Below are 281,164 nucleotides of genomic sequence, written 5' to 3'. Positions count from 1 at the left end.
ATAAAAATAATTGCATCTCTTTCATAAAGATTAAATTAGATAATGGATGTAGTATGCACAACAAAGTGTTTGGTACATAGTAAGTATGAAATATATTTTAGTCATTATTTGTGCCCTCCATAATTCAGACATCTTCATTAGTGTTCCTAGTTCAAAAAGAAAAAAATCAAACTCCATGTTAATAGTCTTTGTACACTAGCACAAAATAAAGAGAAACATATTTTTAATCTGAGAGCACTTGGAATTCACACATGATCAAAAAAATAATGCACATCTCAATTCTATGCCTGACAGATGATCTGGCTAAAAGGCATGTGAAGACCCCTTTCCCTACCATCCTCCGACTCTGCAGAAATCATGGAAGACTGAACAATGTCTCTAGTTTCACTGAATGTACAGCTATTTAACGACGATAGATTGAGAAATCCAGTGAGGTTATGCCTTTGGCCACCTCCAGTTACAAATTATAAACACATTGCTCTGAAAGAGCGATGCTCTGACTTACATTTATTAAATTGCAGCCTTCACTCCTTCATCATCTTAACCTCCCCTGCCTGTATCATTTTAGCAGCCAGCCTGACCCTTGGGTCCCCTTTGTTTTATGTTAAAAAAAAAAAATCACCTGGCAAAGCTGGAGTCTGTGGCCATGTAAACTTTAGGGTTATCATGGCTAGAATTCAAAAGGCTTTCCTCTCCTGCTGTTCCATGGTGAGAAAGCAGTGCTGGGACTTCCCTTCTTTCAGCAGCTGCAGTGTGTCCCCATGAGGAAATGTGTCAAAGCAGAGGTTTTGCAGGCTAAAAATATATGACCAGGTTTTCAAAATAGCAATCACAAACCGTTCCACAGCAATCTGTTTTGTCCATTTAATTCACTGAGAAGAAAAAAGAAGAAAACGTATGTATTCCTGTAATTCTTCCCCTGCTGCTTATTCACACACAAATGCCATTCTTTAGATCAAATTCCTGAGATCTGAAATACAGTACTAGCATAATAATGCTGAAGGGACACTTTCAAAGGTTACTCACCAGACATTAGCAAACAGTTTTTCAAAATTATGTACTACAAATACTCTAGACAGAACACCAAATATGCATTCACTTCCTCTACTCTTATAAATGTTCTCCTTTCAACCAACATCTGTTATTCACCACATCATGGAGCCAAAAAGATGTAATTATTGTCTGCTGTTTCTCCAGAGAAAGATTTCCATGAAGCCCCCCACCCACCCACCAGGAGGAAAAAAAAAAAAAAAAAAAGAAAGGCTGAAAAAGTTTAAGTTCCTTTAACCCATGCAAAATTCTCCACTGCCATTACAAATGACGACACATTGCTGTGCTAAAAGTAGCTACTTAGCATGATGAATGTAACTTGTCATGACCCAATTTGAGGTACAGAATGGACCATGTTCACGATCAGGATGTCCAACATCCTGAGACAACACAGAACCCCAGGGTGGATGTGAGGTTCAGAGAGGCTAATTGAGGCAAGCAATAAGAGGATAAGACTAGTTGAGTCAAATACATCTCCAAGTTCCTGATAGCAAGGACTGTGCCTTGACCATTGCTGCATCATCAGACATTAGTACAATGCTTAGACCAGATGATCCTAATGTATGATTTTGAATGAATGAAGAATTAATGAATGGTAGACAGTATTAGGCCTGGGAAGTGGGCCGATTAGAAAATCTAAAGCACAGTTTCTCAGCAGCAGCACCACTGACATTTTGGCTGGATAATTATTTGTTGTAGGTGACTGTCTTATGCATCATAGAATATTTAGCAGCATCACTGGCCTGTATCTACCTACTCCCATTAATGATAACCAAGAATGTCTCCAGGTATTTCCACATGTCCCTCAGGAGGCAAAATTACCCTCTGTTGAGAAACACTGGTCTAAAGGTACAGAGTAGAATGTTTAAGGCAATTCTCAGAATCAAAGAGGTCTGATAGCAGAATCCCAGACAGGATGGCTGAGGTTTAGGGACAAACTCTAGAAAAGACTTGAGAAATATACAAATCAGTATTCTTCTAGTAGAAAGAGCCCTAACTCAAAGTGGCCTTGAGTAAGCAACAAAAGATAATCCATTAGACTTGTACCTAAAAATTCCAGAGATATGTGATCTTCGGGTATGGCCCAACCTAGGAACTCAAACAATGTCAGCAGGACTCACCTTCTCTTCATTGCTGGACTTTGCTTTCCTGAATGATAGCTCCTTCCTTATGATAGCAAAGTGCTCACCACACTCTATGTCTACCTGCTGCCAGCTCAAAAACCAGCCCTTATAGGAAGAGAGCTTCCCTTTCTCAATAGCTCCTGGAAAAAAAATTCTCACAGCTGAGTCTTTTTGGACTAATTTTGTTCATATGTCCATCTCTGATTCATCAGTTAGGGAATCGATCAGTTGCAGAGCCAACTGAGTGATCAGGTCTGAGTCGTGTGTTCACACCTAGAACAAGGACCAAGAAATGGGGCAATTCCACCCAAAGTACCTGGATTAATATTGGGGGAAGAATGGTTTTCAGAAATAATTCAAGATGATAATATTGATTGGGGTGGCAGACACTCAGCAGACAAAACAGTGTAAGTTACCAACCCATGCCTGAAAATTCTGGGATACTGAACTGGAAACCAAAGCATGGGCTCCTGTGCTAGTATAAATACATAAGCCCAGTTCTGGTCTCAGGGTACAAGCTGCTCCGATGGACTACCATTTATAACTATTTTCTCTGAAACTTTCTTTCCCACATCTGAGTACTTATTAAACATGAAGAGGTTTATGCATTCAAATAGCAACATTTAATCTTTCCCCCTGCCTGGCTCCATTTGCATACCTTGGCTTTCATTCTGCCCTTTCTGAAGATCCTCTGGGGTAAATTCAAGCTTTGAACAGCTCCCCCCAGCTTGATTACTGACACTTTATATTTCCTGCTGCTCACAGACACTGATCTATGGGTCACAGCATAGGATCTGCTAACTGCCAAGGCCAGGTTGAGGACAGGGAAGGGAGACTTGTAGTATCTTCCTCTGGTAGTAAGAGTAAGAGATTTCTTCTTGATTTAGCTAGTAAGCAGTTTATATTCAGAAACAGTGTGACCACCCCTAACAACATTTATAAATTATAGTCTCCCCGATGGGACCATAGGTATTATTTTCATTTGGTTAAGTGCTAATCCCTTTTAAAATCTTACTGAGTGTTTCTCTACAGACTATCTTGTCACATCAGTCTCAAATGACACATCATTATAGGAGCTATAAGAGGACCAGCCACATGTCTATTATAAACTTGCAGCCTTTTAATCTCATGGCATGACAAAATGCAGGCATTCTTCTAGAAACAAGATGAGTCTGCTCAATTCTTATAAGATTAAGGCTATTTTTCATAGAGGGGAAGTTTCTTGAGAATAACAACTTTGTTTGAGGCAACTGCAGTCTACAGAGCCACCAAGCCTTATAATGAAAGCAGTCTAAATTAGGGATCACTCATCAAAGGGTTTTGACTGCTCTGGAGAGCCAAATCTTAGATTCTCTGTGTAAAGCAGTATCTGTAATAAGATGGGAAAGAGATTCTTCAAATGCATGCATTCCTAAATGACAAAAATAGAGTTATTCATTCACAAGTATAATATAAGGATATTCAATGGATTCTAATACCAATTCAGGTTGCTCCTTACTGGAGACCTGACAGCAACTGGGAACTTCTATTGTGATAATTTCCTGGTCTGGGTTTTTCACAGTAGGCAGTTAATCAGACAGGAGGAGGGCAGGAGAGGGTTCTCCTTCCCTCCACCAGGAATGTCAGACAACTATCAGGTGATGGTCTGGCAGTTGTTCAGTTGTCTCTCTAAAATAATAATTGGACACAGCCAGAGCCAGGGAAAGACAGTTTCCCAATAAAAAGAAATACATGAAACTGGCGATCAGCAGCTTCCCAATAAGACCTCAGGAGCTGGGCAAGTGGGCTCAAGCATGTGCACTAACGGGCAAAATGGTGAAGTTTAACTGGTATATGAACACTCAACTCGTAAGGGGAAAATGCCTCAAGTGAGCATGTGTACAACTCAGTAAACACACTGTGCACACAGCATCCCAAGTGCTGGCAGGCTACCAAGTATATGACAGCCCATCCCAAGGGAAGAATCAGGGGAGAAGGGATGCCACCCCCAGGAAGCATGCCAATGTAAAACAAACCCAAGTCAAAGATCGAACCATGAACTTGAATCTCCAAGTTGCCCACTTGGCCCTCTTCCAAGTGTACTTTACTTCCTTTCATTTCTGCTCTAAAACATTTTAATAAACTTTCACTCCTGCTCTACAACTTGCCTTGCTCTCTCACTCTGCCTTATGCCCCTGTTCGAATTCTTTCTTCCGAGGAGACAAGAAGTGAGGTTGCTGCAGGCCCACAGGGATTCACCACTGCTAACAGGTTCCTCTTCCATTTTACAAGCTTGCTGACTGTCTTCAACATATCATATTGATACTTATCAACATATCCTATTGTCTCATTCTATTCTGAGCTAAAGCATTGCATGGCAGTGTACTGCAAAGATTTCAGATTTGTGAAATCACACAAACCTAGTTTTGAATCTTTGTTATGCCTCTTAAAAGTTGTGACCTGTAGTCCATTTCACATCTATTTTCTCATCTCTAAAATATGGGCACACCTATCAGATAGCATTGTGTTGAAGTTTACTGATAAGGTAACATGAAATATTTGGCACAGAGTTGACACTTTACCAATGGTGGCTATTGTATTGTTTCAAGGTCTTTGCTTACTATTTGAAATAGTCCTTAGTTTATGCATCTGCCACTACATAACACTCTCTTTCAAAGTAATCTTTACAGATGCTTTGCCTCTCCAACACCCACAACAAAATGCTGGTTGCCTGCTTTATTTGTTAGCTCAGGGATGACTGGTGTCTCTCTAATCCTATAGCCTCTTCCAACAGAACGCTCTCTGATGCCCATATTGGATCCTTACTTTGGGCAACATAGTGTTCCTCCCTGAGTAACACCACAAAGCATCCTTAAGTAAAACATGCCAGGGACATGATGAATTAACCATTACATGCCCAATATGGTGTTAGCTGTGTAACTGCGTAATGCAATATTAATAGCGAGTAAATGCATGCGTGTATTTGCACATATACGTAGCATAAAACTATGCTGTAATACATACTATAGTGCTATACTACATATATCGGGGCAAAACAGATGCTTTTCTAAGTAAGGACAATCTCCTCTGGGAATTGAGTAATTGAGTTCTATTTGAAGCAGAGCATCACTCACTACAGGACAAAATATACTTACCAAGACCTCTTCACCCCATTTCCTTTTTCTTACTTTGTTACTCCCCAGCTCACTTGTTAAGAAAATACCATTTGCCCGTGCAGAGTAAATAGAGTTAGCTAAAAAACACATCACCAGTAAAAGGGACCTAGACAAAGCTACAAATCTTTAGAGGGTATTTTCCTAGTTCCTTAATGCATACTTAGAATTCTTAGCATCTGATTATGTGGCTTGCTTTCATGGGTGGCCAATCTCACCTTCCATGTGTATATTCAACTCTAAGCTCAAGGTTTTATCTTCTATCATATACCTCATCTTAGAAGATTTCTAAGCAATCTGTTTGTTTAACAAGCATTATTAAGCATTTCCTATGGGTAAGTTTCTATGCTAAGAGTTAAGGACACACACATAAATGAACCACGGCTAGAACACAACACAGAATACAATCATGAAATAATAAACACATGTGCTATAAGTCAAGCAGAAAAACAGCACATCTAATCAGAAACTGAACCTTGTGGGCCCCTTCATCTTAGCTCTAATGCTAATGCTGCCACAGCAGGATAAATGTGGGGGGCATGATCTCAGATATGGTGCTCCAAATAGACATGACATTCCAGGCAAAGGATTCTATTCCTGGCCAGAGAGCTGGCTAAGAAAACAGGGTAAGCATGTTCCCAGTGATTCAGCTGCTAAATGAATCAGAAAGGACCATTGCACTGAGATCAAAGGGTTGATTACACATTACTTCACTCATCTAGATTTTAGTTTCAAGTTTGTCACAAATGATTGTTCATATGTAAAAGGGATTTATGATTATTGCTTTCAGGGTTACTACTGGAGAAGTCTCTGGAAGGTATAGGAGACGGAAACTGAGTTTTGAAAATAATCTCACTTTGCCCCCTTAGCAATCATACCCTTCCCACACTTTGACTTACACACCACAACCATCTTTGATATTATAAAGGTTATTGTTGTTATTGTTGGTTTTTTAGGGTATAAACATTTGTTTTCTGCTTTCTTGCTTTGAAATAACAACTTCTTGCAGTATATTAAATAAGAGCTAAACTAAATTGGTGGAGAAATTGAAATAGGGAGAATTTTTCAGAAATTGCATGTTTAGAAATCCTCAGGTGAACCAGGAGTATAAGAAACCCTGAAGTTAATTCACATAAAGGCATAATCTGTAAATTTACAAAGCTGAACCTCACCTCTACCAAGACCTTTTTTATAAACAGTATAAATCTCAGGTAATACAATTAATTAAGGGCTTAAAACTATTTGTTAAGAGTGTTTGATGGGGGTGTGCAACTTTCTGGTTATAATCAGAACTTGAGAAGCAGGTACAAGCAGGATTTATAGAAAGCAAGACATCCTCCTGTGTTCCAACCTCCAGTCTTTTTTATAGCCAGTGTAGAATTGAAAAAAAAAAAAAAGTCACATCGCTTTGCCTCTATTCAACTCCAGTACACTCTATGTGCCACTCACCAACCCCAAACATTGATTTAGCGCCAACTAAAGTCGAAAAGAAAAGTTTTGAATGTGTCAGCCCATCATCGAATATTTTTAGTGACTCATTATTTTTGTTTGGTTTCTCCCAGAAACGGACCTGAGATAAGGACCAAGAGATGGAGGGAACCCCAGGTGGGGAGCAGGAAAGTGATATGGTGAAGAAAAGGCAGCCACAGGAGTATGTTATAGATTCACCTACCACAGTGGGCAACTGGAGCTTGACCCTATGCAGAAACTCTGGGAAATGGTGCCAAACTCATACTGCAGAACTTTATTACCCTAAATGTTATGGGTTGAATTGTGTCTCCCCAAAAAATATGAGTCCTAACCCCAGTACCTCAGCATGTGGCCTGATTTGGAAATAGGATCATCGAAGGCATAATTAGATAAGATGTGGTCATACTGGAGCAGGATACACCTTTAATCTAGTATGAGTGGTGTCATTACAAGAAGACAATGTGAAGACACAAAGGAAGAACGCCATATGAAGACGGAGGCAGAAATTGGCATTATGCAACTACAAGCCAAGGAACAACAAGGATTGGCAACTACGACCAAGAGCCAGAAAGAGGCAAGGAAGAATTCCACCCAGAGTCTCAGAGCCCTGCATGGCCCTGCTGACACTTTGATTTTAGACTTTTATCCTCCAGAAATGAAACAATACATTTCTGTTGTTTTAGGGCCCCAAATTTGTCAAACGTTGTTAAGAAAGTCCGAGGAAACTAATACACTGAGTGAAGTTACTGATACACTACTTTTCCATCAGTCATTGCTTGAGAACTTCTTCCTGGAGAATAGAGTTAAGTCCACAGTGCCTTTTGACTGTCATGCGTAGGCAGAGCAGATTTTCAAGGTTCCATAAAAGTCCTAAGGCATAGAGTACACATACTGGCAGTTGGAAGTTGACTGAGCATACTAAAATGGTCTAAGGGATATGGGTAACCATCTGTTACTTTCCTATTAGCTGTAAGACAAAAATTTAATTTTTAAGGCTAGAATTCTAGATCCTCCACAATTTGACGCCCACCTACATTTCCAACTATATTCAGGCATCCCTCTACTCAAGTGAACTTTTTTCTTTTCATTTCCTAAACATTTATTGATTTATTTCTTGTTGCTTTGGTGCAGTTCTTATTTCTCTTCTAAGGTTACCTTCACTCTCCATTGCATGTATCCAAATTCTATTCACCCTTTGAGACCCAAATCAATTGCACTTCCTCCACTAAAGATTTAAAATACTACACTCATTTCCACTTCTGAACATTTAAATATTTTCTCTACTGTTTCTCTCACTAAATAATACTACCAACTGGCATTGCTTATGGACCATATTATGTGTACTTTTTTTCTTCCCAACTAGATCATAAGCTAGTCCTGAGAACAAAAATGGGCTTTAATATGGTTTGGTTGTGTCCCCACCCAAATCTCATATTGAATTCCCACTTGTTGTGGGAGGGACCCAGTGGGAGGTAATTGAATCATGGGGGCAGGTCTTTCCTGTGCTGCTCTCATGATAGTAAATATGTCTCATGAGATCTGATGTTTATATAAGGGGGAGTTTCCTTGAACAAGCTCTCTTCTCTTGTCGGCCAACATGTAAGACGTGCCTTTCACCTTCCACCATGATTGTGAGGTGTCCCCAGTCACATGGAACTGTATGTTCATTAAACCTTTTTTTCTTCCCAGTCTCAGGTATGTCTTTATCAGCAGCATGAAAACGGACTAATACAGTAACTTGGTACCAGGAGTGGGGTATTGCTGAAAAGATACCCAAAAATGTGGTAGCAACTTTGGAACTGGGTAACAGGCAGAGGTTGGAATAGTTTGGAAGGCTCAGAAGAAGATAGGAAAATGTGGTAAACTTTGGAACTTCCCAGAGACTTACTGAATGGCTTTGACTAAAAGTCTGATAGCGATATTGACAATAAAGTCCAGGCTGAGGTGGTCTCAGATGGAGATAAGGAACTTGTTGGGAACTGGAGCAAAGGTGACTCTTGTTATGTTTTAGCAAAGAGGCTGGTGCCATTTTGCCCCTGCCCTAGAGATCTGTGGAACTTTGAACCTTAGAGAGATGATTTAGGGTATCTGGTGGAAGAAATTTCTAAGCAACGAAACATTCAAGATCTGACTTGGGTGTGTTAAAGGCACTCAGTTTTATCAGGGAAGCAGAACATAAAGTTCAGAAAAATTGCAGCCTGACAATGTGATAGAAAAGAAAATCCCATTTTCTGATGAGAAATTGAAACTGGCTGCAGAAATTTGCATGAGTAATGAGGAGCTGAATGTTAATCCCCAAGACAATGGGGAAAATGTCTCCAGGACATGTCAAAGATCTTAATGGCAGTCCCTCCCATCACAGGCCTGGAGGCCCAGGAGAAAACGGTTTTGTGGGCCAGGCCAGGCCCAGGGTCCCCGTGCTGTGTGCAGTCCAGGGACTTGGTGACCTGTGGCCAGCCACTCCAGCCATGACTAAAAGGGGCCAAGGTACAGCTTGAGCTGTTGCTTCAGAAGTTGGAAGCTCCAAGCCTTGGCAACTTCCATGTGGTGTTGAGCCTGTAGGTGCACAGAAGTCAAGAAGTGAGATTTGAGAACCTCTGCCTAGATTTCAGAAGAAGTATGGAAACACCTTTTGCCCAAGCAAAAGTTTGCTGCAGGGGTGGGTCTCTCATGGAGAACCTCTGCTAGGGCAGTGCAGAAGGGAAATGTGGAGTCAAAGCCCCCACACAGAGTCCCTATTGGGGCACCAGCTAGTGTAGCTGTGAGGAGAGGGCCACCGTCTTCCAGACTCCAGAATGGTAGATCCACTGACAACTTTAACCATGTACCTGGAAAAGCCACAGACACTCAATGCCAGCCCACGAAAGCAGCCAGGAGGGGAGCTATACCCTGCAAATCCACAGAGACAGAGCTGCTCAAGACCATGGGAACCCACCTCTTGCATCAGCGTGACCTGGGTGTGAGACATGGAGTCAAATGAGAACATTTTGGAGCTTTAAGATCTTACTGCCCCATTGAATTTTGGACTTGCATGGGACCTGTAGCCTCTTTGTTTTGGCCAGTGTCTCCCATTTGGAATGGCTGTATTTAACCAATGCCTGTACCCCCATTGTATCTAGGAAGTAACTAACTTGCTTTTGATTTTACAGGCTCATAGGTGGAAGGGACTTGCCTTGTCTCAGATGAGACTTTGGACTATGGACTTTTGAGTTAATGCTGCTGAAATGAGTTAAGACTCTGGAGGACAGTTGGGAGGGCATGATTGGTTTTGAAATGTGAGGACATGAGGTTTGGGAGGGGCTGGAGGCAGAATGATGTGGTTTGGCTCTGTCCCCACCCAAATCTCATCTTGATTTCTCACGTGATGTGGGAGGGACCTGGTGGGAGGTAACTGAATATTGGGGGCAGGTCTTTCTTGTGCTGTTCTCATGATAGTGAGTAAGTCTCATGAGATCTGATGATTAAATAAGGGGGGGTTTCCCAGCACAAGCCCTTTTCTCTTTGCTGCCATGTGAGATGTGCCTTTCACGTGCCAAAGAGATATCTGAACTCCCATGTTTATTGCAGCAGTATTCACAATAGTCAAGATATGAAATCAACATAAGTGTCCATCAACAGATGAATGGATAACAAAAATGTGGTATATGTATACAACAGAATACTATTCAGCCTTAAAAAGAAAGAAATCCTGTAATTTGCAGCAATATAGATGAATCTCAAGGACATTATGCTAAGTAAAATAAGCCAGATGCAGGAAGACTAATACTGCATAATCTCACTTATATATGGAATCTAAAAACGTCAAACTTGTGAAAGGAGAGAGTAGAACGATGATTACCAAGAACTCAGGGCAGGGAAAGAGGGGGATTGGGGAGGTTTTGGTCAAAAATTACCAAGTTTCAGTTAGGAGGAATAAATTTTTGAGAACTATCACACAATATGACTATAATTAATAATAACATAATGTACATATTTAAATTGCTGAGGGTATATTTTATATTTTAATGCTTTTTTTTTTTTTTTTTTGAGACACAGTCTTGTTCTGTCACCCAGGCTGGAGTGCACTGTCACGATCTCGGCTCACTGCAAGCTCCGCCTCCCGGGTTCATGCCATTCTCCTGCCTCAGCCTCCCGAGTACTGGGACTACAGGCACCCGCCACCACACCCGGCTAATTTTTTTTGTATTTTTAGTAGAGACAGGGTTTCACTTGTTAGCCAGGATGGTCTCGATCTTCTGACCTCATGATCCGCCCGCCTCAGCCTCCCAAAGTGCTGGGATTACAGGCGTGAGCCACCGTGCCCAGCCATTTTAATGCTTTTTAAAAATATACTCAGGGTTATAAGTGCAGATTTTTTACATGCATTTATTGCATCGTGGTCAAGTCTGGGCTTTTGGTGTACCCATCACCCAAATAGTGAACATTGTACCCAACAGATTATTTTTCAATCCTCATCTGCCTGCCACCCTCCCACCTATTGTAATCTCCTATATCTGTTATTCCACTCTGTATGTTCATATGTATCCGTTGTTTGGCTCCCACTCATAAGTGAGAATGTGTGGTATTTGACTTTGTTTCTGAGTTATTTCAATTAAAACAATGGCCTTCAGTTCCGTTCTTGTTGCTGCAAAACACATGATTTCATTCTTTCTATGGCAAAGTAGTATTCCATGGTATATATGCACCACATTTTTTTTTATCCAGTTCTCTACTGATGGACACTTATGTTGGTTCCATATCTTTGCTATTATGAATAGTGCTGTGATAAACATATGAGTGCAGGTATCTTTTTGATATAATGATTTCTTTCCCTTTGGGTATACACCCAGTAGTGAGATTACTGGATTGAACAGTAGTTCTATATTTAGTTCTTTGAGAAACCTTCATACTATTTTCCGTTGAGACTGTACTAATTTACATTTCCACGAACAGTGTATGTGTTCCCTTTTCTCTGCATCCTTGACAACCTCTATTGATTTTTGACTTTTTTATTTTTTTGAGATGCAGTCTTACTCTGTTGCCCAGGCTGGAGTGCAGTGGCATGATCTCCGCTCACTGCAAGCTCCTCCCCCTGGGTTCATGCCATTCTCCTGCCTCAGCCTCCCAAGTAGCTGGGACTACAGGCGCCCGCCACCACACCCAGCTAATTTTTCTGTATTTTTAGTAGAGATGGGGTTTCACAATGTTCGCCAGGTTGGTCTTGATCTCCTGACCTCATAATCCACCCACCTCAGCCTCCCAAAGTGCTGGGATTACAGAGATTTTTTACTTTTCAATAATAGTCATTCTGACTGGTGTAGGATGATTTCTCATTGAGGTTTTAGTTTGCATTTCTCTGATGATTAGTCATGTTGAGCATTTTTTCATGTTTGTTGACCACTTGTATGTCTTCTTTGGAAAAATATCTGTTCATGTCCTTTGCCCACTTTTTAATGAGGTAACTTGTTTTTTTCTTGTTGAGCTGTTTGAGTTCCTTATAGATTCTGGGTGTTAGCCCTTTGTTGGATGCATAGTTTGCAAATATTTTCTCCTATTCTGAAGGTTGTCTGTTTATTCTGTTGATTGCTTCTCTTGCTTTACAGCTTTTTAATTTAATCAAGTCCCATTTGTCTACTTTGGTTTTGTTGTGTTTGCTTTTGAGGAGTTGGTCATAAACTCTTTGCACAGGCCAATGTTCAGAAGAGTTTTTACTAGGTTTTCCTCTACAATTTTACAGTTTCAGGTCTTACATTTAGGTCTTTAATCTATTTTGAGTTAATTTATGTACACGGTGAGAGGAATGGGTCCAGTTTCATTGTTCTGCATATAACAATCCAATTTTTTCTTGCACCATTTAGTAAATAGGGTGTCCTTTCCCCAGTGCATATTTTCATTGACTTTGTGGAAGATCAGTTTGTTGTACGTATGTGGCTTTATTCCTGAATTGTCTGTATTGTTCCACTGATTTATATGTCTATTTTTATACCAGGTCCATACTGTTTTGGTTACTAGAGGCTTGTATTAGAAGTCAGATAATGTGATGTCTCCAGCTTTGTTGTTTTAGCTTAGTTGCTCTTGCTATTTGGGCTCTTTTTTGGTTCCACACAAATTTTAGAATTATTTTTCCTAATTCTGTAAAAAAACGATGTTGCTAATTTGATAGGGATAGCATTGAATCCATAGATTGCTTTGGGTGTTACAGTCATTTTAATGGTATTGTTTCCTCTAATCCATGAGCATATGATGTTTTTTCATTTGTTTGTTTCATCTACAACTTATTTTATCATTGTTTTGTAGTTGTTATTGAGGTCTTTCACCTACTTGGTTAAATGTATTACTAGGTTTTTATTGGTAGCTATTACAAATGGGATTGCCTTCTTAATTTGGTCCTTGCCTAGATCATTATTGGTTTTAGAAATTCCACTAATTTTTGTACATTAATTTTGTATCCTGAAACTTTACTGAATTAATTTATAAAATCCAAGATAATTTTGGTGGAGTTTTTAAGGTTTTTTTAGATATAACATCATATCATCAGCACACAGGGATAATTTGACTTCTTTTTTTCCAATTTGAGTACTTTTTATTATTTTCTAAGAGGGTAAATTTTAAACGTTCCCACTACAAAAAATGATAAGTATGTGAAGTGATTGATATAGTAATTAGATTGGTTTAATCATTCCTCTCTCTCTGTCTCTCTATATATATATATATAAACATCACATTATACCCCCTTAATATATGCTATTTTTATTTGTCAGTTACTTTTTTTTTTTTTTTTTTTTTTTTGAGACAGAGTCTCGCTCTGTCACCCAGGCTGGATTGCAGTGATGCAATCTCGGCTCACTCCACCTTCTGCATCCTAGGTTCATGTGATTCTCCTGCCTTAGCCTCCCAAGTAGCTGGGACTACAGGTGTGTGCCACCATGCCCACTAATTTTTGTATTTTTAGTAGAGAATGGTTTTCACCAAGTTGGCCAGGCTGGTTTCACACTCCTGCCCTCAAGTGATCCACCCACCTCAGCCTTTCATTACAGGCATGAGCCACTGTGCCCGGTCTGAAATTTATTTTTAAATTATTTAGAAGTAACAATAACAGTAGAAATTATCTGGGTGGGCCTCATCTACTCACAAGGGTTTTTAACTGCAGTTTTCTTTGGTTTGCAGCCAAAGAATGCAGAAAGACTTGAAGCACAAGGACTTTATATGCTATTTCTGGTTTGAAAATGGAAGGAATAAAATGAGACAGAATATGTATGGGTGACCAATAGAAACAATGAGTGGCCCCTAGCTGGCAGCCAACAAGAAAAGAGGGAACTAGATTCTGCCAACAACCCAAATAAACTTGGATTCTTCCTTCAAGCCTCCAGATAAACACTAGCTGAGGCTAAGCCATATCTTGACTTCAGCCTTTTGAAGCCTTAAATGAAACAAACAAAAAAAATCAGCAAAGCTTGTCTGGACTTCTGACCTGCAGAACTTTGAGATAATAAATAGGCGCTGTTTTAAGCAACTAATTTTGTACTCATGTGTCACCTAGTAATAGAAAACTAATAGAGCTGCTTTGGCCCAGAGAATGTGAAATAAATGCTCCTGTGATAATTATAAGCTAAAACCAAATTCTCATGTCATGCTGTTAAAACAAACAAAAAAAGGCTTTGATTTACTATGTGGGGGGTTTGGTCCCCACTTGAAGCAGGGCCCTGGAGAATGACAGGTGCTCCTGGAGCTCCAGTCTCAGTCAAGCTTCCAGCTGAATGCAGTCACATGAGTGACCTCTGTCTGCTCCATGTGAATCAGAAGAACTGTTTTGAGTCCAGTATCAAATCTGAGAAATAGATCACTTATTTTAGCCACTAAATTGTGTGGTAGTTTGTAATGTACCACAACCACAAACAAGGGCATTTATGTCCTTGGTTCACAACTGGTCTACTTCTCTACTTTAGGCACATTTCAGGCATTATCTCTCACAACAACCTTGGAAAGTGGATCCTGTGTAATTATTTCTATTTTACAGATAGGAAAATAGCTTCATAGAAGCTGATCAACCCATGTGTATTTACGACCAATGTCCATGGTGTTTTTACTACTGCCTTTTAATGAGGAAACAATATGCAAACCTCTGCTTTACACAAAGTCATTTCCTAATTTGTGCCGTTAAAGAAATTCTAGTGCAGCCACTGATACAGACTCAGCTTCTTGCTCTGTTGGGAAGGGAGGTGTCACTGCTCTAAGAGTTAGATAGGCATATGCCCAAAAACATGCTGACCTTGCCAGGAAAGCGGTGAGGGGGAAGATGCCTAAGAGGGAAGCAAGAGTCTACCTACCACTCACCATATGTCAAGCAGTGACAGGTCAGCTTTTGTCCAAGAAGTGAGCATTCTCAGAGTTGTCACCTGGGAGCATATGGCCATTGGGATAGAATAAAATGCCTCAATAACATGTCAAGTGTTAAATACCAGTTGCCAAAAATATATATTGCTTACGACCGCTTTTAATTTCTGGAGGAAGGCAGAGAAGCATTTTTTCCATAAGCAGTTTTGTGGAACCATTCAGTTACACTGAATAAGTTGCAAGAACCATCTATAGGTAAAATATCTGGCCATTACAGTAGTGGGATTATTCCATTCTCTTAAAACTGTGGCCTCAAATTATAATCTAAGTGATCATATTTAAATACGACCATCAAGAAAATCAGATAGAAAAATGAACAAAAGATTAGAATATACACACACTTCACAAAACAAAGTATCCAAACAACTGGCAAACATATTAAAAGATGCTCAACTTCCTTATGCATTAGGGGAATCAAGTTGAAACCCTAATGGAACACCACTGACACCTATCAAAAAAAAGCTGAAATTAGGAAGACCAACAACATCAATCGTTCACAAAGATGGGGAGCACCTGAAATTCCAAACACTGCTGATGGAAAAAGTATAAATTGGTACTTTTGGAAAATCTTTGCCAGTATTTACCAAAGTTAAACATTTCGTTACTGTATTCCTAACAATTTAACTGTCAGTACACCCAACAGAAATGTATGCATATGTTAATCAAAAGATACGGAAGAGAGTGTTCACATATAAGTTAATAATAATGTGGTGCTTGAATTGCTTCTTTGCCTTTTGGTTAAGATCAAGTATAATGTGGTGCTTGAAAATCAACACTCCACAAATGCCCCCATTTAATAGCTTTCAGATTCCTGTCATGCTCTAACACATGCTCTGTGTTGCTATATACTGAGAGCCCCCAGATGTGAGTCAGGGCTTGTTAATCAGGGGATTTGAAACCTGGCTTTACCATTTTGCTAGCTGTGTTGCTTTGGATAAGTCACATAAACCTCAGTTCTCCTGTCTTTAAAACGGAGGTCACAACATGAGATTGTACCTCATGAGATTGTAATGAGAACTCACTAAGTTTGTTATAGAACAAAATTTTAATAAATCGAGTTTTTACAATCAAATTGGCTTTTATTAGCAATTTATGAACTGGGCAAAATCCTATCTAGGAAACAGAAGGATGCTCTGCTGAGCTGAGCAGATGGGGTCAGCTTTATAGGCAAAAAAAAAGGCTGAAGAGAGCAGAAGCAAGAAACAAAGAGTGGACTGGTCATTTCAAAGTTACTTTCTTTGTGTGGGTTAAAGCTGTCTTTTATTATGACAGCTTGGGTTGACTGGGCCACTTGCCACTGGTTTCTGTGGATCTCCTGTTCTTTGGAAAACTGGTCTGTTTGAGGATTTGTCCATCATCTCTCTTATGATTTCTTGGAAGGTAAGACCTTAAAAGTAAACAGCTTAGGATTTAGTTTGATGCCATGAAATCTTAGCATGAATGATTCCATTTTGGATTGGTCTGTTGGGGCCTAGTGCAGGAGCTCAGTCCTAATCACTGAACTCTCATAAATTTTATTTAACAAGTTAATGTAAGTAGAGCAGTTAGAATAGTATCTAACACATAGTAAATGCTCCACAAATGCAGATGTCTATCAAGTCATCTCTTTCTCCATACTTATATGCTCAGGTAAGCTTCAAGTATACCTATGGAGGTTCGGTTAGGAATGAATTTCATATGAGCACTTCAAGTCAATGGACAGGTAAGCATCCAGTGATGTCGTGAAAATAAAATCTGTTGATTAATAAATCTTGATGTTTGATATGGTTTGGCTCTGTGTCCCCACCCAAATCTCATTTTGAATTGTAATCCCCATGTGTCAAGGAAGGGAGGTGATTGGATCATGGAAGCAGTTTTCCCCATGCTATTCTCATGATAGTGAGTGAGTTCTCATGAGATCTGATGGTTTTCTAAGTGTTTGGAAGTTCCTCCCTCGTTATTCTCTCTCCTGTCACCTGTGAAGAAGGTGCTTGCTTCCCCTTCACCTTCTGCCATGATTGTAAGTTTCCTGAGGCCTCCCCAGTCACCTAAAACTATGAGTCAATTAAACCTCTTTCCTTTATAAATTACCCAGTCTCGGGTATTTCTTTACAACAGTGTGAAATGGACTAATACAGGAAATTACACCATGGAGCGAGGTACTGCTATAAAGATACTTGAAAATGTGAAAGCAACTTTGGAACTGGGTAACAGGCAGAGGGTGGAACAGTTTGGAGCTCTCAGAAGAAGACAGGAAGATACGGGCCAGTTTGGAACTTTCTAGAGACTTGTTGAATGGCTTTGACCAAAATGCTGATAATGATGTGAACAATGAAGTCAAGGCTGAGGTGGTCTCAGCTAGAGATAAGGAATTTCTTGGGAACTGGAGCAAAGATCATTCTTGCTATACTTTAGCAAAGAGACTGGTGGCATTTTGCCCCTGCCCTAGAGATCTGTGGAACTTTGAACTTGAGAGAAATGATCTGAAATTGTAACTTATGTTTAAAAAGGAAGCAGAGCATAAAAGTTTGAAAAATTTGCAGACTGACGATGCAATAAAAAAGAGAAAACCATTTTCTAGGGCGAAATTCAAGCTGCAGAAATTTGAATAAGTAATGAGGAGCCTAATGTTAATTGCCAAAACAATGAGGAAAATGTCTCCAGGGCATGTCAGAGATCTTGGCAGCAGCTCCTGCCATCACAGGCTCAGAGGCCTAGGAGGAAAAAATGGTTCTGTGGGCCAAGCCCAGGGCCTGGCTTCGGTATGCAGCCTTGGGACTTGGTGCCTTGAGTCCCAACCATGGCAAAAAGAGGCCAAGGTACAGTCTGGGCCATTGCTTCAGAGGGTGCAAGCTCCAAGACTTTGCAGCTTATACATGGTGTTGGGCCTACAGGTGAACAGAAGTCAAGAATTTAGGTTTGGAAACCTCCACCTAGATTTCAGAGGATATACAGAAATGCCTGGATGTCCAGGCAGAAGTCTGCTGCAAGGCTGGAGCCCTCATGGAGAATCTCTGCTAGGGCACTGGAAAAGGGAAATGTGGGGTTGGAGCCTCCACACAGAGTCCCCACTGGGGCACTGCCTAGTGGAGCTGTGAGAAGAGGACCACCATCCTCCAAACTCCAGAATGGTAGATCCACTGAAAGCTTGCACCGTGTACCTGGAAAAGCCACAGAAACTCAATGCCAGCTTGTGAGGGAGCTTCCCAAGGCTGTGGGAGCCCACTGCTTGTATCACCATGCCCTGGATGTGAAACATGGAGTCAAATGAGATAATTATGGAGCTTTAAGATTTAATGACTGCTCCACTGGATTTCAGACTTGCATAAGACCATAACCCTTTGTTTTGGCCAATTTCTCCCATTTGGAATGAAAGGATTTACCCAATGCCTGCATCCCCATTGCATCTAGGAAGCAACTAACTTGCTTTTGATTTTACAGGATCATAGGCAGAAAGGACTAACCTGTCTCAGATGAGACTTTGGACTGTGGACTTTTGAGTTAATACTGAAATGAGTTAAGACTTTGGGGAAATGTTGGGAGGGCATAATAGGTTTTGAAATGTGAAAAGACATGATATTTGGGAGCGGCCAGGGGCAGAATAATATGATTTGACTCTGTTTCCCCACCCAAAACTCATCTTGACTTGTAATCCACCCCTGTCAAGGGAGAAAGGTGATTTGATCATGGGGGTGGTTCTCCCCATGCTGTTCTCACCATAGTAAGTTCTCATGAGATCTGATGATTTTATAAGTGTTTGGTAGTTCCTCCTTCATCCTTTTCTCTCCTGCTACCTGTGAAGAAGTTGCTTGCTTCTCCTTCACCTTCTGCCATGATTGTGTAAGTTTACTGAGGCCTCCCTGGCCATGTGAAACTGAGAGTCAATTACACCTCTTTCCTTTATAAATTACCCAGTCTCAGGTATTTATAGGGGTGTGAAAACAGACTAATGCAATATTAATAGATGACACAGTGGTGATTCTTCAAAAACCTAGAGGCAGAAATACCATTTGTCCCAGCAAACCCATTATTGAGTATATACTCAAAGGAATATAAGTCATTCTATTATAAAGCTACATGCACACGTATGTTCACTGCAGCACTATTCGCAATAGCAAAGACATGGAATCAACCTAAATGCCCATCAATGATAGACTGGATAAATAAAATATGTAATATACACCGTATAGTATTGAGCCATAAAAAGGAATGAGATCATGTCCTTTGCAGTGAAAGGATGGAGTTAGAAGCCATAGTCCTCAGCAAACTCACACAGGGACAGAAAACCAAACACTTCAGGTTCTCACTTATAAAGTAGGAGCTAAATGATGAGAACACCTGGTCAGATGTCAGGGAATAACACACACTGGGAACGCGTGGTGGGTGTAGGGAGGGAGAACATCAAGAACAATAGTTAATGGATGCTGGGCTTAATACCTAGGTGATGGGATGATCTGTGCATCAAAACCCTATGGCACAGGTTTACCTATGTAACAAACCAGCACATCCTGCACATGTACCTCTGAACTTAAGATAAAAGTTGAAGGAAAAAAATAGGTGACAACTTTATAAGGATGCACTGAGTACTGTATGTATTATCTTTCTAATTTTTAAAAAAATTAAGATTGGACTGTTGATAGTGTGCTTCATTAAACACATTCTATTTGGACTCAATATAGTATAAAATATTTAGATTAATTGTATGCATATATGAATATTTGTTTAATCAATCTTTTCATCTATTTTCAGATTTACTAATTTAATCAAAGGCTGAAAAGCTTGAGGGAGTATAAAAGAGGCTAACCTGTTGTAAAGAGAAGAAGTAATGTATTGTACTTGTCTATCACAAGGTTCATGGCTGACACCCCTATAACAAAAGACACATTAATAAGAGAAAAGTATAAAACATTTATTTAACCAAAGTTGTATATGGTTAAATACATGGGAGCCCTCAGAAATTAAGACCACATGATCCAGGGAAAGCCGTGTATTTTTGTGCTACATCTGATGAAAGAAGTGGATAGTTGTAGAGGAACATGATTGAACAAAAAGGGTAGGATGTGATGGTAATAAAATGGGGGGATAACTTCAGCAAGAGCTGTTTGTTCAGATTATTTTCTGTGTCTCTGTATGACATTTCTTCCCCCCAGGAATGAGACAGGACACCTGTCACATGAGGATCTTCATGGGAGAAGGGAGAAGTTGAGAGTGACATTTCCTAGGTTTTATGGCTTGCTTTGGGAGATAATTCTGGTTTCTATGACCCATTTTGGTGGAGAGAGGAGGCAGAGAGAAGGTCAGAGAAACCTTCTTGTTTCTGCAGCCATCTCAATCTCCTTCAGTTCAAAAATGCTTAGCACACCAAGGTGGCATATTTTGGGATATTGTGTTCTGAGGCCCAATACTGTGCATGATAACTTTGAGGTCTTAGAAGACAGATCAAATAGAGCACAGAAATCAAAATTTTTGGTTAGAAAGATGGGCAGACAGCACTGAGAAAACAGAAGAAAAATTGCAAAGGAGAAGAAAGGAGAAATACGGTTGAAAAAATCCAACAAAAAACTAAATATATATGTTCAGCAAGATACAGTAATATGGAAAAGCATGGCATGGATTTTTGTTTGTTTCAATTTATGAGCCCTATATATGTCTCACTCCCTCTGACGAAACATGCCTTTAATATTCATTTTCTAGGTCTTGAGCCTTTCCAATACCCATAAACAGTGACAGAGGCAGATTTTTGATAGAATCTATTTGTACCGTGTAAGGTAATGTTAACATTTTCCTCTCTCAGGAATCCCAGCACTGGAGAGAGGAAGTCTGAGGTCACAGCTGTGCAGCAGCCTCAAGAGCAACCAGTCCTTGGTAGAGCAGGAGGAGGCAGGACTCAGAGAGAACTGCCCTGGAACAAAAAATAAACTGAGTTGCTGGTTGCTGGTGTGCTGGGCTATGTGGAGAAGAGCTTCACTGCTCAGGCAGAGACTGGGGGAAGCTTAATTAGTGACAGCTACAGATTGAGCTAAGCAACAGAAAGGATGGAGAAGTTACTAAAACTTCAGGGGAAAATAACTGCGGCACAAGTAAAGAAATGTAATCATATTATACAACTTGGCTTAGCTGGGAGTAATATTTACATAGATATGCTAATGAAAACAAAATATTGATTTAACACAATATAACAATATTGTGATGGGAGAGTTGAAGAGAGAGAGGATGTGAGAGTAACAGGAAGAGAGAAAAGGTATGCATCTTTAGTCTAGGTTAAGAAAAGTGGGCAAGAAAACTAAATTCTCCCTTACTAGAAAATCAAAATATAACAGTATAATTAAATTAGATATGGAGGTAAATACCCAGAGAAAATCTAAAAGAGTTATCAGGGGCTAGATTCAGAAGTAGAATGGGAGAATTTAAGGATTTTGCATTTTTATTATTAGATTTGCAATAATATTTTATTTTAAAACTGTGCATGTTACATAACTCTGATTTAAAACAAAACACTAAATGAAAGAGAGGTTAATCTTTGGACTCTTTGGATTGAGTCTGGACTCTGAAAAGAACAAGATGGCTGGTAGCGTTTACAATAAAATATGGCAATGTATAAATTAAAATATCAATTTACAAATAACAATTTGGCACCACTGGAAAGCTTATGTTATACCCATAAAAGTATGGTTACCAAACATGTTCTCCAATTAGTTAAAGCCTGCTCAATTTAGGATACAAGGAGAACAGTACAACATGATTGTAATGCTAGTTATTATTTAAGGAGAAAAGCTGTATTCACATTCTAAGAATATAGTGTACTTAGTAATATAATTTGACAGGATTGTCGAATTATGTTTGTTTTCCCAGAGTAGCCCCTGCATTCTTGGCCATTCTTAACCACTTTTACTTGACTTGACTTTAATTGAATATCCTACAAAGGAGGCAAAGCCTCTAGCTCTCTTTCCCTAACACCCTGAGATTTTATTCTCTCTATTTCACTTTCAGCTTGTTGGCACAATTGATGAAGCTTCCCTGACCAGGCAAGGCAGAACTAGGTCCTTGAGGATCTGCAGGCTGCAAAGACTTGCTCATCACACCTCCTTCTGCTCTCCACTGTGTTTAGGGAGCACAAAAAGGAACATTGCTTTTGCTTTCCTTTCTCTTTTCTCACTCCTTGTGTTCACTTGCTTAGAAGTAAAGAAACCTACTTTCAGTGAAAACTAGGCACGATGCTGATAACCATACTAAAATGGCAATGTTCAGGATAAGCAGGTCACATCTGATTGGAATGAAGGAATCCTAGCGAGGTTGCTTTTCCTTGTTCCAAGACCCAAGTGGCAAGAAATTTAATGAATGAAAATCAGAAAGAAAGTTTAAGATGTCAATTACTTTTAAAAATCAGGAAAATAATGCAGGGTGTGAGAAAAAAATATACAGAGGAAAGTACGATAATCTTGAGCTTGGAAAGTATGTTGTGGCCAGCTCTCCAATATCTATTTTACTCCCCTAACCCTAGCTCCAGGGCAGGATTTAATTGGGCAAACCAATTATGAAAATCACAACTCCTTTGTCAAGGGTAATTTTCCAGAAACCAACCAGGCCTTTCATTACCTTAGAACGAAGATTTGCTTTAGGGTAGTCGAATTGGCACAGTATTCAGCAATTTTACTCAGTAATTGTGGAAAACTACACCCTCCTGGCTGCCATCTTCTGCTAATGAGGGCCCAAAAAGCTAACCTAGGAAAACAAAGTGTAGACAACTACAAAAAAAAGGAAGTAGAACCCAGAATAAACCATGCTTGGGATATGTCCCATTTCTGAACTTTTTCATAGCATGAGCCCATATTCCCTTGTATTGTTGAAGGAAGTTTGACTCTCATTTTCTTTTACTTGGAAGCCGAAGTTTCTAATTGACACAGCACCTGAAGAGATTGTAGGCATGAAGAAGCCAAAAGGTGACGAAGTTTTGGGCACCAGGACCGAAAATTAAATGCATTTGAAAATAATCCCATTCAAGCAGAGTCCAGAAGACAATTAAAGAAAAAAAAGTCACTGCTGGAAACTAGAAGATAATTGCTTAATTATGGCTCAGGCACAGCACTTGTAAAGGGGGACATTTCACCCCAATGGGACTGTGTAGAAGAAAATTACTAATTGTTCTCAAGTTGGCAAAAGCTTAAATCCCTTGTCTGAGGATTATTGTTCTCAGTGATGATTCCATATTATTCTGTTAACTTGCATATATATATATATATATATATATGCACACACACACACACATATATATACCCACACACATATATGCAAGTATATGTTATGTATTTATGTATGTATGTATAAATGTATTTATTATATATTTATATATGTATAAATATATATGTGTGTGTGTATATATATTTTTTAAAGGAGCCTTAGAGGTGATAAATAAGGGCAAGAAGAAAATGAAGAGTTGGCAGTTTAATGAAAGAAACTTAAAGTGTTTCCTTCCATAAACATTCTGGATATGGCAAAATCTCACATTTGCAACAGTTATTTTAAAAGCTAAAGCTTGAACTTCTACATAAAATAATACAGCAAAAATTGCTGCTGTAAACTACTAAGCAAAATTCCCCACTCCAGGCTTCTTTCTGCCCAAACAGAAGTTGAATCAATCCATGAATTGGGCCTTCACACTTATTTCCTCCCTCAGCCACAGCTCCTCCTCACTTGGCACCATTAGGATTCCATTTGCTTGCATAGACTAAATTATTCTGTGGTAAGAGGCTTCTCGATTTGTGTATTAAAATTTTACCTACATAGGTTGCTTTTAATTTGCAATTCAATACCAAATTACCCATTTTCTCTTATTTGTATTCCCAAGTCAATGACTACATAAAGAAAGTAGCTCCTAAATTCTTTTAAACACACGTTTAGAACTCACTAAATATTAAATGTTTATAAAAACAAAGACCACTGAAAACAGACCTCTAAGAAATAGACCTGACAAGAAATTGTGGCACCTGAAAGGTGAAAAACTGAGGGAATGACTGTATCTCATGAAGTTCAAAATGCAGACTTTTTTTTCCTGTTTACATCTCAGAAATTGAGCTATATCTTATAGTTGGACAGGCTACAATTATGATGTAGTTCTGATTGCTGGCACAGGTGTAAATTTTGGTCACAGATGTTCACAGTTGGCCCTTTGAGGAGCTGTGTGAATTGTTGGTCCTCTAGGGGCTGACTTTAAATGCTATTTAAAATGATTTTCTGCTTGCGTTAGGTTGCTAGGCCTGCCATAGGAAAATATCACTGACTGAATTGCTTAAACAACAGAAATTGATTTTCTCATGGTTCTGGAGGCTGGAAGTTCAAGATCAAGTTGCTGGCAGGGTTGGTTTCTCCTGGGGCCTCTCTCCTTGGCTTGCAGGTGGCCAGCTTCTCACTGTATCCTGTCTCTAACAGGGACACTGGAAGGTGGGAAGAGAGGAGAAACAACTTTTTTTTGTTTCCAGTTCCTATCAGCTTTGCTCAAATAACAGAGGACAGCTGCAGTTACAGCCTTCGGATTCTTTTGGCAGTTCTGGATCCAGCCATACAGTGTGCCCCTAGAGAGATGGCCAGCCATGCCCATGTCAGCCACATTGTAACCCCCTTAGAGGTTCAAACACCAGACTCACAGGGCCAAGCTCCTAGGTCAGTGAACCTATTTTTATTCTTTATCATGGTATCAGCAGTTACCATATCTAGGTAGCCTCAGCGTCCATTTACCATATCTAGGTAGGAACAGCGTCCTGCATAACCAGTTCCCTGTATCAAATTGTCTCTATTTGAAATACCTGGCGTGGTTTATCTTTTCATATCTGGACCCTAACGAATATAGTTTCTTAAATTAGATGAAATATAATACCTCAATAATATTTAAGTGCATCTAAATTATCTGCTTATCTTTAATTATAGAGTTTCAATAAACCTCATTATGTAGATACTTAACCTCAATTCTTCACTTCTTCAATTTGGAGCTTTAGAGTTATTTTCTGTGTTCTCTTTTTCATCTTTACAGTTTCACAATAAGAGATAATTGGCTTTGTATTGTCTTCGTGGCTTCTGAAAGCTTTATTCACTGAAAGCTTTATCTGTAAAAGGTAGACATAAACAAAGGAATATACACACAGTTTTGCCAAGTGTAAAATGCACCTGTTTTTTGTAACTTTTAGAAGAGATGATTTTGAAAATATTTATAACAGAATATTTTCATGGATAAAAATGTCCTGGGTAAATCCAGATGCCACTGAGGATGAAAAAGCTTCCTAGATTTGATTCCTAGATTCTCTTTCAGAAAGTTGTTAACATGTGAGTTCTGGTCTTTGCTCACTAGAAATCTCTAGATTTCATGTCTGATACTAGCACTACTACCACACATCTCTATGACCTTAGGTAAGCCGCTTTCTACTCTGACCTCTATTGTTGCCCCCAAGAAAAACAAAGGGTTGGACAAGATCAGGGAGTCAAACTCCTTTAATATTACATACATATTTTGTCCCGCAAATCCCATATTTTAAAATTTTTTATCCACTTATACTGCACTTAAGTTTGGATTTCTCAGTATTTATTAGTCATAGACACAAACAACTTTCAATTGGATATTTGGAATTTTAAGTTTCTTATTTTTAAATTCACTTCAACTTTTTCAAAATGTTGAACATTATTCACTGGGCTCCATTATCATGTTCCTGAGCAGCTCTGCAGATGTTCTGATCTATTATCATGTTCCTGAGCAGCTCTGCAGATGTTCTGCTCCATTATCATGTTCCTGAGCAGCTCTGAAGATGTTCTGATCCATTATCATGTTCCTGAGCAGCTCTGCAGATGTTCTGATCCATTATCATATTCCTGAGCAGCTCTGCAGATGTTCTGCTCCATTATCATGTTCCTGAGCGGCTCTGCAGATGTTCTGCTCCATTATCATGTTCCTGAGTGGTTCTGCAGATGTTCTGCTCCATTATCATGTTCCTGAGTGGTTCTGCAGATGTTCTGCTCCATTGTCATCTTCCTGAGCAGCTCTGCAGATGTTCTGGTCCATTATCATGTTCATGAGCAGCTCTGCAGATGTTCTCCCTCATTATCATGTTCCTGAGCAGCTCTGCAGATGTTCTCCCTCATTATCATGTTCCTGAGCAGCTCTGCAGATGTTCTGATGCATTATCATGTTCCTGAGCAGCTCTGCAGATGTTCTGCTTCATTATCATGTTCCTGAGCAGCTCTGCAGATGTTCTGCTTCATTATCATGTTCCTGAGCAGCTCTGCAGATGTTCTGCTTCATTATCATGTTCCTGAGCAGCTCTGCAGATGTTCTGGGACTGTAAATGCTGGTCACAGTAAAATCCACTTCCCTTAGCAATCAAAACTCTGCACTCTTATGTGAATTCCATGATTTGTGTCAGAGAAAGAGCTCCATTGCTAGAATTGTCATCCAAATATACATAAAGGGAGCCACAATAGAATGGGACAAAATGGACACAAGCATCTGTTTTTTCAGAATCACTTTATTGATCACTCCCCACAGAAGCTAAAGCCATCAAATGACTGCTTTTATTCCAAGACTCAATCATGCATGGAAAGACAAATGTTTGAGATTTTATGTGTTCATATAATCACAGAATTGAATGGAACTTCAATTAATTAATCCAACTAGATCTTTAACTTAAAACCATTTTTTTACAATGGCCCTGGACCAGTGATTGTCCAAACTGTGCCTGAATAAATTACACTGACAGGTATGTTTATAATTCAAACTATGCAGACACCCCTAAACCAGCATAATTTTTATTGCCTGAAACCAAGGGCTAGTATCCCTTTCATACTCCATTACTGACACAGGGAAGGAAGGTAGTCCTTAAATAATATCTAATGCTAAAGAAAAGCTCAGATCTACTCAACTAGCATTTACTGGATAGTTTTGCTTTAGCTCACCTACATGAGATGGAAGTCATCACACCCTATGTTTATCTGCACAGGCAGAGAAAAGGAGACAGCGAAAGCAATCATATGGATAATTCAGGTCAATGTGAAAATGCAGCTATTGAAGTAAAAGAGAATTCAGAGTTATCTGAATCACCCAGATTGCCATTTGTTTTGGTTACATTGAAATAACTGCTCACTCTCTACTTAATCTGTATATTCAATCTCTCCCATATGCCACATTCATTAGAAAGAACATTTAGGCTTCCTTTAGATGGTTTTTCCTCTTTTGCAACTTACATTTTTAGAAAAGATTTGTATCACCCATTATTCAAGTAATTATCAGTTTCTAGCAGACTTGTTGATTTTCTTAATTAAACTTAGCTAACAAATCATTAAAAAAAGAAAAATGCAACAGTTTTTCCTAGTCCAGTTAATTAACTATTTCTTATTTTATTCTAAGACTCCTAGACTAGAAAGTAAATTGTGCAAGAAGCAACAGTTCTAATTTTACTACTGTCATCTTATGCTCCTGGTTCCAGGTTGCCAAGAAAATAATTATCTTAGAATACTGCTATTTATTGAGAATAGCATAACCAGCTTATGTCTTAAGGCAGATGATAAAAGGAAGCCATAAAAGAGAAACAACTTTTGGAAGTTTCACAAAAGAGACATGCAGGCTTTCAGAAACATCTCAAATTATTTTGCAGTGGTAAAATTTGTTATAATGAATATTGGACTTTTTATCTCATCATACTGCCTCACTTACTTTCTGACTAGAAATTGAATACTGTTGCGGTTAAAATAAATCGTCTCCCTTTTCAAATATTTTCCTATGGTCAAAAGCCATTTCCTTTCTCATTTTCTTAAACAAATCATTCATTTCTCTGTAATATTTCTCAAAGAAATCTCGTTTATTCAATTTCATAGATACCAACCTACTCCTGGTCCTAATTCCTGCCCCGTGGGTGATCATAATAATCCCTACACTGCGCTCCCTGCCTCCAGTCTTTCCCTGAATACAGTATAGTTGTACTGTGGGCAGGGGGAAGAGTGCCTGGGTTTAAATCTCAGCTCCAGCTGAGTGACCTTTGGTATGCTACTTTACCCATCTATTCCTCAGTTTTTTCATCTCAAAAATGGGGGTAATAGCAGTACATACCTAATTGATCCTGGAACTGTTTACGCCCTTTCCGGCTCTGTATCATAGGAGTGCCTCCCCTATGATACAAGCTGAAAAGGGTATAAACTGCATTTCTCAGGGTCACATATCAACTGGCTTCCACTGGGATCAGCCAATGGGTGGCACTAATGGGAGAATGGAGGGTGGGGGGAAGGAAAAAGTTCAGGGGTCCCTCTCCTCCTTGAGCAGGCTCTCCTGCAGTAACTGTACTTTCTCCACAGCTCTCTTGGGGTAGGCCCACCAGGGTTCTAAACTAAACCAGGTGACACCCAGCTCTGACCTGCAACATGCTACTTCCCTTTGTCCTGCCACCCTAGGGGTGACAGCAGCTTCCTGGTGCTGCTCATCTAAGCTGCTTCAGCATCACTTGTTGGCTTCCCATCTGTTTTATCCCTGTTAGATAATTTCTTGCATTAACTCTCTTCTATTTAAATACTTGAAGTAGGGTTTTCCTCATTAGACCTGGTTAAACCCTGAGTAATCCAGTACTTCACTGTGTTTCTGAGAGGTTTAAATGAGTTAATACATAAAAATGCTGCAAACAGTACTTGGGATTTGATAGATATGAGTAATTATTAAATATTTTTACATATTATTGTTCCATTAAGTAACTAGAAATCCCCTATGCTTTACTCTTCTGGGGATAAAATTGAGTTCACATTAACATTAATATTCAAATTTCACAAGCTTAGTTACTTTACCTGCGAGAAATCAGAACGCTAAAAACCATTTTACCCCCTCAGTATTCTAGGGTCCCCAAAGGTGACTCACATATACCCACAAACAAGTTGACTTCTTCTTTGTAAAATCTGTAATTTAGCATAGTATCTAATATACACATTGTATTAGATTCCTAGGGCTGCCACAACAAAGTACTAAAAACTGAGTGGCTTGAAACCATAGAAATTCATTTTCTCATAGTCAGAAGTCTAAAATGCAGGAAGCTGGGAGTCCAAAATCAGTGTCAGGAGAACCATGCTTCCTCTGAAGTTTCTAAGGAAGAATCTGTCCTTACCTCTTCCTAGCGTCTGTAGTTCACCAGTGTATCTTAGCAAGTCTTGGCTTGTAGCTACATCACTCCAATCCCTGGCCCCATCATCACATGGCCTTCTCCCTGTGTGTGTCTGAATCTCCTGCTTATAAGCATACCAGTCATTGCATTAGGGCCCACCTAATCTTAATTTGATTACATCTGCAATAACCCTATTTCCAAGGAGGTCACAATCACAGGTAGAGGGGACTTCAGTATCTTTTGGGGGAAGACAATTCAACCCACAACACATATGTTTTGCTTTAGACATATGTCTTGTGTGACACTAATTATCATAAGATGCCTGACGCAAGCATGATCATATCCATTTTAGAATTGGAAAGGCTAAAGTTAGAGAAATTAAGGGAACTATCCAAAGTAATGTGGTTATTTTACAGTCAGAACTTGAATTCTGGTTTTAAGGATCAAGTTCACTTCCTTTCAAATTGTATCATTTAATACTTGAATTCAGTGAGAACACCAATTTTAGAATCTTGGGACTTGAGGTTTAGGTTCCTTAACCCCTTGAGGGTTGAGCTGCTCACATTGTGAGGGAACTGTAAAGTAACATACAAAGGGCATGGATAGAGGGAAGAGTGAATAATTGCCACCCTTATTGCAACTTTGCTGCCACAGGGGTAACTGATGAATAGTTTCCTTCTCCCAGCTAGCTTTAAGTCTCCCCAGCCTCAGAGGCTACCAGTATTAGGACCACAGAGCCATGAACATCTGAAGTTTATTGCCTCCCCTCTTTACCCAAAGAGTGATCATCCTGCAGTCCCTCAATACATTTTGAAACTTCTTATAATTCTGTAGCTGGCTTCCACATAAGGCTTGAGCCTATTCAAAAGGAAAGGGTCATCATTTTAGAAATATGGAAGTACTTGTAGAATGGAGAAACGTATAAATATTTTTACTGCAGCAGACGGAATCATTTACATTGAATCGTATTTCTCTTTTTGCAAGTTCTAATATTCTTCATATTTCAACAGGTTTAATTTTTCATTTTGACACTGATTCAACCTCCTCCTCAATAGCTTATATCTATAAAAGCATATTTTAGAAATCTCTGTGAGGGGTTCTCTTTGTTCTTTTAAAAAACACACATATTAATAGTTTTCCAATGAGTGTATTCATTTGCTTAGTTTTTCTCAGCAAACATTCTTTTTCTAGATTCCACTCCTTTGCATTTATTCATGATTACATTCATACATACTGGTATGTCATTGTTCCTCAATAAATGTTTATTCAATAAATAAATTAGCATGTGCATGAGCTTCATTAATTCTCCATCAATAATGCCCATAAATAAAAGGTTACATTGGTCTTGAAATGTGTTAGTATCCTCCCATAATGACCCTGAATTTGGCCATGTGAGTTGCTTGTGGTGGAAGTGCCAGTTCTAAACATATGCCTCAAAACACATTGAACACTGCTGCTTGCTATCTTGAGCCCCTGAATCCACTATGAAAACAAACCTGAACTAACCTACTGAAGGATGAGAGACTACATGGAGAAGAACTGTGTCATCCCAGCCAAGGCTGTTCTAGCAGCCCTCTGCTGACCTGATCACAGATGCAGAGAGAGGCTGAGCATAATCAAGCCCAATTTCAATCAGCAAAAGCACCAAGCTGATCCATGATGAGACACAGTAAATAGTTATGGTTTTAAGGCATTTAGTATGGGAGCTGTTTGTTATGCAGAAATAGTTATCTGATGCAAAGACCAGTGTGGCTGGATTGCAGGAAGCAAAATGTTGTGCTAGATGAAGCAGGAGGAATAGACAGGGAATAGTCGATGTAAAGCCATATATACAGTAGAGAAGATCTGTAGTCCCCCCAACACATTTACTCTTCTTAAAGCCCCAGATTTGTTGCTAGAGTCTGTGCTTTCCCCAGTCTCAGCCCACGTGGTTTGTTGTGAGGCAGAATCTAGGTAAAGCATGTGATCCAGCCCTTGACCCCTAAGTATATCCTATTCCCATAGCCATAGTACTGGTTCAGGGAAGAACACATGACCTAAGTTAGTCCAATCAAAGTGAATGGCAGGGCTTGGATTGAGACTGCTGGGGTAAGGGTTTATTCCCACAGCACACAAATCAGAGTTGCTGGTAGTTGTGTTATAGCCACAGGAAAAGATCTCATTTGAAAAGAATCAACATAAAAGAGTTAATAAGTAGAGAGAGGAAGCATATCTTTATTAAATCTTTTAAAGTCCTGTGTCTACTAAGCCTTATTAGATAGAATTACCCGATAACATTTCCTTTTTTTGCTTAAGTCAGCTTGAATTAGGTTGCTTGTTACTTATAATCAAAAGAGTCTGAACTTATCTGCATTAAGTAATTTTATCCTTATCCTAGGAACACTGGGAAGACATTGAAAGGCTTTAAGCAGGGGAAAGATGAGTACATTTTCACTTCAAAAAGATCCTTTGGCTACTGTGTGGGAGAGAAGTTCCAAGGCAGGTATTAGAAGCCAGTTAGGATGGTTTTTCAGGAGTACAGGTGAGAATAAATGGTAACTTAGACTAGGGTTGGGTAGAAATCAAGCCAACTTCGAGTAATCACTTAACAGAAATAAAGGCTATATTAAAGCAAAGGGATATCCCAGGCTTGCCAATTCTACCTCTGTCTCTGTTAACGAAGCTGGGCTGCCTCTTCACAAGACCACAGAGACCATGCTGCTGATAATGCTCTCCCACACAATTGCGTGCGTTGCTTTCTGTAGCCTGTGCTCACTCCTCATTTCTCTGAGCTAAGTTCTCCTCATGCCTCCATCTTTGAACAAATTTCTTCTCTCACCTAAAACTGAGATAATCTCCAGACTCCATTTTTTGAACTTAAAGACCATCAGCATTATATACAGCTCTTGGCTCCATTTGCTCCTTCCCCCGCCCCTAGTTTTGGTCCAAGACTTTACATCTTTTGTACCAAAATTTTGCATCATCATACTAAGATAAATCCTAGAAAATAACAAACCTGGCAAAGAGCGAATATGGTTCATCAAAGCATTTTGGTAACAGTAAAAACTTTTAGCCAATAAGGGAAGTGTCATATAAATACTGTAGTATGTAACAATAAGCGAAGATTTAAATGATCGGTATGAAGATATTGTAAGAAGTTGAAATTTTTTTTAAAAAAAAAAGCAAGATACAAAATCATATGACCAAAATATTTACATTTAAACAAAAGTGTGTATTTAAAACTATAAATACTCCCGACCTCAGGTGATTCGCCTCCCTTGGCCTCCCAAAGTGCTGGGATTACAGGTGTGAACTACCGCACCAAGATCGCGCCATTGCACTCCAGCCTGGGCAACAAGAGCAAAATTCCGTCTCAAAAACTATAAATACATGTGCAAAAACTACAGTAGCTGTGTTTTAGGGTGCTGGCATAATGAGGGTAATTTTTTCCCTCATTTCTAAACTTTCTCTGATTTTCACTTTTTATAATTTGCCAGAAAAAGGAAAAATACTACAATCTAATCCTCTACTGTCCAATTAATTAATAATAAGACTCCAATTTTATAAAAACACATTAGACTAATTTAGATATAATATTATGATGGCTACTAATGTTGTGCCCACTATATAGATTTGGAAAGTAGCATCCAAGGAGAATATTGTTACTGGAACTGTTAGACAGATCCATATCCCTTATCTGCAATTTTTAGATCCAAAAAGCTATAAAAACCAAAGGCTTTTTGTAAAGCATTTGATGGTTAAACCTGACCTGAACTGACATGAGGCTACTTTTGCCACTTAAGGTGAATATTCATCCATTTCACTGAAGAAAGATTAGTGTGTTTGATTACAAGGTGCTCTCCCAGTCTCTGATGTGGTATGTGGTATATGTACTTTTCCAAAGTCCAAAAATTCTCATACACTCTGGCATCAAAGGGTTCCTATAAGGGATGACAGACTTGCATTTCTTCTCCTTCAAGTTCAATAATATGGTAATAATAACAATTCTCCTACTCATAACATTATCCTAGTCTCCAGAGTTACTGTGTTTACATCTCCTATGCACCACGACTTGCTAGTTTCATGCTGACTCCTCTCTATGCTCTTATTTCATTTGATCCTCAACGACAACTCTGTGAAGAAGCTTTTATTGTTTCAACTTTATAGCTGAAAGAAGTGATGTCCTGAGAGAAGTAACTTGACCATGGTCACACAATAGCCAGCAGTGGAGTTGGCATTCATGAGATTGCTCTGGGCTGCATTAGCATACTAGCTTCTCGACTAATTTTGTTTCAATAATTAACCGTATTTCCTTTCCCATGATTACTTGCCTAGGCAAACTCATTCCATTCTTGCATCTCTTTTCTGTCCCTTGCCTCTGATTGAGGTCAGGCAAGCAAGTCACCTGATAAACTGGATATTCTTTAAAGCTCTTAATGTTAACTGCTCTAGTCCTTTTGCCTTATTGAGAAAGAGAAATATTATTTATAAAGCTGTTTCTGCATGTCCACACACACATAAACATTCCATACAGTGTCTTCTTTAATCTCCCCATAGGGGATTAAGGTAGGTTTTATTATTTTAATTTTTAGCTGAAGATTCTGAGGCTGACCATAAGGTGATCTCAAAGTTGCTAAGAACGAAACTTCCGTTTATTAGATGACAACATTACACAGGGTAATATTTCCCAAAGTGCATTCCACCAATGAAGGGTATCAGAAGCATGAAGATTCCTACCCTCTCTTTAGAAGAAACAAATCAAAATATCTAGAGATGAAGCCCTAGAATCTGCATTCACGAAAGCTTCCCCAAGAGAATTTCTAACACTGGGAAGTTTGAGACACACTGATCTGGGAGAACCAGAAGTGGGCTTTGAAACTGAGGAGCCCAATATTCAAATCCAGGCTCTATCACATACCAGCTGTGTGACATTGGCTGTGTTATTTTCCTTCTCTGAGTTTCCGTTTCCTCTCGTATAATGTGAAGACACTTGTTTTCCTTGCCTCATAACTTGTTGTGGAGAGTAAATGAGGTACTGCATGTTATGTTTTTAGCTTATGATAAGACAGATGTTCAATAAGGGGCCATTGAAAAACTAATGGAATTACCTACTTGACTTGTCTCTGCTTCCTTTAGCTAGCTACGCTACTTTGCCTGAGTTTTTCTTTTTCTAAAATTTCTCCCAATGTCTGTTTGTTGACTCAACTTGGAGGCTGCATACTTGGAAACTAAATATCTTTCTTGTACACTTAATGCTCTTTTATTTGAGCTTGGATCTTCATTCACAGTAAAACATTATCAAATAAGATAAAAAGGATGTTTGCAGGCACTGATGGTGTGAGCTGGCATTTCCAAGCCTTGCTCACAGTGATGGAAACATTCTTAAGAAAATCCCAAAGCTAGACCAACCCCAATTTCACCTGTTAATAATGTTATTTGGTTTCTAGAAAGGGTCTTTGAGCACAGGTGGCCTTTTCATAACAACCAGATGTAGTCTAGGCCTCTTGCTCTGAGGTAGTCCCTGTGTTTTATCATGCTCATGGTCGTAAAAATGCCAAGAAAAATGCCATAAAAGTCCCAAGAAAATCTGTTTCTAATTTGTGGCTTTGACTATTTTTAAGGCTTTCTTTGACTATTTTTAGGAATATATAATCTATCCAAAATAGTAACAACATTAAATTCATGCAGTAGATAAATATTATATCTCACTCATTCATCTTCATCATGTAAAATGAACTGGTATTATGATTCCATTTCTCGGTTGGGAAAATGGAAGTAGTGTTTCAAGCCCAAACCTTCTGAGTGTATAGGCCTCATATCCTAGGTTCCTGAACCATCTGCACATAGATGTAGATGTTAAATTTCTAATTTCAAAAGTGTTCATGTTTTATTTCTTCATATTTTGGTTATTTGGGAAAATTAACAACTATATTCACTTACATATTTTTCTTACTCATTTTTGGACTACATATTTTATCAGAAGAAAATTGCATTCCTTTTATCACTGAAATGGCCAGAGCACTTGCTTGTTTGTTCAGATGTTATGGCTAAAAATCCCCATGGGTAGACTTAATTCCATACACAATCTATGACTAATGATTCTCGGAAATTCACGTTGAAATCATTACAAGAAGCTGGTATTTCAGAACCTCTGCCCTATGACTTTCCTCTAGACCACAATTTTGAGACTCCACTTCTCAGAGTTTTCTTTTTTATTATATCAATGTATTATCTATAACAAACGCATCAGTACATTATATGGAGAACATTTAACATTGAAGAGAGAAATCATTTTTATTCAGAAAACTGTATGATATAAATATTTTTAAGTGTTCAACATCACTAATCATCAGAGAAATGCAAATCAAAACTACAATGAAATATATCTCTCCCCAGTTAAAATGGCTTTTATCCAAAAGATAGACAATAATGAATGTTGGCAAAGATGTGAAGAAAAGCGAACCCTTGTACACTGATGTTGGGAATGTAAATTAGTACAGCCTCTATGGAGAACAGTGTGGAGGTTCGTCAAAAAACCTAAAATAGAAGTACTACGTGATCCAGCAATCCCACTGCTGGGTACATATTTGAAAGAAAAATATTAGTATATTGAAGAGATATCTACACTCCCATGTTTATTGCAGCACTATTCATAATAGCTAAAATATGGAATCAACCTAAGTGTTCATCAAAAAATGAATGGATAAGGAAAATGTGGTACATATACACAAGGGGATATTATCTGGCCATAAAAAAGAATGAAATTTTCTCATTTCAACAACATGGATGGAACTGGAGGACATTATGTTAAGTGAAATAAGCCAGGCACAGAAAGACAGATTTCATATGTTCTCACTCATATGTCAGAGCTAAAAATTTTAAACATTGAACTCATGGGGACAGAATAGAATGATGATTACCAGAGACTGGGAAGGGTAACAGGGCAGTGGGGATAGTTTGTGGAAACAAAAATATGGTTAGATAAAATGAATAAGATCTAGTAGTATTCAGTAGCCCAATAGGGTGACTATATTTAACAGTAATTTATTGTGTATTTTAAAATAACTAAAACAGTGAAATTGGAATGCTCCTAACACAAAGAAATAAGAAATGCTTGAGGTGATGGATACCCCATTACCCTGGCTTGATTATTACACATCATATGCCTGTATCAAAACATCATGTGTACCCCATAAGTATATACAACTATTATGTACCCATAATAATTAGAAATAAATTTTAAAAATAGAGCATATGCTGAGGAGTCTCGCATGCCTGGGTTTGAACACTAACCCCTCTATTTCCCGTACCAACTAACTGTAACATTGAGCAGCTTCTGATTACCATGCTATGAAACAGTTACAATGCTACCTTCAAAGGTTTGCTGACAGAAACAAACAAGACAAGATATCTCGGGTATATACTGGCACATAGTGTGCTTTAAATATGTTTATTTCACTTCTGTATCCATCTCACTCCTCATTCTGGAACCTGATGTTCCTACGCTATAAACTGCTATGGAGTGTGCTGGCTGAAAGCCTGGGCTCTGGCCTTGGATGACCTGAGTTTACATCCATCTCTGCCGTTTACTTGCTGTGTAATCTTGGAGTAGTTAACTCACCTTTTGGTGCCTCAGTTCCCTTACCTGTAAAATGGAGATAATAACACTAACTACTTCACAGGGTTGTCAGGAGAAGCCAATAAATTAATATGTGTAATGCATTTATCATGGCACAGAGGAAGGTGTAATAAGAGTTAGCTCTCATCGTCATCACTGTCTACATTGAACCTTTTATACTTTAAGATATTGTTTAGCTCAATAGGACAGTAGTGTGACATTTAATAAAGCTTTGCCTCTGTGCACTTTGCTTCGAAAGGTCTTCCAAAAAAAGATTCTAAATTATAGTTGCATATTACCTACCAAAAGAATCTACTTTATTATTTATAAACTCCAAAACAATTCAGAATATTTTTTATAAATCCATCCGCATCATGCAAATTCCCAACACCCAGGGTATATACTGTATTTATAACAACATAAAACAAGAGAAAGATATTTCAACAAATGACACTACTGCTTAGCAGTGTTATAGAGAAAATATGAAAACTTTTTGTTTGGTCAAGGCCTTTGGGATCAAAGACGATCTGCAGCTTGCTGAATTTTTCTACCATAATCTCAGGGATAATAAAATCACTTTTCTCTATAGGGATTATTCCTTGGGCAAGGATTTAAAAGGAGACAGGGCTTTGCTGGGCTTCTGTCTCACTAGGCTCAACCTGTGCTTTGTCCTTTATTAACACCGATTTCATTTTTGATAAGCAGGAGAAGGGATGCAAGCTTATGCTTTTTCAAAAGGCTAAACTACCAGCATCTGGGCCCGATGTGGTCTCCCGCATGTGATACAATCTGGGACTTCGTTAATTCTCTTTCCATTGCCTGACATTTAGGATTCTGTGCATTTGAAAGAAGGGGCAGTGAGCCCAGCAGACTTGTAGGAGTGTCACTTTGATGGCAGGGCCCTGGAGGAATTATCCAGGAATTCTTGCTGTTAATGGTACAGCCCTGCTATGCCCTGTGCCCTGTGTTTCTTCCTCCTTAACCCAGGGACATCAGCTCTATCTTAAACTCTGCAGACTCCCCCAATACCTTTCCAATCCTTTACTCCTTTTTTCTTAAGTGAGGCAAGGTTCATTTCTGATGATGGCAACAAATGTAACCTTAACAAATCTATTTATCGAGCACTTATAAGTCTCATGCTGTGCTATTTGCTTTTATCTCTTAGTCTCCTCAACAAGGTACTATTATTATCAGCCCATTTTACAGATAAGAAAACTGAGGCTAAGAGAGGTTGCATTACTTTCCTAAAGTCACACAGCAAGTTAGAGAGAAAGCTATGATTTGAACACAAACAGCCTAGCACAAATGTGCATGTGATGAACCCTGACACTGTACCCTTTAGGAGTTGGATCTAGATGAAAAGCTATTTAGCACCACTTATAATGCCTCAAGGACATGTAAAATTAAAACAATTGAAAACACTATGCCATTCTATACTAGGCAAGACTGGAAAAATGTTATTCCCATTGATAAAAATAAACAAAAGTAAAAGACAAATGTTTCCTTAGCTAAGTAAAAATATCCACGTCTCTGAACATAATTCAGGCAGAAATGAAATGCAGCCAGGTTTCACTGGCAGAATCATAGAGAATGTATCTGAAATAACAGAAGATTCAACCTTCTCTAATTATGACAGTGAGAATGGAAAGTAGGTGTCTGTTTAGGGTGCCCTCTTAACCTCCACTTCCACTCTTTGCTCACCTTACACTTCCAGAAAACACCTCCAGTTTCCTCCCACCTTGCTTCTCTGTGGGCTTCCTTACTACCTTTGTGTTCAAACTCTGTTTCTACTTTTTCTGTTTCTTAGACTGTCTTTCCTTGATAAATCTAGGCTGCCAGGTCACCTCTGTAAGTGGAAAGTGTGCTTGAAGGGTTTCAGAATGGATCACCCCAAGGTAGGGCTTTTAACCAGAGCAATGTGAAAGGGTTAATCACAATGGTAACTTACCTGCCATTTATTGTGTACCTTCTGTGGGGTGGGCACTGTGCCATGCTCCTTACTATGCCATCTCATTTGGTCCACATTCCACTCCATGAGGCAGGCATTATTTCTCTAATTTTAGAAATGCTGAAACAAAGACTCAAAGACGTTGAGTAACTGGACCTAATGTGTATCAACCAGGGTTTCTTTGCTTGAAGGCCACAGAAACCAACACTGGCAAATTTAAACACAAACGAAAATCAATTATCAGGATACTGATACCTTCCTGAATTCACAGAGAACTAGGAAATAAGACGAGAACCAGGAAAACTCCCAGCACCAGGAACTACTCGAACATCTGCTGGGATAAATGGGCCTGGGCATTTTTATCAGGTCTCACTCAAGATTCAAATCCTGGGAGAGAAGTTTGGAGTACTATCTTGCCTAGACTTGTATTCCCACGAAGACTGACCACAAAATGGACAAGATAATCCCCCCAAGGGAAGTCATATACTGTTAGGAAGGAGGGTGAACAAAATAGCACCTACATCCTTGATATTCCCAAGTGGCAGAAACAGAATTCAAACCCAGCTCCTTCTGACAGAAAATCCAGAGCACTTTTCTAGATGTTTGTGGAGGGAGTAGGAGGGAGGTCTAGGAAAACTAATAAAAGTTCTGGAAGCTCAACATCTTTAACTGAAGTGACAAGGAACAGAGCCATGCTGGACACAGAATAGGAGCTTGATAAATTCTTGTTGTATAAATAAATCAAAAAGATGTATAAGAAAGTCAGAGAAGCTTATATTCTGACTCCTATTGTCCCTGCTTTCCATCCTTGGGGGAACAGGCACCTCTTTGTCATCCTCAAAGCTTATCTGTCTGAATCATGCGTTGCCTGAGGATCTGAGCAAAATTAAAAACCTGAGCTTTTCTTTTCTTTATGAAACCAAGGCATTGCCTGCATGTCCCCCATGGGACTGGACAGTGAGTGGCCTATCTGATCAATGTGGGTCTAGGCAGACATACGCAGAGGAACTTTCCTTTGTGCAGAGATAGAAGGTAAACCACAGTGCCCATCTACGGCCTCCTGCTTTCAGAGGCAATCTGAATGATTCTCTTAAAAGTAAGTGTCATAAATCTGGCATCCTTTGCTCTCTTGATAATTCAGAATCTCAGAACCGACTGAAATAAGCTGATGAAAAGGTGCATGCTGTTTTGGTGAAAGAGGGAAAGAAGAAGGATTATATAATTGGGGGTGAGAAGAAGGAAGCCATTATCAAGACATGAGATTTCTCTGTCGGAGCTTACTTGGCTCTGGAAACATAAGAGGAGACTTTTCATCTTGAAAGGATTACTTGAATTTAATGTAAAAAATAAACATTGGAGGAGCTGTAGCTTTTCTGTCAACCCCATTGATCCTGTGACCAATGGTATTCACAAAGTCATACATCATTGGAATTGGAGCAACTTGATATTCATTTAGGTTCAAAACGAGGCCTCAGCCACGAGATTAAGAGGCTGGGCAAACTACTAAGTTCATTTCTGTCATTTGCAAGGTCAAACTCAAACATGGGCAGTTCAAAATAGCTCATTGATGAAAGAATAAGGAAGCTGCAAAGACGAAGAATCATTAGGGATTCCCTAGAACTCACCAGTCCCTGTCGAAAAAGCTGAATATCTTCCTAGTGAGAATGGAACTTTAATAAGGACCAACCATATTATTGTAAGAAACTCAAAGCAAAACTCATATGAAATATTTTATTTTTATGACTATCATTTCAGAGCTTAACATACCTTGTTTTGTGTCTCTAGCACAGAGCCATGGAGAAACAATCTAGACTTCCTTTTCCTTGTGAATTAAAAAGTGTATGATGAGTTTTCACAGAAGAGGTAAGAGGTAATAGCACTCAGTAACCTTGAACTCAAATTTCCTTAACCTTCAGAGACATCAGAAGTCCTACAGATCTTTTTAAATAATGAAAACATTTGGTAGGGGGGACTTATAACTTAAGTTACACAAAGGTGATTTTACTATTTTCAGTAATGTACTTTAAATCAAGACCACAGCACAAGGGGTATTCCTGATGTACCAACTGTTATAGACATAATCATTAAGATCCATTATGAAGATCCAATTAGGGAAAAAGTGGAGAATTTCTCAGTGTCCCATAGTTCATGAGGTGCTCAACCTCTTAACCTTTCTTACAACATGGGAGAAACAGACAATGTTACAACTCAAAGTAATTCCAAACACGAAGTTTGGCAGAAATGTTGTCTCTCTTGCACTTGCTATCAACTCTCTTTCCTTGGAAGTCTGGAAGGTCAGGAATGTCAATGAGTAATTTTCATTCAAAGGGAACCTTAGACTGAGTTTTTAAATACCTGATTTCTATTTTATAACTATGGACCATGGACATAATAAAAACTTGCTAAATTGTCATTTAAATAGAGAAAAAAGTAAATTTTCAACAAAGAAAAAAAACCTGAGCTATTATTTAATAATAATAATTTAACTATTATTATTTAACTATAACTTTTAATTATTTATTATTATATAACTTAATTATTATTTAACAATTAATATTTAACTATTATTTAACTAATGTTAACAGTGGCTCCTTTAATAATTGAGCTGGTAAATTATAAAATGATCTAGCTAGACAAGATCAAATTCATACATTTATTCAATAGATGCTTAGTGAGCATATGCTATGAGCCAGACCGTCTTCTACCAGACACTGATGATACAGTAATAAACAAGACAGAAAATGTCTGCCTTCATGGGCTTTCCCTCAAGAGGTGAAGACACACAGTTGACATCTTACCAACCAACTATACCACTTTTCATGTTTTGCAAAGGGCACTGGAGAAAAACAAAACAGATTAATCTGATAAAGCATACATTCTTTGGTGCATATATACATTAATAAAATAAATCTTGGTATTTTTTATGCTTTAAAACTTGTTTGTTACTATATGTTTTCTTTCTACTGTCATTTCCCTTCCCATTTTAAGCATTCATTTTCATTTTCTGATTAAATAAATGTGAACAATGACTGTATTTCTTCTGGAATGGATTGTCTGAGTCTAGGATCATCTCAAGGTACTTTAGTCCTTTTTATTGTTGAACTTATGTCTAAGTATGCTGAGCGTTTAAGACTAGAGTCAACGATTCAATCATGTAGCAGTTTGATTGAAAGCTTTGCTTTTACAAATAATCCAAGTAAAAATATTCACTTTCATTAGGCTACCTAGCAATATATAAATATATGTTTTTTAAAATGTTAATATATTTTGGATATAGTACTTAAAGCACTCTGTTCAAAGTCATGAAAATCAAATAGCAACAGAGAAATGAATTATAAATCTAACTTAAGAATTGGGTTTAGCTTTGTTCACATCAAATGGAAAGGCTGTCTCTGAATTGTATCAGACTCCATTTCTTTCCCATTAGTGGTGATAACATTTCCTGATTGACAGTTTTTATAACAATTTCTGATACTGATATAAACTCTTTAAGTTCCTTAATGTACTTTATGTATTAAGAGTAACTCTTGACCATCCTCACAAATGGGAACAAAAAAATTCTGGCAAGGGAAAATGCAGTCATAATCCACAAACCTAAATCTAGCCTGAGATTCAATCATTACCAACCCTTTGACCAAAACTGCTATTTAAAAAAAAAGGAATGAACACTGAGTTTTCTTTCCTTTGATTTTTTTCATTCATGAAAATATTTCAGTCAGTAACATGGCCTAGAAGCAAACAAGAAAATAAGAGAAGGAAAAACCTCTGCATAATCCACTGTCTGAATAACCAATCCCCAGATCGCAAAATTCACTAGAACCCTCAGAAAGGTGAGCAGGATTGCTGTGCCAGTAGAAAGAAAATGCAACCCTATCTTTCTAAAATTCCTATCTCTAAGTGAAACCATTTAATCTCATTTCCACAGCATCAGAGTATTGGGGGGATGGGAAAGAAGAGCAAAGCTAAAAAGGCCTAGAGAAACACATCTGCAAGTACAAGAGGGAAGGCTACTTGCTGTGAGAAAATGGTTCCTAATGTCTTTAGCAGCACTCGGATTCTTGAGTTCAACAGAAAGCCATATTCTCCACTAAGATACAAATAGGAATGAAAATACAGTCTTTTCTCAACTCGGGAAACTGAATGCAGAATGTGTATTAGGTGGCCATGAGGAATTACTCTGGATTTTTTTAGATGTTAGCATAGCATGATGGTTATGAGATAGTTTGTCCTTACAGTTGAGAGTTGTGGGCTGAGGTAGTTAAGGGTAGAATGTCATGTTGGACACATTTAAATAGGTCATCAATAGCAACCTATATCTACATAAATTGAGTGTGACAGCATGTTAACAATTTGAATAAAAGTAGTAAGTTTGTGGGTTGCATCTTTTTTTCTATTCCTTCAACTTCTCCATATGTGTGAAAATTCTCAAGCTAAGAAGTTGGGGAAAATGCAATAGAAAAAAATGATATTATGGCTTCCAATCGAGTAAGAAGTACAAATATACAACTAATTATAAAACAGACGGAATAAGTGTCAAAATATAACTTCACTTGTTTGATTTAAAAAAAAAAAATATATATATATATATATATAAAATGTGTGTCTTTCCTTGCATTGTCCTCTTTCCCTTTCTGAAGTCCAGCAGTCAGAGGAGTGCAGCAGCAGGTTGGAAAGAAGAGACTGTGCAACACACTTCCTGCTTTGGCTTTTGTTTTCCAAAGTCTAAGCTGATTGAAGAGATTATTCTAAAGGCAAAAAGAGAGAAGAGGAAAAGCCTCAAAGACTGAAAAGGGCACAGGGAAGGGTCTCTTGAGCAGGAGGGCTGGCACTCTGCCTCCTTAAATGTCCCTGGTAGATGATAAGGCCTCTGAGGTATTGTTGCTAGGAAGACCACATCCTAAGCTCTGAGGTTCACAGCATTGTCAAACATTCCTTAGATTACTATCAATGGTATTCTTTCCAAAGAATAATCTGAAAATTGCTCTGCTTGGGAGACCTCTCTACTATCATTCTTCTTACATGCTCAGCAGTTCCCTAAGTCCCAGAGGCAGCAATAAAACCATATGACCTAAAGCCTCCCTAACCAACCTCTAATATGTGTGGCCTGCCCCCAGCTAGTTTTCTGTTCTGTGCCAAATTTTCACTCCAGTTCTCCGCTGAGGGAGTCTGGATCTCAGATTCACTTGGTGTTGAACTTTGACAAACCCCTACACTCAGTTTGGACCAGGCTTTATATATCTCTACCTGCTGAATAATCAATGCATGAACCTCAGTGGGAGGTCCCTGGGTATAGATACAAAAGTAAGCATGGCCTGTGGGAAGTATCCTGCAGTTTATGATAGCATCCTGGGCCCCAAGCCTGACACTGACGCTGCCGTTATCAGATGAGGCTTTAGGGTTTTTGACGGAAGAGTGAGTATGTGGAACGGCTATGCATTGTTGTGGCCAGACAGCTGACTTAGGTAGATTATATTTCCAAAAATACCTTCATCAATGTTTTGGATTCCAAATGTTCTTCCATTATCTTTACCATAAAAAGGTAAATCTATTCCTCTCCCCCTTGAAATGAGGTGGGCCTTTGTAACTGCCTCAATGAATAGAATGCTATAAAAGTGACACTGTATCAGAGGGTAGGTTTGAACAGGCAATACAACTTCCACTTGTCTCTCTATCTTGGAACGCTCACTCTCAGAACCCAGCCACCATGTGGAGAAAATGGTCAGACTACATGGAGAGGGAATGTGTAGATGTCACAGCCAACAGCCACCATTAACCACCACCAAGAATGTGAGTAACAGTGATTTCAAACGATCCTAGATCCCAGCTGTCCATCACACCCACTTCTTGAGTCTTCAATCTTAAGGTCCAGACATTGTGGATCAGAAGCAAACCATCCCTGCTGTTCCCTGTCTGAGTTCTTGACCCACAGAATCCACAAGCATAATAAATGGTTGTTCTATGTCACTAGGTTTTAGGATCATTTGTTACATGGTAATAAATAACCACAACATCCAAAAAGATGCAAATGTCCATGGTGTAAACCTCCTTATAATTCCAACATCTTTTTTCAAATAAGAGTTTAATAGAATGCCAAGAAAAATCTTGAAGGATAAAAGGTGCATCAAATGAGCATCTATGTAGCATGGGCACATATACAAGAGCTGGTTGCATATGTAATGCTGAACCTCTGCCTTCTGCAACATCAGATGTGATGGTCAGAAGAAAGCCTCTTTCTTCCCTTTCCCACAGATGGAAAAGGTAACTCCAGGACCACTTCCCAGAGAAGCAGTTCTCCACATATACATACATGCACAAACCAGAAACTTTGCTTTCCAAAGCCACCCAGAGCTTCTTTCCACACCCACAATCTTATTCAAGGAACTTCACAAGCACCCCCAATGTGCAGGACAGATTATAAATGCTACTGGTGTTCCACTGAAGAACTTGTTTGCTTGCCTTGCTTCTATCCTCCCTCTTGATATCACCACTCCCTATCCTCTTTAGTAAATAACTTTGTGATACATGGAATGACTGGCCACTATTATTTACCCCTTCCTGTGTCCGTGCCCTTTGGCTGTGAATTTGCTCTTCCTTCTGCTAGAAGAAAGAAATATTTCCCAGCTCCACGGTGTTGAGCTTGGCCACGTGACTTGCTTCGGCAAATAAATGTAAGTTAAAACAGCAGTGTGCCAGTCTGAGCTCAGGGTTTAAGACGCAGCACATTTCCACTTACCTCGTATCTCTACCACCACTGTGAGGTTACTTCAAATGGTATAAACTAACAACAGAGGACTGTTGGAGTTTATTTATTCTGTCACTAGTACCCTAGAAAGGATGTTTGTTTTCACTAGAAAACCTCTTTCCTGTCTTACGCATGGCTATTCTGCTTTTCCTTTAATTCTGTTGAGCACTCTGTATCCTTTTAGTAAATTTCTTTCTTTGCTCAATGCTATGATTGGAATATTTGTGTCTCTCCAAAATTCATATTGAAGCTCAATCTCCAAGTCAGCAGTATTAATAGTCCTTTGGGAAAGTGGTAAGTCATGGGGGCTCCACCCTCATAAACGGGATTAGTGCCTTCATAAAAGGGCTTGAGTGAGGTCCTCCTTCTGTCTCTTTCCCTCTCAGTCGCTCCCACTCCTTCCACCATGTAAAGACACAGCAACAAGGTGCCGTCTTTGCATCAGAGATAACGGCCCTCACAGACACCAAATCTGCAGGGGACTTGATTTTGGACTTTTCAGCCTCCAGAACTGTCAGAAGTAAATTTCTATTATTTATAAATTACCTAGTCTGAAGTATTTTGTTACAGCAGCAGGAACAGACAAAGACACTCAAGTTAATCAGTAGTGATGTCTATTGCTGGCAAAGAACCACTGCTTATACAATGAAAGGAACATGACTAGGATGTTTGGAAAAAAAAATGTTTATTGAAAGAAATCTAATCCTCTTTAAACAAAGGAGCCTAGCTCAGAAATAGGCAACTCGGGGGTGGAAAAAAGAATAAAGAACTGGATGTTAAAAATTCAACCTTTGCAAAGCTCTCTGGAAGATGGGGGTAGGGCTATAAAATGTAAAAGGCACAAAATTTGACCTTAACCAAAAGACCCATTGTGCTTGACATTTATACAAAAGCCTCTACATTCACAAAAATGAGATTTGAACCACAGCTGGCCAATTAAGAGAAAGAAATCCTCTGTAAATCAGTTACAAGCTTTAGCTTTCTGCTTGCCAACCACAGTAACTGCTGAATCTCTAATAAGTACTCAAAGTACATGTACGCACACACACACACACACACAGAGCAAACCTTCCTAGCAAATGCAGCCTTGGATCAAATTAATCAGAAAAACTTGAGTGATTTCACACAACATGACCTGGGCTCAACATTGTGATTATTTCTGGGGCCGTTGTATGTTACGTTATTTTTATACTAGTTTCAACAAGGCTTGCTGTGTTTCCCAAGTGTAATCAATCACATTTCATTATTTTCAGGTTTCTCTCAGCTGTTACCCTTGGCTTTGGGATAACCATGTGGAATTTCACAGCCCAAGCAAACACGCAGGCTGTATGGCATTTTCATTTCTCAGTCTTGGCAGGCTATGGAAAATGGGGATCAGTGGCTATGTTCAATCATTCATCCTGCAAGAATAGCATTCTTCATCTGTTGCTTTTTTTCTTTGCCACAAAACTCTTCTATTTTTCTGCAGTTTATAAGACATGAGATTTTACTAAATTTTAATGTTAAGACAAAGCACTCAAGTTTGACCTTATATGCTCATTTTTCATTTTATGAAAAACAGAGCAAAAGCATAAAATGGATTCACACTTGGTTTGCCTCAAAACACCTCCAGTTCTGAGTTTCAGTATTCTATAACACATTAAATAGTTAAAGCTAACAGGAAAAATCATCCCAAACCTAAGCATATAATGAGAAACACATTTTAATACTGTTATTTAACATTGTTCTTAAACCCTTTTCTTTCCCACCAGAAACTATACTATGAAAGGCAGAGAAACCTCTCTTTATAATTGTAAGTCTGAAAAAATGAAAATTTCAAATACATGTTTCTCTATAGAGAGATCCAGAATCCAAGTGAGCTAGGAAAAAATTACAGACCTGGGAAAAAATTAGTGTGAAGTATTTCCCTAAGTAGTAGAATTCCTACTTAGGGCGAAGGGGCATTCCCAGGGCTAAGGATGCATTAAAAGCAAGTCAAAATATTGGTGGAGGGGCAAAGATTGGGAAGTGTATGTACATTTTTATTACCTAACATGTCTAGTCTGCCCCATTGCTGGCTCCTAATTATTAGGCATGTATAATACAAGGTTACTACTATGTAGTCCATTTTAAAATGTACCTACTAAAACATGCTCAATGTATGCAAACACTGTTTCAATTTCCAGAAGACTAAGGCAGAACTGAGTAAGATCCATCTCAGTTTTCACGGAGGTTACATGGTAAGGAAAGCAATCACCCATATACGAAGCAGGTAAGTGCCACACAGCAAGACATATAAAGGAGTTTCTTCTGCCAAAGGAAGAAGGGAGGAGACACACGATGGAGAATCAGGAAAGGAAAGCTTCATATATGGCTGGATTCTGAGCTACCAATGGAAACCTACCGGCTAAATGAGGCCCATGCATGGGTTTCGTTCAGCACATGTGATATTTTAGAAGTATTTTCTATAAATTCACTGAAACTTCTGAATATTGCATTAAAATATCTAGAATTCTGGCTTCTCTTGCAAAATCCAAAAATTCTAGGTCTACATTCTAACCCGGTAGTAGTTACCTAGATGAGAATAGTGGCTATCCCTTTAAACCAGACCCAAGTTTTCCAGTTTGCTACAGTCCCCATCACTCCCTGTTGCACCCAACCCATGACCTGCTTTATTCCTTTCTTTCAACTGCCTTGCTCCTACATGAGTCTGCCTTAAAAGGAAGATAGGATGTCAATACACAGAGTCAGAGAGGGGAGACCAGGGCAGAGATACAGAGGCAGGACATTTTAGGTTACACTGGGGGAACTGTGAACAATCTGCTTGGGCTTAAGTAGGAGATACATTTTAAAATAGATAAATGGTAGCTGGGACAGGAGAGGGAGCCAGGATAAAAAGAGTTGACTTAATTAGGTCAAAATGTGAAGTCAATTAAGAATGTTAGATCTGGGAATTGCCACCATCTTATGTCATTTTCAGAAGGATTCATCATAGGTGAGCAGAACAGAGCTAGGATTCTATTGCAGATGTTCAGGTAAAGTGACAGAAGGAATTGGAAAGAATGGCATGGACTTGGTGAACACTGAGGAGATAATATGAATAGGGCTTTGGCACTGCGTAGATATGGTGATTGGGAAGGAGTGAAGTGGGCAGGGAGAAAAAAACCAAAAACATCTCTAAGGCTGGGGTCACAAGCTCATGGGTCTTCAGGGAGAGGCAGGTAAAAGAAATATACTAAGTGGCAGGTACAAAATGCCAGGGATTCCACTGTGGAAATTTTGATAAGCTGGGGAATGCATATTCAAAATCAATTTACAAAATCAAACAAACAAACAAAAAACAGTGTGTCCATCAAACAAAACATATTAATACAACAGAATTAGCCAGCCACAAGCCCTGAAACTGGTTAACAGAAAAGTCATGCTTATAGGTCATTCTGATAGAGTTGTCCATCAGGCCAGAATAGACACTCAGCTAAAGTGCGGAGGGAAAGAAAGGCATGACTTTTGATTTGAGAATTAATGAATAATGATAAAATCTTGGGATTTTGGATCATAGGATCATGAACTCGTCCACATGTTGATGATAGCTGAGTCTATAGAAGATGAAAGAACCAAGGGGAGAGGTAGGAAGAGAATAGATGCATCCCAATGGCTGGTCTTTAAGGAGCACTGCGTGATAAGAAAAAGGAGGCTGAGAAGTGAATGCGGAAGTGGGAAGTGAACTGAGATGATACAATATGATGAAAAATATAGAAGGAAACATTTTTAAAAAAGAGAAAAAAATCCTTGATATAAAATGCCAAGTATATGACACTGTCCCTCTCTCAAAGACCCATTTAATTAAAATACCTTTTCCCCAAAACCAATAATTTCTACAATAGCTTTCTACAGTGTCAAGTAAATAGGGTTCCATCTGTTCTTAGATCTTTGTTGCCTTCCCCTTTGCCCCAGGGCAAGTTCCAATGCCACATCATGATTCATAGGCAAAATGATGTTTGTTTGTTTGTTTACCACAAATTTGCCCCTGGCATAAGCAGATGCAGAGATGGTCTTCTTTCTACATGATTTCTTAAAATTTTATCCACTGCCTTCTTTGTTGGCATTTGGAACTGCTCAGAGGAGCTAAGTTTCCATGAGTATCACTCACCTTTCCCCAGGAAGCTAGGAAGTGAGGAGTGAGGATGCAAAGATACCATAATCAACAGGAAACCTTCTCTGGATGAAAAGGGAGAGAAAATTCAGGAGATATGACTGAGTATTCTGAAGCTCAAAGCTGTAAATCTGAATTGAATCCACTTTATGTTCTAACACCCTCACAGAAGCCAAAACTACTCCTAAATCACCTAGCTTATATCCCAGGTGACCACATGCAGGACTAGTAACTTTTGCCCTAAAGATAAATAAATAGGCCAGGGGTAGTGGCTCTCGCCTGTAATCCCAGCACTTTGGGAGACCGAGGCGGGCGGATCACAAGATTAGGAGATCGAGACCATCCTGGCTAACACGATGAAACCCCGTCTCTACCAAAAATACAAAATATTAGTCGGGCATGGTGGCGGGCACCTATAGTCCCAGCTACTAGGGAGGCTGAGGCAGGAGAATGGCGAGAACCCGGGAGGCAGAGCTTGCAGTGAGCTGAGATTGCGCCACTGCACTCCAGCCTGGGCAACAGAGTGAGACTCCGTCTCAAAAAAAAAAAAAAAAAAAAAAAAAAAAAGATAAATAATTTTTCTTCCAGCTTCATTGAAAAGAATGAAACCACAAATAGGCATGGCATACTATTTTTTCATTCAGGGAGCATCTGTCACCCAGAAATTGCAACAAGTGGCTAGGAATTGCTTAAATTCTCCATGGCAGAAGAGGCATGTGATAACTGAGCTTGATCCAGTGGGCTTCAACGCCCTTTAAGAGGCCCTGATTTGAAAGATGGCAAGAGCTCCTGAGATATCCTTGATTTGGATGCTCCCTACAGCTTTGACTTTGAGATATTCTATCATTCCATCTGCAGTGATGTGAATGTTTATGTTCCCCCCAAATTTATATGTTGAAGTCTTCACCCCAAGGTGATAGTATGAGGAGGTGGAGCGCTTCACACTCATGAATGAGATTAGTACCTTTATAAAAGAGGCCCTACCCCATTATGCACCATCTATAAACCAGAGAGCAAGCCTTCCATGGACACTAACTCTTCTGCTGCCTTGATCTTCAACTTCCCAGACTCCAAAACCGTGAGAAATAAATTTCTGTTGTTTATAGGCCACCCAGCCTATGGTATTTTTTTATAGCAGCCCAAATAGATTAAGACACCATCCTATACTGGGTGACCTCACTGCCTGAGCTAGTATCCCACATAATTTCTTTAGAGATGGGGATTGAGAAAGCAATTATCTTCCATTTTTCCACCAATGGTGGTAAAGTTCCAAAATAAACATGGATAATGGAGTCCAACGTCACAAAACTGAGACAAGAAAGAGCTCAGTCTACACCTAGAAAAGGGAGGATCGTGTGGTATAGAGTGAGTAGCTTTGCTCAAGAGGAAATAATGTCTCAAACTAGAAATTATCCAACTTAACCACAAAAGTTGAAAAGGAAATCAGATGGCAGGGTGCAGTATGACATATGGTGTTTCCAAAGTGGACCAAGAGGCCATTGCCTCCACTCTAATGAAGAAGCCAAGGGCAGAGAAGCTTGCCCTCCTGGTTCCTCAAACACATCAGGCATTTCCACCTTTGCACATTGAATCATACTATCCATCATCCCTATTTCTCTGTCAGCAGAATCTGACCTTTCCTTCATGGTATGGTGCAAATCCTATCTGCTTTACAAGGATTTCTTACGTTTCTGGCCTATGTGCATCACTTTTGTCCTGAGAATCTCTCCAGTATTTTTAGAAGGCAGTACTCATATTAGCTCTTAATCATCCATGAACCGTCTTAGATGCTGCAAGTGAAAGTCTAGGCCGGGCGCAGTGGCTCACGCCTGTAATCCCAGCACTTTGGGAGGCTGAGGCGGGCGGATCACGAGGTCAGGATATCGAGACCATCCTGGCTAACACGGTGAAACCCCATCTCTATTAAAAATACAAAAAATTAACCTGGCGCCGTGCGCCCGGTGCCTATAATCCCAGCTGAGGCAGGAGAATGGCATGAACCCGGGAGGCGGAGCTTGCAGTGAGCCGAGATTGGGCCACTGCACTCCTGCCTGGGCAGGAAAAAAAGAAAAGAAAAAAGGAAGTCTAGTTCAGACTATAAACTCCTAGAGGACATGAACTCTCTCCTTGGATGTCTTCACGTCCTCCATAGCACTGGCACAGTGCCATGCCACCAGGCCCTTCTAATAGCCACCATTGAACAAAGCCTATGCAGAGATACTTGACCTGATACAAGCAATAGAAAAATAAAAGGTTCAAAGAATTTTCTTTTATTATTTAAAAGAAATAGGTAATTATCTCTATAATACTTTGCCAAATAAATTCATGCTGCTGATTCTCAGGTAGCAAGAAAATTCACTAGAGAAAAACATATTTTCTGAGTCTTCCACAAAATCCAAGAGTCTCTTAATGTGCAACATACTTCCTTTTTCCCTTCATCACCAAAATTGCCATTATTTCAACCAGTTGCTGTTTATCAGATCAGATCACCTGTTTCTATGCAGGCTGAGGATTTGCAGTCCGCCTGCCTGCTTGCCTGCCTGCCTGACTTCTTTCCTTCCTTCCTTCCTTCCTTCTTTCCTTCCTTGCTTCCATTCATCCAACCTCTCCCTTCCCTTTCCTGCCTCCCTTCCTTTCTCTTTTTTCATAAAACAGTGCAAGATACTTTTCTAGATTCTGAGAATACTGTGGTGAATAGGACAAAACCTCTGCACTTAGGGAGCTTGCATTCCAGTGGAGAAATAAACAATACATGTGTGAATAAGTAATAATTATCAGGTAGTGAACAGCACTATGGGAAAAAAAATAAATCAGAAAAAGAAACTAGAAGGTAATGGGGATATAAAGAAACAGAGAGATTGGGCGCCTGAAGACGTAACATCTGAATGGAATTAAAAAAAAAAAAAGGGGGAGCAAGCCAGGCTTCAGTAAAGAACACCCAGGCATAGGAAACAGCAAGTGCAAAAACCCTGGAACATACCTAATTTGGAGCATTTAAAGAATAATAAGGAAGCCATTGAGTCTAGAGGAAAATGAGGAAGGGAGAGGAACAGTGTGAAACACGATTGATCAAGGTGGCCAGAGTCAGATTTATATAAAGGCAGTGGGACAAACAGAGAAAGGAATTCCTCCTTAAAGTAGAAAAAAAAAAATTTAAGTGACTCTTTCGCTTGTGATCTCAGTTGAATTCTCCAAGCCCATAGGTGTGGGGGCTTTTTGCTTGTGAATTTGTTAAACTTTCCCCAACAGAAAAAAATCTGAAGGGCAATGAATGAATCCTTTGTCATTAAGACTCTTCCTTGTGAGTCAACATGGAAAAACTGATGGTTAATCTGATGGGTAATTCCAGGTAAAAGGAAACCTTTAGGCCTGAATTTATCTTTATTGGTTGTTGAAATCTTTTAATGAAATGATTGTCAGCTTTCTATTCTTTAGTGTGGGGCAAACAATAGTCATCTAGCTATGTGATAATCCACCCTTTATATCTTATTTGTCAGGATGGGGGGAACCAGGAGTTATCTATCCATCACTATTTATACAGAGCTGTGTAATACAATCTATCTCTTATATTCACATTGAGTTCACTTGAGTATTGAGTTAAAACTCCAGAATAAAATTTTGTTTATCACTAACATTATTCCAAATGCAGTGTTTTTATATTTACATTGAGTTCACTTTATCATTTAGTTAAATCCCAGAATAAGATTTTATCAGTAACATTATTCCAAAGGCAGTATTTTTATATCAGTGATCTACACACAAGTTTAAAACTATTGATTAGTTCTGCAGGGTCCTTAGAAATCCAAGGATTTTGAATTGTCCTGACAGATGTCATTAGCATTTCACCGACATAAGCTGGTTTGTTCTAGCTCAATCCCCAGTTCAACTAAAGGAGTTATTTTATCTGTTTAACAGATTTAAAGAAAGGATTGAGTGGTTTAAAATTTTCAGAACTACAGATAATCAACTCTTCTCATTTCACAGATAAAGGAAACAGAATCCAATGTAAAGGTATGTTTTCCATGGCGACAGAGTTCTGAGCCCTGAATGTGGCATTTGGCAACAAACCATGGCACCATTTATTTATTTATTCACCAACCTTTTGAGCATTCAACTCTCCCAAGCACCATGCTCAGCAAAACAGAATACGGTAGAATCTCAGTCTTAGAGTATCACACTATCTAGTATAAGAAGCAGGTTAGTAAATTTAAAAAAAAAGAAAAATACAATTAATATGATGAGAGGCATTAAGGAGATAAGTGCAAAATACCAAAGCTGCCCAGATGATGGTGTGACCATATAGAAGCAGAGAAAACTTCACAAAGAAGGTGACATTTAGCAAATCTTCTTAATCACTTTACTTCCTAAATAATCTTTTAACATTTTGATGTAATTACTGGCCAAGATTGCTTGGTGTGATAAAATACATTGTTCTTCAAAGTTGTAATATTCTTATCTATGTATTTTATACACTCTTTGCATCAATTTCCAGAATCTACACCACATCTGGCTCCATCAAAATATTTTTGTACCTCTTTTCATTCACTAAATGGAATGGCATTTCTTTGAACTTTGATTAATTCAGTGATCACTGAATCTACCCCTTTTACATAAGGTAATAGTTATATGAATCTGTTCTTTGCAGGGAAAACTCAACACGAATATCCTTATGAAATATATTTATTCTTTGTTCATTTTGTTCATTCTTCTTCTTAAACCCCATAAGCCATAATAATCCTAAAAAGGAAAAATTGGTCAAAAGTCCTTCTGTGAATGGCATTTGTGTTTGGTTTCTCAGATTATGATTTGTGTAGTAGAAGTCCCATCTTTTTAAAAACATGCACACAGTCAATCCTACATAAGTCTCTTCATCATATGTTTTCAAAATATTTTCTCTACCTGAAACCCAATGGCCTTCTTAGAGATTAAGACAGGCTTAAACAAGAAAGAGAAGTATATTTGCCTTCTCCAAAATAAAGAAGCAGAGAATGTGTTTCTCAAGTGGGCTAAATTAAGGCTTTTGGAGCTGAAGTTTACATTGCATAGTTTTACAGATTTTGTTGGTAGAAACAAGTTTGTTGTTTAGGGTTTCATTTTGCTATCTTGTTCCACAGTAAGAAAAGTCACACCACTTGCAAAACTGAGAAACTTATTAGAATCCTGTGGTGTTTGCCTGCTTTGATTTCACACAGTGGAACCAACATGAAATGAAGGATAACACTGCAAAGGGAAATGTGAAACACTTGCAAAAAATCACAGCTGGAGATGGCACCACCTAGGCTTCAAGGAAAGCATCTTCCAACTTAGCATCCTCCTTCTTCTCAAACAGAGGTAATTTCAAGTTTCGTTTTATCTAAAAACTTGCAACTAATGCTGAGGTCTTAATTGTGGATTAGAACTGTATAATACAGTTAAGATAACCGCTTTAGAAAATACCAAGGAATTTTTACATTCATTTTAATGGTTCCAGCTTACCTCAGAAGGGCTTTGAATCATCAGGTGGTTTTAAAATGCCAAGTAGGACTGCTGGGCAATTGAGTTGACATGAGAAAAGGTTGAACTAAATCAATAAATGTGTGGATTTCTTAAAATTCAATTTATTGTGAAGCATCTTTGCCAGTATTACTAACAAGCACACTAGGAAAACCTAGTGCAAGAATCTCACCAAAAATCAATTAGATAAATACGCTTCGGGAAATGTATATCAGAACAGATGAATAAAATTGGATAAAATTTCTGAGACACACTATAGAAAACTACAGATGCAAGCCAAGGAGAGAAGCCAATGTATAACCAGTAAACTAAACTGATAATTAAAGGAAAAATATTCTTAGAATAACATATTCACTTTTTCATTAAAAAAATGAAATAAAAAACTTCTCCAGCATGAATCTGTCCAAATGGCTCAAGCTAGGACACTGGCTTGTGAGAATTCCACAAATGAACATTATGAATTTCCTAATGACACTATCTGTTCCACTGGGTTACAAAGTCTCCAAGGAGAAGAACATATGCTCATGACTGACAAATGCAAATTTTTTTGGCAGAGGAAAACGGCCTTTTCTCCCACTGCCTTTGACTGGCTATTCCAATCTATGAATTTAAGATTGATATAGATTTCAAAGTGTCAACCTGATTCCTAAATAATTCTTGCTAATGTAGATCCTAATGTCTCCCAGTAAATATGCTCATTAACAAAACTTTGACAAAGCCTGTACGTTCCTCCATATTATTTTAAATAAATAACAGTAATATTTGACTAAATCTCTCTGCTAAAAATTTCCAATGTTATATAAATATCTGAAGTTTTCTTTGACCTTTAGCCCCAAACCTGGCTCCTCCATTTTGCAATGAGTTCGCCACTCCTTTGTCTTGAGTACATACACATTAGAACACATATGTTTTGTGATGTTTGTGTCTTATAAATGGCATCATATTATACATACCCTTCGGAATTATGTTATTGTTGTTGTTCCATTGATCAATGGGACATGGACTTCTTCCACCTTTATACAAACGGACCCGCCTCATTTTGTTTTCATCAGCTGCATAGTACTCCTTAGAAATTTAACTATGTATTTTGCTATTCTTCATTGATGAATAGTTGGTTGTTTTTAATTATTTGCTTTTTTAAAAACTCTTCAATGATCATTTTTGTATATGCCTCACTGGGCATAACTCAAAGTTTTTTTTTTAAAGTATAGACAAGAGAAATGTGTTAACCTCTTTAATTCTTGTGCTAAAATAGTATGAAATAAAGGATGGCATAAAATGCCATTTTCTTTTATTCTATCAGAATAAAAAAATAAAATTAGAACTTTCTAATTTTTTAAAAAACACTACTGCTTTCTATTTTTAGGAGCAGATTCTTAAAAGTCAGCATTTCCTGAGTTCAAATCCCAGTCCCAGTTTCAAATTGAAAACAATCTAAGTCACAGCAATAGGAATGGCAAAATACATAATAAAATACCTAAGCTACCTGTGTAGCTGATGAAAAAAAAATGCAGCAAGTCTAGATGTACCAAGACAGAAGAGTGTAACTTTGTGTAACTTTAAACTAATTAACATATCCTTGCCAAGCCTTAGTTTCTCCACCAAAATGTGAAAATAACAATTTTAAAATATATATACAGCATATAGTTGTTACATGGATTAAATGACAAAATAGTTGTAAAGCACTTAGTACAACACCTGACATTGTGTAAGTGCTTAATAAATATGAACTTTCATTATAATTCTTGATGTATTCCAAGATGGCAGATAAATTTCAACAACTCGAGGCCATTTATTCATTTGGTAATCATTTACTAAGCATTGCTTATGAGAAAGGTTTTATGCTACCTGAGTTGAGGAAAACACAGATGAATGAAACAATCTCTGTCCTCAAGGATCTTAGGAAAATGTCCAAGAATATAAGTCACGTCAAGAGTAACCTTAATACCAAAAGGAATGTAGTATTATAAGAGAGTGTCATAACAGATTGCTATTATTTTATCTGCTCAACACTACTCCCTCAGAAAGCACATCCTCCTTCTTTGAAAGCACTCTTCCTTCTCCAATTCTAACACTGAAGAGTGGATAACCAGATATAAAAGCTACAACCTGGCCGCCCACAGTTGTAGGTGAGGAAATGTGCACGTGACTTCATCATATGACCCAAGCCAGGCCAATTAGAGGATGCTTCACACTAAGAATGGAGGGAAGGGGGGTGATTTTTCTTCAATGGGAAAGGCCTGACATGGAAGGCACAGATGCTATTTGCAGCCAATTTCCCCAGCATATGGGGGATCTGGAAGAATAAGGGAGCACAATGATGAAAGTAGTGGGAAAAAGCAAAGACACTGGATTTGGGTCCCCCAGAACCTCAACCTTTGGTGATGACATAGGATATCATTAGTTCTATGACAGCAGGGATTTCTGTATGTTTTTGTTTACTAATATATCCCCAGGATCTAGAACAGTGCCTGGCACACAGTAGACAGTGACTACATATTTCCTGAATGAATGAATTAAATCCTATAAGATACCCCTCTTTTTTCTAAGAAAGTTCATGTTTTTATTGTTTCCTTGCAATCAAATCCAGAATTATTCTTGGTAAAGTGAGAATGTTAACATTCCTACCTCAGAAGGAGACAAGATGTAACAAAATATAACATCAGGAAACATTCCTGTGCCACTAGCATAATGTCCCCAGACACCATTCCAGACCAGCTCCTACTGAAGTACTGTCCATCTCACCACAAACCCAGAGATATTTTGAGTTTTGGTTATAAAACCTCTCAGGTACCATTTAGTCTGGTTTAATAAAACACAGACTTATCTACTTGGTTTCCAAGACTGCAGACTTTGGAAACTGGAAATCATAAAGCAGTCTGTTATATGCCTGCTTCCATCCCTCTTACTTGTGTATCTTTTTTTTTCTTTCACAGATCAAGAGGTAAGATATGAATAAATGCCCAGTTAAGGACTGACAGAAATCTAAGAGGCTGGCATTGTGTTCAATGTCAATAAAAATTCACATGAATGAGCTCAAGTTGGCAGTTGTTGGATGTAACATACAGGAATTGAATAGCTAGCAAACGCCCTAGTAGATCTGAAACACACAGCTGACTGAAATTCACATCACTATTGAAAAATTGCACAATATAACTCTATGTTCATGGTAGGTCCTGACATCAATAAATTAAAACAAAATAAAAGATCACTTCTCTGGCTGTCAGAACTGTAACAGTTTATAAAACTAGCCTATGAAGGTTCCTTGAACGGTATTTTGTATGTTTTACTCTTTAACATTTATTGACTAACTAATATATGCTGGAAAGCTTAACAGTAGTTGTTGGGCAGACAAGGAAAAATCAGGTACAGATCTCGGTCTACAAACTTAGATTACATCAAGTGGCTAAGACATGTTCACCAATTATCAGGTACAACTGGCCCAGGACAAAAGCAAACCCATATAGAATCTAGCCATGATGACAAGTGTCTGCTGAGAAAAAAGCCTTCATCAACAGTTAAAATAGCTACTTTTGAACTTTTTCTCATGTTACCTTGGCCATTGCTTCTGGTTCCTGGTCTGTCTGTGGCTTTGACACTTTTTTGCTTAATTCCCCTCATGACTTCCATAAACAACGTTTACTAGCCCCACCATGTAGCCACTTGGCTCCTAACAGAACCTGCCCACCCTGTGTAGACTGTTCTGAGGCACGTACCACCTCCTGGGACTATTCATTTGACCCATACAAACCACCAAAATTACTAGCTTCTACATAATCATAATACAGGGTAGAATGAACCATGACTATGAACTGTAACAATCTAAGTCACCTGACTTAAACTGATTTTTTGTTGCTGTTTTTAATAAGGAATTCTAAAATAATAGTATATTGTCAGTTATGTAACATATGTATGTATATTATATGTGTTCATTCATTATACTTGTATATTTTATGTATGCACTTATAATATTTATATAAAAATATAGAGTTTAGGTTAAACTTCCTGAATGCTGATCAGCATAATGGAGAGAAAACCATTTGATTGTGTTACTACACGTCTGCTCTGCATTTAGTAGCTTCCTCCTTATATATCGATAGCCCCAAAACATTACTTCCTATTTAGTTCCACTGAATGATCAAGTAGAAAGAGTGGGAAAAACAGTGCAATTATACTTTAATTGTTCCTTCCCTTTCTCAGTCCTACTCCTAAAACCTCTTCTGATTCTCCCCACCACATTAAAAGATACAACTGTCTTAGGTGGTCTCTGGAGGGTCTACTAAGGGTTAGTAAAACAATGTTTGGAAGCATATTCTTTGACACTCTGATTCGTTGACCAAACATAGAATTCGGAGGCAAGCCAAATAAAAATTGAGAAAAAAATTAACACATCTAGATATTGAAATCTACTGAAGAACTATACACAAGAGAAATCCTTGAATGTGTACTGTAAAATTAGACCTGACATTGAATTACTTTATTTTTTCAAGTGTGGATGCTTTGACCAAGTTTCCATTTTGCTTAATAATTCAATATCAAGGACATCTTATTTAGACAGCCCTGGCACAGTATCTGTGGTTACTACTCTTGGAGAGACTCTTATAAAAGATAATCAGCTGAATCACTTAATCCATAAGAAAAATTAAATGAAGCCATGCTACATTAGGATACTGAAATTAAGTCAGTGAGTACTGAAGTGGATTAAGTCTTAGAGATCATCTTCTAGACCAGTGGTTCTCAAAGTGTAGTCTTTGGACCAGCAGCATCAGTACCCCATAAATGTATACACTGATTATGTACCCACAAAACAAAAAATAAACATTTTCTCCCATTCTGTGGGTTGTCTGTTTTCTCTGCTCATTATTTCTTTTGCTGTGCAGAAGTCTTTTAGTTTAATTAGGTCCCATTTATTTATTTTTGTTTTTGTTGAATTTGCTTTTGAGTTCTTAGTCATGAATTTTTTGCCTACACCAACGTGTAGAAGAGTTTTTCTGATATGAAAGAAAATATTCGATAACTATGCATCTAACACAGGGCTAATTTCCAGAAGCTACAAGAAGCTCAAACAAATAAGCAAAGAAAAAAATGCATCAAAAAGTGGGCAAAGGGCACGAATACACAATGCTCAAAAGAAGATATTCAAACCACCAACAAACATATGAAGAAATGCTCAATATCCCTAATTATCAGAGAACTGGAAACTAAAACCACAGTGAGATACCACCTTACTCCTGCAAGAATCACCATAATTAAGAATCTTTTTAAATAGATGTTGGCATGGATGTGGTGAAAGGGAACACTTTTACACTGCATGTGAGAATGTAAACTGGTACAACCACAGTATGGAAATTCCTTAAAGAACTAAAAGTAGGACTATTATTTGATCCAGCAATCCTACTACTGGGTATCTACCCAACAGAAAAGCAGTCATTATATGAAAAAGACACATGGACACACACATGTATAGCAGCATAATTCACAATTACAAAAATATGGAACCAACCTAAATGCCTGTCAACCAACACGTGGATAAAGAAAATGTGGTATATATACACCATGGAATACTACTCAGACATAAAACAAAATGAAATAATGGCATTTGCAGCAACGTGGCTGGAGTTGGAGGCCATTATTCTAACTGAAGTAACTCAGGAATGGAAAACCAAACATCATATGTTCTCACTATAAGTGGGAGCTAAGCTATGAAAATTCAAAGGCATAAGAAGATAGAACAGACCTTGGAGACTCAGGAGAAAGCATGGGAAAGGGAGTGAGAGTTAAAAGAATACATATTGGGTACAGTGTACACTGCTCGGTGATAGGTGCACCAAAACCTCAGATATTGCCCCTAAAGAACCTATCCATGTAACCAAAAATCACCTGTTCCCCAAAAACTATTGAAATAAATAAATAAATAAATAGAAATAGAAATTCTTGGCCCAGACCTATGGATTCAGAAAATTTGGGGGTAGAACTCAGCAATCAATGTTCACAAACCTTCCAGGTGATGGTGATGTACATTCATGTTTGAGAACCACCGATCCAGACAGTTTCATACTTTGGAGGTGAAAAAAATGAACCCCATAGGAATCAAACAAGTTGCCCAAATAAATGGTAAGAACCAGATGGAAAGCTCACATAGCACTAAGTAGGGTTGCTGTTGGAATGCTAGAGAACCACTACTTCAGATCTCAGTAGTTTTATTACTGAAGATTTTGACATAATTAAATTAGGATAATTTTTATCTATTTATACAGGTATGGGTGAAGTGTAAGGAGACCACAAGGAGTAGTGCAGTAGCCCAGAGCTAGTTACAGTGGAATAGACTATAACGCTTGTAGGCCAAAAGGGGCAAGAGGATGGAGGAGAAAGCCATGTAGAGAAGGGAGCACCCAGCCAGCCTCCATCACCAAAGAACAGGGAGTAAGAGAAGGTGGAGAATGAGTTTGGAAGAAAAATGGAAAACATTTGATGCAATATGTGATCAAAAATGGCCAATATTTTACAACAAGTACCAGGAATTTCTCTCCCTCTCCTCTGTCCTCTACCTACTTTCTCTTCAAGGAAAGGTTCAAAACACTCTAACCACATAGCAGTCAAAAATTGAGGTAAATACAACTGCGAGTTTTCTCTCTATTACTTTCGTTCCCTTCATTCTCAATAGCAGAACTCCAAGATTTTAGCTGGGGATTGTGGCCATCTTCCCTAAAAGATGATATGTTCTATTCTCACATGCAGTTAGGTATTCAATGTCATTAAGTTCTGGACAATGGTACATAAGTATGAAGGTTGTCTATAACTTCAGGGAAATGATCTTGAAAGTCCTCTTTCCAAATGACTTGAGTTTAGGCAATCTTGAATCACAAGCCACCTTGGATCTTGAGGTGACCTTGAAAAGGGATGTCATACACTACGGAACAACAAGCTGGACAGAGGCTGGGTGAGTAATATGAAACACCAAAGCAGTCCCAGGTTGACTATCTCTCAGCTTCTTAAATGGGAGACAGAAATAAACTTTTATCTTCTTTAGCCACAGTAATATGTGGGTTTCTATTATCAGCTGAACCTAATTGTAACTAACAGAATCTACATATACTAACATGGTAAAATCAGCAAAGGCATGTTATGGAATTAAAGGAAAAAAATCAGCAAAATACAGAATGATATTATGTATTATTTATGGTTAACGTTTATCAAAATGTATAGACAAAGTTCTAGAAATAAACAACAAAAAGTGATAACCATAGTTAAAACCCAGGAGCTTATGGGGGACTAGGATTAGGGATGGAGAACAGAGGAGAATTGCACCTTATACATCATAGAAAAAATATATTCAAGGCTAGATGTGAAATTAATCTTTTTAAACATCTGAACTTATTCACTTCTTTGGCAGTGAATAAGTTCATGGTTTTGGCAGACCTTTGATTTTGCTAAGCTCTTAAATTGAAAATCTGATGCCTCCATCCGTGGTGGTAACACCAGTGTAAACAGAATCTAGGAGCCTAGTAACATGTTTGGCTCTTGCTGTGTTTTCTGTAACTGAACCACAGTAGACTGGGTGGCTCCTGATTCATGGATGAACTTGTACTTCAGCTACATGATCTGCAAAGTTGTGGAAGAGCCATCAGGGACTGATATTTACACAGCTACGAAGTCATGTCCATATGGATTACATGATAGGTTGTCTGGGATCAAACACAGAAATATAAAGAACTGGCAAGAGATCTTGTGGGATAAAATATAATCTGGGTATGAGACCAATGATCAGCAATGTGTTATAGTGTGCCTTACGTTGGTAAGAAGTCTTTCTGTTGGGAATTCGAGTAGTGATTTTGAATATCAGGTCTTATATCGCCCTAGGAGTGACACATTTGAAAACCACACATGGGGGGTGCAGCCAAGATGGCCGAATAGGAACATCTCCAGTCTACAGCTCCCAGCATGAGCGACGCAGAAGACGGGTGATTTCTGCATTTCCAACAGAGGTACCGGATTCATCTCACTGGGGAGTGTCAGAAAGTGGGTGCAGGACAGTGGGTGCAGTGTATTAAGCGTGAGCCAAAGCAGGGCAAGGCATCGCCTCACCCGGGAAGTGCAAGGGGTCAGGGAATTCCCTTTCCTAGTCAAAGAAAGGGGTGACAGACGGCACCTGGAAAATTGGGTCACTCCCACCCTAATACTGTGCTTTTCCAAAGGTCTTAGCAAATGGCACACCAGGAGATTATATGCCGTGCCTAGCTCAGAGGATCCTACGCCTAGGGAGCCTCGCTCATTGCTAGCACAGCAGTCTGAGATCAAACTGCAAGGCGGCAGCGAGGTTCGGGGAGGGGCGCCCACCATTGCCGAGGCTTGAGGAGGTAAACAAAGCAGCTGGGAAGCTTGAACGGGGTGGAGCCCACCGCAGCTCAAGGAGGCCTGCCTGCCTCCGTAGACTCCACCTCTGGGGGCAGGGCATAGCCAAACAAAAGGCAGCAGAAACCTCTGCAGACTTAAATGTCCCTGTCTGCCAGCTTTGAAGAGAGTAGTGGTTGTCCCAGCATGCAGTTTGAGATCTGAGAACAGACAGACTGCCTCAAGTGGGTCCCTGACCCCCAAGTAGCCTAACTGGGAGGCATCCCCCAGTAGGGGCAGACTGACACCTCAAATGGCCGGGTATTCCTCTGAGACAAAACTTCCAGAGGAACAATCAGGCAGCAACATTTGCTGTTCACCAATATCCACTGTTCTGCAGCCTCCACTGCTGATACTCAGGCAAACAGGGTCTGCAGTGGACCTCCAGCAAACTCCAACAGACCTGCAGCTGAGGGTCCTGACTGTTAGAAGGAAAACTAACAAACAGAAAGGACATCCACACCAAAACCCCATCTGTACGTCACCATGATCAAAGACCAAACAAAGGTAGATAAAACCACAAAGATGGGGAAAAAACAGAGCAGAAAAACTGGAAACTCTAAACATCAGAGTGCCTCTCCTCCTCCAAAGGAACGCAGCTCCTCACCAGCAACAGAACAAAGCCGGATGGAGCATGACTTTGACAAGTTGAGAGAAGGCTTCAGACGATCAAACTACTCTGAGCTAAAGGAGGAAGTTCGAACCCATGGCAAAGAAGTTAAAAACCTTGAAAAAAAATTAGATGAACGGCTAACTAGAATAACCAATGCAGAGAAGTCCTTAAAGGACCTGATGGAGCTGAAAACCAAGGCATGAGAACTACGTGACGAATGCGCAAGCCTCAGTAGTCGATTCGATCAACTGGAAGAAAGGGTAACAGTGATGGAAGATCAAATGAATGAAATGAAGCGAGAAGAGAAGTTTAAAGAAAAAAGAATAAAAAGAAACGAACAAAGCCTCCAAGAAATATGGGACCATGTGAAAAGACCAAATCTACGTCTGATTGATGTACCTGAAAGTGACACGGAGAATGGAACCAAGTTGGAAAACACTCTGCAGGATATTATCCAGGAGAACTTCCCCAATCTAGCAAGGCAGGCCAATATTCAAATTCAGGAAATACAGAGAACGCCACAAAGATACTCCTTGAGAAGAGCAACTCCAAGACACATAATTGTCAGATTCAACAAAGTTGAAATGAAGGAAAAAATGCTAAGGGCAGCCAGAGACCAAGGTCGGGTTACCCACAAAGGGAAGCCCATCAGACTAACAGCGATCTCTCAGCAGAAAGTCTACAAGCCAGAAGAGAGTGGGGGCCAATATTCAACATTCTTAAAGAAAAGAATTTTCAACGAAGAATTTCATATCCAGCCAAACTAAGCTTCATAAGTGAAGGAGAAATAAAATACTTTACAGACAAACAAACGCTGAGAGATTTTGTCACCACCAGGCCTGCCCTAAAAGAGCTCCTGAAGGAAACACTAAACATGAAAAGGAACAACCGGTACCAGCCACTGCAAAAACATGCCAAATTGTAAAGACCACTGATGCTAGGAAGAAACTGCATCAACTAATGAGCAAAATAACCAGCTAACATCATAATGACGGGATCAAATTCACACATAACAATATTAACCTTAAATGTAAATGGGCTAAATTCTCCAATTAAAAGACACAGACTGAAAACTGGATAAAAAGTCAGGACCCATCAGTGTGCTGTATTCAGAAAACCCATCTCACGTACAGAGACACACATAGGCTCAAAATAAAGGGATGGAGGAAGATGTACCAAGCAAATGGAAAACAAAAAAAGGCAGGGGTTTCAATCCTAGTTTCTGATAAAACAGACTTTAAACCAACAAAGATCAAAAGAGACAAAGAAGGCCATTACATAATGGTAAAGGGATCAATTCAACAAGAAGAGCTAACTATCCTAAATATATATGCACCCAATACAGGAGCACCCAGATTCATAAAGCAAGTCCTGAGTGACCTACAAAGAGACTTAGACTCCGACACAATAATGGGAGACTTTAACACCCCACTGTCAACATTAACAGATCAACCAGACAGAAAGTTAACAAGGATATCCAGGAAATGAACTCAGCTCTGCACCAAGCGGACCTAATAGATATCTACAGAACTCTCCACCCCAAATCAACAGACTATGCATTCTTTTCACCACCACACCACACCTATTCCAAAATTGACCACACAGTTGGAAGTAAAGCACTCCTCAGCAAATGTAAAAGAACAGAAATTATAACAAACTGTCTCTCAGACCACAGTGCAATCAAACTAGAACGCAGGATTAAGAAACTCACTCAAAGCCACTCAACTATATGGAAACTGAACAACTTGCTCTTGAATGACCACTGGGTACATAACGAAATGAAGGCAGAAATAAAGATGTTCTTTGAAACCAATGAGAACAAAGACACAACATACCAGAATCTCTGGGACACATTCAAAGCAGTGTGTAAAGGGAAATTTATAGCACTAAATGCCCACAGGAGAAAGCAGGAAAGATCTAAAATTGACACCCTAACATCACCATTAAAAGAACTAGAGAAGCAAGAGGAAACACATTCAAAAGCTAGCAGAAGGCAAGAAATAATTAAGATCAGAGCAGAACCGAAGGAAATAGAGACACAAAAAAACCCTTCAAAAAATCAATGAATCCAGGAGCTGGTTTTTTGAAAAGATCAACAAAATTGATAGACTGCTGGCAAGACTAATAAAGAAGAAAAGAGAGAAGAATCAAATAGACGCAATAAAAAATGACAAAGGGGATATCACCACCGATCCCACTGAAATACAAACTACCATCAGAGAATACCATAAACACGTCTACGCAAATAAACTAGAAAATCTAGAAGAAATAGATAAATTCCTTGACACATAACGCCCTCCCAAGACTAAACCAGGAAGAAGCTGAATCTCTGAATAGACCAATAACAGGCTCTGAAATTGAGGCAATAATTAACAGCATACCAACCAAAAAAAGTCCAGGACCAGATGGATTCACAGCCAAATTCTACCAGAGGTACAAGGAGGAACTGGTACCATTCCTTCTGAAACTATTCCAATCAATAGAAAAAGAGGGAATCCTCCCTAACTCATTTTATGAGGCCAGCATCATCGTGATACCAAAGCCTGGCAAAGACAATGAAAAAAGAGAATTTTAGACCAATATCCCTGATGAACATTGATGCAAAAATCCTCAATAAAATACTGGCAAACTGAATCCAGCAGCACATCAAAAAGCTTATCCACCACGATCAAGTGGGCTTCATCCCTGGGACACAAGGCTGGTTCAACATACACAAATCAGTAAACATATATAAACAGCATATAAATGTATATAAACAGCATATACATATATAAACAGCATATAAACAGAACCAACAACAAAAACCACATGATTATCTCAATAGATGCAGAAAAGGCCTTTGACAAAATTCAACAGCCCTTCATGCTAAAAAGTCTCAATGAATTAGGTATTGATGGGATGTATCTCGAAATAATAAGACCTATCTATGACAAACCCACAGCCAATATCATACTGAATGGGCAAAAACTGGAAGCATTCCCTTTGAAAACTGGCACAAGACAGGGATGCCCTCTCTCACCACTCCTATTCAACATAGTGTTGGAAGTTCTGGCCAGGGCAATCAGGCAGGAGAAGGAAATAAAGGGTATTCAATTAGGAAAAGAGGAAGTCAAATTCTCCCTGTTTGCAGACGACATGATTGTATATTTAAAAAACCCCACTGTCTCAGCCCAAAATCTCCTGAAGCTGATAGGCAACTTCAGCAAAGTCTCAGGATACAAAATCAATGTGCAAAAATCACAAGCATTCTTATACACCAATAACAGACAAACAGAGAGCCAAATCATGAGTGAACTCCCACTCACAACTGCTTCAAAGAGAATAAAATACCTAGGAATCCAACTTACAAGGGATGTGAAGGACCTCTTCAAGGGGAACTACAAACCACTGCTCAATGAAATAAAAGAGGATACAAACAAATGGAAGAACACTCCATGCTCATGGGTAGGAAGAATCAATATCACGAAAATGGCCATACTGCCCAAGGTAATTTATTGATTCAATGCCATCCCCATCAAGCTACCAACGACTTTCTTCACAGAATTGGAAAAAACTACTTTAAAGTTCATATGGAACCAAAAAAGAGCCCGCATTGCCAAGTCAATCCTAAGCCAAAAGAACAAAGCTGGAGGCATCACGCTACCTGACTTCAAACTATACTACAAGGCTACAGTAACCAAAACAGCGTGGTACTGGTACCAAAACAGAGATATAGACCAATGGAACAGAACAGAGACCTCAGAAATAATGTCGCATATCTACAACCATCTGATCTTTGACAAACCTGACAAAAACAAAACATGGGGAAAGGATTCCCTATTTAATAAATGGTGCTGGGAAAACTGGCTAGCCATATGGAGAAAGCTGAAACTGGATCCCTTCCTTACACATTATACAAAAATTAATTCAAGATGGATTTAAGACTTAAATGTTAGACCTAAAACCATAAAAACCCTAGAAGAAAACCTAGGCAATACCATTCAGGACATAGGCATAGGCAAGGACTTCATGTCTAAAACACCAAAAGCAATAGCAACAAAAGCCAAAATTGACAAATGGGATCTAATTAAACTAAAGAGCTTCTGCACAGCAAAAGAAACCACCATCAGAGTGAACAGGCAACCTACAGAATGGGAGAAAATGTTTGCAATCTACTCATCTGACAAAAGGCTAATATCCAGACTCTACAATGAACTCCAACAAATTTACAAGAAAAAAACAAACAACCCCATCAAAAAGTGGGCGAAGGACATGAACAGACACTTCTCAAAAGAAGACATTTATGCAGCCAAAAGACACATGAAAAAATGCTCATCATCACTGGCCATCAGAGAAATGCAAATTAAAACCACAATGAGATACCATCTCACACCAGTTAGAATGGCGATCATTAAAAGTCAGGAAACAAGAGGTGCTGGAGAGGATGTGGAGAAATAGGAACACTTATACACTGTTGGTGGGACTGTAAACTAGTTCAACCATTGTGGAAGTCAGTGTGGCGATTCCTCAGGGATCTTGAACTAGAGATACCATTTGACCCAGCCATCCCATTACTGGGTATATACCCAAAGGATTATAAATCATGCTGCTATAAAGACACATGCACACATATGTTTATTGCGGCACTATTCACAATAGCAAAGACTTGGAACCACCCCAAATGTCCAACAATGATAGACTGGATTAAGCAAATGTGGCACATATACACCACGGAATACTCTGCAGCCATAGAAAAGGATGAATTCATGCCCTTTGTAGGGACATGGATGAAGCTGGAAACCATCATACTCAGCAAATTATCTCAAGGACAAAAAACCAAACACGAAGCTGGGAACCATCATACTCAGCAAATTATCTCAAGGACAAAAAACCAAACACCACATGTTCTCACTCACAGGTGGGAATTGAACAATGAGAACGCATGGACACAGGAAGGGGAACATCACACACCGGCGCCTGTCGTGGGGTGGGGGAAGTGGGGAGGGATAGCATTAGGAGATACCCCTAATGTTAAATGAAGAGTTAATGGGTGCAGCACACCAACATGGTACATGTATACATATGTAACAAACCTGCACGTTGTGCACATGTACCCTAAAACTTAAAGTATAATAAAAAAAAAAAGAAAGAAAGAAAACCGTACATGGAATTCTCTTGGTCTAGACATCTCTAGGATATGTGTCCCCACATCTGTGTTCCCACAAAAGGAAACAGTCCTTAGTAAAAGAAATATCCAGGATGTGGCATATAGAGAACTACCCTGAGCCTTGGTGCCTATTGCAAGAATAGTGGAGAGTGTCGATTACAGGAGGCAATGAATCAAAAAGGACCACAGTAACATGCAAACCTTGAAACAATGGACTCAGAAACTAGGTCACAGCTCTACCTGGATATGGGACAATGTTATTTCTAAATCCAGCATCAGGGCATGGTTAAGAGATTAGCCTGGAAAGAGAGGATTAGAAGTTACACATTTACATGGTTTAGTGTGGCAAGTTTGAATAATAGAGGATGTGACTATTCTTGTGATAGTAATGTATTAAAGCAGCAAAGCAATACAAAGGAAAATGAAATAGGGAACTGTCATGAATGGGATACTTTTTGTAACATAAAAGTTTAGGAGAACACTTGTAAAAGGTGAGTAGATGTTGTGAGGGCGAATCTTGATCAGAAAGAGAATCTAGGGAAGGGCATAAATCTGGCCCAAAGAAATAAGAGTTTAACTACTAAATTTGGGAGAAATTGTTTAAGTGAACCAGACCTTGTGGAAGGGAGACAAAACAGAGGAAGAACACAGTCATCACCTTAACCACAAGAATAACCAGATAGAGTTAAAGGGCTTTATGTATATTCCATTTCTAGTTGCCATAACCATAGAATCCTCACTTTAAGGACAGAGCATTATAATGGAAAAAAATACAAATAAATATATTTTTTAAGGGCAGGGTCACACAGTTGGCTTGCCTTTGGAGAAAGATCTGGGAGACTTTGTGCTGTAAGACAAAGGATGATGTCAAAATGGAAAAGATCCTCCTGACCCGTGTATAAAAAGGGCCCCTTGCATCTGAGGCTGGGAAGAGCTTCCAGTATCTACATACCTCTTGCTTCTACTGACTAGTGGCTTCTCTGGCTTCACACACCCATGGCTACAAAGAAGACACACTTCCACCTTCTACCCTAGTCCTATAAGAACTGTACAGGCAGGGCTCACCCCAACAAGAAGCAGAGGCTTAGACCGAGTTCACAGAGATAAAGATCTGAGCCAGTGAGAAATAAGCAATCCACAACACGCAGGTTACATGCAGCCTGGCCACTTTTGAGATGTGGCTCAAGATCTAATTTCAGAAGCAAAGATCTGAAGGGTGCCTCTGGGTTGTTACTTCTCAAATATGGACAAATATTAACATTTTATTAACTCAGAAGCAATGCCGGAATTCAATTTTAATTTTTTTTTGTTTCATACATTTTATCTTTTCAAGATTAAAATGTATTAATTCAGTTGAATTATGCTTCGTGACTCTATCTAGATTTATTTCCCTCTGTCCCCCAAAAAACCACTCTTTTGAAGCAGGAGAGTAGCCATTAAGTCCATGTATTTATGCTTTCAATTTGTATGTAAATCATATAAACAATACACAGTGGTTTTTAAATTAAATTTTATGTAATTGATATTGTAAGGTATCGCTCTGTACTTTCAATCTTTTTTTTCTTTTTATTTTGACTTATATTTTAAGTTCAGGAGTACAAGTGCAGGTTTGTTACACAGGTAAGCTTGTGTCATGGGTGTTTATTGTACAGGCTATTTCATCACCCAGATATTAAGCCTAGTATCCCTTAGTTTTTTTTCCTGATCCTCTCCCTCCTCCACCCTCCACCATCCAGTAGGCCCCAGTGTGTGTTGTTCCCTTCTATGTGTCCATATGTTCTCATCATTTAGCTCCCACTTATAAGCTAACCTTCCTTTTTTCACTCCAAAAAAGTTTTGAAATCTATCCATGGGATTCATATTGTATACCAACTTTTATTTGGTTGTTTGCATTTTTCTCACTAATGGTTGGAGTTCTTTATACATTCTAGAATTGTTTCCTTTTTATACATATTTTCTCTTCTCTTAGTCTAGTGTTTATTGTAAAATTTGTGCTATCTTTCGTCATGTAGTTCTTTAATTTTAATGAAGTCAAATATATCAATATTTTCCTTTGTAATTTTTGCCTTTTTAAGTTCTGATTAAAGTACAATTCCCAACACTGTGTTCATAGCAATATCCTTCTTTTTTCAAAAGTTGCATTTTTCGTATTAGAAATCTACCTTCCTTCATACAATTTACAGTACCATCTATTTTTTGTCAATGATATGCAATGGCTTCACTCTCACTACCAAGTTCCCAAATATGCATGGATGTGCTTCTTGGCTTCTCTAGTCCATGTGGATGATCTATTTCACTACCATTTCACTAGTACCATATTGTCTTAACTACAAATCTTTTTATAAAACCTAAATATTTGGTGTATTAAGATACCTCTTGCCCTTTTTTCCTTTAAAATTACATAGGCTATTCTTAGCAAAGACTTGAAACCAACCCAAATGCCAATCAATGATAGACTAGATTAAGAAACTGTGGCACATATACACCACAGAATACTATGCAGCCATAAAAAAGGATGAGTTCATCTCCTTTGTAGGGACATGGATGAAGCTGGAAACCATCATTCTCAGTAAACTATCACAAGGACAAAAAACCAAACACTGCATGTTCTCACTCATAGGTGGGAATTGAACAATGAGAACACTTGGACACAGGAAGGGGAACATCACACACCGGGGCCTGTTGTGGGGTGGGGGAAGAGGGGAGGGATAGCATTAGGAGAAATACCTAATGTAAATGACGAGTTAATGGGTGCAGCACACCAACATGGCACATGTATACATATGTAACACACCTGCACATTGTGCACATGTACCCTAGAACTTAAAGTATAATTTAAAAAAGAAAAATATAATAACAAACAAAAAAGAAAAAATTAAAATACAATAAAATTATATAGGCTATTCTTGGCCTTTTATTCATCCACAAGAACTACTTGTCAACCTCCAGACACACACACACACACACACACACACACACACACATTTACACACAAAATGTACTGTAATGTTTGTTGGAATTGCTTTGCACTTACAAATAAACACGGCCTCTTTTCATGTATGAATATGTCTTCCCATATATTGAGGTCTTGTTTATTCCCTTTAATAAATTTTGTAATTTTCTCCATCAAGATCTTGCACAACGTTATTAGAAGTATTTCTAGTTACCTTGTTACTATGAATCGGGTTGTTCTTAAATTTCATTATATTTTTGAATTAGTTATTCCTGGAGTATCAGAAAACTGTTGACTATTAAATGTTGATCTGAATCCCGAAAACTTGCTGAACTGTCTTAAAATTTTAAATATGTTATCAATAGATCCTGTTAGATCCTCTAAAATTTGATCAGCTGTACATTTGGCTATTTACTCTCTTCCTTTTCAAATCTTACACTTCCAATTTCTTTTTCTTACTCTATTGCATTGGATAGGACCACCAGGACAAAAATGAAAGTAGTAATGATAGAGGCATCTTTATTTCATTTCTCATTTTAATAAAAATTTCCTAAATTGTTGCCATTAATTGTGATGTATTCATATGTTTGAAGTTTTTGGTAGATAATTTTTCAAGTAAAGTTTGTTCTCCTTGCTAAGAATTTTCAATCATGAATATTTGTGAATTTTTTACTTTAATATATTATTTGAGGTGTGCTACATTAATGGATTTCCTACAGTTCAGCAATTTTTTTCATTCTTAGGATAAACTCTTATTTGATCAAGATATGTCATATATTACTAGGTTTAATTTGTTGGTATTTGGAATTTTTATCTCTGTAAACCAGTTTCCTTTTTATAGTCTGTTCAATTTTGGTAAAAGTTTACATGAGTTTAAAATTGGTTGGAAAGCATTTTCTCTGGAAAAATTTATATTAAAAGAAGATTATTTCTGAAAGTTTCATAATATAAAACCCCCGCTTGGTACCTTTAAACAAGGGTGAAAGAAGAAAGGAAATCGGACAACAATTCATGTCTTTAGTTGCCATTTGATTAATTCAACTTTATTTCCTGATGAGCCAATCTTGGCAACTTATTTTTCTAAAAACTAATCAATTGCCTCAAAGTTATCCAAAATTTTATTATAAAATGATTAATTTTTTCACAGTTTTTTACACAGCCACTTTATCTGTAGTTATGCCTCCTTTTTATTTCTAGTTATCTGTGCATTATTTAAAGTATGCTTTATTTACAATAACTATTTACAAGTGCAGTTTAGTGTCTAAGTCATGGGTTTCTATTGCCTTTTTATTATTCATTTCTAATCTTATTACATTGTATTCAGGGAGAATGATGTTAATAGTGTATATTCTTAGAGTGTCACTAAGACTTCTTTTGTAGCCAATTATTAAAAATATATTCTGTGTCTTTAAATATATATATATTATATATATATCCATCTATATATATAGATGATAAAAAGTCATATATCTCTATTAGCAGGTTGTTAAATCTGTCACTGAATTCTTAAATATCCATCAAAATGTTTTGTCACTGTGACTTGTAAATTTCTGAATGAATTCATTATGGTCTTGCTCTGGATAACAGAATTTTTAATTTCTTCTTGTGATTTTGTCAATTGCTATTTATATGTTTGAAAGCTATATTGTTTAGTGCACACAGATGGCTATGGCTACTTGAGTAGATTATTATGATTAGGCTATGTTTCTATTACTTTTATGGTTTTGCATTAATTTATATTTTATATGACACAAAAATTATTACCCTGGCTTTATTATTACTATTTTCCTAGTATACAATTTTTCATCTCTTTATTGTTAAACTTTCTGAATTGTAACATTATTTTAAATATTTATGATAAAACTATTCACACATGCACAAAAGTATAGAGCCTGAGATAACTAATCCCATTGTGCCCATCAACCAAATTTAACAATTAGCAAAACCACTTGCTTTATATATTCCTTCTTCTTTTTTGCTAAAGTATTTTAAAGCCAAAGCACACATCATACTATTATATCCCTGCATACTTCCAAGACGTCTCAAAATATGCAACATTTTCTTATGTAACTACCATGCCTTTTGCACATCTGATAAAATTAACACCAGTTCCTTGATATTATCAGATTCCAGTTCACATTTGAAGTCCCCAATTATCTTCTAATAGTCCTTTTATAATTGGTTTGTTCAAAGGAGGATCTAAACATAGTCCACATATTATGTTTTCTTATTGCACTTCTTAAAGCTAATCTCCCCTCATTTTTTTCTATGCCCATCTTTCCCCAAGACCCAAGGTCAGTTTTCCAGTAGAATGCCATTTAATCTGTTTGCTTTTCTATTATGTCATTTTACTTGTTTTCTGTCCCTGTATTTCCTGTAAGCTGGAAATTCTAAGGCATGATCATACTTGGGTTAAACACTTTGGGTAACCTCACTTCATATATGATTCTGTGTACTTCATACCGCTTTACCTCTAGGGGCAGGCATATCTGCTTGACTCACTCTAAATAATGTTGTTTCGTCCTACCATGTTATTCCCTTTTCATTCTTCTACTAGTGACGAGCTTATTTCTATCTTTTTAGTGACTACCTTTAATTGTTCAATATGCTTATCTACTTAAGACTTAATTAATTCTTTATTCTCTTTCCAAGAAAAACAAGAAAATTAGAATACTTTAAATTTGAACTTCTGTCCCTACCACCCATGATGTTGCCTAGGAATTTGATTCTCCCTTGTTTTCAAACATCTCTCATAGAGTAATATTACTATTTTTATACCTAATATTTGTGTAGTATTATCAGCATGTTTACTATTGCCTTGTTCACTCTTGCTTCTTGCATCATGTACCTTCCTCTAGGTTCCATTTTCTTCTTAGTAAAATAAAATACATCCATTAGTAGTTTTGTCTTGTTTTGTTTTCGTTTGGTTCAGGAGCACTCTGTAAGTAGTAATCTTTTCAATCTCCATACTTTGAAAATAACATTTTATCTTCTCCATGGAATGATAGTTTCACTTGTTCTAGAATTGTAGACAGACATTATTCTCCTTTATAATTTGAAAGCCATTTTATTTTCTTATGGAATATACCTTTGATAATGAGTAGTTTATTTTCAGTCTTATTATTGGGATTTCATGGTTATCTGTCTTTGTGAGTGCTTTTAAAATTCTCTTTCTGTCTTTGAAGTTTTGCATTTTCATTATGACATGTCTGGTTTTGAAACTGTTTTGTTTTTCTCTTCTTTAGGAATTGCTATACTCCTTTGATCTCAACACTCATTTTTTTTTAATTCTGAGAATTTATCCACCATTATGTCTTCAAATATTGCCTCTCTCATATTCTTTCTATCCTATCCTTACGGAATTATCATATTAAAGTGCCTCATTTTATCTTTCTTATCTCTCTGAGCTTCTCTTTCACATTTTACATTTTACATTTTTCCACTCTCTGTGCTGCCTTCTGAGTGATTTCCAATATATATCTTCTAATTCCATTTTTATCCCTATGTAACCTTCCAATAATTTACCACATCTATGTAACTATTAATAGAGATTATGTCAAAGTGTATATTTTCCATTTCTAAAATTTTCTATTTGTTCTTCCCTAAGTTTTCTTTTTTGGTTTTTATAATAGAAATTCTTTCTTTAGAATGTCTTTTTAAATGTTATATAAATTATAGTTATTGAGGTGTGCTTTTTGTAATTTCTCTGATTTGTTCTCATAACTGTTAACTTTTAAGTATGGGATTAGAAATTGTTTTCCAAGGAGTTTCCACATGATTTGAGCTGAGTTTCCTTATGTGGCAGTTTCATGTTTGTGTGTATTATTGTCCAAGATCCCTGTGTCCAATCATGTTCTAAGTTATTTAGCTAGGAGTTCCCGCACCACACAGAAAAGGGGATTTAGAGATCCACATATGTAGGTAAAAGCTTCATGGTCTATTTTCCCACATGTTCTGAACACTGGCCAGCTTCCTTACTACTTCTCCCAAGCTGGTAATTGTAGACTTAACTTGTCTCCAATTCACAAACGGAGCACACTTGAGAAACTCCCAGCTTTACTCAAGTGCCCTCACAGTTCTAGTTCTTTACTTTGCTGTGGACCTTATCAACTTCATTGAAATCTGGCTTTTTAAATGCATTCTTCCACCATTATTTACATTTAAAGGAAAGAAAATATTATTTTTGACAACTGGGTAAATCAGAAATTGAGAAATTAAACTAAGGGTTTTTTTTTAATGCAAGAAATGTTAATGTGGAAAGCATAGTTTGACTTCACATTTTTGAAGGGGAAATTCTATTCCTAGGAGTGTTCACAGAAAATAGGAAGGTGGACTAAAATGTTGTTGATGCCGCATGAGAAGTTAGAAGACCTGGTAAACTGTGCTGCCAGAAGAAATCTAACTTCGGGACTCTTTGGACTGTGAAGTTTACAAACTTGTCAGCTTCTCAGGGTTTTAGCTTTCTACATGTCAAGTCTAAAATGTAGGTAGGTAGATAGGTAAATTAAATAATAAATTAATTAATCTGAGGCATGAGGTCACCAACATGGCAGGATAGAAAGCTCCTGACTCTCCCTCCACCCACGATGCTCCAAATGAACATCTATCTATGGGTCAATTCCATATGAGAGAAAGTAGAGACCAGTGGATGAGCTCCTACCCACTGGGCAACTGAGAAAACGTATACATCAAGTGGGTAGGAAAAGCCAAGGCACAGTCGGGTATAGACCCCCACCTTGGGCACTGTGTCACAAAATCAGCAAAGGAATCCCTAACACCCAGTTTCTCCCTGTGGAGAGGAGCATCTGGACTTCACATATCAGGCTCAAACCTGGAATTTCCCCAGGTGTTGATTCTTAATTCACCAGCTCCAAGAACAGAGGGGATTGGACACATGCAGGTACCTTAGACTGTAAGAAAATTGGGTTTATACAGGCACCCAAGTACTTCCAGGGACCTCATTCCCCTGGAGCAGTGCAGAGAAGGGGCTTAGAAAACACAGGCCTCTGCTGTTTTCTCCCCAGAAGGGGTTTATAAAACACTCCTACAGTGGCAAATCAGGCAGAATGACTTTTAACTAACTTGCATTGGAGAGTTAAATGGACAGTCAATTAATAACTCACCACAAGCATGGGAAGAATTTTCACTCACTACTGCAGCCCCTACCTAGGAACTGCATGCTAAATCTCTTGGCTCTGGGAGCAGAAGGGACTGACATACACACATCTCTATAGAATGCAGGAAAAAGTAGCATTTTAAAATGGTATGTGAACACCTACAGTGACTTTATCCCCCTGGAGCTGTACAGAGAAGGGGCCCCAAAAACCTAAGTCCCTATTTCTCCCCAGAAGAAGTTTAGGACACATATCCAGAAACCTGATTTGTAAAGCTACATCCCAATAGACTCCACCCAAAACCTAGTAGCTCTGAGGACAGAAGGGACTAGGCATAGGTGTGTCTCCCTTGATCCCAGAACAAAGAGGTGACTTTAAATGGGCATCCAAACATTTCCAGGGGCTGTAGTTCCTTGAAGCAATGCAGAAATGGGGCATGAACGTGTAGCTCTCACTTTCTCCCTGGAAAAAGATTATGACACAGACTCTCATGGACTACTTGATGGTTTAATCTCCCATGAACATATATCAAAGAGCTAACAGTGCAAACAAAAAATAGCCCTTTGGTACAGAATTTGGCTCTTCATAAGACTTCCTCCCAGATCATCCCAAAAATAAGTACAAGCCTACCTATTATTTTTGAAAGGATTTTGGCTATGCACCAAGTGCTACAATTTTAATAACTCCCACCTAAGGGACTGTCATCTCAATGACCTAGCTGTGGTAGTTAAGGGGGCTTTCCAATCTGAGTGACACAGGATGACAGAAAACAAGTAACTGAAAGTAGAATGGACCCACACCCAGAAGTTATTCCTCAAGGATCAGAAGGTATAGCCCAAATGTGAGCTCAGGCTTTTTCCAAAAATCCTCCCCCAGCTTAGTACAGAAAGAGTAGGAAATAAACACCCATACCCAGCCCCACCATGAAGATAGAAAGAACTAGAACACATATTCAACACCCCCCTCACCTTTCCAACTATAACTAAAATGTCTTGCTTCTATCATATGAGTCTTGGGGTACTGGCAATATGTAGTACATCCTTAAGATTCAGAGGGCCACTAAAAACAAAGATAGTGGTCTGGACAAACACAAAAATTAGAGAGGCACCTTAAAATCTCTGGCCAGACAGATTAGTGAAAACTTTCTCCTACACAAGAACTGGTCTAACAAGACATAAAGAGGTAGGTGTATTTTCTAATGTGTGGAAATCAACACAGACAATCAAGGAAAATGAAAAGAAATTCCAAGCAAAAAACAAGATTAATGTCCAGAAGCCAACACAAATGAAGTGGAGTTTTATGAATTCAGCAATAGGAAATTCAAAACAATGGTCATAAAGATGCTCCACAGAGGTCAAGACAGCAGTGTAAGAGAGGTCAAGACAGCAATGTTAGGACAAGCTGAGAATCTGAGCAAAGAGAAAGTATAAACAAGCACCAAATGGACACCAGAGACCTGAAGAATGTTATCACTGAACTGAAAAAATTCAGTAAAGGGGTTCAACAACAGACTAGATCAGGAAGAAGGAAAGATAGTGAACCTGAAGATAGCTCACTGGAAATCATCCAATCTGAGGAGCAAAAAGAAAAGAGAATGAAAAAGAGTATGGGAAACCATCAAGCATAATAACTTATGCATTACTGGCACGCCAGAAGAAAAAGAAAGATAGGGTCAGAAAATATATTCAAAGAAAGAATGGCAGAACACTCCCCAACTCTGGAGAGGGAATTAGAAAGCTAGATCCAGGAAGCCCATACAACACCAAATAAGTTAAATCCAAAGACATATGTAATAAATCATAGTCAAATTGTCAAAAGTTAAAGACAAAGGAAGAATATTGAAAGAAGCAAGGGAAAAGCAAACCATCACATATAGGGATACCCCCCCACCTACACACACACACACACACACACACACACAGACACACACACACACACACGACTATCAGAGGACTTCTCAGTAGAAACCTTGCAAGCCAAAAGTGAGTGGGATGATGTATTTTAAATCCTGAAAGAAAAAGACTGGCAATGAAGAATACTATACTCAGCAATCCTTTATTTCAAAAATTAGGGAATGATAAAGACTTTCTCAGACAAACAAAAGCTGAGAAAGTTTATCACCACTAGACATGCATTACCAAAAAAAAAATTGCTAAAGGAAGTTCTTCAAGCTGAAGGAAAAGGATGCTGATAAGTCACATAAAATTATATGAAAATATAAAACTCATTAGTAAAAGTAAATACATTGTCAAATACAAAACACCCTAATACTTAAACTGCAGTGAGTAAATCAATTATATCTCTACTATAAATGTCAAAGTACAAAACTATTAATAACAACTAAAGCCACAATAATTTGCTAAGGGATATATATTATAAAAAATGTGAAGTGTGGTATCAAAAACATGAAACATGAAAAGAAAGGGGGTAAATGTAGAGAATTTGTGTATGTGGTCAAAATTAAGCTATTATAGCTTAAATTACCCTGCTGTAAAATGCTTTATATAAGCCTCTGGGTAGCTGCAAAGCAAAAGCCTATGATAGATACACAAAAGATAAAAAGAAAAGAACTAAAGCATTCCACTACAGAAAGCCATCAAATCACAAAGAAAGCAAGAAGATTAAGATGGCAGACAGGAGGCAGGACTAGCTTGCAGTTCCTGCTCGGATGGACACAGCAGTGTGTGGAAACTCACATCATGAACTTTTGCTCCAAGAACTACCACAGGAACATTCCAGGAAAGCCAAGAGAATCCATGAAGGAACTGGATCACCACTGCAGGCTCCCTGAGATGCCGAAAAACTGCGAGTCAGTTTGCTTTCTCAATGGAGAGGCTGGTGGTCTGGGACAAGTTCTCAGCCCTCATCACCGGTTGCCTGGAAATGGACTCAGTGCTGTTGAGAGGGGAGGGCATGGTGGGAGAAAGACCAGCCTTTAGGACTGCAGGCTGCATGGGAGCAGGATGACTCCTGTGACTGCCAGCTTTCCCCCACTTCCCTGGTGACCTGTGTGACTCAGCAGAGGCAGCCATAATCCCCTTGAGAATATAACTCCACTGGACTTGGAACCACACCCCCATCCTCCACGACAGCCACAGCAAGCCCCTCCAAAGGAGAGGCTGAGCTCAGACATACCTATCCCTGCTCCCACCTGGTGGTCTTTTTCTGCCCACCCTGAGAGCCAAAGACATGGAGCATTCTCCAAGATAGACCATATGATAGACCATAAAACAAGTCTCCCTAAATTTAAGAAAATCAAAATTATATCAAGAACTTTCTAAGACCACAGTAGAGTAAAATTGGAAATTAATTTCATAAGGAACCCTCAAAACCATGCAAATACATGGAAATTAAATAACTTGCCCTTAATGATCATTGGGTAAACAATAATATCAAGATGGAAATTTAAAAATTATTTGAACTGAATGATAATAGTGACAGAACCTATCAAATCCTCTGGAATACAGCAAAAGCAGTGCTAAGAGGAAAGTTCGTAGCATTAAATGCCTGCATCAAAACATCTGAAAGAGCACAAATGAACAATCTAAGGTCATACCCCATGGAACTGGAGAAACAAGAACAATCCAAACCCAAGCCCAGTGAAGAAAAGAAATAACAAAGATCAGAGCAGAACTAAACGAAATTGAAACAAACAAACAAAAAAATACAAAAGATAAATAAAACAAAAAGCTGGTTCTCTGAAAAGAGAGTTGATAGACCATTAGCAAGAATAACCAAGAAGAGAGAAGATTCAAATAAGCTCAATTAGAAACAAAACAGAAGATATTACAACTGATACCACAGAAATACAAATGATTATTCAGGGATACTATGAACACCTTTACACACATAAACTAGAATACCTAGAGGAGATAAATAAATTCCTGGAAATATACAACCCTCCTAGATTAAACCAGGAAGATACAGAATCTCTGAACAGAAAAATAACACGCAGCGAGATTGAAATGGTAATAAAAAACTTGCCAACGAAAAAAATTCCAGGACCAGATGGATTCACAGCTGAATTCTATCAGACATTCAAAGAAGAAATGGTGCCAATCCTATTGACACTACTCCAAAAGATAGAGAAGAAGGGAATCCTCCCTAAATCATTTTATGAAGCCAGTATCACCCTAATACCAAAACCAGGGAAGGACATAACACAAAAAGAAAACTACAGACCAATATCCCTGATGAACATAGATGCAAAAATCCTCAACAAAATACTAGCAAACTGAATCCAACAGCATATCAGAAAGATAATCCAGCATGATCAAGTGGGTTTCATACCAGAGATTCAGGGGTACTTTAACATATGTAAGTCAATAAATGTGATACACCATATAGACAGAATTAAAAACAAAAATCACATGATCATCTCAATAGACACAAAGAAAGCATCTGACAAAATCCAGCATCGCTTTATGCTTAAAACCCTCAGCAAAATCGGCTTAGAAGGGACATACCTTAAGGTAATGAAAGCCAACTATGACAAACCCACAGCCAACATTATACTGAACAGGGAAAAGTTTAAAGAATTCCCCCTGAGAATTGGAACAAGACAAGGATGCACACTTTCACCACTTCTGTTCAACGTAGTACTGGAAGTCCTAGCCAGAGCAATGAGACAAAGAGAAAGAAAGAAAGGACATCCACATTGATAAAGAGGAAGTCAAACTGTCGCTGTTTGCTTATGATATGATCATATACCTAGAAAACCCTAGAGATTCATATAAAACTCCTAGAACTGGTAAATGAATTCAGCAAAGTTTCAGGATACAAAATTAATGTACACAAATCATTAGCTCTAGTATACACCAACAATGACTACGGTGAGAATCAAATCAAGAACTCAACCCAACCCCTTTCACAATAGCTACAAAAAAAATTAAGTATATACCTAACCAAGGATGTAAAACACCTCTACAAGGAAAACTACAGAACACTGCTGATAGAAATAATAGAAGACATAAACAAATGGAAACACATCCTATGCTCATGGATGGGTAGAATCAATATTGCAAAATTGACCATACTGCCAAAAGCAATCTACAAACCAACACAATTTCCATCAAAATACCACTATCATTCTTCAAAAAATTAGAAAAAAAAAATCCTAAAATTCATATAAAACCAAAAAAAGAGCCTGCATAGCCAAAGCAAGACTGAGCTAAAAGATCAAATCTAGAAGCTTCACATTACCCGACTTCAAACCATACTATAAGGCCACAGTCATCGCAACAGTGTGGTACTGGTATAAAAATAGGCACATAGACCAATGGAACAGAATGGGGAACCCAGAAATAAAGCCAAATACTTATAGCCAACTGATCTTTGACAAAGCAAACATAAGATAAAGTGGGGAAAAGACACCTTATTCAACAAATGGTGCTGGGATAACTGGCAAGGCACATGTAGAAGAATGAAACTGGATCCTCATCTCTCATCTATATAAAAATCAACTTAAGATGGATCAAATGGATCAAAGGCTTAAATCTAAGACCCGAAACCATAAAGATTCTAGAAGATAACATTAGAAAAACACTTCTAGACATTGGCTCAGGCAAAGACTTCATGATCAAGAACCCAAAAGCAAATGCAACAAAAACAAAGATAAATAGGTGGACTAAATTAAACTAAAAGGCTTCTGCACAGCAAAAGAAACAATCAACAGAGTTAACAGACAACCCACAGAGTGGGAGAAAATCTTCACAATCCACACATCTGACAAAGGACTAACGACCAGAATGTACAAAGAACGCAAACAAATCAGCAAGAAAAAAACAAACAATCCCATCAAAAAGTGGGCTAAGGACATGAATAGACAATTCCCAAAAGAAGATACACAAATGGCCAATAAGTGTATGGTAAAATGCTCAACATCACTAATTATCAGGGAAATGCAAATCAAAACTACAATGCAATATCATCTCATTCCTCCAAGAATAGCCATAATCAAAAAATAATAGATGTTGGCATTGATGTGGGAGAAAGAGAACAATCTTACACTGTTGGTGGGAATGTAAACTAGTACAACCACTATGGAAAACAGTGTGGAGATTCCTTTAAGAAATAAAAGTAGATCTCCCATTTGATTCAACAATCCCACTCCTGGGTATCTACCCATAGGAGAAGAAGTCATTATATGAAAAAAGATACTTGCACACACGTTTGTAGCAGCACAATTTGTAATTGCAAAAATATGGAACCAGCCCAAATGCCCATCAATGAGTGAATGGATAAAGAAAGTGTGATATATAAGTACACCATGGAATACTACTCAGTCATAAAAAGGAATAAAATAATGGCATTCACAGCAACCTGGATTGAATTGGAGACCATTATTCTAAGCGAAGTAACTCAAGAATGAAAAATCAAACATTGTGTGTTCTCACTATGGGGACGCAAAGGCATAGTAATGATACAATGGACTTTGGGGACTTGGTGGAAAGAGTGGGAGGGCACTAAGGGATAAAAGACTACACAGTGCATACAGTATGCATTGCTTGAGTGGTGGGTGCACCAAAATCGGAGAAATCACCACTAAATAACTTACTCATGTTACCAAACCCCATCTGTTCCCAAAAACCTATTGAAATAAAAAATAAAAACCAAAAAAAAGCAAGATAGAAGGAAGGAAAAAAAGATCTACAAAACAACAATAAACAATAAACAAAATGGCATGAGTCAGTTTATATCTATCAATAATAATCTTGAATGTAAATGGATTAAAATCCCCAATTAAAAGATATAAAATGGCTGAATGTATTTTTTAAAAAAAGCAAGACACAACTACAGTTGTCCCTCAGTATCCACGGAGGATTGTTCCCAGGACCCCCACACATATCAAAATTCATGTGATGTTCACGTACTGTATACAAAATGGTGTAGTATTTGCATATAACCTATCTACATCCTCCTATATACTTTAAATTATCCCTAGATTACTTATAACAGTGAAAAAGCCTACAGAATGAAAGAATGAAATCCTGTCATTTGTGGAAACATGAATGAGCCTGGAGGACATTGTGTTAAGTGAAATAAGCCAAACACAGAAAGACAAACAACACATGTTCTCACTCATATGTGGGAGCTAAAAACCTTGATCCCATAAAAGTAGAAAGTGGAATAGTAGTTACTAGAGGCTTGATGGGTACAAATTTACAGTTAAATAGAAGGAAAAATTTATAGTGTTCTATAGCACAGCAGGGTGACTGTAGTTAACAATAATTTATTGTATATTTCAAAATGGCTAGAAGAATTTTGAATGTTATCAACATAAAGAATTGATAAATGTTTGATCTTACTTGATCATTACACATTGTATACATGTATCAAAATATCACATGTATCCCATAAACATGTACAATTATTATCAATTAAAATTTAAAAAAATTAAAATTTAAAAAGGCATCTGGTTTCAGGATATTATATATAAAGAAATCCCTTTCTTTATATATAATATCAATGCCACAATCTTTTCTGTCATACTTCCTAATGTAAGAATAAAAGTTTGGGGGACAGTAAGACCCATAAAATAAAGCCATATAAAGTGAGGCTGCTTTTTCAAGAAACAACAGGTGCTGGAGAGGATGTGGAGAAATAGGAACACCTTTACACTGTTGGTGGGACTGTAAACTAGTTCAACTATTGTGGAAGACAGTGTGGCGATTCCTCAAGGATCTAGAACTAGAAATACCATTTGACCCAGCCATCTTATTACTGGGTATATACCCAAAGGATTATAAATCATGCTGCTATAAAGACACATGCACACATATGTTTACTGTGGCACTATCCACAATAGCAAACACTTGGAAGCAACCCAAATGCCAATCAATCATAGACTGGATTAAGAAAATGTGGCATATATACACCATGGAATACTATACAGCCATAAAAAAGGATGAGTTCATCTCCTTTGTAGGGACACGGATGCAGCTGGAAACCATCATTCTGAGCAAACTATTGCAAGGACAAAAAACCAAACACCGCATGTTCTCACTCACAGGCGGGAATTAAACAATGAGAACACTTGGACACAGGAAGGGGAACATCACACACCGGGGCCTGTCGTGGGGTGGGGGGAGCGGGGAGGGATAGCATTAGGAGATATACCTAATGTAAATGACGAGTTAATGGGTGCAGCACACCAACATGGCACATGTATACATATGTAACAAACCTGCACATTGTGCACATGTACCCTAGAACTTAAAGTATAATAATTAAAAAAAAAATGAGGCTGCTTTAGACCAAGTCTGCCCCTAGATTTTTGTTCTTAAAGTGCCTCTTACTTAACTGGAACCAGTCTGAGAGGAAAACAGAATTTTCTAAACTTTGGGGGCTGCAGTATTCTACGATTAGGATTTCTCAAAAGATCCTACAATAATACCATTTTGAATTTGTGGTCTTGCTCGCTCTGGTTCATAGGGTAAAAAAGAAAAAACGTCTAAACTAGTTCCCCTAGTCAGCCTCAAAGAATCAACTTCCTACATATTTTCCTCTCTATACGAGACCAACTCCCACATGAGACAGGAATAGCTTTGAGATATCAGAATATATTTCCTATTCGGAAGAAACAGCAGATAAAATGTAGGCTCATTTTTACCTAAGCAAAAACACTAATCAGCTTATAGACACCAGAGAAGCATACACAACCCAACGGTGTGTGAGGACTCAAATGCAATAAACCGTGGGTCTTCTTTTGAAAAGCAATTAGGAGTCATCCAATACCCATGAGTTAATCTATATGAAGGGTTTAATTTGGGCAGCCTTCTATTCTGCCTTCCTTTCCTTCCTCTAATTGAACAAACAAATGCATTAGTCAGCAAGGCCAAGTCTTCTAGGGTGAAATATCTTGTGGTTCTAACCATTCTGCCTCATTTCCAGGATATTAACAGGATAATTGAAGATGATTTTAAAGATAATAAGATATAGCCCTTTGGAAGAAAAGCAGATTGGAGGCTTCCAGCAAGTCTATTGCTAAACATACTCACTGAAACTTAATATATTAAAAGCATTTCTTTCCTAAGGTGTGATCATCTTAAAAAAGCTTTTCAGGGAAACACTCCTGTTTGGGGCCCACAAAAAGAGCCTAGCACTGAAGCCAATTCTAATTTCCAGTGGGTGAAAGTAGTCCAGGAATTCTCTACGCACAGAGGGAAAAGTCAATCATTATCTGCTGACTGAATCATACATTCAGCAGGGATGAAGATCTAATTTGCAGTAAATGACATGGACAGTCTTTAAATATTTTGACAGTTACCCCTGTTGTCAGCTGGATTTTTCACCTGCAGATGTTGTTATTTGACAATACCATCTGCCTTAAGTACAAGTGCTTTATTATTTTCTGTGGTCAGGCCAATTTTCCAGATGCTTCCTCTTCCTTAAAAGTTAGCAAGGAAAAAAACATGAATACAGCCAGGCACAAAGAAGACTGCTATCCCAGCAGCAGCTGCTGTAGCAGTCTGACCTTCTAGAACACTGATGCTTTACTTTCTTTCCTGCCCAGTAAAGGTGGGGTAAGCTGTCTGTCAAAAGCATGCCATTCTAAAACACATGGAAACAGGGAGGGCCTCTGTCTTCCTGGAACTTAAGTTCTAGTGGAAGAAAGATGGACAATAAGCAGGTAAATAAATCATGTCAGATAGTAATAAGTGTTATGAAGAATGAAAGTAGTTGTAATAAGACACAGTAACTGAGGGATGAAGGTGGGTGGCTATTTTAGATAGAAAGATCAAGAAAATTCTCTTATGGGAAGTATGACATTTGAGATGAAAGCTGAAGGATAAACAGTAGCCAAACTAGTTTTAACACTTTAGAATGTTTTTTACACTTCTTTTTAGATGTGCTTATATAATTTATTTTTTGGTAGTTTTACTGTACATTTATTTAAAAAAAAAAGAAAACAAAAGACAAATCCAAGTTTTCCAGGCAAATAAACTCATATCTTTATCACATCTGATATTATCATCTTCTATATAAGCTTTTAATTAAATTGTTTCTACATGCTTCATATTGTTTGATTTGATTAAATGTCTCCTATTATTCATCGTGCAAATCTTTCATAAGCTAAAATAAAAACAAACATTAATAAATTTTTACCTTGTAATGTAAAAAAAAAAAACAACCAAGAAAGGGTTTTTTAATGCTATTCTATGCTAAAATGTTGGCACTCTTGTTTTTCAAACCTTATTTCTCAAAACTGACAGTAGCCTCAAGAAGTTTAATGATACTGGTCCTGGCATTTTTTGCCATATTTATTACATAGCAATAGTATTTACAACGCTGAAGTAGCTGACACATATTGGTAGTCACTGTATAATTTTGAACACAGTTATAAAAATTTAGTTTGTGGATTAACTCTGTACCCTGTCATCTTTTAGCCTGCCTGTTCTTTCTTGGAATAAAATACATATCCTTTAGGGTCAAGATCCACATTTCCAGAATATTCTCAGCCATCTGGTTCAGGTACAGGGTAAAGTTAGGCTGGAAATAAGACATTATTAACTAAAAGAAGCTTCTTTTGCCATACCTACTTCCCAAGGGCTCTGTTTGTAAAAAGAGTACAGACCAGAAATCCTGTGCCTTGCTGAATTCTTTCCACAGTGCCATCCTATTGCTGAGCTTTCGTTTCCTCATTTTTTACATGAGGAACAAAATATCTGCCCTATCACCGCTTACAGGTGTGATTTATAGATTTAAGGAGAATATATCAAAATACTTTATAACCCACAAAACATAAATTTATATAATGCTAGCCACTTTGAATGTAACATCCTCTAAATTCTAGAAATAGTACTAGAAGCTTTTAATATATAGTGTTACCTCTTAATTCTCAACACAACCCCTCAGTTTTTATAATTACATTCAGTATATAAAGGAGTTAAGAGAACTGCAAAAAAAGTTAGGTAATTTGATAAAGGTCAAATAGCTAGAGGGGGCAGGTGGGACTCAACCCAATATTGCTTCCAAATAGAGGCTTTACTTCTCCCTTCCACTCAGAGCTAACACAACAGCCTTATTTAATATCATTAAGAATGGTGGGTGAGACTAAGAAAACTTGGGATGGGGAGGAATCAATGAATAACCTATTTTGACAAAGAAAACACCCTGATAAGATCTATGCTGTATTTTAGAATCCCTGGGCTTCATATATTGTTTTATAGTTTTTATTAATCAACTATAAGATGAAAAGGGAAAAATAAATGTTCAGATGCAAAAATATGATATGCCATCCCACCCAAGCTTATATTTTAAAATTCTACTTTACTCATTTTATCAAGCATATGAATAAATCAAAAGTAACATGAAATAAGAAAAACATAAAGACTTCCTTTGCTTTTGGAAAAAAGCTGAGGAAAAACAGAAAATTATTTTTAGAAATACAGAAAAAAGTTGTTTTTATAGTAGCCAATATGCCCTCATTAGTCATTAAGACACATTTCTGTTTGTAACCTTAATACAGCCATGTATTACTATTTATAAAAATCAAGTATTCCAGTAAAAACTGAGTATTTCACCACACTGATCTTCAAATTGCATCATTAAAAATGTAGTTATACACACCAATTTCTAATCTCAGAACATTCTACACCATAGATTTTAATCATTGGAATAAATAATTGGTCAGAAAAGCAGCACTGCCTCAATTACAATATGGTTTGCCAGTCAATATTCCTGTTATCCAGTGAAAAGATTTCATGAGCAGAAACATTGAGCTCCTTGTGTTTTCACCAATCAAGAGAACATGTCTGGGCCGGGCACAGTGGCTCACACCTGTAATCCCAGCACTTTGGGAGGCCGAGGTGGGCAGATCACTTGAGGTCAGAGTTCGAGACTGCCTAGCCAACATGGGAAAACCCCATCTCTATTAAAAATACAAAAAATTAGCCAGGCGTGGTGACAGGCTCCTGTAATCCCAGCTACTCAGGAGGCGGAGGCAGGAGAATTGCTTGAACCCAGGAGGCGGAGGTTGCAGTGAGCTAGACCGTGCTACTGCACTCCAGCCTGGATGACAGAGTGAGACTTTATCTCAAAAAAATAAAAATAAAAAAAGAGAGAACATTTCTGAGCAGCTTCCATGCAGACATTTTTAACAGGTTGACACAGATCTATAGTCTTCGCTCCTCATAATGGCACTGCCAGACACAGTCATGTGAGCTCCTACCTCTGCACCCTTATGGACAATATCAGGACCTACTCCACCATCACCTCTATATCCAAAGATAGGAGCTGGGTCTGCAACCAGTGAACTTTTGGCATCATATCTTTCATAAATTTCTGTTCTTCAAATCCAGGTTCCACTGTCATTACCAAGGCCATATCTATTTTATTAGTGCACAGTGCCAAATACTCAACTGTAGTTCCCAGTTTAATGGCAAGGCCAACATTCATCCCATTCTCCCAAATGTCTTTAATCAAAGTCCTTGGGTTCTCAGTAGCCTCAAGATGAAAGGTGGTGTGCTGATTGGCGCCTCCTCTGGCCATTGGCTTTACCCACTGTTTACAGCCTAAACCCTCTCATGTGCATGTCAAAGAAAAGAGTCCTGACCTGGCTGCTTTTGAAGGCTTTCTACCATAGTGTGGCCAAATGTGACGCTGGGAACAAACTGCAAAAAACTGACTGTCCTAAAGAGCAGGGTCCGTGTTCGTTACATCCAGGTACAGATAATCGACCACAGAGTCGATTATCTGGAGGCACCTGTTCCCTAAATTGGCCGAGCCACTGTTGAGGATAGGTGGGCCAATCTTGCAGTCTGACACCATAGTCTTGGCTTATATAATTTATAATATAATGTTTTCTTGCTCTATTATAGAATTATCTTTAGATATTCGTCCACAGCATAATTTTAACATTTTATTTGAAGAGAAATAAACACACTAAGAAATTAACCATCACCTGTAATCCCTCCATGTAAAAGCAATCATATAATGAAGTTAAAGTTTCCCATTCTTCTGCCTCTTTTGTCTTTCCAATCCCTATGCCCCTGTTCCTAACTCTCATTGCTGTGCCAGAGGAATTGCTAGTAACAATCTGCTTGATGACTGAATTACTGACAAGCATTCTGTATTGACATATTTAATTCAAATGTGGTAGATAATTTGAAAAGGCTTAAGAGTTCTCCCATTGTTATTTTCCCTGGATATAATTTTACCTTTCCTGTGCAAAAACCAGTACAAGTCCCAAAGGCTGCAGACTGTCCTCAGTTCCCTTTTAATTGTGTAAGTGAATGGCAAGCACCAAATAAATAGTGGCTCCTCGCACCACAGTAACAATGAGAAATGATAGACCATGAGCTATGTGTCCAATAGTCAGCAAAAGATTTTACGTATATCCTTATTTAATCCTCACAAAACAAACACTCTACACTACACTGTCTATACTGTCTCTGTAAATGTCCCTATTTTAGAAGTGAGGCTCGGAGATTAAATAAATTGCCCAACATCACATAGTAAGAGACATGCAAAGGTTTATGTTCAGGTCTGGCTGATTTCATCAGCCCTGCTCTAGATGAAGGGTTGGCAAACTATGGCCCAAACCAGCTCACCACTTGTTCTTGTACAGCCTCAGAGCTAAGAATAAATTTTACATTTTCTGATGGTAAGGAAAAAAAAGAATAGTCTCTTGTGACATATAAAAATTATATAAAATTCAAATCTCAGGGTCCATAAATTGTTTCATTGGACCACAGCTACACTCATTTGTTATGTATTATCTATGGCTGCTTTCACACTACAACAGCAGAGCTAAGTAGCTGAATTGTTGTAACAGAGATGCAATATCCTGCAAAAACTATTTAACATCATAATTTAAGAAAAAGTTTTCCAACCCCTCCTCTAGATAGCCAAGCACCTCATGGGCAGCAAATGAGTAACAGGCTTTGTTATTCTCACTTTAATCAGAAAAACTGAGTTACTACAATATCATGGTATTAGATGGTTTGATACAGGAATCAGGAGTTACAGGAAAGTGGAAAAAACTACAAGAGTGAAGATCTGGAGTCTTCAGCTGGAGGATCAGGGAAACTGCCACTATAATTTCAACTTGAAGTGCCAGAGTGGGTAAAGAAAGCAGGGCTCATGGGGAACTCCAAGGAACCACCACCTCTGGCTTCACAACCCGAAAAGGGAGCTCAGGAAGAGCTCTGCAAAGCAACCATGTCTAGCAGTCAAGAGCTCCCAAAAATGATGGCTTCTTTTCACTTTTGCTTTCCAAATCTCTGCAAGTTCCTCCCAGTGGTAAACACTAACTCTGACCTATAGTGGAAAAGGAATTCTGGGAAACAGGCCCAGCCTTAGAACGAAATGATGATTGTGTAGATTTGACAACATAATCCAGCATATGTCCCAACCAGTGTTTGGCAATACCATAGGCACTATTTCTCTAGCAGTAGTCAGTACCTGCAAAAAGCCTGCCATCTTGCCTGTGGTGGAGATGTAAATTGGGGCCCTAGGATACCCATGGCAGGTCAGGATGTAACCTTCTTAGCCCATATCTGCTAGGTGTGGCAGGTTTGCTTGCCCAGCCTTCTACTAAACCCCTTATTCACAGTACTTATGCTGTTTCGCCTTTGGGATTGGATCCAGACTTGAACCACAAACTATTCAACTAGGTACCCAGTATTTTATTATCTTCATTGTCAGATTGTGTTCATTGTCATTAAAAGGGACTTCCCTAGTGCCCACTTCTGCCTCCGAGCTGTGCTGGGTGCCTTATAAACTTCATCTCATTTAATACACTCAATAACCCCTCCAGGTAGGGAGGTTTAACCTCTTTTTACAGATGAGGAAACTAAAGTTTGAAGAGATTAAGAAAACTGCCCAAATTCACAGTGTAAATGGTAAAGCCAGGCTTGAGTCTCTGTTCCGTATGATTCCCAAAGCCAGTAGAGCAGACTACTGTGCTCTGTGCCACAGCCAAGTTCTTCTCAGACTCTGCTTCCAGAATGCTTCCCTTCACTGTGGCTTACAAATTGGAGAGTTTTTATTTGCTGGTAATCTAATTGCCCACAACCGTGTTCTAATCCTCCCTCAAATTAGACCCTTGAAAACTTCCAGATTCAACTAGATTTCACTAAACTTCTTAGATCATATTAACTACTGAATTTATCCTAGATAGGTATGGGTATCGGATATATTGTCTTTCTGGTTCTTTTTTAGCAGCCCTGAATCAGTCAACCCATCTGCCCTACTAGTTCTCAACACACAGCATAGTCCAGGGTGTTCCTGACTATGACAACAAAGAGTTGTCCTAATAAGTAATCTCCTCTCCCCTAAGATAGGTAAGTATAGGGTAAGAACTCAAGTGTGGACTCATGAGACTGCCTGTTTTAATCCAGGCCCTATCAATTACCACCTGTGCATGACCTAACCCCTGTGCCTCAGTGTTCTCCTCTATAAAATAGGAACGATAGTAATCGTACCTACTTTACACAATTACTGTGAGAATTAAGTAAATTAAGACATTCAAATAACTTACTGCAATGGGGTATTTAATATAAGCACACACTATTGGCCATGTTTATGATGATTATCTTCATAAATCAAAAACATCAGAAAACACTTGCTTTTCAAAATGATGCACAGACACTTTCTACCTAAGCCAATTTGACCAATGGCTTCTGGTCTGATAAAATGGTTTCTCAGTATAATAATGATAAAAATAATTAATAGTAGTTAGCCAGTATGGTGCCTTGTAATTTTGAAATAGCTTTCTCATTAATCATAAGCATGCACAATTATTTTTGCTCATGGCCTAAATCTCCAGTTAATGGATTCTGAACTGAGGCTATGTCAGATCAGCCAGAAGGTGTGCGGATTTGTGAAGAAGCAGAAAAGGGTTCGGAAAGCTGGTGTTCAATTGCTAATGCATGTGGGACCCTGTGCAGCTGATCTGCATGCTAATTGCCTTGCTAGAAACTAGATTATGCAGAACAGACACAAGCAATATTACAGTATCAGTGACATTCTCTTTCCTTCTCCCTCTCTCCCTTCCCCCATCTCTATTCTTGCTGCCTATCTCCATCATGCAATCTCTTTGTCACCAGAGAAGAGAAACACTCCACCCTGTCCCCAAAATGAAGGAAGAAATCTGAAAATAGTCTTTTATGGAGTCTCCACAGCGGGAAAGTAATTGTCAAAATAACCTTTGGGATCCAGGCACACTAAAATGGCTTTAGGCATGAGAGTATCATGGTCAAATTTGCATTATAGAAAGATCCACCTGGAAACATAGATAAAGGGATTGAAGAGGGACTAACCTGAAAGCAGGAAGTATCTGTTACAGTAATCTAGGGCAATATTATAGTGGTCTGAATAAGGTGCTGTTAAATGGAAAGAAATGGATACATGGGGGAGGCATTTAAGAATTAGATCTAAAGACTAATTGGATAAGGGGTTGAGAAAAAAGGAGAAGTCAAAGATGATCCCCAAGGGTTTGTCACAGGCAACAGGATCCTCTGGGCCTAGAGACAATTAGTAATACAAATTATTTGATTAAATGGCCTCACACAACCAATTCATTAACATAATGAGTTAATATAGTCCTATTAGTACAGGACTATATAAGCTAATATATTCCTATTAATGTTGAGACTGCCTACCCATAAAACATTCGAATATGAGAGAATCATTGACAGGAGTATTCAAGAAACAATCATCAGCTGTGCCAGGAACCAGGGAAGAGAGAGATGACTAGGACATGTAATGCAACATATGCAAAGGACAATTTATAAGTATTATAATAAGGTAAAAATTTGATTAATTCTATATAGAAATATAGGGAGACAGAAAATAATTTTCAACCTGCCAAAATAAGCAGTGGCTTCAGAAAAAAAAGTGTGGAATGTAAACCGTTCCTTGAAGAATGAGCAGAATTTCAACAGCAAAGACATTCCATATGATAAAATGGTTTGAGCAAAAACTCACGAGTATGTAAATGTGCTCACCATATCCCAGGAATGCTGAGTACTATTTGTCTTCTAATCTTTGACATACGATGCGCTATCAGCATAATAGGATCTGGGAGATGTTGCAGAGAGAAATACATTAAATTACATTTCAGTTTTGAAATGCATCTTATTTGCGTACGTAAAGGAAAAAAGTGTATCTTGGAATCAACAGTAGCTAAATGTGACCCAGGAAACACATTGTTCAGGGGAAGTTAAAGCAGGAGAAAGTCTGGAAGCAGGAGTTTATATTTGATCTTGGTGACAATGGTGGTGCATTCAAAAGTTTTTGAGCAGAAGGGTGTTGCTATTAGATTTGTATTTTAAGATGAGGTCTTCAGTGCAAAAAGTCAAGAAAAAGAAACAAAACTTCAGAAAGAGTGAGGTAAAATTGTCTCTATTTGCAGATGACAAGAATGTTCATGTAGTAAGTCCTAAACAATCTACAATGTAACTCACGAAGTAATACATGAATTTATCAATGTCACAGAATACAAGCTTAATATTATATATACATATGCTTCAAAAATTGGAAAATGAAAATTTTTAAGATACCTTTTACAATACCATCAAAACACATAACATACTTAGGAATAAGTTTAACAAAAGACCTCTACACTGAAACTACACAATACTGCTATATTAGTCCATTTTCACACTGCTATAAGGAATACTACCTGAGACTGGGTAATTTATAAAGAAAGGAGATTTAATTGACTCACAGTTCCACATAGCTGAGGAGGCCTCGGGAAACTTAAATCGTGGCAGAAGGGGAAGCAGGCACATCTTACATGGTAACAAGCGAGACAGAGCGTGTGTGCAGGAGGAACGGTCAAACACTTATAAAACCATCAGATCTCGTGAGAACTCACTCACCATCATGAGAACTGCATGAGGGAAACTGCCCCCATGATCCAATCATCTCCCACCAAGTCCCACCCTTGACATGTGGGATTTATGGGAATCACAATTCAAGATGAGGGCTGGGCACAGTGGCTTACACCTGTAACCCCAACACTTTGAGAGGCTGAGGCAGGCAGGTTGATCGAGCTCAGGAGTTCAAGACCAGCCTGGGCAATAGAGTGAAACCCCAACTCTACAAAAAATACAAGAATTAAAAAATAAAAAACAATTCAAGATGAGATCTAGGTGGGGGCCAGAGCTAAACCATATTAACTGCTGAGAGAAAGTAAAGAAGACAGACCTAAATACCATGCTCATAGATTGAAAGGGTCAATATTGTTAAGATGTTAGTTCCCCCAGAATAAATCTATACATTTATTAATCCCAAATCATAATGGCGGTAGACCTTTTTCGTAGAAATTGACATATCAATGCTAAAATTTGTATAGAATTGCCAATGACCTTTAGGTAATATCTGAAGTAATCCTGAAAAGGAAAAACACTTATATTTATACTACATAATTTCAACACTTATTATAAAGCCACAGTAATCAAACCATTTGTAACTGGTATAAGGGTAGACAAATAGATCAACAGAACAGAATCAAGAGCCCAGATAAAGCTTCACAAGTATATTGTCGTTTGATTTTTGGCAATGGAACATAATCAATCTGATGAAGGAAGGAAAATCTTTTAATAAATAGTGTTTGTACCACTACATAACCACGTGGAAAAAATAAACCTTGACCCTTACCTTACACTATACTCAAAGTTAACTCAAAATGGCTCATAAATCTAGATGTAAACATTAAAACTATATAAAAGTTTTAGATTACATAGAAGCTTATTTGCCTGATAGGTAAAGTTTCTCAGATAGGATGCAGAAAGCCAGAATGATTTTTAAAAAATGCTAAATTAGACTTTATTATAATGAAAAACTCAGGCCTCAAAATACACCATTGAAAAAACAATAGACAAGTCACAGGAGAAAATATTTGAAAAATATATCTGAGAAAGGGTATGTATCTAGAAATATTTTTTAAACTTCAAAAGCTTAATAAAATCAAAATATAAACACTCTAATCTTTTAGATAGGCAAGAGATTTGTAAATGTCTCAAAAAAGATAAAAGCTGGCCAATAAGCACATGAAAAAGTACTGTGTATCAGTCATCATCAGAGAAACACAAATTAAAAAATCACACTACCAGAATGGCTAAAATAAAAAAGAAACAACACTAACTGTTAGTGATGATGTGGAGCACCAAAATTTCATACATTGTCAGTGAGAGTGGAAAATGAAACAAACATTTTAGAAAAGTCTGGCAGTTTCTTTTAGTTTTGTAAGCAATATACTCTATGGCCCATCAATTCCACTTCTAAGTACTTTCTCAAGAAAAATGAAAACACACATGAGAAAGCAAAGGAAGGAAGGAAGGAGAGAAAAAAAGAGAGAGAGAGAAAAGAAAAGAAAGAAAAGAAATTGTACACAATGTTAAGTCTATTCATAATTGTCATAAACTGGAAACAATCCAAATGCCCTCAAACATGAACATATGAACATGACTAAACAAACTGTAGGATACTAACTACTGAGCAATTATTATTATTATTTTTTTTTTTTTAGTCAGAGTCTCGCTCTGTCACCCAGGCTGGAGTGCAGTGGCACGATCCCAGCTCACTGCAAACTCCGCCTCCCGGGTTCACGCCATTCTCCTGCCTCAGCCTCCCCAGTAGCTGGGACTACAGGCGCCCACCACCACGCTCAGCTAATTTTTTGTATTTTTAGTAGAGACAGGGTTTCACCGTGTTAGCCAGGACCTCGTGATCCACCCGTCTCGGCCCCCCAAAGTGCTGGGATTACAGGCGTGAGCCACTGCGCCTGGCCACTACTGAGCAATTCTTAAAAATATACTACTGATACATGCAATAACATGAATGACTCTCGAAAGTTTCTAGACTGGATTTCTGACTGACTAAGCAAACAATGACTTTCACAATAGAGATAAAGAATGTAAAATAAATAATTTTGAAGGGAAATACATATGATTTGGTTTTGAACATATTACGTTTGGTATGCAAAAAGGATATATATGTGGAAATGGAGGTCTGGTATTAAGGAGAAAAACAGGCTTAAAGATAGCTATTTGGAAACCAATCAATCCAAGGAAGTAGATGTGTCAGCTTAAAGAAAGAGTGCACAAAATGGTTAAAAGAACAAGAGTTTTGAGAATACCCAAATCTAAAAGCACATAATAGGTACAGGAAAAAAAGGAGCCTAAAAATGATGAAAACGTGAAGGGCTATACCTATATAAAGTACAGCTCTCTAACAAAGGTACATTCACATAACATTTATCTTAAACTAGGAAAAAATATTGGGATAGACAGCTTCTGTTGCAAATGACATAAAAATCTTAATCAAAGTAGCTTAAGTTTCAAAAGTAAATAAATTTCCTGGCTTATATAAGTAATTCCCTGTCGTAGATTTAGCGTCAGATATGCTAATATCAGAAATCAAGTCAGGTCATTAGGACTCAGCTTTTCCCTGTCTCCTGGCTGCTGAACCATGGTGAGAAAGAAGATGGCTATGACCACTCCAACCTCACAATATCTCAGATGTAAGACCAGTGGGAAGAAAGGAAACTCACCTCCTCAGAAGATTAGATGACACACACAGAATTGAGCCAAATTTATTCTAAATAATCTACCATGAATTATGAAGCCATTCATGAACAAATATTGTTTTCAGGACAATACAGTAGAAAACCTGGCCCAGTTTCTTCCCTTGGAACTGGAAGGGAAGTCACTTCTGCTGGAACCCAATGTACTGAGGATGGTCTAGGTGGAGAGAGGGAAGAAGAGTAGGGAAGCAGGGACAGTGGATCACCAAAAGAAAATCAGGGCTGCTACCAGGAGTAACAAAAATGAGTAAACAAGTGCTGGTGTATGTAAACGAACAAACAAATGATAACCTCTATAAAACACAATACAGTAGAGTAGAAAAAGACACTTATGCTTCAAATATCAGCTCTGCAATTTAGCAGCCCTGAAAAGTTGAGAAAGTCACCTAAATTTTCTCAATCTTGGTTTTCTTATTTTTAAAAGAAATAGGAATAATAATATACAACACAGGATTATTGGAGAACTAAATTAAATCATGTATGTGAAAATATTTAGCATGCACACTTACTGGAATCACAAAAATCAAAAACACTGAAAATACCAAATGCTGGTGAGGATGTGGAGCAACAGGAACTCTCACTTCTTCCTGATGAGAATGCAAAATGGTACAGCCACTGTGGAAGACAGTTGGAAGCCTTTTGCAAAACTAAACATACTCTTACCATATGAGTCAGAAATCATACTCCTTTGTGTTCACCCAAAGGAGTTGAATGTCACTTAGTTGAAATCAGACAGTGTATATAATAGCTTTTATAGACTGACTTATCTCACTTAAATATGCATTTAAGTTTCCCCCATGTCTTTTTGTGGCTTGATAACAAATATTTTATTTCATGGGATCATCGACCAAAAAAATCTTAGATCAACTCCACGTAGTATTCCCTTTCATAAACTTTTCATTAGAAGCACCAAAATGTCCTAGGGTATGAGGGAGTACGAGTGGATTACCATATCAATCTAAGGATTAATAATACGTCAGTCACTATAACTTGGGAATATTGAGACAAATTAAGGGTAGACAAGATTTGGAGAAGGTAATGAAGCTGTAGGCATAGCTAGACCTATTCTAGAGCAAGAGGAGTTCTGGGCCTTTAAAGAAACTTAGTTAACAAGGAATACTAGTTCCATCTTTAATATCTCGCGGGACTGAGGTCTTGGGCCTTTCCACCTGGCGTTATCTCAGTAGACATCTCTTTGCCTGAGCACCTAATTTTTAAAAAACAACACACACACATACACACACACACACACACCCATATGTGCTTACATTTACTATATGTATATTATATTGTGTATATATAATATGTATAAAAACACATATGCATTATACATGCATATACATACATATATACACATTTACTGTATATGTAAATATGTATTGCAATAGAGTATGTATCTATCTATATCTATGTACCTATCTATTACCAGTTTATCTTCAAGGCAAAGAGAGTAGGTCTGGTGTGATTTCAACCTGCCAATTAATAAGTTAGTTTATATTTCCCTATATTCTTAATGTTATCTGGCATGGGAGAAAGTGAGATTTTAATCCATTTAATACAAATACAAATAATCCACTTAATACAAATACCTGAAATCACTTTTTAGACAGAATACATTTCCCAGAAGAAGAGAAAAACCAATAAATTGATCAACCACAGGATTGGTTTTCAGATAATTTTCTATTCTTGTGAAAAATCAAAAGTGAGCAAGAGGGCATCATAATGGATTCACTGGCACTTGGCCTTAAATGAAATTATACTGCACATCATATTAATTTTACACTTGGACTTTTTGAATCTCTCAACCAGAGCCTGATGTTCTCCAAAATTACAGTCACTGTTGAGAGCTTTACCTTTATAATAACCCCCACAGAAATCTGATTGTTTGGGTGATATCTGAATATCAGAAGTGGAAAATAATGTATCCTTTTTAGAGTGGATACAAGAACATCTTTTAAAGAAGAAAATGTCTTTATTTGCAATGCCCCACCTAGAGAGGGAGGTGAAATCTAACAGCATGAATGTTTGTAGGGTTCGGGGTGGCTGAACTGCTGTGTTTGAGATAAAACAAGAGTAATTTTGCTCCTGCAGGGATGGGATGGAGAAGAACGGGGGGAAAAGAAAAGACAGAGGAGGAGGAAAAACTGGTTAATGTGCAGTGTTCAACTTGAAGTTGTGTTACTGAAAAATAAATGCCAATTCTGTCTCCCCAAGGCCACTGCCACTCCCAAATTTTCAGTTAAACCTACCAGGCACATAAGTTGCCTGGTGGAAACCTTTTGAGGAAATTAAGAAAAGCACAAAGATTTACATCTATGTCTACGTGGTAAAGAACTGAGATAGCATTTAACGATTGTACACTGGGTCACAAATACAGGGACCAAAACTTTCCATGCCAGAATTTCTATAAAACAAAAGATCCTCTGGAAATTTGCAGAGATCTTAGAGACTGCCACAGGATAAGATATTTGAGGTTTGAACCAACCTTTCCTAGATCGGAAGGAAGAGAAACACTACAGCTGATAGCTGACTGCTACACACATAAGCATCTTGGGCAACAGAAGCTAAGGAACCCTTTGAGATATCCTTCAGCTTGCAGGAATATGATTTGAAGCTTGATTTTGCTGGTGTAAATTATTGATTTGGGGCCATCTGAAGGACAAACTACAAAAATATCCATAATAAACATGCTGGCTACTCGTATGAGTGAAAATCTACTGCTTGACTTTTTTAACAGATGACATAAAGGGGAATAAAGGCAGCAACAAGGCATAAATTTATAGAATAAGATTCTAAAAATAAATACAGTTGTGAAGATTGACAGAATAACAGAAGAAAGGGTAAGTGAAATAGGCCTTACCACTCCTTTGAGTTAAGCATCGCAGTTCCCCAGGGTATTTAACTTTTCTTTTCCCTTTTGTATATGTCATTTGAACAGCTTTTAGGTAGAGCTATTTTAAACTGACATATTTCATGATAGGCTGAGAGCACCATTCCTAATACAGAGCATATCCCTGGTGTAGCTTCATACCATCGTACATGACCTCGAAGAATTCAGCAACTGCGGCTTTCCACAAAGGAAAACATGCAGTACGGTATTTTCCTAAAGGTTACAACATTAAACTTGGTTGAAAACTAGTTAGAAAATCAAGTATGATAATCAATCCACTTTAATGAATCTGTTTCAAGTTTCTCTAATGTTTAATTATGTGAAAACTTGCCATAGATCCACATTCCTTCTGATACTATTCTAAATCTGGAAAAGAGCCAGGGTAAGTCCACATCAATAAATAGACTAAAAAGTAGTTACAAGTACTTTAAAAGATTTGTGCAAAAACTTCACCACCCACTTATAGGTCTATGTAAAATCACTATGTCCTTAAAATGTCCTACCATTCCCACAGTAGCATTTGCCATGAATTCCCTTCCCAGAAAGCCTCTAGAAACAACAAAAGAACAAAAGACCTTATCACTGGCCTTTAGAAAAGATAAAATTGCACCCTGTGTTTTTCACTACACAATCATAGGTCTTTGCTCAAGGTCAGGCATTTCCTTCTGCTCTTGATGAGTTTGCTGTAATTGCAGTTGGCACCACAAAAGCAGGTGCCCTGAGAGCTCCAATGTCTTTCAGCTGGAAGAAAGGGAAAAGAGGCTGAGGCTCCTTTGTTGTGTGACAGCCCTCTGATTTTAAAATATCTGCAATTTGTCAAAAGAAATGACAAATGTAGAAAAAAGAAAAGAATACTCTCCCAAAATATTAATGCCATCTGATTCATCTTGCCTTGGCCAGCTAAAGTGGTTTCTATGCATGCTACATGTGAACTCAAATGGTATATCTGGCTCTGTGGCAACAAGAGAAAGACTGGGAACAATCTGGAAACAGAATGACAACCAAGGAACATAGGAGTTGGACCAGAAATGACTCTCTCACCAGATCCTGCACAACTGCCTTAACTGATTTAAATAAAACATCATGATGAGAAATCTGAAATATATGAACATCATATTATTAAGCCATTTATTACCATGTGCCAATGTACCATTTAGTAGACTGAAGATTTCTAGGCAGAAAATTTATTAATATTCTACCCTCTCTCAATCTTCCAGCTCTACTCTCTGCAATCCCTATGAACTAATTTACCACCTTGGAGTACAAATAGGACAACATCTTCAAATAATCACTCATACTCTTACCTGCCTTTTTATCAGAAGTGCAGATTCCCTTCTGGGAGTCCCCATCACCATGCGGAATTATCTAAGTACCTAAATTATCTAAGTACCTAAGTATTGTAAAAGGGAATAATCCCCTTTACAATGAGTACAAAGAATAGAGTACAAAAAAAATGAGTACAAAAAAATAGAAATCCCAATCAATCAATACCTATAGGTATTAGATTGATAGATTCCAATCAATACCTATAGTGATGTCACATCCTCACCAACACTTGTTATTGTCTGCTTTTTTGTAATAGCCAACCTATTGTTGTGTGTGAAGCCACATCTTGTTTTGTTTTTCATTTTCATTTCCCTAATAGTAAATGATGTCAAGCATCTCCTTGTGTGCATAATGGCCATTTGTAAATCTTCGTAGGTACACACATACGTAAATCCTTTGCCCAAATTTTAATTTTTTGTCTTTTTATTGTTGAGTTATAAGAGTTATATATTCTGGATGCTAGTCTCTCATAGATAAATAATTTGCACATCTCTTTTCCTATTCTGTGGGTTGCCATTCCACTTTCTTGATGTTGTTCTTTTAAGCACAAAAGCTTTTAATTATTTCTACAAACTGAATGTTTTTGTTCTCTAAAATTCATGTGTTTAAATCCTAATCAAATGTGACGGTATTAAACGATGGGGTCTTTGAGAAGTGATTAGGTCATGAGGATAGAGCCTTCATGAATGAAAATAGTGACCTTATAGAAGAGACCCCAGAGAGCTCTCTCAACCCTCCCATTATGTGAGGACACAGTGAGAAGACAGCTGTCTATGAAATAAGAAACGTGCCCTCACAAGACAGTGAATCTGCTGGTGTCATGATCTTGGACTTCCCAGACTCCAGCACTGTGAGAAATATACATCTGTTATTTATAAACCATCTAGTCTATGGTATTTGGTGATAGCAGCCCAAATAGACAAAGACAATTATGATGAAGTCAACTTTTTATATTTTTTATTTCATTGCTTGTGCTTTTGCTGGTACTTTGTTGAGGATTTTTACTTCTATGTTCATAAATAATATTGATCTGTAATTGTCTTTTTTTTTTTTTTTGAGATGGAGTTTCGCTCTTGTTGCCCAGGCTGGTGTGCAATGCTGCAATCTTAGCTCACTGCAACCTCTGCCTCCCAGGTTCAAGCGATTCTCCTGTCTCAGCCTCCCAAGCAGCTAGGATTACAGGTATGTGCCACCATACCCAGCTAATTTTCTATTTTTAGTAAATACGAAGTTTCTCCATGTTAGTCAGACTGGTCCCGAACTCCCAACCTCAGGTAATCTGCCTGCCTCGGCCTCCCAAAGGGCTGGGATTACAGGCATGAGCCACCGTGCTTGGCTGTAATTTTCTCTTCTTGTGATGCCTTTGCTTGATTTTGGTATGAGGGTAATATTGACTTCATACAACAAGTGGAAAAGTATTCCCTCCTCTTCTATATTTTAGAAGAGTTTATAAACATTCTGTAAAATTCACCAGTGAATCCACCATCAGGCCCTGCTCTTTTCTTTGTAACAAGGTTTTGATCACTAAGTCTTTTGTAGACAAAACATTGTTGGATTTTGTAAAATTTATCTTGCCAAACTGTGCCTTTTGATTGAAGTGTTTAATCCATTCGCATTTAACATAATTACTAATAAAGTAGAATTTATATCTGCCATTTTGCCATTTGTTTTTTATATGTTTTATGTCCTTTGTTCCTCTATTTCTCCATTATTGCCTCCTTTTGTATTAAATATTTTCTAGTGTACCATTTTAATTCCCTGGTTTCTTTTACTATTTTTTAATTATTTTTAGTGATTCTCTGGGGATGGCAATTAATATCATAAATTATGGCAATCTATTCAGATTAATACAAACTTATAAAAATGTTATTCCTTTTAGCACAATTCTCTCCCATTCCATAGTGACATTATACATAAAGTACATTTTTATGCATTGTAGGACCACGAAAACAGATTTATTGTTTTATAAAGTTGTCTTTTACCAACGCACAGCCAATATCACATTGAATCAGCAAAAGCTGGAAGCATTCCCCTTGAAAACCAGCACAAGACAAGGATGCCCTCTCTCACCACTACTATTAACACACTATTGGAAGTTCTAGCCAGGGCAATCAGGCAAGAGAAAGAAATAAATGGTATTCAAATAGGAAGAGAGGAAGTCAAATTGTCTTTGTCTGCAGATGATGCATGATCCTACATCTAGAAACCCCATTGTCTCACCCAAAAGCTTCTTAAGCTGATAAGCAACTACTGCTAGGTCTCAGGATACAAAATCAATGTGCAAAAGTCACAAGAAGTCCTATGCAACAACAGGCAAACATAGAGCCAAATCATGATTGAACTCCCATTCACCATTGCTACAAAGAGAATCAAATACCTAAGAATACAGCTAACAAGGAAAGTGAAAGACCTCTTCAAGGAGAACTACAAACCACTGCTCAAGGAAAGCAGAGAGGACACAAACAAATGGAAAAACATTCCATGCTCATGGATAGGAATAATCAATACCATGAAAATGGCCACACTGCCCAAAATAATTTATAGATTCAATGCTATTCCCATTAAACTACTATTTACATTCTTCACACAATTAGAATAAATTATTTTATAATTCATATTGAACCAAAAAAGAGTTTGTATAGCCAAGACAATCCTAAGCAAAGAGAACAAAGCTGGAGGCATCACGTTACCAGACTTCAAACTATACTCCAAGGCTACAATAACCAAAACAGCATGGTACTGGTACAAAAACAGACACATAGACCAATGGAACAGAATAGAAAACTCAGAAATAAGACTACAACCATCTGACTTTTTACAAACTTGACAAAAACAAGCAATGGGGAAAGGAATCCCTATTCAATAAATGGTGCTGGGAAAACTGGCTAGCCATATGCAGAAAATTCAAACTGGACCTCTTCCTTACATCTTGTACACAGATTAACTCAAGAAGGATTAAAGACTTCAATGAAAAACCCCAAACTATAAAAAGCTAGAAGAAAATCTAGGCAACACTTTTCAAGACATAGGCACAGGCAAAGATTTCATGTTGAAATTGCCAAAAGCAATTTCAACAAAAGCAAAAATTGACAAATGGAACCTAATTAAACTAAAGAGCTTCTGCACAGCAAAAGAAACTATCATCAGAGCAAACAGGCAACCTACAGAGTGGGAAAAAATTTTTCCAAGCTACCCACCTGCAAAGGGCTAATATCCAGAATCTACAAGGAACTTAAACAAATGTACAAGAAAAAAAACAAACTCCACTAAAAACTGAGCAAAGGACCTGAACAGACACTTCTCAAAAGAAGACATTCATGTGGCCAACAAACACGAAAGAAAAAAGGTCAACATCACAGATCATTAGAGAAATGCAAATGAAAACCACAATGAGATACCATCTCACATCAGTCAGAATGGTGATTACTAAAAAGTCGAGAAACAATAGATGCTAGTGAGGTTGCAGAGAAATGGGAATGCTTTTACACAGTTGATGGGAATGTAAATTCGTTAAATCATTGTGGAAGATGATGTTGCAATTCCTCAAAGATCTAGAACCAAAAACACCATCTGACCCAGCATTCTCAATACTGGGTATATACCCAAAGAAATATAAATCATTTTATTACAAAGATGCATGCAGGTGTATGTTTACTGAAGCACTATTCACAATAGCAAAGACATGGAATCAGCCCAAATGCCCATCAATGATAGACTGGATAAAGAAAACGTGGTACATATACACCATGGAATACTATGCAGCCACAAAAAAGAATGAGATCATGTCCTTTGTCGGGACATGGGTGAAGCTGGAAGCCATTATCCTCAGCAAACTAACACAGGAACAGAAAACCAAATACCACATGTTCTCCCTTATAAGTGGGAGCTGAACAGTGAGAACACGTGAACCCCGGGGAGGGGAATAACACACACTGGGACCTGTTAAGGAATGGGGTAGAGGGAGAGAGAGCATTAGGAAGAATAGCTTATGCATATTGGGTTTAATACCTAGGTGATGGGTTGATAGGTGCAGCAAAAAACCATGACACATATTTACCTATGTAACAAACCTGCACATCCTGCACATGTACCTCAAAACTTAAAATTAAAATTAAAATTTTTTTAAGAAGTTGTCTTTTGGGGATTCCATTCCAAGATGGCCGAATAGGAACAGTTTCGGTCTGCAGCTCCCAGTGTGATCAGTGCAAAAGATGGGTGATTTCTGCATTTCCAACTGAGGTACATGGTTCATCTCACTGGGACTAGTTGGACAGTGGGTGCAGCCCATGGAGGGCAAGCTGAAGCAGGGTGAGCACAAGGGGTCAGGGGATTTCCCTTTCCTAGCCAAGGGAAGCTGTGACAGACAGTACCTGGAAAAATGGGAGACTCCCCACCCAAATACTGCGCTTTTCCAATGGTCTTAGCAAATGGTACACCAGGAGATTATCCTGCACCTGGCTTGGTGGATCCCACACCCACAGAGCCTTGCTTACTGCTAGCTCAGCAGTCTGAGATCAACCTTCAAGGCAGCAGCCTAGCAGGGGGAGGGGCATCTGCCATTGCTGAGGCTTGAGTAGGTAAACAAAGCAGCCTGAGATGCTCGAATTGGGTGGAGCCCACTGCAGCTCAGCAAGGCCTACTGCCTCTGTGGTCTCCACCTCTGGGGCCAGGACATAGCTGAACAAAAAGCAGCAGAAACTTCTGCAGACTTAAATGCCCATCTGACAGCTCTGAAGAGAGCAGTGGTTCTCCCAGCATGCTGTTTGAGCTCAGAGAATGGATAGACTGCCTCCCCAAGTGGGTCCCTGACCCCCATGTAGCCTAACTGGGAGACACCTCCCAGTAGGGGCTGACTGACACTGCATACAGGTAGGTGACCCTCTGGGACAAAGCTTCTAGAGGAAGGATCAGGCAACAATATTTGCTGTTCTGCAATATTTGCTGTTCTGCAGCCTCTGCTGGTGATACCCAGGGAAATAGGATACCTCCAGCAAACTCCAATAGACCTGCAGCTGAGGTTCCTGACTGTTAGAAGGAAAACTAACAAACAGAAAGGAATAGCATCAACATCAACAATGAGGATATCCACACCAAAACCCCATCTGTAGGTCACCAACATCAAAGACCAAAGGTAGATAAAACCACAAAGATGGGGAGAAGTCCAGAGCAGAAAAGCTGAAAATTCTAAAAACCAGAGCACTTCTTCTCCTCCAAAGGATCACAGCTCCTCGCCAGCAACGGAACAAAGTTGGTTGGAGAATGACTAATGAGCTGACCGAAGCAGGCTTCAGAAAGTCAGTAATAACAAACTTCTCTGAGCTAAAGGAGGATGTTTGAACCCATTGCAAGGAAGCTAAAAGCCTAGATAAAACATTAGACGAATGGCTAACTAGAATAAACAGTGTAGAGAAGACCTTGAAGGACCTGATGGAGCTGAAAACCATGGCACGAGAACTACGTCATGCATGCACAAGCTTTAATAGATGATTTGATCAAGCGGAAGAAATGGTATTAGTGATTGAAGTTCAAATTAATGAAATCAAGCAAGAACACAAGGTTAGAGAGAAAAGAGTAAAAAGAAACAAAGCCTCTAAGAAATATGGGACTATGTGAAAAGACCAAATCTACATTTGATCGGTGTACCTGAAAATTACAGGGAGAATGGAACCAAGTTGGAAAACACTCTGCAGGATATTATCCAGGAGAACTTCCCCAACCTAGCAAGGCAGGCCAACATTGAAATTCAGTAAATACAGAGAACACCACAAAGATACTCCTCGAGAAGAGCAACCCCAAGACACATAACTGTCAGATTCACCAAGGTTGAAATGAAGGAAAAAATGTTAAGGGCAGGCAGAGAGAAAGGTTGGGCTACCCATAAAGGGAAGCCCATCAGACTAACAGCAGATCTCTCAGCAGAAACTCTCCAAGCCAGAAGAAAGTGGGGGTCAATATTCAACATTACATAAGAAAAGAATTTTCAACCGAGAATTTCATATCCAGCCAAACTAAGCTTCATAAGTGAAGGAGAAAATCCTTCACAGACAAGCAAATGCTGAGAGATTTTGTCACCACCAGGCCTGCCTTACAAGAGCTCCTGAAGAAAGCATTAAACATGGAAAGGAACAACCAGTACCAGCCACTGCAAAAACATGCCAAATTGTAAAGACCATCAATGATAGGAAGAAACTGTATCAACTAACGGGCAAAATAACCAGCTAACATCATAATGACAGGATCAAATTCACACATAACAATATTAACCTTAAAGGTAAATGGACTAAATGCCCCAATTGAAAGACACAGACTGGCAAATTGGATAAAAAGCCAAGACCCATCAGTGTGCTGTATTCAGGAGACCCGTCTCATGTGCAGAGACACACATAGGCTCAAAATAAAGGGATGGAAGAAGATCTACCAAGCAAATGGAAAACGAAAAAAAGCAGGGGTTGCAATCCTTGTCTCTGATAAAACAGATTTTAAGGCTGGGTGCAGTGGCTCACGCTGGTAATCCCAGCACTTTGGGAGGCCAAGGCGGGTGGATCACAAGATCAGGAGATCGAGACCATCCTGACTAACGCGGTGAAACCCCGTCTCTACTAAAAATACAAAAAATTAGCTGGGCGTGGTGGCGGGCGCCTGTAGTCCCAGTTACTCAGGAGGCTGAGGCAGGAGAATGGTGTGAACCCAGGAGGTGGAGCTTGCCGTGAGCTGAGATCACACCACTGCACTCCAGCCTGGACAACAGAGCAAGATTCCAACTCAAAAAAAAAAAAGATTTTAAACCAGCAAAGATCCAAAGAGACAAAGAAGGCCATTGCATAATGGTAAAGGGATCAATTCAACAAGAAGAGCTACTATCCTAAATATATATGCACTCAACACAGGAGCAACCAGATTCATAAAGCAAATCCTTAGAGACTTACAAAGAAACTTAGACTCCCACACAATAATAATGGGAGACTTTAACACCCCCCTGTAAATATTAGACAGATCAATGAGACAGAAGGTTAAGAAGGATATCCAGGACTCGAACTCAGCTCTGCACCAAGCAGACCTAATAGACATCTACAGAACTCTCCACCCCAAATCAACAGAATATACGTTCTTCTCACCACCAAATCGCACTTATTCCAAAACTGACCACATAGTTGGAAGTAAAGCACTCCTCAGCAAATGTAAAAGAACAGAAATCACAACAGTCTCTCAGACCACAGTGCAATCAAATTAGAACTCAGGATTAAGAAACTCACTCAAAACTACACAGCTACATGGAAACTGAACAACCTGCTCCTGAATGACTACTGGGTACATAATGAAATGAAGGCAGATATAAAGATGTTCTTTGAAACCAATGAGAACAAAGACACAATGTACCAGAATCTCTGGGACACATTTAAAGCAGTTCGTAGAGGAAAATTTATAGCACTAAATGCCCACAAGAGAAAGCAGGAAAGATCTAAAATCGACACACTAACATCACAATTAAAAGAACTCAAGAAGCAAGAGCAAACACCTTCAAAAGCTAGCAGAAGGCAAGAAATAACTAAGATCAGAGCAGAACTGAAGGAGACAGAGACACAAAAAAACCTTCAAAAAATCAATGAATCCAGGAGCTGGTTTTTTGGAAAAATCAACAAAATAGATAGACCGCTAGCCAGACTAATAAAGAAGAAAAGAGAGAAGAATCAAATGGATGCAATAAAAAATGATAAAGGGGATATCATCACTGATCCCACAAATACAAACTACCATCAGAGAATACTATAAACACCTCTATGCAAATAAACTAGAAATCCTAGAAATTGATAAATTCCTGGACACATACACCCTCCCAAGACTAAATCAGGAAGAAGTTGAATCTCTGAATAGACCAATAACAGGCGCTGAAATTGAGGCAATAATTAATACCCTACCAATCAAAAAAAGTCCAGTACCAGACAGATTCACAGCCAATTTCTACCAGAGGTATAAAGAGGAGGTGGTATCATTCCTTCTGAAACTATTCCAATCAATAGAAAAAGACGAAATCTTCCCTAACTCATTTTATGAAGCCAGCATCATCCTGATACCAAAGGCTGGCAGAGATACAGCAAAAAAAAAGGAGAATTTTAGACCAACATCCCTGATGAACATCGATGCAAAAATCCTGAATAAAATACTGGCAAACCAAACCCAGCAGCACATCAAAAAGCTTATCCACCGCGATCAAGTCGGCTTCATCCCTGGGATGCAAGGCTGGTTCAACATACACAAATCAATAAATGTAATCACATAAACAGAACCAAAGACAAAAACCACATGATTATCTCAATAGATGCAGAAAAGGCCTCTGTCAAAATTCAACAGCCCTTCATGCTAAAAACTCTCAATAAGCTAGGTACTGATGGAACGTATTGCAAAATAAGAGCTATTTATGACAAACCCACAGCCAATATCATACTAAATGGGCAAAAACTGGAAGCATTCCGTTTGAAAACTGGCACAAGACAGGGATGCCCTCTCTCACCACTCCTATTCAACATAGTGTTGGAAGTTCTGGCCAGGGCAATCAGGCAGGAGAAGGAAATAAAGGGTATTCAATTAGGAAAAGAGGAAGTCAAATTGTCCCTGTTTGCAGATGACATGATTGTATATTTAGAAAACCCCATCATCTCAGCCCAAAATCTCTGTAAGCTGATAAGCAACTTCAGCAAAGTCTCAGAATAAAAAAAATCAATGTGCAAAAATCACAAGCATTCCTATACACCAATAACAGACAGAGAGCTAAATCATGAGTGAACTCGCAGTCACAATTGCTTCAAAGAGAATAAAATACCTAGGAATCCAACTTACAAGGGATGTGAAGGACCTCTTCAAGAAGAACTACAAACCACTGCTCAACGAAATAAGAGCGGACACAAATGGAAAACATTCCATGCTCATAGATAGGAAGAATCAATATCGTACAAATGGCCATACCGCCCAAGGTAATTTATAGATTCAATGTCATCCCCAACAAGCTACCAATGACTTTCTTCACACAATTGGAAAAAACTACTTTCAAGTTCATATGGAACCAAAAAAAGAGCCCGCATTGCCAAGACAATCCTAAGCAAAAAGAACAAAGCTCAAGGCATCATTCTACCTGATGTCAAACTATACTACAAGGCTACAGTAACCAAAACACCATGGTATGGGTACCGAAACAGTTATATAGACCAATGGAACAGAACAGAGATCTCAGAAATAACACCACACATCTACAACCATCTGATCTTTGACAAACCTGACAAAAATAAGAAATGGGGAAAGGATTCTCTATTTAATAAATGGTGTTGGGAAAACTGGCTAGCCATATTTAGAAAGCTGAAACTGGATCCCTTCCTTACAACTCATAAAAATTAATTCAAGATGGATTAAAGACTTAAATGTTAGACCTAAAACCATAAAAACCCTAGAAGAAAACCTAGGCAATACCATTCAGGACATAGGCATGGGCAAGGACTTTATGACTAAAACACCAAAAGCAATGGCAACAAAAGCCGAAATTGACAAATTGGATCTAATTAAAGAGCTTCTGCACAGCAAAAGAAACTACCATCAGAGTGAACAGGCAACCTACAGAATGGGAGAAAATTTTTGCAACCTACCCATCTGACAAAGGGCTAATATACAGAATCTACAAAGAACTTAAACAAATTTACAAGAAAAAAACAACTCCATCAAAAAGTGGGCGAAGGATATGAACACACACTTCTGAAAAGAAGACATTTATGCAGCCAACAGACACATGAAAAAATGCTCACCATCACTGGCCGTCAGAGAAATGCAAATCAAAACCACAATGAGATACCATCTCACACCAGTTAGAATGGCGATCGCTAAAAAGGCAGGAAACAACAGATGCTGGAGAGGATGTGGAGAAATAGGAACGCTTTTACACTGTTGGTGGGAGTGTAAACTAGTTCAACCATTGTGGAAGACAGTGTGGCGATTCCTCAAGGATCTAGAACTAGAAATACCATTTGACCCAGCCATCCCATTACTGGGTATATACCCAAAGGATTATAAATCATGCTACTATAAAGACACATGCGCACATATGTTTATTCGGCACTATTCACAATAGCAAAGAGTTGGAACCAACCCATATGTCCATCAATGATAGACTGGATTAAGAAAATGTGGCACATATACACCATAGAATATTATGCAGCCATAAAAAAGGATGAGTTCATGTCCTTTGCAAGGACATGGATATAGCTGGAAACCATCATTCCGAGCAAACTGTCACAAGGACAGAAAACCAAACACCACATGTTCTCACTTATAGGTGGGAATTGAACTATGAGAACACTTGGACACAGGGTGGGGAACATCACATCCCGGGCCCTGTCATGGGTTGGGGGACAGGGGGAGGGATAGCATTAGGAGAAATACCTAATGTAAATGACAAGTTAATGGGTGCAGCAAACCAAGATGGCACACGTATACCTATGTAACAAACCTGCACATTGGTCAAATGTACTCTAGAATTTAACGTATAATTTTTTTTTAAAGTTGTCTTTTAAATTAGATAGGAGGAAAAAAAAGAATTACAAACAAAAAATACATTATCTTGACTTTGAAATTTACCTACATAGTTATCTTTAATAGTGTTCTTTATTTCTTCATGTGGATTCAAGTCACTATCTAGTGTCCTTTCATTTCGTTGTTTCTTGTAAGGCATGCCTGCTACCAACACATTCTCTGTGTTTATCTAGGAATGTCTTAATATCATCTTCATTTTTAAAACATATTATTGTTTTGCTGTAAATAGAATTCTTGCATAAAATCCTTTTGCTTTCAACACATTAAATATATAATCCCACTGCCTCCTGGTTTCATCGTTTCTGATGAAAAGTCAGTTGTTAAACTTATTGAGGATCCGTTACATGATGAGTAATTTTTCTCTTCCTACTTTTAAGACTCTCTCTTTGTCTTTGGCTTTTGAGTATAATATACCTAGGTGTGGATCTCCTTGAATTTATCCTATCTGAAGTTTATTAAGCTTCTTAAATATATGAATTTATGGTTTTCATCAAATTTTAGTATGCCCTATATGTTGATGACTGTTGTGATACCATGGTTCTTGTCTTCTCAGTCTAAAAGAATTTAAACAGGAGACACAGCAATATAGATGCAGTATAGAGTGATTTATTGCAAAGGGAAAAGAATATTTTGAAAGTTAAGTGAGGAATAGACATTACACCCTGAGAGAGAGAGAGAGTTCAGGGAGGGCTGCTCATAAGGGTGAGACAGCAAAGCCTGGCTCTAGGGAGACTCCCTTTATGGGAGTCTTACTTGATTATTCATAAAGAGGTGGGAAGAGATGTTTCTAGTAAGCATGTTCTTGGTGGTCCTCTGGGTGCATATGCACAGTAGCTGCACATACTTGTTCATACATCACATGTTTCAACAGCATCTTAAATCTCCATCCAAGGGTGTGTTTTTCACTATTATAATGAACAAAGGATCAGTCTAAGGACAGGTAAAATCAAAATGCACATGTTCTCTACAGGGGAAATTTCACACTGAAGATAGCTTTGCTTAAATCCACTCAGTTACAATGCAAATGCCAAGGCTTATTGTGTTGACTGCATGGTCACCACAGTTGCTGTGTCCCAAGGACATGGTCACTACCTTGACTACCTATCCTGCCTCTTATATACAAGACATGTCATCTGTAAAAACAGGGAGTTTTACTTCTTTCTTTACAATCTGGATGCCTTTTATTTATCTAATTTTTTGCCTAAAACTATTATTTCTTCAAATACTCTTTCTTTTTTTCTCTCCTCTTCTTCTGGAATTCCCATTATGTGTATGTTGTTACATTTGATGGTGTCCACAGAGTCCTAGACTCTTTTTCTTTATTCTTTCTTTTACACAGACTGGATAATCTCAGTTAACTTATCTTGAAGTTCACTTATTCTTTATTTTGCCAGCTCAAATCTGCTGTTGAGCCCTTCTGGTGAATTTTTTATTTCAGTTATATTTTTTCAACTCCAGAATTTCTATTTGTTTCTTATTTATAATTTTTACCTCTTTATTGATATTCTCTATTTGATGAGACATCATTCTCGTACTTTTCTTTTAGTTGGCTAGACATGGTTTATTTTTTAAATTTTCTTTCTACCTATGTTATTTAAATAGCTAATTTAAACCTTTATCTAATAAGTACAATGGGCTTCCTCAAAGACAATTTCTATTGACTGATTTTTTTTCCCTATGTATGAGTTATACTTTATTGTTTCTTTGTATGTCTCATCATTTTTTGTTGAAAACTGGACATTTAAGTAATATAATTCTGAAAATCAGATCTCTCTCTCAGAATTTGTTGTCTTTGCTCTGTTTTTATTGTTGCTGTAATGTGTTTATTTAAGGACTTTCTTGAGCTTATTCTGTCAATTAGTCTGTATTCTAATTCTATTTGTACTATTTGCTGTGTGTGGCCATTGGAGTCTTTTGCCCAGTTAGCTTAATGGTCATATTATAATTGGACAAAGATTTCTTTAAATGCCTAGAACCAGTAAGTCTCCTAAACTTTGTGAGGATCTCACTGTACATGCTGGGTCACATCTTTAATACTCAGGCAAGTAGTTTACAACTCTGTCTTAGTCTTTACTTCCTGCTTGCATATAGCCTCAAAGTCCGCTGAAGGTGAGTTTAAAGCTTTCTCAGGTCTTTCCTGTGCAGGTGCACAGTCCTAAACATGTGCAAAGTGCTACATATGTGTTTGTCTTTCTATATTCCTAGAAATATCTTGAAGCCTTTCAAAGTGCCCTATATACATCTCATTCCTTAGATTTTTCTTTTAAATTTTTTGGGTGGGTTATTGCTTGCCCCACCTGCTATCACCACCTCAGGTAGCTGCAATGTTTAATAATGGCCACTGATTGCTTTAGATAAATGCCCATTGGGAAAAAGCTGTTTGCACTGGGCCAACTTTCAGTCAAGTTAAACAAAGACAAGCCTTGTGAGTGGATTTTCTAAGGAATTTTCAGGCAGGTCAAATAATGGCAGTTAGATGAATATTGGGTTTGGAGGAGCTCCTATCCCATTCTATGCTTCAGAAGCTGCTACAGTTTTTACCATAAGTGTGAGGCTACTCATCTTTAAGGGTACCACTGAACTGGCAAGAAGGGTATAGGACTAGGGGCAAGTTAAACTCCACAAAGTTTGCTGTCCTTTCAAAGATTCAGACATTTCTTGAGTAAATACTCCCTGGGTTATTGTAATCATTTGGTTAATTTTCAGCATTTGGATAAAATTGATTTTTACTATTTTGGGCAGCAATCTCTGCTTTTATGGAGGAGAGGATCTTTTAAAGTCCTTACTCCATTCCTGATGCTCTCACTTCCTCCCATCATTTTTAAGTAGACTTTTTTGTGGGTTTAACATCTGACTTAATATGTACCTGGTTATACATCATTTCTTATCCTATGACTAAAAAGCTATCAGGATCAAACTGAAAGGACAAACATTCTATACAGATCAATAAAAGAATCCATCTGATCAGCACTCTCCACTCTGTGTAGACCATGAAAGGTGTCATGTTTCATTATCAGAGTCACACAGCAAATGGTCACATAGCAAGCAACTTCTCCCAGGCCAGAAAACCTGGCTTATCCATTACTCTCTCATTACTGCTTGATTCTTTTTAAAAATATTTTTTAAATTTTTTAGCATAAAGTTAAAATATTAAATACACCCCAAAGGCGAATGACAAAAAAGCAAGGGTTTACTGCCCCACTCTTTGGAGTGAACCACATTCAACAATTTATGTCTTGAGTTCTTCAAAGGATTATCTCTATTTTAAATAACAGGTTTATACCATGAATTCCTCATTTATCAAATCTAGATATCATTTATTTCCTTATTGCTATGATAGATGAAGATTTATTTCATTATTCAACTCTAAACCTAAAAAATGTTGATGCTTACATTATTATTTTTAGTTTTTCTATTGGTTACCTTTATAAGTTTAGATCACTAATACAGTATTTTTCCACCAACTAGAGATGGAGTATCTTTATTCCCCATATATGTAAGATAAAGATCTTAATAATCCTACCATCCCTCCACGTTTCTTTCCTCTTTCTCTTTAGCTACCTCAATCAGGATACTTCTCCATCATCAAGTTTGAGAATATTTACATTCCAGTCTAAAACATTTATATTTTACATCTAATCTATGGGTTAACTCTAAATGTTGAAAATCAATACACAGTATTTCCTTTATTATTACTCTGTTGTTCAAAGCATAGCTAAGTGGTAAGCTATGGTAAAAATTTCCTTCCTTGACATTGAAATATAACTATCTCTGTGCCACTTAAAGAGCAGTGTTTCTAATGATAAGGTCAAATGAGTCTTCTGTCTTTTCTTCTCCCTCCCCCATCCCCACTAATTGCTCAAACCCTCGCACATTTGAGTTTGCTACTCGTGTGACGTAACTTTCTTGTACATCTTTAAAAAATCACTTTTGCCTTTTATTAAGATTCTGATGGCCTTACTTAAACTGTGAGCCCCATAGTAAGTTCTTAGTAAATATTTATTGAAATTAAATTACTTTGAATTACCAGTCTATCCCCACTAATAAATACAATGTTAAAATATTGTCATTTCCCAGGGATTTTAAAATGCTTACTGGCAAAAGAAGAAAAAAATTATAAGCCCCTTTAGGATAAATTCCAACCCAATCTTTAGCAGTACTAAGTTTGCTCAACATTTTTGAGGGCAATATTGATATTATTCTATGAAGCATGGCTTCCAGAAATCACAATGACTACTCAGTAATTGCTCTCCAAAAAGGAAATAAATATTTCATTTTTTCATAATTGTACTAAAATTGTTTTATCTGTCAAGTTCAAATTAAAAAGCATCTGGCTTCATTTAAAGAGTTTACCTACGGTGTTTGTTCCCAAAGACTGTGCACATAATGAAGAATTGCAATACTCAAATCTAGAGAAAGAAACAAGAACCCATGAGCAAAATATTGACAGTGATAAAAAGAAACACCATTGGGAGAAATAAGCAGCCTTATTTATCAAGACAGTGAATAATTTTCAGCAGCCTTCTAAGCCAAACTTTATAAAGCCACCCACGGCCTTTCCTATTTGAATATGTACCCCTCTCCAGACTCATGGAGTATGGATTCTAATTTGGGTCTTTGGACCCCTATAAATTAGCTTCAGGATGTTGGTGAAATGTTTATATCTATATAGAGTTTTTTGTTTATAATGTTTCTGGGTTGAGAATTTACAGATTTAAATGGATTTGTAAAGTGTTCTAAGACCCCAAAAATGTTGAGATTACTACCACATATTAAACAAGCTATTGGCCATTGTGTGTTGATAGGCCAATACATGAACAAACACACCTAAGACTGCTTCTGCAGAAGCACTACTAATTTCTTCACAGCCACACATAACGTCTCTCTTTTTACCTGCTTCTTAGTCAATCTGCCACCCTAGATACTTACTTCCCTTTCTTTTTTTCTGATGTTATGCCTATGAGAAATCACATATGGCCTAAAGAAAATTAAAAATGAGGCCTACACCTCCTAAAGAGTATTTGCATAAACCTCGGAGCCATGGGGTAATAGCAAACCATCTGCCAAAAAATTTATGGAAAGAAAAGTTTTTAAAACATCATAGCCCTCTGATCCACTCTGCTGGGGCCTAGAGAACAAAATGTAGTAGGTGACCTACACTCTTACACAGACAGATGTATGTGCCATATTGGGAATAATATATTTCATGGAAAAATAGAGGCCTGCCCCTCTAGTGAAGTTTCTAGGATCTATAGCTCGAGGCATATTGCAATATTCCCACCAAGTGATAGAAACTAGCTTCACTTTGAGGCCCCTACCACTAAGAAAGAGTCACAGTGATTGGTGGGCCTCTTTGAATTTTAAAAATAATATACATTTCAGCATGCTGCTCTAACCATTTCTGTTGACTCCAGTGACTATCAACTTAAATGATGCCAAGGGGAAATAGAGATGGTCCACCTGGTTCGACATTGACACTTGACCCTTATGATCCAGCAGATTTAATGGGGCTTGATGGGTCTACAACAGGTTATGATGCTTCATAGAGACTTTGGTAAGATTTGAATGACAACTCCTAGATTTTGAGGACAAACATGCCCTTTTCAAGCCACTGTCCTTTTGAAAAGTATGTTTTAGTTTGCTATTGGGCTGAATGAAGACACAATATCTCACTGTGGGACACCAGTCAACCATGTAACTTCTCCATATACCATCATTAAGTGCTATCTAATCAATGGCACCCCCATAATCTCAGGCATATTCAACAAAGCCTAACCAAATTAAAACCTAACCGTGATCAAATGATTGATACATATTGATGCATATCAGATGATTGGTATTTAGGCACATATATATGTATATAGGTAGAGACAGAGATAGAAATAGTGAGAGAGACACAGGAGGGAGGAAGAGAGGGAGATAGAGAGAGAGAGAGAGAGAGAGCTGAGACAGATCTTAAAAGCATAAGTCATTTGCCTGAGTAAGTGATTTACACTCCCTAGATACTCACTCACTCATGCTTTCTGCCACATCTCCCTCAGCCCTCACTATGGCCTCCTGTGGAGATTCCTCTGACCACTGAGCTGATGGACGGAAAGATGTAAGCTTGGTGTACAGACAGGTCTAGCCCACAGTTCTACACCGTGCTGGTGCCAACCAGAAGTAGAATATAAATAATCTTATAATCCTACTTATGGTTGGCCAGGAAAGACAATACCCTGTGGGTGGAAGATTGAACCAGATATTATTGACCTTTCACTTAGTAAGTTGTGTTAACAAACAACCTCAAAACATGAATGGCTTACAACAAAGGTTGATTTTTGCTCACTGTATTGTTGGCTCTGGGTTAGCTGTGGTTTGCTCTACATGTTTTTCAGTCGTGTATTTAAAATGAAAAGAGCAGCCACTATCTATGGCATGGCATTGTGCTGGTTACATTCCATTGGCCAAAATATATTACATGAAGAAGCCTAATCAATGGTCTCAACAGTAGGCTATATTGTCCTTTCATAGGAAGGGCATGTAGATAGAAAAAACAGTATCTACTATAACAGTACATATCATTGTTCACTTTTTCCAGAAATACTGTTCAGTGTATGGTGCAAGCCCAATTCATAGGGAGTGACTGATAGTGTAGCTGGATCAAGACTGGAGAACAAGTGCAAGAAATCACGAGGGAGAAGTATGTATGTAGATTTCTCAGAATGGACCCAGAGTGGAGGGTATTTATGTTCTATATGAATCCTCACCGGAAGGTTTCACTATGGAGCAAACTCAATCAGACAATGTATCTAGTGCATGTCGGTCAATCTCTGTCTTCAGCCAGTTAACTCATGAACCAGTGGCTATGGCAACAGAGACAGAAGAATCTCCCCCATAAAAGTCAACCAGGCACTACCACTGATGAGTGCTCAAACTGCCAGCAACACCAAGCAGCCCTAAGTCCTAATATATAAAACTATTTATCTGGGTTGAGGGCAACCAGGTAGCTATCCTGTAACAGACTGATTGCATTGGCCTCTTTCCATCAAGGCGAGGACACTGATTTTTTTTCACTGGAATAATCACTATTTCTAGATTTAGATTTGCAGCATTATACAGTAACAAGGCATCCTCACAAATTGTTTCCGCAGTTTCTCAGTAATTTTAGAGCCTAGTTCTCCTCCCTTCCCACTGATTCTGTGAGAATACACATATCCTTCTAATAAATCTCCTTTCAGCTCAGAGTCAGTTTCTGCTATTTGCAACTCAGAATCCAGACTGAAAAACAAAGTCCTTGGTATTTCTCACAGTCACTTTCCCTATGAATTAAAGCCTTAAATTCTCAACTTCTCCATAAATAAAGATGGAATCTTCCTGTCTCTTAGAATTATGGGTCTGGCAGCCAAGCTACAATCAGATTAATCCAAGAGGAATTTCTTAGAGATTCAAGTTTAGGCTGTCTAGGCAAAACAGTGGTCAAGTTGAGCAATTATCCATTGAATTTGTTGAATATAGGCAGTAAATCTCATTCACTTTATCAAACGCTTTTTTTAAACCATTATATATTTTGTTTGAATTTTCTGCCATCTTTTCCACATATTTCGTTTTTCCTGCATAAAATAAGTCAAATTAGGCAGCTCAATTTAAAATCTAGCAGTTACTGCTAGCATGTCTATATGTTTTCTGCAGACATCTATTCTAAGAAGATGTACATCTGGCAGCTTCTTAGATAATAAAATAGAAAAGAATTCCGGCAACTCTAGAGCAACTTGTAGCACCTGTCTGGATCTCCTGGATGGCTTTTTAAAATGTCTCTGCGCTACATTCCCCTGCCCATATCAAATTTCCACTAGCCTTGGTATAATACCTGGGTCAAGATAGATTAAACTCTGAAATTTTAATGAGTTAACACAACAAAGTTTCATTTCATTCATCAAACATTTTATGTAAGACAGCTCTTCATCATGCAGTGCCATTGAGATCCAGAATTTTCACCTTTGTGGTTTCATGACCTCAATATACAACCTTCATTATCTTTTGGCCAGAACAAGACATGTGTCTTCAACCTAGCTACTGGGGAGGCCGGGAAATGCAAGAGGACCACTATCTATCTCTGCCCCAGTTAAAAAAAAGAGCCAGGTATAATTCATTTTTTCTAGTATTGAAAAAAATTATTTTCTTTAGTAGCCAATGTATTCCTGACACTGCATATGCACTAGAATACCATAAACTTGAGCTACATACATCAGCCTTTCCTCAAGATTACAATTCAGGGAAATGTGGGGAGAAGACAAAGAAATCAAACAATTAGCAACATCCTGTAATAAGCACAGTCCTGTTGAAGAGGTTACTGTTAAAGCACAGAAAAGGGGAAACCAGGGTAATCTTTGTGGAGGAAGTGTTTTTCTGAGCTGAACTTTTAAAGATCTGGTCCAAATTAACCAGATGATAGAAGGTAAAAGAATGTTCTAGATAGAGAAATTAGAATGTGAGGATACTTGGAAACCAGTAACTGCACAATTATTTCAGAGACACGGTGGATTAGGGGATAGAAGGGAAAAAGTAACAACAGTTGAGTTGAAAGTAGTCTTCCCCAAAGGGTATTCATAAGAATTATGAATCCCCTGAAATGCTCCATGACAAAAACTTTCAATGATTAAATACGTAATATGATTGGGAAACATAAATTATACTAACCTTTTAGAATACTGAAGGTTCTAGGAAAGCCTATGGTCTCTAACTAAACCAGCATGACCTTTTTTGACTAGTATTTACCAAACTCAATATAAAATCCTATTAACAGCTCGTGGAATTAGCATTTTAGGAAATACATGTGGAGAAAATCAAGGATTAGATATAGTTGCTGGATCAAAAAGTGCCTCATGTAAAGAGTTTTATTTTCTCATCCTGCATGTTATTGGAACAGTGTAGAATTCTAAATACAGTAAAAACTTGAAGGTGTTACTATGGTATGGTAATATAAGTATGGGGTTATTAGGGCTTAAACAGATTTTTTTTGATTATGTCACTGAATCCACTAGGCCATTTGCTCAAGGTCCATAGTTTCTTCATCTCTGCACATACACATTCCTGGCCCAAGCATTTGCATGCAGTAGAGTCTCCATAAGTTGTAGAGTGACTGAGTGTAGTAGGAAGCTTCTGAAATGGTGCCCCTGGATCCTTGCCCTCCTGGTATCCAGGACCTTTGTGTAGTCTCCCCTCGAGTATGGGATAGATCTAGTGACTTTCTTCTAATAAACAGAATATAGCATAGGATGTTGCTACTGTGACTGGGTTACAGAAGATTGTGACTGTCATCTTACTTTTCTCTCTCTCGCTGGTATTCACTCTTGCCCTCTTGCTTGCTTGCTACGATGTTGTAAGATGTCTTAAAGTATAATTAAAAAAAAAAAAAAAAAGATGTCTGTGGAGCAGTCCACATGGCAAGGAGCTCCGAGACACCACAATCCAACAAGCCAGCTACTCATGAGGAACTGAAACCTCAGTGTAACAGCAGACCACAAGGAATTAAATCCTACTAACAACCATGTGATTGAGTTTGGAAGTGGATTATTCCCAGTCAAGCTTTGATATGACTGCAGCTTTGTAAGAGATAGAATCTAGTCAAGTGTGCCAAATTTGTGATCTACAGAAATTGTAAGATAACAAATGTATATTTTTGAGCTGCTAAATGTTTGTGAAATTTGTTATGAAGTGATAGATAACTAGTAAATGATTCAATAAATATCTTGTTTTCCATCTTATGTACTTGATACTCATCAAGTCTGCCTTTTTCTTTTATTCATGAATTACACAATAACTGTGTGTGATGGTGTGATTAGCTTCCTTTTTTACCTTTTCCTGTAAAAATGTTTTGCTCTTTCTTATGTGATGTTGCTGTTTTTTACATTAAAGAAGTGAAATAGTTTTTCCTGTCCCTTAACATCAGGTTTAGCTTGGTAACTTGCTCTGGCTAATAGAACAAGGCAGAAGTTAACAGAGTGTCAGTCACAAGCCTAGGTTTAGGAAGCTTGTAGGGTTAAGAGTGAAAAATTTAACATTCTCAATCAAATTTCCTTGCAATTCTGCCACTGCCATGAGGAGAATGTGTTCAAACTCGTCTTCTTTTCACCAAGGACAATGAGAGGCCTGGATCTGAGCCACCTGGTCAAGCCAAGCCTCAATCTGCTGCTGCCAGACTATCCATCAGATCATGAACTAAATAGATGCTCCTTGATGTGTGCTCCTGATACTTTGGATTTTTTTTTTCTTTTTGGACATTACTGTGCCCATCATTTACTGATAATATGCTGTGTTCAGAAAAGGCAGATGGGAAACTTCCTGCTGAAAAACTGGTCTGATAAAGAAAACCCTGAGTCCAAACATTAGAACAAAGGGAAAGTATATAGCTGCATTTTCAGGCAATGTCAGTAATTGGACCAGTGTTTCTAAAATCTAGGATTCCCAGATCTCGTTATTAGTAACTTGCTAACACCCTCAATGTATTATGGGAAAGAAAGTGGATTTCAGCTAATCATTTATCTTAATGAGTTATAGAGATGAATGAAGCTATTAAAAAGAAAATCCCCTTGTTCCTTAGATAAAATTACTTTTTCTAGAGTTTCTGTTGGTCTGGCTAGTATTAAATTAATAGGGAACAAATTTTACTTAGTTTCCCCTTTCCCATTACCATGGTTCATAAATTTGATACTTTGGAGGAACTCATTAGCTCCTTCAGATTATAATTAGCTGGAAGCCATGAAGTGCAGAGTGACTTTAATTCTAACAGATAAGTTGTATTTTTTATTAAATGTGTGGACATGGGGAGGAGAAAATGGTCAGTTAAAAAGAAATTTCGTCTATGAATATTTTATACATAGTCTAAGAAAATTCAATCTTTGGTGGACTGAATTATGTTGGAACCAAAGACTCCTATTTGAGGTTGATTGCCTTTAAGTTGTTAAAAATTATTATGGTTTATATGTCATTGTTTTTCCTTTCAATTTTTACCCCATTATGTTTGTTTTTTTAACTGACCTTCCAATAAGACAGCATTTCTTATTGCTCTGCTCAAATTGCCAAATCCCTTCCTAAGACAGCTGAACCATCCTAAAACATTTTGTACAGTAAAACAGAGCCTTTCTGGTTGTTTGTACCCTGGCCAAATGCATCTTCATAAGCTATATGTTTTTCAAATTTCTGTAGTACTGACAGTAGAATATTTTAAAATTCACAAAATTGGGAAAAAATGTTTACCATTCAAATAACATGGCAAATTAAACCAGATTTAATGATGATGTAGAAAAACCATTTCCTTGAAATACTAGTCTAGGCTTTATTTGCTGTAATTATCCCTCAGCAGGGGGATGGTATAGATTTCCCAGCTGTACCAGCTGCATGGCATGCTGGGACTAAGGGGAAGAACAAACTGAGAGAGACTTATGGGGTTTCTGGAGTAAACAAAAATGCAGCTCCCAGGAAGGAAATGATCCAAAGAAGTCCAATTTTTAACAGAGACAAAGCAAAGCCAAGCTGGATTTCTCACTGAGGAAAAATAAGAATGGAATACGCCATTTGAGAATGCATGGTAGAGATGTTATCAATGCCAGTTGCCAGGTTGGGTCTTTCCAAGTGTTCCATTAACACAGGACACAGAAAAGCAAAAGTGTGAGTCAGACTCCAGGTGTGATAGGATAACCTTATGAAGAATTAGCTCCTGTGTCTCATATTTTTCATTCCCTTTAAGGGTGACCTTACCATCCCCTTCAAACAGTGAGGAGTAAGAAATTCTCAAATGACACCAAATAACAATACATCCAATGCTTTGTCTTTAAATATTTAAAAGTTAGTGCAAGTAGATGCTCAAAATGAATGTAATAGACATACAATCAGACAGAATGAGTCCTTGTCCCCAACCATTTGAGCTGAGGATTACAACAAGAGAGAAGAAGAAGAAGTTTCAGATGTTGGTGCATCTATATGCCCCAATCTCTCTCCCTAAGTCCTAGAGGTGATGGAAGGAAGAAGTGATGGAATATTCTAGATAAGTTTGAGGAATAACAGAGCTAAGAGAACTGTGCCTCACATTCCTTTTTAAAACATGATAAGTGGGCTGCCTTAATAATATCCCTCATATAACAGTGACAAGGAATCAGTATGCCAGGGATGGCTGGGGGTGATGTCCATGGCAAGGTAGGTGCCAGGGGAAAACCTACCTGGCTTTTCCATGGGCCCACACACAGAACAGGTGAAAGTTCCTTATGCCCTTGAGAATAGCAAGTAGGAACAAGCAAGGGCTAACAGAAGTTCTCTCTTACCTTCTCCCCACCCCCAAGAAAAATAATTGCCTGGGAGTGGAAATGAGAAGTAAGCCAGGTGAGCAGTGCAGACTTGATGATTAGAAGCCACGGAAGACTAAGCATCTAAATCCTCTACAGGATAATTTTTGTCTCTCAGTCAATACCTTATACAAGAGTCAAGCCTGAGAAGAAGACTGGGTGGCTTCTTAATGGTGCAGAAGGCCAGCAGAAGGAGAGAGATGGAGATCAAAGAAAAGGAAACCTGTTTCCACCAACGGTTCAGCAGCTTTTTGTTAAACCTCATGGAGCTACAGGCAAAGGCCAAATCATTAAGGACTCTATAAGTCAGGTTAATGAGTTTTAACTTTAATTTTATACTTTAACTTTTTACTCATGGGCAATGGAAAGCCTTTGGATGTATATTAGTCCATTCTCATGCTTCTGTGAAGAAATACCTGAGACTGGGTAATTTATTAAAAAATATATATACAAATAAAATAATAAAAAGAGGTTTAATTGACTCACAGTTCCACATGGCTGCAGAGGCCTTAGGAAACTTACAATCATGGCAGAAGGCACTTCTTCACAGGATGGCAGGAGAGAGAATGAGTGCCAGCAGGGCAAATACCAGATGCTTACAAAACCATCAGATTTCATGAGAACTCACTCACTATCACAAAAACTCACTTGCTACCACAAGAACTCACTCTCACAAGCATGGGGGAAACCGTCCCCATGATTTAATTACCTCCAAGGGGTCCTGCCCTTGGCACATGGGGATTATTACAGTCCAAGGCAAAATTTGGTTGGGAACATAGAACCAAACACTCTCAGTTCCCACTGCCAGCCCCAGGCAAACACTAATCTACTTCCTGTCTCTACAGACTTGCTTTATTAAATATTTCATATAAAAGAAAATATATAATATATAGTGTTTTTCTGTTTTGCTTCTTTCTCTTCACATAATATTTTTAAGTTTTATGTATGTTTTAGCATGTATCCCTAGTCCATTATTTTTTATTGGCAAATAGTATTCCACTCCCCCCATGGAAATATCCATTCACTACTTAGTGGACTTTGGTCTTTCCAGTATTGAGTTTTCAGTATTGGACTATTTATAAATAATTCTGCTATGAACATTCATGTACAAATCTTTGCGTAGATTTATGTTTTGGTTACTTTTAAGTAGTCTCCTAGGAGTGGATTAACTGGTCGGATTATAAATTTATGATAAACAGGTTAACTTTTTAAGAAATTGCCAAATAGTTTTCCAAAGTAGAGGCATCATTTTATATTCTACTCATGATGTATGAAGGTTTCAATATCTCTACATTACTGATAGCCGTTCTAGTGGCTACAAAGTGATCTCTTATTGGTGGTTTTGATTTGTACATTTCTAATGATGTGAGGCATCTTGTTATGTGTTTATTAGCAATTTGAGAATTTTGATTGTTGAAGTGTCTATTCAGATTTTCTTAATTGTGTTATTTATCTTATTATTGAGTTGTACAAGTTACTTATTGTTCTGAATATAAGGCCTTTATCAGATAGTAATTCAAAAATATTTCCTCCCAGCCTGTGGCTTGTTTTTTCATTTTTTAATGATGTCTTTTAAAGCACAAAAGTTTTAAATTTTTATGAAGTTGGATTTATCACTTTTTTCTTTCTTGGATCTTTCTAGTGAAGCTTCATGTTTTTATTTAAAAAGAAGTTCCTCTCCAGTGATTTCTGCCTATATGTCATTGGCCAGAAATCTGTCACAGAGCCAACATTAGTGGGAAGGGAGTCTGACACTAATAAAATTTGTCCCCATCAAAATCAAGTTCTGTTATAAGGAGAAAAAAGAAAAGGCATAATGGCTATTTGGTGAGCAGTTAGTATGGACGGTCACAGTTTTTTAAGCAACATGATCAAATTCCACTTTAGAAAGTATGTTAGTTTCTCTATTGTCACAATAATGCTTTATAATGACAAATACAAAACTTATGTGGCAAACACAGTAAATGTTTATTGTCCATCTGTTCAGAGTCCGCTGAGCTTTCACGTGCCTGGGAGAGGTGGGCTGTTGGCTAACCTAGGCCAGTTTCAGTGGGATATGGTGACTCCGCCCTGTTCCGTAGGCCTCTCATTGTCCAGCAGGCTAGACTAGCCTTGCACCTGTGGAGATGGCAGAGGTACAAGAGAACAAGGTAAACCACAAGGCCCTTGGAGGCCTAGGCTAGGAAGCAATATTCCCTCACTTCTGCCACATTCTGTTGTCTAAAGCAAGTCATAAAACCAGCCCAGATTAAGAAGAGGAAAAATAGGTTGATTCCCCTTTTTAGTGAGGAGAATTGCAAAGTCTCATGGCAAATATATGTATACAGGGAGGGGTGAAGAACTGGGGCCATGAATGCAGTCAATCTAACGTACAAAAAACTGAGCTAGCCTAACAGTCAAAATACTAGCAAGCTTCCTATTACGATAACCAGGTGGGAAGATGGTGGCGTGAGCTGAGATAGAACATGTGAAGATGAAGAAAAACAGACCAGCTTCAGAGACATTTAGGAGATAGTGACAAAGTTTGGGGGGTTGATTAAATCATGTGGAAGGGGAGGAGAACAGAAATGGGAGAGGAGCAGTCAAGTATTTCGTGTAATATTTCCTCTTTCCACTATTCAATGTTATTCAAGAGAATGACTAGAGGAAGAAAATAACATAGTAATATAAGAAACAGTAGAACACACACTTGCATTTTACTTACTTTCAAAACCAACCCATTTTTATTTTAGCATCAGTTTGATTTTACACTGATTTCTTAGGAGTGCTGCAAGATGGAATAACTTGTGACACATGTCTGTTACTGAGATCTAGTTTAATGGAGCACTTTATTCTAAATGATACATTATGGGTTAGGTGAGAATAAAAATGTTTTTCCAGAGCCACACGAATATGGCTTTCAGTTAATTCACCTTGAAAATTGCCCAAAATAAATTCGTACTTAACAAAACCAAGAAAGCCAAATGTCTGTCAGTTTTAACGGGGAGTCACAAAGTTTCATGACAACGGTGACACAAAAGAGCTGAAGGGGCCTGTGAATCAAAAGTTGTACGTTGTGAATCAAATGATACAAGTTTGTACATCATCAGAGATGCAGGCACAGACTTCACTGACAGTAAGAATTCCAAGTCTTATCATCATGAAATATGGGATCCCACAGGCTTCATGCAGTCTTCAGATGAAGAAGTTCAACTTTGAAAATCAATGCTAGAAAGCAGATATTTTGCTGGTCTTGATAACTGTGTTCTCCAGTGGAAATTTCAAATTACATTTTATGTGGGGGAAAAATTGCCAGTGGCTTGGGGCCCCTAACAAAAGCCACACTGATTTCAAGAACAGACTAGGAAGAGATGACAGCATGGCCTGGTAAACCTGTGTAAGGTGAGGGACCTCAGCACAGTGAAGGATGTGCTATACCTGGAAGGAGGAGAGGGGATTATTGCCCCTCTCCAGAGAAACCCCAAACACTTCATCATGTGTCCCCAGAAAAGAAAGAAGCCAAAGTGAGAGGACAAATATGATACCGGTCTCCATGATGAGGTCTCTGGTGGAAACACGTTTGCTTACTCACTGGCTCTTTCATACAAGTTGTTGTGAAACATTTCACTAATATCACTGACATCATGGATAGTGAGTTCTGAGGGTATAGGAGGACACACAGATAATAAGATGGACTCTGCCCTTCCTGTCTTGAGGTAAGAATGATAGCAAGCTCCAGTGAGAGCTGATCATGTAGCAGGCATTTTGCATACGTATTTTATTTACTCTTCTAAATAACCCCAAAATGTAGGCACTACAACTATTATTTACATGGCAGAGAAACAGATGCAAAAAGGCTATGTAGCCAAGCTCATGTGTCTGGAAAAGCTGTCCAACCAGGATCTCATCTCCTCCTACTCAGACCCCAAATTTCTTGTTCTTAACCATGCCTACCTTAGAGTCTAAAAGAGAAGATAGAACATGGACAAAATCAAGTATGATTGGGTTAGACATACTCATCCTTCTAATGCTTTCTACATGCCCAGCATTATTCTAAACACTTTCCATGATTCTTCCTTTAATCCCTACAGCAATGCCACAAGGGTGTTGATAGTGTTATCTTTATTTTAAAGGTGGGGAAATTAGGGCATAGAGAAATTAAGTAATTCACCCAAGGTCACATCGCCAATAAATGACGGAGCTGAGATTTGAACCCAGGGAGACTGGCTGTAAAAGTTTATGCTATCAACACCACGCTATGCTCTCTCTGAAGAAAAGACACAAGGCTAGAGGAGAGAGTGATTTTTTGAGGCTGTAAAGTAGAAAAGTACATGGGAGAAAATGAGTTAAATATTTGATGGAAGATAAAGATGTGTGCTGGGTTTTAAAAACAAAGGTGGATATGTGAAGACAGGGGGAGGTTTAGGTGTAAGATATTCACCTGAATAGATTTCTCTCTGCCACCTTTTCTTTATTGTCTAGGGTCAGTATTATTTCCTTCATAGCTTTTTTGGTTTGTGATTACTTACTTACACATTTCCTTACTTCCTCATAAAAAGACCATAAGGGCAGGAATGTGATGCTCTTCATCATCATATGCCCAGTGCCAGGCACACAGAAGGCACTCAATGATCACTTGTGAAATGGAGGAAGGAGAAAGAAGAAAATTGGCAGTTGGGAAATGGGTAATGGGCTGATAACAGGTTCCACAGGAATTCAGAAAATATGGCCACAGTTAGTCATGGCGAGTTTTATGTAGCAGGTGAAATTTGAGCCAACTAATAGTTTTTAAGATAGAAAATATTGCATTAATACTGAGATTCACATATTTTCACATTTTATGTCTCTGAAATTGGAGTCAGTATTTTAAGCAATGGTATATTTGAACTTAATTGGCATTATTTTCTCTACCTTAGATGATAGAATAACAGTCCATTTTATAATTGATGACATCTTAGATTTAACAAAATAATAGAAATGATTTGTCTGACTTCCATAGATGGTAACTTCTCGGAAATGAATGGAGAAGATAGAGGCAGACTACGCAGCCTCTTGAAAACCAGTCGTATTCTAGAGTTGATATTAGAGGCAGGAGGAGCCATAGTGACTTTCTGAGCAGAGGAGTAACCTCATCAAAATGGTGCTTAAAAAAAGAGGTAACTGGACTCAGCGTGAAACAAAGATGAGATGGAAGAGAACAATATCAGTAAGGGCAGCCTGGAGGTGAGGAGGTGGAAAGAATCATGCCTTGAAGTCAAGGACAAGAGTCGCATTCACAGCTGTGTCACTAATGCTGTGACCTGAGATGTCATTTTACTCTTCTGGGTCTTGGTGTCTCTGTTAATAAAATGAAACAGTCAGAACAGAGCAACTCGCAGATGCTCCTGAATTTTAAAACTCGATGATTATTCCAGGTGTGAGGCAGCAGGTCCCTGCTGTGGGCTGCACACAGGAATATGGAACATGAGAGATGGACATAAGAAATATTTTGAAGGAGAAACAGTGTGTACAAAGGTGTGATGCTGGAGAAATGATGGAACAGAAACCAATGCAGTTATGTCTGAAGAGGAGGAAGAAGATGTGGAAGGGCAGAAAAGGACCAGACTGAGTAAGGCCTTGGGAGCCACATTGAAAAGTCTGGACCTTATTCCAGAAACAATAGGGAGCCACTGAAGCTCATAAGCTAGCAGGACTGTAATCATCAAATATTCACTTAAGCAACATGGTCATTTCGGTTGCATTGCTGAGAGAAAATGTGAGAAGGACATGACCAGAAAGAAGCCCACCTGAAAACCATTATGAGGATCCAGTTGAAAAAATGAAATAAAAGAGGCTCAAATTAGACGGGAAGCCATAGGGACAGAGAGAACTAAACAAGTTTCAGGACACTGGAACACAGAATTAGCAGGATTTGCCAAGTGATTTAATAGTGAGAGAGAAAAATAATAATAGCAGCTAATTCGCAAAATGCCCACTGGTCTTATTGCCTTGCTTTCGGCTGTTCTGGGTTATCTTTGATTTTAATTTCAGATCACACCCTCCCCACATCCATCTGCTAGCCCACCTGCCCTCGCACTCATGTCTTGGGGCTCTGAATCCACTACCATCATATTGGATACCAAACCACACCTCAGCAATCCCCCTTCCCAGTTGTCCCACTGTTCATTCCACCCCTTGCTTCTCATTGCCCTCATTTGATCTCACTTCTCTTGATCAATCCAAAGAAATAACAACCATCCCAACACTACTGTAGCAGACCCTGCATGCCCTGCCCTCAGCACTCACCGTCTTGGCCTATATCCAAATCTTCTACTGAAAATGCTGCGATTCTGCATGAACACAAGTCCAGAAATCAGGGAATTAATGCCTGATTAACACAGATTGGGTTCTCCAGGGAGCAGACTTTCAGATACAGTTCAGTGTGCAGGGTGTTTGTGAAAGAGTTCCCTTGGTATTGACACCCATGAAAGAGAATGGAAGGAAACAGGATAGGGCAGCGAGAAAAATCATGTTGTGTTCCAGGCCCCATGACAGTCTTGGCCAACCCTATGGGGAGCTCTCGAGTTAAGAATTGTCTCAGTTGGTCTGAAATGCCCAGGCCATTATACACCCACTTTAATCCATCTATGGAATGTGAGCTACCAGTGAGGGCATGATCTTGACAAGGAGGTTCTCTTCAGCTGGGGCAATTACTGAGTGGACTGACATTTGAAAGTTGTCCTCTTACAGCAACCCCACTAGCTGGGCAACAGGTCCTTCCTTAAAGGGGAACCTGGGTGGCATCTCATATGTCCTCCACAATTCCTCAGCAAGCAAGCTTCAGTCAATGACACAGAAGAGTTGGATAATAAATACCCCAGCATCTCCACCTCTTAGGGTTGGGGCTGGCGAGCAGATGACTCTAAGGCATGGTCTAGATCATGTCCCAGAATACCCTATTTCCCAGGGTGATAGCGTGCTCAATATCTTACCACTTATTGGATTCCTTCCTTTCCCGGCCTCACTTCCCCACTCCCTGCCTGTGCTTCCTAAATAAACTATGTGTATTCAAATCCTTTTCTCAGGTTTGTTTCTGAGAGAACCCAACCAAAAACACCCCCCAAAACCTTCTTTACTCATCTGTTCTACATGATAAAAGCAAGCTATTTTTTAAAGGAATGACCTGTATCTCTAGGTTATATGCCACCGTTTCATCGCAATTGATATTGTTTTTTTTTTCACTGAAACAGTTATTCAAGGTAGTGTGAATGACCTTGATACATGTTAATGCCTCAAAGATGTAGGCTGTTCACAGAAAGTGCTGATTTCTTTGCCTAACGTTCATTGTTTATCACAAACCTCAAACCATTTGACAAGCAAACATCCTTAGCATGTCTCTGACTTAATCAAAAGCAGGTCAGTGAAGCATATTCCCCAGTCATAAACCCAGCCAACAATAAAATCAATCTTCCTTGAATGGTTAAGTCTGACACCTGTTTACAGTAGCTTGTTGGCTGCTCAAATGCCCACATCTGCATTCAGTAGCAGCTACCTAGGGAGAGGTCTCTGTATACCTCAGGGATACCTGCTGTTGGCCTATTTGCAAAGGCAGATATAACCAGAGAATAGCTCCTCATGGCAAAGGATGACAGATGGGCTAAAAATTCCCAGTGTGTTTGGTTGCTATGCCAAAGTAGCAGTACCAGGTGGGGCATGACTACACAGACCCCCTTAACCAAGAATAGCTTTTCTTTATCTGGAAGACTGCCCTGGTTGACAGATACAATAGTCCCCCCTTATCCACAGGGGATATGTTCTAAGACCCCCAGTGAATGCCTGAAACCACAGATAGTGCAGAACACTATATATACAGTTTTTTCCTATACATATAAGTCTATGATAAAGTTTAACTTATAAATTAGGCACAGTAAGAGATTGACAACCTAAAGTAGAATAATTATGGCAATGTACTGTAATAAAAGTCATGTGAATGTCTCCATTCTCTCTCTCTGTCTCAAGATGTTTTATTGGCCTGTGCTCACCCTTCTTCTTATGATCCATCAATCTGATAAAGAACTCAGCTACTAAGTGACTAGCGGGCAGGTAGTATATACAGCATGGTTACCCTGGACAAAGGGATGATTCTCGTCCAAGGCGGGACAAAGTGGGACAGCGTGAGGTTCCATCATGCTACTCAGAATGATGTCCAATTTAAAACTCATCAATTGTTTATGAAAATTTTCATTTAATATTTTCAGACCATGGTTGTTCACAGGTAATTAAAATCTTAGAAAGTTAAACTATGGATAAGACGGGACTACTATAAATATGATAAGAGGAATTTTTTATTTTCTTCACTTCCTTTAACCTGCAGCCTTTGACCTTTTGGTTCCATTTGTAGAAAATACTTGGCATTTAAGTTTATAGGTCAGATATCATAGCAAGGCATTAAAGAATACAATCAAAAAGAATTTTACCCCACATGGAAGATATTTTTGTTCTCTCTGAAACAATGATTTGGGTGTAGGTAGTTTATTTATGAAGTGACTCCAAGAAACACAAGTGGGAAGTGAGATAGGGAAGGAGGAAATCCAATAAATGGCATGTTAAATAACTAGTTACCATGTGGGCAACTGGGGCTAAATCTTATAGGGAATTCTCTGAGCAATAGTGTGAAGCAACCTCAAAATCCTTCTATTGGGGACAAGGAGGCTGGGGCATTTATCCCTCAAATCCCATCACCCACTGGCAAACAGCACCCACAGGGATGTCAATACCATGTAATTCGAGGTGTACCTGCACAGCTGAGCAAGCTCTTTCATAATACCAAAAAAGTCCTCAAGCAGAGGAAGATAATGACATAGGTGCTGGCATGGTAGGTGGAAAACTGGCAGAGTGCCAGAAATTGGCTACAGATGCAGCTCAGGTGGGCAAGAGAATGAGCCAATATAGGGCAGGGCATCAACCATGCCTGCTGTAATATGCTTGAGAGTTAAGGGAAGGCAGTAAAAGGCAGAGGCAGAGGAGAAGTAAGGGCATGAGATACTCGTGTGGCTCTTTGAGAAGGGGCCCCTTCCCTTGTCCCCCACTGGCCAAGTCCAACGTGAAGAGGAATGATTAATCCCCCACATGTCTTAGGGCCCAAGGGAAGAAAGAATCTGTGTTCAAGTCCCTCAAAGGGTTCTTGAACACAAACAAAGACCTTGAGTCTCCCCACCTCTCACTAGCTTGGAACAGTAACAAAAGTAGAGTAAAAATGATGTTAGAAGGTGATTTCAGGAAGCACATAAAAATACACAAAGGATAGAAAAGTGGATAAGAGAAGGCACAGCATCATGAGGAGAAGTAAACAGTTCAAAAACTGACAGCCAAGGTCACTGGAAATGTGAATATTTCAGCAGAAGTGCAAGTGGAGGGTAGTGATGGCTGAGAACAAAGCAGCTGAGACCATTGCAGTGGATGCCAGCAAAAAACCAGATGCCAGACAAGTTACAGATTCCCCATCTAGAGTCACATACTTTGAAGCCCATAAAATCATAAATGCTTCTTCAGTGTATTCATCTGCTTGAGCTGCCATAACAACACACACACACACACACACACACACACACACACACACACACACACACACAGACTGGGTGGCTTAAGCAACAGAAATTTATTTTCTCAGTTCTGGAGGCTACAAGTCCACAATCAAGGAGCCAGCTGATTTGGTGTCTGGTATAGGCTCCTTTTTTTTTTTGAATGGTTGGAGGGGGTGCTTGCAGATGGCCACCTTCTCACCCTGTCCTCACATGGTAGGGAAAGAGACAGAGGGAGAGAAAAGGAAAATGAAGAGGGAAAGTAGAAAGAAAGAGAGAGGGAGAAATCTGGTGTCTTTTGTATACTCTTCATAAGCTCTATCTCCAAATACAGCCACATTGAGGGTTACGGCTTCAACATATGAATTTAGAAGAGCCACAATTCAGTCCACAGCATTCAGAGAGGAGAGGTGAAGGGAAATGTCCAAATTGACCAAGGTTACATCTAAGATTATTATGTGTCTTAGTTTTGGTTTTTCAAAAGGAGAGCTTGAAACAAGGATTTATGGGAAGGTGATTTACTTAAGAGGTGATTCCAGAGAACAGGAATGAGGGACTAGGGGAGTGAGTCAGAGAAGGAGGCAAAGCCAATGTAAGGGAGTGTTGTTGAAGTAGCCATTGTGGGTAACAGAAGCTCAATTCCACTGGGACTTCCTGAAAGTCAGAGAATTGTCCACCTCTGTTTGTCCCAAGGATGGGAAGCTGAGGCATTTAACCATTGATTCCCCTTCCCCATCCCATGTTATGGGATGAGGGTGTATATATATAGAGAGAGATTTACTATAGGGAATTGGCTCACATGACTATGGAGGGTGGTGAGTCCCAAGATCTTCAAGGTGAGCTAGCAAGCTGAAAACACAGGAGAGCCCATAGTGTGGCTCCAGTCCAAGCCCAGAGGCCTGAGAATGAGAAGAATCATGCGGTAGTTCCAGTCTGAAGGCCAGCATGCTCAAGACCCAGGAAGAGCTGATGTGTTAATTAACAACCAAACACAGAAAAATTCAATCTACCAGTTCAAAGGACATTAGGCAGGAAGAATTATCTCTTCTTTCTGGATTCTCAGAGGAGGGTTAGGCTTTTTGTTCTATTTAAACCTTCAACTAATTAAATAAGGCCTGCCCACATTAGAAAGGCAATCTGCTTGCCTCCTACTAATTTAAATGTTAATCTCATCCCCAAGTACCCTCTCAGAAACACTTGGAATAACATTTGATGAAATATCTGGGCACCCACAGCCCAGTCAAGTTGACATATAAAACTAACCATCATATTATCAGAGATGTTAATCCTTCTGTACTTCTAAGCTATCTGTGCAATATAGGCCAAGTGAGTACCAGCCAATGTTTGTGAATTTAGAGGGACCCCTGGGCAAAAAAGTAAAGACTTAGCACATAGACATCTCACTGATGACAGTTGGAAGTAAATCAACGTCCTTATGGAATTATGTACACAGCTAAGGTTTAAATAAGAAGTGAGATAAAGGTGATGTGATTTGGGGCAGGAGAGTATCTTATACATTAGTGTTTACAAAATTTATTAAGATTGTTATTTTTCTGCCATCACCAGAATAGATATTCCAAAAAAAAAGATATTATATTGAGTTATGGAAACATTTAGAAAGCTACACTTTCTGCAGACATTGATTTTGTAGTCTAGAATATGCATAGCCACCTTACACACATACAAAATCTTAACAAGCTACATTAGCTTAATCAAATCGTGGCAATGAATGAGTTGCTGCCAAATCATTTCATATCTAATATGCTTGCCATTTATTTTTTCATATTAATCTATCCATTGAACATTTATTGGCTGTATAAGCCATTATGTCAGCTGAGAGAAGAAAAGGTGGAAAAGATGAATTTTCTGCTAATAGTTTCCCCATTTCCGCCTTCAAAGATAAAAGACTGATTTTATGAATACTGGAAGCTGTATGTTATTACGACTTCAGGCCTTAATTGGGCACACCATCTCTGGATGGAGATTGGGAGGAAAAACAAATATATACCCCAAAATTGGAGGTCATAGATGTTTGCATGAGTTACATGTTATTTCCACTCAATGGGAAATTCTCTGACCTCAAACATCTACGCATGCCCACACCTAAATTTATAAAGATATGAACAGACGCTTTTCAAAAGAAGATATTTATGAGGCCAACAAACATATGAAAAAAAAGATAAAAATATTTTTATTCAATTACTACCACTACCCTGTACCCTTTTACTCTTTGCCAATGAAAGAGTCAAACCAAACGTGATATTTTTTATTCTTCTTGTTCACAAACAGAGGTGAATATCTTCAATATGTTCCCTCTGCATTTCCTTCCTACTTTTTCCTTCTTATTCATTGGCTTTTACCTTTCTCTAGTTTCTGCTTTTGACCATTCTCTCCCAAGAGTCCAAAAATAACAGTGGAAAGCCAGTGGAAAGAGGAAAAGAGAAAAAATGGTCAATTTTTAAGAAAACAATTTCAGTTCCTTCTCTTTCCATTTCAAACCCCAAACAAGAGTCAACTCTTATAAAACCCCCAATTTATTCACTTGAACCAAAGAGCCTCAGAGTGTGCTCTACACCCCATCAGTGAGCTACAAGTGTTCCCCTGAGAGACCACCAAATGATTTACAACTGCAAGTTCTTTGGTTCCTAGAAGTGAGTGATACACAATTCCACAGACTTATTTTTTATCATATTTTAGCAATATGTTAATAATAGAAATAATAGCCAGCATGTATTGCTTATTATTGCTAGGCACTCTAATAAGTACTTTGCATGCATTAACTCATTTATTCTTCACACCAAACCCAGGGATAAGTACTTTGTCATCCCTATTTACAGATGGCAAATCAGAGGAACACAGAGGTACAATATATTGCCCAAGATCACCTAATCAGTAACAAATGCAACCAGTGCAGGCATTCTGGCTACAGAACTCTGTGCTAACCTGACTCTACCTGAGCCATGGAGCGTTATCAAAATTTGGCATTTGTAACTAAAATTAGTACTTTACTCAAATTTACTGAGGATTCTTATGCAGTAGTCTAATAAACTAGCTATCTACTGTGCAACATTACAAATCTCCTACTAAACATGAGTATATGCAGTACTTGAGTTTTCCTAAGTTGCTAAATCCAATGGTCAATTCTCAGTCCTCACCATACTCAATCTATCAGAAGCATTTGACACAGACTCCCCTCTTCCTCAGAATATTTTCTTATTTTTGGCTTCCAAAATACTAGTCCCTTTTAGAAAGAATATAGTTGGCTCACCATTTTGTTTCTGTGACAGTACATATTTTACTAGTGCTATGCTATGAATGTGTGTTATTTAACACATTATCAAGGTTAATGTGCTAAAATTACTAAGCTACATTTCAGTTTATAAGGTGATCAAATAAATAACCATTTTTCAATTTTTGTTTCTCTTCAGCTCTTTATTATAAGGCCTTTTTCAACTGGAAAGTAAGTCTAATAATTGTACCATTATAATTCATCCTCAGCCTATAAGAGCCACAGTTAAAAATGTGTGTGATCCACTGATCTTGGGGTCACTGAACGTGTGCTTGGAGTGTGTATAATAAGGTGATTAAGAACTGAGTCTCCAGAATTAGACATGCTTAGGTATGACTTTCCAGACCAGCAACTACTAGTTACGTAAACTTGGGCAAGTGACGTAACCTCTGAGCACCTCCATTTCCTCACATGGAAAATGGGCATAATATGAGTACTTACCTTGTAGAGCTGTTGAAAGAAATATTTGAGATAATACAAAGATAAACACTTAGCCTTGAACCTGGCACACAGTTTGTGCTCCGCAAATATTAGCTATTATGAAAGTAATGTTTCTGGCCGGGTGCTGTGGCTCAGGCCTGTAGTTCCAGCACTTTGAGAGGGCGAGGCAGGTGGATTCTTGAGGCCAGGAGGTCGAGACCAGCCTGGGCAACATGGTGAAACCCTGTCTCTACTAAAAAATACAAAAATTAGCCTGGTGTGGTGGCATGTGCCTGTAGTCCCAGTTACTCAGGAGGCTGAGGCAGGAGAATTGCTTGAACCTGGAAGGTGGATGCTGCAGTGAGCCCATATTTCGCCACTGCACTCCAGCCTGGGTGACAGAGCAAAACTCTGTCTCGAAAAAAAAATTAAAAATAAAAAATAGAGTAATATTGTTTTAAATAAAATATACACAATGGCATCATATCACTGACAATTATGTCACCCAGAAAAGTTGAGATTTTGCACAGCTATGGAATCCAGGTTATGCCGATAGGGGAAAACGTACACTAAATATTGGTTTCTTGGGTTTTAAATGGGAAGATAAAAAAAGAACAAGTTCATTTCAACATTTTCTCCCAAGGTCAAAATTAATTTTGCTCTGAGCTTTGCAAATCCCTCCTTAATTGTCTAAACATCTGTAATTGAGAGAGGAATGAATTTTATATGTAAGTTTACTTCCTCTAGAGACAAAAAAAAAAAAAAAGAAAAACATTGAGGGTACCAAAACGGTTTGCTTGTGCATAATAGTAAGACCTAATGGGGAAAATAAATCATCTAAAACATTAGCTGCAATCACTCTGCCAACTGTAAATAGCCTTAAGATACATATTAATTTCATAAACTGATAGAAAGAAAATTAGATCTCATCTATTCCACCTTTGATTTTTTTCTTACCTTTTGAAGTTACAATTTTAAATGATCTACAAGAATCAATGAACAGTGTACATATAATATAGGCAAATATTTCAAATTTAGTGTTCCTTGATATCTTGAGTTCAAATTTTTTAAGAAAGAATTTTATGCTAGCACCTTCCATTTACTCTACTACAACCCAGTGATGCTAGTGAGAACAACTTTCAGCTGAGGAGGTATACTGGTTCATTCTCATACTGCTATGAAGAAATACCTGAGTAATTTATAAAGAAAAGAGGTTTAATTGATTCAGTTCCGCATGGCTTGGGAGGGCTCAGGAAGCTTACAATCATGGAGAAGGCAAAGGGAAAGTAGGCACCTTCTTCACAGAGTGGCAGGAGGGAAGTGAGAGTGCAAGAAAAAAAAATGCCACTTTTAAAACCATCAGATATGGTGAGAACTCCTCACTATCACGAGAACAGTATAGAGAAAACCACCCCCATGATCCAATCACCTCCCACCAGTTCCCTCCTTCAACATGCAGGGATTACAATTCCAGATGACATTTGGATGGGGACGCAGAGCCAAGAAATATCAGGAGGCATTAGCATGTGTTGCAAATGAAGGAAAGCCACACATTTTGTGACATTCTTTCCATCAAGATGTCAGGCCTATGTTCTCTCCCCTTGAAAATGGGAGAGCTCTATGACTACTCCACCAAGAGAATATGGCAGAAGTGGCATTGTTCTAGTGCCTGGGTCCAGGCCATTAGAGACTGGCAGTTTCCACCTCCTTTCTGTTGGAACACTCTCTGGCAGATGCCATATGAAAGTGTTCCAGATGCCTGAGACCGCCATGCAGTGAGAAAGCTTCTACTGGCCACATGGATAGTCCACAAGGAGAGAAAAAGACAGCTAACCAGCTATTTCAGCCATCCCAGCCCAGGCACCGAACTTGGGACTCTTACCTTAGCCACCATTTGGCTGCAACAACATGAAAGACCTTAAGCAAGAATCACCTATCTAAACACTTGCACCTCCAGATCTTTGAGAATTTATTATTATACAATAGATAACCTGAACCGCATAGCATTTCACTTATTGAAAGAAATAGTTAACTGCAAATCAAGATAGGCCTTTTTTCTACTCTTGCTTTATAAGGTTTATGTAGAAATGGTCCTAGAATGAGGATTACAATCCTGCAAGCTTTATTGCAGTCTCAATCTAATGTTCACTTCAGAGTTTATTTCAGTGTTCATTTCAATGTTTATTTCAGAGTATCAATCCAAGTAAAAATAGATTCTATTATTTTCTTTCAAAATAATAACCACTATTACTTACTTTTTCATTATCCCCCAGTTCTCTTCACGTAGAAACAGCTAAACCTTTCTAAAACTTTTCTAAAACAGCTGTATCTATTCATCCTTAAAAGCCTTGTTAAAATAGGCTTTAATGTTATTGTTAGCAAGCAATCAGTTGCATCAAGCGTTTTATAAACTATAGGCTTTCATATCTGTATTTTCATGAATGAAATGCTAGAGGATAGAAATGATCACTGCCTGGAGGCTGAGCTGATAAGACACTAGGATGATGGGTAGACATCAGTGAAATGCAGATCCTTATAAAAAGCATGATGTTTTCCAGGTTAACCATAGTTTTCTAGAGCTGTTCAACCATGACTCATTGAAGAAGATATATATTTTAATGGTTATAATTAAATATACTGAAAACTAAAGTATAAAACGATAGCATCTACTATTGTTACTATTTTCATTTTTTGAGTGAAGAGTTTAAAATTTTTTCTGTTTTTCTCATTTACTACCTAAATTAGGAACTTCATCTTTTCTCAAGCAGTGGCTCACTCATTGATTTATCCATTTATTTATTCCACAAATTGGATGTCTACTATTTGTCAGACACCATGTCAGGTTCTAGCAATACCAAGATGAACAAGACAGACTTGGTCATTACCACAGACTTTATATTGTAGCAAAGAAAGAGGCATTAAACCAATAATAAAGTGTTTTAAGAGTTATAAAGTGCACCAGGAAAGGGAGGAGTACAAGGAGTTTTGCAGGCACATAAGAGAAGCATCTAAACCAGTTCTGAAGGCCTGAGAAAGCTTCCAGTTTATTATATAATTTAATCACCATAACACTATTATGTCTCAGCTTTTGAACAATTTTAGGAATAAAGCAACGAAGTGGCAGAGGGAACCAAAATATTATCTTTTCTTTTTAAGGCTTACAGTATATAACTTAGCATGAAAGCCAAAAATCCCTGCTATCTGCATCCCAGAATTAAGTGTGGTCATGTATCCAGACCATGTGGTACTAGACCATGTTAAGCAAGAAGCACAGAGCTGAACTAGGCATGCCAGTTATTACTTCCAATTTTACCACTCAAGCAAATCACTAGTGAGTTAAAAAGAAAGAAAAAAGCAGAAAGACGTATGAAATCTCACATCAGTAGAATTTCTTCACTTGGAAGAAACCACTGTGAGTGGGTAAGAAGCAAGTGATTTATTTATGCAAGAAAAAAACCATTACCTTTTTCTCTAGCTAGTTTCTTTTTGTCCTGCTGTTCTTTTTAACAAAAGAAAAATCACTCTGAAAGTCATCTCCAACATGCTGATGGTTTCTATTAACAGCAAATACCTATTGCACAAATGGCTCAAAATTTAATAAATAACTTTGATGTATAAAACTATTCTCTTGCCGATTCATCAATAAGAGTGAAAATGCAGTTTGACCAGATTGGACACTTCAAATGCTTTCTCTTATTATTACCATATGCTTTTCCAAGTGCAAAGCTGAGTGTCTAAGTCATTCCACTTAAAATGCAGTCGATTCCTGTAATAAATGCTCATTGAAAAGTTTCTGCCAAGAGTTTTATGCTAATTTTTCTCTGTTCTACCCTTTGAAGAATATGATAAAAATGTTTTCATTTTTAAAAACTAAGGAGAAAAAATGTTTAATGAAAATTTTGAGTATTTCCACGTCTCACATTTTCACTCCCTGCCCTTCATCAAACTCAATATTTCATTTGTCCACCCTCTACATAAGTGAACTTTTCATGCCAAAAATATTCCAGAAACAGAGCTGAACACTGGTACTTGGTAAAGTGCATAAATAAAATAGTGTGTGCACAGATGTTTTATAAACTATAAAGCATAAATAGATGTAAGGAGATTTGTAAGAGTTCTCATTTTGTAAAGGTAATAGGATCCCTTTAATAAATTGATGAGAAAATTTATATTTCAAAGCGATGTGCCAAATGAAAAGTTGGGATAATTTTTAAATTGTTCATTATTTAAATATTTTCACATATGAACATGTTTTCACACATATAAATATGTTCATTTACATTTAAAATTAACATATTTTAATATTAAATTATTCATTAATAATAAACTTCCTGGATGTCAGCAGTAATTGTTAAAAAAAAAAAAAAAAAAAAAAAGGCAGTGGGTTGAGTGAAGAGGAGGCCCCAAATCTCCTTATACTCCAAGTAAAACTGTCTCTCACCAGCCTTAGCCTCCACCAGCACAAGCGATGAGGGAGACATTGAGCTTGTGCTCTTGACAGGGACTCTCCTGTCCTCGGCACCATTACCCCAACACAGCCTCACCATACCTACCTTTCCTAGACACCATCAGCATTAATTTCATATGCTTTCAAAATTATGAACATCCAAATCTCAGTTTATCCTACATCCCGTATGGCTCTGTACAATCCCTATTCTGACCCATCCACCTTTCTCCAAGTCCCAAATCCTTCCACTGTACTCTCTGGAACTCATGGTGAAGCACCAACGAAAGCCCCTTCTTCAAATGCCTGTGGCTGGGTTTTAAAACACAGTGGTTATTACGTACATTGAGATTCAAGATGGACCATCTGAGTTGAATTCCCAGCTCTTCCCCTCACTTCTCACAGGATCATAAGCAAGGTACTTAACCTCTTTATGCTCTAATTTCCCCATCTATCACATGGAGTTAAAATAATACCTTCCTTGGAGAGACTGTTTTAAGGATTAAATGAATATATAGAACATCGTTGAAGAGTTCCTGACACACAGTAAGTGCTTAGTATCTTTTTTTTTTTTCTTCCTTTGTTTTCCTGCTCTCAGTGAGCTCTGGCTCTCACCTGAGAGGTTGATTTCCCTGAAGTTCCACCAGGTGGTGTCTGTTTCTTTCCTCACATTCCTCATGCCACTGAGACTGACGGATGAATGGAAGTCTTCCTTGCATCTCGGTATTCTTTCCAAGTCATGATCCCTCCCTTCTCCCAACTACCCCCTCCAACTCTGAAGTTCACGCATCAATCTGTGCTTCCCACTACTCCTCTTTATAGCAGTCATCTACAGACTACCAGACCATCCCCACATTCCTTGAGGATTCCAACTTCTGGACCATTGTTGTTCATCTCTATTATTGTCATTATTTCGGGCAATTTCAAAGTCCATGAGTCTGATCCTTTCAATTCATTTTCCTGACCACTTCACCTCCAGTAATCTTCTCCTTAACTTTAACAACTCACTCTCTGTTGTACCCTATATATAGACCCTGCCATTGCCAATAAGTTTATCCCCTTCCCATAGTCTGAGTCTCTGATCATTGTCTCCTGTCTTTCAGCTCACTCCTTTACTACTCTTGACTCCAAAAATTATTTGTCCTCCCAGTTTTTTACAGCCTTATCTACTAATTCCCCTGTATCCAGACTTCCCTGTATATGAATTTATAGTGCATGGTCTGTCATTACAGTCTCTTTCTTCTTGTGCTTTCACATTTTATTGTACTCTCCTGCCAAACTCAACCAAAATGTAGCTCTTTTAAAACACTGTGCTTTCCTCCAGACAGATGAATATGGTTCGTGAAGATTTCAAACTCAGGCTGATTTATCTTACTTTACATTCATAATCACTAGCCTAAGAAAGTTTTCAAATGGGCCCAGTAATGATACTCTTTCCCTAGTCCTTTTGCTCTCCTCCTCTACCAATTACTATTTTACAGTTTCTCTCTCCTTAAACTTCCAATACATTCGTAATCCTTACTCTCAGTTGAGAATAGTACTTTCTATTTCACTGAGAAAATAGAAGTAATTTGAAGACAACCTCCCCACATTTCCGTCACAATTATGCTGGACATTCTCGATTTTCCCCTTGAGATCCATCCCTGCCCTTCTCCACTGTGTTCTGTGCCCTGGGAGGCTGCGCTGTATGGACTGCACCAGTTTCTTGCCCTCTGGATACTGATTAGTTGAGCCAATGGGAGGGTCAGAGAACTCAGGGTGGGAGGAGAGTGAGATCCAGGGCTTTGTTTCCCTGGCTCCGTCTGTTCTGAGCTGTGAGTTGGTAATTGCTATACTGCCTCTCCCGAAGTCCCCAGGTCCTCTCCTGCGGCCCTCTCCTACAGTCATAGTTCCAGCTAGAGCTCATGCTGGGGTCCAATAACAGCCCTTTCACTTGACTCTCCAGGCCTAGAGTGGTGACAGCTCCCTGCTATTGCTCACATAAGGTGCTTCTCCAGCTCTTGCTAGTTTCTTCAAATTTCCTACTCTTGTAAGTAATTACTTTATTAACCTCTCCTCAATTACCCCATTTGAGTATGCTATCAGTTTCCTGCCAGCATTCTCCTGACTCATTCCAATCTGCCCCATTGTTCCCTTGTCCTCTGCCAGCCCTTCTGTTACAAAGATGAACAGTGTAGCTCTTTTCTAAGCCTCATCCCTGCATTTGTCTGCAACTCTCTCACCTATTAAAGGATGCCCCACTAGCAATTAATCATTTTCCCTCCTTCATCATTTTTTTCTCTCTACTGGATCATGTCTATCAGTACATAAACAAACTAAAACAGCGCTAATAAAAAAAAAAAAACCTTCCCATTACCCTCAACAGTGACTCCATTTACCTCTTCCACTTTAAAGCAAAATTCCTCCAAAGCATGATCGATTCCATCTCTAATGCCTTCCCTAACATTATCTCCAGATCTCACTCCATTCAGACTTCTACCACTCAACTATAACAGCCCTCCTACAGGTTACCAATGACCTCCCCATTGGTAATCCAATGGTAAACTCTCAGTCATCACCTGAGTTGACCCATCAGCAGCATTTGATACAGATAATCACTTCTTTCTCAAAATGCTTTCTTCCCTTGGCTCCAGGACACCCTTTTCTCTTGATTATTTACTACCTCACCGGGCATTCCTTTACAGTATATTTTGCTGGCTGCTCCCTATTTAGTGTTGAAATACTGTAAGACTCAGTTCTTGGACCTTTGTTTATTTAAGTGACCTTATCCCGCTTCACATTTTAAATTCCATTTTTTCTCTAGCCCAATCCCTCCTGTAAACTACAGGTTCCTGGTATACCTAACTGTCTAGTCAACAAACTTGAAGGTGTACAAAATCAAACCGCTGAATCCTCCCTACCCACGTCTCAAGCTATTTCTCCTAAATTTCCCCATCTCAGTAAATGGCAAATTTATCCTTCCAGCTGCTCAGGCATTAGAGTCATCTTTCACTCCTCTCTTTTGTAGCATCCTATATCGTGTCCATCATCAAATCCTGTTAGCTATACCCTCAGAATACACCCAAAATCTTATGTCTTCTCACCATCTCCACATTTGTCCCTTGATTTAAGCCAGCACCATTTCCTGCCTGATTACTGTAATAGCCTCCTGATTCCTCTGCTCAGTTGAGATCTTCCATGGCATTCAATGTAATAGAATTCAACTTCCTATTCTCCTTACTCAGTTTTATTTTCCTTCACAGCACTTATCTGACACAATCTATATTTACGTATTTGGTTATTTTATATCACCCCTTACCAGAAATTAAACCGTATGAGAGCAAGGATCACTGTTTTTGTTTACTGCTATTCCCAGTGCCTGGAACAGAAGTCACTCAATACATATCTGTCAAATGAATGGTTGAGTAACTATTGAAATAAGCCACAATCATTTCAAGATCTAAATTTATCACGTAACTAGAATGGGAGACCTGCATGACTAGGATATCACAGGGCATGCGGCTCTTGCTAAATACTCATGTTCTCCATGATCAGCCTCATACCCTTGTGAAATATCAATGAGTAGAGAGTCTCATCCTGCTTCTTCATAGTCTAATATTTAATATATTGCTCCATAATAAGCCTGGGAAACTAATTCTGGAAAGGAATTATATAATATTTCTTAAGGAAAGAAAAAGAAAACATGTTCCAGCTGAGATAAACAGTAAGTGAGAGAGGAGACTAAGGAAGAACGGGTAGGCTATGATTGGAAAATAGGGCCATGTTGGAAGTAATGGAAGATTGGATACAGAGCAAATGACTGTGATATGATATTCATCCAACATTTGTTAAATACCTACTCCATGAAAGGTACTATGCTGGATGCCAGGAGGCACATCTAGACATGAATAAGACAGGTTCTTGTGTCCAGGTGTTCATAATCAAATGTAGCAAATACAACATATGCCTAAATAATTAATATAAGGTATAACATGAGGTGCTGGAAAGGAAGAGAAGGTAGAAAGAAGAGACGACTGGGTTGTTTAATGTCTGCGAGTGGGAATGAAGCAGCAGGTGGAATTAAATATGATTGTAAGACGTCAAGCCTAAAGTTTCAGAAGAGTTGTAATGAATGAGGAAAATCAGCTTGTTTGGCAATGCTATAGGATCATTTGAAGCGACAGTGGACAATTGGATGAGCCACTGTCCAGGGGTTCCCAAATCTGATTGTTCTTGGTACAGAATTACCTGAGCAAGATACAAAAAATACTGTCTCCTAAGTCTCAGCCCACAACTGCTATATCAGAATCTCTAGCAGTGGTGCATATTGGTATGTGGATATTTATATGATACATGTTTGAGAGTATGTGAATATATATATGGGTTTCTTAGGTAGTTCTGATATAGCCAGTCCATGGACGCTTACTTGGAACCACTGCTATTGATAGATAGCTAAAAATATAGAACTGAAAAGAAGATGAGAGGTCATTGTTGGAGAAGTTATAATTCTTTAAACCAATGATGACCTAATTTGTATACTGAGGATTGGCACCTCTGAGAATAGAAGAAAACCTTTGGATGATTTACAGCTCCACAAGAGTGAAATTAGATTGACATTCAGAGGACAAAAGGAAGGCACAAATAGGCATTCTAAAAGCAGACTAAAAATAGTTCTTAGGAAAAAATAATGAACTGCATCAATTTAATAGGCAAGAAAGTATTGCTTATGTATAATGAAATATGGAGTCACGTCTCAGGTATAACCATGCCCACATGCATATTTTCCAATTATTTGCATTTTGAAACTTAGTGATGTAGTGTAGGAGAGTAATTATTCACTTCCTTCTCCAAATATTTTTCAAAAAAAGAATTGCTGTCTTAAAATAATGAATACTGAGATGAATGTTGCAGAACAGATGCAGTGCCCAAAAAGACAGGTCTGGCTAATTAACTCAGTACTCATTAAAGATGAACAGCTCATGAAGCTAAAACATAATTGTGCTCTGGTTTAAAATGTATAATTAATATGGAAGAGAATGTATTATTAAAATAAAATAATTTGTTAATGAAATAGTCTGTGGCCTACTTGGGAAAGTATAGTCTTAACTTTTACCATTGATAGACCTAATTTTTTATTCAAGTATTTAACCAACACTTACATAGCAGTTATTTTCTGCCAGTCACTCTTGTGAACATATCACAAATTTTAACTCACTTAATGCTCTTAGAAAATATTAAGATGGATACTCTGTACCTCAGACAGAAAACTGAGGCATAGTGAGGATAAGAACCTTGTCCAAGAACCACAACTAGAAAGGATTCAAACCCAGCTGTTCATCTTCAGAGTTCATGTTAAGACAAAATAGTTGCTATTAGAATGTGTATGTTTTTTATTAATTTTGACTAAATTTAACTCTTAGCTGAAAACAGATAATAGAAGCTATTTGCAGGTTTTCACCACTATGACTAATGAACATATTAAAATAAACATATTTGTATAAGTTGGCTGAAATAGCCAGAGTTAGCCACGTGTCTAACGTACAAGCGTCACTTATCTTAAGGTAACTTGCCCCAGAAACACATCCTGTGACAAGGATGAGAGAGCAAGCAGTTTATTTTGGGAAGTAATCCCAGGAAGCATCAGAAGGGGAGTAGGTACATAAGACAGGAAAGAAAAATGTCAATAAAGTGCATTTTTGACTGCTGTGAGCAACTGTGGATCCATCCCATTGGGATTGGATTCTAAGAGGCAATGTAGAGCATGCACCTCCAGGACATGAGGAAGCTGGGGGATTTATCCACCAACTCCTGTCTATCATTTGTTGAGCACTACTTCCAGGAACTCTTAACATCTGACACTTCTCTGGCAGCCACAGAAAGTTCTCAGCAACAAGCAGTAGGCATTTACAATTGGAAACCATGGGATCAGCAGTCAACAATGCTGAGTGCTCAGCAGATGTGAGCAGGGTACCAGCATCATCTCTTACATGACTTGATGCATCTGTCTCTGTCTTCAAAAATAAATGGTTTCCCATACAGATGGCTGTAGTTATACAAAATTATAATTCTCTAAAGTAAATACTATATCCCAATTTGTTTAAATAATACAACCTCAGATAGAAAAACCCTTTTGAAGAAATATTTCCATGGTCAGGTATAAAGTATTCTAAGCATTGTATTAAATTAGTAAAAGTATAGCACTAAATGAACTTTCATAATATTGTTCAGTACACAGTTTTATACAGAGGAAAAAATGTGAATAACATCTTAAACCCAGTTCTATTGAGTTATGTGATCTAAAACAAGTGATTTAACTTTATCTCATTATGTGGAAAATAGAAATGATTATATTTGCTTCATGAAGTTGGCAACAGGTGCATGTTCTTTCTTCTTTAAGTATTTCTTTATTTGGAAAATTGACCCTCCTTCATTCCTTCTGTCCATGGAGGAGCTATCTACCTTGATGGCTGGTCACCCCCTAAGAGATGTAGGCAGATAACCCAAACAGGGCCAACCAGAGATTTTCCTGGTTTAAAATAACGACTCTGGAAGGAGGAATTCCTTGCTGACTGTTTTGCTAAAATGACAGAATGAAGGAATGGGCAGGCCAACAGCCATCTTGGCAAATAGAGAGAGATCCCACCTGCAAGGAAACCAAGCCAATGCAGCCAAGGCTGAGAGAGAGAGAGAGAACCAGAGCCGTCGCACTGTTGCTTGTGCCCTTCAATCTGGTCATGGTTGAAACACACTCCATCTCTGAGAATTCCCATTGAATTCCTTTTTACTGAATGTGGTTTGAGTTCAACCTCCGTCTCTTCTTAATGAAGGAGTCCTTCCCTAGGCTTATTAGAAGCATATATTAGAATATTACTAAGCACAGTGTTTGGCACATTATAGGTGTTTGACAAATAAATACTCACTTCTCCCTATCCCTGGTACTTCTATTAGCTTTCCAATTCTTGCCTCTAACTTGACATTGTTAACCCTCGTGTTACCCTTCCAATAGTAATTTCTCACACCATAAAAACCACATGACTCCACAGTCATATCCCCCAAAGAGGACTGTATATCCCCCAACCAGGTAGATTAAATCCTATGTTTAATAAACATAGCTTATTATAGTTTAATATTTGAATTTTAAATAATCAAGAGGCCTATTTTCAAAGGCTTTTGTAAGTGATTAATTTAAATTCAAATGTGTGTGTGTTGTGGAATGGGAGGGAAAAACAGAACTAAATCCTCATCTTCTGAAAGAAGGCTATAAATACTGCCCAAATTAATAAAACAAAATAGAAGCCACAAAAGCAAATGACATATTACTATGAATGTAAATCTCTCTCTCTCTCTCTCTCTCTCTCACACACACACACACACACACACACACACACACACACACACACACTGACATACAAATTTATAGACAGTCATACACCATATAACTACCTTTTGGTCCATGACATACCACATATATGACTGTGGTCCCACAAGATTGTAATACCATATTTTAACTGTACCTTGTCTATGTTTTGATATGTTTAGACACACAATACTTACCATTGTGTTACAAGTGTCCGTAGCACAAACTACAGTAATACGTTGAACAGATTTCAAGCCTAGGAGCAACAGGCTACCATGTAGCCAAGGTGAGTAGTAGCCTATGCTATCTAGTTTGTATAAGCACACGCTATAATGTTTATACTATGATGCATTTCTCAGAATGTATTCCAGTCATTACGCGATGTCTGACTAAAATGTTATGTCTCAGCTAAAAGAGATGAAAGTGGTTGCTTCTAGGAAAATGGAAATGGGGGTAGTGAGCATTAAGAAGATTGTCTTAACACTGTATAACTAACAGATTCTTAATTTATGAGCATGTATGCTTTTGAGAAAAATATTTATAATAAAATAATAATTTAAAGATTACCAGTAGACTCACTTTTAAGCTATTTTAATAATTTGCTATTCCCTTCACTCACACTCCTAGAAAACACACTTCATTTCTCACTCCCTTTTTCTACTCATTCATTTTTACCAATGTCACTTCAATGCATGTCTATTCTCCAAAGTACAATGTAGTAGTTCTAGAAGCACACACAAGCCTACGTGCACATTGAAGCATACTATGTGCTGTAAAAAAATTTCACTCTGATTTTCTCTTGGATAATCATTTCTTCCAAATACTCCCAAGACTAGCCTTTCATGGAGCCCATGGACTCAAACCCGATATCTGAAACTCTATCTACTCCCTTGGCAGTATCCATGTGGCTGAGGTCAACACCCTATCCCTTTTTAACCTATGTCCCAGCCCCTCCTTTATGGACCTCTAGGATTCTCCATGCTCTGGAGAAACTAAACTGACTTTCCTGTGCCAGAGAGAGAACAAGTCCACACCCCCACCCCACAGTTACCTTCCTACAGTAGTGAGAAACTGGCCTTTCACCTGTATAAGTAAACAGGCTCACCAAAATGGTCTCTCTCATACTACTGGCTGAGCAGATTACTGGAGCCTCTCCCAGGGCCTTGGATCAAGCCTTTACTAGTGAAAGTCCTTGAAGCTCAAGCTTCATTCGTTTTTCAGAAAACATACACTGACTCTAGCTCGTAGGGGTAATAACTAGTTACCAGACTCTAGGGAGAGCTGTACTTGAACTGCACTTGTAGAAGGCTGTCAGATGGGAGCAGTGATATTCAGTAGAGAAATGTTATCACAGCTAACCCATCTCCTCGCAGAGAGTGAGCCAAGGAAATAAATACCCCAACCTCTTTATTCTCCCATTCTCTGATTTGTTTATGTTTCCTATTGGCTGAACCCAATTAAAAATCAAAGGATAAAGGGAGTAGATTATTTCCACATAGATCAGCCTTCTGTGGTGCAGAGCAGAGTGAAGGGTGGAACATGAGTTAAATGGGCAAATAAATATCCATCATAGACAGTGACCAAAGTTGCACAAAAAATGGAGACTACTAACTGAGCAAAGGGAACAACTGCAGAATACCTACTTTTCTGCACTTTCACTCAGAGCACATGTGTGCCAGTAAGCAGAGGGCAGGAGCAAGTGGAATAAAAGAAGTAACCAACTATAGTTGAGAAGCTGGATGTGAAAATAACATAGTAGTTATGATTGAAGAAACACAAATGAAAGGTGAATTTATGGCTGATAATAAGATTAATTGATGATCCCTCTATCATCTCTTTAAATAAAGATAGGAAAGGTGTTGGAGGCTCAGATGAAGCCTATCTAGAGAGGAAATGGGAATAAAGTTGGTGGGAATTGAACTGATGGTCCGTAAGTTCTGATGGGCTCTTTATTCTGAGTAATGTATTGTTAGCATGGTTATTTACTGTTGCCTTCTAAGAAATGAGTCAGGTACACAGTTCACCTGTCATTACTTTCTTATTATGTTATGATGACATTTGATACATATACAGTCATCCCTCAGTATCCATGGGGGATTGGTTCTAGGGCCTCCCATGGATAACAAAATTCAAGGATGTTTAAATCCCTAATATAAAATAGTGCAGTATTTGGATATAACCTAAGCACATCCTCCAATATACTTTTAATATCTAATACAATGTAAATGCTATGTAAATAGTTATTATGCTGTATTGCTTAGGAAATAGTCACAAGAAAAAAGGTGGCCATGCCAGGATCTGGCTTGAGAATCCCTGGGGCCTGGGGCCTAGAAAACTCAGCACAGGCGTTGAAAGTAAATGCACTCTTTCTTGACAATGGTCTCTCTGATTTTATTTTCTCTGCTATTGGCCATTGCGGCTTTTGTCCTATTGAAGCAATGAATACTGACATTTGAGATTAGGTTAAGATAGAAAGGTACTCCTGGGATCTTAGGATACAAAGCCAGTAAATGGCAGATCCTGGATTCAAACTCATGACTTCTTGACTCAAGAGTCCTGTTATTCCCATTATTCTACAAAGGTACTAAAGATAATATAGAGAAAATAGCATGCAGCCCTAATGGTTTTCTTATAATTACATGAAGTTATAACAGTCCCATGAACCACTCTATCTTGTATATCTAAATATTCACAAGGAATTTAATAATAAATGCTATGTCTCAGTTAGAAACAGCAGCAATAATCTTTCAACAATTCATTAAGGAAGAAGTAGGCGGGAAGAAAATAAATTTGGTCTTAATGCATCTAACAATGACTCAAGGTAGGAGAATTATAAAAGAAGCATAAAAAATAGATATATTGTTGTTCAAATGACTAATATTTTTAAGAGTGACAAATTTTGTATGAATAAAGAGATTTTAGTTTGTTATAGGATAGGGTATTTTTTGCCAAATAACTTTAAAATAGTGCATTGAAATAAAATATGATGAAGACATTTACATACACAGCATGTAATATTTTATACTGCACCAGCGCTACAGAAATAGGTATTGATATGAATAATTCATAAGAAGGAAATTACATATCACTTCAGTAACATTTATCTACAATTACTTTCAACCTCATTCAGGTGCTAAAACTCTTCAAAATGAATACAGGATGACAGTGTGGCATCAGCATCATGACCAGTAATATTGGTATCAAAAAGAAAATAAGAAATCTGTGTTTTGTTCTAAAAAACTGAAAACTATTTTAGGGAGACATATGGCTTTGTTAAAATTATTCAAGCCTCCCTCAGCTACATTCAAGTAACTATTATTTAAATGGATGGCGATCACTGTGATCTTAGTCCAATCCACCTGCTAAATAACAGACAGTGAGTATTCAGCTATAGAAAAAAATCTGCCTGTCAAGTTAAAAACAAAGCTAGAGAAATTCATAGAATTTAGCTGTCCTAGCATCATTCATGCTACTTGAAGACGATTGGGCAATTACTAATTGAAATGTTGTACCACTGCTCAAATGTCATCCCATCAAACTCAGGCTATGTAGCAACCAAGACCAGAACTTTAATTTCTCTTTAAAAATGAAAAGATACCCTTGTAGCTAATTTAATGCATGCTGTCACTCTCTTTATAAGCAGCCAACAATCCATTCCACCAATATTAAAGTAAGAAATGCTGAGAATGATTAATGTCAATTCACTCAAATATCTCTCAAGCAGTGGCACAGGTTAGCGCATTTTAAAAAGTCATGCCCTTAAATAGAATCGGGGTATTGTTCCTTGATTTTACACCTACAGTTGCATGGCATAATGACTTGGATCAAGGAGAGTCAAATATGATGGCAAGGAGATTGGTCATAATTTTCTTCGCAATAGTGGTCCCAAGTGTGTCTTCAGGATCATAAGTTGGCAATACACACAAAATTGAATGCCCAATTTTTTACAGCATTAAATCTATGATTAATTTCCTTCTGACGGCATATTTATAAACTCATTGCCACTCCTACCTAATTTTTCCTTAATTTATATATTACAAGATATGAGGAAACCATTTCCTATATTCTGAAATTGTTCAGCCCTGACATTGCCATGGTCTCATCATACTGTTGCAAATGTGATCGCAGTAATAATAATAAAATTAATTCCACTGAGTCTTTGTCCCACTTGCATAATGCAGTATCATGTGATACCCCTGAAGAATTCCCTCTAAAAGTGTGTCATGAATCCCACCAGGTATCTCTGAAAAGCTTAGCACTTATCTTCTTATGTCCTTCTTCTCTGAACCCCTTTATTAATGGAAACTGTCCATAAAACCACTTACCAGTAGTACTTTGCCCTTTTGATCCATATTCTGAGGGGTCATTCTATTAAGATCCCCAGTGTCAAAAAGCTGTATGGCTCTGAACCAAGTGGCAGAAAAGCGGATCACTCTACAGGCTGAGATGTTTGATTCTAATTACCAACGTGAAATTGGAATGTGGCTACCCAATGAAGGCAAAGACGACTTACATCTTCAACTCAAGTGATTCGTAGGGTGCTTCTCAGTATTCCCTTGACCAATGCTACTTCTCAATTGAAACTTCAGCAACTAAATAAAACTAGAACCACCAAAGACTCCAATTCTTCAGGAATAAAATTTGGCCAACCTCTAGGAAAGGATAAAGGCTAGCCAAGGTATTGGCAGAAATTTAGGAGAACAAGGAAAAGCTTGCAGAAAACAGAAGGTATGAGATTGTCAAATTAGACCTTATGACCAGATCCAGGATATGTGGCCACTATGTTTATGTTCCTCCTCTGCTACCTGCCATGAAGCTTGGGTAATTGCCAATATTTTAGATTTTAGGTGGAAGTACAGCTGAATTGACATAATACAGATAATATATACTTGATGGAACTTTGTGTGCCTCTGTGTTGGAACACATTTTTATGCAAAGAATAGTGGAATATGTTCAGGGACAACATCTAGATATTTTCTATGTACTCTCTCCAGTTTACTCTTTACCCGTCTCCATCCTATCCTGTGCCCAAGGACAACTATCACTATGACATTAATGGGCCCCTCTCCCTCTGGATTTCCATGAAGTTTGACCCACAGAAGATACTGGTTAAAAAAAAAAAAAAAAAAAAAATCAAAAGAAAGGGAGAAGAGTGAGGTCAAAGTATTTTTTCCTCCAGAACCTGTCCTGCTATATTGCTGCAACTTAGCTGCATTTCTCTGTCGAAAGCCACAGTTCCAGCAAGTATCCCTCTCCTACATCACAGCTCTCACTCCAGGTTGCAGCAATTGCTTCCACTCCTTATCCCTTCAATTATAAGACTCTTAACATTTTAATGATTGCAGTCCTAGGTTGCTGTGCCATTTTATTGGTTTACCTTGTCCACATCTTTGTAAATATCCCCATTATCTATTCATCTACCCCACTTAGGGAATGCACTTTTTTCTGTCAGGACCCCAACCCAAGGGCAAAAAAAAAAAAAAAAAAAATAGCTAAATACTCGAACAAGCACACGTGGAATATGCTCCAGGAAATACCATACGCTGTCACATAAAACAAGTTTAAATAAATTTCAAAGGATAAGATTTATATAAAGTATGCTCTCTCGCAACAATAGAATTAACCTAGAGGTCCACAACAGAAAGAAGTCTGGGAAAACCCCAGATGTTTGGAAATTAAACAAAAACAATTCTAAATAATCCCTGAGTCAATGGAATTTTTAAAATACTTTAAACTGAATGAAAATAAAAATCACTTGTGAAATGCAGTTAATGTGGTACTTTGAGGGAAATTTATATCTTCAAATGCTTATCAAAAAAATAAAAAGTCTCAATATAATAGCCTAATCTTCCACCTTAAGAAACTAGAAACAGAAGAACAAACAAAACTAACGCAAGCCAAAAAAGGAAATAGTAGAGATTATAATGTAAATCAATAAGACACAAAACAAAACACTAATAGATAAGTGGTTGCCTACTCTTACCATACTTTGGAGGAACCAGGTTTAATAACTTGTCAATCCACTCTAAACATCGCCTTTTTTCTCCTCTTCTTACCAGTAGAACAAGGCAAAATAGAATAGCTTCACATTTTCTTGAAGTTGCGTTGCTGAAAATATTGTATTATTTGATATTTCTTTCATGTATCTTATACAATAACTTGCTGAAAATAACCCATTTTTCTAAGTAATTTTTGGACCTGTGCTAAAGACTATGATAAATGTACATTTCCTTTCCTTTGAAATCTCAAAGCAATTTCTCATGTACCCCTGCTTCAAAATTATAAGAACATCTTCTTTTTGATGTATCTCTTTCTTTATGAAATATAAGCTTCTCTGAAATACATAATGAAGGATGACTTCCTCCTTTGTACTTACAACTTTATTCTACCTCTGTCTCACCAACCCCTGCACCTATTGAACAAGAAAATACCTGCCAGACTATTCCTTTCTCCTCAAAGTCTTCAACCCACCTTTTTACAGCAAGCTCCAAAGAATTTTATTCCTATTCTAATTTCATTTTTAAATCCATCAATGAAGACCTTAATCATGATGTGTACCCATTCTCTAAGTTTGCCCCTGTGTCACACATACCACTGTATAGATTGGCTCTAAAGAATCATAAGGTGCAGATTCTGCTCTAAAAGTCTTTATGACCTGATTGAGAAAACAAGATATAGGAAACCAAAGAGAATAAATTATTTAACTGAGTGCCAAAAAAGGGGAAATGGTCCGTGTCTTAGATGGTTTCCTGAAAAAATATAGCTAAAGACAAAGCTTTGAGTGAAAGTAGTTTAATTGGGAAATAATCTCAGGAAGCACAACATTGCTACAGTCAATAAAGACATTGTGAGAGATGACATTTCAAATGCCCTTAAAGTCTACACTCTGAATTGGGCTAGACTAGATTTCCCAATAACATGCAAGAAAGGAAAAAAAAGAGAGCATGAGCATACACATACTGAAATGAGGGAGACGGGAGAGGGTGTCAGCAAGGACCCCAGGAAATGGCCTCATCCATTTGCCTGCTATTTAATGAGAAGATCCTTTTTATCCTAGAATCTTTACATTTGCAGGAATTAAGCATCTCATCGTACGTAGATCTGATTAAACTGTCACTGGAAAACAAACAGCTCTTGGTTCATAAAGAAGCAGACAGCTACAACTTGGGAGGTTAAAAACATCCTAAATAAAATTAATGTGCTAGAAAGTAAAAACTTAAGAAAGAGCTAACATACAAAAATGTTACTATATAGTAAAGAAATTAACAACATCTGTCCATAAGTCATGTTCTATGCCTACAAAGCACAAGGCATATAAAACTTAATCCAAGAATACATTTGCAGATGCCTCAGACAGCAACCTTCAAAAGGGTTGTAAGAATCACTTACGATATTCCTTCAAAAACACAGATACCTGAGGCCAATACACAGATTTAGAATCTCTAGGGGTAGATTCCAAGTACTTGTATTTTTAAGATCCACAGGAAAGTCTAACATGAGTCTTGGGCCATAAACCACTGGGAAAGAACAGAATGAACTACAAGCCACATATTTATGTAATTTGACCGTGGAGGATGGCTGGGAAAAGAAAAAGGATGGGAATGCAACTAGAAGTTACTTCTGGCCACTAGATAAAAGATTACGGAGGGAGAAGGAAAAGGATATGGAAACACCAAGAAAAAAGAAGGCTCCCACCCCTCGTCCATGATGCCAGAAGGGAGCTTGGCATAAGCTTGCTAGTTCTGAGTACAGGCAAGTCTCCCTCTAAGCCTAAATCAGCAAGCAAGTTAGAAATGTCCTATGGATGTGGGGCAACTACAGCACAAGTGTTAACAAAGCAGGTCACAGAGTTAAGAAAGACTGAGTGGAAGAACTTCCTATTTCTTCAGTCATCCTAAGTAAAATGAATATAATCAGAAAACAGCAACTGGGTGACATGCAGGATGGAGAAGGGGGGATTTATCATCTTCACGTACCAGGCACTGATTGAATGTGGAATATTGAGAGCTTTGCTGATTAAATGTATTAATATAATTCCGTGCAAGTAGCACTCACAAGAAATGTGTTTAGGGAAACAGCAGCACTTGATTTAGTGGAATGCAGCTGTAAAGCATGCTAAATAAAGAGGATTTATAAAACTCCTAATCCTTCAGGCCAACTTGTTGTGCAGGGACAACATTTATATGCTCTAGGAACATATACAGTAGTTAGGTGTAAAAGGGTAACCTAGATGCTTTTTTCTCCCCCTGAAAAACATTGGAACCACAAGAAAACAAAATGTCTTGTAACAAAAGCCTAAATGAAAATAATGCAGAGGTCTCAAGATGGTAAATACCCAAATGGATTAAATCGTGTATAGTGAGGATCTCTATAATTCTCTCTCTAGAATTTTGCAAGTGATTTATAGGTATCTCCCAGCCTCATGAATCTCTAAATTTGTTGAGTGATAAGTTTAAAGGGGTATCCAATCATCTGCAACTATTTATTGAGTCCATAATAAGTGTTAACATTGTACTAGGTGTTACACTGTACTAAAAGCAGTGAAACACTTGATTCTTGTCCTCAATGATCTTACAATCTAATATAGAATATGATGGCAAAAAATTATACACAGAATAGGAACAAGTGAAAGACAGTACATATCATGTTTCTTCTAAGATACTGCTAATTATAGCTAACATAGATTTCTTAGAAAACAAATTCTTAAGGAAACAAAAGCAACATATTAAATATCCACATTTGTGAGATGCATCTTATTCGCAAAAACATTAAATTTTGACAAACATGTGTCCTATGTTACAACAATCAATGAAATGTTGTAATTAGGAAACAGAATACAGGCTACAATTTTAGTAAAAAGAGAAATCAAAATGAGAGGAACCACAGTTTGTTTTTCAATATCTAGCCCACATTTAGGATTGTCCATCTCACATACTGGGTGTTCCCTGGTACTTTGCTTATCTTTTTATGTGAAATCCAGGCTCCTCAAGCAGACTACAAGCCTCCTTGGACAGTAATGGTATTTCATACTAGTGGTTCTCAAACTTGGCTGCAAATGAGACTCACCTGGGGAGATTTCAAAATTGCGATATCCAGGCCACACTCCAACTAAAGCACAAACTCTGGAACCCGCAACGCAGTGGGAGACCCAGACCCCAGCACTGTGTTTTGTAAATCTTCCTGGGTGATTCCAAGGTAAAGCAAAGACTGAGATCCAGCATTTAATATCTTTTTCCTATTACCAATCTCTAGCAGCATATCTTCTCAATAAATGTTTTTGGTCAATGATATTTGTGGAAGGCTTCTGGATAGAGTTTTAATTATCCTATCTGTCACCTTTTTTCCCTTTGGAGTTCCTAACTGAGAAAACTACACACACAAGAGACAATAACCAATGGGAAACAATGTACCTATTTTTAAAAAGCAGAGCAAGTAGCCTACAGTCCTTTATTAAAGGCTCATAAATAAAAGCTGGATTGGAAATTTCAGCTTAGGCCTTGAAGACCATTTGAACCATGTTCTGGTTTTCAATTGCTGTGTAATAAGATACAACAAAATTCAAAGGCTTAAAGCAACAACTAATGCTTATTTCACTCACTAGTATACAATTTGGGCAGGACCCATCAAGAACAGCCTGTCTCTGCTCCATGCAGCACCAGCTGGGGCAGAGAATCCACTTCCAGGTTGGCTTACTCATGTGAGTGGCAAATTAGTATTGACTGTTGGCTGAGAGCTACTGGCCTGGGGACTTGGTTCCTCTTTCTGCAGGCCTCTCCATGGGGGCTGCTTGAGCTTCACTACAGCATGGTAAGTGGGTTTTAAGAGTGAGTATTCTAAGAGATTGAGAGTTGTGGCTGACAATCTCTTAAGGCATGAACCTGGAAGCTGGTCATTTCCATCACGTTTTATTGGCCAAGCAATTAAACTCTGGAAGAAAGCAAGCGTATCCCTTTTCTATTTTCCCAAAAGTAAGAAGAATAAAAGGACAGAGTAGTATCAAGAGAATCTTGCAGATGGTACAGGCAGAGGGACAGCAATATATTAACACACTGACAGCTAAGTGCACAGTAGGAGAGAGGAAAGACTAGAAGGACAGCATAATTGAATACTGAATAAATTAATCCCCCACTTGGTGTGTGTCTGAGGGGTGTGAAGCCCAGGTACTGTACCATAAGACAGTCTTGAAATTTAGTAAAGGCAAAAATTATTGCTTGCCTACCAATTACCTCATGCCCACAAAGAGGGCCTAGGCAGAACTTCAGATAAAAGATGCCACAGAAAGAAAGAAAGAGAAGGAAAGAAGGAAGGAAGGAAGGAAGGAAGGAAGGAAGGAAGGAAGGAAGGAAGGAAGGAAGGAAGGAAGGAAGGAAGGAAGGAAAGAAAGAAAGAAAGAAAGAAAGAGAGACTCTAAGATAAGATAAATTTAAAGTCATAAACTTTAGCAATAACCAGAAACATTTAAAAAATAAAAAACTTCCATGACTCCTAAGTCAAATTTGAAAAGGGTCTATAGAGTATTGGTAATACTTGCTAATTACACTGTGTTCAGTGTTTTATCTGTGATACAAAAGGGTCACTTATCTCACATGAAATAAAACTAACTTCAGTGAAATCCCACCACCCACTTTTCATTATTCTTGTAGTCAACAAAATTAGTCCATATTTTTCAGGTTTATTTGCATTACTTTGTTTTTCATCTTTTTCTTATTTATTACCACAGATTGTAAATACTTTTCCCTGTCTAAATACCACAACTCTTCATAACAAATCTGAAAGGACTATTTTATCATTACTAATGTCAGTCATTCTCTCCAATGCAAGAAAGAAATTAAAATTGCTGTTGTTAAAGAATGCCCACAAGGAAAGACAGCAAAGTGCGGTAGCAGAAGACATGGATGTGGTGACATAGGAGTTAACAAGAAATTATTTAGGCAGATAGTGAAAGTATGGGGGCCTTTGGTTAGGTTTTCCTTTTAATGAAGAGCAGCCCCAAAATCATTTTCTTTTCAAACAAAGAGCAACCTGTAAAAATGAGCTGCAGACATAGACAAGCAAGCTGGAAGCTTGCACGGGTGAATGCTGGCAGCTGCGCCAATAGGAAAAGGCTACCTGGGATTAGGCATGTTCAAAATGGTGGCTCCGTGTTCACTTCTCTTTGCCAGCCATGTGTACAGTGAGAAGACAATATGGTGCCGGCCAGGCAAAAACCCAATTTGCATAAGATTAGGGTGGGGCAACCAGCCTTCATCACACACTATGTAAATGTCACATCTGGTTCAACCAATCTGTGGGCCCTGCATAAATCAGACACCACTTCCTCAAGCCTGACTATAAAATCTGGTGCAGCCCACCACGGTCAGGTTTTTCCCTTTCAGGAGCCCCTCTCTTGCAAGGAAAGAAAGAGAGCTGTTCTCCCTTCTCTTTTCTTTTTTTTTTTTTTTTTTTTTTTTTTGAGACGGAGTCTCACTCTGTCACCCAGGCTGGAGTGCAGTGGCACAAACTCGGCTCACTGCAAGCTCCACCTCCTGGGTTCACACCATTCTCCCGCCTCAGCCTCCCAAGTAGCTGGGAATACTGGGACTACAGGCGCCTGCCACCACGCCCAGCTAATTTTTTTGTATTTTTAGTAGAGACGGGGTTTCACCGTGTTAGCCAGGATGGTCTCGATCTCCTGACCTCGTGATCCGCCCACCTCAGTCTCCCACAGTGCTGGGATTACAGGCATGAGCCACCGCGCCTGGCCTCCTTTCTCTTTCTTTTGCCTATTAAACCTCCACTCCTAAACTCACTCCTCATGTGTGTCCGTGTCCTTAATGTTCTTGGTGCAAGATGACGACGATGCTTCAATGGGGACAGAACCCTTAAAGTCCAGTATCCACCTGCCACCTGCTAAAGGGAACTTGGAAGGTACTTATTCTCCTTGAAGCTTCAATTTCTTTATTGGACATAGGATGTTAATAATACCTGCCTAGGGACCAAGCACAGTGGCTCATGCCTATAGTCCCAAAAACTCAGAGGCCAAGTTGGAAGAATCACTTGAGGCCAGGCATTCAAGACCAGTCCAGCCTGGGCAACAGAGAGAGAACCGTATGTACAAAAATTTTAAAATTAGTCAGCCATGGTGGTGAGTGCGTGTAGTCCCAGGTCCTTAGGAGGCTGAGGCAGGAGGATCACATGAGCCCAGGAGGTGGAGGTTACACTGAGCTATGATTACACCACTGCCCTCAAGCCTAGGTGACAGAAGAAAACTAGGAAAAAAAAAAAAGGAAAAAAAAAACTTCATGTACTTTGTTAAATAATATAGATATATAGATTATTATCTACCTTTCATTTAGGGTTTAGATTTAAATCCTGCCACTCACTGCCTGTCTTTGGGGAAATGTTTTAATGTCTCTGAGACCCTGTTTCTTACCTGTAAAACAGATATCATAATATTATATGTTGTGATGATCAAACCATAAAATGAATGTAGTTTCCCAGGAGTAAGAAGAATAATAAGGACAGAGTAGTGTCAAGAGAATCTTGACGGTATCTCGCACATTGATAATTCCTTAACAACTGGTAGCTAGTATTAGCATCAATAATTTGTGTTATAATAGAAAAGCTGTCCTTTCTCTTTTTCCTTCAGCTCTCAATGTAATTAAAAAATGTATTTTTAGTTACAATAAAAAGAAAGGGGAAACTAGAATATAATTTGTTATTTTTTAAAAAATAAGGAAATATGGCATTTTATGGGCAAAAGATTGAAAGAGTAATAGAGGTAGTTTACAAACAGAATATCAAAAGTCTAATATAGATATGTACATAAAGACACTCAGATTCACTTGTCATTGAGGAGTACAAATTAAAACTACAATGACACCACAATATAACAAACAGAATGGCTAAAATGAGAAAGACAAAGAAAAATTTTAACACGTGTTGGCAAGAACATGGAATGATCAGAACTCTCATCTACTGCTGGTGGGAGGGAGGTAAACTGGTAAATCCCTTTGGGAAAACTGTTTGGAAATATGCATACCCTTTGCATACTCTATCACACAGAAATTTTACTCCTAGTTATAGTCCCAAAAGAAATGCATACATGTACTCACCAAAAGATATGTACAAAAGTGTCCGTAGCAGCACTATTTAAAATAGGCCAAAACTGGAAAGTGCACAAATGCCTATAAACAGTAAAATGAAAATATAAAATATGGCATATTCCCAAAATACGGTACCTAAATAAAGCAATGAGAATGAATTATCACTACATACGATGACATGGGTGAATTTTACAACTTAATGTTGAGGGGGAAACATTGAGAAACCAAAGAAAACATAGATTATGATTTCATAGTTACAAAGTTCAAAATAGGCTAAAGTAATCAGTGGTGTAATAAATCAGGATGAACCTAGTTCTTCAATAAATGATTATTCCCATCTCCCAGCTTCCAAAATCTCAGGCCATAGAAAAGTGGTTGAGATAAAATGCCAAACCCTGAAACTCCAGTTTAGGAAAAATGTAAGCAGGTGTGCAGCGGCGCAAGGGGAGGAATAAAGAAGAATTCACAAATATTATACCTGAGCAAAGAGAAATTCTGTTCAAGATTCACACACTAAATGTGAACTAGATTAATCACAGTGAGAATCACATAAACAGACAAAAAAGTATAAATAACAGAAACAAAGAAATGAAGGGAATGAGAGAGGGAGAGAGAAAAGCAGAAAAAAGAAGGGGATGAGGAAGGAAAGAAAGAAGTAGAAAGGAAGGGAAGCTGGGCAGAGTGGCATGGGCCTGTAGTTCCAGCTACTCAGGGAAGCTGAGGCAAGAGGATCAGTTGAGCCCAGGAATTAGGAATTTGAGTCCAGCCTGGACAACATAGCAAGACCCTGTCTCTTAAAAAAAGAAAAAGAAAGGGAGATGAGGAAAGGAGGAAGGAGAAAAGATAAGGAGGGAGGGGGAGAGAAAGAGAGGGGCAGAAAGAGAAAGGGAAGACAAGAGGGACCAGCAGGGAGTGGAGAGGAATAAAAGGTATCAAGCTCCAAGTCCATAATCTTTAGCTGATGCATGGAGTTATCTACATGAGATCCAGAGGTGGCACAACTTGATCTGGAGACTCAGAAACTTAAAAATACAAGTTATCTGCCCTCCCACACATCCAATATGTAGCAGTTGAATAAGAGAGCAAGATAACTACAGTAAACACCTCATTCAGAAATAAACTCTTTCATTTAGAAAAAGGAAGGATGGGAGGTACACAGCAGCCTCTGGTCCATTGCAATCCTGAAATCCTGCTGGGAAGATGTTGTGATCAAGACCCTGGGTGCACAATATAATGTGCCTCTATTTGTCTTTTGTGCTTTAACCTGTGAGTTGCTCACCTACCCATTGTTCCCCAGGGATCTTTGCTCCACCCTCTAGAAGAACCCATCCTTTTCAATTAAACTCCTTTGTTACATCTGAAGAGAGCATTGAAACACATACCTTCCTTGTGGACTGATGATTCTTTTGGCAATTCAAAGGATTTAAACTATTAATACTAAGATTTGAGGGTCATCTATTTTTGCAGAATAACTTCTTCTGAGCTGACTAACACAGAGACCTAAATTAACAGTGATCTAAACAGTGCGGAAGTGTATTCTCTCTCACACATTGTGGTCACGAAGCAGATGATTCAGACATAATATGTCAGTTCTACTCCACTACTCCAAGCTTCTACTAACTTGCTACTCAATCATCTTGACAGTCTCTCCCTCATGTTCATGATCTATGTCTCACCATGTATCCATATTCCAAACATCAAAACTTACAAGAAAGGGAAAGAAAGAATACCCACCTTTTCTAAAGACATCACTGGAAGTTGAATATTTTGCCGCAGCTCACAGACTATTGGCTAGAACTTAATCCCATGACTGCATCATTTTCAAGGGAGATGATATGTAGTTTTTATTCTGGCTAGCCATGTGCCCAACCAAATATTAAGGGTTCTACTACTGCAGAAGAAGACATGATGGATATTGGGTACAACTCATAATGTGTACTATAAAGCCATATCCCACTCTACCAACTCATTCTCAGATCAAAAACGAAACCTGTCACCTGCTCCCTGTTTCTTGTAGCGATTCAGCATACCCTTTGATTCTATTGTCTTAGCCACCATTTGTACCAGGCATGACAAGAATGGCCTGGGACAGTTTTATTAAGTAGGTGGGTGAGACTTTTGTTAGGCTTTCAGGGATAGATGGAAAGGAAGAAAGAAAGCATTCCAGGTTGGGGATCATTAGAGGTAAGGCCTGAAGGCTTCTTTAAGATCCTTTGGAATCCTGAGACAAAAATTTATACACATATAGTTTATGGGGAATTGCTTTTAGGATCAACACCCACAAAGGGATGAGGAAAAAAAGATTAAACAGTGGGAGAAAGTTGACCATCAACACAGTTGCTGCCAAGGATCCAGCTGATCTCATGAGAGCTCTAAAGCTGCAGTGGCTCTTCAGAGCTGCCCCAATTAAGGCAAAAGGATTAGGCCCTTATTCCCTCAAAGTGACCAGTCACTGAATGTAGGCTGTTTTCAGGAAGGAGCCATAACCTTGGGTGAGGTAGTTCCTTTCAGCTGAGGGCAATTCCTGCAGAGGGACTCAGCCAGGAGCTATCAGCAGGCAATGCTATCAGTAGTTGGGGGGATTCCCAAGAGGGGAGTTGGGCAGTGCACCACACCATCCTCTACAGAGTAGACATAAACACAGCTTTGTCATATATCTTTGGGGAGATCAATTTGGCCAGAGTGAAAAGTTTGTGCAGAGTAATGGTAGCAAACAGAAGAATTTAAGGAATTCTTCAATATGTCTTCCATTGTCTACAGAATAAAGTCTTAACTCTTAGCCCCACAGCCAAGACTCTTCAGAGTCCAGCACCAACTTGACTTTCTAGTCTTATTTTCCTTGATTCCTTTTCATATACTCTACAGATGAATAAAAATAAAGAATCTGAAAAGTTATTCAGAGTTTATAAACTGTTAAGAATATCACCCTCAGATTCAGTGTGTATATTTCTTATTGAGACCTTAGTAACAATACTCGGTAATAGTCTTTACAGCATTGTACCATTATGATCATTTCTGTGTAAGAATGACATTAAAGGTCTGAGGAAGGAATCTGGATGGTTCTCTGCTTCAGATTCAGCAAGGTGAAGTTCCACGTTCAGCCTTTGAGAAGGATGGATTGCTTCATAGTTCTATAGCACTGATTTCTAAAAGAGCTTGCCTTCTAGGAGATATTTGCTAATGTCTGGAGAGATTTTAGATTGTCATAAATCAGGCAAGGAAGTGCCTAGGAGTTACCTATCTAATGCGTAGATATCAAAGATATGCTAAGATTCTATAACGCCCAGGACAGCCCCACCTCCTCCCCAATAAAGAATTATCTGCCTCAAAATGCCAATAGCACCAATATTGATTAATCTTGCACCATAGTTTGGCCTACAAGCCCAAGAAATGGCCCCAAAGAAATATGGAGATAGACTGTTAGGAAAAGCAGTTCTTATCACTAAAGGGGAAAGGGAGGGAGCATGCTTTTGGCAAAGAGCCCAAGAGAATAAACGGACAGAACTGCACCTGCCTACATTTCTTCAGCCCCCACACTCTATCCACACTCTTTCCCATATGTCCCAAAAGGCTCTCCAGATCCTGAAGGGCATGGCACACAGAAGCCAGATGGCTTTGCCTCTCACCCTCTGCTTGTCCACTCCTCTCTGAACTCATCAATTTAACACAAATAATCCTAATTACTATGGCTATTTTCAGCTTGAGGACAGATATTGCTTGATTGAGCAGTGCATTCTTACTGAACAAAAAAATAAAGAAAGAAAAAAAAGAAAAACACTTGTAAAATCCCCAAACTTTAAGTGCTTGGCAGTGAGTTCCTCAATTTTATATCAGGGAGCCTGGGCTTGGCCTGAAGGGGAAATGCAACAGAGCATGCCATCAAAATAACTAGGTCAATGTTCAGCTTCTTCTTGGAAGGCTTTCTGCTTCTTCTCTTCCCTCCATGCTGGGCCCTCAGCCTGTCTGTGCCAGCCACCTTTATTTCAGATAAGTAGCTCTCTCAGCCTACAAATTCCAAAGTCCGAATGCCTCTGGAATTGGACAAACTGTCCACACACCTTAAATCAAAGAATACAGTCCTGCCCATTCAATTTGAGCATCTGGAATTGGTGATACCAACAGTGTTCGAGCACTGGACCACCTAGTGAAGAATAAAATTTTATGCAATGCCTGCTGGCACTCTGGGCTTCATCAATTGGCTCCACCACAGCAAATATATCACTGGATCCTAGAAACTGCTAAGTTTCACACCGTACCTATAGACGTAGTTTCAGGCTTATGTCAATGAAAAAAAAAAACATGATTAATCAGGCTTATATAAAATCAAACAACAAAAGAAAAAATAAGCCTAAAGCATCAGATCTGAGGAATCCAAAGCCCTAAGAAAAAAACAGATGTCAGGGAAGACCCTTCAAGCAAATCTGCCCAGAACATGGCACTCAAACTTTGGATAAGAATGTGTTATGAATGAAGTCATCCATTATAGCTATCATAGTTCTTCAACTACTTGTTTATACATCCCTTTCTACCTCTAAACGTGTCCAAGGAATGAAACTTTTTTTATTCATCTCGCATACCCAATATGCACCAGAAAGGCTCACACACAGTAGATGGTTAATAAATTGATTAATTCCTCAACCTTTCCTTGTACCCTTTTTTCCAAAACTACCCTCAGTCTCCCAAAAACACCTGGCTCCCATTGGTCAGCACTCCCTGACCCTATAGCCTTAGATGACTCCACCGATGCTCAGTGCATATTAACAGAATATATTTTAAATGTTTTCACTTAAAAAAAAAAGGTAAGTATATGAAGTGATGGATTTAATTACCCTGATTTAATCATTCCACATTGTAAACATATATCAAACATCACATTGTACCACATAATATATACACTTAGTAATTGTTAATTAAAATAAAAATTTTTTAAAAAGAATTGGCTCTTCTCTACCTGTGAACAACTTGTCTTACATCAACTGGCTGCCACTCGAACAATCAGTTGGCTAATATTACAAAGCATGTGGGGTTTGTCCTAATAAATAAATTAAAAACCCACCTTCACTTTTAACTGTGACTTTTTTTTAATAGTTAATTCTGTAAGTTCTGGGATACATGTGCAGAACGTACAGGTTTGTTACATAGGTATACATGTGCCAGGGTGGTTTGCTGCACCCATCAACCTGTCATCCACATTAGGTATTTCCCCTAATGCTATCCCTCCCCTTGCCCCCGAACCCCTAACAGGCCCCAGTGTATTATGTTTCCCTCCCTGTGCCTCATTGTTCAACTCCCACTTATGAGTGAGAACACACAGTGTTTGGTTTTCTGTTCCTGTGTTAGTTTGCTAAGAATGATGGATTCCAGCTTCATCCATGTCCCTGCAAAGGACATGAACTCATCCTTTTTTATGGCTGCACAGTGTTCCATGGTTGTATATGTGCCACATTTCCTTTATCCAGTCTAACACTGATGGGCATTTGCGTTGGTTCCAAGTCTTTCCTATTGTGAATAGTGCTGCAATAAACATACATGTGCATTTATAGTAGAATGATTTATAATCCTTTGGGTATATACCCAGTAATGGGACTGCTAGGTCAAATGGTATTTCTAGTTCTAGATCCCTGAGGAATCGCCACACTGTCTTCCACAATGAACTAATTTACACTCCCACCAACAGTGTTAAAGTGTTCCTATTTCTTCACATCCCCTCCAGCATCTGTTGTTTCCTGACTTTTTAATTATGGTCATTCTAACTGGAGTGAGACGGTATCTCATTGCGGTTTTTATTTGCATTTCTCTAATGACCAGTAATGATGAGCTGTTTTTCACATGTTGACCACATAAATGTCTTCTTTTGAAGTGTCTGTTCATATCCTTTTCTCACTTTTTGATGGGGTTCTTTTTTCCTTGTAAATTTGTTTAAGTTCTTTGTAGATTCTGGATATTAGCCCTTTGTCAGATGGATAGATTGCAAAAATTGTCTCCCACTCTGTAGGTTGCCTGTTCACTCTGATGGTAGTTTCTTTCACTGTGCAGAAGCTCTTTAGTTTAATTAGATCCCATTTGTCAATTTTGGCTTTTGTTGCCATTGCTTTTGGTGTTTTAGTCATGAAGTCCTTGCCCATGCCTATGTCCTGAATCGTACTGCCTAGGTTTTCTTCTAGGGTTTTTATGGTTTTAGGCCTTAGTTAAAACCTTTAATCCATCTTGAGTTAATTTTTGTATAAGGGTAAGGAAGGGGTCCGGTTTCAGTTTTCTGCATATGGCTAGCCAGTTTTTCCAACACCATTTATTAAATAAGGAATCCTTTCCCCATTGCTTGCTTTTGTCAGGTTTGTCAAAGATCAGATAGTTGTAGATGTGTGGTGTTATTTTTGAGGCCTCTGTTCTGTTCCGTTGGTCTGTATCTGTTTTGGTACCAGTACCATGCTGTTTTGGTTACTCTGGCCTTATAGTATAGTTTGAAGTCAGGTAGTGTGATGCCACCAGCTTTGTTCCTTTTGCTTAGGATTGTCTTGGATATATAGTCTCTTTTTGGTTCCATATGAAATTTAAAGTAGTTTTTCCTAATTCCGTGAAGAAAGTACCTTGATGGGAATAGCACTGAATTTATAAATTACTTTGGGCAGTACAGCCATTTTCACGATATTGATTCTTCCTATCCATGAGCATGGAATGTTTTTCCATTTGTTTGTGTCCTCTCTTACTTCCTTAAGCAGTGGTTTCTAGTTCTCCTTGAAGAGGTCCTTCACATCCCTTGTAAGTTGGATTCCTAGGTATTTGATTCTCTTTGTAGCAACTGTGAATAGGAGTTCACTCATGATTTGGCTCTCTGTTTGTCTATTATTGGTGTATAGGAATGCTTGAGATTTTTGCACATTGGTTTTGTATTCTGAGACTTTGCTGAAGTTGCTTATCAGCTTAAGGAGAGTTTGGCCTGAGACGATAGGGTTTTCTAAATATACAATCATGTCATCTGCAAACAGAGACAATTTGACTTCCTCTCTTCCTATGTGAATACCCTTTATTTCTTTCTCTTGCCTGATTGCCCTGGCCAGAACATCCAATACTATGTTGAATAGGAGTGGTGAGAGAGGGCATCCTTGTCTTGTGCCAGTTTTCAAAGGGAATGCTTCCAGCTTTTTCCCATTCAGTATGATATTGGCTGTGGGTCTGTCATTAATAGCTCTTATTATTTTAAGATAAGTTCCATCAATACCTAGTTTACTGAGAGTTTTTAGCATGAAGGGTGTTGAATTTTATCAAAGGTCTTTTCTGCATCTATTGAGATAATCATGTGGTTTTTGTCATTGGTTCTGTTTTGTGATGGATTACGTTTATTGATTTGCATATGTTGGATGAAGCTGACTTGATCGTGGTGGAATGAAGCTTAGATAAGCTTTCTGATATGCTGCTGGATTCAATTTGCCAGTATTTTATTGAGGATTTTCACATCGATGTTCATCAGGAATATTGGCCTGAAATTTTCTTTTTTTGTTGTGTCTCTGTCAGGTTTTGGTATAAGGATGATGCTGGCCTCATAAAATGAGTTAGGGAGGAGTCCCTCTTTTTCTATTGTTCGGAATAGTTTCAGAAGGAATGGTACCAGCTCCTCTTTGTAACTCTGGTAGGATTTCGCTGTGAATCCATCTGGTCCCTGGGCTTTTTTTGGTTGGTAGGCTATTAATTACCACCTCAATTTCAGAACTTGTTATTGGTCTATTCAGGGATTCAACTTCTTCCTGGTTTCGTCTTGGGAGGGTGTATGTGTCCAGGAATTTATCCATTTCTTCTAGATTTTCTAGTTTATTTGCATAGAGGTGTTTATAGTATTCTCTGATGGTAGTTTGTATTTCTGTGGGATCAGTGGTGATCTCCCCTTTATCATTTTTTATTGTGTCTATTTGATTCTTCTCTCTTTTCTTCTTTATTAGTCTGGCTTGCACTCTATCTATTTGTTAATCTTTTCAAGAAAACCAGCTCCTGGATCCACTGATTTTTTGAAGGGTTTTTCGTGTCTCTATCTCCTTTCATTCTGCTCTGATCTTAGTTATTTCTTGTCTTCTGCTAGCTTTTGAATTTGTTTGCTCTTGCTTCTCTAGTTCTTTTAATTGAGATGTTAGGGTGTTGATTTTAGATCTTTCCCACTTTCTCTTGTGGGCATTTAGTGCTATAAATTTCCCTCTACACACTGCTTTAGCTATGTCCCAGAGGTTCTGGTACATTGTGTCTTTGTTCTCATTGGCTGCAAATAACTTATGTATTTCTGCCTTAATTTTGTTATTTACCCTGTAGTCATTCATGAGCAGGTTGTTCAGTTTCCATGTAGTTGTGCAGTTTTGAATGAGTTTCTGAATCCTGAGTCCTAATTTGATTGCACTGTGGTCCGAGAGATTGTTATGATTTCTGTTCTTTTACATTTGCTGAGGAGTGTTTTACTTCCAATTATTTGGTCAATTTTAGAATAAGTATGATGTGGTGGTGAGAAGAATGTATATTCTGTTGATTTGGGGTGGAGAGCTCTGTAGATGTCTATTAGGTCTGCTTCATCCAGAGCTGAGGTCAAGTCCTGAATATCCTTAATTTTCTGTCTCATTGATCTGTCGAATATTGACAGTAGGGTGTAAAAGTCTCCCACTATTACTGTGCGGGAGTCTAAGTCTCTTTGTAGGTGTAGGTCTCTAAGAACTTGCTTTATGAATCCAGGTGCTCCTGTATTGGGTGAATATATATTTAGGATAGTTAGCTCTTCTTGTTGCATTGATCCCTTTACCATTATGTAATGCCTTTCTCTGTCTTTGTTTATCTTTGTTGGTTTAAAGTCTGTTTTATCAGAGATTAGGATTGCAACCCCTGCTTTTCTTTGGTTTCCATTTGCTTTGTAAATCTTCCTCCATCCTTTTATTTTGAGCCTATGTGAGTCTTTGCATTTGAGATGGGTCTCCTGAATAAAGCACACCGATGCGTCTTGACTCTTTATCCAATTTGCCAGACTGTGTCTTTTAATTGGGGCATTTAGCCCGTTTACATGTAAGGTTAATATTGTTATGTGTGAATTTGATCCTATCATTATGATGCTAGCTGGTTATTTTGCTCATTAGTTGATGCAGTTTCTTCATACTGTTGATGGTCTTTACATTTTGGTTTGTTTTTGCAGTGGCTGGTATTGGTTATTTCTTTCCATATTTAGTCCTTCCCTCATGAGCTCTTGTAAGGCAGGCCTGGTGGTGACAAAATCCCTCGGCATTTGCTTGCCTATAAGGGATTTTATTGCTCCTTCACTTATGAAGCTTAGTTTTGCTGGATATGAAATTCTGGGTTGAAAATTATTTTCTTTAAGAATGTTGAATATTGGCCCCCACTATCTTCCGGCTTGTAGGGTTTCTGCAGAGAGATCTGCTATCAGTCTGATTGGCTTTCTTTTGTGGGTAACCCAACCTTTCTTTCTGGCTGCCCTTAACATTTTTTCCTTCATTTCAACCTTGGTGAATCTGACAATTATGTGTCTTGGGGTTGCTCTTCTAGAGGAGTATCTTTGTGGTGTTCTCTGTATTTCCTTAATTTGAATGTTGTCCTGTCTTGCTAGGTTGCAGAAGTTTTCCTGCATAATATCCTGAAGTGTGTTTTCCAACTTCGTTCCATTCTCCCCATCACTTTCAGGTAGACCAAACGTAGATTTGGTCTTTTCACATAGTCCCATATTTCTTGTAGGCTTTGTTCATTCCTTTTCATTCTTTTTTCTCTAATCTTGTCTTCATGCTTTATTTTACTAAGTTGATCTTCAATCTCTGATATCCTTTCTTCCAGTTGATTGATTTGGCTATTGATACTTGTGTATGCTTCACAAAGTTCTCGTGCTATGTTTTTCAGCTCCATCAAGTCATTTATGTTTTTCTATAAACTGGTTATTCTAGTTAGCAATTCCTCTAACTTTTTATCAAGGTTTTTAGCATCCTTGCATTGGGTTAGAACATGCTCCTTTACCTTGGAGGAGTTAAAGTGTTATTACCCACCTTCTGACACCTACTTCTGTCAATTCATCAAACTCATTCTCTGTCCAGTTTTGTTCCTTTCCTGGCGAGGAGTTGTGATCTTTTGGAGGAGAAGAGGCATTCTGGTTTTTGGAATTTTCAGCCTTTTTGTGCTGGTTTTTCCTCATCTTGTTGGATTTATCTACCTATGGTCTTTGCTGTTGGTGACCTTCGGATGGAGTTTTTGCACGGTCTTCCTTTTTGTTGATGTTGATGCTATTGCTTTCTGTTTGTTGGTTTTTCTTCTAACAGTCAGGCCCCTCTTCTGCAGGTCTGCTGGAGTTTGCCAGGGGTCCACTCCAGACCCTGTTTGCCTGGGTATCACCAGCGGAGGCTGCAGAACAGTGAAGATTGTTGCCTGCTCCTTCCTCTTGAAGCTTCTTCCCAGAGGGGCACCCACCAGATGCCAGCTGGAGCTCTCCTGTATGAGGCGTCTGTTGACCCCTGCTGGGAGATGTCTCCCCTTCAGGAGGCATGGGGGTCAGGGACCCACTTGAGGAGGCAGTCCGTCCCTTAGCAGAGCTCGAGTGCTGTGCTGAGAGATCTGCTGCTCTCTTCAGAGCCAGCAGGCAGGAAACTTTATATCTGCTGAAGCTGTACCCACGGCCACCCCTTCCTCCGGGGTGCTCTGTCCAGGGAGCTCTGTCCCAGGGAGATGGGAGTTTTATCTATAAGCCCCTGACTGGGGCTGCTGCCTTTCTTTCAGAGATGCCCTGCCCAGAAAGGAGGAATCTAGAGAGGCGGTCTGGCTACAGTGGCTTTGCCTAGCTGCGGTGGGCTCTGCCTGGTCCAAACTTCCCTGCAGCTTTGTTTATGCTGTGAGGGGAAAGCTGCCTACTCAAGCCTTGGTAATGGTGGAGTCCCCTCCCCCAACCAAGCTTGAGCATCCCTGGTGGACTTCAGACTGCTGTGCTGGCAGCGAGAATTTCAAGCCAGTGGATCTTAGCTTGCTGGGCTCCATGAGGGTCAGATCCGCTGAGAAAGACCACTTGGCTCCCTGGCTTCAGCCCCCTTTCCAGGGGAGTGAACAGTTCTGTCTTGCTGGTGTTCCAGGCACCACTGAGGTATGAAAAAAAAAAAAAAACTCCTACAGCTAGCTCAGTGTCTGCACACTTTTGTGCTTAAAACCCAAGGCCCTGGTGGTATAGGCACCTGAGGGAATCTCCTGGTCTGTGGGTTGTGAAGATCATGGGAAAAGCAAAGTATCTGATAAAGATAGCACTGTCCCTCATGCCCTCACAGCTTCCCTTGGCTAGGAGAGGGAGTTCCCGGACCCCTTGAACTTCCCAGGTGAGGCAATGCCCCACCCTGCTTCTGCTCACCCTCCATGGGCTGCACCCACTGTCTAACCAGTCCCAATGAGATGAACTGGGTACCTCAGTTGGAAATGCAGAAATCACCTGCCTTCTGCATTGGTCTTGCTGGGAGCTGCAGACCGGAGCTGTTCCTATTCAGCCATCTTTCCCAGAACTATGACTTTTTAAAGACAATGTCTGTCCTTATTGTCTTATTTATCTGTTGATATTGCAAGCTGCTGAATTCAACTCTACCACATCTTACATACAGTGAGTGCTTGTAAACACTTGCTGAACAAATCCAGACTTCATCAAAGAGACAAATCCCTCCCAGCACCATAGAAAGGAGTTAAGTGTATCTGTGTGTTACATTTACATATCAAACAAGCCCACTGATAATTCCAACATAAATTGTTCCCAAGGAGATAAACAAATAAAAATAAAGAATAAATCATACTAATAATCATAACCCCACCATCAAAAGTAACCTTCAGAAACATGGATATTTCTGAACTATAGTAAAATAAATATTTACTCCTAGCTGAAGATTTTGGTGTGTTTTTTTATAACGGGAAAAAGAAATTTTAAACCCTAACTTGACCTACAGTCTTTCATGGATGACTTCTTGAGTAAATCAGATTTTAGAGTTTCTTTGTTTAGGAATGAAAGCTTGGCAGACTTAAACTATTTCAAAAGTCTAGAGAGTAAGAAGATAGTATGGAAACAAGACAGCAAGACACCCCAGTGGCTGAACCATTAAAGAAAGTAATACAGGCAAGAGGGAGTAATGAGTAGGTAAAGATAACAAATGCAATGTCAGAGTCAAGGAAGCAAGAGCATCATGAGTTATGTCTGTGAAATGTGGGAGTTTGGTGAAGTGGTCTCTAATATTCTATCGTTCCACAAACATATGGACACTGTTACCAACTTCTTCAGTATGTTCTTCTCTCAGGACAGTCACCTCCCTTTGTCCATTCCAGAAACACTTGCCACAAAGTCAAGCTATAAAACAGTAGAATATGATGATGACTTAGATAACAATCCTTTTAAAGTAAACCTAAAGTTCTCAGAATATGAGAATTTATTTGAAAACTGCTACTAGAAACCTACTGTGAAAGCTTTAAGACCTAATTTTTAAGATATATGATTATAGTGAGAAAATTTTAAATATGATAAAAATATTTTCCTCAGGACATCTCTAATGGAATTTTTTTAAATGACTATATGGTGCTAATAACAAGGGAAATTGAAGCAACATTTATTGATTTGTAATTTGTAATGTATTTGTAATTTATCTCACACAATCAATGTCCACATCACAGCTTTCTATTATGCCCTGATTTTGTAGCAAGTATATCAGGATGAAACTATTTAACATTCACATTTTATGAGAATAAGAATATTTAATCGTTATGAGATTAAATATAAACTACCTTCCCTAGTTTACAATGAAAAAAAAAGAAAGACCCAGAGATATTAATACATTTCTCAAAGTACATACACACGGTGTACTTTGTCAATGGCAACACCAGATTTGAACTCTGATTCTGCTAATTCCAAATTCTTATGTCTAATACTTAAAAGAATAGGTCCCAGACTTTAAAGTTTCAAAAACATTTTGGAGATCAACATAAGTTTTTTATTTTTTCAAGTAAGGACATTATACAGACACACACACACACCTGTCACTATCTTTCCTTAAAAATATGACATTCATCAAAAAAGTGAATAAACTTTGCTTTATGAACAATTTTCCATATATCCTCACTTTAATTACATTACCACAAATAGTAAAATTTGAATTAGATAGTGAAAATTTCAGCGTAACACTGGACTTCTGAGGACTTCCACTTGGGAACTGCTTCAAAAATCCACATAGCCTCCTTGTTGTATGATGGCAACAAAATACCTCTGCCTGGAATTGGGTTGGATCTGCTGTTGAATATGTACAAGTTGTCAGGGCCTACTTTGTTAACTTCCATTGACACGAATCCAAACGCCCAGGAGAACATGGGGAAAACGTATATCTGTTTGGAGAGGGGGACCATATAGACAACTTCAAACCAACTTACATGGGGTATTTGTGGCCACTTTAAAAACAGATATTGATGTTTGGTTGTGGTTGTTCTCTACAAACTGTTACTCTGATCAAAGGTATTTCTGTGTTATAATAAAACGTTCCCTGCTGCTGGGGATAAATTAGAACACTCCTATGCCTTACAAGGAATTCGGTGTTTACATTAAACTACCTGCATTTGCACAAAATTTGCAGTAAGGCATACAATTTAGTGAGAAAATTATGCAGACAGGAGATCAGGGTTCTCTGCCTGATTCTTTCACTCACTCACTCCCTCTGTGACTCCCAGCATATCACACTACCTCTTGGCCTCTCTCCCTCGCTAGTAAAGTAAGGGGATTAAAAACATTGCTCTCCAAGCTTCCCTTCAGCTCTACTAAACTCAACTTGCCAGTATCTGAATTAATGGCTTATTTACAAAGGATTTATTCTTATTGACTTTAGTTTTCTCTTTCCCATTTTACCCATATATGCTTGAGTACCACAGAAAAGTTGGAAAAAAAATAGATACAAAGTATGAAGAAAAATAAATAATAATCCTACCACCCAGAAACAACAATGCTAACAATATTGCTAATATTTTCCCACATTTTTACTTGGCATATAAATTTCGTACATAAAATGTTGTGTCTGTTTTCTTTTAATATCATATTAAGAATTTTTCCCTGTGTAATCAAACATTTTTCAGAAGCATATCTTTTAAAATACAATGTTTTTATTGATTTAAAAATAATATATGCTTATTACAGAATGTTTCAAAACTTACAGAAAAACAAAGAACAAAATTGTGTATTTCCCAAGGGTTAACTCCTGTTAATACTTGGATATAAATATTCCAGATGTATATTACAAAGTTTTTCCATATGAATTGTTTTACACTGGGTAATGGCTATGTTTTATAGGCATACCTCATTTTGTTGCACTTCACAGACGTGTATTTTACTACACGTAAATACTACTACATGAAGGTTTGTGGCAACCTTGCATCAAGCAAGGCTATCTACACTATTTTTCCAACAGTATGTGCTCACTTCATATCTGTGTGTCACACTTTGGTAACTCTCACAATATTTTAAACTTTTTCATTGTTATCGTATCTGTCACGGTGATTTGTGATCAGTGATCTTTGATCACTATTATACTTGCTTTGGAATGCCACAAACCATGCCCACATATAAGACAGCAAACATAGTTGATAAATGTTGTGATGTTCTGATTGTTTCACCCACTGGCTATTCCTCCATCTCTCTCCCTCCCCTCAGGCATCACTGTTCCCTGAGACAGAACAATATTCTAGGACCCTGAAGAATTATGCTAAATCCATTCTTCCTGTGCTCTATAAATGGAATAACAAAGCCTGGATGACAGCACATCTGTTTACAGCACAGTTTACTGAATATTTTAAGCCTACTGTTAAGACCTACTGCTCAGAAAAAAAGATTTCTTTCAAAATGTTTCTGCTAACCGACAATGCACCTGGTCACCTCAAAGCTCTGACAGATACATACAATGAAATTGAGGCTTTCATGCCTGCTAACACAACACACATTCTACAGCCCATGGATCAAGGAATCATTTTGACTTTCAAGTCTTCTTATTTAAGAAATACATTTCATAAAACTGTAGTTGCCATAGATAGTGATTCCTCTCATGGATCTGAGTGAAGTAAACTGAAAACTTTCTGGAAAGGATTCACCATACTAGAAGCCATTAAGAACGTTAATGATTCATGGAAGGAGGTCAAAATATTAACAATAATAGGAGTTTGGAAGAAGCTGATTCTAATCATATTGGCTAACTTTGAGTGGTTCAAATCTTCAATGGAGATAGGAACTTCACATGTGATAGAAATAGCAAGTGAACCAAAATAAGAACTAAAGTTGCCCAGGCACGGTGGCTCACGCCTGTAATCCCAGCACTTTGGGAGGCCAAGGCAGCCGGATCACAAAGTCAGGAGATCAAGACCACCCTGGCTAACACGGTGAAACCTCGTCTCTACTAAAAATACAAAAAAACTAGCTGGGCACGGTGGCAGGGGCCTGTAGTCCCAGCTACTCAGGAGGCTGAGGCAGGAGAATGGTGTGAACCCAGGAGTGGAGCTTGCAGTGAGCCGAGATCATGCCACTGCACTCCAGCCTGGGTGACAGAGCAAGACTCCGTCTCAAAAAATAAAATAAAATAAGAACTAAAAGCCTGAAGATATGACTGCAATCTCAGGATAAAACTTGAATGGATGAGGAGTTACTTCTTCTGAGTGAGCAAAGAAAGTGGTTTCTTGAAATGGAAGCTACTCCTGATGAAAATGCGGTAAACATTGTTGAAATGACAACAAAAGATTTAGAACTTTGTATAAACTTAGTTGATAAAGCAGCAGTAGGGTTTGAGAGGATTGACTGTAATACTGAAAGTTCTACTGTGGATAAAATGCTATCAAACAGCAGCACACGCTACAGAGAAATCTTTCATTAAAAAAAGTCAATTGATGCATCAAAATTCATTGCTGTCTTATTTTAAGGAATTGCCACAGCCATCCCAACTTCCAACAACCACCATGCTGATCAGTCAGCAGCCACAACACTGAGGTAAGATTCTCCACCAGTAAAACGATTATTACTCCCTGAAGGTTTAGGTGTTAGCACATTTTAGCAGTAAAGTATTTTTAAGGTATGTATGTTGTTTTTTAGACAAAATGTTACTGCACACTTCAAAAACTACAGTATAATATAAACATAACTTTTATATGCAACAGAAAACCGTGACAAGGTTTACTGTGATATTTGCTTTATTTTGGTGGTCTGGAACCAAATCCATAATATCTCCAAGGTATGCCTGTATTTCATCATAGGAAACTACCAAATGTATTTATGCAAATACTGACTAGTGTTGCATGCCAGTCTGATATTTTTAAATGTTACTATTGCTCTTTCATTAATAATGTTAGTTTTATTTATACACATTTTAACACTTCAGATGTAAAGCTGCTAGTTTACTCTAATAATTATAATGAATATAATTGAGTACTCTGTAGTAAGGCATTGTCTCAAATAGTTCACATGTATTATTTCACTTAAATCTTTATGACAATACTGGGTGGTACTATTTTATGCTCATTTTACAAATGAAAAAAACTAAGACTTGGAGAGCTCAGTAACTCACCTCAAGTCACATGATTAGTTAAGTAACCAAGCCAGGCTTGAAACCTACCAGACTTCACCATACAGGCTCTCAACCAGGAGAATGTGCTGTCTTCTCAGTATGCCAGATATTGGGTAATACTTGTTTGTTTCTACAATGTCTCAGTCCTCTGAACAGCCTTTAGAAGTAGGTCTTGCTATCACCATGTAGAAAATTAAAAAACTGAATCTTAATGAAGTTAAATAACGATGTTAAGAAACTGAAGTTAGCAAGTGACAGAAACAGGACAGAATCTCATGTTTTTAACCATTTCATAGAGTTTAATACACTTCGTTTTTGGTGTAACTAATATGTTTAGTTTATTTTGTCAATACATTTTTTTTGCTTTATTTCTCAGGCATTCATGTTTCCTATGTTTTCTTTGCTTTTTGGTATTCTAGCACATAAAAGGTATATGTCCTATTTTTAATTTTGTTAATGGTTACCTCAATTTTTTTTTCAAAATCATTCCTGGACCTTTTTCAACTTCTCAGAATTAAGAACAAAAGTATCTTCTTAATTTCCTCTTTTATAAGGCATAGGGGTACTATACTATTTATCCCCCCAACCAGTTTTTAATATTATGATAATCCAGTAATAAAGTCTTAGATTATTGTTTCATTATTATTTACTATTAAAGATGTTACTTGATAATAAATATTTAAAATATTGAATTTATTAAATTGTTGTTTTTTGCATTATACATCTGCTATGGTGTGAATGTGTCCCCCAAAGTTTACATGTTGGAAACTTAACTTCCAGTGCAACAGTGTTGTGAGGTAAGACCTTTAAGAATTGATTGGGTCATGCCGGGCACAGTGGCTCACACCTATAATCCCAGCAGTTTGGGAGGCTGAGGCAGGTGGATCATGAGGTCAGGAGTTCAAGACTAGCCTAATGAACATGGTGAAACCCTGTCTCTACTAAAAATACAAAAGTTAGCCAGGTGTAGTGGTGCGTACCTGTAGTCCCAGCTATTGGGAGGCTGAGGCAGGAGAATCGCTTGAACCTGGGAGGCTTCAACAGAGCCGAGATCCTGCCACTGCACTCTAGCCTGGCAACAGAGCAAGACTCTGTCTCAAAAAATAAAAATAAATAAATAAATAATTATTTTGGACGTAAGGGTTTCACCCTCATGAGTTGATTAATGCTGATTATAAAAGGGCTTGAGGTTGTGTGATTAATTTCCTGCTCTTTCTTGCCAAATGATGCCTTCTGCCATGTTGTGACCCAGCAAGAAGGCCCTCACTAGATGTAGCCTCTCAGTGTTGGACTTCCCAGCCTCCAGAACTGTGAACCAAGTAAGTTTCTTTTCACTGTAAATTACTCAGCCTCTGGTATTCTGCTATAGCAACACAAAATGGACTCAAATGTCAAAAAACTAACACAAGTATTCAGTGATGTAAGAAAGTTTACAATAATTATTTAGATTTGTCTTGTTAAACTAATTTAAGCTACACAATAGTCATCTTTTACATAACATCATTTTTGAGCTCCAAGCTTCATCTTTTGAGCTCCAAGCTTCATCTTTTGAGCAGTCATATTGCAAAGTCCAGTTCTGAGGCCAACTTATTTTTATACTCTTGTAAATTCTTTCCTCCATGGCTTGATATTATATGAGATTGTTTTTCTTTGTCATTTAGTTCAAGATTATTTTCCCTCTGTAAGTTTAAATATGAGTCTCTTTTTAATTCTTTTATTTGAGCATAATGAAATATTTCAACATGTCTAAACTAGCCTTTTTAGCTCATCTATTACATGTATGGTTATTTATTCCAGCATTTTTCTCATGAACACAAACTATTCATTTGTTTAATATTTATTCCCTGTCTTCTGTTTATATTACTTTTGTCATCATTTTTATCAATTTATCTTTTATTTCTACATTCCAGAAGGGTGTGACTTTGTTGATTTGATTTTTTTATAATGCTAAATTGTTATCTTTTTCCCTCTAATGTGGACTTTAATTCTATTTAATTTTTAATGTACTTGAAATCCACATTAATATTAGTCATCTCCCTTTTTATTTCATCCTCTTATCTTTTTATCAGAGCTTTTTCCTCCTTTATAATTTTTGGCTCCTCTTCCATAGGGGCTGTATCTCTTTGCATACTACTGAGAATTTCCATGTTTATTCTAAATCCCATAGTAGACAATTTTTAGAGGTATTTTATGAGTCTGTTCTCTTCCCTTATACTATGGCATTTTTTTCAATTAGCTCCATGTTGGTTGTTGGTTCCATCCTTCGTCCTTCTTCATCCTCTACAAGACAATATTGCTCACCTTTTGCCCAGCAATCTGGGCACTGAATTGGTGGTCAAATTCCAGTCAAATTGCAAGTTTCTTGCTGCCACTCACCTGGAGCAGCACTCTCTGCTCTACTGAGGTAATGTTGCCTTTCACACCTGGTTCTGTGATTCTCTGAATCAATAAAGACAAGGGGGGTGCGGTGGCTCACGCCTGTAATCCCAGCACTTTGGGAGGTCTAGGTGGGCAGATCATCAGGTCAGGAGTTCAATGCCAGCCTAACCAACATGGTGAAACCCCATCTCTACTAAAAATACAAAATTAGCTGGGCATGGTGGCACACACCTGTAATCCCAGCTACTCAGGAGGCTGAGGATGGAGAAATGCTTGAACCCAGGAGGCAGAGGTTGCAGTGAGCCGAGACTGTGCCACTGCACTCCAGCCTGGGCAACAGAGCAAGATTCCGTCTCAAAAAAAAAAAAAAGAGAGAGAGAGAGAGAGAGACAAGCTACCATTTACAGAATATCCTGACAAGTTCTTTCACCTTTCTTCTCTTTTTAGCACTTTCTTCCTGGAGACCATATCTCCCAGAATGCCACTGGCTACTACCAGATACCCTGAGCTTTCTTGTCACTAGTTTCTAGGAACGGCTGTCTCTGTCCTTTCAAATAAAGTTGGCAAATGAAGTAGGGGACAGAAAGAATGATTTGGCTGCCTCAAAAATCAGCACCTATGCATGACAACAATGGTTCTCAAATTATAGGTGTATCAAAATCATCTGCAGGTGATTCTGGGTCCCATGCACAAAGTGTCTGATTCTAACAAGTTCTCCAGTAATGCTGATTCTGCTGGTCTGAGACTACACATGAAGACTCACGGCAGTAGAAGAACATATGTCCTTTTCTCTGATTGGTAAGACCCTTGAGTCAAAGAAGACAGTAGTGAAAGTGAAGAGTACCTTTTTATTTTTTTCTGGGCAGGCTTTATAGAATGAAGCCAAACTTAAGCAGATTTTCTCTGGGTAGAAGAAATTTAAAACTTCTAGCATAAATTCATCTGTTGGCTTTGGCTTTTAGTAGTCGTCATTATGGATATTTCAGTGAGAAATTACAGTTTAAGGGCTGCTAGCTAGACACTGTTTTAAACCAGAAGTTTGTAAATATCATTTTTAGAAATAACAATATTCCTTCAGATGAATATTCTATAATTGCTCCATCATTCTCCTAATGTTATGTACTCTTAGGCTATTATCAGTTTTTCAGTATTAATAGATGGAGTCACATTAAACACCTTTGTAAATGAGGTCATTTCTGCATTTTTAGATTGTTTCCTCAGATAGATTATGAAAAAAAATTATATAACTGCTCTCATGGATAAAGATACAAATTGCCAAATTGTTTCCTCAAAAGGGTATCATAGCAATCAAAAATAGGATATTCTCACAGAGGGAAAAACAATATTTTGCTAATTTAATATAGAATAAAGAGTAGTATCTCATTATTATTTTGGTTTGCTTTTTCTTACATTTTTCTTGTCAAGGAATATGCCTCCTGCCACTGCACATGATGAAACTTTTCCTAGAAGCAGGCACACACCCAAACTAGGATAACAAAAGAGGTCTTTGATAATAAAATTTTAGGAGAAAAAGAGGCCAGATTTTCTTTCATCATAATAATATACAGAAGGTAGATTGGCAGTAAGCTAGTTTGGCAGTGTGAAAGGCCTTTTGCATGCTCCTTCTCAAGAACGAGTTATGCTAAGAGCCTGATCTTCCCTACCTGCCTCGAATTTACCTCTAGTAACCAAAGCCTTGTGACACTTTTAGCAACAGAACTAGATCTAGAATACTGACCAAATCCTTTCAGCAAAGGCTAGTCACAAGAAAAGGTTGACTACATAAGCTGATTCATGCCTGTAGTCCCAGCACTTTGGGAGGCTGAGGGGGATGAATCACTCAGGAGCCCAAAAATTTGAGACCAGCCCTGGCAACATCACAAGAGCTGGTACCTACAAAAATAAATTTTTTTTTTAAACTAGCCAGGCAGGGTAGCATGTGCCTGTAGTCCCAGCTACTCAGGACACTGAGATGGGAGGATTGCTTGAGCCTGGGAGGTCAAGACTACAGTGGGCTATGATTGTGCTTCTGCACTACAGCCTGGGTGATGGAGTGAGACCCTGTTTCAAAAAAAAAAAAAAAAAAAAAGAAAAGCAAGGAAAAAGAAAAAGAAAAGGTAGACCCTGGGAAAGGAAATGCAGAAGGAGAGAAGAAGGGAAAAAAGAAAAGAGATTTTAAAAACCAAAGGCCTACAGAAAAGGAGAAAAACCTTGAGAGGACCAGAAGCAGCTAGATACTTAGTTGACTTTCAAAGGTGGACATGTGGGGTGCTACCCTAAGAGTGGAAACTGATTCCACATCCACTCTTTGGAAGAGCCAAGAAGTGGGATGAATGGGATGTAGACTCTATTCCTCAATTCTTCTTTCCCAAAACATACTGACTACCTCATTGGATACTGTAGCTCAGTGGTTATCAATCTTGGCTGAAATGAGAATCATCTGGGGAGCGTTAAAAAAACTAGCTTTGTAGAATGAGTTAGGGTGGAGTCCCTCCACCTTGATTTTTGGGAATTATTTCAGTAGGATGGTCCTAGCTCTTCTTGAGACATCTAATAGAATTCAGCTGTGAATCTACCTGGTCCAGGGTATTTTTCAGTTGCTAGGTTTTTTATTACTGATTCAATTTTGGAACTTTTTACTGGTCTGCTCAGGGTTTTAATTTCTTCCTGGTTCAATCTTGAGAAGGTGTGTTTCCAGTAATTTATCCAGTTCTTCTAAGTTTTCTAGTTTGTGTGCATAGAAGTGTTCATAATAATATCTGAGGAGTTTTTTATTAGTTCTGTGGGGTCGGTTGTATCACCACCTTTCTCAAATTTCTGATTGTGCTTATTTGGATCATCTCTCTTTTTTTCTTTATTAATCTAGCTAGCAGTCTGTCAATCTTAAGTATTCTTTCAAATAACAAACCTTTGGTTTCATTGATATTTTCTATGGATTTTTGAATCTCAATTTTATTCCATTCAGTTATGTTTTTGGTTATTTATTTTCTTCTGCTAGCTTTGGGGTTGATTTGTTCTTGTTTTTCTAGTTCCCCTGGGTCCAACATTAGGTTGCTAATTTGAGATCTTTCTAACTTCTTGATGTAGGTGTTTAGCACCATAAACTTTCTTCTTAACTGTGCTCTATCTGTATCCCAAAGATTCAGGTATGTTGTGTCTGTTTTCATTAGTTTCAAAGAATTTTTTGATTTCTGCCTTAATTTCATTCTTTACCCAAAAATCATTTAGGAACAGGTTGTTTAATTTCCATGTAATTGTATGGATTTCAGAGATCTTCTTTGTATTGATATCTATTTTTATTGTGCTGTTGTCTGAGCATGGTAGGTATAATTTTGATTTTTTAAAAATTTTTTGAGACTTGTTTTGTGTCTGAGCATGTGGTTGATCTTAGAATATGTGCCATGTGCAAATGAGAAGAATGTATATTCTGTTTTTGTTGGGTGGAGTATTCTGCAGATGTCTATTAGGTCTAATTGTCCAACTGTCAAGTTTAAGGCGGAATATCTTTGTTAGTTGTCTGCCTCAATGAACTGTCTAACACTCTCAGTGGGGTGTTGAATCTCCCACTATTATTTTGTGGTTATCTAAGTCTCTTTGTAGCTCTCCAAGAACTCATCTTATGAATCTGGGTGCTCCAATGCTGGGTGCATATATATTTAGAATAGTTCAGTCTTGCTGAATTGAACCCTTTATCGTCATGTAATGCCCTTCTTTTTATTTTTTTTGGTTTTATCATTGTTGGCTTAAAGTCTGTTTTATCTGATGTAAGAATACCAACCCCAGCTCTTTTTGTTTTCTTTTTGCCTGACAGACCTTTTCCCATCCCTTTACATTGAGACTGTGAGTTTTATTACATGTGAGATGGGTCTCTTGAAGACAGAAAATAGTTGGGTCTTGCATCTTTATCTAACTTGCCACTCTATGCCTTCTAAATGGGGCATTTAGCCCATTTACATTCAAGGTTAGTATTGATATGTGAGGATTTGATTCTGTCCTCATGTTGTTAGCTGGTTGCTGTGTAGACTGGATTGTATACTTGCTTTGTAGCGTCATTGAGCTATGTACTTAAGTGTATTTTTGTGGTGACAGGTATCTTCATTTCATTTCCATGTTCAACACTCCCTTAAGGACCTCTTGTAAGACAGGTCTGGTGGTAATAAGTTCCTTTAACATTTGCTTATCTAAAAAGGATTTTATTTATCCTTTGCTTATGAAGCTTTGATAGGATGTAAAATTTTGGTTGAAATTTCCTTTTTTTTAAGATGCTGAAAATAGGGTTCCAATCTCTCTAACTTGTAAGGTTTCTGATGAAAAGTCTGTTGTTAGCCTGATGGGGTGCCCTTTGCATGTGAACTTCTCCTTCTCTCTAACTGTCTTTCACTCTGATACCAAAACCTGGCAGAGACAGTGAAAAAAGAAAACTTCACGCCAATATTCCTGATGAACATAGGTGTAAAAATCCTCTACAAAATACTAGCAAAGCAAATCCAGCAGCACATCAAAAAGTTAACACACCAAGATCAAGTAGGCTTTATTCCTGGGATGCAAGGTTATTCCAACATATTACAAATCAATAAATGTGACTGACCACATAAACAGAATTAAAAATAAAAACCACATTATCATCTCAATAGATGCAAAAATAGCTTTAAGTAAAATTCAACATCATCTCATATTTAAAACCCTCAACAAATTAGGCATCTATGAAATATACCTAAAAATAATATGAGCCTTTTATGACAAACCTGCAGCCAACATCATACTGAATGGAGAAAAGCTGAAAGCATTTGTCTTGAGAACTGGATCAAGATAAGGTTGCTCACTCTTAGCATTACTATTCAACATAGTACTAGAAGTTCTAGGACGAGCAAACAAGAAAGAGAAAGAAATAAAAGGCATTCAAATAAGAAGAGAGGAAGTCAAACTATCTCTCTTCACAGATAGTATCATTCTAGAAGTCACGACCTAGAAAATGACGACCTGGAAAATCCCATATGCTCCACCAAAAGGGCACTATAACTGATAAATAACTCCAGTAAAGTTTCAGGATAAAAAAATCAATAGCACTCTCATATACCAATAACATCCAAGCTGAGAACCAAATCAAGAATGCAATTCAATTACAATAGCCACGAAAAGAATAAAATACCTCAGAATGCAGCTAACCAAAGAGGTGAAAGATCTCTGCAATGAGAATTATAAAACACTACAGAAAGAAATCAGACAGCACACAAATGGTAAAACATTCCATGCTCATGGATAGAGAAACAAATCCTGTTAAAAGTCATATTGCCCAAAGACATTTACAGATTCAATACTATTCCTATCAAAATACCAAGGTCATTTTTCACAGAATTAGAAAAAAAACTATTCTAAAATTAATATGGAACCAAAATAGAGCCCAAATAGCCAAAGCAATCCTAAGTAGAAAGAACAAACCCAGAGGCATCACACTGACTAATTTCCAGCTATACTTCAAGGCTACAATAACTAAAACAGCATGGTACTGGTACAAAAACAGACACATAAACAGATCAATGGATCAGGATAGAGAACCAGAAATACAGCCACACACCTACAAACAGCCGATCTTCAACAAAGTCGACAATGACAAGCAATGGGGGAAATGACTTCCTATGCAATAAATGGTAATAGGATAACTAGCTGGCCATAAGCATAAGATTAAAACTGGACTTTTACTATATGTAAAAATTACCTCAAGGTGGATTACAGACTATAAAAATCCTAGACAAAAACCTAGGAAATACCCCTTCTCAACATTAGCCTGGGCAAAGAATGTATGACCAAGTCCCCAAAACCCACTGAAGCAAAAACAAAAGTTGACAAGCGGGACCTAATTAAAGAGCTCTGCACAGGAAAAGTGGCTATCAACAGAGTAAACAGAGAACCTACAGAATGGGAGAAAACAGTCACAAACTATGTATCCGACAAAGGTCTAATATCCAGAATCTTTAAGGATCTTAAATAATCCAATAAGCAACCCCATTTTAAAAAAATAAGCAAAGGTAATGAACAGACAGTTCTCAAAAGACGACATACATGCAGCCAACGAATGTGTTAAAAAAAATTCTTAACATCACTAATTATTAGAAAAATGCAAATCAAAACCAAAATAAGATACCATCTCCCACTAGTCAGAGTTATTAAAACGTCAAAAAATAACAGATGTTGGCAAGGAGGAGAAAATGAAACACTTACACACTGCTGGTAAAACATAAATTAGTTTAGCCACTGTGGAAAGCAGTTTGGAGGTTTCTCAAAGAACCTAAAAGCAGAGCTACCATTTGTCCCAGCAGTCTTATTACTGGGTATATACCCAAAGGAAAATATATCATTCTACCAAAAAGACACATGCTCTTCTATGTTCATTGCAGCACTATACACAATAGTAAAAACATGGTATCAACCTAGATGCCCATTAACAATGGACTGAATTTTTTTTTAAAGTGGTACATATACACCATGGAATAGTACACAGCCATAAAAAGAAAAGAAATGTCCTTTGCAGCAACACGAATGCAGCTGAATGATGTTATCCTAAGTGAATTAACAAAGGAACAGAAAAAAAAGCCCACATGTTCTCACTTATAAGCAGGAGCTAAACATTGAGTAAACAAGGAAATAAAGATGATAACAACAGATGCTGGTGACACTGAAGGGGAAGGGTGGGAGAGAGTTGTGAGTTGAAAAACTACCTATCACGTACTATGTTCACTACCTGGGTGATGGGATTATTCATATGCCAAACCTCAGCAACACGCAATTTACTCATGTAACAAGCCTGCACATGTACCCCAAAACCTAAAATAAAAGTTAAAAAAAAAACTGATGCTCAGTACCACAATTAAGCATCAATATTGTCTAGAAGTTCAACAGGTGATTTTAATGTGCAGCCATGGTTTAGAACTAGTACTGAGAAGTTTGGGAAAAAAAAAAATTCAATTCCAAAGTCAACAGCTGTTTGATTATTCTGTGTAAGTGCCTGCCCAGTCAATGGGAAGAGCATTTGAGAACAGTGCCTGCCTTCCATAACAAAGAGTATAAGGTTGTATTCCAAAGAAAGTTTGGACATTTCTCTGTAAGCCTTCCCTTAGTCTGTTGCATGGTGGGCTTATGTCTATAATAAACTGGGGTAGCCTCTGCTTACTCTCTGAGTCCACCAGATCAGATATGATTGCTGTTTATTTGTAAAGTGCTGTGAAGTGCAGCTTATTACAAATTGTAAGAACTGTACTATTGTTTTTCTTGTTCTACCACATTCTGGAGCGTACATTTAATGGTGTGTAAACAGAACAGCTGAAATGTAACTATTAACTTACAGAAGCAAAATCCCATTTGTTTTCTCTTCTCAACACTTTGTACTTGCTTTTCTGTAATAATAGCAAAGCTTAAAATGGTGGATTTGAAATTAGATGCTCTACTAATAAAGCTCTTTTGCCATTTTAAATTTTAAATGGTTGAGGTGACAGAATGCTAGAATAGCTCTCTAAAGAACCTTAAAAATGTACTAAAACTATCAAAGGACATGCATGTAGGATATATAAATATCTCCTTGAAATCAATAAGAAAAAAATAGATAACCTAATAGGAAAATAAAGTTCAAATATTTTGAACAGGTACTTCACAGAGGAAGTTACCCAAATAATGAATACTCAACTTCATTAGCAGGGAAAAAAATTCAAAACCCAATGTAATTTCTGTACACATCAATAAGAATGAGCAAAAGAAAATGTATAGACAATACCAAGTGTTGACAACTGGACTGTCATACACGGCTAGTAAGCGTGTAAATTCATAGAGCCACCTTGGAAAACTATTGGAAAGCTGAACATACACACCCTCAATGACTCAGCAATATGAACCCCTAAGACATGGTCATATGTAATCCCTATAACCCAACCATTTCACTCCTAAGGAATGCCCCAATGAAATGTTTGTCTAAACATGAGCAAGAATGTTTATAACAGCCTATTAATAATAGCCAAAATCTAAAAAATAACCTAAATATCCTTCAAGAGTAGGGTAGATAAATGTATTATGTATATTTGTACAATGGAATACTATCGACAATAATATAGACCTACCTATAAACTACACATAGCAAAATAGATAAATCTTACAAACAGAATAATGAAGAAGCCAGGTACAAAATCCTGCATGCCCTAAGATTTCAGTTATATGAAGTTCAAAAACAGGCAAAACTAGTTGACAATGTTGTAAGTCAGAATAGGGCTTGTCCTTGGGAAATAAGTGGGGGATGGTGACTGGGAGGGTACAAATGGGATTTTTGAGGTTTGGCAATATTCTACTCGTTTTATGTTAAACAGGCTGTACAGTAATGATTAATAATTTACATATATCATTCTGCAATTAAAAGTTCATTTAAAGATGGTTAGGATATTTTTATTCCGTAACTGTGAACAATTATACAAAGCTAATTTATTTACAGTTTAAAGGGCAGGGAGGGGAGGGGACTACACTTGAAAAGTTGAACATAGTCTCAAAGCTTCTGAAACTGAAGTCATTATTGTTTTATTTAACAAAGACTTATAAATATTAAATATGAATGTATTTAAGCAATCTTGTAAAATAGATATTAGTGTTGTTCTTATGTCAGAGATGAGAAACCAACGACTGCTGAGATAAAAAAAAAAAAAAACTTGCCCAAGTCAATGAATGATAGAAACTAGTTTTAAATCCAGGAGGTCTGGCTTGGGGAGGTGAGTAAGGGACATTATCTTAATCACTTCACCATGGTTTCCCAACACTTTGGTGAGAACCCTTCTATGCTCTTAAAAGTTATTCAGAACTTGAAATTTTTTTTTATTTATGTAGATTATGTTTATCAATATTTACAATATTAACATTAAAAGAGAAAAACTTAAGATTATACAACCATTAGGCATCAGAGGAATGATGTCACCACACTTCATGTAACCTCCAAAAAACTCCACTGTGCATGCATGAGGTAATGACAGTCAAAGACAAGTAATGTCCTAATATTATTATGAAAATAGTTTTGATTTCAAATATTCTAGGATAGACTGAGAACCACTGCATATACTATGCTGCCTCTCTATTAATGAGAAGAAAATGAACATCTAATGATAAGAAAGAGACAATGTGGTAGCAACTTATCATACCCACAGCTCAGACATCACACTGCAAATTAAGCCCACGCTTTTAGGAATATAGGATAGAAGCAGACAATTTAGATTTAAATTCTAACACTACAACTTTTTCTCAAGGAAAATTGTTTCATCTCTCTGAGTGTCTGTCTTTCAACTGAACGATGAAAAGAGCAACACCTAGTTCCTATAGTTATTGTTACAACTAAATGGGATACAAATTGGGTGAAAATACCCCCATCATGTCCAATATAAAATAGGAATCCCACAAACATTTGTGAAATTTCTTTGTCACTTCACCTCTATGTGGAACAAAGAAAAATAAAACTTCAAGGAAGAGCCTTAATCTACTTTTCTTAACAGCTCAACAATGTTAAATGATTCAAATCTGTCTGATTGCAATACTTCCAACTTTTGTGCCTGACCCTAGGTTCCCTGGAAGATAATGACTCTGAAAAATTATTCTTTGGATTGTTTCACCTCTGCTGAAATTTATCCAACACTCTTACTAGAAAACTTAGGGCATCATTTCAATGTTGGAAATCCCAGGTGTCTCCAAGTTACTCAAGAATTATAATGGAATTTCTAAACAAATCTACTTTACTTTGTATTTTAAAACAACTACATATTCTAAGCATAATTAGAAAGATGTGTGTAGAAGGCAAAGAGGTAATGTATGGTATCATGAAACAAAATAAACAATGAAAACTCTTGAAAATAATTTATTTAAATTCAAGGTCTATCAACTTTTTCTGTAAAGGACCAGAGAGTAAATGTTTTAAGCTATGTGGGCGAACTGTCTATGTCACAATTAACTCTGCCATAATGCAAAAGTAGCCATAGGCAATATTTAAATGAACAGGCATAGCTGTGTGCTAATTAAACCTTTATTTACAATAACCTACTGTGGGTCACATTTGGCCCATGGGTCCTTGTTTGCTGACCCCTCATTTAGATGACAAAGCCAAAGCAAAATGATTTTTTTTAAAATGATATTCTATTCCTCAATTCCTTCAGGCATGTTTTAAAATGGCCTGGGAAAATACCATGACAACTGAATCCAAACCAACTTGGGCCTCTAATGTTGGAGAGCCTTTCTTCCAGCCCTGGGCTAATTAAGGACTTGTTTCTCTTCCAGGTAAACCCATGACAATTCCACAAGGATGAGGCACTGTATTTCCATTCATCTTCTAGTTTTATCACAGCTGTGCCATTCCTGTCAGCAAAACTTGGAGGCTGTCAGCATTTTCATTATAATGTCAGCATCTCAGGAGGTTATAAATCTGCCTAAGATAGCCTGAGCTAAAACTTAGCATAACAGCTTCTAGACCAAAGATAAGCAGCTGGCTCAACAAAATTAAGTTCATACTGAAAGGTAGGCCAAAAAGTTATCTTTGTAAAGTTCAAAAAAATTTTGGTTGTGAAGATCCACATGCAACTCAATTTAACAAATATTTATTGAATTGCTACCGTTAAGTATCCTTTGTTATTTTATCTGTCCCATTTTACTTCCCTCTGGGAAGTGCATCTCCCCCAGTTCACATCAGCCTCTAATGAGGCTCTTGATCAAGGAGTCTTGCCTTGCCTTCCCCCAGAGTGGCTCACATGACCCAATGGAGCCAATTAGACTATCCCATTTCCCTAGGCACAGAATTCCCTAGACATTTGGGACTGTTTCTGTTTTCAGGGTTTTTATGGCCACTGGGAACAAAACAATCTCTCTTCTTCTGTACTGTTTCTAAAGTGGACACACAAGCCTGAAGCTTCTGTGTGTGATGACTTTGAGGGACCCATGGGATATCCTTTTGACCATAATTAGTAGGCAGTTGAATTCACAAGTCTGACAATCCAAGAAGAGTTTGAGGATGCAGCTGTGGATTTGGAAGTCATTGGTGTGCTTCAAAGAACAGTTTGAAGCACATTCTAGGATCCTGCAGTTCTGTGGAACATAGTTTAGGAATACTAAAAACACAACTAGAAAGTAAAAGCAATCAATGACTACTCAACAAATATACTGTGCTTCTACTATGTGCTTCACTCTGGGATAGATGCTAAGAATATAAATGAGTGACAGTGATGGATTGGACAGATAAGAAGGTACTAATTCAAAGCACTTATCAGCTGAGGTCTCCTGTTCCCTTGAGATGTAGGTAATATGATGTTACGTCCCCATACCATAACCCATGGAAGTCCAAAGCCCTCCTGAAAATTTCTGTGAAATCCCAAGGGCTAAAATTTTCTAGTCGCCTCTCTCTCTCCAGGTTCCTCCTTCCACATATGCTGTTTCCATTCTTTACTGCAGCTGCCTGTGTTGGAGACACATTTATCAACCCCAAGACCATGTATTGCCCATTCATTGGGCATGTGTTTGTGGCCTGTTAATATACTTTGCATTTGTAAACATCACTCTTTTTTTTATGAGACAAGTTCTCACTCTGTCACCCAGGCTGGAGTGCAATAGCACGATCACAGCTTACTGCAGCCTCAACTTCCTGGTTCAAGTGGTTTTCCTGTCTCAGCCCCCTGGGTAGCTAGGACAATAGGCAGAGGTCAACATGCCTAGCTAGTTTTTTTTTATTTTTCTAGAGATGAAGTCTCCCCATGTTGCCCAAGCTGCTCCTGAACTCCTGAGCTCAAGCGATCCTCCTGCCTCAGCCTCCCAAAATGCTGACATTATAGGCGTAAGCCATGGTGCCCCACCAATGACACACTTTTTCAACTGTACCATAAACTTCTTGAAAACATAGATTATATCACTAGGCCTCAGGCTAACAACAGTACCAATATCTTTGTTGATAAAGCCTCATTCAACTCATTCCCCTACACGTCACTTTAGAGACTTCACTCTTCTTTGTTTATTGCAAGTAACCCGGAAGCAGCCTGCCCCAGTTGCTAGTTACCCAAACCAACCCAACAAAGCAACCACAGGATTTTATCTTGTGGCAGTGCAAATATAAAGGACCGAAAAGGCTGTGTCAATGCAAAAACATCTGGTGCATTCATTAGGTTAGGCTAAATTGTGGTGACAAATGGGTTAAAAAAATGTAAGCGGGACAAACAAAATTGAAGGGTTTTTTTGGTTCACAGAACAGTTCAACATAGGTGTTCTCGATTGACTGTGATGCTCTTCCATGTAGTGATTCAGGAATCAAGATTCTTTCTATCTTGTGGCTCCAGAATCCCTTAAGATCTCATCAACCTCTAAATCCAGCTGGCATAAAGATTAAGAGAGTGTGGAGGAGGCACACACACATTCCTAAAAGTCCTGATCCAAAGGTGGCACACATCATATGAATTTAGTTCCACGGACACACTAGGAATTTAGCCTGTCCATATGCGCTGCCAAAAATCCAATCACTATTTAAGGATAGAGTGGATGTACGTGGACAGCTAGGGGGCGCCACCATTCTCAGTTTATCTGCTTTAAGAACACCACAGCAGATAAGAGGCTCAGTGTATTCTTTTTATCCCTTTATCCATCACTCAGCTTTTTCTCTTATAGTCTCAAGTATTTTTTCTATATAACCTCCTCCCAAACACCCCCTAATTCCACCCTCTGCCTTATGGTTATAAGAAGGTAAAAATTCAATAACCTCTCCATCATGATCATGACTACATTTCTAAGCATTGTTTAAACCAAGCCATGGGTGTCTAATTTATTCATTACCCCTACAAAAAAAAAACCCAACCTGCAAAATACTCCCAACCTTACAAGACCACGCCTAGAAACTCTTACAAGGAAACTATTCCAAATATATTATCTATCCTAACAAATTCTCCCTTTTTCAGCAAACTTCTTCCTTTTTCAGCAAACTTCTCCTTTCTCCCTAGAGTAGAACTGCCAGTCTCATATGCATTTCTACATACTCAGCTTCCAGTACCAGGGATGTCACTTTATTAATCAAATTGTCTTCAGTGCTGCTAGTTACTCTAACCTGAAAAACTATTATGCATACATTTGGTCAACAAATACTTATTAAAAGCCTATGTGCCCAGCAGCATGAAAGGCTGGAGACTTGAGGATGAAAAGAATATAGTTGCAGATCACCAAGGACTTACTGTCTTATAAACAGGTATTTATTTATAGAGCCCACTGCTCTAATGAAGCTCTGAACAATGCTTCATAGGACAAGATATAAAGGAAGCACTGAACTCTGCTTGAAGATGTCAGGGAAGTATTATTCATCAGCATTTACTGAGTCCCCAATTTGTACTCAGTGCTATGATGGGCAGCATGAAGGCCAGAAAACAAATAAAATGTTCTAACCTTGTCCTTGATGAGCATATCATCTCTATCCATACAGCAATAATGTTCTCTACAAGGCTGTATAAAGTGTTGCAACTCAATGAAAACGGATTATTAATGATGTTGAAGATGAGGTAAGCATCCTGGGAGAGGTCAAGTCATAAAATGAACCTTGAAAATTTGTTTTAGTCTGGATGAGAGTTGGGTGTGGAACGACTGGCTTTGCAGACAAAGAAAATAAATAGAGTGACACGGGACAGGGAATATAAGCAGTGAGTACCTGAAACAGTAAAGAAAGAATCTTTTAGGAGTGAATGGAGTTAGTAGAAAATAATGGAAGAAAGTGTGGGAGAAGCTAGGTGGAGCCAAACCTTATGAGTTGAGCAGGTGAGATAAGATTTAACGTGTACAAATTAAGAAACTATTGAAATCTTGTGAGTAAAAACACATTTGACAGAAGCAGTGTATAAAAAGACCTTTCTGACTGCAGTAATCTAATCCATTCAATAAATGCTTGTGAATTTTTAACCTATATAAAAATGTAGTTTATATAAAAATATAAGAATATAGTATGTTCTTCACTTTCAAGAGTTAGGAAACACTGGTGCTTCTGAGTCATTCTGTATTGAACGGTATAATTTTGATGTTTGGGTCCCTAGAGTCAAAATGTAAATGAAAATCAGTTGGAGGCATTTTAAGAATGGTGCAAAAAAAAAAAAAAAAAAACTCCTCAACTGCATGATGCTGTTTTCTAAATTCTTTAATGATATTTTTCCTGTGGGAATCCATTAAAGTCCCCCTTAAATCACTGTATTTCATATTTTTCCCTAAATGTTCTGAATATTTCATATTTTTCCCTTGCTGTTCTCAAATGAACAAACTCAGTAACTTCATTTTAAAGGAATTTTGATTGGGTTTTATTTTGTTTATAAAGCTGTATTATTTTTACTCCGAATCTGATCATCTTGGGAGATGCAAATTCATTTCTCTCCTCCTTAACTTTCCCTGCTGGACATGACAAGTTGACACCTCCAGCCAAATGCATTACTTTCACTTGATCTGCAAGGCTTAAGATTCTAGATGATCTGCTTAAAAGTTAGGTTTTTCTTCTTTAAAAGCAAAACTTTACATACAGACAGGGACCCAAAAAAGTCACTCTGGAATGTTGTGTTTTCTTGGTCTTACCACCCAAACAAATTCATCTGAAATACCTATAGTGGAAAACCAAGTATGATGAACAAAAGAAAGAGCCCTCATCTAACAAAAACAACAAGGCAAACACAATGAGGAATGGCAAATAACAGAGTCCCAGTGTTGGGAAGAAAATGGACAATAATGAGGCCTGTGGCAAAATCAATTTTCCTTCCCTATCCTAATAAAGCAACTGCTACTGAGCAATGGCTTATCTTTTTCACACAAGCACAGCCAGCATTTTCAGATTTTTCTCATTTTTCCAAAGATGGTGTAATTCAGATTTTCACATGAAATCTCTTGATTTTTTAAATTTTGGCAATCATAGCAGAGACACGATTGTTGCTACCTCGCAGCCATTCCTGACCCACTTAACCATCACTCACCTCCTGTTGCAAAGTCTGAAAAATCTAGTCACTCACTTTCCAAGACCTCCTGTTTCTAGTAATGGCTATGCATCAAAGTTTTGGCCCTTAAGGAATAAAGAATAGTTATCTGGGGAGATTGTAAAGAAAGTTGTTCCAGAAAGATTTTTTCTCTTCCCTGATAAAAGATGAGAGTGACATGAGGACAGATCATATTCACTATTTTGGCTCTCACCCTACATTTGCCTTTAGTTAAAGTCATTTATGTGACGTTATGCCTGGAGATGTGGTAGCCATTTTACAACCATGAGGGTAGAACAAGAGAATCATGGAGATGCCAACCTAGAGCTCTAACATAGTTAAGCCACTGATCTAATTCTAAACACATCTATCACTATTATTTTTAATGAGATGATAAATTCATTTATTAGCTAAAAATTGTGTAGAATTTGTTTATAATACTGTCAAGAATGCCTAAAATGTTCTAGCTCTTAACTGGGCTTATAAAGATTCAGTGTGACATCTTTCAAAAATTTCCACCATAGGTCACATGAATCTCTTTATTCACTCTTCTATTATAGTTTGGGTCATACCATACTGTTTAGAACTTTTTTGATAACTGTGTTATGGGTGGTGATTATAAGCTGTTAGACAGCTAAGCCATTTATGCCAATTTATCTGGGAAAGAAGTCATAGCAAATGGAGCATCTTTAATCACAATGGCCAATTTAAGTGATGGTGCTCCAACTTCAGAGGAGAAGCATGTATTTGTGTGAGAATCTCCTAAGAGATTTGGCTTTTCTTCCTGGAAAAATGCACTTTCTCACATCACACTGAGTTCTGAGTATACCTCCGTGGGCTTCACAGATTCCCAATCAGTTCAAGGCAAATTTAGAAGGAAACTTATTAGACCTGGGAAACAGTGAATGGGGACTGGGAGCAGAATCCAAAATAAAGTTTGGGAATAGAGAATAATCATTTTCCATAAAAATGTCTCTGTGGCCACCTGAGATAAACTCAATGATAAACAGACTTTCTATGATCTGTTCTCTGTCTTCGGATACAAATACAGCCTCAAAAAGGCAAGCCTTACATTACCTGATCATCTAATTTTATAGGTATAATACATAGCTATAATGTATAATACTGGGAAAAAATAAGCCAGTTTAAGAAGACATTCAGCAAAGAGGTAGAGAGAAAAAGAGGCTCTTGGTTTTGCCCAATCTGAGCATCAGACTCTTGACATATAATAATCACTGGGCAATGTCTCTATACGCCTCTTTCTGGAAGGAGCTTTAACATGGACTTTGAATTAAATAAATTTAAGTGTTACTAATTTTGTGTCAAGACTAGTTTTCTCTCGATTCTCTAGGCTTAGAGTATATATTTCTATGTTGATTTGTGTCTTAAATAAATAGCAAGAATTTTACTGCAGTATTGGTACAAAACTCTGCTCAGTGAAGCCAAGGGATCTGACAGGCAAAGTTCCAATCTCATCTTGGCACAGCCAACCAGCCAAACAGCATGTAACACTGTGATAATTTGAACATTTTCCTTTTCGAAAGCATATGATTCACAACAGTGTTTTTCTCTATCTAGTTTTTATCTCTCCTGAATCTCAAACATCTTCTTAAGTAAGGACTATTTCACAATCCTATTAAAAAATGGAAAAGCTGGTCACCTTAGATGAAAAAATATTAATGTAGTCCTAAAATTTCCTGAAGGAGAAACATATAAATATAGAAATATCTTCAAATATCTAGAGATTACTTCTTCTTGAGTTTACCAAATTCCGTTCTGAATATTTTGAGTTTGACTAGTGATGAGGACTTACAGCCTCTGGATAAAGCCAATGAAATCTGGATGTTTCTAGCTAATTAAGGAAAAAGCTCCCTTCAAAATTTTTAAATGAGAGGAAGCCTTGGATATAGCATTCGCTTTCTGTAGAGAGAAAATAATTTGCTAAGTGAAAAAAAGGAATTTCCAGAAAGAAATTACTAACATCATGTTCGTTTAAATTATTTTTAGACTCAGCATTAAAGACCTTTTGTTGTCATGTGTAAGCCAATGAGCACAAGATTAAATGCTGAGTTAACAAAAGTTAAACTGACTTTTCATCGTTTACTTACATCTTTAGTTACTTGGAAACAAAAAAAAATGATTTTTTGAAAAATAATTCCTTGAAGTCATGCAATTTAATGTAATATAGGAAGTATAAACAGAACATTTTCAATAAACTTCTCATAAACATTGCTCATCCAACAGCAATGCCCCAAGATTAGTTCAGTCATCACCTGATTTGTCCTGTGTGCCCATCTTTCACAATACCCCAGGACAGACAAAACTCCTAGAAAAGGAATGTGGAGCCCTAGAGTTTGAGACCTCCTGAGCTGGAAAAGTACTTGATGACATTATAATGACATTACAAAAGCTTTATACTATGAAAGCCACTAAAGAGCCTGAGTCCTCAAAGAATTGCCCATCAATGAGATCAGATAAAGGCAACATTGAAGAAACATCCTTGCATACTGGAACTTTGCCCTCTAGCCCCATCTCTGCTCTGGTATTTATTATTATCCATGCTTGTCATTGCCGTCCTGGAATCTAAATTATCAATTTAACATAGTGTATATTAGTGGGTTTGTAAAACCTAAATTCAGTTCAATTTTTCTGCATAACAAATCATCTCAAAACTTAATGGTTTAAAACAATCCTGTATTAGGACTCAAGAATCTCTAGGCCATCTAGATGGTTCTGCTCATTTGCCCAGGCTTGGCTAATCTTGGCTAAGCTCTTTCACATGTCTGAAGCCTTGCCTGGGAAACTGGGTTGACTCCTTGCTGGCCCACATGGTATCCCATTCTCCATCAGACTGCCCAGGCTTGTTCACATGATGGCTGGCAGCATTCCCAAAGAAAGAGTAGAAACCACACGGCCTCCTGAGGCCAGGCTTCTAAATCACACTTAGTTACTTCTCTGCATTCTATTTGTCAAGGAAAGTCATAAGTCCAGCCTAGGTTCAAGTTTTAGAGAAACAGAATGTACCTTTTTATGGGAGAAGCTGCAAAGAGAAGGGATCGCATTGCAAAGGGAAGGGTATAGAAAGAGATGAAGAATGGCAGCTATTTTTGCAGTATGACACAGAAACAAGTAACTCTTCTAAGCAAAAATGTTGTTTCTTTGTTGGGGGTTAATTTGGAAGGAGGGGAGGAATGATTTCTAACACCAAAGGGTCTTCACCAGTTGAGGCATATTAGCCAGGTAAAGCCAGGCTTCCAGCTCACCAAACTCACCAGTTTTCCCCTCTGCATTCTGTTGCCAAGCATGCCCATTCCCATCCAACAATCTTTAAGTTCACACCCAGGAAGGAGAGTTTGGAGGACAGTATTTGTTGAAAAATACTTTAGGCAGCCTCTGGCCTGGAATGCATCCACTGAACTGGAAGATTCAGTAAGTTGCTACAAAAATAAAATGCTCAGTGAACAAATGAATGCTTGGCTCCTTCTAATGAAAGGGGCTGGAGAGCTCAGGAACTGGCAGAAAAGGTCGGTGCAAGAACAGAGTCCTCAAGACAGTACTACCAACTCGCAGCAAGACTCCAAGTCCTCAGGGAAAAAGAGGAGGAGAAGAAAGCCCCTGACAGAAGGAAGCAGGATACCCGTGAAAACAAAGAGAAGATGAAAAAACAAAGAGGCAATAGAAATCTGGAAGACCAAAAATAAAACGTCTGAGTTTTAAGAAAGTTTAAAAATACTAGTTTTTCTAGAAAATAAATTACTAGTATGCATGCCAACTTTCCTGATAATATATCTATAATATTTGGATATATAACAACAAAAATAAATAGTTCTTTGATATTGGAAGGGTTTTTCCCAAGCTATCAATTACTCAGTCCTACTCTTTTTCTTCTATTTCCTCCAGTCTAGGGTTCTTTGTCAGATAAATGGAGACTCACAGAAATCCAATAATAAAAGAAGATAGCAGGGAATAGTAGACATTATTGACTACTATATATGAAAAGTTTTATCTATGTTAAATGTTAGCATCCTAACAATCCATAGAGGAAGATATCATTGTATCCCTTTGACAAACTCAAAACTTTAGGATTAGAAATGTAAACTAACTTTCACAAGGTCACCCATTTGGGATGTCTTGATTCACACCCATTTCTGCTTGCTCTCAAAGTCCGGTTGCTTAACAAGTTTTCTTAAAACTCTGAAACCAATTAAAGGCCTTTGTTTCGGTGTTGGGATAACCAGCACCAGCAGGACTGTTGAGCTGGCAAGCTGATGTGTCAGGTTAATGACAGATCCTAGGCTTGAACCCCTTCTGCCACCTTCTGGTCTAAGGCTTTCCCTCACATCACACTCCTAAGCAGGGAAATTCAATCAGTTAATTTATTCATTTATTCCAAATTTGCTTATCTGCAGCTGCTGTGTCCCATGTGCTGTGTGAGGTGACACAGAGGGAACAATACACAGAGTTCCCAGCACTCATGGAACATAAGACCCGGCAGTCCCAAGATAAATGCTGGATTGGAAGGAAGCCTAAAACAGGCAAAGTTTGGGGACTCAATTATCCACACGATTCTTAATTCTTCCTTCTTTCTTGTTCCTTTGATGTTTTGTTCTTCATTCCTTAGGTCGCCCCTTTCACAGTGCTTTATAACAGCAGACTTTATACAGTGTTATTCAATGACTCAAACAGAACTGATTTGAGTTCCCACTCCCCACATTCAAGACTTTCTTCTGTAATTAAAGGTCTGAAATATACTGAAAACAACAGCTCTGAAGTTCTGAAAGTCCTGAGTACAGTACCTATTATCACAGCAGTTCCCTAATCCCTTCAGTATGGTAGTAAAACTCATTGCCAGGAATTTTTCTCCATAGGGTGCTTACTGAAATATCTCATTTTTGCTGTAGTTTGATGTTTTTTTGTTTCTTTAGCACTATGCTAATATGTCTAGAGGGAGTTAGGCTAGAGTAATACCTCCAGAGAGCAAAGCTTGAGACAAAGGCTGGGTGCAGATGGTTTGAAGAGAGGCAGCCCCAGAAAGCAGAAGTGAGGGAGTAGGGAAAAGACAGTACAATCCATGTGTTAATCTGCTGATTATTGCTGTGGGCAACTACAGCTCACTCTCACTGAGGCTCCTCTGGGGAATGGCGTGGGCCATATCTCAGATTTGTCTCACCAGAGGACAAGAAGCCTGAGACATTTATGCACTGATTCCCACCAGCCTTTGGAGCAAGCCTATCTCATAGGGCATTCGCTTCCCCAAGCTTCCAGGTTGTGTCTGTATATGACTGATCAGCCTTCTGCGCTTTCACAAAAAGCACTCCAAGGCAGCAGAGAGAGGTCACATCCTGTGCTTGATGAGGGATGCTGTTAACTCACATGGAGCTGTCCACCTAAGCTGCACTAAAATCAGGTGGGCTAACAGGATGAAGCTCGGTGCATCATAAGCGTCTGCTAGAAGTAACGTCGATGTTTTTAAAATGGTAATAAGTATAGATACAATTTAGTAACTTGTAATTTACAAAGTGCCCTACACATACATAATTTTATCTGATTCTCACAGTAGCCATACTATGAGATTGGCATTATTATTATTATCACATTTTCCTCATGACATTCTGAGGATAAGAGAAGTCAAAAATGGTAAGAATATCCCATCCTACTTAGAGTTCTAATCTGCTTCTGCCAATTATAATTGATTGAATCAGAATATATTAGTTTGAATCATCAATACACCCTACACCTACTGACTTGAAAATGCTACACAGAATTTTTTAATTTTCAAATTGTTTCAGAACCACAAACACCTGCACTAATAATGCTCCAGAGAAAAGTCATCAACAACTTACATTCTTCTTATCTTACAATACATAAATTAGAACTATAGAGTCCAAGAAATAATTAACAGGTTCCGGTTTATCTTAAAATAGTCCCCAGTATAACTCATGTGGCAATTCCAACAATATGAATGTTTATTACTCATGCCAAAAATCCTCCATAGAAATCTGTTGCTGAAAACATTATGTGGCCATGTTCCCATATGCAGATACGCTTGTTTTTCTCTGTTTCATGCCAGGGTACTTAATCCAGTCATCATAATAATTGCTGTTTTCTCTGCCCTCTTTATATAATTATTAGTGTATGAATCTGAAAGAAACTTGAGATTTTTAAGAATATAGGAAAATCTACCAGAAACATTAATAGAATCACTCCCACATTTCACTTCTCTGATCTTTGCTTTTTCAAAAAATAGGCAACTAAGTACATTTCTCCTGAAATGTCACTGTGCATTTAAAAATATTCCAAGATGATATTTATTTTTATCCCTTATCCTCTCTGTAGCCAAATCTTACTTAGCAAATTTTGTACTTTGGTAATACAATCATAACTTCATTTACTTTGCCTACTAGCAAATATGCATATGTAACTCACAGTCCTTAAAAATAGAGTAGGTGATTTAACCTATAGAATGTGAGTTTATTCCAAATAACAGTAAAAGCACAGTAAAATTTTTGAAAAAAGAGAAAATATCCACTCTATAGGTCTGCCTTCCTGTCATAAAGTGAAAAGACAAAATTTTCCTAGTTCTTCTTAATAATAAAATCTGTTTACTACTATTCCCAAACAATTCTGTTAAATGGTGTGATGGAGTAACATTCCCACCAAAAGACAAATATATCTGTGTCACCATTTTCAGTTTCTTGATTATAATTATTTCTTACTGCTCGGCTTTGATGTATTTTGCAAACCACATCAGGGCCAGAGAGCCTCCTACCAACTTCCTCTCAATGTTTACAGAAAGGTTTACTATGTCTCTCTCTTCATCCTTTGATATCAGAAAGGTTCAGTCTACAAAACCAGGAGGATTAAAGGGCTGCTTATTAAGAAATTATTAATAACCAAGTTCTGAGCAAAGTCAACACATCAAGTTTGACAGATTTGTACGTGCCTCTAATATATTTGCTTAACTGCAGAGAAATGTTTCACCCAAGCGATCAAGCAAATAACTCATTAAAATGTTCAAAAGACTAAACAGCTTTTATTTTAGACTAAACTAATGAGAAGCAGTTGTTTTCCCACCATATGCGTGAAAACTTCAAGCATCACTTGAAGAAGGCAGATTTGGATCTTCTAGTCTACCTTAAATCCTGGTGGGATAAAGAAGCTTCCAATATTGTTGCTGAGAATCAATTGGTTTTCACAACAAAAGTACAAAACAAAGGTTAAGTTCTAATGATTGCAAAAACAAGGAACTGAAGTTGCCTACAGAAAGCACAGCAATGGGAATACCATAGTACATTCCACATGTCATCCTAGGACATTATTCTTGAAACTACCTATTTCAGTTGGAAATTACACTTTGTACCATCATATTTCTAATACTTCCAATAAATAAAGCTTCTTTGCAAGTGAAAACATATATAATCCCATTAGTAGAGTCAAAAAACATCTTATCCAGTATTTTGGGGTAGCTATACTTAGATAATAGACCACCCCTTATTTCTAGTTTCACTCATTTATGCAAATATAAAAAAGTACCTACCATGTGCCAGGTACTCTATGATGCACTGGAGATAAGAAAATAAAGAATGTATAGTCTCTGAAGTGGAGGAGAATCACTATGCAACAGAAGACGTAAACAGATGAAAACCACGGCAAGTAAAACATGCCCCAGTGAAGCTATAGGCTAGATGCGATGAGAGACCAAAGGAGGCAATAATTTAGCCTCTGACCAAGGAATTCCTGTTCAATAGGGAAGTGATTTGTCCTCAGGCTTAAAAAACAAAGGTGCTCGCCAGGTCCAGGAGTGAGAGGTGAGGTGTCATTTAAGGCATATATACATATACAAACTCAAACACACAAACGCATAGAAATGTACAGCCTCAAATAGGTAAAAATATCTGGGGTTATACAGCCTTCACATATGTCTAAATCTACGCATTTAACAGATTACAAACTAGCATCTCTATCTCTCAGCTCCATTTTCCTCTCTGTAGACTCTATACTGAGGCTGACATCCCCTTCATGGTGGCAAGGTGGCTGGCAACAACTCTAAGCTTGCATGGCAGTCTCTCATTAACCCTAGTAGAAAGAAATGTTTCTTCTTTCCTACTAGTTTTACAAAAGCCCCGAAATTGAGCCTTACTATGTCCAATTGAATCACACAATCTCCTGTTACTATGTTCAAGGGAACATGACACTCTGGCAGACCTAGGTCACAAGTCCACTCCTCCAGCCAAAAGAAGAGTCATCTTCACCCACACCACATGGAGAGGGCATAGGAAAGTTCTGGACCCTCAACAAAAATAAAGATTCAAGATGCAATGACCAGAACAAAAATGAGCGGGTGGATCTAGGGCATATTCAAAACACATGGCCACTCCAAGGGAATCTACAACAGTTCCACATGGCTAGGGTAAAGCATGTAGATTAAGGAAGGCAGGAGATCTGGCTGCAAAGATGGTGACAGCAGATGGTGGAGAATGCTTTATGCTATACTATGTAGGTCAGGATGCAGACAATCAGAACTTCTCAGATTATTAATGAATGTCCTTCTAACAGCACAGAAGTATCAACAGGGTTTAATCTCCAGGGTTTGAGGCCGGAGATTAAAGCAACTTCCTGCTTGGGCCAAAATAATTTGAAATTCACAAGTTTTAACTTTAAAACTCATGGTAACTTATAATCTAGTCTACAAGATATTCCTATTTAATGTTTTTTATTTCTATTGAGAAAACAATACTGCAGGAATTGTAAGAAAGAAGGGCTGAGGAAAGAATATTGTTCTCCTATTCATCCTCTGGCTTTGCATACCAAGGGCAACAAGTATTTACTGAGCCCCTGCTGTGTGCCAGGTCTATTTAGGAGATGACCACGTCCTCCTACTTAGGAAGCTCTGTGGAGACAAGAAGCAATCACTTAAAAGGATTAAAGATGGTATGCAAGCTGCATTCTCTGAAACCAAGTACTGAGACAGAGTTTGGGGTGCCAGATGTTTATGAGGGATCAATATCTATGAAGAGAAGACAAAAGGAGGAAGCAAGAGTGGGTGGAGAGAGAAGTTAAGCTAAGATGCAGTCCCAGCAAAGCCTCAGAACTACAACCCAGTAAGGAGTTCTGAAGCAAGAAGGACTCTTCAGAGTTGTAGTTCTTCAAGTAGAAACCTCTAGGCCTTGTCCTCCTACTTCCACTCAGGATGTGACTTGTGTGGTCAGAAGGGAAGTTGGGACTGGACTGGGGGAAGGGGGAGAGACTCTAGCTGAGGCAGATATGAAAGGAGTGGAGAGCTGAGGCTGTCTGCTGACCACGCTCCATAAAGTTCTTCCTCAAAGGAGGATCTAGGTGGCATATCTCAGTGTCTTTCCACTTTCTAGTGGAAAGTGATAAGAGCATATGTGCCTTAGAAGGATTACTCCAGGAAATACTGGGGGAAAGGACTATTGCAATAGTCTAGGTGAGAGCTGATAAGATTTGCTATTCCTTCTTTCCTTCTCTTTGGTTTTACTTTTTAGCACCTAAAATCAGGGGAAACTGGGCAAAGGAGCAGGCTGGTAGGATGGAAAAATGATGTGCCAACTTTCATTTGAATAGTTTTTCTCCTGCACACCCACATATCCTTTATTAAATTGCATTTGCATTATTTTATGGTTTACCCAGCACCATCACCTACCTCATCTCATTTGTTTGAGCCTCACAGCAAATCAACATAACTACAATATAATAAATATTAGTCAAAGTACATTATTAGCTTGCTGCTCCCATCTGCATGATGTAGGACCCCCAAGCACCATCTAGTCTTTACATGCACAGTTCCTAAAAGTAGTCTCACATGCCCTCAAAAACTAGTTCCTCTTCTCACCCCCTCTACCAGGCACCATTTCTCCCAGTTCCCCATCATTCCTCACTTGCTTTTCTCTTATTCCTTCCTTTCAACTTCCAATTCCTATGGCATCAGGCAGGTTTGAAGCAAAGAAGTAGGCTGGTCCGTTTCTTCTTGCCTTAAGTCCCATTTCTTTTTTGTTTCCTCCCTAGTTTATTTCCAATACTAGCCAGAAAGATTCAATGACCCTATTAGAATTGCTTGAATTGGGCCGGGCGCGGTGGCTCACGCGTGTAATCCCAACACTTTGGGAGGCCGAGGCGGGCAGATCATGAGGTCAGGAGCTTGAGACCACAGTGAAACCCCGTCTCTACTAAAAATACAAATAATTAGCTGGGCGCGGTAGCGGGCGCCTGTAGTCCCAGCTGCGGGAGGCTGAGGCAGGAGAACGGCGTGAACCCGGGAGGCGGAGCTTGCAGTGAGCCAAGATGGCGCCACTGCACTCCAGCGTGGGTGATACAGCGAGACTGCGTCTCAAAAAAAAAAAAAAAAAAAAAAAAAGAAGAATTGCTTGAATTGGCAAGATCTTGTCCAACTGCAACCACTCTGAACCTCTTACCACCAGCAACAGCGTCCCCAGAGGTACATCTCTGGTTTATGAGGTTGTTGTTCCTGAGTGTAGCTCCCACACCGCAGCCTTGAAAGGGCTAGTCTAAGAGATCACTGGTAGCTGCATATAAGTTGACATTCCCTGACCAATCGCTAATTGGACCTTCTTTACACCCTCTGGGAAGTGGAAATGGGTCTGCTCACTGATGTATCAGGAGCTCCTTCTCCCAAAAGAATCTTTGCCTGAATCCAGCAAGAGGGTGGGGGTGCATAATTGCCTCAAAGAGTTAAGTATTACAAGAGCTAGTTAGTATGAGGAACACAATCAGAGTGTAATCTGTTTCACTATTGTATTAGTCAGGATTCTCCAGAGAACAGAATAGGGTGTGTGTGTGTGTGTGTGTGTGTGTGTGTGTGTGTGTGTGTGTGTACACGAAGAGAGAGAGATTTTAAGGAATAGGCTCACAAGGTTTTGGAGGCCTGGAAAGTCCAAAATCTACAGGGTAGGCTAACAGTCCCTCAACCCACAGAAGGGTTGCAGTTTGAGTCCAAAGGCAATCTGCTAGCAGAATTTCCTCTTTCTTTAGAGCAGATCAATCTTTTTCTTAAGGCCTCAACTGATTGGATATTGCCCACCCACATTTTGGAAGGTAATCTGCTTTGCCCAGAGTCAATATTAATCTCATCGTTAGAAAATACCTACACAGAAATATCTGGAATAAAATTTGACCAAAATCTGGGTACCATGGCCTAGCCAAACTGACATAAAATTAACCATCACAACTATTAAAATATAAGAAAAACAAAATAGTACCATTCATACTTTGTACATTAATTATCATATGATAGAAAGTTAATATAAAAGTTACCATGTTTTTACCATAGTTTGTTTTGTTTGGAATTTTTTTTTTTACCTTTCATATCAATTAGAGTTCTTGAATACAAGCAATAAAAACTGACTCTGGTTATATTAATCCAAAGATAATATACTAGAAAAACATGAAGAGATCACAGATCAACAAAAATGTGGAAGACCAGGCCTGCAAAATGGAAAAGAATCGAAATACTTGAAGAGGTTAGACCACAGGAGACCACTGCTACTGTAAGACAGTGCACCTGCCACCTCTAGATGTCGCTGCTTTCTCGTCACCAGGCACTGTCACGTCTGCTGCCAGAGTGGAATACTGGTGCCATTAACTTTGTGCCATTTAACAGATTGAAAGTTACTATGAAACACTGGACTCAAGTCCCAGCCCTCAGTCACGTGCCCGTTCTCCAGCCTCCATTCCAAGGAGAGAGAATATTGGACTTTTTGGATTCAATGATGTGAGGTAATACCCTGCATTCAACAAGACTCACACCATGGTAGTGTCCCACAAAATGAGAATGTTCAGATTGTTGTACTCAAAGAATAAAGAATCAATGTATCCAATACTTGAAGTCAAAAGACAAATCTGCTTAAATAGCCTATTCCCAATTTGTATGCATGTTCTTTTCTTTTCTGAAAAAATTCTGAGAAGAGCATGGAGATTCCAAAGGGATTTCAACTAGGTGGCTGTGAGCCAGAGTGTCTGACTCTCACTCCTCTTCCTTTATCCCTACCCTGGATCTTGGCAGTGGGGAGGCCAGAAAATCCACCCAAGGGTATGGGCAGGATTTGGGAAGCAACCCTAAAAGAGCTAATTTGTGATCAAACTTAACTGGTCTGTAGATTATCTCACAAGAAACTCAGGAGGTATCTAACATATCTGTGGATGTACAAGTTGGTCTCTAAGTAAAGTGTTCAACAGATATTTATTAACACCTATTTTATGCCAGGCACTGTTCTACATGTTAGAAATATAGAGTTGTGTTTTTTTGAAAAGAAAGAAAACAAAGGCTGGATGTGGTGGCTCATGCCTGTAATCCCAGCGCTTTGGGAGGCCGAGGCATGCAGATCACCTGAGGTCAGGAGTTCGAGACCAGCATGACCAACATGGAGAAACCCCATCTCTACTAAAAATACAAAATTAGCTGGGTATGGTGGCATATGCCTGTAATCCCAGCTACTCAGGAGGCTGAGGCAGGAGAATTGCTTGAACCTGGGAGGTGAAGGTTGCGGTGAGCCAAGATTGTGCCATTGCACTCCAGCCTGGGCAACAAGGAAGAAACTCCAACTTAAAAAAAAAAAAAATGCTGGGTGCAGTGGCTCACGCCTGTAATCCCAGCACTTTGGGAAGCCGAGGAGGGTCGGTCACAAGGTCAGGAGACCGAGAGCATCCTGGCTAACACGGTGAAACCCCGTCTCTACTAAAAATACAAAATATTGGCCGGGCATGGTGGCCGGCGCCTGTGGTCCCAGCTACTGGGGGGCTGAGGTGGGAGAATGGCATGAACCTGGGAGGCGGAGCTTGCAGTGAGCCAAGATTGTGCCACTGCACTCCAGCCTGGGTGACAGAGCAAGACTCTGTCTCAAAAAAAAAAAAAAAAAAAAGATCCCTACTCTACTGAATTTTGCATTCTAATAGGGGAAGCCAGAAATAAACAAATATATAAATAAGTCTGCCAGGTAATACTAAGGACCATGCAAAAAGCGAAGCAGGATAAATTGGCTGAAAAGCAAAAGAAAGTACTATTTTACCTAGAGTAGTAAGGACAAGTTGTCTGGGATGATGATGCATGAGCCAACAGCTGAATAAAGTGAGTAACATTCCTATGCGTAACTGCAGGAAAAGCATTCCCGAGAGCTGATTCTGCAAGTGCATAGGCCCTGAAGTAAAAAATGTATTTGGTATGTTTGAAAAATAGCATGTAGGTCTGTGTGATGGGAGCATAATGAAGTATAAGGACAGGAAGAAAAGATTAGGTTAGAGGAGTAGCAGGGGTTGGATCATGTAGGACCTTGTAGGTTGTGGTCAGAAGCTAAGAAGTTTGGGGTTTATTCTAAGATGAGAATTTATTGGAAAATTTGTACCAGAAGAGTGGTGGGATTTAATTTACATTTTTAAAGGGTTACTCTGACTGGTATGTTGAAAAGAAAATTCTAGAAAGAGGGCAGGAACACAGAGTCCAATTACACTGTTCCCAGTGATTAACGATGAGGCTTGAACTAGGCCCTTAGCAGCAGAGATAGTGAGAAGAGGTCAGGCTGTGGCTATGTTTTGAAGGTGGAGCCAATAGGATTTACACACAAGATGTAGAACTTGAAACAGAGAAAAGACAATGATGACTTCAAAGCTTTCGGTCAGAGCAACAGTAATAATAGAATTGTCATCATCTGAAATGGGAAAGACTGAAAGATGAGGATATTCAGATAAAGAGTTCTAGTTTGGCACATGTTAAATTTGAGATGCCTAATAGGCATTCAAGTGGAGATGTTAAGAGGTCATTAAAGATAAAAAGGATTCAGCGAAGAGAATGTGAACTGAGTAGCCAGAGAGGTGGACAGAGAACAAAGAGACTGGGGTATACTGAGTGGCAAGAGATGAAAAAGTTTCAAGGAGGAGGTGATGAACTATGTCAACTAAAATGAGAACCATATAAGATGAGAGAACCATGTCAAGTAAAGTGAGGACCATTGGATTTGACAACATGAAGGTCGTTGGTGACCTTGATAATATAGTTTCAGAAAACATAAGCCTGGTTATACTAGATTCTAGTGAGAATGGGGGACAATGAAGTAGAAGAGGCAATTGACATGCTTTTGAGAAGTTTATTCTCAAAGGGAGCAGAGAAATGGAACAATAGCTAAAGGGAAATGTGGAGCTGAAAGTAGATGAGTTAGTTAATTTGTTGATGGAAGTATGTGAATAATGTCTTCCAACTGCTTCTATTTTCTCAGAGAAACAAGCAAGGTCTTGGTGGAGAGCAAGGCAGTGGAGAGATGCTGAAATTTGAGGAGAGAAGAAAAGGCATGTAGCAAAAATGATTTGTCCTATATCCATTTTCTCTCTCTTCCTTAGTAAAAGAACCCCTATTTTTAGCTTGGCCCTGTGTTACACAGAGAAAGATTTTATGTTCTATCCTCCCTTTCAGTTAAGTGTGATGAGTTGACGATGTGTGATTATGGCAAAAAGTATGCAGTTGTATGATACTACCAAGAAGACTCCTTAAAGGGGAGTACCTCAGCTGAGAGGTGCCTCGTGTGTCTCGTGCCTTCCTCTTTCTGCTCCTTGGAACTCAGATATGAAGACTGACACTCCAGCAACCATATTAGTTACCTTGAGGATAAAAGCCATGTATAAGCATGGCAGAGGAAGAAGAAAAAAATAAGGAAGGTTCTTGAGTCCCTGACAACTTTGTAGAACTTTCAAAGAGCCATTAAATACTTTCTTGTGCTTTATGTAAGAAGATTCATCAGTGGATTTCTGTTACATTCAGCTGAACCTAATCCCCACTGTGTATTGTGTGAAATAGCCACATGGAAGTACGGGAGAGTGTTGAAAGGAGAAATGACCTAAGTTTACCAAGCCTACTAGAGCTTCATGGTCATATATTTAGAGTGAGCTAGGTCATCATGGTTATGTCTTTCTCAGTTGCTCAAGTACAGGGAACAAGGAGATTTACCAGGGTTGGATTTTGCCAAACATACAACTGTAGAGAGGAATAAGACAGTTAAGAAGGCACACAGCAGAGTGTTATCATGATGGAAAGTGGAATCTAAATGAAGTGACAAAGGAAGTAAAAACATAATGGGGCTGAGGTAAAGTGAAAGTATTTTAGCATCCTTAGATTGAAGGCCCTGATGGGGGTGAAAAATTGAAATAAGTGTGGAATGCTTGAAATTAAGATTTTAACTATAGTTGATGTCAATATCTAAGGTATGTCCATGAAAGTGGGTAGTTGAGAAGCTGAGAGAGGATATGAGACAAGACTAAGGAGATGACATCTAATTTACACTGAATCCTGTGATTGGAACTTGGGTCTAGACTAGGTTGCCTTTAGAGACTGAAATCTAACTTAGTCACATGAAAATTTGCTGGGGTTTCTCAACTTATTTTTAAAAGATAGTTAGTTTTGTACTTCATTATTATCACAAGCCAATCATAATCATCATCTCTGTCCTAGTCCAGTGCCCATCTGTTGCATACCAAGTGACTGCCAGGTCATTGTGATCAATTACTAATAACAAAAACCATGTGCAAATGGTGAAAGCAGAAATTAATAACTTTTTTTTTAGATGGAGTCTCAGTCTGTCACCAGGCTGGAGCGCAGTGGCACAATCTCGGCTCACTGCAACCTCCACCTCCCGGGTTCAAATGATTCCCCTGCCTCAGTCTCCCAACTAGCTGAGACTACCGGCACGCACTGCCATGCCCGGCTAATTTTTGTATTTTTAGTAGAGACGGGGTTTCACTGTGTTGGCCAGGCTGGTCTTGAACTCCCAACCTTGTGATCTGCCCACCTTGGCCTCCCAAAGTGCTGGGATTACAGGTGTGAGCCACCGTGCCTGACCCTAATTAATAGCTTTTTTAAAAAATTAGCAACCTGCAGCAGAAGATGAATAATGAACTTGCCCAAGAACACGTGTAGAGCAGATGACTTCAGTGGGTTTCTCAGTGAGTAAATCTGGTTTTTCTAAGTGGATAAATGCCCCCATCAGAGTAGCTTATGAAATAGGAACCCTTTTTCCCTATTAACTATGTTACACACAGTGAAATTCCACCCTCCACTCCAGTGGAAATTACCAACCCTAAAACAAAAGAAATGAAAAGTATCCCTGCTGTTAGCACAAGGCAGGCTCTTTAATCTTTTTAAGCACTTAAAGAAAACCTAGATGTGCTTTTCTAAACTTGAATCCCTATTAAAATCTGACACCTGGACTTCTTATAGTACACTGATTTTCTTGTTCCAAATGTATTCCTTGTGGACCCCTAATGTGGCAAACATAAAAGTAAGCTTGCTTTAGTTAAGGCAAGAGTAGAAGTCTGGAGCATGCACACTTGGTTTTCTGCTTATCTATGTTTGGCAGCCATTGGAGGACACCCATCCAAGGGATCATAATTTTTAAACAGTGATCAAGTTCAGTCCCCATTGTGAACAATGACCCTAGTGTACACATTCTGTTTATGGCATGACTTAGACCTAAACTAAGATGGTTTTTTAATATTTACATATTTATATGTATTTATTTTGATGAATTATTTACTTTCTTGTTTTTGTATTAATGATGTGTTTAAGAGACAAATAAATGGAGGAAAGACAGAAAGGTATAAATCCTCACTGTCCTAGTCCTTCTCTTGATAGCTGTTACCTTCCTTCTTGCAGAAATCTATAGATATCTCTGAAAAACAGAAGGTATTTTTAAAAGAATTCAAATTGTAACTATTAGAGTTTGAAAAAAGATGGTACCTCTGAAAGAAATTCAGATTTCCCATGTTTTCTTATGGGCTCATATTCACTATTAAAGGTAACAGTTAATCAAACTAAGTGTAATGATTGGCTCAAAGGCCTCATGCCACTGAGCAGTATAGGGTTTTGAACTCTAGAATACATAAGAATCCTGATATAATGAAAATTCCTGGGCCATGCTACCCAGAAACTAGCTCCAATAGGTTTGAGATGGAGCCTCGGAACCTGCGTTCTTAATAAGAACCTTTGGTAAATAAGATATTTTCTAATATCCTTCTAATGTCCTACCTATAAGTATTATCTAAAAATATGTTACCTCTAGAGATGGAAATAAAACGACTTTTTTCTATGTGTAGATAACCACCTTTATATTATATAAACAAAAATGGAAGGATCCATGTTACCAGATGTGTTTACTTTTAAATATTTTTTAAATTAACAGTGTGGAATGTCCTCCAATACGCCAAGCATACTAGAGAGTTTCACATTTATTGCCTCTAAAAGTGGATGTCAGTGAATCTGACTTATTGAGGCATGCTTACAGCCTATGGTATTTTCACTGGTTTGACGCATTGTGCCATTGTAAAGGGTAACCCATCAGTTGTCTAACATTTTATCCAAAATCTATTTGAATCATTGCCATCTTGAAAAGTAATAAAATGAAACAAAGAATAGATGTGGGCCAGGCACAGTGGCTCACGCCTGTAATCCCAGCACTTTGGAAGGCCGAGGTGGGCGGGGCACTTGAGGTCAGGAGTTCGAGACTAGCCTGGCAAACATGGTGAAACCCCGTCTCTACTACAAATACAAAAATTAGCTGGGCATGGTGGCAGATGCCTGATTACTGTACATTATATGTATGAAAACATCACTAGGTACCTTATAAATTTGGACAATTATTGTGTGTCATCTTAAAAAATAAAAAACTCCAAAAGAGGGACAAATGACAGAGCATAAAAAAATCAGGAGTATTAAGCTCCTTGGAAGAGCAAATAAAGTGTCAGAAAGGAAGCTAAAAACAAACTTGGTCAAATTTACAAGATTCCCTAGCTGTGGGAAGCTTGACTGGATAGTGTGCTAATCGAAAAGGCTAACAGGACTTCAAGGTTGACCAACTCTTTTCAACCCATAATCACGCTCTCCTTCCCTACCCATGGCCTCCCCATTAGCATTCTCATATCTCAAGGATTTCCACTTATGACAAGGACAGAAAAGAAAGAAAATTGAATGGATTCTTAGTGGAATCAACTTAATCATAAATATAAGTATATAACCTGCTTTAATGGTATGTTTAGGAAATTTTTTCTTTGTGAAAATACAACAGAAAATATTGCATGTGTATCAGTAACATTTTAGATAAGTCTAATGACTAAAGTTTTTAAACTTTTGCTTCTGAGATTCAGGAAGAAAAAAGGGTTATTGTTTACATTCAATGCATAGAGATTACGCCATCTCCACTTCTCAAGCAACTTTTTTTTAAATTCACACCAAAGTAACACATAGATCTCTATTTCTTTTTACTAATTACTAATTGCTGTAATTCAACAAGTCCTTATATTTAGTCATGATGGAGGTAAGGCCAGCTGTTTTTAAGTTTAAATACGCTTATTTTATATTCAGAAGACTCATTATAGAGTAAAAATATTTCTGAGAAAAGCTCTTTCTAGATGTGGTGTATTTTAACTAGTTGTTTACATAGGGGAATGTAAGGTGATTTATCTAAATTACAAATTTGCTAAATTATTTAATAATTTGAGTAGATGAATCTTATGCCTATTAAATTATGGATAAAGCTGGGCAGAATGTGATGATTACTATAAAGTAAGTAACAGTCCTATTTCCTATACCACTTAAATGGCTACAAGAAAAAACACTATGATCGCTTTTTGTATATTGTATTACACAAAAAAGTTTCATCTCCAAGTCAGATGGTTAGCTCTAGGCTAGAGTGAATTGGCAGTAAATGCCAGGATATTGTTTGCTGGAAATTAACTCTCATTTAGATGTTTCTCTGAATATTCCATTACTTTTGGGACTAAAGACAGAAACTTCCAAATAGGCCTTCAGAATCCTTAACAGTCAAGGGGATTGTTTAAAAGATCCCACCTGCTTGTATAGCCAAGTGAGAGAATGTTGGAATTTCACTGTTTGTCTTTGGTGCCATGGGATCCTATAGAATAATCAAGATGTTGAAATATTTACTAAGCATAAACAGCTTGCTAAGGAAGGAAGGGAGGGAGGGAAGCAGGGAAGAAGGAAGAAAAGAAGGCAGGAAGGAAGGCAGGCAGGCAGGCAGGCAGTGGGGAGCAGGGGAGCGAGGGAGCAAGGGAGGGAGAGAAGGAAGATAGGCTTAAAATAGTCTTAGGAATCTACTAGATTGCCTTCAGAGTTTTATCTTTGTGCTTCAGTGCCCCACCATCACTGACAAGCATTTAAGCTGCAGATGACATGAGCTGAAATACAGTAGCCATCGCCCTTCTTCCTTGCTTAGAATTCTTCTCTTCTTTTAGTATTTCACTGGATGTAAACTGACCTAACAATTTGTCCATTCAACAATTGTTCAACACTTTGTTGGTAAATACCAATAGTTTCTACTTATTAAAGATGGGTGGGGACTTTTTGTTTTTTTCTCCCACAGCCTCTCTGCTGGGTGGTAGGCTATAATGAAAGTAAGTCTCAGGTTACAGTCTGCTATGCATATAAACATTTGTTACAAGTAGTAACAACAAAAGTCAAGCACCTTGTGATAGTCATAGTGCTGTTACCCAAATACTCTCAACCCTTTGTCTTCTGGTCACAAAGTAGCCTTGTATTTGCCAAAATGAGACCCTCCAGAGGGTGTTTCCTCTTTTCTATCTTCCAATGTTCTAACTAGTGGTTGCTCATTAGGACAGGGGTTTAGAGTGATGGTAATGCAGAGTGGACTCTCTCTGCAGATGGTAATGCAGAGTTTACTCATGCATTTAGCATGAGTAAAAAATAAGACTGTGTTGTTTTAACTACTGAGATTCTAGGGGTTATTTGTTAGCAAACATGATCTAGTTTTCCTAATACATAGTTGTCACTATAAGCTCAGTGAAGTCCCCCTTTTGTCCTTATTTAAATTCCAACAAGTATCTTGAATGAACATTTTATTCTGAAGTATATGCAATAATATTATGACAGTAGGATCAGCTAATCTTCTAAAGATAGAAAATTGAATCCTCCATATTCAATGTGAGGGAGGACAGGAATTGATGATGAGCTAAATGTTGTGTCTAGGGAACCATTCTGAAATTAAGTGACTAGGCTCACCAGATTTAACCTATTCATGCAAGGTACCTGTGCAATCATTTTAGCCAAACTTACATCTTTAAAGACATCCATTTGACCAATTCACAAAGTATTTCTAACACCCTTTATGTTAAATAATAGATGTTTACTCATAACTAGCACGTTAATTAGGTGTTCTACAACCTGTTTTTGGAGGCGTTGGAACTCAGGTGTGCCATCTTAAGACTGGAAGATAGGACATCTGCTATCAGAAGTAAGTTGCTTTAACAGCTGCAAATCTGCCAAACTGTGAAACATGACATCTAGGACACCCAGAGAAAGCCTCCACCTTGTATTCTAATCACTGCCATTGTCACTAGCTGAGGTCTCTGCCAGGTCTCAGTAATCTAGATATGAGAGAAGATGGTTGATATGGTTTGGCTCTGTGTCCCTACCCAAATATCACGTTGAATTGTAATTCCCAATGTTGGTGGAGGGACCTGGTGGGAAATGATTGAATCATGAGGATGGATTTTCCCCATGCTGTTCTCATGATAGTGAGTGAGTTCTCACTAGATCTGATGGTTTAAAAGTGTGTAGCACTTGCCCTTAGCTCACTCTCTCTCTTACCACGTGAAGAAAGTGTTTGCTTTCCCTTCGCCTTCTGCCATGAGTGTAAGTTTCCTGAGGTCTCCCAGTCATGCTTCCTGTTAAGACTGCGAAACTGTGAGTCAATTAAACCCCTTTTCTTTACAGATTACCCAGTCTTGGGTTGTTCTTTATATTTAATAGCAGTGTGAGAACAGACTAATACAATGGTTCTTTCCCCAGCACCCGCCCACCCTACCCTAGTCAGTACTGCACTGAGCCATACATACTCCTTGCCAAAATTGGCTTGGGCTTCCACTGCTTCCCGTTTCATATCTCTAAATTTACTGACCATATTTGTCAAAGTCCCAACAGATAGTTGTCTTAAAACAAATAAATGTTTTTAAAGGGACTATTGTCAAAGGTATGGGCATGATGCAGGGAAATCCAAGGAGTAGCCCAATGCTCCAGAGCTAATGACAGTGGAGAGTGGTTACCACCCCAGGCCTGAAGGTCTAGGGGAAGGAAGAGGATACAGGAAACCAGAGACAGGACACTGATTGACCAGAGCTGTGATCTTTGGTTGAAGAATACAACTAGCCTGCACCAAGCCCACAGAGAGGGAGCTAGAGGCACAGGGGTACCCAACTTCATCCTTCCATGTCCTGCTGGTGAGTTCAATTGGTGAAGCCAACTGGAAAAAAGAAGGCAAGGATGCCCAGTGATGTAATACAGAAAAGTCAGCATCTCAGAGCAGAGGAGGAGAGCAAGTGCCTCTGGAGAAGCAAATGGAAAATATCCAGCCCTATTACAGCTATCTCACAGGGTACAAGCCTGCCCCAGCAGGCTGGGCTAGAACCTACCGACTCCTAGATCCAGAACCATCTTTCCCACTGGCCCTGTTTTTACTCCCAAGTATACAGGAAAAAGTTTGTGTTTCAGTGCAGTACCAAACATTGTCTATATATTGCATATCCTTTCAGTTTATCAGAGTCTAGCCTTTCATTGCTTTACGCTATTTTATAACTCTGTAAGTTAGTAGAAATGCAAATTCTATTACAGTAGATTTTCTATTAGCTTCCCTCCCTTCTGTAGAAAAACCAGTTTCACCTTGACTTGCCATTCAATTCCCTTAATCCATATAAATTTGTGCTTTTTGACTTTCCCTTTGAATTGGATATAAAATCTGACAGGTTCTGTCATATATGAGTAAAATAAAATCTTTAACATGTGTTAGTTTTTTGTTTTTTGTTTTTTTTTGAGAGAGAGTCTCACTCTGTCGCAGGGCTGGAGTGCAGTGGCATGATCTCGGCTCACTGCAAGCTCTGCCTCCTGGGTTCACGCCATTCTCCTGCCTCAGCCTCTCAAGTAGCTGGGACTACAGGCACCGGCCACCACACCCGGCTAATTTTTTGTATTTTTTAGCAGACGGGGTTTCACCCTGTTAGCCAGGATGGTCTCGATCTCCTGACCTCATGATCTGCCCACCTCGACCTCCCAAAGTGCTGGGATTACAGGCGTCAGCCACAGCACCCGGCCCTAACGAGTGTTCATTTTTATATCTGTAAGAGTCACGATTTTAACTCTGAGAATTATCTTTTAACCAGAATCTCAGTCTTTTTCCTATCAGAAGGTACTTGGCATCCTTAGGCAAATTTGCCTAGCCCTGCCCTAGCAAACTGCAAATTTGGCAAATCAATAATTTATTTCAAAGTTTAAAAAATAGATATCTTGTTATGCAAGGTTTGTAGAAAATAAGCAAGTTGATGGCATACTAAGAAAATACTCTGTGCCTACTTTATGAAATGTTGAAATGTTAATCCTTTAATGGTATATCATAATCCTATCCTTTTGATTCATTTTGTTGGTGTGACCATGACTCAGAACCACAATGAAACACTGAATTTGATACAATGGTATTTGGTTTCACAGTCTAATTACTGTATTTTTTTTTTTTTACCTCTTCTCAAATATCTGTTGGAGACAACCACAAGTCAGCTTTACTGGGTGTGAAAGCCAATGAGCATTAGATGAAAAGCTCCAAGCACTTCTAATAGTCTACCGAGGGTGTGTGTGTGTGTGTGTGTGTGTGTGTGTGTGTGTGTGTGCGTGCATCCTACCTTCCATGGGCAACTAACTAAAGACAAAAAAAACAAATGAAATGATCAAAGATTCTGGAAATAATTACTTTTAAATTGCCTCCTACTTGCAGGATTGAGGAATTATTTCCAATTTGATTAATCAATATGTTATCCTTCAAAATCATGCCTTCCATTATTAAAATGCTAACACCAGCTAAATCTGGCCTCCAGCTACTTTTCCTGCCTTAATTTCCACTATGCCAAAACAAAAACCTTTTCACAGCACTCAGACTTGACTATTCCTTTAACTGAACATTCCTGTGCTCATGGCCCAGGGCCCCGAGTGACTCACCATCATTCCCATCGGAGCCCTCCTGAACTGCCAATCAGCTCACTCCTGCCAATATAAATTCCTTCAACATTAACTAAATCACCTCTTCGATGAGATTTTTCCTGACCATCCCAGCTGTAAATAGCTTAACAGCTGCACCTGTGTTGACAATTATAGCTTCATGTCACAGATTCGATGGTGCAAGGTGGGCTAAGTCGGGGGAACAAGTATTACTGACAGGCTGGATCTGTGCTATAACAAATAACAATACTATCAAGCACATATCTTCCCTCTATATATTATAAAATAATTAAGAAAAAGCTACAGGAGTTAGGCAGGAGTCAAAATGTCAGCTTTATTGCTGGCAAAACTGGATTAGAGGTTACTGCTTACACCTGAGGATGAAATCAAATTTCCTATTACCTACCCCTGAGTTAAATCAATTTACTTACCTAGTACTGGGGCTAAGAAGCCTTTCCAGGGCTTGTATACCCATCAAAGAGCAAGATAAATGAAGAGAACATATGCATCTCTTAAACAGAGTGAGCTATATATGCTCACTAGCCTTTTTGCCCTGAGGGTAGTAACAAAGGCGCTAGAGTATAGGACAAAGGCTACTTATTAAAGGACAGAAATCTACAATTTATGAGCCTGTAGGAACACAGAATGAATGAGAAAGTGATCATGGCTACAGGCAAAAGGTCTGGGATTAACTGGTTCAATATCTCATCCCATCTGAGGAATACTGGCTCCCGCAATAAAACCAGCACACCTGTTGATAAGATAAAACTGAACTCATTGCTCACTATGGTAAGGGAGAAAATCACCCCCCATAGAGCTCTGACAGTGTCAGGATAGGGGGCTCGTCAGAGCAAAGCAAGGTCAGAATTTATTGAGAATTGGAAGTTTGGTTTCAAATAGGTCTTTCAATGTGGGAACTTGATTAGGGTTAGGTAAGGAACACAATAAAACAGTCCAGGATTGGTAAAAACAGCAAAGGAGAACTATGAAATATGAGGGATTTAAAAGAATCTTAAGGTACAAACTATCTACTGATGCTTTCCACTGAAGAGTTGATGGCACTTTTGGAAAGTTCCTGATATGGTTTGGCTGTGTGCCCACCCAAATCTCATCTTGCATTGTAGCTGCCATAATTCCCATGTGTCATGAGAGGGACCCAGTGGGAGGTAATGAATGATGGGGGCGGGTCTTTCCCATGCTGTTCTCATGATAGTGAATAAATCTCATGAGATCTGATGGGTTTATGAAAGGGAGTTCCCCTACACAAGCCCTCTTGATTGCCGCCAGGTAAGGCATGACTTTGCTCCTCATTTGCCTTCTGTCATGATTGTGAAGCCTTCCCAGCCATGTGGAACTGCGTGTCCATTAAACCTCTTTCCTTTATAAATTACCCACTCTCCGGGAATGTCTTTATTAGAAGCGTGAGAACAGTTCCCATAATAAATAATCAAGCCATTTGCCTGGAAAGAGATTCCTAGAAAAATAGTCTTTTGATAGAAACAGTGGAATATCAAAGTGACATTAGTATAGACATTAAGGAGTGGTTTCAGTTCTCAACGTCCAGCCTGAGTGTGGGAGTAGATGATGTTGGTTCTCAACTTCATTTTGAGAAGAAAGCTGAGACTCTCTGGAGCAGAAATTTAGAGACTAAGACCCCAGACCTTTCTCCTTGAAATTTAAAGCATGGAAGCCATCATATTAAAAAGAAAAACTCAAGTCTGACTTTGGAAGTCCAAACCTTCACAAATCCCAGAAAAAAAACTTCCTCAAAACCACTCCATTCCCATTTCTCCCTAAAGACCTCTTGGTAGCTGTATTATCCAGGGTTTTCCAGAAACACAGAACCAATAGAAGAGACAAAATGTAGTGAGAGAGGGAGAGAGAGATTTAAGGAATTAGCTCACGCAATTGTAGGGGCTGGCAAAGGCAAGCCAGCAGTCTGGAAACTCAGGCAGTTTTGAAGTAGAAGCTGCAGTCTTAAGGCAGAATTTCTTCTTCTTCAGGAAACTTCAGCTGGAGGAGGCTCCTAAGGCCTTCCACTGATTGGATGAGGCCCACCCACATCATCAAGAGTAATATTTACTTAAAGTCAACTGGTTGTAGATGTTAAACTTATCTACTAAATACCTTCACAGAGACAGGTAGATTAATGTTTTGTTAAATAACTGGGCACTGTAGGCTAGTCAAATTGACACATAGAACCAATCATCATGGCAACTGCTCAAAAATGTATTTTCCCTCTCTCCTGAAACTCTACAAAAATGTTTGGCTGCATTGGCTCACCTCTCTTCTCACCCGTTCCCCCAAACCTCTTCTCTTTCTGCCTTCTGCCATCTGGATCAACATTTCACTTCTAGAAGCAACTGTTTGCCCTTTATAACAATGTAACAGCAGTTTTTAAAAAATTTTCTGTCATATGAAGGAATTAATACTATTAAAGGTTGACACACATTTGAGTCAAATTCATGATAAATTCAGAAAAGTGCATGCAGAAATTTAAGAAGACATCAGCAATTATCAATGGGTTATTTTTGCCTCAGTTTATATTAGTCAAGTGATTTAGCCTTTCTCACTCCTCTCTCTCATAACCTTCTAAGTCATTCATAGGCCAAATATACAGTAAATGGAAATTTCCCAAGATAAATGTAGAGAACTTTCACAATAAAATGTATTAATAAACTGGTGGCTCACGCCTGTAATCCGAGCACCTTGGGAGGCCAAGGGCGGGGTGGATCACCTGAGGTCAGGAATTCTAGAGCAGCCTGGCCAACATGGTGAAACCCTGTCTCTACTAAAAATACAAAAATTAGCCAGGCGTGGTGGTGCAGGCCTGTAATCCCAGCTACTCTGGAGGCTGAGGCAGGAGAATCCCTCGAACCCAGGAGGCAAAGGTTGCAGTGAGCCGAGATCATGCCACTGCCTTCCAGCCTGAGTGACAGAATAAGACTCCGTCTCAAAAAAAAAAAAAAAAAAATTAATAAATCTATGCTGAAAAAAAATGTTCTGTCATGGAGATAAATATAAGACAAATGACTTGCAAACTCACACAGCCAAACAGGTTGACACCCCTCAACCTTGAACTTTGTATCTTCTGACTTCAGTGTGCCTGCCTCAAGTGCCTCTGCCATTCCGTGTGCTGCAATGGCTCTAACGCCACATTTTACAGCAATGGTGTTGTTTTGCATGACCATTCTCTGAGACAGAAAATAATCCCAAAATATTTTAGCATCTGTATACTAAGTAAGGCACTGTCTGTAAAATAAGTTATCCTTCTAAAATGCTGATGATAGACATGCCATTTATCTAGTTCCGACAAAAGCAGTGAAAAAAAGTTTTAATGAGACAGCATTAGGCATGTAGTATAGGGTATACTTCTCATTCAATTTAAATCTTGTTCAAGTCATCCAGCAGATGTGGGACTGGATAGAACAATTAAGGCCAAGAGCTCTATGGTAGGCAGAGTAATGAGCCCCCAAAGATGCCCATGTCCTAACCCCTAGAATCTGGGACTGTGTCATTTCACATGGCAAATGGGACTTTGCAGATATGATTAAATTAAGGATCTTGAGATCGGGAGATTTCCCTGGATTATCAGGGTGGGTCTAACGTAAATCCAAGGGTCCTTACAAGTGAAAGAAGAATATAGAAGAAGAGTCAGTGTCAAAGTGATGCAGTGTGAGAATATCTTGACCTGTCATTGCTGGCTTTCAAGATGGAAAAGGGTCAGGAGCACTGAATGTGGGCAGCCTTAGAAGCTGGAAAAGGAAAGGATATGGATGCTCTCCTAGACCTCCAGAAGGAACTCTCCTCTGCCATCACTCTGGTTTCTGCCTAGTGAGATGCCTTTCAGACTTCTGACCTCCAGAACTGTAAGATAATGAATTTGTGCTAAGCCACAAGTTTGCGGTAATTTGTTACAATAACAATAGGAAACTAATACAAGCTCCCTGGCGTCCAAAGTTGTAACAACTGAGAAGGCCTTGCTTTGACAAATTACAAGAAACGTCTGCTGCCTTTTCAGACACAGTAATTCAGGCTCTATCTGCTTATACCATCCTACACAGTTCCTTTAGATTGGGGGTCAGGTATTCAAATAACAAGGACAGCAAGTAATATAAATGAGAAAATGGATGGATGTAAGAAACTGGGGATTAGTGATGACTGAGGCAAATGAGAAGTACATGCACCATCCAAGGCAGTGCATCCAAGAAAACTTTCTGCAGAAATGGTCATGTTCTGTATCTGCACGGTCCAATACGATAGCCACATGTGACTATTGCTAATGTGAATAAGTAGCTGAATTTTTAGTTATATTTAAGGTTCATTCACTTAAATGTAAATATAAAATATCCACATGGGCTTAGTGGCTACCTTGTTGAACAACACAGATCTAAAAGGTGAAGAAATGAAGGCCTAGTGTGTCCAGATCTTCTGATGTTTCAAAAGAAACCAAAAAAAAAAAAAAACAAAAAAATGTATGCTGAAATATGCTAGATTTTACATGTTGGCTTAAATTTTCATTTAAGCAGTCTGCGGGCCAAGGATGTTGATGTATCCTGCCAGCAGAGCAAACAGTGTTCTCTTGCTCTAGATTTAAACACAATCTATATTAGTCTCAGACCAGCTTTCCATATTCACCAATTATGTCTAAGAGGCACATTCCTCAGATACCAAGAAGACCCCCAAGGGGGATTCAGATGTCCTGTAGGTTCAAGACACAGGCTCCCAATCTCATCACTGTCATTATCTTCTGAAGTTCTTTCACAGTCTCTGATCATAGGATCTAACACAAACTGAAATTCTTAAATTCTGTGAGACCTAAAATCAAATCTTATACTTTTTTTGAAGATCTCATTAGTGCCTGGAACAGAGATTCTATGTCCAAAGCCTCTGCATACTTATTGTTATTCTTATTGAATCAGAGAAGGAAATTTTATCATAGACATGTTCCACTGAGAACAAAATTAATGTATAAAATTCCAGATCTACAACAAATAAATTAGTAAGTAATTTTATGTCTAAATAGAGAATTCTTTAGACATAATTCTAGTGACAAAAATTAATATTATATGCAATTATTTGTGGACATACCAATTGCACTAAGCAGTGATACTGTCTGATCTAAGTTGATTGTCTCTAAACCATTATCAATAAAACAGAAACATATCTGACAACCAGGCTTTCTATCAGAACTGAATAACAAATAACAAATTTTTTTTTCAAATTTTAGGTAAGAAATTTAACATCATTATTCATCAAATTCAACATCATTATTTCTATATGTATTATGTCATTTGGTCAACAAGATAATTCTACAGACAAAAGGATCCCAACATACAGTCCAAATTCAAGGTAATTTATTAAAAACGAATTGTCCATCTCAGAAAAAAGGCAAAGAACTTGAATAGATATTTCTCCAAATAAGGTATACAAATGGTCAATGGCCACATGAAAAGATGCTCAACATCACTAGTCATTAGGGAAAGTATAACCACAATGAGATACCACTTATCCATTAAGATGGCTACCATCAAAAACAAAAAAATACACACACACCAGAAAATAACAAGTGTTGATGAGGATATGGAGAAAGTGGAACCTTTGTGCATTGATAGTGAGAATGTAAAATGGTGCAGCCACTGTGGAAAACAGTTTGTCGGTTCCTCAAAAAGTTAACATAGAATTATCTCTCTAGGCCAGCTTCAGTAAGAAAAAAAGAACTGCCATGTAATCCAATAATGTCACTTCTGTATATATACCCAAAAGAATTGAAAGTAGAGACTCAAACAGATACTTGTAAGACAATGTTCATTGCAGCATTATTCACAACAGTCAAAAGGTGGAAACAGCCCAAGTGTCCTTCAACAAATGAATGAATAAACAAAATGTGGTGTGTGTGTGTATATATAATTTATATATATTTATATATATATAAAAATGTTATACACACACACACACACACACACACACAATAGAATATTCAGCCTTAAAAAGGAATGAAATTCTAATACATGCTACAATTTGGGTGAACCTTGAAAACATTATGCGAAATGCAAGCAGACACACACACAAAAAAACAAATATTGTGTGGTTCCACTTATGTGTGGTATCTAGAATAGTCAAACTCATAGAGGCAGAATGTAAAATACAGGTTAGCAGTGGCTGAGGGGAAAAGGGAATTGGTAGTTATTATTTAATGGGCACAGAGTTTCTATTGAGGATGATGAAAAACTTTAGAAATGAATAGTGGTTATGATGGCACAACATCATGAATGTATTTAATGCCAGTGAATTGAACACATAAAAATGGTTACAGTGATACATTTTGCATTACGTATATTTTACCACAATACAAATAAAAACTAATTGCTGTTTGATTTCTCTAGACCACTGCTTCCCTTCCACTCCCAATTAGTGATAATAACTAAGAGGCACTGAACACATACTATTTAGCAGACTTTCTGAGCTATGAAGTAGCATGCAAAATTGTCATCACAGTCATTACATTATGTCATCACAGGCATTATAGTGTATGAGAACAGAGGATTTAAATAACAAGACAAGTCATGGAAAACTGTAGAATTCCTTTCACTAGTAAAAGACATCCAAAATTTCACAAGTCTAAAAAGTGGGAAAGGACATTATTTAATCATTCTACAAAAGTCTACAAACATGACCATAAGAGAACACAGAAATTTGAAGCCTGCTTTCTATCTCACTATAAACAAACCTCTAATATATGGCTGAGATCATGCAACAGTTCACAAAAACATAAGCATTTTATAGGAATCATATCTGTCTTCAAGTCCAATACAAAAAAGGTAAATCTAATAACAAGCCATGATTTTGCTGCAATGAGAGCTCTAAGGAGCAGATATTTTCATTAAGTTGGTCTATCACAGGCCCCTTCTAAAAAGTTTTAGCTAAGAAAGTGCCCAGAAGTTCATTACATGGTAGGTTTAATACCCAAAGACATGCCTGTATACTGACTCCAAGTACAGCAGTATTCTAACTAGGTTCTGGAAAGTTCTACCTGAGTTATACTGAATCTAAATAACCATAGTATTAAGATCAAGGTCAAAACTCCTTTGGGTCCATTTCAGCAATTTAAATTTTGATGAAAATTACCACTGGTTGGATTGGCCTAATCAAAGCAAAATTGATTTAGTTGATGGATGCTCAACCTTAAGGTCCCTTATGGTTCTAGCATACTTCCATTGTATTGTTGCAAAAATTGTTGAAATATGCAGTCCTTCCATCCTAAGGGCTATTAATTTTGAGACGATGAGTACCCACAGTCTTGAGTTTATGATTGCCTACTTCATTGTTTAATAAAACATTAACAATTGTCAATTAAGCTTTAATGATAGTATTAAAATGCAAAACAGGATAATTCATACACTTTTCTATTACTTGGAAACAGAATTTTTGTTCTACAGAACAAAATCTGTTAAAATAGCCTTTATGTATAAATTGAAACAGAATAATTTGCTTAAAACAGATAATAATTAACTCATGTGGCTTTAAAATTTACAAAGTGTTGTAGCGTACATTTCCTTATCTAATTCTCATTAATATGTTGTGATGTGGGCTGTAGACTGAATATTCAAGTTTTCCATTATAAAATCTAAAACAAAAACATAATGCAAATAGCAATGGCTCTGAGTGAACTGAGTGCTACCTTAAATTTACAAAAGAAATCTTCACAATTTTTTTCTTGATAAAACCAGCAATAATTTCCTTGGGACTAGAACTATAGTGTTGAAATGATTCTTGGGCCTAAGTCACATGTTTGTGCCATTCAACATTACATTATGTGGGCAAGTGAAGCAAACACAAATATCAACATAAAAAGAAAACACAAAGATAAAACTGAATAAGTAGCTATAATACTAGACATCTTAATCACCACAGAAAGACAAATAAGAACGGAAGGATGAAAATCTGCTATTCAAAATAAATGTTAGTGGCTCATGTCCCCAGCACTTTGGGAGGCCAAGATGGGAGGATCACTTGAGCCCAGGAGTTCAAGTTCACCCTGGGCAACACAGTGAGACCACATCTCTACAAAAATAAATAAATAAATGTGAGTTAACCTTAAATTATTTGGAAAGATTTTAGTTTTTAAAATTAGTTATGCTTGAGTTTATGTTTTGAGGACTTTGTGTGTTTTGAACATATAACAATGATAAATAACATTTTTAAAAGATGACCAAAACATATGACTGCATTTAAAATTGAGATAAGCAACTCCAAGAAGCAAGGGCACCAAAATATTCAGTAATGAGCAGGACCCAGCAAGGCCTGTGGTCCTTTGCATACATAAGTAGGCAGAGGATTCTGGGAATTTGGCTGTGTTGGGAAGAGGCTGGAGTTGGACTCCTCTGCTCCTAAGAGGAGGAAGAATATATGCTGCCAACCATTGCCTGTAGCTGCTACTTACACAAACCTCATGCCTAATGAGGCAGATGGACACACACAGCACCTTGCGACAAGATACTGAGCCAAGCCATCCCCTGACTCTGTGACTGATTCTGCAATAGCCCAATTATCACTGAGGGACAAGAGCAAGAAAGCACCAGTATGAGACATGGTCCTGGATCAAAGGCCAGGTGGTCAGGCAGGAGGCAGGTGGGTGCAACCTCAAAACTGCTAAACGGGGATAAATTATACAGAGAAAGAGACAATCTTCAATATACGATGAGCCAGAAAACCCTTAAAACCAAGACACATAAATGAAATTACAGTTAAGACAGTCTATGAATCAGATTATGGATTTATGCCAAAAAAGTTAATACCCTCAAGAAGATAAAGAAATAACACTCATAAAATAAATAAGAGGTCTAAATCCAAAGCAGTCAGTAATAAAGAACAGATAATGATAAATACATATTAGTAAAATTAAACTTATAAACATTAAAGTTTTTAAAAAGATAGACAAAATAAAGTGCTAGTCCAGCCCAAAGAGAAAAATAATTAATAAATTGGAAGGCAGTCTAAGGAATTCACTCAGAATGTAGCACAGAAATAAAGGGATTTTAAGATATCTGTGTCTATATGGATAGAGAGAGAGAAACAGAGACAGAGACAAAGACAGATAGAGAGGCTCAAACAATAGCAAAAATAGTGCCATATAAATAGAATCAAAGATATGATGGGGAAATAATATTCTTGAAGATAACTACTCAGATTAGTACAAAGACTTGAAAAGTCACTATCTAGTAAAACTGAAGATGTGACTTCCCTAATCAAGCAATTCCATAATTGATAAGAATATGAATAAGAATATGCCAATAATTTTTAAAGTTAGATAAAATGAATAATTTTCTGGAAAAGCATAAAAACACAAAAATTGGCTCAATAAAAATGGAATTCCCAAATAAACCTAGAAAAACTGATTAATTTTTTTCAATATCTACCAAAAGAACACCCTAACCTCCCACAATTTTATAGGTACATTTTATCCCATATTCAAGAAATAAGATAATGTCTCATATATGAAAAAACAAGTTCATATAAAGACATTACTAATCTTTAGTAATTAAAACAGTGTGATGTTGATGCACAAATGGAAAAAATGTACCAATGAAATAGAAAACTCAGAAACAGATATATCTATGTATCATATGGTATATTGCAAAGATGCCCTATAAATTAGTAGGGAAATGTACCCTTATGGCCTACTGAATAATACAGATGCTCTCATTTAAGCCATTCAAAGTCATCACCAAATGGCTCAAACTTATCTCTGTAATCTTACAGCCCATTACTTCCCCCACTATATATCACATGTGCTGTTAAAACTCATCTAATCATTATTTCCCTAAAAAAGCTGTGAGGGCCTGCCTCTGTTACTTTTATCCCAGCTGGATTTTCCACTTAGAATGCCCTTTTAACTCCCCAGTACCCCCTGGCACATTAAAGCCTATTTCTCAAGGCACAAATCCAAGAGCACATAACAAAAAATACACTTCTCAATAACAAACATCACACAGGGATTGTATGCTGGCTATTTGGGTGAGTGTGTTATCTCTTCTATTGAGCTGAAAATCATTGAGGGCAAGGATTGTCAATCTATTAACGATGTCCCTTACCCACATAGTCACACACACCTACAGTGGCCTAAGACATGATAAATGATTAATAAAAAACTTTCAGATTGAATTTAGGAGTTGAAATAACGTCAAGAAAACTGTTACCCACAACTTGAAATGTTTCCAATTTTCCAAAATTGGAAAAGATATATTCTACACGATTTTCAGTTCCTAGGAAAAATAATCTAGTCTCCTATTACCAATTACCAATGCATTTTAACTATCATCGCTTGCCAAAATTAGAGACCCATGAGTGATCGATACAGGTTAGGGATTCTTATCATTTAATCCAATTATGTTCCATTTGTATCAGTTATTTTCAGTCCATTAAAACACTTATTCAAACTCTTGGGTTTTCCCCTATCTTCCTTTTTAAAAGTATTTCCTTCAATATGTTAAATGAATAGAAGAGGCTTTTGCTGAATCCCTGCAAAAACATACTAAATGACTGAGACTAGAGCAAATATACCTCCTGAATTAAAGTACAGAAATAGCCTTCAGAGAGAATAATAGCCTAATAATATAGGAGATGTTGAAGACTGAAAACACTAAGTCTTAGGGCTCTTATACGAAAGGCATGTGGCAGGGAATCTTTGTTTTTCACCGTGAAGGGGAAAAATTCAGATTTTAGGCATAAATATACCTCCATCCTGATGGGAAGGAGACACCAATGGGAGCAAGTTAATAAAATTAAAACCTAAAAAGGACTGGGTAGAAGTGGGGTCAAGATAGGAAAGCCAAACATTCAGGTTTCCTCTGCATTCGCATCAATTATCTGTACGTCAAGTGGTAAAGGCAGCAGCTACGGAAGCTAAGCTAACAGTTATTGCCGGGCGCGGTGGCTCATGCCTGTAATCCCAGCACTTTGGGAGGCCGAGGCGGGCACATCATGAGGTCAGGAGATCGAGACCATCCTGTGAATGGTGAAACTCCGTCTCTACTAAAAATACAAAAAATTAGCCAGGCGTGGTGGCGGGCACCCGTAGTCCCAGCTACTCAGGAGGCTGAGGTGGGAGAATGACGTGAACCCGGGAGCAGAGTTTGCAGTGAGCCAAGATTGCACCACTGCACTCCAGCCTGGGAGACAGAGCGAGACTCCTCTCAAAAAAAAAAAAAAAAAAAAAAACAGTTATTAGAGGTAGTTCAAAGGCCTGGAGGCCAAACTTTGAAAGCAGAGGTGATGAAAGTCTTGGGTACCAGGGATCAAGAGCAAGTCAAGCATCTGAAACACAAAAAGGTCAACGCAGAGGTAAAGAGGACAACAGGATTTCAGTGGCCAAAGTACACATGAATACAGAATTGTGAATGTCATATGGAGCAAAACACTGGCAACAAGAATAAGAATGCAAGAATGTCTGATTTGTGAAAGAATCATGATATGTTATGAAAATTGATACTTTCTGATTTCTTCTATACATCTTACTAATTATAAATTATTCTGAGTTGACCAGTAAATGCAGAAAGTATTTAAACCAGCCAGAGCCCAGGAGTGTTCTGGATACAGGTGAGCTCTGTTGGCATCTGGAACAGAAGAACTGGATGTGGCAGATTGCACCTTCCAAAGATGATCACCATAGTATCTCCTATCTAATACGCTGTTCCGCAATATGACTTTGACATTTCCTCATCAAGAAGTGGAGTCTTATTACCTTACTCTGGGCTTGGCTTTACTGGCTTGTTGAACCAGCAGAATATGACAGAAGTGACACTCCAACCTCTGAAAAGACTGTAAAAACACCTTGCAATTTCTACCTGAGCCTCTTAAAAGGATCACTCTTGGGATGCTGTCTCTGAGGACTGTGGCCATATGAAAGGTCTCAGCCACATGAAAAGGTTATTGGTTGGTGTTCAGGCATGTAGCTCCAGCAGAACTCCTAGGAAACAGTCATCATCAACTGCCAGCCATGCCACATTCCAACTCAACTGAACCTTTAGACGAATGTAGCCCTAGCCTCTATTTGACTTCAACTACAAGAGAGATGCCAAGCTGAGACCAGTTAAGCCACAGAACTGTGAGATATAAAAATAAATTGTTATTTTAAGCCATGTGTTTCAAGGCGGCTTGCTATGTAGCAATAGATAATCAGTACCTAGGGTTACAGGGATGATTTTTTAAATTATCTCTATCTATGGCTAGTAATACTGGGGCCATGACACTTACAGTTATCAACTCCAGCAGACTCAGAAATTCACTCAGCTCCCCTACTCCACCCTTTTTGGTTCTCCAATAAAATGTTTGGTGATGGATGGCTCTGGAAGTTAAATGAGACTTGGTATTACCTGGGAAATTTTGATTTGCAGCAACTCCACAATGACTATTATTGCACATAACTGAGATGTGACTAGAGCCTGGAACAACTGAAAACGCAGAAAAGTCTGTATTATAAGACCAGGGTGGAGAGCAAGTACTGAAGATAACTGAGTGATCACTAAAATACATCAGAGAATCCACACTCTCGTGATAAGTGGCATTTGAAGGGAGAAATTTTCCAGAGAGATAAATGAGACCTTTCTCAATTAATATCAGTACTTGTGTTGCTTGTTATATTGTTGCATTTCCTCCTGAAATATTACAGGCACCAGGCTATTTCACTTACCTCCAAACCTTCAATTGTTTAGTCTCTGTTAATGCAAGGTCATAATGCAGAACACAGATCCTCAGTTTACAGTCAATCCTCAATTATTCAAGGCTTATGGAGTTACAGCGCAGTCCAGTAGATCTCTGCTTAAATATTGGTTTCATTGACATTTGGACACATCTGGAAATTCAGTCTGCTTAATTTTGATTTTGCTGACATCACAACTCAGTTATTTGAACTCTAAATACCTAATCACCTCTAGTGCAAGTTTGAGCTAGATGGACGGCAGGAGAGAAGTAAACATTTATAGATTGTCTTTTGCATTTTACATACATTATCTAATTTAGTCCCCACAGCAATTCAATGAGATATTACTATCCTTATTTCATAGAAAATGAAACTCAGGCTCAGAAAGTTCAACTTAAGTTTGCTTCCTTCCCCATTTTGTTGCTTAACAATATAATTAAGAGAATAGACTCTAGAATCAAACAGACTGGAATTATCTTTTTATCATAATATGTTTTTATTAAAATGAGTTTTTAAATGTATAGTTTATCTGTTTTTATATCTGGCAGTTTCTCTATGATTTAGCTTTCAGAAAAGTCATATTGTTCTCAAATGACCTAGCTTTTACCTTCGTTAACTCAAACCTGCACCCATCTGAAGTGAAACCAGCAACCATTTAACAGCAAACAGTAGCAGCAGCATGCACCAAAAGAGAATGGAAAGTGAAAAGAACACAACAGATCATTTTAAAAGGTACATGCCCTAGAATTTTTTGACAATGTTTGAGCGTGGTTCTCAAAACTACAATTCTATAAGTCAGTGAATGCTGAGTTTTATTTGGAAAGCATGGTCCCACCTTGTATAAAGAGAAAAAGCAGCCCTAGAATAACAGTACCAATTGTAAAGGGCTATTTCATGGCATCAATTAAAGCATGCATGCCATCGGTATAGTCTTTTGCCAAACATGGACCTTCAGTGTGGATACACGAATCTCTGCCAACTTAGCTTCATATTTTACATGAAATATGGATACAACACAGGATAGAAATATAAATGGTCTGCAGTGTGACTTGAAATTTCTGCCTATTAAAGAACTGTGTGTTGGTGACTTATCCATTAACTAAGGGACTTTAACTCCAGGCAAGTTGTTCTAATTCTCTTTTCTTTTCAGTAGTGTGTCAATTGCCTGGTTCTCCACTGACAGCTAAAATTAAACAAAAAAGTGAATTCCGTTCTACAGTGTGACCATCTTATGGGAACACTAGAGGTAAATTTTTTAAAAGTCTGCAATCTCTAATATAATGAAAGCATAAAAGTATTTGCAGGCATCATGTAAGATGCAACAATAGAATGTGGACTGCACTAAATCAGAGAGCACATAGACCATGCTGAAGATTAAGTAATGACTGTACACAAATTAACTTCAGCAGTAATCTTTGAGGAATACATTTCACTGCAGTAATATTAATCTAAAATTAATACATTTCACTGCCTGCATAGGCAGGCAGGAGGGAAAGCAACAAATAAAAGCAAAGATCAAAAGAGAATCTCTGGCAAATAGATATTCTGCAATTTATAAAATGCAAGAGAAAATGAAGGAGCCCAATATTAGGCCTAACCCCTTTTAATCTACATGAAAATGTGAAGAAATTAAAACTGTCTGTAACTGATAACTAACCAGCCAGAATTGTATGTCAATCCACAGAGACAAGTTAAAAACAGGTAAAAACAGCAGATTATTTTATATTGGCAATCAAATATATATGAAAGAAGGAGTAAAATGTTTAAAAAATTGGCAAAAACTACTTAGAAAATAAGATTCCCTGAAGAAAAACTATCAAGGACACATCTAAATACATGTTAGAATGAGCCAATATGGGACAACTTCCCATTATCAACTATTAAGACAAAGGTTCTAGACATGGCTTAAAAGTATTAGCTTTATCTGATGCTCTGACAGTGCAGAGTGATATTGGACCCAAATGTAGGATCTAGAGGATGACAGCTTGAATGTTAGTATCTTGGCTGAATCAGGCTCAGGGTGGAGAGAGTGATGTTAGAACCAGGACTCTTGCAGAGAGCCAGAAACTAGGTCCAAGCAGCCAATTCATGAAACTAAAGAAACTAGAAAGATTCTGTCCCCATGGAGGCAAAGTGTCAAGGAAACTTGCCTTCAGGATGGGAAAATAGAAAGTTGTCTTAAAGCAATTTAGCAACCCATGTTTGCCCTACATGTGGATGTAGAATCAAAGTTACACTTCCTTCATGGGGCAGAAATTTTAAGCCAAGAAACTAGCATAAGAAAACTGGTCTGGAACTGATGAAACATCTATGGAACTGATGAAACATCTACAGTACTGACAGAAGTAAATAATACCACTTTCAAGGGGTGCTTTCAGATCACTGGTGACTCAGACACTGGCAACACAATAGAAACAACAGGGAAAAGATGAACTCACAATAGAAAATTGCAAATTACACAGGGAAATGCATCACCATGAGGAGGAGACAGCATACCAAAAAAAGGGAAAACTTCACAACCTAAAGATTAGGCATGATACAACTATTTGAGTTTATAAACTAAATGTGTTTAAAGTTATGAAAGAAATTAAAAATAGAAATAATAATGAACATCCTAGATATTTCTTGATTTCTGAATTATGTCCTCCGACATTCCTTTGGTAATTTTGGAATAAAGTCTATTTTTGTTTATCTAAAAATTGGGGTAGGAAGGTAGTATACACTACAAAGGACACAAGGGAACGTTTGTGGGTAATGGAACTATTCTATAACTTGATTGATGTGGCATTACAAAACTGTATATGTGTGTCAAAACTCAATGAACCATACACCTAAAAGAGTGAATTTTACCGTGTAAAGTATACCTCAGTGCCTTATACCAAAAAATAAAATAAAATCTCTCCTTTTTCAGGATATCCATAGACAGCAGAGAAAAAATAGCAAAATAGATATTTTGACTCACAGAAAATGAATGTTTGCAAAGATTCACCAAGAAATAAAGTCAACCAAAAAAGCAAAGTCATGGAAAAGAAGTGAGTTCAATTTATATTAAGAATTCATTTATTAAAAGCAGTTATTACCCAAACACCAGGCCCCAAAGGCAGACACTGGTGAGGCAGCCTCACATGGGAAGGAGCTTCCCTGGTGAGATTCAGTGTCAACTCACAGCCATATCCTTTTCTATAAAAAATTCATGACAGCAAAGTTTGCTTTCATTTATAACACTGAAAAAAATAAAGCTTTAGTCAATAGATGTTGCTGAAAAGTGAAATTACATTTGTTGAATTAGAAAATAAGAAAGATAATTTGAATCCAGATTTTACCAGTAATTATTAATATGATCCTATGCCAGATGTTTCACTTCTCTATTTCTTAGATTCCTCATTTGTGAAAACATAAGGAATTAGCCAAATGATCTTGTGGGTCCATTCCTGCCCTCATGTTCTAACAGTGTGATTAATTTGGGCTTAGACAAAGAACCACTAAGACTTTAAGGTCGAAATATGAATTGGAGAAAAATTAGAGACCTGTAAACTCTGCCATGATTGAAGCTTTATAAGACAGTAGAGTAGGAAAATAATGTTTTCCTCAAAAAATCTTTATTTGGAGAGTTTTATTGTAGAAGTTAATTTCTACACTGAAGTCGGAACATTAGAACTTGAAATTTCTCTTTCTGATTCTCTAGACCTATATTATAGTTTCTACGGCACCAACTGGTATGCTGCAGTTTTTATTCTGGCACTAACTACCTGGAGTTAGCAAAGACCCCACAAGTTAAGGGCTCAGTCTTCCACAAGACTACTCTCACTTGAGACTCCAGCTGAACATCAGGGTTCCCCAGGCTGCCTGCACTTTGACTGACTACAGATTTGGGGGTTCTCACAAATGCCTCAGGTTTGATAATTTTCTAGACCAAGTCACAGATCTTAGGAAAGTGCTCTACTTATGATTAAAGTTTTATTATTATAAAGGATACAGATCAGGACCAGCCAAATGAAGAGACACACAGGGCAAGGCCTGGGAGGGTCCCCAACACAGAGCATGCATGTTCTCTTCCCATAGACAGAACAGGTCAACCTCCCATCACATTGATGTGTTCATTTGTCAGGAACCTCTCCTGAGACTTGGTGTCCAGAGTTTTAATTGGGGTTTCATTATGTAGGCATGATTGATTAAATTATTGGCCATGTGATTCAACTCAATCTCCAGTCTTTCTCCCCTCCCCAGAGGTCAGACTGCCTCAAAGGAGTCACCTTTTAATCATGTTATTGGTCTTTCTGGTATCCAGCCCCCATCTAAAGTGATTGGAGAACTGATCTTGAGTCATCTAATTAGCATAAACTCAGGTGTGAACCAAAGGACTCAACAACTCTATCACTTGGGAAATTCCAAGAGCTTTAGAAGATATGTGCCAGGAACCTGAGACAGAGACCAAATTCTTTATTATACAGCATAGCTCATCTCAGCTTCTCTATGTACAGTCTTTTAAAATATTCTTTCTATGAATACAGGCATGCCTAGCTCCAAGATGCTAGTGGATCACAACTGCCCTAGGTACAGAGCCCCAGTTTGATATGACCTTTCAGCTTTAACACCCAACTCCAACTAACAAACATCCCTATTGTATCATATTAAATCCCTCGGAGAAAGAATCCAAATATATCCAGTTTGAGTCAAGAGTCCATTAGTTTAAAAAGCTATGATCAGAGCAGCAAAGTTATAGGATGCTTCAAAATAGGACTAACAATTCTCAAAGAACTGAACCTGGACTTGGCAAGCATCAGACAATGTAAATCTAAGTATAGTTCCTATGGTTATGAAAAGCACAAGTGTGCAAAATGGGCTTAGAAAACATGAACAGGAAGCCATACAAGGAGAACCAAATATAAGCAATCTCCAAGATTTTGCCTTCCTTCCTATGCCCTTTTTTAAAAGCAGATATGAAAATAGTTTGGTTCAACTATATACCAATAGAATGTCAAAAGATTAATTTTAGACATTAATCAAAAGATTAATAGTAAGATTAATGTTCTTGGGAGTCAAATCCAAATTGGACATGTTCTATCTTGTGTACAAATGGTTCTGTTTTGTTTTATAGAATCATTGTAAATGGAAAGAGTGGTTTGTGGCAAATGGGAGAAAGAGAAATTCCATTTAGGAGTATTTTCTAGAAGTAAAATATGGAGAGCTAATAGGAGACAGATAAAGACTTACCAAATATTACATATTTGAGCTAAAAGAAAAAAGGTAAAGTTCGCTTCAACTGTATGTGAGGGAAGCTAATTAAGGCTACATTAAGAAAAATGAGAATGTATCACAATGATGAAGATATAGCTCATGAACTCCAAACGCAGAAATGTAATCTGGCCTCCAAAAGAGACAAGAATCAAGGCCTCAGAAGCCTCCAGAAGGCTGAGCCCCTTATTTTAGCATGTTTCATCTCCTAGCATTCCCATCCTGCTGTTTCTCAGGCTACATAAATATGCACGATGGCCACTTCCCAACCCTAGGTTTACTTTGCCTCCATTTGAAAGGCCAAACTAAAGAAAGTTAAAAATCCTTAGTTCCAGTTCTTTCACTCCAGAAGATACCATCTGATCAACCTATTCTGGTCCAATCGGCAATGGCCAGAAGGGAAGGAATCACACAGTGCAAATATGGCTGCTGGGGGTCCCTCCCTGTAGGGCAAAAAGGCAGTTTAAAAATCATTTGTGAGTTGAGAAGATACCCCAGAAAGAGTCTCTAATACTCTCTGCTTACTTAGTTTCAGAAAAATAATAATTGCCCTGGACAAAAGACAATATCTGAGCAGCATCTCTCCAGGATACTGATGGGTTCTGTATTTAACGCTTTTATAAATTACATGAACAGTGAATGCTCGAAAAGCCTCACATTTGCAGATAAACAAAGATCTTTGGAGTATGAATAAGCCAAGGTGACAGGAATAAAATGCCAACTTATTTACTTCAATGAGTGTAAGAGAAAGGTAATACATTAATTCTGAAAAATCAAAGATATATAATCTTGGATGCACTGAAAAGAATTTCAAATAGAAACCTGAGATATTATTATTATCTAAAAGATTAGTGAGAAACTTTCATCTACTGAATAACTTCTAAGACTAAAGTTATTAGTCACTCATTTACTAATGCAACAGAAATACAGAGAAAAGGCAGGGCAAGAGGGAAGGCAGAGAGGAGGAAGGAAAGAAAGAAAAGAGAAAGGAAGGAGAAAAATGCATGCTAATACATCATGATTACCTGATGAGTCAAGTATTATCAATCCCCTTTCTCAGAGAAAGAAATTGTGACTGCAAATTTCCATAAGTTACCCAAGATCACCAGCTAGTAAGTAGAATAACTAAAATTCCAGCTCAGGTGTGTTTATCTGACTCCAAAGTATATGTTCTCTCCAACACATGATTATCCTACATTTTTTAGACTTGGCATGAAATTCTTGGCAAAAACATTAAGGACTATTAAAATAGCTTAATGAAAAACCATGAGGCACTGATTTTTTTTAACACTATGTCAAAGTGTGGAGATGAGACATAACCCCTTTGGATCCAGGTTATGAACCATGAAAGGTCAGTGCAGTGTCTCTACTCACCTACTTTCACAAGCCAAAAATGCTGCCCTATTTACTGGCTCGGGCCCGGAATTTCCAAGAGAAAACTCTGGCCTCAGGTAGAATGAAAATATTCAAACTCAATGGCAAAGAAGAAATAAGAAAAAATGGATGCATCATGTTAAAGAAAAAATAGGCCTGGCACAGTGGCTCACTCCTCTAATCCCAACACTTTGGGAGGCTGAGGCAGGCAGATCACTTGAGGTCAGGAAGTCGAGACCAGCCCGACTGATGTGGTGAAACCTCATCTCTACTAAAAATACAAAAAAATTAGCCAGGCATGGTGGCACATGCCTGTAGTCCCAACTACTCAGGAGGCCGAAGCAGGAGAATCTCTTGAACATGGGAGGCAGAGATTGCAGTGAGCCGAGATTGGGCCATTGCACTCCAGCCTGGGTGACAGAGTGAAACTCTTGTCTCAAAAAAAAAAAAAAAAAAAAAAAAAAAAAATATATATATATATATATATATATATATATATATATATATATATGCTACATATAGGCAAATAAAGCAAAAATAAAGTTAAACTGGAAGCTGTATTTGTAATATATATGACAGTAACTATTTTTTAAAATAAATTGTATTAATATATTTAAGATATATAACATGACGCTATGGGATACACAGGAAAAAAACAGGTAACTATGTGTGATGATGAATATGTTAATGAAGCAAATTAATGAAACAAATTAACATATTCATCATCGCACATAGTTACCTATTTTTGTTTGTTTGCTTTTATGGCAAGGGCAGCTAAAATCTATTCTTTTAGCATAAATTCCAAATACAGTACAATTTTATTAACTACAGTCATGTTGCATATTAGATCTCTAGATGTGCTCATCCTATATATCTGCTACTTTGTATCCTCTGACTTACATCTCCCCATTTCTTCCCCATCCAAAGTAATCACTCTTTTGTTCTCTGTCTCTATATATTTGAATTTTTATTTTTTAGATCCACAGATGAATGAGATCATGTGATATTTATCCCTCAGTCTGGCTTATTTCATTTAGCATAATATCCTTCAGGTTCATCACATTGTGGCAAATGGCAAGATCTCATTCTTTTTAGAGCTGAATAATATTCCATCGTATATACATACCATCGTTTCTTTATCCATTTGTCTATTGACATACACTTAGGTTTTTTTATGTTTTAGCTATTGCCAATAATGTTGCAATCAACATGGTAGGGCGGATATCTTTATGAGGTGGTGATTTCATTTTGTTTGGGAACATGCCTACAAAAGGGACTGCTAAGTCATATAGTAGTTCTGTTTTTCATTTCTCTAGAAACCTCCATACTGTTTTTCATAATGCCTATTGGGAATCTGCATTCCCACCAACAGTGTACAAGAATTACTATTCTTAATAGCTAAAAAAAAAAAAATCAAACAATAAGAAAAGATTAAACACAACAGAAAAGGGGCAAAGAACTGAAAGAAAAATGCATTTGCCAAATAAACTTATGAAAACTCTGCCCATCCTTACTAATAACTTCATTATTTGTCTATCTAACTGCAAGTTGCTCTTTCTCTCTCACTTTCTTTTTAATGACAATACCCAGGATTATGGAAGGTGTTAGAAAATGTACTTTCTTAAATATTGCAAGTGAGTGTGCAAAATGTTAACACATTTTCTATAACATCGTTACTCAACATGTATCAAAGAATAAAAATTCATGTACTCTTTGACCCAACATTTGCACTTCTAAGAATGTATTCTAAGAAAAAGTTAGAGCTTAAAAGCCATAAACATTCATATTTTTATATGAAAGTATTTATAAAAGCTAAAACAAGTGTATTCTTGAGGTCTGAAAAAATAAACTAAAACAAGATAATGTACAAAAATAGAAACTGCTAAAGAAAGTTGATCCATTTATATTTTTAAATTATTTGCAACCACTAAAAAGTATGTACTAAGAGAATATTAGTGTTCTAAATAATTGTGTTTGACACTCACCAGATGTATACCAAAATATTAACAGTGATTCTTTCTGGGTAGTACTATTATAGAGGATTTTTACTTTGTATGTGTGTGTTGTTCTGTTTTTCAGTTTCTATAACAAATTAAGTTGCATTATTTTTATAATCAGAAAACAATTATTTGTTAATTAAAATGCAAATTATTCAAGAAGAGAGGCATATTTCTATTTATTTTATCTGTGTAAAGGTTTTAATCCTGTCAGAGGAGGTCAGAAATGTGACAACACATTTTGAGTGGCTGGAAGTAAACTGTCTTCAAAAATTTGCAGAGCCTTATTAAAGTATTCCTTCCCAAAGCAAAATACAACAGTGCATTTCTAATAAGAGCAATTAGCTTTTGATGATAAATTCTACCCAAATAATACAGGATTCAGAATCTTCAAAAGCAATAATACACAGTAACAACAACATAAAACAATAAAAATGATAAAATACAAAATCAAAACAAAGTCATCTCATTAAAAACAAAGGATTACTGTTGAAAATACATAAGCTATCATGAAAAAAATTTTATTGTCTTTAATAATATTTTTATTTGCAAATGCCAATGCCAAAATGACTTTATTTTCCCCTCTTACTGGTGCTTTTATGATCATGTTTGGATATCTCTAAGACTGCTCATGCAGTTGTCCCTTGCTACAGGGACCAAGGGAAAACTTCCCCTTTGCCCCCTACAGGTTCACTGAAAATCAACTAGCAAAAGGCAGACTAACAGAAGAGAAGCCAAACAAAATTTATTAATGCACACACATGTGCATGGGAGTCATAAAAAATGTAAAATCTCAAAGAAAAGGCCAGCTGGTTGATGCTTTCATGCCATGAGGTTAGGGGGCTGGAGCATGCCAAGACTGGTAATGGGAAGGAGAGAGAAACAAAAGCGTGGGGCAAAGGCAATCTTATTATATAGTTAAAATCTCCCAACTAGCAACTCTCAGAAAGAATAAATGGTATCCTGTGGCTGAGTTAATCTTTTCTAGATCCGGGTAAGGGAGAGGGCCGTAGAGAAAGCCTGGATTTATTATTTTACTAATGTGGTTTTTTTCTCTACAGATGCAAATCTCCACAAAAGGCAGCTTTTCAGGGCTATTCCTGTCTACACGCCCTCTGAATAACCATCTCAAAATATGTTCAAGAAGTATATTTTGGTACAAAACATTTTTGGTTTTCTTTAGTCCCCCCATTTGAAACTTCGTGTTTAGAAAGTTTCACATATTAAAATGGGGTTGGTAGCTATGAAGAGGTTTGGGTCAGAGGTTGTGAGATAAGAGACTGGCAAAGGGGAAGGGGAAAAAGCATACATTAGACCAAGCAGCTGATACCTTCTTGAATCAGTCTCTTATAAGTCGGTTCAGTTAAACACTTGTGCCCCATTCCAGGAGGTGGCATTGCAGATGGGATCTCAAAGCCAAGTCTCTACATATGATACAGGCAAACAGATGTTTGTAAGTAATATGCTTGTAAGTAAGATGTCTGTTAGTAAGAGGTATGTCTATGGAAACAAAGGAAAAACTAAGGTTAATGTCTAGAGTAGTCTATAAACTAGTTTTTCTCAAGTCTCTAAAACACCTTCAGTTGGATTGGGCAGGCATGGCAATCGGACAGATTTTTGTAGATTGTAGTTCAAATCATATGTTCTAGTGAACCTTCTGAGTAGTCCATACATCAACAGGCATGAAGGCCAAATATAGATAGATAGATAGATAGATAGACAGACAGACAGACAGACAGCTATGTCTGGGCACAGTGGCTCATGCCTGTAATCCCAGCACTTTGGGAGGCTGAGGCATGCGGATAGCTCGAGGCTGGGAGTTTGAGACCAGCCTGACCAACATGGAGAAACCCTGTCTCTACTAAAAATACAAAATTAGCCAGGCGTGATGGTGCATGCCTTTAATCCCAGCTAATCCGGGAGGCTGAGGCAGGAGAATCACTTGAACCTGGGAGACGGAGGTTGTGGTGAGCTGAGATGGCACTATTGCACTCCAGACTGAGCAACAAGGGCAAAACTACATCTCAAAAAAAAAAAAAAAAAGAAAAGAAAAAAGAAAAAGATAGATAGCTGTAGTGATTTCTTCTGAAGTTTTTATCAAGTTGTCTAGTTTCGATTTGCAGGGCTTTAAGGAAAGCACAGTTTTAATTTCTAGTGATTCTAGGTTAGAGGAGAGAAAGAAAAATTGGAAATGTTAGTCTACAGAGTCACAGTCATATATTTGAGGAAACTAGAAATTTAGGATTTCGTTTATATTGCAGGTAAATAATAAAATCTCAAAAAAAAAAGATCCAGAACCTAATAACAGATGAACTATAGGTATCGTTCTGAAACATAGTTTTCCTGTCTCCAGTACCCCATTTCTAACAAAGAGAAATCATAGTAAGACCAATTTATGTACAAAATAAGTTTAGTTTTATTACACTTGGCCTATTTGCATAAAGTATAGAAAGAACAGTGATTGCTATATAGGCTGTTTTTAAGCTGGCTTTGCTGGAATTTTTTAATAAGGAATTTTGGATTTAACTTTTAAAAATCTCTTGAGGCTTACAAGCAAAGCCAAATACTGTGTCTGTAACACTTTTATGAAATGAGTGAACTCAGTCTAGGCAACATAGCAAGACCTCGTCTCTACAGAAAAATTTAAAAATAGCAAGGTGTGGTGACACACACCTGCAGTCCCAGCTACTCAGAAAGTTGAAGTGGGAGGACCACTTGAGCACACAAGCCAAGGCTTCAGTGAGTTGTGATTGTGCCACTGCATTCCAGCTTGAATAACAGAGCAAGACCCTGACTCAAAAAAAAAAAGAAAAGAAAAAGAAGAGAGATGGGTGAACTCCTCTTTAGCTGAAGACCCCCAAAATCTCTTGAGGTTCCTGGGGCTGTCAGAAACTGTTATTTAGTTTTATCAATATCATGTTGTCCTTTAGAATCTTTAAATAACCCATAAACTAGACATAATTATTTCATTCTCAATAAACACAATCTTCGTGCCTCTGTAACTTTCCTCACCAAAAACATACCTTACTTTTCTCGTACACTTTGCATATGGAATTATTTCTTATTTCATTAGTTTTAATTATATATATTCTCATATATATAATTATATATATTCTCATATATATAATTATATATATTCTCATATATTTAATTATATATATTCTCATATATAATTATATATATTCTCATATATATAATTATATATATTTAATCTTAACTCAATAATGCTAATTTCTAGCGAAACCTAGGAAATGAGTAATTTTGGACTGTTTTATATCAGTATTTAAAGGTGAAAGCCATTTTATAATTTTTAGAAAGATATTCTTTCTCAATTTTTTGTTTATTAACAGCTCTAATTATATTTAGTGTTTCTATACCTTAGCAAAATAAGATGTCAAAGTAAATAAACTTATATTTAATAATTAATGTTTTCATAGTTTAACTTACTTAGAAATGACTTAGACATATAATTATCTATTACTTAATTAAACATATATGGTTTGGCTGTGTCCCCACCCAAATCTCATCTTCAATTCCTACATGTTGTGGGAGGGACCCAATGGCAGGTAATAGAATTATTGGGGTAGGTCTTTCCTGTGCTATTCTTTTGACAGTGAATAAGTCTCATGAGATCTGATGGTTTCAAAAGATCACAAGCTCTCTCTTTGCCTGTTGCCATCCATGTAAGACATGACTTGCTCCTCCTTGCCTTCTGCCATGATTGTGAGGCCTCTCCAGCCACATGGAATTGTAAGTCCATTAAACCCTTTTTTCTCTGTAAATTACCCAGTCTCAGGTATCTCTTTATCAGCAGCATGAAAATGGACTAATACAACATGACTTTAAGATTTTAAATTACTAAAAATAATTTTGAAACTATAACACAGATACCACACTACCCCATGACTTCCCCAGTTGTCCTGAGTCCTGTGTACCATGTGGCACCAAAGAGACTATGAAGGATAGCACCTATTTGGGTCCTAGATTTATATATCAGAGGTAGAGCCCAGGACAGAGGACAGAGCTCTGAAGATGGTAGCTGGTAGCCCAGGTGCTGCAGGCACACATATGTCCCCAGGCCTGCTTATGGCCACCTACCCAGACCCCAGAATCCAGAGACCAAAAATCAGAAACGTAAGTTCACAGTAAGATGTGTGCAAAGCTTCCGGTGAGCCCAGAAGCCAGCCCTTATTGCTTTAGCATACAGGCAAATCAAGCAAGTACAAAAAATACTATAAAAGCAGCAGTCGTATGATGTTAAAACATGTAGCAGAGACAGCATATACCTATCTGAAAGTAGATCCAGGCAAAAACGTCTAAACTATATTTAGTACTGACAATTCTGAAGACTTTCCTATTTTATTTTACCAACAGTTTTTAAACTAGCTTTACTTTCCAAAGATTATCTCAGATCACATAGCAATATCATATACACATAATACACATTGACATATAGACAGACACAAAGACAGAAGCAGATCTTATAGCTTTCATTAAGATTCTTCATTTGCTGGCTTCCCGATAGTTTTGCTTTCCCCAATTCAGATCAATCTTGTGATTACTCATTTTACTCCCCTAAGAAAACAGGTAGGCAACCCCAAATTTGTACTTCTAAAGGAATGACTCTTAGGTGGAACAAGGTAAAAAATTTATATCTCAAAGACACAAAACATAGATCTAAACATAATTATCCACCAAGACAAAGAGGGGCTTAGGTAAATGCACAGAAAAGGAAAGATAGCCAGGAAAAGTACATTAAATAAAAGTAAGGTTTGTTATGTAAACTTGCCTTTCTCATTGTAAAAGTTTCTCATGGTTTAGATACGGAGAGGAAGGTGCCCTTGCAAATGGAGGTTTTCTTTACAGATAGAAATTTCTTTCACAAAGAGCTTTTAAAGAGCCAGTGAAATGCCATAAATATGTACTTTGGAGACGGATTTAGTTGAATAGGTGGCTTTTAAAATTAGTTTCAATTTCTTAACTGGGTCATTGATTTCAGGGCAACATCCATTAACGAATAGGGCCAAATCAACTCATAACTCTCAGGACTCCATGAGAAAGAAAGGCGGCCCCAAAAGGGGTCACTGGTGTCAGGCCTCTGAGCCCAAGCCAAGCCATTGCATCCCCTGTGACTTGCACGTATAAGCCCAGATGGCCTGAAGTAACTGAAGAATCACAAAAGAAGTGAATATGCCCTGCCCCACCTTAACTGATGACATTCCACCACAAAAGAAGTGTAAATGGTCGGTCCTTGCCTTAAGTGATGACACTACCTTGTGAAAGTCCTTTTCCTAGCTCATCCTGGCTCAAAAAGCACCCCCACTGAGCACCTTGTGACCCCCCCACTCCTGCCCGCCAGAGAACAAACCCCCTTTGTAATTTTCCTTTACCTACCCAAATCCTATAAAACGGCCCCACCCTTATTCTCCCTTCGCTGACTCTCTTTTCGGACTCAGCCCACCTGCACACAGGTGAAATAAACAGCCATGTTGCTCACACAAAGCCTGTTTGGTGGTCTCTTCACACAGACGCACATGAAAACTGGCACGTTGGCTTTATTCCTCAAGGGGTCCCAGAGTCACTAGCATATCTTTTAGATCTGTTTATGTGGTAATTGAAACTCTCTTATTTTCTTTCTTCAGTTTTTCATCCAGTGACTACCAAATGGAGGAATTATCGTCTTGAAGGGGAACGTATCAATCACTTAAGGAAACTAGATGGGAGACTGAAGGTGGCAAAAGGAGAGGCATAGCAAATGGAAGAAGGTGTCCTAGAGTCACTCTTAAACTTTGAGAAGTTTGAGATATTAGGTTGGTGCAAGAGTAATTGCAGGTTTTACCATTACTTTTAAGAGCACAAGGACCAAACATATGAATATTTACACTAAAAAATAAACTAGAGTTGCTTCATCTAAGACTACTGTAAATGCTTTTCTCCCATTAATCTTAATTTGAAAAAGGAAAAAGAGATAGTGATTTTTACCGACCTCTCAACAGGATTCGTGAAAGACACCTGGGAATCTGACTGGGAAGATATTCTTACCCTACGGCTGGCGTGTCAGATCCTGGGTTCCCTTGATGTGACATCCAGAGGAGCAGAGTGGTTTTGGTTATCCTGCTCTACAACAAAACTGTAGAGCTTTTTGTATCCTGCAGTACAACAAAACTGCAGAAGCCAAGGGGAAACTTCCCCTTCGCCTTCTGAAGGCTCACTGAAAATCAGCTGACAAACAGCCCATTATTAGGAGAAAAGCCAAACAAAATTTATTATTGCACACACATGTGCATGGAAGTAATACAAAATGTGAAAACTCAAAGAAAGGGCCAGGTGGTTAACGCCATTACACCATCTTGAGATTATAGAATAAACATGGGCTTGGAGTGTAGCAAGACGGTTATAGGAGGGAGAAAGAAAGGCATGGGGCAAAGGTGGGCTTGTTGTGTACATGAAACCTCACAGACAGCAGCTCTCAGAAAAAAAGAGATGGTAGTTTGTGGTTGAGTACATCTTTTCTAGATCTGGATAAGGGGGAGGGCCTCAGAGAAAGTCTGGGTATTTATTTCACTAACGTGGATTTTTCTCTACAGATGCAAATTTCTTCCACAAAAGGCAGCTTTTCAGGGCTATTCCTGTCCGTAGGCCCTCTGAATAACCCTCTTGAAATATGTCACTGAAGTATATTTTGGAGTGAAATATTTTTGTTTTCCTTTATTGGCAAAAGAGAAAATGTGTTAGTTGCAATAATTAAAGGAAACAAAAAATAGACTATGCTCATAATTAATTAAATTGTATTATATTTTTAATTTCCTATAAAGATAGTATAGATTGAGTTAGATTTAAATAAGTCTGGCACCTCTCTTCCTGATTTTCTTTCCGTCCAAAATATTTCTCCCACCTTACACCAAAATGTCCAGCACACACTATTTTGAGTCATTCCCTAGGGTCCTAAAGGCATTTACTTTATCAAGAGGCTATCATTATTGAAAGGCAAATACTCCCTGAGCCAAATTCAGCTCAGTAATTGATTAGTTGGAGTCATCTGAGAGTAAAAAAGTGACCAGAAATAACATACAGGTGAGGGGACTGTATACCAAGGACATTCTAAGAGGGCATATGGGAAACAAATGGCAAAGCTAAAGGGTCATAAAATCAAGCACTGCTTATCAGCTATGTATCCACGTGAAGATAATTAATAATAATAAAATTCAAAAAACATATGCTTTTAAAAATCAAGAAAACATCTACTTCAGCCCACACTATTAAAGAATAGAAAGCTAACCACTCATTTCCTGAGATGAGCAGCTTCCTCTACTAACCACAAGGTGGGGCTCTATTTGAGATTGCAATGCTTAGATTCCATACTCAGAGCCAAAACAGCAACTTGCATTAGAAATCCCATTTATAAACCATTTCCTTCCAGTCAAATCAGTTTTAAATAGTACTTGCTGCTGTTATACCACTTTGCCCAAGTAGAGACTTCTGTCCATTGAGAACCGTTCATTAACGATGTTGCATTTATATAGGCAAAGTCAATGCTGAGTTCCAACATCAATAGCCATCATTTTCTGTTATGGATTGAAACAAAGGGTTTACGTCCCCTCAAAATTTATACATTGAAGCCCTAACCCCCAATGTGGTGCTACTAGAAGGTGAAGTCCTTGGGAGAAAATTAGTTTTAGATGAGATCACAAGAATGGAACCCCTATGATGGGATTAGTGCCCTTTTAAAAAGAGGTCCTCCCATCTCCACCATGTGAGGCTACAACTACAAGCAGACAGATCAGGATACAGGTGGCTGTCTGCAAGCTAGGCAGAGGCGCTTACCAAGAATGGAAACTGACAGCACCTTGCTGTATATATATGTGTATATATATGTATATAGAGAGACACTAGATATATATATTATATATAAAAGATATATATATATATTAAATATTTGGCTGTTTGAGCCACCCAGTCTATAGTTTTTTTTTTTTGATACGGAGTCTCACTCTGTTGCCCAGGCTGGAGTTGAGTGGCACGATCTCAGCTCACTGCAAGCTCCACCTCCCAGGTTCATGCCATTCTCCTGCCTCAGCCTCCCAAGCAACTAGTACTACAGGCGCCTGCCACCACGCCCGGATAATTTTTTGTATTTTTAGTAGAGACGGGGTTTCACCCTATTAGCCAGGATGCTCTCGATCTCCTGACCTCGTGATCCGCCCACCTCGGCCTCCCAAAGTGCTGGGATTACAGGCGTGAGCCACCGCACCGGGCCAGTCTATGGTATTTTTATAGTACCCAGAGCTAAGACAGAAATTGGTACCTAGAAGTGGGGTGCTGCTGTAACAAATATCTAAAAACACAGAAGCAGTTTTGGAACTGAATAATGCATAGAGGCTAGAAGGGTTTTCAGATGCATACCAGAACAATTCGAGACCATTGTTAAGGTACTGCTCAATGGGATTCTAGTGAGAGCTCAGAAAGAAAAGAGGAGAGTGAAAGAAAAAACCCTCCATCTTCCCAGAGAATATGTAACTAATCATCAACATACTGTTGGTACACATATTGATGGTAAAGGTCATTCTGATAAGGTTTCGGACAGAAATGAGGAACAAGTTATCGAACAATTTTTAAAAAGGCAACATTTGTTATAACGTGGCAGAGAATTATTCTGAATTGTGTTTTTATTCTAGAGTTTTGTGAAAGGTAGAACATGCAAGTAATGAAATTGGATATTTAGCTGACAATTCTAAGCAAAGGGTTGAAAAACTGGTTTGGTTCCTCCTGACTGCTCAGAGTATAATGCAAAAAGTGAGAAATGACATCAAGACAGAATTGTTAAGCAAAAGAGAACCAGAACTTAAAGATTTGGAAAATGCCCAGCCTGTCTATATTGCAAAAAAAAGAAAAAGCATGTTCAGAAGAAAATACCAAGCATGTGTCTGACCAATCATTTGATAAGGAGATTAGTGTGGGTGTGAATCACAGACCTAATCAGTGATGTCAACAGAAGCCAGAAAATAGATGGGATTATATCAGCAGAAACACTGCCAGCTGAGACTAGAGGAAACATTCAAAAAGGACAGAATGAAGGAAGCTCGTGAATATGTGCTATTCCTCAAGAAAGGAAACCTCTCTCCACCATGTGAGAATACAGCAAGAAGGGTGCTGTCTGCAAGTTAGGGAAAGGGCCTTCACCAAGAACCACATGTGTGGGCATCTTGGATCTTGGACTTCCCAGCCTCCAGAACTGCGAGAAATAAATGTTTGTTGTTTAAGTCACCCAGTCTATACTATTTTGTTATAACAGCCCAACTTGATTAAGACACTTTCCTTGAGCTAAGCTTTCTGCTCTCATTATGCCTCCTCCTTCTTTCTTCTTTCCTTTTCTTTTATGGATCTTGTCATTTTATTTTTGTGTCATGACAAGTGACATCGGTTATTGGATATGTGAAATATCATACTATAGCAGATATGGAGGTTTGCCACTCAGATCACTTCAAGAAAGGACTTCCCGCCCAGCAGTGGGGAGTGCAGTCACCAGGCAGCCTCCTACTCTCAGCTTCTTCATAGTCTTAGCTGCAGAAAGCCACCTCACTCAAGTTCACATTCTTCCCAGAGCAGCCTGCATCAGATGACTAAGCAGAGTGTCAGGGGATAGGAGATAGTAGGGATATGGAAACTCGGTCATTTCAACCCAATGTAAGACCAGTCTAACAGGCAATGCTTATTCTAAAGCTACCTACAGAGGCTTCATTGGGCTTGCACTGCATGTTAGCTTTTTCCTCTAGTTGATACTGCTTCTAACTCTTTTCCTTTTACAGATACTGATCTTTAACAAACATCTTGAACACCAGACTACATCTGAGGGTCTACTGTCTACTTCTGGAGAACACAGCCTGTAACAATGCAAAAATAAATTGCTCGGATCATCTGATAATGACAGGCTATTAAATAATTTGGAACACTGAGCTTCCACTTTTGTACAACTTCAGATTTTTTTTCACTGACTCACCATTTATTCATGTATTAAATAAATATTTGAGTACCTCTTATGAGCTAGGCACTATGCTTGTTAGAAGATACATGAAAAATATCTGGAATGCAAACACAGTACTAGAGGTAGAACAGACATCTCATAACCATGAAAATGAAAGCTATACTTCTAAGGGATGGCAGAACAGAGCCAGAAAGAGCTTACATGAAGCCACAATTACTGCTCTAGATTGCCTATCTCTGGCCTTCTCATTGTATGAGAAAAATAGCCTCTTCTTGGGTTTTCTGTTAGCTCAATGGAACCTAATCTCCAGCTGATGGAATCCCCCCACTTGGTACTTATTATGCCTGATGCAAATACCATTCTTTTGGCAGTTGTTTGTTAATTTATCGACTGTGATTGAATGAATTATTGATAGTGCTTGCTTTTATTTTACTCCATATTCCCTGGTCAAATCCACAAAGTCAGCTAATAATAAAGCCCGGAGAATAATTTGGTCTCTGGTAGCTCACCACTTGGCTCAAAACCTGCTCATGCTACTCTTCCTTTTGCATTTCAAAACCATGTTCGTATTATTCCTTTTAGGGCATTACCACATGAAAATGAACAACAATAAAAAGGATTTAACCGGTAAGATCATTTTGACACTTTTATCTTCTATATTTTATATTCAAATTAAAAGAAAATTTGACACATGGGATATGAGGCTGTATAAACATATAACATATTATTTAAATGCTTCAGTTTCAGAGGAGCTGAGAGATAAATGGCATGCCTATAATTATCCCTCCACCATCAATAAACTTCAAATTAGTATCTACTCTCAAACGCAGAGAAAATTTAAAAGTGATTTTATGAAATTTCAGAAGTTACATATTCATAAATTTGTTATATTAACTTCTGAGACTCCTGGACACAGAAGTTGTCTTCAGATCCTATTTACTTGAAGGGAATTTTTCCATCTGTTTGATAGAGATACAAGAAGACCACAAGGATAAGGCTGACCACCAAACACATCCAGGCTTTTTGAGTCTCAGAAAAGCTTTCCACCAAAATTAAAACCACCGATGATGTGACACTAGATTCAGCTTATCTCCCTATCCATTTTCTTCTTCCCAATTTTATTTCCTATTAATTTTTTTGATTTATATGTCTATTAAACAATCATTCATTTAACACCAATTATGTCCAAGTACAGTGCCAGGCACTAGACAGAAAAAAGGCATGGACCTGGGCCTTAAAAAAGAATTCGCAGCCACATAGATACAGCAGATACATAATAAATCACTTAATAAAATGTATTATGTCAAAAAGTAAAAGAGGGCTGCTTGGGTGATCACAGGAGAGAGAAACTCAACTCAGCAAGGAGGAAGAGTTCAGGAAATATCTCTGAGAAAGCAGCCTTTGAATTGTCTTAAACAACGAACAGAAGTTACCTCCGTGTCCGGAATTGGTGGGTTCTTGGTCTCACTGACTTAAAGAATGAAGCCGCGAACCCTCGCGGTGAGTGTTACAGTTCTTAAAGGCGGCGTGTCTGGAGTTTGTTCCTTCTGATGTTCGGATGTGTTCGGAGTTTCTTCCTTCTGGTGGGTTCGTGGTCTCGCTGGCTCAGGAGTGAAACTGCGAACCTTCGCGGTGAGTGTTACAGCTCTTAAGACTGAGCGCCGCGTCTGGAGTTGTTTGTTCCTCCCGGTGGGTTCGTGGTCTCCCTGGCTTCAGGAGTGAAGCTGCAAACCTTCGAGGTGAGTATTAACAGCTCATAAAGGCAGTGTAGACCCAAAAAGTGAGCAGCAGCAAGATTTACTGCAAGAAGTTAAAGAACAAACATCCCACAGCGCAGAAGAAGACCCCAATAGGTTGCCACTGCTGGCTCAGGCAGCCTGCGTTTATTCCCTTATCTGGCCCCACCCACATCCTGCTGATTGGTCCATTTTACAGAGAGCCAATTGGTCTGTTTTACAGAGAGCTGATTGGTCCATTTTACAGAGCGCTGATTGGTCCATTTTGACAGGGTGCTGATTGGTGCCTTTACAATCCCTGAGCTAGATACAAAAGTTCTCCACGTCCCCACTAGATTAGCTAGACAGAGAGTGTCCACACAAAAGTTCTCCAAGTCCGCACCAGAGTAGCTAGATACAGAGTGTCGATCGGTGCATTCACAAACCCTGAGCTAGACACAGGGTGCTGATTGGTGTGTTTACAAACCTTGAGCTAGTTACAGAGTACCAATTGGTGTATTTACAATCCCTTAGCTAGACATAAAGGTTCTCCAAGTCCCCACCAGACTCAGCAGCCCAGCTGGCTTCACCCAGTGGATCTCACACCGGGGCCACAGGTGGAGCTGCCTGCTGTGCGCCTGCACTCCTCAGCCCTTGGGTGGTGGATGGGACTGGGCAGCATGGAGCAGGGGATGGCGATAGTCGGGGAGGCTTGGGCTGCACAGGAGCCCACGGCAGGGAGGGCAGGCTCAGGCATGGCAGGCTGCAGGTCCGGAGCCCTGCCCAGTGGGGAGGCAGCTAAGGCCCGGCAAGAAGTCGAGCACAGCAGCTGCTGGCCCAGCTGCTAAGCCCCTCACTGGCCGGGGCTTGTGGGCTGGGGTCCGCTCCGAGTGCCAGGCCTGCCGAGCCCACGCCCACCTGGAACTCGCGCTGGCCCGCAAGCGCCGTGTGCAGCCCCGGTTCCCACCTGCGCCTCTCCCTCCACACCTCCCTGCAAGCTGAGGGAGCCGGCTCTGGCCTTGGCCAGCCCAGAAAGGGGCTCCCACAGTGCAGTGGCAGGCTGAAGGGCTCCTCAAGTGCCGCCAAAGTAGGAGCCCAGGCAGAGGAGACGCCGAGAGCCAGCGACGGCTGCCAGCACGCTGTCATCTCTCACCTCTACCACTGAAAATATTATCCAAATCCAACTGCTTCTCAGAATATCCACTGCTACCAGCCTAGTGCATCATTCATCTATCTGGATCACTGCAATGGCCTCCTAACAGGTACCTCTGCTGGAAACCCCTGTGCCTACAGCAGCCACAGTGAGCTTCTTAAGAGGTGATCAGATGATGTCACCCCTCTAATGGCTTTCCTACATTCTTAAAATAAAAGTCTTCACTATGTTTATAAAACCCTACAGGATCTGGTAGTTGGCTACCCTTTGGATCTTATTTCCCATTACTCTTATTTCCTATTACTCTTCCCCTGGCTGACAGCAGCTCCATCTACACTGGCCCCCTTGACATTCCTCAAGCACACCAAGAAATTTGCCCAGGAGTGTTTGTATGTGGCGTTCTTTTTGCCTAGAAATATTCTAATGGCTTACTCACCTTATTTGGATCTCTGTGGAAATGTCACCTCCTCAAGGATGCCCTCCATGACTATACCATCTAAAATAATACTCCCCATCACTCTCTATCTCCTTACATTTCATTGGTTTTATTTTCCTTCCTAGCACTTATCACTGTCTAACATTATGTATTTATTAATTGTCTATCTTCCCTTCTAGAATGTAAGTTTTATGAGAGCAAGATTTTATTTAGTTTACTGTTATGTCCCCAGCACCTGGAGCAATTCCTACACTTAGTAGGCACTTGATAAATATCCATAGAATAAACAAATATATCACATCCCCCTAACCCAGAAAAAAGAAGAAAGGAAAGGATAGTGTGTTCAGAAGTAATTTACATGGCAAGACCAGGTTCTTTACTCCCATTCTAGTTGAGCTAAATGATCTGTTCTAGCTAACAACATGAAGCCAAACAGAAAAGATCAGCTTCTAAGTGAATGTGGGGGGTATTACTTGTTTATAAAGTTTTAGAAATACTATTCCTAAAAATCAGTCATAATACCAAAAGCTTTTTTAAATCTTGCAAGTTCTAAGTGAACACAAGACCCAGGTTCATTTGGAAACACATATTCTGCCACCTCAGCTTAGTGTCATACTCTGAAGATAGGATTTTCAGATGGCCAAGGGTTCCTTGAAACTTTGTTGTCCATCCCCATTGGAAAGTTACGTAAAAATTACCGTACACGTAGAGGAAGAGTTCTTAAAATGGTAACTCAGAGGCCCATTCTGCATTCTGGAATTGGGGAAGACGGGCTACATAGTATTTTTTAAAATTTGAATTAGTTGCCTGCATTTATATATTAGATTTCACATAAAATCCATCTTCTGAAAATGTGAAAGATCTAGCAACATAAATTAATAGTCAGCTGCAGCTGAGTTACAGCTGCTCCCTTCAGATGGGCCAAGTGCAGTAAGTATCACTTAATATCACCGATAAGTTCTTGAAAACTGAAGCTTTAAATGACATGATGTGTAACTGTTACTGAGCAATGGGCTCGCTTCCTGGTTAACATAGACGCAAATACTATGACACCAGTTTTTAAGAAAAAAAAAGGTTTTATTGTGGGGTTGGCGGCGAGGAGGCAGGAGACAAAGCTCAATTCCATCTCCCCATTCTGGAGTCTGGGGCAAGTTTTCTGGGTTAGAGAGAGCAGGCTGGTATGCAGAAGTGCTGGTGGGTAGGTCTTGATTGGAAGAACTTTAAACAAGACCATATATGGTAAAGTATGGTAAGGGATCTTAACACCTAACATTCCTGAGCTTGTACCCCTTCACTTTTGAAAGTGTTCTGGCCTTCAGTTCTGACCAAGTCTTGATACATTTGTTCCATGAGGGGAGTGAAACTTCAGTTCCAGATTTTATTTGAGGTTGAAATCTTTTCTGTGCATACTTCAGCTGTATGACTCGTAATTTCTTCACTCTGTGCCTGTAAAATAATTTAATATCCTGTTTTCAATAGAGTAGGGCCAGTTAAAACTGGTTCAGTGGTTATATGAGAAAACCAATTTTATAATAGGCTAATTGACATAAACAAGAGTTAAGTTCCTATGGCATATTTCTGGTCACAAAAACATCATCAGACATCTAAATAAAGGCCAAAATACTTCTAATATTAAACATTGAAATAAATGTGAGGTATACATTCAAATGAGAAAAAGCAATAAAAACAAATTAGATAACTATTTACCCAATTATTCCAGTTCAGGGTCATGGGTGACCATAGCGTATCCTAGCAGCTGGGTCACAAAGTGGGAACCTGCGGCAGGCCGGGTCTCACTAACGCAGGCCTCCGTTACAACTGTGCCAGCACTGACTGAGTAGGGAGGTTAAACATTAAAAGCTGATTGAGCCAGTGCCCTTACACAAAGGCTGGAATGTAACAAAAGCCCGCCAAAAGTTTTGTCTAGGCCTTTCCTGGGCCTTAAAGCATGACAAAATAATGAAGGAATTAACATGACCCATTTAGGATTAAACAAGTTTTACTGGGGGTCTGAACAAACTCCCCAAGCCTCCATAAACAAGTTTATTGGATCTAAAGGAACTCCCCAAACCTCTGTGATTTAGCGGGAGACCAGATAAGGGTCATCACTGCCACACCTGGACCCATTTAGATTAAGAAAATTTACTTTGGCTTCAGAAGAAGGTCTTCAGGACTCAGACCCTAGTTATAGATTAAAAGAAGTTTATCATTTATGTCTTTAGATGAATGCACACTTACACGTAGACATATAGCTTGGAAGGTATATAAGCTCTGGAAAACTTTGTAATTTTGCATTGGTCTGGCAACAATTTCCAGGCCTTCTCCCTGTAACCAGTTACATAAATAAAAACTCTCTTCCTCCCCAGTTAATCTGTGTCTCATTATTGGGCTTCATGAAATAGCAGCCTGACCCTTGGTTTGGTCCGGTAACAAACCCACCTTAGACAGGATGCCATTCCATCACAGGACACACTCCCACACACATCCACACTCACTCAAACTGGGACAATTCAGACATGCCAATGAACCTAACATCTTTGGGATGTGGGAGGAAACCAGGGTATCTGAAGAAAATCCATACAGACATGAGGAGAATGTGCAAATGAAGACAATGGCCCCAGCCTAGGATCAATTTTTTTTTCTCATCAGCATTATAATGAAATGGTACTGAAGAGAAACAATGTTATTCCAGGACCTGCTGTACTCTGCAGCATGCCACAATGCTTACCACAGACTCTATTAACTCAGGTGGGTTCCCTCGTTTATTTTACCTGTCTAGTCCCTGCAGCATTTAACTTTTTATCTCTTACCTTAAACATGATTGGTTAATTGTCCCAGAGACAGGGAGATCATCAAAGAAGCAAAAGCGCCCGTATAATCACCATGAAGAACCACCAACCTTTAAAATAACACAAGCCATTGTAGAAACGTAGAATGGGGCCTCAGAAATCATCCAGTTTTCTTCATTATTATAAATGAGGAAACAGAGGCCCAGACGGGTCAAACTTTGAACAGATCAAAGATTAAATCTCTTGATGCCCAAGAAGGTCCTGTATCTCCCACTGAGCACCTACCAGAACATGTATTTGTGTGTTAGCAAACATTGCAATGTAAACCTGGTTGGTGTTGGAGCCGTTCAATGGCTCCAACCCCTAATGTTTTGAAAACATTTTTTAAAGGCTAAATACTAGGAAAAGGCAGTATTTCTAACCATGTAAGTGCAACTGGGAAAAAAATTCTCTAGAATAAAGTTCTCATAAGGCCAAGACAAGATGTGAAGAACTGAAGCTGGCCTAGGTTAAGGGTCAGAAAATTGTTTTAGTAAAGGGCCAGGATAGCAAGCATTTTAAGCTTTGTGGGCAATTGGTCTCATAGCAACCACTCAACTTTGCTGCCATTGCATAAAGCATCCATGGATAATATGTAAGTAAATGGGTGCTACTCTGTTCCAAAAAAAACTTCATTTATGTACACTGAAAATTGAATTTCATATCATTTTCATGGGTCATGAAATAACATTCTCTGATTTTTTTTTCTTTGAACCACTATAAATCTAAAAAGTATTTCTAGCTCATAGATCATACGAAAACTGAGTATGGACAGGATTTTGCCCATGGGCCATAGTTTGCCAATCTCTGGCCCAGATCGTGAGGGTGGATGAGAGGAGGAGCCAAACCTGCTTGTCCTGGGATCCTAGGGTTTTGTTCAGTCTGAATACAAGATTTCTTCTTCTAGCCAGACCAGCCTGGTGTTTTTTATGGTATTTCAATTGTCTTACAGTTTGTCAACTTTATATCATTTACTCATCTTTTTGGCTGATCTTCACAATTATCCTGTGAGGTACATAGAGCAGGTATATATGTTGTATTTCAAATTTGTTCATTACTTGTACAGATTACAATAACAATAATAGAAGAGAAGTTCACTGGAAATATCACCACCTCAAGAAACAATATTTGATATTTTCTTTATATTCCTACATGCCTTTTTCATATACATGCAAAATTCTACAGAATTGGCATCATAATGTGAATATAATTATATATTCCAGTTTTTCATATAACTGATCCATGCATTATACTTTATTACTAAATAGGCATCATGGTGAATATTTAAGATACTATGTAATATATCATTAGTTACTTAATCTTTTCTCATTTGTTTGACATTTAAGAAGTTTCCAGTTGTTTACCATAAGTAATACTGCAATGAATGTCCTTTTTTACTTTACTTTTACATGAGTATTTCCTAACAATATTCCCAGAAGTGAGATTACCTGATAAAAGGACAGTAACACTTTTAGATTCTTGATATGCTTTAGAAACTTCTTTCAAAAAAATTACATGAAAGCCCAGCCACCAGTAATGAGCTTGATACAAGGAGAAAGATCTACTATTCTATAGCACTATAGGTTGACTAGAGTTAACAATAAATTATTGTATATTTTCAAATAGCTAAAAGAAAGGATTTTGAATGTTCTCAACATTAAAAAAAAAGTTTGATGTTTGGAGTGATTATGCTAGTTACCCTGATTTTATTGCTATATCTGGTATGTATTGGAACTCACTATCTACCCCATATATATGTACAATTATTATATGTCAAGTAAATAAAAATTGAAAAAAGAGAAAATAATGTAAATAATTTTACATTATTAATTTTTATTAATTTTTTATTAATTTTATTTATATTAATTTTTACATTATTTTACATTCAATAAAAATTGAAAAAAGAGAAAATAATAGCATACATTATTGGAGAAAATTTGGAATATGCAGAAAAAATACACTGGAGAAAATAAAATATTTTGTTTATAAAAACCCACCAGTAATATATGGATATACCAGAAAAGGATTTTCATTAGCACGGGTTTAAAAGACTGGGTCATGGAGCAGCCCAACTCTGTCATTGACTCCTGTGTTACCTTCGGAATGTTACTTCTACCTTAAGCTTTGATTTCCTCATCTGTCAAATAAGGACAATAATACGTGTTTTATGTTAGGATTAAAAGAGATGATCTATGTTAAGGGTGACCTATAATAAACAACTTCCAAATACTAGTGAAGGTTATATCATGATGATGATAATGATGATGATAGTGGTGATAATGAAGGTAATGATGATGATGATGAGCTTCAGTTTATTCATGAACAACCAGGATTTAGATTAGCTAAGTATCTTGCCCAGTGTCACACAATCGGTTGAATAGCATTTGCATTCCAGTTCATGTCTTTTGTTGTTTATCTTTGATGGTAGCCAAGGATCTTGTGGAACATTTAATATATGAATTGTTTTGATTTCTTGCTTACTCTCAAGAACATGTTGTTTTCAGACTGACTTCTAAGTCTTAGATACCAGCCAATCTGTTCCTTCTGTATCTGAGAACCCCAATGGTCCAGCTCTAACCTGCTACACAAAGCCAGACATAAAACTTTTCCCTTCACATTTTTAAAATTAAGCAAGTAACAGAATAGCATTATATGGCATAATCTTTGTGCCTTCTAGCACTCGCATCAACCTAGTCACAAAGCTTGCCACAACAGCCTTTTATTTCTAACAGCGTTTACATTGCTATTTAAAGTAGATGTTGACAGGTTTTAACACTGAGTTCATTTATATTCATAACCTTTTATACAAACTCCAATATTTCAAGGTTAATGAAATCAGCACTCCTGAAACTGAGAACTAATATCCAAGAAGAATTCATATATGTAAAAAATATTGCTTCCTTCTCTTTGTTTCTTCTCGTTCAAAAACAGTATTCCTAAGAAAAGTCAAAATTATGGTCAGTAACAATTAACATGAGAATTTAATTGAGAATTAACATGGAAATTTTAATGTGAGAAACCTATAATCTATATTCTATCATCTTATTCTGAATGAAACACAAAGATATAGTCTACACACTTTCTTAGGAGCTTTTGCTAGTGCTTAATTACTGCTCCCAAGATGGTTTTTTGCTTGTCTGCTTATTGAAGCAGTTGTGTTCTGGGTGTTGGTTGCACAGTAATAGTTTTGATTTAAACCATGTGAAGCAAATCTGGTTCTAAGAATTAATGACACGTGTTTATAGATGGGTGGCATTTGAGAATCTACAGCATGTGTCAGCAAACTTTTTTTAAAAGAGCTAGATAGGAAAGATTTCAGGCTTTGCAGGCAAAAGATCTCTGTTGCAATTACTTAACTCTGCTATAGACAATGTGTAAATGAAAAGGTCCTAGTTGTGTTCCAATAAAACTTTTTTTTTTCTAGGTGAAGTCTCACTTTGCCACCCAGGCTTATGAAGTGCAATGGCACAATCATGGCTTGCAGCCTCAACCTCCCAGGCTTAAGTGATTCTCCTGCCTCAGCCTCCTGAGTTGCCGGGACTACTGGCATGCACCACAATGCCTGGCTAATTTTTTAATTTTTGTAGAGATGGGGTGTCCCCATGTTGTCTATCCAGGCTAGTGTCAAACTTCTGGCCTCAAGTGACCCTCCCCCCTCAGGCTTCCAAAGTGCTGGGATTACAATCATGATCCACCATGCCTGGCCAAACCTTCATTTTAAAAAGAAGATATTATGCCTGCAAGATATAGTTTGCTGACATCTGGTGTAGAAACTAGAAGAGCTTGTTCTAGATGTCAGTGGCACTAGTCATATCTTGATATTTCATGGCACTTAATAACAATGTAATGGCACACATGTTTCCAGATTTTGCTGTTTTCTGGCACCTTGCAGAACCAACACATGGTAGAGGCTTCTTAAGACTGGGTGAGACTTATGATTCTAGACCCTGATAGCACTTAAGTTTTTATGTTTGGTGATCCTTGTCACTTTGAGTACTTATGGCATATACAGTTCTAGAAGGTGGTAGTTTATGGCATTAAAAGTAATTTGCCAATCTTAAATTCATAGTCCTTATCCTATAGTAAACACTCGGAGAATGTTTGTTAAGTGAGTAAATGATCCTTACTTTAGTCTCCAAGAGGTGCTAAAAATTACATCTCTAATATTTACTAATTTCTCCACTCCATGGTGTATATTCAATAACTGGCAAGATAATTTGGGGAAAAAGATGAGCAAATCTGACCATGTGGTTTGGATTTTCATTAATCCATACCTTCAGGATTAGTTAAGGATCCTGGGATACGTAGGATTAATTAAGAATACATAGGGTACAGAACTACCTCTACCTAGTCATGTTAAATGTCATATCTGGGTGTCTGGTTCACCTGCTTTATAAATATCTCTTATTGAAGCTTGGTATATTTTCCAAAAGTGCTATAGAAAAATTTCTTCATGCCTCCCAAAAAGAGAATGCTATTATATTGAAGTCCTACTGGTCTCATTCCTAGATAAATTAATATAGAATTGTATCCCCCTTCTGCACCATTCCGAGAATGTGCTACACTGGGTTTACAAAACTCCAATTTTACAAGTAAAAGTATAAAATAATGAGAGTGAAGTAAGGGCTACCAGTTGACTTAAGAACATTGTTAGAAATAGACGGTTACTGTGCAAACATACACACAAATTCATTTATGCTTAATTGATTCCTTCTTTAAGTAAAATAACTAAGACAAGGTAGAAACATTTCTGTAGAAAAGGGAATGTGCAAGCGCCACAGAAAAGACATATTAACTAACCAAGGTTTTGGCACCATCATGTGGCCATTTAGATTTGTTTTATTTTATTTTTTCCAGAATTGTTGAAGTACGATTTACAAATAAATATTGTATATATTTAAGGTATACATTGTGATGTTTTGATATATGTATACATTGTGAAATGATTGTCATAATCAATCTAATTAACATACCCATTACCTCACATAGTAACCATTTTGTGTGTATGAGTGTGCATGGCAAGAACACTTAAGATCTACTCTCTAGACAAATTTTAAGTATGTGATACATAATTATTAACCATGCTGTACTTTAGATCTCCAGAACTCATTAATCTTACAACTGAAATTTTATCCCCTTTGACTAATATCTCCCCATTTCTCCTACACTTCAGTCTTCTACTCTCCATATCTATGTTTTACATATAAGTGAGATCACATGTGTATATCTTTCTGTTCCTGCCCTATTTCCCATAGCATAATGTCTCCTGGGTTCATTTATGTTATCACAAATGGCAGGATTTTCTTCTTCTGTAAGGCTCAATAATATTCCTGTGTGTGTCGCATTTCCTTTGCACATTCATTCGTCAGTGGACACTTACATTGGTTTCCATATCTTGAATAAATGCTGCATGAATGTGGGAGTGCAGATATCTCTTTGAGACAATAATTTTATTTTCTTTGGATATATACCCAGCAGTGGGATTGATGGATTGTATGGTAGTTTTATTTTTAATTTTCGAAGTACATCCATACCATTTTCCACAATGGCTGTACCTCCAACTATGTACAAAGGTTCCCTTTTCTCCACAGCCTTGCCAACACTGGTTACCTTTCAACTTGTTGATAATAATCATCGCAACTGTGAGGTTATATCTCACTGTGGTGTTTATTTGTATTTCTCTGATGATTAGTGATGTTGTGTATCTTTTTATATACCTGTTGGCCATTTATATTTCTTCCGTGGGAAAATATCTATTCAGTTTTTTTGCCAATGGTTTAATTAGGTTATTTGTGTTTTTGCTATTGAGGTCCCTTATATATTTTAGATAATAATCCTTTATAGGATATATGATTTGCAAATATTTTTGCCCATTCTATAGGTTGTCTTTTCATTTTGTTGGTTGTTTCTTTTACCATACAGAAGCTTTTTTGTATGATGTAGTCCATGTGTTGCCTGTACTTTTGGCAAAAAAATCATTACCAAGGCCAATGTCAAGGAACTTTTCCTCTATGTTTTCTTCTGGTAGTTTTATAGTTTCAGGTCTTATGTCTGTAATCCATTTTGAGTAGATTTTTGTGCATGGTGTAATATAAGGGCCCAATTTCATTCCTTTGCATGTGGATATTCAGTTACTCTAACATTATTTATTGGAGAGAATATCCATTCATCACTGTGTATTCTTGGCACCTTTGTTGAAGATTAATTGACTATACAAGTGTGGGTTTATTTCTGGGCCCTCTATGCTTTCCATTGGTCTATGTGTCTGTTTTATGGCACTATCATACTGCTTTAATTACTGTAATCTTTGTAATATTACTTGAAATCAGAAAGTGTAATGCCTCCAGCTTTGTTCTTCTTTCTCAAGATTGCTTTAGCTCTTCAGTGTCTTTTGTGGTCCTATATGAATTTAAGCACTATTTTTTCTATTTCTGTTAAAGAATGGCGTTGGAATTTTGATAGGGATTGCACTGAATCTATAAATCATTTTAGGTGGTATGGACATTTTGACAATATTAATTTTTCTGATCCATGAACATGGAATATCTTGTCATTTATTTGTGGCTTCTTCAATTATTTCCATCAATATTTTATAGATTTAGGATACAGATCTTTCGCTTCCTTGGTTAATTTTATTTCTAAGTATTTTTTATGCTATGATAAATGGAATTGTTTTCTAGATTACCTTTTTGGATAGTTTGTTATTTGTGTATAGAAACATAACTGATTTTCGTATGTCTGTTGTGCATCCTGCAACTTTACTAAATTTGTTTATCAGTTCTGACAGTTTTTTGGTGGAGTCTTTATGGTTTTCTATATGTCAGATCATGTCATCTTCAAACAGAGGCAATTTAACTACTTCCTTTAGAATTTGTATTACTTTTATTTTTTTTCCTTGTCAAATTACCCTAGCTAGAACTTCCAGTACTATGATAAATAGAAGTGGAGAGAATGGGCATCCTTGTCTTATTTCTGATCTTAGAGGAAAAGCTTTCAATTTTGAACATTGAGTATAATGTTAGCTGTGGTTTTCTTCATATTTGGTCTTTATTGTGGTGAAACAAGTCCCTTCTATATCTATTTTATTGAGAGATTTTTATAGTGAATGAATGTTAAATTTTGTCAAAAGTTTTTTCTACATAGACTGAGATGATCATAAGATTTTTGTCCTTTATTTTGTTAAAGTGGTATACCACATCAATTGGTTTGTGTATATTGAACTATCCTTTCATCTTAGGAATAAATCCCACCTGATCATGATGCATGATCCTTTTAATGTGCTGTTGTTTTCAGTTTGCTAGTATTTTATTGAAGATTTTGGTGTCTGTATTCATGAGGGATATTGACTTGTAGTTTTCTTGTGGTGTCTTTGTCTGGCTTTGGTATCAAGATAATGCTGACCTCATGAGTGAATTTAGAACCATTTCTCCTTTTTCTATTATTTGAAAGGGCTTAGAATGGATTAGCATTAATTCTTCTTTGAATGTTTGGTAGAATTCACTCATGAAGCCACCTGGTCCTGGGCTTTTATTTTATGGAGGGTTTTTGATTACTAATTCAATCTCTTTATTTGTTACTGGTCTGTTCAGACTTTCTATTCCTTCTTTATTCATTTGTTTATTTAAAATATTTCTTATAAACTTTTATGTTTATAAACTTCCCTCTTGGTACTGCCTTTACTACATCTCATAAGTTTTGGTATATTGTGTTTTCATTTTTCTTGAATTTTTAAAAAATTTATTTTTGTTTTCCTCTTTGACTCAATGTGTATTACTTAATTTCCATATATTTGTGAATTTTTCATTTTCTTACTGTTATTAATTTGTAGTTTCATTCCATTGTAGTCAGAAAAATACCTGGTATGATTTCAATCTTCTTAAATTTGTTAAGACTTACTTCGTAATCTAACATGCAATCTATCATGGAGAATGTTCCTTGTGTGCTTGAGAAGAATGTGTATATGTATGCTGTCGAGTAGAAAGTTCTGTATGTTTCTCGGGTCTATTTGGTCTATAGTATTACTCAAGTCAGCAATTTCTTTGTTAATTCTGTCTGGTGTTCTATCCATTTACTGAGAGAGGGATACTGAATTCTTCTACTATTATTGTATTGATGTCAATTTCTGCCTTCAGATCTGCCAATATTTGCTTTATGTATTTAGGTGCTCTAATATTAAGTGCATGTATATTTACAATATTTATGTTTTCCTGTTGAATTGCCTCTTTATCATTACATGATTACATTATTTGTGACAGTTTTTGAGTTAAAGTCTATTTTTTCTGATATAAGTGTAACCACTTCTGCTTTCTTTTGATTATCATTTGTATGGATTATCTTTTCTGTTCCCTAACTTTCAGCCTGTGTCTGTCCTTTAAGCTGAAGTGAGTCTCTTATGGAAAGCATATTACTAGCTCTTTTTTCTTTATCCACTTGGACACTTTATGTCTTTTGATTGGGGAATTTAATTCATTCACCTTTAAGATAATTATTGACAGATGAGGACTTACTATGGACATTTTGTTGTTTTCTGTCACCTTTGCTATTGTTTTGTTCCTGTCTTCCTCTCTCATTGTCTTTTGTTGTTAGTTGATGACTATCTGTAGTAATTTCTTTGATTCTTGTCTCTGTATTATATATATATCATATAGATATCTATATATATATCATATATATTTACATATATGTAAAGCCTTTGTATGCAATACAAGTTAAATTACCAACTTAAGATAAAAAGTAATAATTACAAGATACTTTATACAAGTCTCATGGTAGCCACAAAAACCCTGATATATATCTATATATAGATAGGTATATATCAGGTATATATATATATATCAGATATGGATAGATGGATAGATATCAGGTATATATATATCAGATATATATATAGATACATATCAGGGTTTTTGTGGCTACCTTGAGACTTGTATAAAGTATCTTGTAATTATGACTTTTTATCTTAAGTTGGTAATTTAACTTGAATTGCATACAAAGGCTTTACATTTTTGGCAGGGCGCAGTGGCTCACGCCTGTAATTCCAGCACTTTTGGGAGGCCGAGGCGGGTGGATCACGAGGTCAGGAGATCAAGACCATCCTGGCTAACACAGTGAAATCCCGTCTCTACTAAAAAATATAAAAAATTAGCCGGGCATGGTGGCAGGCGCCTGTAGTCCCAGCTAGGGAGGCTGAGGCAGGAGAATGGCGTGAACCCGGAAGGCGGAGCTTGCAGTGAGCCAAGTTCGTGCCACTGCACTCCAGCCTGGGCGACAGAGCGAGACTCGGTCTCAAAAAAAAAAAAAAAAGGCTTTACATTTTTACTCCACACTTTTGGTGTTCTTAAAGTCAGTTTGACTCTTTATATAGCGTGTATCCATTAACAAATTTTTGTGGCCACAGTTATTCCTAGTATTTTTGTCTTGTAACTTTTATGTTTATGTTAAAAGTAATTTATGTTCCACCATTACATTGTTGCATTGTTCTGTATTTGTATATATATTAACCTTTACTAGTCACATTTATGCTTTCACATTGCTCTTTAGTATGTTTTTATTTCAATTTGAAGAACCCCCTGAGCATTTCTTGTAAGGCAGTTCTGATGGTGATGAACTCCCTCAGTTTTTCTTTGTCTGTAAACGACTTTCTCCTTCATTTTGAAAGGATAGTTTTGCTGAGTATAGTATTCTTGATTAGCAGGGTTTGTTTTTTTTTTCAGTATTTTCAATATGTTATCTATCCCACTTTCTCCTGGCCTGCGAGGTTTTTGCTGAGAGATCTGCTGATAGTCCTATAGAAGTTTCTATTTATGTGTATAAAACCTCTTCTTATTTTTATGGACTGCTTTCAGCAGGTAAAGACCTTCTCTTGCCTCATTCTCAGACTAATGGGACTGCCTCTTGGATCATAGTCAAGTGGGGCTAGAAGTGGGTCACATGGCTATGGCCTGGTCTGCAGTTGGTTCCACAGTCTGCAGTCCTGTTACCAGGAGTATGGGCAAGCATGGTTTCTGCCATGTCATTTTGTTCTTGCTGCTCTCAAAATTCTCTATTTTTGACTTATGACAATTTAATTATAATGTGATGTGTTTCAGCATAGGCCTTTTTATTTTCAACCTATATGAAGTTCATAATTTCTTAAATGGGGATGTTTATTTTCTTCCCCAAATTTGGGGAGTTTTCAGTCATTTCTTCTTTAGATAAGCTTTTTGCTCCTTTCTCTTTCACTTTTCCTTTGGAGACTTACATAATGTACATGCAGACTAGCTTGAAGGTGCCTCATCAATTCTGTAGCCTTTCTCATTCTTTTTTATTTATTTATTTATTTATTTTTTGTCTTTTTTCTCCTGTGGCTGGATAATTTCAAATGGCCTGCCTCTGGGCCCTGTACATGAACAAAATGAGAGGTATGATTTCTAAACCTTTGTTAAACCTCTCATTTTGTTCATGTACTGTTTTCCTGAGATATTGATTTAGCTGTCTATTGAGCTTGTAGCTCACTGTGCTTCCGTAAGACAATTATTTTCAATTTGTTGTCAAGAAATTCATAGATCTATACTTTTTGGTACTTGGTTACTAGAGCTTTATTAATTTCCTTCAGTAGTGTCATGTTTGCCTGGTTCTTCATGATTCATATAGCTTCATATTGGTATCTGCTCACTTGAGGAGCAAACACCTCTTCCTGTTTTTATAGACTGCTTTCAGCAGGTAAAGACCTTCTCCTGCCTCATTCTCAGACTGACAGAACTGCTTCTTGGGTCAGAGTCAAGTGGGGCTAGAGCTAGGTCACATGGCTGTGGCCTGGTCTGTAGTTGGTTCCACAGTTGACAGTCCTGTTACCAGGGGTGTGGGCAAGCATGATTCCTGCCAGATCCCCAGATTGATGGAACCACCTCCAGAACCACAGTTGAACAAGGCTAGAGCCTGGTCATGGGGCTGCTTCTGTTTGTGCAATTGAGTCTGCAGACAGTGGGTCTGCAGCCAGAGAATACCTGCTAAGCGTGTGGCTCCACCAGGTCCCTAACAGAACAGACTCCTGTCAGGGCCCTGTTTAGGTCTCTAAGCAGGAAGGACTTCCCCCAATACTGTGGTAGAGCAGTGCTGGAGCCAGCTCACAGGACTGCAGCAAGGTTTACAGTCAGGCTCAAGGTCAGTGGGCCTACCATGAGGGGCATGTATGCCACCAATTCTTCAAGCAGGCAAGATTACTCTGAAACCATGACAGAAGGAGGCTGGAACTGAGTCTCAGGGCTGCTTCAGGGTCTATAGCCAGGACTGACTTAGGGTCCACAGCAGGGACTGAGGGCAGCAGGCCTGCTACCAGGGGCATGGACAGACATTACTTGGTCTTTGGGTGGGCAGGACTGAGAGCAGGACAGGAGCTGGGTCACAGGGACTCTTCAAGAGCCACAGTAGGGACCAAGGTTGGTGGATCTATAACCTGGGGCATGACAATGTGTGTTTCACAAGATCCCTTTGAATGCAGCACTGACTCCAGACTGGTGGTAGAGCAGGGTTGAAGCCAAGTCACAGGGCCATTTCAGGGTCCACAGTCCGGTCTGTGGCCAGTAGGCCTGTTACCAGAGGCATAGATTGGTATGGCTCCTCCCAGGTCTTTTGCTGGATAGGGCTAGTTACAGCACTGCAGCCAAGCAGGGCTAGAGCCACATCCATGGGGGGACGGGGCTGCTTTGGGTCTATAGCTGGAATCATGCTCAGTGAGCCTGCCACTGGGGCATGTACCTGCCTTCTCAGAGCACCTCTCCTCAGTCTTGAGCTTTGCCAGGGTTTTGTGACCTCTTATCTGGATCCCAAAGCTCCCACAAAGGCAGTTTTGTTCATGAACAGCTGCCAAACCATTGTTTGTGTTGGGGAACATGAGCTGGGGTCTTCTTATTCTGCATGTGCTGGCAACTGCGGCCATTTACATTTGGCCGTTAGAAACTAAAGTTCTCCATAGCCAACATGTTCCCAAAACTCCACAATTTCCACATATCTGGAAATAAAGGTGACATTCTTCAAAATAATATTTCAATAAAACCTGTTCTCTGACTTTTCAGGGACAAATGATTATTACGATCAAATTATTAGCTGACTTATAAAGTTGATTTGCCTATTTTGAATCCAATTATTGTCAAGCCTCCTGGAATTTACTGGCTAAATGTCTGATACTTCTCTTTTCTATCTTTCCCTACTGCCAGCACCCTAGTTCAAGTGCCTATGGTTGTCTTTCAGCAAATCTGTCTCTTAACCTCCTAATTTCTCTAAATAAAATAAACTCTTCATTCCCTCCAATTCGTTCTCCACTCCACTGCCACAGTGATTTGTGTTTGTGCAAAAGTAATCATGTCACTCCTAAACTCCAATTAAAATCCTTCAGTAATATCCCACTTCTCCTAAGAAGTTTCCCAATCCTAACATGGTACATAGCCCTGTCTAATACAGTAGCCTCTACTATACAAGCCACTTGTGTTATTGAGCACTTGAAATGTGCCTTATCCAAATGAAGATGTGCTGGTAATGTAAGTGCACCACAGACTTTGAAGACTTAAGACACAAAAATTAATGTAAATTATCTCATTAATAATTTTGTAGTGATTACATGTTGAAATAATGACATTATAATTGGTTAAATACAGTATATTATTAAAATTACTTTTGCTTATTTCTTTTTACCTTTATAATATAGACCTAAAACTGAGTATATGGTGAAGCAAACAGGAAAAGTTTCCTTCCCTATGGAGCTTACAATCTCATGGAAGAAATAGGAGATAAGCAACATATTTCAGATAGAGAATGCAACATAGTGATACATGCTAAGGAGAAGAGGAATATGAGGTGTCAAGACAGGTGGTTGCATTTTAGGATCGATTTTCGGTAAGGTATTATTGAGTAGATGATTTTTGAGTCCTAAAGAAAGTAAAGGAAGATTGTTATGGGAAAATTGTTATAGGCAGAGGGAAACTGTTACAGGCAGAGGAAAAAGTAAGGGCAAAAGCTATAAGGGCAGGAGCAAACCTTGTTTACTGATGAAAGTGCAAAGAGGTCAGTGTGACTTAAACTCAGTGAACAAGGGGATAAGGGTAGAAGTGGAGGTCAGGGTAATAGTATCTACCAAATCATTTAGACTCTTACAGGCTGTGCTAAGGACTTTAGCTGAGTATGTTAGGAAACTGCCAGAGATAATAAATACCATACTTATGTGAACTCAGAAATTTTTTCAAATTCTCATTCTTGCCAGGTTAAAAAAAAAATACATCAAAAACAAGAAAAGAAAATTTTATCTCCAGCCCAAACCCCTTCCCTGACTCTTTGTCACACACACATGCACCCACGTGTAGATATATACACACAGACACACACACACACACACATATGTATATTAAATCACTTTAATCACTTACTTGATATCTTTCCTTAGTGTATCCAAAAGCTTTTTCAAACTTTACATATCCAAAGTTAATTACTGATATGCCACCCCTCATGACCTGTTTGCATTTATATAAAACCATTCAGCACCTAAATAGAAATAATTTACAGTAAAAATCTTCTAGTTTCACCTCTGCTATATAGAAAGATTGGAAGTCCTATCTCCCATCTTACAATAAGAAAAGCTGAACAAACTGAAAATCCATGACTTTAATTGGACCCTTCAGAGGCTGAGGTAGCAGGGCAAATAACTGCCCTGAAATCTAGAGAGACAAGTACATCCAGAGACTCATAGCCAAGATCTGCTTACCTGGAGCAGAAGCTGCTGGGGTCATAAACATAGCCACAGGTTCCACATGGTGGCTATAGTTAGATGGAGGATTTGATTTGTCAGCACCTAGCAGATGTGGAAGGCTTTTTTAAGAAATGAAACCCAGAAGTAAAACATTTTACACAAGCCATGAAACCTAAAGAAGAAGAAAAAAAAAAAACTGTGACTACATAAAAATGAAGAACATCTGTGTAACAAAAGAAAAGAAAATGTTCAAAGATAACAAGAGGCCAGGTGTGGTGGCTCATGCCTGTAATCCCAGCACTTTGGGAGGCTGAGGCGGGTGGATCACAAGGTCAGGAGATTGAGACCATCCTGACTAACACAGTGAAACTCTGTCTCTACTAAAAATATAAAAAATTAGCTGGGCGTGGTGGCACGCGCCTGTAGTCCCAGCCACCCAGGAGGCTGAGGCAGGAGAATCATTTGAACCCAGGAGACGGGGGTTGCAGTGAGCCAAGATCACGCCACTGCACTCCAGCCTGGGCCCCAGAGTGAGACTCCGTCTCAAACAGGCAACCTACAGAATGGGAGAAAATGTTTGCAATCTACTCATCTGACAAAGGGCTAATATCCAGAAACTACAAAGAACTCAAACAAATTTGCAAGAAAAAAACAAACAACCCCATCAAAAAGTGGGCAAAGGATATGAATAGACACATCTCAAAAGAAGACATTTATGCAGCCAAAAGACACATGAAAAAGTGCTCATCATCACTGGCCATCAGAGAAATGCAAATCAAAACCACAATGAGATACCATTTCACACCAGTTAGAATGGCGATCATTAAAAAGTCAGGAAACAACAGGCGCTGGAGAGGATGTGGAGAAATAGGAACACTTTTACACTGTTGGTGGGACTGTAAACCAGTTCAACCATTGTGGAAGACAGTGTGGCGATTCCTCAAGGATCTAGAACTAGAAATACCATTTGACCCAGCCGTCCCATTACTGGGTATATACCCAAAGGATTATAAATTATGCTGCTATAAAGACACATGCACACATATGTTTATTGCGGCACTAGTCACAATAGCAAAGACTTGGAACCGACCCAAATGTCCAACAATGATAGACTGGATTAAGCAAATGTGGCGCATATACACCATGGAATACTATGCAGTCATAAAAGAGGATGAGTTCATGTCCTTTGTAGGGACATGGATGAAGCTGGAAACCATCATTCTCAGCAAACTATCACAAGGACAAGAAACCAAACACCGCATGTTCTCACTCATAGGTGGGAATTGAACAATGAGAACACTTGGACACAGGGTGGGGAACATCACACACCAGGGCCTGTTGTGGGGTGGGGGAAGTGGGGAAGGATAGCATTAGGAGATATACCTAAGGTAAACAACAAGCTAATGGGTGCAGCACAGCAACATGGCACATGTATACATATGTAACAAACCTGCACACTGTGCACATGTACCCTAAAACTTAAAGTGTAATAAAAAAAAAGATAACAAGAAAACTCGAAGGAAATATCTGCAATATGGGTAACACAAGGTCTACATGTATAATATTAGGTTGGTGCAAAAGTAATTGCAGTTTTTGCAAAATCACAATTAATTTTCCACCAACCTAACACATAAACAGTACCTACAAATAATCTTTTAAAAGACAATATATTGAAGGGTAAGCAGGCGTTTTGAAAAGTATATATTTTAGAAGGAGTCTAGTAGATTGAGGAAAAAAAGTGTTAAAAAGAGAACACTCAGTGTTCATAGGAATATGGAGAAAAAGGCATTCTAAAACAGCATTAGTAGGAATGTATATTAGTAAATCTTCTTGGAAGGCAGTTTGTTTGAGCCAGGAATTTCCACTCCTAGAAAGGTATTGAATACTAGTGTAGACATAAGAAACACAAATAAGAGCAAGTTCTTTTAACATTGTTTCTAATATGGAAAAATTAGAAACAACCTAATATTCACTACTAAGAACTGACATAAGTAGGATATACCCATTCAATAAGATTCTGTGCAACTGATAAAAGGATGGTTGTAACTCATCTGTTGCCCTGGTAAAAATGTCCACAATTTGTATTTAAATGACAAAAGCATGGTAAATATTGAGAGTTTTATTATCTCAAACCAAGGGATTTAATCTATGTATTCAAGACTTCTTTAATGGCCCCACAGTGGAGTTTACAGTTTTCTTCCAAAAGGCCCTTTACATTTTTGGTCAAGTTTGTTTCTGGATATTTTATTTTGTGATGCCAATATGAATGGAAGATTTTCTTCCATTAAATTCCCTACATAAATTTCTGTATAGCTTATATAAAACCTCTTACTCTTCATGTAAGAAATCTTCTGATTTTGTATATTAACTTATAATTGGGCACCTTAATAAATTATGTTATTGTTTCTAGTAGTTTGATAGCTGTACCTACCCATTCTATTTTTTATGTTTCCTTTGGTATTCCTGGAGAAGAGCAGTTAAATACAACTGTAGTTCAGTGGAATTTTATTGCTAAACACCTGGGAAAAGAGAAAAGGGAATCATAAAATTACACATATTTGGAAACAAATGTTTTTTACAAAATCGAGCAACCATGTGGCCCCCGAACTAAGGTTCCTAAAGTCGTTCTCAGTCTAGGCAGTGATGCTCCCTCATTTTTTTTAGGCAAGCAGCTCTTTCTCCAAATGAAACTTTGGACAGGAGCTACAGCTGAGCTGATTTGATTGACACTGTGGTAAGGGCAGCTGCCTGGGCAAACGGGAAGCCTCCTCTGAACCGTTGAGAGACTTGAGAAGAACAATGCACCAAGCACAGTCTGAAAATTTGTACAGCTTTCTGCTCGCCTTCCCCTTTCATTCCTGAAGATGGAGCTCCTGAAGTTAAGCACACATTTTTTTTTCTTCTTTAGTCCCAACTCTTCTCTAGAATTTGTATTTCTCTTCTATCATAAAGATCAGTCTATTTCAATGACTGGGGTGCCAAGATAACTTCTAGACACAAAAACAGGGAATTTGTTTACAGTCTCAATGGAATGTTTCATGATCATCGTATCCTGGGATTTGTTTTGGCTTCAAGTAAACCAGAAAACAAAACACTGTTCATGATGATTCTTTGCTTTAAAATTTATTTAATCAATTCTTGAGAATTCTTACCTTTTTAACCTTAAAAATATGCCACAGTAATGAAAATTCCATTGTTTCTGCTGATTCTGTGTCCTCCTGAAAGTTATCCATTTAACAAAGGTCTTACTCTGCATGCCCACAGTTGCTTGATGAGGGAAAGCTTCTCCACAAGTCAGGAAAATCAAATCAAATCAAAACTGGAGAGAAAGCAAAAATATTAAAACAGTCTAGACCCAGGATAAGGCTTTACAAGAGCAGGGCTTTCATCTGAAACTGTTCCTGGTACAAATCATTCTTCAAGGCCCATTTACATAATTGGCTTAACTGAGAGGTCTGCTGTCTGGCAAGCACCCGCTTATAAATTTGGTTCTTCCAGTCCTATGTTAGGCAGAGCTGGCAGCTGTGCTTTGAAATTTCTCCTTTTACTATCCTGGCACACTTCTACATGTGCTTGCATAAAATTCCATCTGGTAGTATATGGGGTGATTTTCACTGGAAGACTGCATTTGGCGAGTAGATGAGATAATGCATCAAAAGTTTTCCACATGATGAAATTGCCTCTCCTAGCATTATGCTTTTTGATTAACTGACTAGGCTAAACTACATTGTTTCTGAGCAAAAGCTTTCTATTCAAATCATGTCTTACGGCAGAAGGAGCTGTCATGCTCTGAACTATCACACTGACCGGGGGGCTTTCTGTAAAGTAAACTCTGACAGCTGCCAGAGGCTCTATAGAAAGTAAAGTATGTCACAGAGATTCAATGAGTATGTTTGATAACTGCTCTGCCACAATTGGTGTAAAGAGAATAAATATGCAGCTGAGAAAATTATAGGTATCCAAACTCACATTACTTAATTAAGCTTAGCCAGGACTGAATGCACTAGTCATTTTGCCCAGAGCATGCCCTGGTTTCATTTCTCTTTCTTAAAATGTTACTGTATACCCATCCCCAGACTTAGGTTAAATTCTAGTTTTCTCTCTGGGTTCAAGTATAGACTTCAAAGCTAAACAATGCAATACTTCTCATAGCTCGATGCCATATATACAAGTTCTATTGGTATCATTTTCTTTCTGTCCAGAGAACTTTCCCATTGATTCTGACTGTATTCCGTATTTGTTTTATGCATCAAGTGTTGCTGATGAGAAGTCTGATATCATTCTGTTTTTCTTTCTTTTGTAGATAGTCTATGATTTATCACTGTTAGGTTTTTGGATTTTTTTTTTATCCCTAGTGTTTTCAGGACTTTTCCCCCCTAGTGTTAACACTACAATTGGTTAATATGTGTCAAAGGTGTAAGGTCTGTGTTTAGGTTCATTTTTTTGCATATAAATTTTACAATGGTTCCAGTACCATTTGTTGAAAAGGTTAATCTTCCCCTATTGAATTGCCTTTGCTCCTTTGTCAAAGATCTATGTGGGTCTATTTCTGGGTTCCTTAGTCTATTCCATTGATCTATGCCAATCTTATATGTCTATTCTTCCACTAATACCATGCTATCAGTTTCCCTATGTCTTCATCCATTTTCTGTCACTATAATATACTACCTAAGGCTAGGTAACTTATAAAGAAAAGAGTTTTATTTCTTACAATTCTGGAGGCTGGGAAGTCTACGATCAGGAGCCACATCTTATCAGCGTCTGGTGAGGGCCTCATGCTGTGTTATAACATGGCAGAAGGCATCACAGGGCATGACGGGTACACTGAGAGCCAAACTAACTTTTATAACAGGCTCATTCTTATAACTAACCCATTCCTGTGATAACCTGTTAATCCATTAATCCATGAATGTATTAATTCATTCATTAGAACAGAGACCTCAGACCCAGTCACCTCTTACAGGCCCCGCTTCCTAATACTGTTACACTGGGGGTTCAGTTTTGACATGAACTTTGGAGGAGCCAAACATTCAAACCATAGCAATCCCAAGAAAGGTTTACCAATATACGCTCTTTTAAAAAAATTTTTATTTTAGATTTGGGAGTATGAGTTATATAGATAAATTCATGTCATAAGGGTTTGTTGTACAGATTATTTCATCACCCAGATATTAAGCCCAGTACCCAATATTTATATTTTCTGCTCCTCTTCCTCCTCCCACCCTCCACCCTCAAGTAGACCCCAGTATCTTTTGTTTCTTTCTTTGTGTTCATGAATTCTCATTATTTAGCTCCCACTTATAAGTGAGAACATGTGGTATTTGGTTTTCTGTTCCTGTGTTAGTTTGCTAAGGATAATAGCTCCCAGCTCCCTCCATGTTCCCGCAGAAGACATGATCTCGTTCTTTTTTATGGCTGCATAGTATTTCATGGTGTCTACGTACCACATTTTCTTTTAATGACATTGATTTACATTGACCTGTTCCCTACACCCCTAGCAAGACTAAATGTTATCTATCCTTTTACATTTTTTCCAATCTATTAGATTCCTCCCCCCAAAAAAGCCTTTTTTTATTAAAAAAAAAATCTACTTGCACTTTGATGTAATATATTCCATTGTATTTTTAAGCGATTTATCAGTACCATTTACATATTGTGTTGACCTTTTGTTACCAATATTGCAACTAGTTCCTTCCAGTTTCTTAGTTATCTTCTGGCTTTTTTTCCTTTTAGTGTACAGAAACTCTTCATTTTTATGCAGTCAAACCTGTCTTTTAGGTTTCATGTCTGGCAGAAGCATTTTACTTCTGGGTTTTGTTTCTTACTTAGAAAAGCCTTCAGCATCTACCAGATGCCTACAAATCAAATTCTTAATCTAATTGCAGCAAGCATGTGGAATGTGTGGCTTACATATTTTCATTTGAAATTTTCACTTTTTCATCTCAATATTCTTTTCTTATCCATATTTTTACTTTTCTTAATGTTATTTAATATCCAATTTACCTAATATATGTAATACCACCTCAATAAATATTTGTATCTTACAGGAAATATGCTTCCAGAATAAAGTGAGTAAACATAAATATACATTCCACTCCTAGATATATACTCAAAAGAATTGAAAGAGGCGTTCAAACAAAAACCTGTATGCAAATGGTCATAGTAGCACTACTCATAATAGCCAAAAAGTAGAAACAATCCAAATGTCTATCAAATGATGAATGGATAAAGAAAATGTGGTAGATCACACAATAGAAAATTATTCGATCATAAGTAGGAATGAAATACTGATACATGCTACAACCTGGATGAACCTTGGAAACAGTATGCTGAATGAGAGACCACACACAAAAATTTGCCTATCATATGATTTCATGTATATGACATCAGGAATAGGTAAATCCATAAAGACATAGAGCAGATTAGTGGTTTCCAGGGGCTTTGGGACAAGCGTAATGGAGAGTGACTGCTTAATGAGTATAGGGTTTCCCTTTGAAGTGGTAAAAATCTTTGGGAACTAGACAAAAGCTATAGTTGTAAATGTTTATGCGTATACTACATGCCACTGAATTGTAAGCTTTAAATGTTTTTTTTTATGTTACCTGAATTTAGCTCAGTTTGTTTTTCAAAACTGCAAATATATCAATAAACATTTCTTTCTAAAGTGGAAATCTTAATCTCTACCTACCACAAGTAATTGTTCTACTGCTTAGATGATATACAGTAAGTTAAAATATTATATAAATATAAGATATCATAATATATTTATATATTAAATAAATATATACTAATCATATCATGGTTAGTTTCCTTTCTGGAACAAATTTTGCCTTCATTTCAAAGTCTCTCAGCTGTGGTTCATCATATGTAAATATGTTGGGATGACAAACCACTTGGTCTTCACCACTGCTCAGTCTTGAATTTCAATATAAAAAATGTCATGGTTATAATGCTACCCCATCTCCGAACCTGCTCCAATTAGAAGCAGGCAGCTGGTATTCCTACTAACTGGATTGCAGACAGTATGGGCCCTAAAAAGCACAAAAGGGAATAACTGTGAGCCCTTCCCTAAAAGCAGAGTTCACTTCAGTGCTTCCATAATAGCATTGCTGTTGCATTTTCTTGTTGAAAAATCAAACAATTTTTAGCACCCACTATAAGCCAGTCACTGTTGCAGGTACTTGGGATACATTCACCACAAACTAGTCAAAAATGCCAGCTCTTCTGGATCTTGCCTTCTGCAAAGGGTGAGAGAAAAATAAATAATAAACTTAATAAGGAAATAGATTTTATAGTCCGTTGGAAGGTGGTGGAGTGCTGTGGGAGAAAGAAAAGCTGAGGAGCATTAGGAGTCTAACAGGGTGGCATTTTTAATGAAGTCATCAGGTAAGCCTCTGAGAGAATGGCATGGAACAAAGACACTAAAGAAAGAAGAGTTAGACCTCTAGGGCTGTAACACTCATCATTAAATAAGGTTGCTCCAGGCCAGGCACAGTGGTTCACACCTGTAATCCCAACACTTTAGGAGGCAAGGTGGGCAGATCACCTGAGACCAGGAGTTCAAGACCAGCCTGGCCAACATGGTGAAACCCCCTCTCTACTAAAAATACAAAATTAGCCAGGTGTGGTGGTGCATGCCTGTAATCTCAGCTACTCAGGGGGCTAAGGCAGGAGAATCTCTTGAACCCAGGAGGCGGAGGTTGCAGTGAGCCAAGACTGCACCATTGCACTCCAGCCTGGGTGACAGAGCAAGTCTCCTTCCCAAAAAAAAAAAAAAAAAAGATAAGGATTGCTCCAGGCAGAGCCTGCCTGCTCCAGGAAGAGCCTGTGCAAATTTCCTAAGGCAGAAGCCACAGTGTGGTGGCAATGTGTGTGTTGGTACAGAGCAGGAAATGAGATAAGGTCAGGGAAGGAAACACTTTGGTTATTAAGATGAGAGAAACAGGGAGCCATAGCAAGGTTTCGAGAAGAGGCCTTAGCTGTGTCCTGCTTGACTTCTCATTGTCTCAGGTGTATTTTCCTCAATGACTCTGGCTTAGTATGTCGCCTCCTGAATCAGATCCATCTTGTACACATTTCAAAATGTTCTTGGCTCCATCTCTTACTCTAGCCATTGCTTCAGTTTTATGCAGTCTTTGATCTTTCTTGTGCCAGAGCAAATGGATTATATCTTGCCTTAAGCCAGACTGCATACCTCTTGCTTTCTGCCAAGAGATTCCTTTGAAGCTAGCCCAAGATGTCTTCCAAATCACCTGGAATTCACACATTCTTTTTTTTTTAATTTAGACTTTTCTTTTAGATACGGGGGTACATGTGCAGGTTTGTTACATGGGTATATTGCAACCAGATAGTGAGCATCATGCCCCATAGGTAGTTTTTCAACCCACAACCCCCTTCCTTCCTCCTTCCTCTAGTAGTACACAGTGTCTGTTATTCTCATGTTTATGTCCATGTGTGCTGAATGTTTAGCTGCCACTTATAAGTGAGAACATGCAGTATTTCCCTGCATTAATTCACTTAGGATTATGGCCTCCAGCTCCTTCCATATTGCTCCAAAAGACATGATTTCATTCTCTGTTATGGCTGAATAGTATTTCATGGTGTATATCTACCACTTCTTCTTTATTCAATTCACCATTGATGGGCACCTAGGTTGATTCCATATCTTTGCTATTGTGAATAGTATAGTGATAAACATAATGAGTGTATGTGTCTTTTTGCTATAATTATGTATATTACTTCAGAAATATACCCAGTAATGGGATTGCTGGGTCAAATGGTAGCCCCATTTTAAGTCCTTTGAGAAATCTCTAAACTGCTTTCCACAGTGGCTGAACTAATTCACATTCTACCAACAGTGTAAAAGTGTTCCCTTTTCTGTGCAGTCTCACCAGCATCTGCTATTTTTTTACTTTTTAATCATAGCCATTCTGACTGGTATGAGATGGTATCTCATGGTTTTGATTTGCATTTATCTGATGATTAGTTAAGATGAGCATTTTTTTAATGTTTGTTGGCCACTTCTATGTCTTCTTTTGAGAAGTGTCTGTTCATCTCCTTTGCCCGTTTTTTAACGAGGTTGCTTGTTTTTTGCTTGATTTGTTTAAATTCCTTATAGACTCTGGTTATTAGACCTTTGTCAGGTGCATAGTTTGCAAATATTTTCTTTCATCCTGCTCACTCTGTTGATACTTTCTTTTGCTGTGTAGACCTCTTCAGTTTAATTGGGTCCCATTTGTCAGTGTTTATTTTTTGTTGCAATTGCTTTTGGGGACTTAGCCAAAAATTCTTGCCAAGGCTGATGTCAAGAAGGGTATTTCCTAGGTTTTCTTCTAGGATTTTTGTAGCTTGAGGTCTTACATTTAAATTCTTATTTCATCTTGAGTTAGTTTTTGTATATGGTGAAAGGGAAGGGTCCAGTTTCATTCTTCTGCGTATGGCTAGCCAATTATCCAAGCACCATTTATTGAATAGTGAGTCCTTTCCCCATTGCTTATTTTCATCAGCCTTGTTGAAGGTCAGATAATTGTAAGTGCACAGCTTTATTTCTGACTTTTCCATCCTGTTCCATTGGTCTATGTGTCTGTTTTTGTATCAGTACCATGCCGTTTTGGTTACTGTAACCTTATAGTATACTTTCAAGTTGGGTAGTGTGATGCCTCTAGCTTTGGTCTTTTTGCTTAGAATTGCTTTGGCTATTCAGGCTCTTTTTTAGTTCCATATGAATTTTAGAATAGTTTTTTCTAGTTTTGTGAAGAACAACATTGGTGCTTTGATAGGAATAATGTTGCATCTGGTAGCTGTTTTAAGTTATTTGAGAAATCTTCAAATTGCTTTGGGCACTATGGCCATTTTAACAATATTGACTTGCAGGCCTGGGCACAGTGGCTCATGACTGTAATCCCAGCACTTTGGGAGGCCGAGGCAGATGGATTGCCTG

General features: G+C 38.1%; 4 long non-coding RNA genes and 1 pseudogene across 6 annotated transcripts, besides 4 other annotated features; 1 reads left to right on the top strand and 4 right to left on the bottom strand.

The window, feature by feature from the left end:
• Nucleotides 1–25,111: 25,111 nt before the first annotated feature.
• Nucleotides 25,112–40,996, bottom strand: LOC105377001 (uncharacterized). Its single transcript, XR_940662.2, has 3 exons — nt 40,578–40,996; nt 38,811–38,930; nt 25,112–25,245 (listed from the first exon to the last, which is right to left on the bottom strand). It is a non-coding gene; the product is annotated as an uncharacterized LOC105377001 (long non-coding RNA).
• Nucleotides 89,455–90,165, bottom strand: RPEP2 (ribulose-5-phosphate-3-epimerase pseudogene 2; annotated as a pseudogene).
• Nucleotides 126,988–232,056, bottom strand: LOC124909357 (uncharacterized). 2 transcript variants are annotated; one of them, XR_007095849.1, is made up of 2 exons: nt 231,831–232,056; nt 126,988–127,156 (listed from the first exon to the last, which is right to left on the bottom strand). It is a non-coding gene; the product is annotated as an uncharacterized LOC124909357 (long non-coding RNA). The 2 variants fall into 2 exon arrangements; XR_007095848.1 differs by having other exon boundaries at nt 231,934–232,056.
• Nucleotides 199,105–199,770: an enhancer, noted in NCBI's record as "OCT4-NANOG hESC enhancer chr3:25947555-25948220 (GRCh37/hg19 assembly coordinates)". NCBI's record gives its function as "activates a minimal SCP1, AML or CMV promoter by ChIP-STARR-seq in primed H9 embryonic stem cells {active_cell/tissue: H9 hESC(primed)}" and the evidence as "EXISTENCE:reporter gene assay evidence [ECO:0000049][PMID:30033119]".
• An 82-nt stretch (nt 232,057–232,138) lies between the features above and the next one.
• LINC00692 (long intergenic non-protein coding RNA 692) lies at nt 232,139–247,302 on the top strand. Its single transcript, NR_034055.1, has 8 exons — nt 232,139–232,193; nt 233,352–233,519; nt 233,938–234,033; nt 235,699–235,819; nt 242,455–242,549; nt 242,781–242,846; nt 245,082–245,143; nt 247,036–247,302. It is a non-coding gene; the product is annotated as a long intergenic non-protein coding RNA 692 (long non-coding RNA).
• Nucleotides 246,219–247,178: an enhancer, noted in NCBI's record as "NANOG hESC enhancer chr3:25900147-25901106 (GRCh37/hg19 assembly coordinates)". NCBI's record gives its function as "activates a minimal SCP1, AML or CMV promoter by ChIP-STARR-seq in naive and primed H9 embryonic stem cells {active_cell/tissue: H9 hESC(naive and primed)}" and the evidence as "EXISTENCE:reporter gene assay evidence [ECO:0000049][PMID:30033119]".
• Nucleotides 252,386–253,585: an enhancer, noted in NCBI's record as "BRD4-independent group 4 enhancer chr3:25893740-25894939 (GRCh37/hg19 assembly coordinates)". NCBI's record gives its function as "activates an origin of replication core promoter dependent on BRD2, P300/CBP, MED14 and CDK7 cofactors, and independent of BRD4, by STARR-seq in HCT116 cells {active_cell/tissue: HCT116}" and the evidence as "EXISTENCE:reporter gene assay evidence [ECO:0000049][PMID:35650434]".
• LOC105377000 (uncharacterized) lies at nt 255,736–274,532 on the bottom strand. 2 transcript variants are annotated; one of them, XR_940660.3, is made up of 6 exons: nt 274,377–274,532; nt 273,656–273,743; nt 271,240–271,396; nt 258,356–258,512; nt 257,579–257,749; nt 255,736–256,125 (listed from the first exon to the last, which is right to left on the bottom strand). It is a non-coding gene; the product is annotated as an uncharacterized LOC105377000 (long non-coding RNA). The 2 variants fall into 2 exon arrangements; XR_940661.3 differs by lacking the exons at nt 271,240–271,396; nt 273,656–273,743; nt 274,377–274,532 and adding an exon at nt 270,905–270,988.
• Nucleotides 271,288–271,497: an enhancer, noted in NCBI's record as "active region_19614". NCBI's record gives its function as "activates an Ori minimal core promoter by ATAC-STARR-seq in GM12878 lymphoblastoid cells {active_cell/tissue: GM12878}" and the evidence as "EXISTENCE:reporter gene assay evidence [ECO:0000049][PMID:35858748]".
• Nucleotides 274,533–281,164: the final 6,632 nt, after the last annotated feature.

The sequence above is a fragment of the Homo sapiens genome, chromosome 3 (assembly GCF_000001405.40).
Source record: "Homo sapiens chromosome 3, GRCh38.p14 Primary Assembly".
In the NCBI taxonomy this organism is placed as follows: Eukaryota; Metazoa; Chordata; class Mammalia; order Primates; family Hominidae; genus Homo; species Homo sapiens.
The sequence above is the reverse complement of the archived record's forward strand: the minus strand, read 5'-3'. Positions and strand labels throughout refer to the sequence as shown.